General features: G+C 42.3%; 6 protein-coding genes and 1 long non-coding RNA gene across 13 annotated transcripts in view; 5 read left to right on the forward strand and 2 right to left on the reverse strand.

Annotated features, from left to right (window-relative positions):
• LOC109907056 (synaptotagmin-6-like) overlaps nt 1-12,304 on the reverse strand; it is a 123,901-nt gene extending 111,597 nt beyond the window's left edge. Inside the window, exon 1 of the mRNA XM_031794536.1 lies at nt 11,580-12,304. Coding sequence (XP_031650396.1) covers nt 11,580-11,736 — 157 coding nt within the window. The 5' untranslated portion in view covers nt 11,737-12,304. The remainder of the gene's footprint in view (nt 1-11,579) is intronic.
• A 24,723-nt stretch (nt 12,305-37,027) lies between these two features.
• On the forward strand, nt 37,028-60,606 carry LOC109908241 (kelch-like protein 21). Of its 2 annotated transcripts, none has more exons than XM_020506824.2 (5): nt 37,028-37,165; nt 53,015-54,125; nt 55,369-55,780; nt 59,337-59,409; nt 59,512-60,606. In XM_020506824.2, the coding sequence occupies exons 2-5, from the start codon at nt 53,066-53,068 to the stop codon at nt 59,830-59,832; spliced, it is 1,866 nt and encodes a 621-aa protein (XP_020362413.1). In that variant the 5' UTR covers nt 37,028-37,165; nt 53,015-53,065; the 3' UTR covers nt 59,833-60,606. The 2 variants fall into 2 exon arrangements, with proteins under 2 accessions (XP_020362413.1, XP_020362414.1); XM_020506825.2 differs by lacking the exon at nt 37,028-37,165 and adding an exon at nt 52,616-52,822.
• A 2,246-nt stretch (nt 60,607-62,852) lies between these two features.
• LOC109908242 (telomere zinc finger-associated protein-like) lies at nt 62,853-71,266 on the reverse strand. The gene is made up of 12 exons (XM_020506826.1): nt 71,230-71,266; nt 68,105-68,175; nt 67,349-67,964; nt 66,814-67,130; nt 66,499-66,616; nt 66,052-66,144; nt 65,616-65,702; nt 65,320-65,474; nt 65,052-65,188; nt 64,624-64,788; nt 64,029-64,117; nt 62,853-63,889 (listed from the first exon to the last, which is right to left on the reverse strand). The coding sequence occupies exons 3-12, from the start codon at nt 67,928-67,930 to the stop codon at nt 63,374-63,376; spliced, it is 2,259 nt and encodes a 752-aa protein (XP_020362415.1). The 5' UTR covers nt 67,931-67,964; nt 68,105-68,175; nt 71,230-71,266; the 3' UTR covers nt 62,853-63,373.
• Nucleotides 68,621-73,292, forward strand: LOC109908243 (polynucleotide 5'-hydroxyl-kinase NOL9). Its single transcript, XM_031794537.1, has 4 exons — nt 68,621-70,744; nt 72,404-72,500; nt 72,609-72,706; nt 72,915-73,292. Exons 1-4 carry the CDS (start codon nt 70,657-70,659, stop codon nt 72,959-72,961), a joined length of 330 nt encoding a protein of 109 aa, XP_031650397.1. The 5' UTR covers nt 68,621-70,656; the 3' UTR covers nt 72,962-73,292.
• Nucleotides 73,293-77,423: 4,131 nt separating this feature from the next.
• Nucleotides 77,424-82,563, forward strand: LOC109908245 (uncharacterized). The gene is made up of 5 exons (XR_004203707.1): nt 77,424-78,615; nt 78,834-78,993; nt 79,155-79,302; nt 79,482-79,605; nt 79,915-82,563. It is a non-coding gene; the product is annotated as an uncharacterized LOC109908245 (long non-coding RNA).
• Nucleotides 82,564-90,573: 8,010 nt separating this feature from the next.
• On the forward strand, nt 90,574-210,912 carry LOC109908246 (pleckstrin homology domain-containing family G member 5). 4 transcript variants are annotated; one of them, XM_031794539.1, is made up of 19 exons: nt 90,574-91,042; nt 91,132-91,445; nt 126,627-126,703; nt 176,331-176,472; nt 177,187-177,286; nt 177,832-177,892; nt 178,309-178,400; nt 178,687-178,823; nt 181,793-181,986; nt 195,906-196,097; nt 197,181-197,351; nt 199,913-200,008; nt 200,174-200,485; nt 201,187-201,474; nt 201,663-201,782; nt 202,057-202,189; nt 206,545-206,818; nt 206,991-208,082; nt 208,936-210,912. In XM_031794539.1, exons 2-19 carry the CDS (start codon nt 91,361-91,363, stop codon nt 208,943-208,945), a joined length of 3,576 nt encoding a protein of 1,191 aa, XP_031650399.1. In that variant the 5' UTR covers nt 90,574-91,042; nt 91,132-91,360; the 3' UTR covers nt 208,946-210,912. The 4 variants fall into 4 exon arrangements, with proteins under 4 accessions (XP_031650399.1, XP_031650398.1, XP_020362419.2 ...); XM_031794538.1 differs by having other exon boundaries at nt 90,574-91,445; XM_020506830.2 differs by lacking the exons at nt 90,574-91,042; nt 91,132-91,445 and adding an exon at nt 111,017-111,635.
• A 5,568-nt stretch (nt 210,913-216,480) lies between these two features.
• Nucleotides 216,481-241,073, forward strand: LOC109907057 (ankyrin repeat domain-containing protein SOWAHB-like). Of its 3 annotated transcripts, none has more exons than XM_020504849.2 (14): nt 216,482-216,746; nt 219,056-219,117; nt 219,481-219,762; nt 221,615-221,713; nt 224,221-224,280; nt 224,580-224,681; nt 224,895-224,906; nt 225,094-225,096; nt 232,473-232,559; nt 233,848-233,850; nt 234,357-234,359; nt 234,540-234,612; nt 239,930-240,031; nt 240,413-241,073. In XM_020504849.2, the coding sequence occupies exons 1-14, from the start codon at nt 216,623-216,625 to the stop codon at nt 240,598-240,600; spliced, it is 1,200 nt and encodes a 399-aa protein (XP_020360438.2). In that variant the 5' UTR covers nt 216,482-216,622; the 3' UTR covers nt 240,601-241,073. The 3 variants fall into 3 exon arrangements, with proteins under 3 accessions (XP_031650400.1, XP_020360438.2, XP_031650401.1); XM_031794541.1 differs by having other exon boundaries at nt 216,623-216,746; nt 240,384-240,595; XM_031794540.1 differs by lacking the exon at nt 221,615-221,713 and having other exon boundaries at nt 216,481-216,746.
• Nucleotides 241,074-247,699: the final 6,626 nt, after the last annotated feature.

A 247,699-nucleotide genomic window follows, 5' to 3' on the forward strand; every position in this document is an offset into this window, starting at 1 on the left:
GCCCAAACCATGATGCTGCCACCACCATGTTTGACAGTGGGGATGGTGTGTTCAGGGTGATGGGCTGTGTTGCTTTTAGGCCAAACATAACGTTTTGCATTGTTGCCAAAAAGTTCAATTTTGGTTTCATCTGACCAGAGCACCTTCTTCCACATGTTTGGTGTGTCTCCCAGGTGGCTTGTGGCAAACTTTAAACAACACTTTTTATGGATATCTTTAAGAAATGGCTTTCTTCTTGCCACTCTTCCATAAAGGCCAGATTTGTGCAATATACGACTGATTGTTGTCCTATGGACAGAGTCTCCCACCTCAGCTGTAGATCTCTGCAGTTCATCCAGAGTGATCATGGGCCTCTTGGCTGCATCTCTGATCAGTCTTCTCCTTGTATGAGCTGAAAGTTTAGAGGGATGTCCAGGTCTTGGTAGATTTGCAGTGGTCTGATACTCCTTCCATTTCAATATTATTGCTTACACAGTGCTCCTTGGGATGTTTAAAGCTTGGGAAATCTTTTTGTATCCAAATCCGGCTTTAAACTTCTTCACAACAGTATCTCGGACCTGCCTGGTGTGTTCCTTGTTCTTCATAATGCTCTCTGCGCTTTTAACGGACCTCTGAGACTATCACAGTGCAGGTGCATTTATACGGAGACTTGATTACACACAGGTGGATTGTATTTATCATCATTAGTCATTTAGGTCAACATTGGATCATTCAGAGATCCTCACTGAACTTCTGGAGAGAGTTTGCTGCACTGAAAGTAAAGGGGCTGAATAATTTTGCACGCCCAATTTTTGCTGCACTGAAAGTAAAGGGGCTGAATAATTTTGCACGCCCAATTTTTCAGTTTTTGATTTGTTAAAAAAGTTTGAAATATCCAATAAATGTCGTTCCACTTCATGATCGTGTCCCACTTGTTGTTGATTCTTCACAAAAAAATACAGTTTTACATCTTTATGTTTGAAGCCTGAAATGTGGCAAAAGGTCGCAAAGTTCAAGGGGGCCGAATACTTTCGCAAGGCACTTGAACTCACTGAAGTCTGAAATTTCCCAGTTCCGAGTTTTACAGTAGTTTAGAAACCTGCCGGCAGAAGTCATGCTGGATTGACAGCATGGCCAATGTTGAATGTTTATCCTTCTAAGCTTGGAAAAGAGACCCTTAAACCCACACTTGGACCACACACTCACTCCACTGAATAGCAGGCTTGTGATTGTTTTGCAATGGTTACAGTTAGCCACTGATTCTTCCAAACCACAAATTGTTGAATTTGTGATTTCCAACATGTTGTATAATGTTTGTGTCCAATGGCCGATGAGCACCAATACGTTTTATCTATAATTTCTCTTCATAATTTCTCTTCATATGACAACGACTGAAAAGGATTTGCTAGTAGATTGTCGACTTGATTCATGATGATGACTGCTAGCTTGCTATCTAAGATTTTGAAAGTATGATGTTGACATCAGTCCAATCAAAGTTACAGTAGATATAACGTGATTTGACGTCATTTTATCTGTGGCCAATGACCTTGAGCCTTCTTGGATGTGCACTTCTAATGTAACTCTATGGCAGCACCCAAGGGGCTTGAATTTTCAAGCTCTCCTCATAGATTTTGGGGTGACGTAGTGTTCCCACGAGTGACAGAACACTGAGCCAATCACGGCTCAACTAGAGAACATTACCAAACCCTACACTCCATATTTTCCGCTGGCTGCCCCACCACCACAGAAAGCACTGAGCTAGGCTGAAACACTTGCATTTTGGAGCTGCCTTGCTCAAGAAAGCAAAAAAAGAGACCATGTTTGTACAGTATGCAGCTTTATTAAGTCAATGAAAACATTTTTTAAATTGTTTGAAAAATTATATGTGACATGTATTAATGCCAAAATAACATGCAAAACAGGGCAGCAATGCCCTCTCTGCCCTGAATGACGAGTCGCCACTGGATACAGGCATGCGTGTAATTCTATACAGGCCAGTTAATTATTCTATGTTGTGGCTGAGATATAGGCATGCATGTAATTCTATACAGGCCAGTTAATTATTCTATGTTGTGGCTGAGATATAGGCATGCATGTAATTCTATACAGGCCAGTTAATTATTCTATGTTGTGGCTGAGATATAGGCATGCATGTAATTCCTCTATATGCTGTGATCCAGTTCTAGGGCTTCACAAAATGTCCATGTATTTCAATGTGCATTCTGTAGCTATATTTGCAATAGGCCAGGATGAATGATATGGTATGCTTATGGTTTGCTAGATCTCTTTCTGAGTTGTCATGGTGGCTGGATATCCTTTGTGTGGTGGACCATGTTTGATACACACGGGAAACTGTTGAGTGTTGAAAACCCAGCAGCGATTCAGTTCTTGACACAAACCGTTGCGCCTGGCACCTACTGTACTATCAAACCCTGTTCAAAGGCATTAAATCTTTTGTCTTGCACATTCACCCTCTGAATGGTACACATACAATCCATGTCTCATCTGTCTCAAGGCTTTAAACCCCTTCTCCTCCCCTTCATCTCCACTGATTGCAGTGGATTTAACAAGTGACATCAATAAGGGATCATAGCTTTCACCTGGATTAACCTGGTCAGTATATTGAGGGAGAAAACCAACTGTGCCTCTGGTTCATGCAGGGTGGTGGGTTATTCATGCAGGGTGGTGGGTTATTCATGCAGGGTGGTGGGTTATTCATGCAGTTGTGGTGGATTTACATTGATGATACAGCACAGAGCATCACAGTGCATGGTGGGAAATAGCCCTGTACGGTACTACTGAGAGAGAGATAACACCACAACAAGCAACACCATCAGGAATATCCCAAAAGCTAGTGATCTTCAACAAGTTAATGGTTAAAAAAAGAACAGAAGAAAATAACACAGTAGAAAAAGCTAAATAATTCCAGTTGGAGTGCTGCTCATATTCTCAGAACAGAGGCGTGATTGGTATTCTGGACTGCTCCTTTTGTCTTTAGTGCATTGTAATGAAAAATGTGTTCCACTTGGTTGGCCATTATTTCAGCCACCTCTTCATCCAACTGGGCTAACTGAGAGACGGAATCCGTTTGAATTTAACCTATGGCTTTTATCAGCCACTCGCAGGAAGGATAACCTTAGTCCTCTGCGTGTCGGTGGGTCTAAGGCAGGGAATAGAGGTAGAACTAGATGGGTTATAATGCTTGCGGTGATGTGCATACACGGTTGGGAAAAAGGTGCTATCTAGAACCTTAAAGGGTTCTTCGGCTGTAGTCATAGGATAACCCTTCTATTAACTATTTTTGGCTGCAAGTAGAACCCTTTTGGGTTCCATGTAGAACCCTTTCTACTAAGGCTTCTACATGGAACCAGAAATGGTTCGACCTTGAACCAAAAAGGTTTTTCCTATGGGGACAGCCAAAGAATCCTTTTGGAACCCTTTTTCTATGCAGTTTTCTCAAAGAACTAGAATGTATATTATTTCCTCTTTATTCCCTCTCTAATAAGCTTGAATTTACACTGAAATGCAAAATGTAAATGTTTCATGAGCTGAAATAAAAGATCCCGGATATTTTCCATACACACAAAAATCGTATTTCTCTCAAATTTTGGGCGCAAATTAGTTTACATTCCTGTTAGTGAGCATTTCTCCTTGGCAAGATAATCCCTCCACCTGACAGGTGTGGCATATCAAGAAGCTGATTAAACAGCATGATCATTAAACAGGTGCACCTTGTGCTAGGGACAATAAAAGGCCACTCTAAAATGTGAAGTTTTGTCACACAACACAATGCCATAGATGTCTCAAGTGATTGAGGAACGGTGCAATTGGCATGCTGACTGCAGGAATGTCCACCAGAGCTGTTGCCAAATAATTGAATGTTACTTTTTCTATCATAAGCCACCATGCTTGGGACTCTCTGGATCGACGTGTACGACAGCATGTTCCAGTTCCCGCCAATATCCTGCAACTTCACACAGCCATTGAAGAGGATTGGGACAACATTTCACAGGCCACAATCAATAGCCTGATCAACTCTATGTGAAGGACATGTGTCGAGCTAATTTAGGCAAATGGTGGTCATACCAGATACTGACTGGTTTTCTGGTCCACGGCCCTAACTTTTTTTAAAGGTATCTGTGACCAAGAGATGCATATCTGTATTCCCAGTTGTGATATCCATAGATTAGGATCTAATTAATTCATTTCAATTGACTGATTTCCTTATATTAACTGTATTTCAGTAAAATCTTCGAAATTGTTTCATGTTGCGTTTATATTTTTGTTCAGTATACATAAAAATATTCAGTCAGTTTTCAAACCTGTTATGTGCTGTCACATATCAGACTGTATTTGTTAATCCAAGTGTGCACAGCCGGAAGCGCTACCACAACAGCCTTCATGTCGTAATAATGAGACATAGGCATCTCGCAGTGAAATGGACAGCTTTCCAATGTTATTTTGGAAATGTTTGTACTCACTGGGAAGTGCTGTGTCTGTAGAACACAGAGTCAGTGTGACTGTGTGAATATTAATTATTAAAGGGAGGTTTGTCTGGGTTCTACAGTAATCTCTACAGCCCAGTTCATTTGATGTTTTTGTCCTGTTGTTTTGGATTTCACCTGCACTGCGTCATCCTTCCTGGCCTGCAAATAGAGGACTAAGGAGCGACCAGTTCCCTGTTCTGGATGGAACTTACCTATATTTGTAATAATTTATCATTTTCTCCTTACAGAATTTGAATATTGAGGAAAGACAATCATTACATTATAGCCTGATCTAGCAGCATAGTGCTCTCTGAGAAATTCCCCTGGAGATACTGCAGTATTGTTTCTTCCCAGAACCGTATTGCTCTAGCTTAATCACAAAGGAGAACATGACTTCATTCACCAACATGAAATGCAGCAGAAAAAAATGCCTAAACATTCCCCCCTCTTATCTCTCCAAAGGCATCAGCAAAAAGGTAAACACAACACAATAAGGTTATTGTAAAATACATTTCCCGAGATGGATGAACAATAATGAGTTGAATTAAGACTTCCCATTAGCATTTTCCTTTCACTGAAAACCTTCAAACCTTGTGTCACTGTCAAACATTTTCAAGACATTGCCACAGTGAAGAGTTCCTACACTACAATGATGGATCCAGAGGGTACATGTCACATGTCAGGTGCCAGGCCGTGGCCGTGTTCTAAGTTCTGTCCATATCTCCCATCCACATCTCTACCAAGTCCCAACAATAAGAAAGTAAAGCGCCTTGCATTTATCCTTCATGTGGCAGAAGAGACTCACAGTGATGGGTGGATAACATGCAATGGCATTTAATGCCCCCACAGCTTAGTGACGGATGCCCATGGCATGGTGAAGTACGTTTGATTCCATCGCTGAGGATAATGCGGAGTGACATAGGATTTTGTCAGAAATGGTGTGACGCGTACCCTCTGACATGGGGATCCATCCTAGCAGAAACATTGCTGAATGACATTTGTTATGTACCTGCCTTCAGTCCAAATTCTCTGGCTGGCTCTTCAATCATGTCACATACTGTAGCTATATGTTTCACTGATGTATTGGTCTATGAATAAGCAGTTACAAAATCCTCCAAATGTAAAAATCATCTTCAGTTTATATGTACACTACAGTTCAAAAGTTTAAGGTCACTTAGAAATGTCCTTGTTTTTGAAAGAAAAGCACATTTGTTGTCCTTTAAAATAACATCAAATTGATCAGAAATACAGTATAGACATGGTTAATGTTGTAAAGGACTATTGTAGCTGGAAACGGCTGATTTTTTTATAGAATATCTACATAGGCGTACAGAGGCCCATTATCAGCAACCATCACTCCTGTTTTCCAATGGCACGTTGTGTTAGCTAATCCAAGTTTATAATTTTAAAAGGCTAATTGATCATTGGCAGGAACTGGATCATGCTGTTGTACATGTCAATCCAGAGCATTCCGAACATGCTCAATGGATAACAAGTCTGGTGAATATGCAGGCCATGGGAGAACTAGGACATTTTCAGCTTCCAGGAATTGTGTACAGATCCTTGCGACATGGGGTCGTGCATTATCATGCTGAAAGACGAGGTGATGGTGGCGGATGAATGGCACAACAATGGTTCTCAGGAACTCATCACAGTATCTATGTACATTCAAATGGCCATCAATAAATTGCAATTGTGTTCATTGTCCGTAGCTTATGCCTGCCCATACCATACCCCCACCGCCACCATGGGACACTCTGTTCACAACGTTGACATCAGAAAACCGCTCGCCCACACGATGCCATACACGCAGTCTGCCATCTGCCTGGTACAGATGAAACCAGGATTCATCCGTGAAGAGCAGCACACTTCTCCAGCGTACCAGTTGTAATTGAAGGTGAGCATTTGCCCACTGAAGTTGGTTACTGCAGTCAGGTCAAGACCCTGGTGAGGAAGACGAGCATGCAGATGAGCTTCCCTGAGATGGTTTCTGACAATTCTTCGGTTGCGCAAACCCACAGTTTCTTCAGCTGTCTGGGTGGCTGGTATATGATGATCCCGCAGGTGAAGAGGTCGGATGTGGAGGTCCTGTGTTGACGTGGTTACACATGGTCTGGGGTTGTGAGGCCGGATGGACATACTGTCAAGTTCTATAAAACGACGTTGGAGGTGACTTATGTCAGAGAAATTAACGTTAAATTCTATGGCAACAGCTCCTGCAGTCAGCATGCCATTTTCCCACTCCCTCAACACTTAAGACATTTGTGCCATTGTGCTGTGTGACAAAAATGAACATTTTAGAGTGGCCTTATATTGTCCGAGGCACAAGGTGCACCTGTGTAATGATCATGCTGTTTAATCAGCTTCTTGATATGCCATAGCTGTTCAGTGGATGGATTATCTTGGCAAAGGAGAAATGCTCACTAACAGGGACGTAAACTAATTTGTGTACAAAATTTGAGAGAAATACGCTTTTTGCGCTTATAGAACATTTCTGGGATCTTTTATTTCAGCTCAGACATTGGACTAACATTTGACATGTTACATTTATATTTTTGTTAAGTATATGAGTAGAACTCTTCCCAGCCATTTCAATATCCATTACTATAGACACAGCTATACTGTAGGATGAGTTGTCTTTTTCATTATGACAGGCCCTCAATTCAGACACACAATAAATGTCAATGGGAAAAAAATACATAGTGTGTACTTAACAATTGGATATATTTAACAATTGGGATGCCTCTCATAATTAATCACAGTGGGACTGTCTGCGACATTAAAGAACTTTGAAAGTACACTACAAGGCCAAAAGTATGTCAACACCTGCTCGTCGAACATCTCATTCCAAAAGCATGAGCATTAATATGGAGCTGGTCCCTCCTTTGCTGCTATAACAGCCTCCACTATTCTGGGAAGGCTTTCCACTAGATATTGTAACATTGCTGCGGGAACTTGCTTCCATTCAGCCACAAGTGCATTAGTGAGGGCGGGTACTGATGTTGGGCGATTAGGCCTGGCTCGCAGTCGGCGTTCCAATTAATCCCAAAGGTGTTGGATGGAGTTGAAGTCAGGGCTCTGTGCAGACCAGTCAAGTTCTTCCACATCGATCTCGACAAACAATTTCTGTATGGACCTCGCTTTGTGTACGGAGGCATTGTCATGTTGAAACAGGAAAGGGACTTCAGCAAACTGTTTCCACAATGTTGGAAGCACAGAATCGTCTAGAATGTCATTGTATGCTGTAGCATTAAGATTTCCCTTCACTGGAACTAACGGGCCTAGCCCGAACAATGAAAAACAGCCGCAGACCTTTATTCCTCCTCCATCAAACTTTACAGTTGGCACTATGCATTCGGGCAGGTGGCGTTCTCCTGGCATCCTCCAAACCCAGATTCTTGGGGAAGCATGATTCATCACTCCAAAGGAAACGTTTCCACTGATCCAAAATTCAATGGCGGCTCGCTTTACACCACTCCAGCCAACAATTGGCATTGCGCATGGTGTTCTTAGGCTTGTGTGTGGTCGCTCGGCCATGGAAATCTACTTCATGAAGCTCCTGATGAAGCGTTCTTTTGCTGACATTGCTTCCAGAGGCAGTTTGGAACTACGTGGTGAGTGTTGCAACCTAGGACAGACGATTTTTACGCACTATGCGCTTCAGCAGTTGGCGGTCCTTTTCTGTGGGCTTGTGTGAGCCGTTGTAGCTTCTTGAAGTTTCCACTTCACAATAACAGCACTTACAATTGACCGGGGAAGCTCTCGTAGGGCAGAATTGTGACAAACTGACTTGTTGGAAAGGTGACATCCTATGACGGTGCCACGTTGATAGTCACTGAGCTCTTCAGTACGGGTAATTCTACTGCCAATGTTCATCTCAATGGCGATTTCATGTCTGTGTGCTTGATCTTACACACAGGTGTGGCTGAAATAGCCAAATCCACTAATTTGAAGGTGTGTCCACATACTTTTGGCAATTTAATGTCCCTCTAAGTAATGCATTAACTTGGTGCAGTAAATATACCAGGATAATAGCACTGACTGAGATTCTTCACAAAAGTAAAGTGAACCTTCTTAGACTCTCCTAAGTCCTCTCATTAATCCATGCAACAATACTATCAGTTTCAGTTGCAGGGAGCTGTGGGCTCCAATCTGCTATAATGCTAATGGTAAGGTTGAGCGATCAGGACAGCATCAGCAGAAATTAAGCTAAAGGCTGATTTATTCGTTTTATAGGAGCTCTGCTTACCCAGACTAACTAAAAAGTCACTCTGAGTTTGGTTTATAGGCTATACCTATGGTTGCTCTGCCCTGAGGTCACAAAAACTAATTAGAGATGTGTCCAAGGCCCAGCCTGACCCCTAACATAGACAGTGAGGAAAACAAAAGTAGAAGAAAATAAGTAATACAGAGTGATAGTGCATGTGCGAGCATGCGTGTGAATTCTTTCTTCCAAAAAATACATTTGTTCTGGAAAAATGCACCTACTTATACAATTGTTGTTATATTAATACCATGTGGCATCCATTCATCAATAGTCCTGTCACATGCACGGATAGGGCTCTACCTGATATACAGTACCAGTCAAAAGTCTGGACACCTACTTATTCAACTCTTTTCTTTATTTTTACTATTTTCTACATTGTAGAATAATAGTGAAGACATCACAACTTATGAAATAACACATATGGAATCATATAGTAACCAAAACATCTTAAACAAATCAAATATATATTTTATATTTGAGATTCTTCAAAGTAGCCACCCTTTGCCTTGATGACAGCTTTGCACACTCTTGACATTCTCTCAGCCAGCTGGAATGCATTTCAGATGTGCCTTGTACAAAGGTAATTTGTGAATTTCTTTCCTTCTTAATGCATTTGAGCCAATCAGTTGTGTTGTGACAAGGTAGGGGTGGTATACAGGAGATAGCCCTATTTGGTAAAAGACCAAGTTCATATTATGGCAAGAACAGCTTAAATAAGCAAAGAGAAACGACAGTCCATCATTACTTTAAGACATGAAGGTCAGTCAATACGGAACATTTCAAGAACTTAAGTTTCTTCAAGTGCAGTCACAAAAACCATCAAGCGCTATGATGAAACTTTATCTCATGAGGACCGCCACAGGAAAGGAAGACCCAGAGTTAGGATAAATTCACTAGAGTTACCAGCCTCAGATTGCAGCCCAAATAAATGCTTCACAGAGTTCAAGTAACAGACACATCTCAACATCAATTGTTCAGAGGAGACTCTGAATCAGGCCTTCATGGGCAAATTGCTGCAAAGAAACCACTGCTAAAGGACACCAATAATAAGAAGAGACTTGCTTGGGCCAAGAAACACGAACAATGGACTTTAGACCGGTGTAAATCTATCCTTTGGTCTGATGAGTCCAAATTTGAGATTTTTGGTTCCAAGCACCTTGTCTTATTGAGATGCAGAGTAGGTGAACGGATGATCTCCGCATGCGTGGTTTCCACCGTGAAGCATGGAGGGGGAGTTGTGATGGTGTGGGGGTGCTTTGCTGGTGACACTGTGATTTATTTAGAATTCAAGGCACATTTAACCAGTATGGCTACCTCAGCATTCTGCAGCAATACGCCATCCCATCTGGTTTGTGCTTAGTGGGACTCTCATTTGTTTTTCAACAGGACAATGACCCAAAACACACCTCCAGGCTGTGTAAGGGCTATTTGACCAAGAAGAAGAGTGATGGTGCTGCATCAGATGACCTGGCCTCCACAATCACCTGACCTCAACCCACATGAGATGGTTTTGGATGAGTTGGGCTTCAGAGTGAAGGAAAAGCGGCAAACAAGTGCTCAATATATGTGGGAACACCTTCAAAACATTCCTCATGAAGCTGGTTGAGAGAATGCCAAGAGTGTGCAAAGCTGTCATCAAGGCAAAGGGTGTCTACTTTGAAGAATCTAAAATCTGAAATCTATTTTGATTTGTTTAACACTTTTTTGGTTACTATGTGATTCCATATTTGTTATTTCATAGTTTTGATGTCTTCACTATTATTGTACAATGTAGAAAAGAGTAAAAATAAAGAGTAGGTGTATCCAAACTTTTGACTGATACTGTATATATATATATTTTCTTCACAAAAGTAGTGCACTGGGCCTTTAGTAGTCCTGTATTAGCTGATGATATAGCAGCTGACAAAACACTGTCAGCCCTCCCGCCCCCCATTGTTCGGAACCCACTGCCTGCAAGTCGTGGTCAAGTTCCCCACCACCCACCCTGTCCGTTGGCTGCGCCTGTAATTTGACGCAAGCTGTATTCTATCAAGACATAACCATGTTGATCTGTATGGAGCTTGCGCTTGCCCAGTTGTGCCTTTTTTCCAGTCTGCCCTGCAAGGTGATTGCGCAAGCGCCCGCTGGTATCCAATCATGCATGGCTTGAGAGATGCAGTTTAAATACATCAACAGTATTGCCACAGCAGCATAACATTGATTAACACTTAGCACTTGATTTAGCCCACATTATCATCAATATTCGGTATGGTTGGCAGATGCATTCCAGAAAGATAGAGAGACAAATCACAATCAGTCAAATAAATTGATCTAGCTAACGAGCAGATTTACATGAATCCTCAACATCAATGATTAGCTGATAGCCCATCCTCTTTTCTCGATGTCAATCATGTCTTTAGGAGGATGTGTAGCCTATCTAACTTGCTTACAATTTATGATGACGAGTGATTGTGTTGTGCAGAAATAAATAGGCCTTTGCTAAAAATATATATAATTTTCAGCTTCAGAGGGATTTAGTATGTTATTACTTTCGAGATATTCATTATTATTATTATTATTATTTCAAGCGGGGTTGCCCTTTTTTAATTTTGAGCACCTTACCCCTGAAAGGTCTGTGCATGGCCCTGGTTAAGTCCTAATATACTGTACTGTATATAAAAGTTGTTACTGCAAGAAAGGCAAATTTTGCTCAAATGTCACAAACGCTAGCTCACTGTTTGAGAAACAAAAAGCAGTGACAGCAGGGAAAACCAATTCCACAGTGCAAAAACACAGTGCCTATTCTGGAATATAGACACTGTTATATCATGCTCAAGATTCTATGTACATGTTTGAAATGTTCTTACCTGGTTCCTTGTGGTCCGAGTTTTGGTTGGACAGCAGAAACAGGAAGTCCTGGCAGGTGTCCTGGTCCAATAGCTGCTTGTTCTGGAGGCAGAGGTCAACAATCAGGGTCACGGCTTTCTGACAGAACATGTCATACTCCTCTCCGTCAGGACTCATGCTCCCAGCTGCATCCTCTGTCTCTCAGCGCTGTGTCTCAGCAACGTGCTCATCCAAGGAGACTCGTAACGCCACGTAACGCATGCACTGTACAGCACCCACACAAACAGACACACAGCCGCCCGGCATAGACAGAAGATAAATGAGACTGGTCTCTGTCCGTACGGCTGATTCTTGTTATTCTGTCTTGTACTGTCTCTCATGTGTGTGTGTGTATTTGAGTGTGTGGAGGTTAGCGTGTATGTGCATTTCTAAATGTGAGTTTGTGTCTGATCTGGGCCAAGTTTGTGTGTATGTGTGTATATGTATTAAGTTTGTGTGTATGTGTGCATGACCACGTGTAGCTTACGGTTGGGGACTGTGTGTGTACAAGTGTGTAGGCTTGATGAATCACTTATTCCCCCAGGTATTCTAGGAACAATAATTATTGCATCACATTTTTTCTGAAGCTCTGGCAAATTAAAATGAGAACACTCAACAACAACTGAATATGGATGATACTTCCCCTCCCTCTCCACTCCCCTTACTCTCCTGTTCTCCCCCCCACTCTCCCATCCCTCCCCTTACTCTCCTGTTCTCCCCCCCACTCTCCCATCCCTCCCCTTACTCTCCTGTTCTCCTCCCCACTCTCCCATCCCTCCCCCTACTCTCCTGTTCTCCCCCCCACTCTCCCATCCCTCCCCCTACTCTCCTGTTCTCCCCCCCACTCTCCCATCCCTCCCCCTACTCTCCTGTTCTCCCCCCACTCCCCACTCCCTCATCCCCCCCCTTTACTCTCAAGTTCTCCCACCACTCCCCTTACTCTCCTGTTCTCCCCCACTCCCTCATCCCTCCCCCTTATTCACCTGTTCTTCCCCCACTCTCCCACCCCTCCCCCAATCTAACCCCTCCACCAAGCAACAGATGAGTTCACCCTGCAACAACTGAATATAGATACTAGAGCCCGTGTCCTCAGCGCTTCCCCTATTCTCCCCCATTCTAACCCCCACCCAAACAAAACGCAACAGATTAATTCACTGGGCAATAACTGAATATGGATATTAAAGCCTATCTCCCGTCTTCCCCCACCTCCCTCCCTCCCTCCCTCTTTCTCCCCCCATCCTCCCAACCCCCTCCTCCCACGCCAATGCCTCTGTCTGTGTGTGTAGTAATGAAAAGCTTCTCGTTTGGAAAAGTGGGCTGGTCAGGTCAGCTGATCCCTCAGCTCCGGGTCTCCCCTCTGGTATCACTCCCCTCTGGTATCACTCCCCTCTGGTATCACTCTCCTCTGGTATCACTCCCCTCTGGTATCACTCCCCTCTGGTATCACTCCTCTCTGGTATCACTCCACTCTGGTATCACTCTCCTCTGGTATCACTCTCCTCTGGTATCACTCCCCATTGGTATCACTCCTCTCTGGTATCACTCCTTCTGGTATCACTCCCCTCTGGTATCACTCCACTCTGGTATCACTCCCCTCTGGTATCACTCCCCTCTGGTATCACTCTCCTCTGGTATCACTCCACTCTGGTATCACTCCCCTCTGGTATCACTCTCCTCTGGTATCACTCTCCTCTGGTATCACTCCCCTCTGGTATCACTCCCCTCTGGTATCACTCTCCTCTGGTATCACTCCACTCTGGTATCACTCCCCTCTGGTATCACTCTCCTCTGGTATCACTCTCCTCTGGTATCACTCCCCTCTGGTATCACTCCCCTCTGGTATCACTCCCCTCTGGTATCACTCCACTCTGGTATCACTCTCCTCTGGTATCACTCCCCTCTGGTATCACTCTCCTCTGGTATCACTCCCTCTGAAATCACTCTCCTCTGGTATCCCTTCCGGTATCACTGCCTCCCTGGGCTAAGATAAACTCCCTGTGTCTGGTACCTTTCACTTCTCCTCTACCTCCTCCTCCTTTTCTCTCCCTCTTCCTCCTCTCCCTCCTCCTCCTCTCCTCTCCTTCCTCCACAACGTGATTGCCTGTGCTTTGCGTGCTGAATGTTTACAAAAGTCTGATTAGGAGGAGGAGGGAGGAGGAGGAGGGAGGGAGGAGGAGGAGGGAGGAGGAGGAGGGCGAGGAGGGAGGGACTGACTGTGTATGGGAGACATATCCTCCGACCGGACCTAATCACAGTCTGTATCGACTTTGGAGTGATTTTTGCATGTGGCTGCATCCTAATAGCCTTTTGAGTGTTCTTGGCTGCACATGTGTGTACCTGCATCTAGATGACCTTGCGAGTGTGTTTGTGTGTGCAGGTGTATATTAAAATGCTTGATAATATTTTGTTCAGCTGTTGAGTGAACACAATACTGAATTTAGTTCCTGATCATAATTATTACAAGGGTTGGACTCTTTGATATTAATTCATTAATTTACTTTAATCTGCAGTCTCTTCAGGACTGTTGCATGCACTGGGAAAACTGCCAGGAGAAACTTGCTTAATTGACGTGACTTAGTCTCCACACAAAACTCTGCATTAACTTCCCTGACCCTGAGCCTTAATTACATTCTTACTGACTTTAACATTATTCAACTTAATTTAATCAACCTAATAAAGATAAAGATGTAGGAATAATGAATTCATGCCTCTCTAGCCTACATACAAAATTATATTCCCGATTGATTCCCTTACTTAACTGAGCCGAGACAGAGATGACCGCGTTGAAAGAGGAGCCGTGTCCATTTTGGTGGGGGAGGAGTTTCGTCAGATGGTTGCTGAGATAATTGGTGGCTAATCTTGGTCTACGTTCGCTCCCTCGTCTTCTCCGGTCCTGGTTGGATCGCCTCTCAGGTCCTCTGGTCCTCTGTTGATCCCAGGTAATGAGGTTTGGATCTGCTCAGGCGGACAACAAATTATTTCTGGCTGCACCTCTTCAAAGGAGTCAATTACTTTCTCCATCTGCTCTAGCTGATCCGGTCCTCTTTATTTACCTGTGGGGTATCTGGCTAATACTGGAGGGTCAATCAACAGTCACCTGTTGCCCCAAGCCATAAGGTTGTATGTACTGCGGGGAAAGCACTGGAAATTGCTTCATGGTGCAATACATCTAACTGTTGTTAGAAGAATGTGATGGTGCAATGCATCCAACTGTTGTTTACTCAGTGCATCAATGGGGAGACAATTGTGTCTGTCCCTACTTAATTAAAGGATTAACATTTAGTAAATAAACATTATTACACTATGACTATGGGGACAGAGCAGCATGATCTCCGCCACTTCTGCCAACACTCAGTAGGCATGGTGATAGACCGGTGTGACGGCACTGTATTTTGCTGATGCACTTGAGAGAGAAATAGATTTGTGGACGTGACAGTTCAGCCAGCCCTACAGCCTTGCACTTCATCATCAGAGCATTTGCGTGGCAGACTGGCAGTAGGGGCAATCAGCAGTTGAAACAATAACAAAGTGTTTTCTCGCCACTGTTTCGGGAAACAGCTGAGGGATGGGACTGGAGTAATGTAACCACTCTCAAATGCAAGGACTGACCATCCATGGTATCAACATTTGTTTTAACCATTATTTGAGGCTATACAGTGTTTTTAAAAAACATTTATGCTGTTAACAAATATCAGAGTAAAGCAAGCTTATATTTGGGTTCTGATGGGGTATGACAGTTGAACTAAACTGACGAGGCATTTATAAGTAGAATTTTTAAAGAATATAGTCTAAAACAAGATAATAGCTATGAGAGTTATTTAAGATACTCTTCAAAGAGGTAGGGTTTCAGACGTTTTCTGAAGATGAGGCAGGGACTCCGCTGTCCTGACTGTAGGGGGAAGCTGGTTCCACCTTTGGGGTACAAGAACAGAGAAGAGCTTTAATTGGCCTAAGCGGGAACTGTAGTGGGGGGAGGGCCAAGAGACCAGAGGTGGTTGAACAGAGTGCTCAGGTTGGGATGTAGGGTTTGAGTGTACTATGAAGGTAAGGAGGGGTAGTTCTTTAAGTATAGTATAATTAAGCAATAACGCCTGAGGGAATGTGGTATATGGCCAATATACCACGGCTAAGGGCTGTTCTTAAGCACGACGCAACACAGAGTGCTTTTCAACCACCTAGTTTATAATTTAGCCTAAGTATAACTTACCTGCATGCATTTCATACCCTTTTCTCCCCATTTCCTCTCCATCTCCTGTGAACCACCAGCCCTGGGATGGACATCCACCTGTTAAGCAGAATCCAACATTTATTAAACATCACAGGTTTAATTGTATAACACCAGCTTCTTCATTATTCATCCATCTTTAAGATCAAACACCAAAGTCATGTAGCAGCTGACTGGACTGTAGATACTTTACTCTAGTCTCTGAATAACTTAGAAATACTTAGCTTCAGAAGTGCATTATGGGAAATAGACGTAAATATGAAGTATGCTTATGTAGAATTAAGGTTTTAATCAAGTTTGCACTGCTAAGAGCCCTCACAGCTAATTCAGTTAGCCTTGGTATCAAACCATCCAATCTTAAGTGTGTCTTGGTCCATGAAAAGTGCTATTTAAAACCCATGTATTAGGCCTATCATTGTCATTATACCAGCTAATGTCACATACACCATATTTTACGGTAACGGCCAAGTTGCTATCTATACAGTGTAGATGCTATCTATAAATAATGAGAATGGGTGGGGGTGTTACTAATATTGATTGTAGCAGGTGTGCATGGGCATTATTTATTCCTAGTAAATGAGGAAAGCTGTTGCACATGAGGTGGCCAAGAGAGGGGAGGGTTTGTGTCAACATCATCTTTGGTAAATCTATGTGCTCTGACAGGCCTGTGGCTGCAGGTGTTGAACTTGATTCAGAGTGGCAAATGCATGACAAAGGGACCGCTCAGTCAAAGCTATGCTAATCAACATCAGCACTCCTATGAACCCGACCTGAGGGACAGCGAAGTGATAATTTCTATATATAGAGTGAAATGTGTGTGTGTTTGTTTGTGTGTGTGCACGTGCTTGTCACTCTATGTCAGGGTATGTTAATCATAGGTTTTGAACTTTATCTTTAGGGCGAAGCAGAAAATACTTCAATTTTGACTCACAGTTAAGCTCATTAGTGACACCCTCAGACTGTGTGTTAAAGTTCTCTGTTTATTACCTACTCTCAAAGAGGACAAATGGGAGGGAGAAAGGATCTATGAACACATGAAGTTGAATACGGACATACTGTTTCAGCGAATTGCTCAGGGCAACTAAAATACTCATAAAGTAAAATGACATGTAGGCCTCAGACTGTATACAGTGATGTACAGTATGGGGGATGCATTACCTCCTGGTGTCCAGAGAGACATGACATTAGTCACAGTCCATGAGGCGTTCCAACCTGGACTCAGAGGTAAACATAGCATAGTAAATGTAAATCCAGGACACTCCAATTAGTATGATATGTTACGTTTTGTATGGTATGTATTAATTTGTGGATGGCCATTATCCATTTTATCCATTAGCTAGTCTAGGGGTTAGGGATAGGGGTTAAGGTTAGGGTTAAGAGTTAAATTAAGGGGTTAAGGTTATCGTTATGGGAAAGGTTAGCTAACATGCTTAGTAGTTGCAAAGTAGCTAAAAAGTAGTAAGTAGTTGAAAAGTTGGTAATTACCTAAAATTGTCCGTGATGAGATTCAAACATGCAACCTTCGTGTTGCTAGATGTTTGCGTTACACCCATCCACCCCGACCAATCACTCTACTTTCATTGTTGTCTTAAGTAACCTTCCTTCTTATGAAACCAAACATATCATACTCATTTGAGTGTCCCGGATTTACACTACCGTTCAAAAGTTTGGGGTCACTTAGAAATGTCCTTGTTTTTGAAAGAAAAGCCTTTTTTTTGCCAATTAAAATAACATCAAATTGATCAGAAATACAGTTTTATTGCTTCTTTAATCAAAACAACAGTTTTCAGCTGTGCTAACATAATTGCAAAAGGGTTTTCTAATGATCAATTAGCCATTTAAAATGATCAACTTGGATTAGCTAACACGACGTGACATTGGTTGACCTATGCAGATATTCCATTTAAAAAAGTAGTTTCCAACTACAGTACAATAGTCATTTACAACATTAACAATGTCTACACTGTATTTCTGATTAATTTGATATTATTGTTATGGACAAAAAATTTGCTTTTCTTTCAAAAACCAGGACGTTTATAAGTGACCACAAACTTTTGAACTGTAGTGCATGTTTATTATGTTACGTCTAATCTATGAAACCAGGATGGGCATTCACAGCATTACTTCATATACGGAAATCATCAATTGAAATAAATTCAATAGGCTCTAATCTATGGATGTCACATGACTGGTCAGGAGCAAACCATGAGTGGGCCTCGGAGGGCATAGGACCACCCACTTGGGTGCTAGGTCCACCCACTGGGGAGCCAGGCCCACAAAAGGGCTTTATTACAGGCAGAAATACTCCTCAGATTCATCAACTGTCTGGGTGCCTGGTCTCAGATGATCCCGCAGTTGAAGAAGCCAGATGTTGAGGTCCTGGGCTGGCGTCGTTACACGTGGTCTGCAGTTTTGAGGCCGGTTGAACGTACTGCCAAATTCTCTAAAACAACGTTGGGGACAGCTTATTGTAGAGAAAATAACATTGGTCTTTTATTGCCTTTTATTGTCCCCGGCACAAGGAGCACCTGTGTAATGAACATGCTGTTTAATCAGCTTCTTGATATGCCACACCTGTCAGGTGGATGAAATATCTTGACAAATGAGAAATGCTCACTGACAGGGATGTAAATTTGTGCTAAATATTTTTGAGAAAAAAGCTTTGTGCGTATGGAACATTTCTGGGAACTTTTATTTCAGCTCATGAAACATGGGACCAACACTTTACATATAGTGTTTATATTATTGTTCAGTATGCACTAGTGCATTCATCTTAAGATAGCTAGGTGAGAAAACAACATATCACAATTCTAGCAAAACTACATGGTCTTTTTTACAAGATACTCTTTAAAGAGGTAGGGTTTCAGATGCTTTTTGAAGATTGACAGGGACTCGGCTGTCCTGACATTAGGGGGAAGCTTGTTCCACAATATGGGGGTGCCAGGACAGAACAGCATCATGGTGTAAGAACAACGGTAGTGGCAGTATTGTTTATGTTTTAAAATGAATCTTTCTTAACACTGATAATATCTCGCTGCAGGCAGTAAGTATATATCATCAGATTGCAGTAACAGCAGATTTGCAGTGATTATAATTATTATGAACCTTGTTTCCGTATTGGTCGAGGACAAAGACTCATGATCTGTCTGGTATGTAGCTATTGCCTATTCCCGCTAAATGTCAACTCATTAGGAACATTAGGAGACATATTACCATACAAAGTCCCTATTAAAGGATTTAACAATCTATTTCTCATTCTAACCCTTATCGCGGATGTATTGAAAGCAGGAAGCTGAAGGAACCTGAAGGTAATAACAAAAACACAAGGCTATATACAGACAGAATACCCTATATAATATTCATAAAACACTAAATACATGAATCAATTCAGTGGTTTGATGACTATCGTCCTTGAACAACTGTAAAGTGCAGACAGGCAAATACACAAAAGTTAGGCCTACAAAACATTGTACAGTATATGCCTATGCATTGTCAACAGCCATATGCACGTAAACATTATGTAATAACTATAATTAACAATGAAAGTACTCCAGTGAGCAACCCCAGTCAGCCAGCATCCTGACTCTAGCAGAGCACGGACAGGATCAACACAGGGGCTGAGGCTTAGCTCTCATATAAATTAATCTTTAGGAGAGAGCTTCCCTACCTAGTCTCCTCCCCTTTCTTGGCCACCTCAGGCGACCTACAGATGGCCTGATAGTCCTGTTTTTGCTCAGGTGATTTGAGATGTATGGGGCCTAATACCAATGACTACTTCCAGCAGCCCTTCCTGGAAATGAGAGGCTAAATGAGCTTCTTTTCCATTTATCAGGATGAAATGTGTTCAAGTTGTCACCACGGCAACAGATCCAACAGGGAAGGGAGAGAGGGGGATGAGAGGTCCAAGAATAAAAAAATCTATGTTTAATTCACTACGATAACAGCAAAGACTAGATAATAAAGATGATCACATGGAAAAATAAGATTCATACCCTCTTCATAAAAAATATATATATATTTTTATTCTAAATGGCCTGTTTTGTTTTAATTACTCATGATATACACTACAGTTCAAAAGTTTGGGGTCAGATAGAAATGTCCTGGTTTTTGAAAGAAAAGCAAATTATTTGTCCATTAAAATAACATAAAATTGATCAGAAACACAGTGTTGACATTGTTAATGTTGTAAATTACTATTGTAGCTGGAAATGGCAGATTCTTTATGGAATATCTACATAGGCGTACAGAGGTCCATTATCAGCAACCATCACTCCTGTGTTCCAATGGCACGTTGTGTTAGCTAATCCAAGTTGATCATTTTAAAAGGCTAATTAATCATTAGAAAACCCTTTTGCAATTATGTTAGCACATATAAAAACTGTTGTACTGATTAAAGAAGCAATAAAACTGGCCTTCATTAGACTAGTTGAGTATCTGGAGCATCAGCATTTGTGGGTTCGATTACAAGCTCAAAATGGCCAGAAACAAATACCTTTCTTCTTAAACTTGTCAGTCTATTCTTATTCTGAGAAATGAAGGCTATCCCATGCGAGAAATTGCCAAGAAACTGAAGATCTCATACAACGCTGTGTACTACTCCCTTCACAGACAGCGCAAACTGGCCCTAACCAGAATAGAAAGTGGAGTGGGAGGCCCCGGTGAACAACCGAGCAAGAGGACAAGTACATTAGAGTGTCTAATTTGAGAAACAGATGCCTCACAAGTCCTCAATTGGCAGCTTCATTAAATAGTACCCGCAAAACAATAACAGCCAATAACAGTCCTAGCAAAAAAATACTTTAAAAATTGCTTCGCTAAGAATCTATTTTTGTTTATTTTTGACAATTTTAATTTTAAACAATCACAGTAAGGTACTTAATTTTGACCCAGTAATAATTTGTTATTGAGATAAATAATGTCTGCATTGGAACTTGAAGTAAGTGAGTCAAATAGATATTGGATTCATTCAAGTTTCCAATATGAAGTGTTATGACAACATTGTAGAAAACTAAGCAGCACTGAAATCCAGACTGTGCAAATAGTTAGGCGTTAGGCTATTTTATGAGGGTTTTACAGACACTGCAAGTTCTTCCATACATGGGAGGGAGGTGAGTACACTCTTGGGGGGAAAAAAGGGTTCTTCCACAGGGACAAGGATCATACAAAAAGGTTCTAAATTCATGTCTTTGCTGGGAGAAAATATTATACTGTACCTAGAACCATAAAGGGTTCTTTAGAGATATGCTGGATACACTTTTATGGTTGGTTCTAGGAAGAACCTTTTTTCAAAAAAAGTGTAGACCCTGCTTGCCCTAGCTCTACCTGATGCACCATTTGTAATCTCCGATTTTCGGTGTGTGAAATCACTCTGGCAGAATGATTTGATGGTTGGCTCTGAAGCAGAAGTGTGAGATTTGTTTCTGTGTTGATAAAAACAACCCTCACTGTTTTCTGACACTGTTGCAAACACTTTCATTTCAATTTTGGCAGGAAATAATCACATCTTCCACAGGCAGGAACACAACTCACCTAGTCATTGTGATGTTGTTTTGCAACTTTTTCATTTGAATATTAAATGATGTGTCTTTTGTGCAAAGCCAGTTGGCCTCTTAGTCATCCCTTCTTATTGTTTTATTATGAATCTGCTCCACATGTACTAACAAAATATGCAATGTTTTGCCATGAGTAACATTTTACAATACTGCATCACTAAGAATTTGTAAGCACCTACCCAAAGGGTACAAAAGGGAGAAACTATTCAATATATGCCTACTAATTATTGACTTGCTTATAAAACAAACAGTCATACATTTTTCATGACATAATAGTCAATTGTCAGTTGTAATTTTGTGATCTAGTCACATGTTTGAGACCAGTTGTAAAATATCTACATTGTAATCTCCAACAGTATACTCTTAGCAAAAAAGCGGCTAACTAGAACCTAAAATTATTCTTTGAAGAACCCTTTTGGTTCCAGGTAGAGCACTTTTGGGTTTCACGTAGAACCCTTTCACAACCCTTTTCTACATGAAACCCAAAAGAGTTCTACCTGGATCCAAAAATGGTTATCCTATCAGGACGGCCAAAGAACCATTTTGGAACCCTTTTTTCTAAGAGTGTATAAGAGCTCTTCTGAGAGCCCTTGAAAGCTAATTGTACCCATGCAGCACCTCATCACAAAACACACCAGTACTTAGATAAGCAGTGTTCTTTTGTTCCTCGTTAATAATGACCAGTTTAGTCTGTCTCCAGCCCACCAAGACTCAACCAGCTCCATCCACCATCCTAATAACACAGCTGCCTCTGCAATGTGGCAGGAGCCACAATGGTAAGTGTGTTTAGGGTGTGTGTGTGTACGTCTCTGGTGATAAGAGGCGAAGCTGCAGTCTATAGACAGGCTGTGAAGCAGAAACATATGGCTCTTGACGCCTCCCGGGGTTTAATGTCTTGGTTTTTTCCACAGACTGAACCAAAAATGAACACTTTGGCAGCAGGGCCACTGTCAGGTTGTCGTCATTTCCTTTCACATGCAGGGAGTTAATCTGTTAGGAGGAACGTAGGGAACACATTTGCCTCGTGATTATGAGTTGCTCATATGGTTGACGTAGCATAACGAGGTCCAGCAGAGTTGTGGTTTTGCATAAAAATCTGGGATATTTGTTGTGAACTAATGACTTATGATAGTTAGCCACTGAGAACACACACTACATTCCACCAACCTAGTAGCTTTCATCCAATGCCCCTTTTCCACTGTGGAGATTTACACCAGAACTTGGCTAGTGTCAGAATGACATACAGTATAATGACACCCCTCTGTCTGGTGACCTTTACTGATGCCCTGTGTTTGGCTGGGTCATTGGCCGGGTCAGAGTACGTCAGTCAGTCAGCGTCCTTTGTAGTGGACGTTCGTTATTCTGCATCAGGTGAATCATGGCAGAGGCTGGAGCTCAGCCACATGCATCACTGCACCTTACTAAGTGGGTTTAACATGGTGAGTATTAGAAGCTCACACATCTCCCAGCGATTCCTTTCATTTTCCTTTGTTTCAGTCAACTTCCTTCTCATTATACAGTCGCTTGACTTCTTCATGGAGTTTGATGTAAAAAATTGACTTTCTTTCACCTTGACTGTTGAGTGTTCCGTGTTCTGAATTCTGTAAATTCCACATTCTGAGGCGGATCAGAGACGGAGTCTCCATTTATTAATCTTCTCAGTCATTATCTCTCATTAAAGCGTCAATCAGCCCCCGTTTCGGTAAAAATCTGAGGGATAGGGCTGGAGAAATGTAACCACTCTCATATTCATAGACAGAGCTATGGATGCAAGTACTGACCATCCGTGATATCAAAATGATAGTTTTAACCATGTTTTGAAGGCTATATAGTGTCTGTTTACATTTACTTTGTTTACACACATTGGAGTGAAACAAGCTTATATTTCGGGTTCTGATGGGATACAGCAGTTGAATTAAGCTCATGAGGCATTTAAAAGTTATATTCTTCAAGAATAAATGGTTACATTTCATTAATTCAGAAATGCTCAAATGTATCAATCAACTGCGTTTTGCCCCTTTAAGGCAAAATGTATAAATATGAATACATTGGAAGTAATTATGAAAATGATGATGACTGACTTCATAAACTGCATACAGCTATACAAGACTGTATTAGATTGTAACCCTTAAAAGGGCAATCTGCAGTTAGAACAAGAACAAACACCACCCCACCATTGATTTGGTAAACAGCTGAGGGATGGGGCTGGAGAAATGTAACCCCTCTCAAACTCACGGACAGAGCTATGGATACAAGTCCTGACCATTCATGATATCAATATTATAGATTTCACCATGTTTTGAGATTATACAAGTCTTTGATTACATTTACATTGTTTACAAACAAAGGAGTAAAACAAGCTTACATTTGGAGTTCTGATGGGGTATGACAGTTGAACTAAGCTCATGTGGCTTATAAGTTATATTCTTCCTGAATCAATAGGTACATATCATTAATTTAAATGTGTAAAAATGGATGTAGCAACTTCAGATTGCCCCTTTAAAGTCACAGTCACTACACTAAATTCCACTTAAGGGTATAGTCACTATAGTGGTTGACCTCCCTTCACTGTGTTGTATGATGTGTCACTCTGAGCTAGGTTACCCTGGGCCATCCACTACAGTTGCATTAATTATGTGACATGGATGATTAATTGTGCAGTGTTGTGGGAGAGGAGATAGGGATAATGTAAGCGATGGATATCTGTTGAGTCTCTGTAGTGGGTGGGAGGCGGGACGGGACGGGAGCAGCAGTTACTCTTTAAGCGCCATGTATAGATGATGTCTATTATGATACATGTGTCTTTAAAACAAGAGGAAAGATTTGGTGAGGTTTCAGAATAAAGGGATTGGGACTGAAGATAATGTAAAAAATATATTGGGTACCAGTCAAAAGTGTGGACACATCTACACATTCAAGTTTATTATTATTATTATTTGACTATTCTCTACATTGTAGAATAATAGTGAAGACATCAAAACTATGAAATAACACAATCATGTAGTAACCAAGTGTTAAACAAATCAAAATATATTTTATATTTGAGAGCTTTGACTGGATAACATTTCAAGGGGTGCCTTGTTAAAAGTTCATTTGTGAAATTTCTTTCCTTCTTTAATGCATTTGAGCCAATCAGTTGTGTTGTGACAAGGTAGGGTTGATATACAGAAGATAGTTCTATTTGGACATGAAGCACAGTCAATACGGAAAATGTCAAGAACTTTGAAAGTTTCTTCAAATGCAGTCGCAAAAAAAACATCAATCGCTATGATGGAACTGGCTCTCAAGAGGAGCGCCACAGGAAAGTAAGACCCAGAGTTACCTCTGCTGCAGAGGATAAGTTCATTAGAGTTACCAGCCTCAGAAATTGCAGCCCAAATAAATGCTTCACAAAGTTCAAATAACAGACACATCTCAACATCAATTGTTCGGAGACTGTGTGAATCAGGCATTCATGGTCGAATAGCTGCAAAGAAACTACTACTAAAGGACACCAATAAGAAGAAAATATTTGCTTGGGTCTGATGAGTCCAAATTTGAGATTTTTGGTTCCAACCGCCGTGTCTCTGTGAGATGCAGAGTAGGTGAATCCGCATGTGTGGCTCCCACCATGAAGCATAGAGAAAGAGGTGTGATGGTGCTCTGCTGGTGACACTGTCAGTGATTTATTTAGAATTCAAGACACACTTAACATGGCTACCACAGCATTCTGCAGCGATACGCCATCCCATCTGGTTTGTGCTTAATGGGACTATCATTTATTTTTCAACAGGACAATGACCCAAGACCCAAACTGTTACAGACCTATATCCCTCCTGCCCTGCCCTTCTAAAGTCTTTTAAAGCCAAGTGAACAAACAGATCACCAACCATTTTGAATCCCACTTTACCTTCTCTGCTATGCAATCTGGTTTCCGAGCATGTCACGGGTGCACCTCAGCCACGCTCAAGGTACTAACCGATATCATAACCGCCATCGATAAGAGACAATACTGTGCAGCTGTCATCATCGACCTGGCCAAGGCTTTCGATTCAGTCTCAGTCAATCACCATATTCTTATTGGCAGACTCAACAGCCTTGGTTTCTCTAATGAGGGCCTTGTGTCCGGACCTCTGGCAGTCTCTATGGGGGTGCCACAGGGTTCAATTCTCGGTTTGACTCTTTTTTTCTGTATATATCAGTGATGTTGCTCTTGCTGCGGGTTATTCGTTGATCCACCTCTACACAGACACCATTCTGTATACATCTGCCCCTTCTTTGGACACTGTGTTAGCAAACCTCCAAATGAGCTTCAATGCCATACAACACTCCTTCCGTGGCCTCCAACTGCTCTTAAATGCTATTAAAACTAAATGCATGCTCATCAACTGATAGCTGCCCGCACCCGCCCGCCCGACTAGCATCACTACTCTGGACGGTTCTGACTTAGAATATGTGGACAACTATAAATACCTAGGTGTCTGGCTAGACTGTAAACTCTCCTTCCAGACTCACATTAAGCATCTCCAATCCAAAGTTAAATCTGTAATCGGCTTCCTATTTCGCAACAAAGCCTCCTTCACTCATGCTGCCAAACATACCCTCGTTAAACGGACTATCCTACCGATTCTTGACTTCGGCGATGTAATTTATAATTTAGCCTCCAACACTCTACTCAGCAAATTGGATGCAGTCTATCACAGTGCCATCCGTTTTGTCACCAAAGCCCCATATACTACCCACCACTGCGACCTGTATGCTCTTGTTGGCTGTTCCTTGCTACATATTCATCGCCAAACCCACTGGCTCCAGGTCATCTATAAGTATTTTCTAGGTATAGCTCCGCCTTATCTCAGCTCACTGGTCACCATAGCAACACCCACCCATATCACGCGCTCCAGCAGGTATATTTCACTGGTCATCCCCAAAACCAACACCTGTTTTGGCTGCCTTTCTTTCCAGTTCTCTGCAGCCAATGACTGGAACGAATTGCAAAAATCACCGAAGTTGGAGACTTGTATCTCCCTCACTAACTTTAAGAGTTAGCTGTCAGAGCAGCTCACCGATTGCTGCAGCTGTACACAGCCTATCTGTAAGTAGCCATCCAACCAACTACCTACCTTATTCCCATATTTGTTTTTGTTTTTCTGCTCTTTTGCGCACCATTATTTCTACTTGCACATCCTCATCTGCACATATATCACTCCAGTGTAAATTTCTAAATTGTAATTATTTCACCACTATTGGCCTATTTATTGCCTTACCTCCTTACTTCAGTTGCACACACTGTATACAGATTTTTCTATTGTGTTATTGACTGTACGTTTGTTTATCCCATGTGTAACTCTGTGTTGTTGTTTTTGTCGCACCGCTTTGCTTTTTCTTGGCCAGGTCGCAGTTGTAAATGAGAACTTGTTCTCAACTGACCTACCTGGTTATATAAAGGTGAATTAAAATATATATACACATATATATATATATATATATATATATATATATATATATATATATATATATTTATATATATATATATATAATTAAAAAACACACCTCCAAGCAGTGTAAGGGCTATTTGACCAAGAAAGAGAGTGACGGAGTGCTGCATCAGATGACCTGGCCTCCACAATCCCACAACCTCAACCCAATTGAGATGGTTTGGGATGAGTTGGACCACAGAGTGAAGGAGAAGCAGCCCAAAAGTGCTCAGCATATGTGGGAACTCCTTCAAGACTGTTGGAAAGCATTCCAGGTGAAGGTGGTTGAGAGAATGCCAAGAGTGTGCAAATCTGTCAAAGCAAAGGGTGTCTACTCTAAAGAATCTAAAATCTATTTTGATTTGATGTGAGCACTATCAGAGTCCAAAAAAATGTGACTTAAGATATTAAGATATGATTCATCATGATAATAAAGCAGTATCAGGAATCAAGGTAAGACCCAGATGCAGACACATTGAATTGACAATGGTTTAATATTCCAACTGGGGCAGGCAATAGACAGGTCAAAGCAGGCAGGGGTCAGTAAATCAGAGGTGGGGCAAACAAATAGGTCAGCAGGCAGGCTCAGGGTCAGGGTATGCAGAGGTCAACAATCCAGAGGTGGGGCAAAGGTACAGGTCGGCAGGCAGGCTCAGGGTCAGGCAGAGTGGTCAGGCAGGCGGGCTCAGAGTCAGGACAGGCGAGGGTCAAAACCAGGAGGGTGAGAAAAAGAGAGACTGGGAAAAGCAGGAGCAGATAACAAAAACAATGGTTGACTTGACTAACAAGACGAACTGGCAATGGACAAACAGAGAACACAGGTATAAATACGCAGGGGATAGTGGGGAATATGGGCGACACCTGGAGGGGGGTGGAACAGGTGAAACAGATCAGGGTGTGACAAAGCTGTAATCAAGGCAAAGGGTGGCTACTTTGAAGAAACTCAAATATGAACTATATTTTGAGATTTGTAAAACACTTATTTGGTTAATACATTATTCCAGATGTGTTATTCCATAGATTTGATGTCTTCACTATTATTCTACAATGTAGAAAATAGTAAAAATAAAGAAAAACCCTTGAATAAGTAGGTGTGTCCAAACTTTTGACTAATACTCTATATTTTCACTAATTCCATCTATTCTTTACTTCCGTGCAGTAGGACTCAGTGGCTGCAGATGTACCAGCAGAGAATATCCAAAGTGTTGTTTGGTATGATATCACAGAGGTAATATTAGTGGTGTAAAGCAATATCACAGAGGTAATATTAGTGGTGTAATAGGATATCAAAGAGGTCATGTTAGTGGTGTAATATGACATCACAGAGGTAATATCCGAGGTGTAATATGACATCACAGAGGTGATATCACAGAGGTAATATCGAAGGTGCAATATGATATCACAGAGGTAATATTAGTGGTATAATATGATATTACAGAGGTGTAAGTTGATATTACAGAGGTAATATTAGTGGTATAATATGATATCACAGAGGTGTAACATGGTATTACAGAGGTAATATTAGTAGTGTTATGAAATGCACATCAACTTGTGTACACCATCAGAGTCCAGAGTCCAGAAAATCTGACATAAGATATGATTTATCATGATAATTATGCAGACTTGTGTCCTTTTTCACGAAAGACAACATTAGACTAGATTGTTCAGGCAAGTGTTGAATGGTTGTACTGAGATAAATCATTTCCATCCCATGTGGATGTGTCTAGTTTGAATTTAAACATGTACAGTCTATTGCCTTTAGGAATAATGAGCAATAAAGGTTTATAATGACTTTAAAACCAAGGGCTGACAGTCAGCAATAGTCCACAAGGGTACAGATCTTTAGCTTATGATTGTCATCCAATGAGGCAACGGGAAACAAAAGCAGTGGCTTTGCCCTCTAAATGAAAGACATTGTTTGTGACATGCTTGACAGAAAGCTAGCAGTATGGGCTAAGGCAGCACGGATCAACAAACAACCAATTGAGCACGCACGCAGGTTGCCCACCTGACCCTAAAGTTCAACAGCACATACAGTCATCGTCTTACTCAGGTGAGGTGGCGTCACTCCGACGCAATGCTTGTCCCTCAATCAACGGTTACAAGTGAAATCTTTGCGCTAAGACAATGCACATACACACAAGGCTAGTCAATAGCACTGGCTGAGCGCTATCCTCTTATACATACATGGCAACTATGGTAATTGAAGACATTAGGGCTATTGTAAAGTATAAAGTAGGTGCCTTATTATTATTAATAATAATCATATTTTGTGGGGTGCTTATATTTGTCCCGTTACAAACAAGTGTGTAATGGAAATGTCTTATCATTAATTTTTTTGCATATCCAAACCCCCCCTGAGACACCCGCAGGGAGTGAAGTCACGGACAGGGTCATCATTATTCAGCGCCCCTGGAGCAATTAGGGTTAAGTGCCTTTCTCAGTGGCACAGCAACAGATATATATATTTTTTTACCTTGTAGTCTCCGGTATTCGATTACTGGCCCAATGTTGCAGCCAACACCAATGCCTTCTCTTGAAGAGAATTACATATTTTTTTTAATTTGAATGTTATCCTAATAACAGGTTTGCTTAGATGACACTGTATGGACAAAAGAAGGAACCACTGGTAGGCCTAGCATTTGATGTTAAGTGTTACAATGTCAAATACAACACAATCATCTGTTTAATCTTCCCCCCTGTGTACATTCAATCTAACCTTTTGCACAGATTGTCAATGTGTTTACAGAGGCTGCCATAGCGTTGTGGTGGAAATCCACACACTGCTTATTCCTCTTCTATATTGAACTAAGACACTATGTGCATCTATGATGGCAGGTGTAGCACTTTCCTGCAGTCAATGACCAAAAGTGCCCTCTTTAACCTCATGGGTGAAATGTTATTAATATTTGTGCTAATTTCCTAATTCATGAAGATAAAAAAATAAATACAAATAAGTGTTTCTATGTCAAACAGTTTTGTTATATTTCCGTCTTCTGTGATGTACATGTATATAAAGTGTATTATTGGGATGCAAACTCAAAATTGAATAAATGTCAACTCTATATCTGACATGGTACAGTTGTCTTCTTTTTTTAAGCCCATAACCATGTGTGTTAGGTGTATACTTTTGCTTCAAAGTCAAATCTGTGCAAGACGTTGATTAATGTGCACTGTACCTGTAAAAATGGTAAAAAAATAAACCTAAACTACCAAGAATCACTCTATGTGACCCTGATTTTGCCCACTACAGTAAAAGTTTAACATGACCAATTGAACAAGGCATTGTTTGGGTGTTTGATGAATAGTGAAAATGCTCTACTTGGAATGGGAGCTCATAGAAATACGTTCTTCCTGGATGAGGCTTATGCACGCAACAATTAAGCACTTCAATTCCAGTCGGAGGACATAAAAATGCACCACAATTGGGATCAATCATAATAAGAATTTCTGTGGAAATTCACAGGAATTCACCCCTTTTTGTCTGCCTGATAAAGGAAATTCAAGGTGTGTTATTAAAGCTTCCATCCCATGGAAGAGCAATACTATAAAACAATTAGCAGGGAATATAATTAAGAAGATGATTATTATTGTCTGATATTAAAGTGTGCTCCGATGAAACATGCATGGCCACATTCTGTGTATACTACTAGCTAAGCAGGCTATGATTGTCTGTCCCCTGTCCCTACCCCATACTGTCTTCTTTAGTTCCTTCCCACCTCTCCTCTCCGCTCCCCTCCCCTCCCCACCTCTCCGCTCCCCTCCCCTCCCCACCTCTCCTCTCCTCTCCCCTCCCCACCTCTCCTCTCCGCTCCCCACCTCTCCTCTCCTCTCCCCTCCCCACCTCTCCTCTCCTCTCCCCTCCCCACCTCTCCTCTCCGCTCCTCTCCCCTCCCCTCCCCACCTCTCCTCTCCGCTCCTCTCCCCTCCCCACCTCTCCTCTCCTCTCCGCTCCTATCCCCTCCCCACCTCTCCGCTCCCCTCCTGAGGTGTTTATTGATATTCAAAGCCACACTTGAACCATCATATCAATAATTTACACATTGAGTGTGCTGAATTCTAAAACGTCTGGACTCAGTGTAAAGTTGTCATGAGGACGGACGTCTAACAAGCCTTACATTAATCAGTCCTGCTGGACCATCCCACTACTTGCAGAGTAATGTGTGGTTTACAGATGTTTATAAAGTAGGTGGTTGGAGCCCTGAATGCTGATTGGCTGACAGCCGTGGTATATCAGACAGTATACTACAGGTATGACAAAACCATTATTTTTACTATCCTAATTACGCTGTTAACCAGTTTATTATAGCATAAAGGCACCTCAGTGTTTGTGATATATGGCCAATATACCACTGCTAAGGGCTGTATCCAGGCACTCCACATTGCGTCGTGGCAAAGAACAGCCCTTAGCCGTGGTACTCCATCGTGGTACTCCATCATTTTACTGAAATGTAACTAAATAGGGCCAAATATTTTTTTCATTAAATGCTCTTTGATCCTTGTCAGGTATTCTGGTACATTTTCATCAAGTAGAGACATATTGCAGAGTGTCTGGTGATTAGTGAGGAGGACATCAGTCAAAGTTCTTAATGATGGGCTTTTTACCTCTGGTAATATCCTGCTGTCGGAATAACTTATTATAATCTACTCTATGTAGATTGTGACTAATGCAAACTAAGATAAATACATCACTTTACAGATAAAATCTCTATAATTGGCAATACATTTATGAACCATTCGTTTGAAAGAAAAATGTAAAGATGTAATGTGAGTTTTGGACACGAATCAACTGCTACAATAAATTGTGAGCGAATGGAAAAGAAAATAATATAATCTACTTGGGAATTATTTTAGTTCTCTGAACACAGCCTTATACACTGCTCAAAAAAATAAAGGGAACACTAAAAAACACATCCTAGATCTGAATGAATGAAATATTCTTATTAAATACTTTTTTCTTTAGTTGAATGTGCTGACAACAAAATCACACAAAAATGATCAATGGAAATCAAATTTATCAACCCATGGAGGTCTGGATTTGGAGTCACACTCAAAATTAAAGTGGAAAACCACACTACAGGCTGATCCAACTTTGATGTAAAGTCCTTAAAACAAGTCAAAATGAGGCTCAGTAGTGTGTGTGGCCTCCACGTGCCTGTATGACCTCCCTACAACGCCTGTGCATGCTCCTGATGAGGTGGCGGATGGTCTCCTGAGGGATCTCCTCCCAGACCTGGACTAAAGCATCCGCCAACTCCTGGACAGTCTGTGGTGCAACGTGGCGTTAGTGGATGGAGCGAGACATGATGTCCCAGATGTGCTCAATTGGATTCAGGTCTGGGGAACGGGCGGCCCAGTCCATAGCATCAATGCCTTCCTCTTGCAGGAACTGCTGACACACTCCAGCCACATGAGGTCTAGCATTGTCTTGCATTAGGAGGAACCCAAGGCCAACCACACCAACATATGGTCTCACAAGGGGTCTGAGTATCTCATCTCGGTACCTAATGGCAGTCAGGCTACCTCTGGCGAGCACAAGGCGGCCCCCCAAAGAAATGCCACCCCACACCATGACTGACCCACCGCCAAACCGGTCATGCTGGAGGATGTTGCAGGCAGCAGAACGTTCTCCACGGCGTCTCCAGACTGTCACGTCTGTCACATGTGCTCAGTGTGAACCTGCTTTCATCTGTGAAGAGCACAGGGCGCCAGTGGCGAATTTGCCAATCTTGGTGTTCTCTGGCAAAAGAAAAACGTCCTGCACGGTGTTGGGCTGTAAGCACAACCCCCACCTGTGGACGTCGGGCCCTCATACCACCCTCATGGAGTCTGTTTCTGACCGTTTCAGCAGACACATGCACATTTGTGGCCTGCTGGAGGTCATTTTGCAGGGCTCTGGAAGTGCTCCTCCTGCTCCTCCTTGCACAAAGGCGGAGGTAACGGTCCTGCTGCTGGGTTGTTGCCATCCTATGGCCTCCTCCACGTCTCCTGATGTACTGGCCTGTCTCCTGGTAGCGCCTCCATGCTCTGGACACTACGCTGACAGACACAGCAAACCTTCTTGCCACAGCTCGCATTGATGTGCCATCCTGAATGAGCTGCACTACCTGAGCCACTTGTGTGGGTTGTAGACTCCGTCTCATGCTACCACTAGAGTGAAAGCACCACTAGCATTCAAAAGTGACCAAAACATCAGCCAGGAAGCATAGGAACTGAGAAGTGGTCTGTGGTCCCCACCTGCAGAACCACTCCTTTATTGGGGCTGTCTTGCTAATTGCCTATAATTTCCACCTGTTGTCTATTCCATTTGCACAACAGCATGTGAAATGTATTGTCAATCGGTGTTGCTTCCTAAGTGGACAGTTTGATTTCACAGAAGTGTGATTGACTTGGAGTTACATTGTGAAGTTTAAGTGTTCCCTTTATTGTTTTGAGCAGTGTATATTTTCTGCTGGAAATAAATACTTCTCTTTCAACTCCTGGTTCAAACCTGACCAGTCAAGAGAGACAAAGGTGTTAAAAACCACAAAGTGAAAAATATCTCCATCTAGTGTCCGAAAGGTAACAGTTAGAAAATTCACCACATCTACTATTATTACATGTTGTTTATTAATTGACTATATCCCCTGGACAGTGTTTGTCAGTCCAAATCTCTAAAATTAGTATTTTGGATGATGCAAAGGGTTAGCACAATAGGCAGATAATGAGGTAAGTCTCACAGATAAGAATTACACACAACAAATAGGGTTAGGAAAATATTTTCCCAAAGGCAAATCTAAACCAGGATTTTAATTAGGAATCTTACAAATTGAAGAACAGCAATAAACAAAAACGGCAATATATTGTCAGTATCTAGATGTATGTGCAATCAATGTTTCTTCTATAAGTAGAGCCTGTATTGTGGTCAGCATTTCCCTGGCCTACACCACCTGAGGAACCCTCAAGTGAGGCCAGAGGAAGTTCATGGAGAGGCTAGTTATAATTGCACTGCAAGGGGTAATTTAAAGCTAGAATCCTTAATTTAAACAATAACAAAAGGTCAACTCCGGCTCTGTTTTTTTTTTAAGTGAAAGGATGGGCCTGGAGAATTGTAACCACTATCAAATTCATAGACAGAGATATGGATGCAAGGACTGACCATCCATAACACCAAAAGGTATAGTTGTAATCATGTTTTGAGGCAATACAATGTTATTTACAAACATTGGAATAAAACAAGGTTATATTTTAGGTTCTGATGGGGTACGACAGTTGAACTAAGCTCAAGAGGCTTATATTAAGTTATGTTCTTTAAGAATCAATGGGTATATATCATTAATTTATAAATCCAAAAATGGATGTAGCAACTAAGGATTCCCGCATTAAGCCTTTTTCTAGATTAAAGAATGCATTTTCTTCGCAAATTATACTATTTTTGCTCACTTATGATTGAGTGCTAGTGGTACAAAGAATGCTCAGAATTTTAAGCAGTTCTGTAAATTAAGCATAGAGGTCATGATTATCATATTGTTGTCCTTCATATGATTAAAAAAATCTAATTGAGTGACTAGTGAGGCCTATACACGCTATATTTCCTGATTCCTGAGATTTTTACAAAGACGATTAGCCTTTGATTGACTATCAATGGTGTCTATCAGTGTCAAAACATGAACCATTCATTAAATTGTGATGTGATGCTAATTGAGGATATGGTAATACAAATTGCTGTATTGATATCGTTCTGTCCACTAAAAACTATTAGGCCTTTGCATCAACCATCATACATCAAGACTAATCAAAAGACAAATCATACACCACTAAATGCCATGCCACTAGCTACAATAAAAAATAGACAGCTCATGCATCAGAATTAAGATTAAAATTGGGAAGTGGACAAGCCCGCATATATGTAAAAAAATTCAACCAAAATCAAGATAGGGTTGGATATGCCTTCAAGCAGAGCTTTTATCTGAGTAAATATTTATTTCCAAGCTTGGCCCTGGCTGGGAGAAAGCCATGATAATGAGGCCTGGTTTAGTTGCAGTCCAGGCATTCATTACACAATGTGTGCAGGGGGATTTTATAAGTAAACATTTGTCGAAATACTGTACTTTCAATATTATTAATTTCCATGTCGGCTCTATGCCTGGAAATGTCCTTGTCTGGAGGAAATGATCCCAATTTCAAACATATAATAATAATAATAATAGATAACAAATATTAACTGAAAAAGACTGATATAGTTTCTTGTAACAGCCCTCTGTGACTTCAAAGAATATTTCTCTCAAAACTGTGATTCCTAAAAGATTTGTCCAGAGATTTGTCCAACTCTCGCAGATTTGCTCACAACCCTATATTATAATCAGGAATGAGCAGGGTCAGCTATACCATCAGGACCCCTTACTCATGTCCTCACTACATGTAGTGCAACAAGACCACTCATGGTCTGTAAGGGTCTGTAGTGACACCTATAGTACTGCAATGCAGTGCCTTAGACTGCTGCGCCACTCAGGGGGCCTATACTACTTAATTATTTTTTTAAATGCTATTTTTGTCAACTCCGCAAAACATCAGCTTCGTCAGAGTACTGAAATATCTGATAGAATGGTTATGTTCTTATTGGGGATTTGGAAATGAATCACTTTCCATATTTTACAAATGTTTGTATTGAACTTTTATTTTTAGAGGCAAATGTCTGTTTTCAGTATCTGTCGTCAACTCCGTCACTGGATTGTGCATTCCATTAGCATTATAGTGAGACAGTAAGACACGTATTCTCTCTCTCCTCTCACCTGTGACAACGGTGCTAACATTACTCTTCCTGGTTCTCAGTGTACCTGTATACACTATAACCCCATAGTGGCATAACCCCATGTCAGCGTGCCCCTAGTAAAGTAAGTTGAAACATCCCTAGACAGATAAAATATACACACTTTAATCAAAGCTTGATGATGAGTTGGTTATTTGAATCAGCTGTGTAGTGCTATGGCCCCCCAAAAAACATCCACCCAGGTGGGGCCCCAGGACAGTCTGGGAAACCCTGGAATAGAGCATCACGAGATGGCAGCAGGCTGACAAATAAGGCTATCTGTTTATTGTCACGATACCATTACTTTGCCAGAGGGAGGGAGAGAGCGCCGATAAAATTAAATATCAACGTTACAAAAGCCTAAGTAAATGTTGACAATTAATGAGTGCAATAGCGTTTAATTAGCAACAGATTTTCTCAATAATAACAAATAGCCCACAATTTCATGATGCAGAATATAGCAACAGCATGAAGACACAACACTATACAAAAAATAATTGTCAAGGAAACATACGGTAATATGTTCAAGAACATACTATTTAGACAAATATTTGTTCAATTCCCAGTGGTTTCAAGTAACATGTTCTTGCTACATTGTAACTACATTGTAACAAATTGCAGACAGGTCTCATAGACTACACATAATAAATTAAATGTAAATCTGAGACACTCAAATTAGTATGGTTTCATTATATAGAAGGTTAATTAAGGCCAAAATGAAAGGGGGTTGGTTGGGGTGAGTGGGTGCATAATGGTCTAGCAACCAAAAGGTTGCGTGTTCAAATCTCATCATATCTTTAGCATTTGAGCTAATTTGCAACTACATACTACTTTTGAACTGTATTGCAACCCTTCCCCTAACCCCAGTCATAACCATTTTAGCTAACCCTTTCCTTAACATTAACCCCTAAAGCTAACATTAGCCAGCTAGCTAGCGTTAGCATTAGACACCTAACCACATAGCTAACGTTAGCCACAACAAATTGGATTTTGTAACATATCATACCTTTTGCGAATTTTGAACATATTGTACATTTAGCAAATTTGGAACATATCATACAATTAACATATTATGTTAATTGGGGTATATCGGAGTGCCGCAGCGGTCTAAGGCATTGCATCTCAGTGCAAGAGGCTTCCCTATGGAACCTGGTTCGGATCCAGGCTGTATCACATCTGGCTGTGATTGGGAGTCCCATAGGGTAGTGCACAATTGGCCCAGGTCGTCGGGTTTGGTCGGAGTAGGCCGTCATTGAAAATAAGAATTTGTTCTTAACCGACTTGCTAGTTTTAAAAAACCGATTTACTTACAGAATAATACGAAATGATCTGAGACCACGTTGAAAGTTGTGAACGTCACACTGTGTCAACTATTGTATCCAATGAGGAGCATTTAGAGGCTATACCAATTCTTCACACGACGCGGAATCATGACGCAGATGACTGGAGGAGAGAAGCAATATCAACGTCTATTTTCAGATACGAAATGTGAACAACTTTTAAGCGTTTAAACTATAACCCGTTCGTTGACTAGAATACGTTACATTTGGTAAGTATATTTACTTAATTATTGACCTGTTTTATGTCTGCGAAGATTTTTCGTCGGCGGAAAGGATATATACAGTTGTGATTGGACAGTATGCATGTCTGATATAAAATAATACCTGAGTTCTGCATGTTATTCTCTTTGTTTCTACCAGATATTTATGCTCGTGTTTCTACTTAGACACACCCGTCAATACATAATATTTTTCCTTGTTGATGATTAACAGAGTCTAAATAAGAATAGACCTACTGTACTGACAGACAACAACAAAAATATGGTATTTACGATAATGTAGCTATGTGAACTTGTTTCATTATCATAAATTCAAACGATTACAGTGCCAATGGGCACAACTATGTTTTACAGTGGATTTGGGTTGGTGGACTAGAACGTAAACAATGAAATGAAAGCAGTATGTATGTTTGTTGAAGATGCATACAGTTAGTTGTAGATATATGTCCCTAACTATGGACGTTGTTCTTATCCATCGGTGTTATGGAAAAGTACATTCAAGTTATACGTTGGTGTGAGCAAAGACAATGTGCCCTTCTGTCAGCATACCAGGCTTTGTCCTCCACCTCCAATGGTGTTACTCTTATCTAAGTAGCCCCACATGCAGGGATCAAACTGTCCCTCTTCTCTCCAGATGGAATGTGACCAGTGGTTGACTAGCCTGCCTTTTTATGGCCAAACCAGGCTGCATGGGATCAGCTATGGAGAACCCAGAGCTTTAGCTCACTCCACTCAGTTGGTTCTCATGGCCCCTGGTATGCAGGCCCTGTAGCAGCTGTGTTGTCATGGACATTTATTTGCCTACCAGGTGCAGTATTAGCCTGGTCCCAGATTTGTGATGTCTTGCCTAATATTTTTTTAATTGTATTAATCTTTTCCTTATTTAACTAGTAGGCAAGTCAGTTAAGAACAGATTCTTATTTTCAATGACAGCCTAGGAACAGTGGGTTAACTGCCTTGGGGCAAGGGATTCTTGTCAGCTCAGGGATTTGATCTTGCAACCTTTTGGTTACAAGTCCAACGCTCTAATCACCAGGCTACCTGCCGACCGTAAAGTTGGCAAAAGAGATAGTGAGGCACCGATATGACCTTTTTGGCAGATACCGATATCCAATATTTTCCTTGCAAAAAAACCTGATACTGATAACCGATATTTAACATTTTAGTGGCCTTTTAAGCATTATAGTACAGTTAAATAGTTAACACACACACATGGATGCAGCTGTCTAAGGCACTGCATCTCAGTGCAAGAGGTGTCACTAGTCCCTGGTTCGAATCCAGGCTGTATCACACCAGGCCGTGATTGGGAGTCCCATAGGGCGGCGCACAATTGGCCCAGCGTCGTTCGGGTTTGGCCGGGGTAGACCGCCATTGTAAATAAGAATTTGTTCTTAACTGACTTGCCTAGTTAAATAAAGGTTACACACACGCACCACACTGACCAGAAAGTTATTTTGTTGGCATTTACCAGAGGTGGGACCAAGTCATTGTTTTACAAGTCACAATTCTTGGCACTCAAATCTCAAGTCAAGACCGTCAAGTATCAAGTCAAGTCTCAAGTTCTAAACTTTGAGTTTCGAGTCCTAAACAAGTCATAATGAGCTCTTCACCAAATGTAATACCATTTCATATTTTTAACAAAAGTAATAGTTAGTATATTACATTTACGCAAATCATGAATGCTTTTAAAAATATCTATATATTTACTACTTTCCAAAGAAACATATTTCCATATCCCCCCCGCCCCCCCCCCCCCCCCCAATAGTGATCGATGATCGCTATGGGGCACAATCAGGCGATGTAGGCTTGTACACAATAGCCCAACCTTAACACACACACACTCTCTCTCTCTGTGTGGTTACATTAGGCTAGTGTATGTCAATGGTTTTAGGAATGGTCGTAACATCAGGCAGGATTTAGGGTACCAACTGCCTAGCCAATTGTAGCTCAATCTTGGGTGCAATGATCACGTTCCCGCACTGACTGACTCTGTGGAGGCTCATTGATTTAATGTTACGTTAGACTACATGATACACTAGTAAAGTAATACAAAATATATAGCTGTCGGCTATATTAGCCACGAGTTACCGTTCTTTGTGCAGCTTCAAATGTAGAACAAAGTTGGAAATTGTGCGCATGTTTTGCAAGTTGCAATCCATTTTTTGTTGATACTGCGTCGTCTTTATATCCGAAAATAATAATTTTGGTTATCATCTTTCCATGGGCTCCATCTGAATTCACCTGCCGACGTTCCTCCGCACTGCCACTGCCAACTTTTTCTCAGCTGGCACAATTTGATTGGCTGCTGTCTGATTCAAACTGTAATCTGTTAAATGAAGAGTTGATGTGCTGCACACTTTTTTTAATAGCATCATTTTTAATATTTGGACTTGGGGAGGGTATCAAGTCAGGTCGAGTCATAAGCCTCAAGTCCAAGTCAAGTCACGAGTCATTGGTGTTAAAGTCAAAGTCGAGTTGAAAGTCATCATATTTGTGACTCGAGTCCAAGTCATGTGACTCGAGTCCACACCTCTGGCATTTAGTATGTCCCCATTACCAGTAAAACATAATCAAAACCTATTTCTTTCACTTACTTGCTGTGCTGTGCTGTTTCGTTGTTCATTTGTTCAGTCGTTTCATTCTCAACCAGGATTTCTATGGAACGCTATTTGGGTCTTTGCGTGTCAAAAAGATAGTGTCAAATAACACTATTTGACGTTGTCAAATAAGCTTGTTGACCAATCAGGACCTGAATATGACTGCACGTCACATAATAATTTAATGCGTTCATACATTTTTTTATGTAGTTATTACACATTGATTACACAATCACTCGTATTTCATATGTCACAACGATTCATCGATACGTATGCTATGGTGCTGGTAAAGTTGTCTAGCGCATCTACAGTGCTGGTCATAAAAAAAGCTATAGTTAACTCATGGATGCAAACAATGTTCTTCCCCAAAAACATAGCAAAACGACATAATCTGTTTCAGTAGCTATAGTTAGCGAGCTAACTATATAGCTAGTTGTCATCATCTAAAATAACCCTTATTTATAAGACAGGACCCATCTATGTGAAGCTAGCCACAATAAGGAATAGCTACAATAGTGGACTTTGCGTTTAGCCTTCAAAAGAAAAGTATGTAATTGACAGTGATGCAAATTAATACAAATAATAGAATTATACCATAATTGAATAGACCATGCTAAACGAGGTTGGAATGTTGTTATATAAAATTAACAAAAGACAATCTGTTCATTGACAAAAATCTGTTGAAATCCCACTGGATATACTTCAGAATTGCATCGGGGGCATACTTATTTCACTGTACAGCCTTACCTATGGATTGTGGATCAATGACATGGGGTATCAGTCTATTCAGTGACACCCAGAGAACATTAGCGTCGTAGCTCTTATTGCAGGAATCTGAAACAACTGTGAATTGAGACACATTTATTGTCAACCTATGTGTATTGAACACTATTCCTGAGGAAAAACAATGCTGCGTGGATGTTTTGGAGTCTGATAGCTCTGAGGAGGACATTGGGAAAAACTATTTTGGGTATTGAGTAGACTGATACCACATTTCATTGATCTCCAATCCTTAGGTAAAGTTGTACAGTGCAATATGAATGTCAGTACACACAATAGGCTGACTGGGGAGGTGATTTCACAGTCACAATCCCGCGATAAGAGCTACAGCGCTAATATTTTCATAAACTCTTCACAGTTGTGTTCTGTGGGTGTCGCCGAGTAGACTGATACCCCATTTCATTGCTTCACATTCCAACCTCGTCTAACATTATCTAGTCTAAATATGGCACGATTCCACCAAATGTAACCTTCTGCATCGCTTTCAAATAGGTACTTTTATTTTGAAGGCAATCGGCAAATTCCACTATTGTGCCTAGTCCTTATTGTGGCTAGCTTCACAACGCAAAACTCGGTCACATCGAGCCTTACTAACCAGATGAAGGTAGCTGGCTGCTTATAACGTTAGCTTTGGGCAACAGGGTTAAGTAGCTGGCTAGCTATTTATTTTCATGAACTGAAGTTCAATTTCAATAGGCGAACAACACGTGGCTACCTAGCTAATGCCTATTCACAAGGATTCCTAAATCATTGCTAAGAATAATGAAAATAACTGCAGTTTATGCTGGTCATTGTTTTCAGACTGGTTGAATTGGTGCTAGCTAGGTACCCAGAAGTTGAGGATGAACAAATAATGTTTTATTACCAACGCGGTATTGTAAACACATCGTTCCTGGCCATTGTTTGTTTGTGTGCAGACTTGTTTGTACAACCTTGACAGTGCTACTGATAGTAGTGGTGGCGCTTGGCTTGCACATGCAAATTCAGAACATACAACATTCTATAACAGAACTGTGTAATTGACGTGTGAAATGAAAAACGTATTTAACGGGTTAAATAGTGTTATTTGATGCGTCAAATTGACATGCAAAGACCCAAATGGCGTTCAATAGTATGTATGTCGTGAAGCTAATAGCAGTGACGCTATTACTGTGTTACTGGGTAACTCCAGTAAGGCAACATCTGAAAAATAGTACACTTGGTAATGTATACCGTGCTCGACCAGTCGGTGAAAGCCAACATCACCCACTACAGAGAACGGTTGATTGTCAAGGTCAATGAATTCCATTATCTTGGCATTAATGTATTTCGACCTTTGAGTTGTCTCACTAAAATGTTCTTACTCTTTCAAATGACTGCTCGACTTGTTGACTGCTCGATCCACACAGCAGACATTGTGGGCTAGGTTAGGAATGCTGTGTTGCACGTGTAGCGCAACATTTTACATGGCGTCATTACATCATGTACCTACGTTATATAGGTATGCACGTCAGCTTAGACATCGGTTTTGCACATCGGCATTAAACTAGACATCAGGCTTTTTAGAATGCATCCTGGGTTTTTAATCACTGTTCTTTCTTTTTAATGGGTCTTTGTGTCTGTGGAAGCTCATTTTGAGTGGTGACTAGGCACTTTATGGAGCCATGGTTTTGGTTTTGAACCGAGAGTAATTAGATAAATGGTGTTGCTAAGTTGGTGTTTACCATGTCCTATCAGCAGGGGTCAACAGATGTTGTTGTTTTGGCTGAATAGTCTAGTAGAAGGACCTGCTCTAAGCAAAACGGTTCCGTCTGGTTTTGATTTTCTCCATCCATGTACACAGAATAGGCTTAGCTTCCAAATAAACATTCCATAGCTGGATTTGAGAACTTTCTGAAACCACACTTAATAGCATAATTCATATTTTGGCTGTAGGCTACACGTTCATGAAGAACAATCTAGCCTTCTTCTCTGGGAGCTTTTCATATCATTTGAGGACTTAAAAAACGTTTTGTTTACATTTACATCCTGTAGCTTCAGCCGTATTTTAAAAATAACCTAAAGAAGACTTTCAGGCTGAAAGTGAGGCCTTGTTCTTTTATCCTCTAGACAAACCAAGTGGTGACATTTTCCTCTACTGTCAACCCTACATAAAATTATGTCAAATAGTGTATTTAGAAGGAAATTATACCTAGCAACTCATATATTACCATTATTACCAAGCTTAGCTCATCATCAGCCATTCCTCATTTCCACCCAAGACTGCTGTAAATAGTCCAGAAACTTGTTAGATGATGACTGGCTGTTTATTAAGATCTATGACTGACCATGTTAGCCCTATCTTAAGGGGTTTCTCCAAGGAGGCCATACTCCCTAACTATAGGGCATGAGTCAAGTTCCTAGTTCCTGGGCCAGTCACACAGGCAACTACTGTACTGAAATGTGGTGAGGGTAGTGGCATGCATCAGTCTGCATTCTAATATACATAATATGCTTTCTGTTGGTGGGTAAGTTCTAGTCACATGGTGCCTGATGGTCACACTACTCTCTGTATTCCTCTCCAGTTTGTCCACCCAACTCTGCTCGCTCTCTCCCTCTGAGTGAGGCATTCGCTTTCTCTCTGCTATTTTAGGTTGGTAAACACACGACCCATAAGTTGCTCAATACCCCTCTCGGGTCTTTGGGAATCACTTACCTACTCTTTATGTTGTGACCCACTGATCTAGTTCTAACAAATATGTTAGTTTTTTGACAGTTCTTGTCATCTACAGTTACAGAGTAGGGTATCATACTGACTTGCACACAAGACGTGGGCAAGAAGGACAAGTAGTGTGGATTGATATTATCCAATTTAATTTACAACCAGAAAGGCACTATAGTAGTTAGTTTGTATAATAATACTGTACCATATGAATTAACACATAAACTTATGTAGAATTGATCAACCAGAACATTCTGCAAGGAAATGCAATAATCCCTTTTAACCTGACAATCACTCACCCAGGAGTATAGAACAGCTGTGAAGTTAAACTCCAGGTGGTTTATTTGGCCCCCCAAGTTTCAGTGCATTTGGAAAGTATTCAGACCCCTTGACTATTTCGACATTTTGTTATGTTACAGCCTTATTCTAAAATTGATGAAATTGTTTCATCAATCTACACATAATACCCCATAATGACAAAGCAAAAAAACGTTTTTTAGAAATGTTTGGAAATGTATAATTAAAAAAATAACAGCAAATATCACATTTACATAAGTATTCAGTCCTTTTACTCAGTACTTTGTTGAAGCACCTTAGGAAGCAATTACAGCCTCTAATCTTCTTGGGTATGACCCCTACCTGCCCTAAGCTCTCTCCTGGCCCCTTACACTAAGTCTGAATTTGTCCTGCTAGGTGACCTAAACCGGGACATGCTCAAACCACCTGACAGGTCCTAAAGCAATGTGACTCCCTTAAACTTTCTCAGATTATTACCAGTCCCACAAGGTATGACTCCAAACACCCAGAAAAGGCTCCTCTCCTCAATGTTATCTTCACAAATAATCCTGATAGGTATCAGTCTGGTGTTTTCTGTAATGACCTTTGTGATCACTGTTTTACAGCCTGTGTTCGTAATGACTGCTCAGTGAAACGAACTGTCCTGATTTGTCATTAACGCTTGCAAAAAAAAAATTATGAGCAAGCCTTCCTTCATGAACTGGCCTCTGCAAAATGGTATAGAATCAGCTTGATCCCCCTCTGTCGAAGACGCTTGGACCTTCTTTTTTTATATCTTCAGTGTTATTGTTAACAAACACACCCCCATAAATAAATGAGAAATAAAAACAGGTTCAGCCCCTGGTTCGACCATGATCTTGCAGAGTTACTCCAGCTCAAGAATTGCATTTGGCGAAATGCTCGGCACACGCATACTCAGTCTGACTTGCTCTTGTTCAGGGAAATGAGAAAGAAGTGCACTCAGGCTATCCGGAAGGCCAAAGTTAGTTAGTTATCTCTGTGGGTCTAATCCCAAGAAGTTCTGGAAAACGGTTGAAGAATAAACCCCCCTCTTCACAGCTGCCCATGTCCCTTAATGTTGAGGATGTGGTTGTTACTGACAAGAAGCACATGGCTGAGCTCTTTAACCTCTCTAGGGTAGGTGAGACGCGAACGTCCCACCAGGCCAACATCTGGTGAAACTGCAGAGAGCTAGTGCAGGGTTGGATGCGGGTTGGATGCGCGCTATGTTAAGAAGCAGTACGGCTTGGTAGGGTTGTGTATCGGAGGACGCATGACTTTCAACCTTCGTCTCTCCCGAGCCCATACGGGAGTTGTAGCGATGAGACAAGATAGTAGCTACTAAAAACAATTGGATACCACGAAATGGGGGAGAAAACGGGGTAAAATGTTTAAAAAAAAATATATATATATATATATATATATTTAAAAAACTTGACCCCCAAAAAACTTCTGGGTCAAATGGTTTAGACCCTTTTTTCTTTAAGGTTGCTGCCCCTATCATCGCCAAGCTCTCCAACTGTTTTATCCTGTCTCTCCTTTCTGTGGAGGTTCCCATTGCTTTGAAGGCAGCCACGGTTCGTCCTTTATTTAAAAGGGGGAGATCAAGCTGATATTAACTGTCATATCACTGCAACAAAGGTCCTCAATGATGCCACCATTGCCCTTGATACTAAGCAATATTGTGCTGTTATCTTTATTGACTTGGCCGAAGCTTTTGATACGGTAGACCATTCCATTCTTGTGGGTCGGCTAAGTTTAGGTGTCTCTGAGGGGTATTTGGCCTGGTTTGCTAAGTACCTATCTCAAAGAGTGCAGTGCATAAAGCCAGAAAATCTGCTGTCTCAGGCACTGCCTGCCACCAAGGGAGTACCCCAAGGCTCGATCCTAGGCCCCAAGCTCTTTTCAATTTACATCAACGACATAGCTCAGGCAGTAGGAAGCTCTCTCATCCATTTATATGCAGATGATAGTCTTATACTCAGCTGGCCCCTCCCCGGATTTGGTGTTAAACGCTCTACAACAAAGTTTTCTTAGTGTCCAACAAGCTTTCTCTACCCTTAACCTTGTTCTGAACATCTCCAAAACAAAGGTCATGTGGTTTGGTAAGAAGAATGCCCCTCTCCCCACAGGTGTGATTACTACTTCTGAGGGTTTAAAGCTTGAGGTAGTCACCTCATACAAGTACTTGGGAGTATGGCTAGACGGTACATTGTCCTTCTCTCAACACATATCAAAGCTGCAGGCTGAAGTTAAATCTAGACTTGGTTTCCTCTATCGTAATCACTCCTCTTTTACCCCAGCTGCCAAACTAACCCTGATTCAGATGACCATCCTACCCATGCTAGATTATGGAGACGTTATTTATAGATCGGCAGGTAAGGGTACTCTCGAGCGGCTATCAGATTTGCCACCAATGCTCCTTATAGGTCACATCACTGCACTCTATACTCCTCTGTAAACTGGTCATCTCTGTATACCCGTCGCAAAACCCACTGGTTAATGCTTATTTATAAATCCCTCTTAGGCTTCACTCCCCCCTATCTGAGATATCTACTGCAGCCCTCATCCTCCACATACAACACCCGTTCTGCCAGTCACATTCTGTTAAAGGTCCCCAAAGCACATACATCCCTGGGTCGCTCCTCTTTTCAGTGCACTGCAACTAGCGACTGGAACGAGCTGCAACAACATATTCAAACTGGATTTTTTTTTCTCAATCTCTTCATTCAAAGACTCAATCATGGACACTCTTACTGACAGTTGTGGTTGCTTTGTGTGATGTATTGTTGTCTCTACCTTCTTGCCTTTTATGCTGTTGTCTGTGCACAATAATGTTTGTACCATGTTTTGTGTTTGTACCATGTTGTGTTGCTACCATGTTGTTTATTTTATTTATTTTTGTTTCACCTTTATTTAACCAGGTAGGCCAGTTGAGAACAAGTTCTCATTTACAATTGCGACCTGGCCAAGATAAAGTAAAGCAGTGCGACAAAAACAACAACAGAGTTGCACATAAACAAACATACAGTCAATAATACATTTAAAAAAAAAATCTATGTACAGTGTGTGCAAATGTAGAAGAGTAGGGAGGTAGGCAATAAATAGGCCCTAGAAGCGAAAATAATTACAATTTAGCATTGATACTGGAGTGATAGATGTGCAGATGATGAATGTGGAAGTAGAGATACTGGCGTGCAAAAGAGCAAGAGGGTAAGTGATAATATGAGGATGAGGTAGTTGGGTGTGCTATTTACAGATTGGCTGTGTACAGGTACAATGACCGGTAAGCTGCTCTGACAGCTGATGATTAAAGTAATGTTGGGAGATATAAGACTCCAGCTTCAGTGATTTGTGCATTTCGTTCCAGTCATTGGCAGCATGGAAGAAAAGGCGGTGTTGGCTTTGGGGATGACCAGTACAATACACCTGCTGGAGTGCGTGCTACGGGTGGGTGTTGCTATGGTGACGGGGCTTTACCAAGCAAAGACTTATAGTTGACCTGGAGCCAGTGAGAGCATACAGGTCGCAGTGGTGGGTAGTATATGGGGCTTTGGTGATAAAACGGATGGCACTGTGATAGACTACATCCAGTTTGCTGAGTAGCGTGTTGGAGGCTATTTTGTAAATTACATCGCCGAAGTCAAGGATCGGTAGGATAGTCAGTTTTACGAGGGTATGTTTGGCGGCATGAGTGAAGGAGGCTTTGTTGCGAAATAGGAGGCCGATTCTAGATTTAATTTTGGATTGGAGATGCTTAATGTGAGTCTGGAAGGAGAGTTTACAGTCTAACCAGACACCTAGGTATTTGTAGTTGTCCAGAACCGTCCAGAGTAGTCATGCTAGTCAGGCGGGAGGGTGCGGGCAGCAATTGGTTGAAGAGCATGCACTTAGTTTTACTAGCATTTAAAAGCAGTTGGAGGTAAGGAGTGTTGTATGACGTTGAGGCTCGTTTGGAGGTTTGTTAGCACAGTGTCCAAAGAAGGGCTAGATGTATACAGAATGGTGTCGTCTGCGTAGAGGTGGATCAGAGAATCACCAGCAGCAAGAGCAACATCACTGATATAGACAGAAAAAAGAGTCAAACCGAGAATTGAACCCTGTGGCACCCCCATAGAGACTGCCAGAGATCCGGACAACAGGCCCTCCGATTTGACACACTGAACTCTATCTGATAAGTAGTTGGTGAACCGGGCGAGGCAGTCATTTGAGAAGCCAAGGCTATTGAGTCTGCCGATAAGAATGCGGTGGTTGACAGAGTCGAAAGAAAGTATTTTATCGATGGCGGTTATGATATCGTTTAGGACCTTGAGCGATGCTGAGGTGCACCCCTGACCAGCTGGGAAACCAGATTGCATAGTGGAGAAGGTAAGGTGGGATTCGAAATGGTCAGTGATCTGTTTATTAACTTGGCTATCAAAGATTTTAAAAAGGCAGGTCAGGATGAATATAGGTCTATAACAGTTTGGGTCTAGAGTGTCTCCCCCTTTGAAGAGCGGGATGACCGTGGCAGCTTTCCAATCTTTGGGGATCTCAGACGATACGAAAGAGAGGTTGAAGGCTAGTAATAGGGGCTGCAAAATTTTGGCAGATCATTTTAGAAAGAGAGGGCCCAGCTGATTTGTAGGGATCCAGATTTTGCAGTTCTTTCAGAACATCAGCTGTCTGGATTTGGGTAGGGGAGAAGCACGGGGGGGGGGGGGGGGGGGGGTTGCTGCAGGGGGTGCTGAGATGTTGGCCAGGTAGGGGTAGCCAGGTGGAAAGCATGACCAGCTGTGGAAAAATCATTTTTGAAATGATCGATTATTGTAGATTTATCAGTATTGACAGTGTTCCCTATCCTCAGTGCAGTGGGCAGCTGGGAGGAGGTGCTCTTATTCTCCATGTACTTTACAGTGTTCCAAAGTTTTTGGGAATTAGTGCTACAGGAAGCAAATTTCTGCTTGAAAAAGCTAGCCTTAGCTTTCCTAACTGTCTGAGTGTATTGTTCCTGACTTCCTTGAAAAGTTGCATATCGCGGGAGCTATTCAGTTGTAATGTTGTGTTGCTACCATGCTGTGTTGTCATGTGTTGCTGCCTTGCTATGTTGTTGTCTTAGGTCTTTTTTTATGTAGTGTTGTGTTGTCTCTGTTGCGTGATGTGTTTGTGCTATATTTATATTTTATACATTTTTTTTAACCCCCTGTCCCCGCAGGAGGCCTTTTGCCTTTTGGTAGGCCGTCATTGTAAATAAGAATTTGTTCTTAACTGACTTGCCTAGTTAAAGGTTACATTAAAAAAAATATATAATAATAAAAGCTTGGCCCAACTGTATTTGGGGAGTTTCTCCCATTTTTCTCTGCAGATCCTCTCAGGTTGGATGGGGAGCATTGCTGCACAGCTATTTTCAGGTCTCTCCAGGGATGTTCGATCGGGCTCAAGTCCGGGCTCTGGCTGGGCCACTCAAGGACATTCAGAGGCTTGTCCCGAAGCCACTACTGCGTTGGCTTGGCTGTGTGCTTAGGGTCGTTGTCCTGTTAGAAGGTGAACCTTCACCCTAGTTTGAAGTCCTGAGCGCTCTGGAGGTTTTCATCATAGATCTCTCTGTACTTTGCTCCGTTCATCTTTTCCTTGACCCCGACTAGTCTCCCAGGTTCTGCTGCTGAAAAACATCCCCACAGTATGATGCTGCCACCACCGTGCTTTATCATAGGGATGGTGCCAGGTTTGCTCTGTACACAATTCCTGGAAGCTGAAAATGTCCCTGGCCTGCATACTAGACATGTCACCCATTCAGCATGTTTCAAATCAAATCAAATTTGATTAGTCTCATGCGCCAAATACAACAGGTTGACAATACAGTGAAATGAGTACTTACGAGCCCCTAACCAACAATGCAGTTAAACAAATATATGAGTAAGAATAAGAAATAAAAGTAACAAGTAATTAAAGAGCAGCAGTAAAATAACAATAGCGATATGATACACAGGGGGGGATACCGGTACAGAGTCAATGTGCGGGGGCACCGGTTAGTTGAGGTAATATGTACATGCAGGTAGAGTTATTAAAGTGACTATGCGTAGATGATAACAACAGAGTAGCAGCGGTGTAAAAGGGGGGCTGGACTCCAAGGAACCTGAAGCTCTCAACCTGCTCCACTACAGCCCCGTCGATGAGAGTGGGGGAGTGCTCAGTCCTCTTTTTTCCTATAGTCCACAATCATCTCCTTTGTCTTGATCATGTTCAGGGAGAGGTTGTTGTCCTGGCACCACATGACCAGGTCTTTGACCTCCTCCCTATAGACTGTCTCGTCGTTGATCAGGCCTACCACTATTGTGTCATCGGCTAACTTAATGATGGTGTTGGAGTCGTGCCTGGCCGTGCAATCATGAGTGAACAGGAGGGGACGGAGCACACACCCCTGAGGGGCCCCTGTGTTGAGGATCAGCGAGGCAGATGTGTTGTTACCTACCCTTACCACCTAGGAGTGGCCCGTTAAGAAGTCCAGGATCCAGTTGCAGAGGGAGGTGTTTAGTCCCAGGGTCCTTAGCTTATTGATGAGCTTTGAGGGCACTATGGTGTTGAACGCTGAGCTGTAGTCAATGAATAGCATTCTCACATAGGTGTTCCTTTTGTCCAGGTGGGAAAGGGCAGTGTGGAGTGCAATAGAGATTGCATCATCTGTGGATCTGTTAGTGCGGTATGCAAATTGGAGTGGGTCTAGGGTTTCTGGGATAATGGCGTTGATGTGACCCATGACCAGCCTTTCAAACACGTCATAGCTACAGACGTGAGTGCCACGAGTCGGTAGTCATTTAGGCATGTTACCTTAGTGTTCTTGGGCACAGAGACTATGGTGGTCTGCTTAAAACATGTTGATATTACAGACTTGGACATGGAGAGGTTGAAAATGTCAGTGAAGAAACTTGCCAGTTCGTCAGCGCATCCTCGCAGTACACGTCCTGGTAATCCGTCTGGCCCTGTGGCCTTGTGAATGTTGACCTGTTTAAAGGTCTAACTCACATTGGCTGTGGAGAGGGTTGATCACACAGTCTTCCGGAACAGCTGGTGCTCTCATGCATGTTTCAGTGTTATTTGCCTCGAAGCGAGCATAGAAGTAGTTTAGCTCGTTTGGTAGGCTCGTGTCACTGGGCAGCTCTCGGCTGTGCTTCCCTTTATAGTCTGTTGTGGTTTGCAAGCCCTGCCACATCCGACGAGCGTCAGAGCCGGAGTAGTACGATTCAATCTTAGTCCTGTATTGACACTTTGCCTATTTGATGGTTTGTCGGAGGGCATAGCAGAATTTCTTATAAGCTTCTGGGTTAGAGTCCTGCCCCTTGAAAGCGGCAGCTCTAGCCTTTAGCTCAGTGCGGATGTTGCCTGTAATCCATGGCTTCTGGATTGCGTATGTACGTACGGTCACTGTGGGGACGACGTGATCAATGCACTTATTGATGAAGCCAATGACTGATGTGGTGTAATCCCGGAACATATTCCAGTCTGTGCTAGCAAAACAGTCCTGTAGTTTACCATCTGTTTAGGATGCTCTGTCTGGATCAACGTGTACGATAGCGTGTTCCAGTTCCCGCAACTTCACACAGCCATTGAAGAGGAGTGGGACAACGTTCCACAGGCCACAATCAATAGCCTGATCAAATCTATGGGAAGGAGATGTGCCGTTCTGCATGAGGCAAATGGTGGTCACAGTAAATACTGACCGGTTTTCTGATTCACGCCACCTAACTTTTTTTTTAAAGGTATCTGTGACAAACAGAAGCATATCTGTACTCCTGCTGATGTGAAATACATAGATTTGAGCCTAATCAATTGATTTCAATTGACTGATTTCCTTATATGAACTGTAACTAGGTAAAATCTTTGAAATTGTTGCATGTTGCGTTTATATTTTTGGTCAGTGTATGTTCTGGAGCCCTGATCATCCGCTCAAAAGCAAAAAATACATTTAAAAAACATCCCGCGGCTGAATCTAGCTGATCCTGATCCCTGTGCTGTCATTGGTGGGAGTTGGCTCATCGCTCACAGGGCTCTGTTGACCTACCAACGGCTGACTCCATTGTTTAATCCTGGTGTGGAATGTGAGCTATGTACTAGGCTGAGACTCAATGCTCGTCAGCTTGTTGTTTTTTCTGCCGTAGAAGGCCAGGAGATAGATGGCTGCCTTGCCCTTCATGAAACATACCTGTATATTTTAAGAAGACACGAGTATCCCGTAATCCCACCTGGAATTATGTTGGGCTGGAGCTCACCGGAACACATATGTTCTACTGCTTAAGCTCCTGTTCCTCTTATAGAATATTAGCTCAAACATATTGTGGAACTCCTTCACCTAAATATAAACAGTACCGGCACCCAACACGAGTACCAGCACCTATTTCAGTCAAAGTCAAGCCCTGCATGTAGCAATCCCAAAGTTTTTACTTGCCCTTCAGATGACTGGTTGTTGTTGAAGTGCCCCAATGTCATAACCTGTAGAATAACACTGATCAAAATCAGCTAATTCAAGTCTATGGCAGCCTTTGAAAATAAATGGCTTTTAGTGAGAAACCCAGGAGTTCTCTTTAAATTAGCCTCGCAAGAGTCATGACACACGCTGACAGTTTTTAAATCAGCTCCTAACACATTGTAACATTGAGAAACTGTGAGACTCTGCTCGTCAAGATGGGGTAATTCTCTGTGTATGGCCTTATTACAGCAGCTGGTAATAACTCTTCAGTGAGAAACCAGGGAGCTCTCATTATATTGTGACATGACGCAGTGATTTATAGTGTTAAACCAGTTGTCAAATAACTAAGACTTTCTCTTCATCAAGTAGAGGTATTTCTTGTGTGGCCTGATTAAAACAGTTGGTTGATTTAGTTTGTCAGTTGTTTTTAGGAAGCTGATTTGTGGGTATTATGAGTGCAGTGTTTGAGTCTGAGAGTGACTGTGAGCAGGCTAGAGGCAGGCAGGCAGGCTCTAGTTTGACGACTACCTCATGGGGGCAGATAGGAGGATGTACGGTAGGCAGACAGGTATATGAGAAGAGAGGAAATGGAAATGGACACTGCCTGTCAAAGTATATTTAGACCCACAGCACAGGCAAGCTCTCTTTCTTAAACATGGACAGGGAGCTGCTCAGTCACTGGAGCTGTGCAATGTACAGTCTTACTTTCTAGAAGGCAGGCTACTGTTTGTTTATTGTGTTGTTTTACCACCTATTACGCCCAGTAGGGCTCTTCAGTTAGGGGATCCTCACCATTGGCTTTACTGTAATTCAGCTGGTTGTTATTTGTATTGAAAATACCAGATGTTTCTGTAAGTAGCTGAACTTGCTAATTCTTATGCTAACTCTGTTGAATACCTACACAGTGTTGCTCATTTAGTTGTTGTTATTTTGGTTTGTAGGCTTCATATTTAGATTGTGTGGTATAGTGTTTGTGAATCAGTGAACCTGAACCCATTTAGAAGTGATTGTAACAGAAATTATAATGGTGTTTCTGTTTTCAGATGAACCCTGTCTTCTAAGTACAACCTCTTCGAGAGATCCAGACAAAAGCGATGGAGGGAGGAGTGATGGAGAGAGAAGTGATGTCTGAGAAGCCAGTCATGCAGATACAGCCATCCACACTGCCCTTCTTTGACACGGCCCACGCCTTTAACCTGCTCCGGGGGATCCACGAACTCCGCGCAGAGCGCAAGTTCTTTGACGTCACGCTCTGCGCCGAGGGCCGCGAGTTCCATTGCCACCGGACTGTGTTGGCCGCAGCCAGCACCTACTTCAGGGCCATGTTCGCCGGGACGCTGAGAGAGAGCGCCATGGACCGTGTGGTCCTTCACGAGGTGTCTGCTGAACTACTGGGCCTGCTGGTGGACTTCTGTTATACAGGCCGAGTCACAGTCACCCAGGATAATGTAGACCTCCTGCTGAAGACGGCCGACCTGTTCCAGTTCCCCTCCGTTAAAGAGGCCTGCTGTGCCTTCTTGGAGCAGAGATTAGACGTCTCCAACTGCCTGGAGATCCAGGACTTTGCAGAGGCCTACGCCTGCCATGACTTGGCCGTCAGCGCCCGCCGCTTCGTCCTCAAGAACATTGTGGACCTCGCCAAAGGCAAGGACTTTAAGCGGTTGCCCTGGAAACGGCTGCTGGAGTTCGTGTCGGACGATGCGCTGTGTGTGGACAAGGAGGAGACGGTCTATCAGATCGCGGTGCGCTGGGTTAAAGCAGACTTACAGAGGCGGCTCCACTACTGGCCCACGCTGCTGGAGCAGGTCAGACTACCCTTTGTACGTCGGTTCTATCTACTCGCCCACGTGGAAAGCGACCCCCTGGTTTACCTCTCCCCCTCCTGCCTGAGGATGGTGAGCGAGGCCCGGAGCTTCCAGTCGTGTGAATATGACCGGCATGACAGACCCTGCCAACGCATGCGGCCGCGGCCCTCCACCGGCCTGGCTGAGATCCTGGTGGTGGTGGGCGGCTGTGACCAGGACTGTGACGAGCTGGTCACTGTGGACTGTTATAACCCTCAGACTGGACAGTGGCGCTACCTGGCCGAGTTCCCCGATCACCTGGGAGGGGGCTACAGTATGGCCGCCCTGGGCAATGATATGTATGTCACAGGTAGGTGGACAATGCTCGTTATACACTCTTGTACACACTATTTATGTTGTTTGGTAACACATAACTATCAAGGCATATTTTATATTGGATTAATAAAGGGTAATTGGTAGTTTATAAATGTGAAAAGGTATAAAAATGTATTGAATTTCACTGGATATAGCAGCATAAAATCTTTCTTTATACTGCAGGTTAGGCTATATGTTTAAAACACAATCTACATCAGTGTGATGTGTTTATATACAACGGACAGCAGTTTACATAAGTGGTTACAGTTGCTGTGTGATGTCTTAGTCACTGTTACCAGAATGCTCTGCAGCTTTCAAGTCAGTGAATCTTATGAAATAGCAGGCAGTCAGTAAGAGTTTAAATAAACCACAGCCAGCCACTCTGGCTATATGAGAGGGAGGAGCGTTGAGGTAAGCTAGCTAGGTGGGAGGAACATGGTGTCCTGCCAAGACTGCAGCAGTAGTTGGTGGGCTCACTGAGACACAGACATGGGTTCAAATACTATTTGAAATATTTTATATACTTTGAGTGTGTATTTGAACCCGCCTGGAGATGGTCAGTTTTGACCGTTTTAGGACGATCCTATTGGTTCATTAATTAAGCCAGGCTAGCTCAATCAAGCAATGATCACCTCTTTTAATTAGTACTTGAAACTAGGTCTCTCAAAGAGGCCATCATCATCAGCGAATGGCTTTCCGGATCAGGAAGAGTGTTTCCATTGAGAAAACATCTCAGGCCCTCACACTCTACCTGTAATTCTGTCAGGACAGTGATGGGGGTCATAAATCATTAGCAGTGCTCTCATACCTTACAGCAGGTGGCTGCAGCACAGAGCACATGGTTGGGAAATGGGCTAGTGTTATGAAAGGTGACAGGTTGATTCAACATCCTTATATTCATTAAACATACAAGGTGAAGCTACAGCTGCTAAACAGTCATAGAATGAGTACAACACATGTCGAGGAAACTGAAAGAAGTATTGAAATGAAGATACATTATTCAGCTGCCAAGTTATTCAGCATATAAAATGTGGCAAGTATTCTTCCACATAAAGCTTATACCCAGATCTCATGTCTGACCTATTGGTGATTTCCTCTGTGCTAGAACACCCAAGGGTGATGCATGGGTTTTCAATTAGCACCCCTTAGCTGTAACCTGACCACATGTGAAGAACAGCATGTCGTTTGTGGATCTCTTCCATCTCAAACACACCTCTCTCCTGTCCTTTGCACCCTAGGAGGATCTGACGGTTCACGTCTCTATGATGGCGTGTGGCGCTACAACTCCAGCGTTAACGAGTGGACCGAGGTGTCGCCAATGCTCAAAGCCCGGGAGTACCACAGTTCCTGTGTCCTCAGAGGTCAGCTGTATGTGGTGGCGCCAGACAGCACGGAGCGCTACGACCACGCGCTGGACTGCTGGGAGGCCCTGCCCGCCATGCTGCACTCTATGGACAACTGCTCCACCACCACCTGTAAGGGGCGTCTCTACGCCATCGGCTCCATGACCACAACAGGGGAGGACAACATGGCCATACAGTGTTACGATGTGGACACCAACCGCTGGACCCTGGTCAACTGTGGCGAGCTGCCACCGTGGTCTTTCGCTCCCAAGACTGTCACCCTCAATGGGCTCATCTACTTTGTCAGGTGAGGAGAATATGGACAGGAATGTGGGACACTGAAAAAGTATTTGAAAATGATTTTAAATCTAAATGGGATCAACTTTATAAAGGTTGGATGAGATAGAAACTTGCTAAATAATGTGGAAGTACATAGAGGTCAATCTTTCTGTCCTAATGTTAAGGACAGCTGTAGCTGTTAAACAGAAGGGGAGCATGAATGGTATATGGTTTTACCTTTAGTCATTTAGCAGACACTCTTATACGGAGCGACTTACAGTATTGAGTGCAATGTTGTGTTTGAGACACGAGACCAAATCAAGACCAAGACAAATCGAGTCCGAGTCAAGACCAAGACAAAACAGAGTCAAGACCGGGACGGGGCGAGACAGTCAAGACTGGGACCAGAACAATGCCATTCCAATTTAAGACCACAGTAATAAGAGCCCAAAATGTACAGTATTTCTGTGTCAATATTTCAGAAGAACTTATGGATTCTTTAGCCATTCAGAACATTGAACATTTTATTCTAAGGGAAAATAGAGAGCTACTACAAATTTTCACTAACCATAGTCTCTAAATAAGATAAAAATTCTAAATGTTACAATTTCCCCCGGCCTACCCTAGGCGAGTGCACAACTCTCAAATAATTTCCCCGTCTCCTCTTCTAAGGGAGCAAAGAAATTCCAAAGAGCGTGACAAGGTTTTAGGATATGTTTCAACAAAAGTAAAGGACAGTAATGTTGCGAGTAAAGTAGAAAGCCCAGGTTTTAATAGTCTATAAGATATAAAAATGTGTAATGAAAGGGGTGTGGATATCTGGCCTGGCAAAGCGGAATCATGTGCTGACTGAACAGGGGCTGATAATGAGTTTTTTCCTCCACTGGTCTTGGCCGGTCTCAGGAGTAAATTACAAGTCCTCATTGTCCGAGACCGAGTAAAAATGTATCAAGACCAAGACACTTAATATGTGGTCTCGAGACTGGTCTCGAGTACGACAACACTGATTGAATGCATCAAATCAAATGTTATTTGTCACGTGTCGAATACAACCGTGAAATGCTTACTTACAAGCCCATAAACAACAAAGCAATTCAAGAAAGAGTTAAGAAAATATTTACTAAATAAAGTAACAAAGAAAAAGTAACAAAATTACATAACAATAATGAGGCTATATACAGGGGGTACCGGGAATGTGCGGGAGTACAGGTTAGTATAGGTTAGTTTGTACATGTAGGTTTGGGTAAAGTGACTATGCATAGATAATAAACAGCGAGTAGCAGCAGTGTAAAAACAAGGGAGGGTGGGGGTGTCAATGTAATTAGTCCGGGTGGTCATTTGAATACTTGTTAAGCGGTACCGAAGCCTTTTGTACCGCTTGCCGTGCAGTAGGAGAGAAGTCTGACTTGGGTGGCTGGAGTCTGACAATTTTTTGGGCCTTCCTCTGACACCGCCTAGTACAGTGAGGGAAAAAACGATTTGATCCCCAGGTGATTTTGTACGTTTGCCCACTGACAAAGAAATTATCAGTCTATAGTTTTAATGGTAGGTTTATTTGAACAGTGAGAGACAGAATAACAAAAAAATCCTGAAAAATGCATGTCAAAAATGTTATAAATTGATTTGCATTTTAATGCGGGAAATAAGTATTTGACCCCTCTGCAAAACATGACTTAGTACTTGGTGGCAAAACCCCTGTTGGAAATCACAGAGGTCAGACGTTTCTTGTAGTTGGCCACCAGGTTTGCACACATCTCAGGAGGGATTTTGTCCCACTCCTCTTTGCAGATCTTCTCCAAGTCATTTAGGTTTCGAGGCTGACGTTTGGCATCTCGAACCTTCAGCTCCGTCCACAGATTATCTATGGTATTAAGGTCTGGAGACTGGCTAGGCCACTCCAGGACCTTTATGTGCTTCTTCTTGAGCCACTCCTTTGTTGCCTTGGCCGTGTGTTTTGGGTCATTGCCATGCTGGAATACCTATCCACGACCCATTTTCAAGGAAGGAGGTTCTCACCCAGGATTTGACGGTCCAGGCCCCGTCCATCGTCCCTTTGATGCGGTGAAGTTGTCCTGTCCCCTCAGCAGAAAAACACCCCCAAGGAATAATGTTTCCACCTCCATGTTTGACGGTGGGGATGGTGTTCTTGGGGTCATAGGCAGCATTCCTCCTCCTCCTAACACGGCGAGTTGAGTTGATGCCAAAGAGCTCCATTTTGGTCTCATCTGACCACAACATTTTCACCCAGTTGTCCTCTAAATCATTCAGATGTTCATTGGCAAACTTCAGACGGGCATGTATATGTGCTTTCTTAAGCAGGGGGACCTTGCGGGCGCTGCAGGATTTCAGTCCTTCACGGCGTAGTGTGTTACCAATTGTTTTCTAGGTGACAATGGTCCCAGCTGCCTTGAGATCATTGACAAGATACTCACGTGTAGTTCTGGGCTGATTCCTCACCATTCTCATGACCATGCAACTCCACGAGGCGAGATCTTGCATGGAGCCCCAGGCCGAGGGAGATTGACAGTTATTTTGTGTTTCTTCCATTTGCGCATAATCGCACCAGCTGTTGTCACCTTCTCACCAAGCTGTTTGGCGATGGTCTTGTAGCCCATTACAGCCTTGTGTAGGTCTACAATCTTGTCCCTGACATCCTTGGAGAGCTCTTTGGTCTTGGCCATGGTGGAGAGTTTGGAATCGGACTGATTGATTGCTTCTGTGGACAGGTGTATTTTATACAGGTAACCAACAGCTCATTACCTGTATAAAAGACACCTGGGAGCCAGAAATCTTTCTGATTGAGAGGGGGTCAAATACTTATTTCCCTCATTAAAATGCAAATCAATTTATAACATTTTTGACATGCGTTTATCTGGATTTTTGTGTTGTTATTCTGTCTCTTACTGTTCAAATAAACCTACCATTAAAATTATAGACGGATCATTTCTTTGTTAGTGGGCAAATGTACAAAATCAGCAGGGGAACAAATACTTTTTTCCCTCACTGTATATAGGTCCTGGATGGCAGGAAGCTTGGCCCCAGTGATGTATTGGGCCGTACACACTACCCTCTGTAGCGCCTTATGGTCGGATTCCGAGCAGTTGCCATACCAGGCAGTGATGTAACCAGTGATGCTCTCGATGGTGCAGCAGTATAACTTTGAGGATCTGGGGACCCATGACAAATCTTTTCAGTCTGAGGGGGAAAAGGTGTTGTCGTGCTTTCTTCACAACTGTCTTGGTGTGTTTGGACCATGATAGTTTGTTGGTGATGTGGACACGAAGGAACTTGAAACTCGACAGACTCTACTACAGCCCCGTTGATGATAATGGGGTTCTGTTCGGCCCTCCTTTTCCAATAGTCCACGATCAGCTCCTTTGTCTTGCTCACATTGAGGGAGAGGTTGTTATCCTGGCACCACACTGCCAGGTCTCTGACTTCCTCCATATAGGCTGTCTCAGTTTGTTTCATAATTGTCCCCTGTGGGAATAGATTCTACGACCCTGGCATTGCAAGCCCCATGCTCTACAAACTGAGCCACAGGGCAGCAGTGACATTTCTCACTCTGGATTCTTGCTTTCTAGGGATGACTCGGCAGAGGTCGACATCTACAACCCTCAGAAGAATGAATGGGACAAGATCAGCCCCATGACACAGGTATGTGACACACAGGAGGTACTAATGTTATGGCCTGCCACATTTTTCCCTCTGCCTTTACAATAGTATTTATATCAACATTTGTACTGTTTCATTCTTCAGGTCCATGTAGGAGGCAGTGTGGCAGTCCTGGGTGGTCGTCTCTTCGTGTCTGGTGGCTATGACAACACATTTGAGCTGTCTGACATGGTGGAGGCCTACGACCCCTCCACCCATACCTGGACACCCGCAGGCCGCCTTCCCCAGCCCACCTTCTGGCATGGCAGTGTCAGCATCTTCCGCCAGCTCATGCCCGCCGTATCCAACGCTTTCGAACCCATTGACCTGCCCGAGACTAACTCCATCCACCTGCACCGACACCACCGCAACCAGGCCATGCACAACCACAACCTCAACCAGAACCACGACGTCAACCCAGTGTAACACTAATGGGTCAGGGAATATCATACTGACCACTGTTTCAGCCATTTTAGGTTTACTGTGAAAACATACACCTCTTTATGATGCTACAGAAAAGGTGGAAAGACAGAGTGATCAAATGATCCTGCATGGATGTGATCACTATAGGACTGTAATTACATTACATTGTGCTTATGTGACTGAACATGTGTGCAATTTTGTGATCCCCATGTAATTCACTTGCCTACCACACTGTCATTGATCATGGGGTGGCAGGGTAGCCTAGTGGTTAGAGCGTTGGACTAGTAACCGAAAGGTTGCAAGTTCAAATCCCCTGCTGACAAGGTACAAATATGTTGTTCTGCCCCTGAACAGGCAGTTAACCCACTGTTCCTAGGCCGTCATTGAAAATAAGAATTTGTTCTTAACTGACTTGCCTAGTAAAATAAAGGTAAAAAATAAATAAATAAAAGATCAATGGGCATATTATTGACTGGACTAATAGACTGGCTGGGTATGAAGGTCTCATGTTGGGGAAAGAGAAATCTATACATACATGGATAATCTACGGCAGGCAGTAGTGTATTATGGTTATACAGTTGAAGTCGGAAGTTTACATACACCTTAGCCAAATACATTTAAACTCAGTTTTTCACAATTCCTGACATTTAATCCTAAAAATTCATAAAAACATAACAATTCCATTTTAGGTCAGTTAGGATCACCACTTTATTTTAAGAATGTGAAATGTCAGAATAATAGGGAGGGGAGAATTATTTATTTCAGCTTTTATTTCTTTCATCACATTCCTAGTGGGTCAGAAGTTTACATACACTCAATTAGTATTTGGTAGCATTGCCTTTAAATTGTTTAACTTGGGTCAAACGTTTCGGGTAGCTTTCCACAAGCTTCCTATAAGTTGGGTGAATTTTGGCCTATTCCGTCTGACAGAGCTGGAGTAACTGAGTCAGGTTTGTAGGCCTTCTTGCTTGCGCACGCTTTTTCAGTTCTGCCCACAAATTTTCTATGGGATTGAGGTCAGGGATTTGTGATGGCCACTCCAATACCTTGACTTTGTTGTCTTTAAGCCATTTTGCCACAACTTTGGAAGTATGCTTTGGGTCCATGTCCATTTGGAAGACCCATTTGCAACCAAGCTTTAACTTCCTGACTGAAATATTGAGATGTTGCTTCAATATATCCACATAATTTTCCTTTCTCATGATGCCATCTATTTTGTGAAGTGCACCAGTCCCTCCTGCATCAAAGCACCCCCACAACATGATGCTACCACCCTCGTGTTTCACGTTTGGGATGGTGTTCTTCGGCTTGCAAGCATCCCCCTTTTTCCTCCAAACATAACGATGGTCATTATGGCCAAACAGTTCCATTTTTGTTTCATCAGACCAGAGGACATTTCTCCAAAAGTACGATCTTTGTCCCGATGTGCAGTTGAAAACAGTAGTCTGGCTTTTTTAATGGTGGGTTTGGAGCAGTGGCTTCTTCCTTGCTGACCGGCCTTTCAGGTTATGTTGATATAGGACTCGTTTTACTGTGGATATAGATACTTTTGTACCTGTTTCCTCCAGCATCTTCACAAGGTCCTTTGCTGGTGTGCTGGGATTGATTTGCACTTTTCGCACCAAAGCATGTTCATCTCTGAGACAGAACGCATCTCCTTCCTGAGTGGTATAACGGCCGCGCGGTCCCATGGTGTTTATGCTTGCGTACTATTGTTTGTACAGATGAACGTGGTACCTTCAGGCATTTGGAAATTGCTCCCAAGAATGAACCAGACTTGTGGAGGTCTACATTTTTTTTCTGAGGTCTTGGCTGATTTCTTTTGATTTTCCCATGATGTCAAGCAAAGAGGCATTGAGTTTGAAGATAGGTGAACCTGTGGATGTATTTCAAGGCCTCCGATTGACTCAGGCTAATTTACATAATTTATCAGAAGCTTCTAAAGCCATGACATTCTCTGGAATTTTCCAAGCTGTTTAAAGGCAGTCAACTTAAGTGTATGTAAACTTCTGACCCACTGGAATTGTGATACAGTGAATTATAAGTGAAATAATCTGTCTGTAAACAATTGTTGGAAAAATTACTTGTAGTAGAGGTAGAGGTCCTAACCGACTTTTCAAAACGATAGTTTGTTAACAAGAAATGTGTGGAGTGGTTGAAAAACAAGTTTTAATGACTCCAACCTAAGTGTATGTAAACTTCCGACTTCAACTGTATATCTTTTTTTATTTTTTATCTTACATAATCAACTAACTACGGAGTTGTTTTCCACTTTCCGGTTGTGAGAGCCAACACTATCGCTCATAATCAGTGGCATGACCCCATACATTCCAAAAGCTAATACAACCACCACAATGTTTTCTAGCACTAACCAGCTTTGATAACTATTGCGAAATTAACCTGGAGACTTGTCCAGTGCTGTACAACTATGGAACCTTAGGATGGAATCAGAGCATGTGATGCAACTGGGACTGGGTTGCTAAAACCCCATCAAAGTGATAGATTAAATAGATGTGTCCCTGTTTTATTGATATGATAGATTATCAGATGCTGATCACCGTTTTGCTCTCCCTCATCTAGACTGACTGTTTACACCTAATTGGCACGACTACCAATCTAGCCTGCATGAAGTACTGGTCATATTTTCTTTCAAGGTGCATTTATTTTATTATAGATGCTTTAATATTTTATTAGAATGGTTTAGTTTTATTTATGAAAATGTATTTGTAGTGTTAGTTCATATAACGTTAGTGTGTTTTCCTAGTGCAACAGGAGGCAGAGGTACATATGAAGATAGATACCGGTGACAACCGCTGTTATGGTAACTGGAGGTGGTAACACATTCTCAATTTATTTGTGCAACATGTGTTTGACTAAAGTAAATTTTAGTATTGTTTGCTTACTGTAATGCCATTCAGTTGTGTGTTTTCTTAGTTTTCATACAAGATGTTTGTGTTGTCCCAACACAGTTTTTCATATTTGCGTTGTTTGTCTACTGTAGAGAGGTCATCCTTACAGTGTGATTACAATAAAACTGCAGGCAGTACTGCCACTTTATTCTGTTTACCATTTGACTTGATGATGCAAGACAATCCCATTGATTTACATTCACTTCTCACAACCTGACCAATTGACTAATCTCATCAAATTGTGTAAAAACACAACAAACTTCATAAAACCTAAGCCAACTTATATTACATTGTCAGACCCAATGCACAGGCAAAATGAATAAGATGCCCACAGAGTAGGGGAATGTCTTGAGGGGTTCATCATCTACTGGGCTGAGTGGGAACCAGTTTTTCTGTACAGTTAGACAGAAAACATGGTTACAATAATGACTGAAATTAAATGAATGCTTCGACTGCAGAGCAGAGCGAGTAGCCACAGTGTGGGAGTTCTTGAAGTCTTGCAGTACTCAAGCTGCTCTAGGCTTCTCCAATGAGAATGTCTAGCGGTGTGAGATACTAACCAGTCTCTCCTGTCCTCAGGCCTTGCTCTTAGTCCTCAGGCCTTGCTCTTAGTCCTCAGGCCTTGCTCTTAGTCCTCAGGCCTTGCTCTTAGCAGGAGGATCCTCCTGTATGTCCTCCAGCTCCACCATGGTCTCAGGGATGGGGTAATCTGAGACCAGTAGAGTCTGCTCCATCACATCTGTCACATTGAAGCTATGCCCCGCCACACCCAAACCCTGGCTGATGGACATCACATCCACCTGGCCATGTCCCTGTGCCACCCCAACCTGGGTAAAGCCCACATCCATCTGCCCTTGGCTGGACACCACCTCCTCCGTAAGGGGCTGGATCACCACCCTGAGGATGTCACTGGCTCCTAGTACAGTTCCAGGTCCAGGTATAGGTCCAGAGACAGGAACAGAGACTGGGACACTGGGTCCAGAGACAGGCGCTGGCCCCTCGGGTGTCTCCTTCTCAGTGGGTGGTATCTGTGAGGGGCTAGTCTCATCCTGCAACCCCAAGTCCTTTACTATCAGGTTCCGTAGCTTTCTCTCCCGTGGATTGTAGTTCTCTGTACGGGTGTGGACCTGAACATGACGTCGTAAGTGAGCCTGGAGAAAAAGAGGAGACTTCAGCGTTCATATCAATTGAATACAAATTTAATGATCCCCTCAGTGGCTGGGTAAGCAGTAGGCGTGCATGAAATTTGAAGAACCAAGCTAGCACACTGGAAATGCATGGCCTACCTACCTGTCTGGTAAACTTGTAGCCACACTTTTCGCACTCAAACTTCCTCATGCCCTGATGGCGACGCACATGGACATGGAGCTGCTCGACGGCTGGCGGATAGCGGGGTAAACAAGACAATAAGAAAACATATGGCAAACTTGTCTTGTTCTACTGAAGTCGGATGGAATCACTTCTGGAAGCAATCTACTCATTAGGTGTGAGATTCCCAAACATTTTATAGCGCTAATGATAATGACTCCCGAGTGGCGCAACGGTCTAAGGTACTGCATCTTAGTGTTAGAGGCGTCATTACAGACCCTGGTTCGATTCCAGGCTGTATCACAACCGGCCTTGATTGCGAGTCCCATAGGCGATGCACAATTGGCCCAGCGTCGTCCGGGTTAGGGTTTGGCCGGGGTAGGCCATCATTGTAAATAAGAATTTGTTTTTAACTGACTTGCCTAGTTAAATAAAGGCTAAATAAAATAGAAAATAAATCATCTTAAGCCTGTTTTAGGCAAAGAACTTAGTACTACAAAGCGTTGTGTAAACTCAACATGACAGGAAAGAAATATATATTAACTGTGGTGCCACGATCTCATGTGGCCATTCTCACCCTTGAAGGTCTTGCCACATATCTTGCAACAGTGAGGGCGGTCCTCCTGGTGCTTGCTGGCAACATGGCGGAGCATTGGTCCCTTCTCTGTGAAGCGCTGGTTACAAAACTCACAGCTGTAAGGTCGCTCTCCTGTGTGGGTTCGGTGGTGCTTGTCAAGACTGGCTGAAATCACACAATGAACAGACATAAGCATTGGCACAAGCACAATGTTGAGCATTGGAATAGACCATGTGAAAGCACACTGGATGTTAACGTGAGAGTTTGTGTTAGTCTGTGAGACAGAACCGGTGTATCTAAACGATTACTATGAGACTAAATCATAACATATGATCTGAGCAGCTATGTTTGTTGTTAGAAATGGGTTTGTCCTGCTCTGCCATCTACAGAGCCTAGTGAGAGGATGGCGGGCAAGAGGAAGTTGTTACCTTGTGTCCGGAAGGTCTTCCCACAGAGGTGGCACTGATGGGGCTTCTCTCCAGTGTGAACTCGCAAGTGCATGTTAAGGTTAGCCTTCTGGGTGAACGCACGGTTGCAGTACTCACACACAAATGGACGCTCGTTTCTGAGAAATGAAGACAAACAGGGACGTCACATTATTTAACACGTCACACGACAGTAAGGCTGAGTCAAACAGTCTAGCTCCCCCATGGTAACAAACCCCTCTTCCACTACCATGGCCAGTCTCAGCCCCACCTGTGAATGGCTTTGATATGCATCTGCAGGCCGTGTCGGCTGGAGGCTCGATGGTCACACTCCTCACACACAAAGAGCTTCTCGCCACGATGCTTGGATGCCTCATGCAGACGCAGCTCTGTTTTAGACAGGTATGCTTTGCTGCACAGAGAGCACTGTGGGAAAAAGTATTATCACAGGTTAGAAGGTGATCAGCAAGAAATCAGTCATAAATCTTGACAATAATGCAGAAGGAATAAAGGATTGAATACATGAAAAAACAGACCAATTAACACAAAGGAGAGAGAGAGACTTACTGCATGTGGTTTGGGTGCACCGTGGATTTTGATTTCATGACTTCTTAAATCTTTTTTATGCATGAACTGTTCCGAGCATGACGTACACTGAAATAGATACAAGATCAAGCGGTGACTCAATATGAGTTTGATGCAAAACACACCAGAGAGATCAGTCTTACAATGTCAATTAATGACATGTTCACAGTACTGTGTATCGGGCGGCGGGTAGCCTAGTGGTTAGAATGTTGGGCCAGTAACTGAAAGGTTGCTGGATCAAATCCCCGAGCTGACAAGGTAAAAGTCTGTTATTCTGCCCCTAAACAAGGCAGTTAACCCACTGTTCCCCGGTAGGCTGTCATTGTAAATAACAATTTGTTCTTAACTGACTTGTCTAGTTAAATAAAAGTTAAATTAAAAAAATAATAATAACAATAATTTGTGGTAGGTACTGGACCTTATTGGGCATTTCCCCTGTATGGGAGACCGTGTGCAGACGTAGATCCCCCAATCTGTCAAATGACATGTGGCATTGAAGGCAGTTGTGTACCTGTAATAAAAACAAGAATACACACATACAGTACATTAGGGAAAACCTAAAGCATTGTATCATTTATGGTATTTCTTATTGGACAAGTCAGTGGCCTTGGGGTTAGAATGTCCATCCTGAGATTGGAAGGTTGGGAGTACTAGCGTCCGGTCCAGGAGGTGTACATCAAGCTGCCTCACGCTACACAAACAGGAGATCGGCTCCTGCCACATAAGGCTTTCCTGCGTGCATTAGCCAAGGCTTTTGCAAGGCTACTTACTTATTGGACATGTCAAGGTAGTCCCTCCCCTTTATGCTCAGTTTCCTTCCTATTGATGCCTAGTAAACAAGGCCTTGGTCCTGCTGGTCACTCACCACTTTTATTTTTTCACCACATTTGCAGTTTCTGGCCTGGTGGTCCATCAGATTCTCCTTCCTGTAGTACCTCCTTCCACACTTAGAGCATGGAAACGGCTTCTCACCTGTATGACACCTGAGGAACACAGGAAGAACAGAAACCACACACTATTCACACTAGTCATTCAATAATACCGGTATTATTCATTATTCAGGTCTCTCTTGCTAAATATAAGTTATCTAAATAGGACACACCTGTAAAGACAAAGGTGGTTTAATATAGACATGGTGATTGGCAAAGTCAATACAACATGATAGCAGTTATGTATATACCTGTTGTGTACTTTGAGGTAATACTTGCTGAGGAAGGTCTTATTGCAGGTGGGGCACTGAAAAGAGCCCTTTGTAGACCCCTTGGCTGCCCGTTCACCGTTCTCTTTATTGACAGCTTTGGTTGGTCCTTTACGTCTGCCTTTGGGGCTGGAGGAGGTAGGCAGCAGGGCATGGGGCACATACTCTTCATCAGTGTCCTCAGCTACCCCCTCCACCAAATCACCACCACCATCATCATCTTCTTCATCAAGAGGCTGCAGATGAGAATTAGCTTTGTAGCTCAAATCTGGTACAAGGTTGCCGATCACATCTGTTACCTGTCAAATAATCAAATACAATGAATCATCATCATCTCTACGGTCATTCATCAGATCTTCTGGCCATCCACCTGCAACTGGGAGACAATATTTGATGCATCATATTGCCAACTGTATAGTTCTAGTATAAAACCTACAAATCTGTAGGCACATTGTGTGGAGGGCCACACTCAATCTTACATTAACACTTTAGGATAAGGTAACATATTGTAGCCTACCTCTGTTGTATCTGTAGGCTGAGGTAGGCGTTGTCCCTCCTCCTCAGCCCCATCACTCCTATCCTTTCGGCTAATAACTAGTGGTGGAGTCCCCCTGCTAGTGGTCCCCACATGGGGCAGGAGAAGCACACCGGGGTCGCACACTGGAGACGCACACTGGGGTCTTCTGGAGGCCTTCACCCTACTCCCAGAGCGAGTTGTGATGGCAGTTGTGGTGGCGGTATCTTCCAGACAATCCTTCTTACTTGTGCCGCTACTAGGGGTTTGGGATTTTTGGGGCCTCCCTCTTTTTTTAGGGGGCCTCCCTCTTTTTAGGGTGGCCTTGGTTCCTACAGCTGAGATTGGCTGAAAATGATGGCTCAGAAGACATGCAGACTGCAGTCCTTCTGGAGAAACTGTCCCTTCTGTGGCAAACTGCTGACAAAGTGCGAGCGCATCTGGTACACATAGGCTGTCTGCAGCCTGTCGCACATTCTCCAGATTCAAAGAGTCAAGGTTTAACTCCCCGGTATAGAAAAAGTCTAGAAGCAGTTCCAGGCCATCAGTGGGGAACTCCTCTGGGAGGGAGACCTCCTTAACCATGGTGGTGGTTGGCTCGGACTCCTGAAACCGCCCACTGAAACAGGCCAGGATATTGCGATGGGCATTGTACACCCTCCCACCACCTCCTACAGTCAGTTTGGCATCACAGAACGAGCTGAGACTCCTCTGCTCATTCAGAAAGGACAAAACCCGTTGGGCATGGTTGCTACTCACCTTTGTATGCATTTCTCACCCTTGACAATAGATTGCTGCTTGCAAGGGACACTGGATTCAGTGTTATGCAGCTGAAAGGGTCATAAAACAGATGAAAATTCACAAAAACTGAAACTGAAAAAACTGAAAAAAGGTTTATTTTATATTAATATCATTACGCTATTAGCATTTTTGAAAATGCAATAGCATCATTAGCAATTCATAATGTATAAATTAGTCCAGACCTCAGATGAAGTGCATTATTAGCTAGATATTCACTTTATGGGACATTTGCACAAGGGGTTGAGCAGTTTCAAATATACCAACATATGAGATAATTGAATAGTAAAATAAATATAATTTGTTGAAGATTAGACACAGACAAATGTAATACTTAGACATTATTAGCTAACGTTAGGGCCTATACCCCTAGCTAGCTACGCACCTTGACGTTTCAGACATTATACAGACGCTCCCTAAACTCATCTGTCCAGCAGCAACAGAGATGCGAGTCACCCTCACCTTTGCAGGATCCTGACATTCGTATCACTGCTATCAGGTGTCGGAATGGTGCAGTGAATATAATATAATTTATAAAAAGTTATTTTGACTAACGTCTCAGGAACATGAATTGCTTTCTTTTTAGTCCAGGCCAGGCGGTTGGGACCGGATGTGACGTTTCGTCTAGCGCCGTGCTGTGAAATTTAATTGAAATAGTGTGTAATTTAGCATGTAAACATCACGTTTAAATTATACGATCGTATAGCTATAGAATTGCATTCGAGTTTATGTTCAGTTTTGTGGATGCATGGTCAGCTGTCTGTCTACTCCACAAGCAGCTAGCTACGGGTGTGTTCGTAAATTCAATATGGAGTGCACTTAGGGTGCGCTCAGGACGTTCGTAAATTCAGACCGTTGTCAGATTTTCCTTTCGTAAATTCAGAGCGTTTCGCTCTCGGAGCGTACACCGGACGCTCTGGCTGAGGAGTAGAGTTGATTCGAGCGTTCTGACCACACAACAGCAGTCAAGCACCCAAGCTAGCTACTTCCAGACACAAATTAGAGAACACTTCACTCGGACCATTTTACTTTACTCGCCCTAGCAGAGGCTAGGGCTGTTTTCATGTTATCCAGAGCGCTGGTAACTATGCTGCTGGCAACCATTTAATTGCGTTTTTTGCCGACGTTTACTGATAGCGGCCATATTCTACGGGTATTGAGTGTTCGTAAATGTATAATTTACTCTGAAATTGGATTAAATAGCCAGAGCGAATATACGAACGCACCCTACGTGAACAGCTGAGCATGCGTGAACTCCTTGAGGGTTCATTATGTTTTAGCAATATCCCTAGTTACCACAGGAACAAAGTCAAAATGGCCGTAAAAATGTATGAAAACTAAAAATAGCTTTTTGGTTTTACGGGTACGGTTAGGCATAATATTAGCAGTGTGGTTAAGGTTATGATTATATTTCAATAAGAGAAATAGGCGGGGTTTAGTCATAAATATGACTTTGTGGCTGTGGTAATGAGCGGAGACTCGACATGTTTTGTTTTGACGGTGTAGTTGCTAGTTATTGTCACAAATAATCCCTATTTTAAGTATCTTAACTAATATGAGGTAGATAGCAAGCTCGTTTTGCAGTTAAATTGGAAGCGAACGCTGTAGCCGCCGGTGTTTATGGTGGGATGTCGGTTAGCCAAATAATGTAACTTTAATCAGATGGCGACTGGCTGCGTCACATGGTGGAACAGTTACGTTAGTTAACAATAAAGCAATGTGTCAACATGATTTGCATTTGTTAGCTATAGGGGGCCGCCTAGCATCTTTCTGAGAATCAACGGAGAGGTTCCGCTTGGTATCCAACTTTTGCTGATCAGGGTGTGAACGGGTATCCTAGTACTTCTTATGTCAGGATTTTGGAGTGAGTTAGAAGATTTTATTTTAAAAGAAACGACTATGGTCATGCAACAGAGTCAGGTACGTGCGCAGGCTTTTAGGCTACACTTGACTTTCCAGTGGCAACTACAATCCCAGCTATAAGCTGCCTGCCTCTTCTTTGTAGAGTTACTGTGACAAATGCTGACGTCAAAATGGCTTTATAAATACATTTCATTGATAGAGAGACATCTGAGACAGCTCAGGCTTGCTGGACACACCGCTCTCTGGCATCATTTACAAAATGGTCTCTAACACTCTACTCAGCAAACTGTATGTAGTCTATCACAAGGCCATCCGTTTTGTCAGCAAAGCCCCATATACTACCCACCGCTGCGACGTGTATGCTCTAGTTGGCTGGCCCTCACTACATATTCGTCGCCAAACCCACTGGCTCCAGGTCATCTGTAAGTCTTTGCTAGGTACATTTTCGCCTTATCTGAGCTCACTGGTCACCATAGCAACACCCACCCGATTTCTCTTCTATTATGTTATTGACTGTAAGTTTGTTTATGTGTAACTCTGTGTTGTTTTTGTCACACTGCTTTGCTTTATCTTGGCCAGGTCGCGGTTGTAAATGAGAACTTGTTCTCAACTGGCCTACCTGGTTAAATAAAGGTGACATTTGTTTTTGCATGACCCCACTGAGGAAAACAGCCAGAGGCATGTTGATGTCACAGACCTGTAGGGAGGCTCTCAGCAGCGTTGTTAACGCTTGTGCAGGTAAACACGCACACAGCCCTGCTATCTTAGCATGACACACAGGTCCCCTTCAGTCCTTTTCTATAGACAAAGATAGCTAATTCTATAGTAAAGATAAAGATTTTTGAGAATACTGGTTGAGGGGTGGAGATGATGTAGTTAATTATTCCTTGCCCACGAACATTCGACCACCCATCAGACATGATTGCAATACAGTCTGATTTCTCTATGATTTGCTTGACCTTCACTTGAACTCTGCATCCAGCAAATGAGAAAATAAAGCATGTCTAGTTGGAGGGGTGTATGCTAGGAAAAGAACATTCAGAAATCTCTTCCAATAAACAGCCTGTGAGCATCAGAAGTGAACCAGCTGCATACACAGCTTGAGCCAGACATTCATCAGCATTTCTGACTACGTTCCTCCATTGAGTAAAAAAAAAAACTTCTGATTCCATGAGGACCATGAGCTGTTGCTATCGATAAGGTGTCTGATTCATAATTTTCACCTGGAATAGAAGTAGAGGGACTTTTGTCAGAGGTTGCTTGTTGTGAGCGCTGAGGGAACTTGATGCACTTGGCCAGATGATTCTGCATCTTTGTAGCATTCTTCACATATGATTTGGCACAGTATTTGCAAATGTACACAGCTTTTCCTTCTACATTGGCTGCAGTGAAATGTCTTCACACATCAGATAGTGCCCATGGGCATTTTCCTGTAAAGATTAGAAAATAAATGAGTAAAAAAAACAGAAATAGTTAAGCAGTTACATTAAACAACTCATTTGTAAGATTTTTTATTTTTATGAAATATGTATGGAAATAGGTGAATTAACACTCCTCAGTTAGCAGGCTCAAACAAGCTAAAACCCACATGGTAGCAAAAACATCATGTATGTCATATAAAATATATTTACCCCACCCAGTATTGTAATCAAAACTTACCAGAAAGCATGTAGTCCTTGGCTCAAACAGTGTAGTACTGTGGACTCAATAGCATCTTATTGTGTGCAAGATCTTGAGAATTAGCTGTACGTGTAATGGAAGAGTGCACTGCACATGTGACTGAAGAATGAGTTGTGCATGCAGAGGGTTGCAATTCTATTGAATTGGGGGTAGTTTAACCAAAATAATATGCCACAAGACCTAGAATTGCCTTTTGTGTATCCCACAAAAAAAGGTTCACTGTTATAAGCTAACTTTTTTGATGAATTTAAGCAAAATTCCAGGGCTAAGCTTCCCATGGAAAATTTCCAGAAAAATTCCTGAAATTTATCAGAAAGATTCCAAACCTTTTAACCCTAGTTGCTACTTATCCATGCGATCAATGACAGGAGCGGTCCCAAAACATTCCAAACACGATGAGCAGTAACACCGGCAGTAAAAACTGTCGATTGACTTCAACACTTTACAAACTAAGCACACTGTAAACAAACACGACTTTCGCAAAGAGTTGCACACACTGTCAAAACTGCCGAGCCAACCGAGAGCCCCACACAGAGCCGGAAGAGCTATTTGGAAGAGCTATCTTTAGTTCCTCCGTCCTGACTGCTGATGCACTCTTAAAGTTGCAGTGCACGGTGAAGGCTCCGTACAAGATTTCGCCACAACGTTTTATTCCACATGAGGGATACTGAGATGTTTTAACTAGATTACTTATTGATTGTTATTTTCCATCTACAGAGGAGCTAGATGGCTTTCCAGTTATTCTACTATGTGGTGCTAAGAATGTTGGGAAGTCCACCTTCAACCGTCACTTCATCAGTACCTTACTAAACCAGTAAGTAGTGTTTGTTACTTTGTTTGTTTGGTTGAAAGGTTCTGCAGTGATACAATGCCCATAGCAATAACCGTGTGTGTGTGTGTGTGTGTGTGTGCACTTGCGCAGCACTGCAAGTATAGAATACCTGGAGTGTGACCTGGGCCAGACAGAGTTCACTCCCTCAGGTTGTCTCTCCCTGTCTACTGTTAGAGAGCCACTGCTGGGTATGTACTGTACTGCCTTCCATCACAATCACATGTGCAATACATTTTAGTGCAGTAAATACAATTTCCAATGCATTCATTACTCGAATGGCAGGTACACTTGAACTACCTGCATTTCGGCAAAATATTTTAATCAATCCTATAAATGTTTGGGGTCTTAACTAACCCTAATGAATCCTTGTCTGTCTGTCTGTCTTGTGGTTTCTAGGTCCCCCCCTCACACACCAGTGGGCCCCAGACCACATGATCTTCTAAGAAGATGGCACCGAAGAACATGGCTGATGTTTTACATTCTCCCAACTAGAGGTCGACCGATTATGATTTTTCAATGCCGATACCGATTATTGGAGGACCAAAAAAGCCGATACCGATTAATCGGCCAATTTTGTTTTTGGACTATTTTTTTTCTTTGTAATAATGACAATTACAACAATACTAAATGAACACTTATTTTAACTTAATATAATACATCAATAAAGTCAATTTAGCCAAAGTAAATAATGAAACATGTTCAATTTGGTTTAAATAATGCAAAAACAAAGTGTTGGAGAAGAAAGTAAAAGTGCAATATGTGCTATGTAAGAAAGCTAACGTTTCAGTTCCTTGCTCAGAACATATGAAAGCTGGTGGTTCCTTTAAACATGAGTCTTCAATATAGGTTGTAGTTATTATAGGAATTATAGGACTATTTCCCTCTATACCATTTGTATTTCATTAACCTTTGACTATTGGATGTTCTTTTAGGCACTTTATTATTGCTAGTGTAACAGTATAGCTTCCGTCCCTCTCCTCGCCTCTCCCTGGGCTCGAACCAGCAACACAACGACAACAGCCACCATCGAAACAGCGTTACCCATGCAGAGCAAGGGGAACAACTACTAGAAGGCTCAGAGCGAGTGACGTTTGAAACGCTATTAGCGCGCACTAACTAGCTAGCCATTTCACTTCGGTTACACCAGCCTCATCTCGGGAGTTGATAGGCTTGAAGTCATAAACAGCGCAATGCTTGACGCATAACAAAGAGCTGCTGGCAAAACGCACGAAAGTGCTGTTTGAATGAATGTTTACGTGCCTGCTTCTGCCTAACCACCACTCAGTCAGATACTTAGATACTTGTATGCTCAGTCAGATTATATGCAACGCAGGACACTAGATAATATCATCAACCATGTGTAGTTAACTAGTGATTTATGATTGATTGCTTTTTATAAGATAAGTTTAATGCTAGCTAGCAACTTATCTTGGCTTACTGCATTGGACTAGTTAACTGTAAGGTTGCAAGATTGAATCCCCTGGGCTGACAAGGTGAAAATCTGTCGTTCTGCCCCTGAAGAAGGCAGTTAACCCACCGTTCCTAGGCCGTCATTGAAAATAAGAATGTGTTCTTAACTGACTTGCCTAGTTAAATAAAGGTAAAACATTTTTTTTTTTAAATCGGCGCCCAAAAATACCGATTTCCGATTTGTAATGAAAACTTGAAATCGGCCCTAATTAATCGGCCATTCCGATTAATCGGTCGACCTCTACTCCCAACCAATTGTGCTATTTTTTTGTTGCGTTTTTTGTAAATACTTTTATTTTGTACATAATGTTGCTGCTACTGTCTGTTATAACCGAAAATAACTTCTGGCCATCAGAACCACGATTACTCATGGTGGACTGGAAGAAACTTTTTCTTTTAACGAGTCCAACAAGAAGGATATACTGCTTTCACTGGAACAGGCACAGATCCCTGTAATTTGCTTGAAGAAAAGACACAGGAAAAGGGGCCGCGGATTGGGGTGCCTTCTGAGAATCCGTAGGCGAGCAGATAAACTCCCACTGCCATCCATTCTTGCTAATGTGCAATAAAATTGATGACCTACGATTAAGATTATCCTGCTATTCTAATGTTTCAGAGTAAATATCTCAGACACTAGAGATGCTTAACCAAGTTTCATTCTTCCCAAAGGGTTGACACGGCTGTAAAGAAAGACATGTTTCCACCACTACAAGTATATATACTCCACTTTAGGCACTCCTCCTTCTCTCCAATCCTTACATCTTATGGTTCGACAGAAAGACGAAGTGATAAAGTAATAAACCGTTCTGTCTCCCTTAAGGTGACCTGACCACAACCCCTTTGCGGTCTAATCCAAAGCTCTCCACCAGTATCACCTATCGCACTCCCGTGACTTCCTCCCGTCCACCCATCATATTCCACAGCCACTCTGTCTTTCTACAGAGAACCATTCACTTCTGACATAAAAACCAGTCTCTTCCACTCCTTTATATACTATGCTTATGCATATAACAATGTTCAAAGTTTACCTCGAATCCAACAGGACATTAAAAACTGTAATATCTTATGTTTTACCGAGACGTGGCTGTACGATGATAATATAGTCTTGGCGGTATTTTCCATGCACCGGCAGAACAGAGAAGCTACGTCTGTTAAGACGAGGGGTGGGGGTCTATTTTGCAATAACAGCTGGTGCTCGATGTCTAATATTAAAGAGGTCTTGCTCGCCTGAGGTAGAGTTCCTTATGATAAGCTATAGACCACACTATCTACCAAGAGAGTTCTCTATATTATTTGTAGCCGTCTATTTACCACTACAGAACGAAGCTGGCATTAACACCGCTCTCAACCAAATCTATAAGGCCATAAGCAAAGAAGAAAATGCTCACCCAGAAGCGGCGCTCCAAGTGGGTGGGGACTTTAATGCAGGCAAACTTAAATCAGTTTTACCACATTTTTAGCTGTGCAACCAGAGGGAAAGAAATCCTAGACCACCTTTACTCCACACACAGAGATGCATACAAAGCTCCCCCCGCCCCTCTATTTGGCAAATCTGACCATAATTCTATCCTCCTGATTCCTGCTTAGAAGCAAAAACTAAGGCAGGAAGTACCAGTGACTCGCCCAATATGGAAGTGGTCAGATGACATGGATGGTACATTACAGGACTGTTTTGCTAGCACAGACTGGAATATGTTCCGGTATTTATCCAATGGCATTGAGGAGTACACCACCTCAGTCATTGGCTTTATCAATAAGTGCATCGTCGACGTTGTCCCCACAGTTACCGTATGTACATATCCCAACCAAAAGTCATGGATTACAGGCAACGTCTGCATCGAGTTAAAGGCTAGAGCTGCCGCTTTCAACCAGCGGGAGACTAATCCGGATGTTTATAAGAAATCCCGCTATGCCCTCCGACGAACCATCAAACAAGCAAAGTGTCAATACAGGTTTAAGATTGAATCATACTACACTGGCTCTGACGCTCGTCGGATGTTGCAGGGCTTGAAAACTATTACGGACTACAAAGGGAAACCCAGACACGAGCTGCCCAGTGAAGCGAGTCTACCAGATGAGCTAAATGCCTTTTTATACTCGCTTCGAGGCATTCAACACTGAAGCATGCATGAGAGCACCAGCTGTACTGGATGACTGTGTGATAACACTCTCGGTAGCCGATGTGAACAAAACCTTTAAACAGGTCAAGATTCACAAAGCCGCTGGGCCAGATGGATTACCAGGACGTGTACTCAAAGCATGCACGGACCAACTGTCAAGTGTCTTCACTGACATTTTCAACCTCTCCCTGACTGTAATAGCAGCATGTTTCAAGCAGACCACCATAGTTCCTGTGCCCAAGGAAGCGAAGGTAACCTGCCTAAATGATTACCGCCCGTAGCACTCAGGTCGGTAGCCATGAAGTGCTTTGAAAGGCTGGTCATGGCTCACATCAATAGCATCCAATTCGTATACCGCCCCAACAGATCCACAGACGATGCAATCTCAATCGCACTCCACACTGCCCTTTCCCACCTGGACAAAAGGAACACCGATGTGAGATTGCTGTTCATTGACTACAGCTTAGCGTTAACACTCATAGTGCCCTCAAAGCTCATCACTAAGCTAAGGCTCTGGGACTAAACACCTCCCTCTGCAACAGGATCCTGGACTTCCTGACGGGCCGCCCCCAGGTGGTAAGGGTAGGCAACAACACGTCTGCAACGCTGATCCTTAACACTGGGGCCCTTCAGGGATGTGTACTTAGTCCCCTCCTGTACTCACTGTTCACCCACGACTGCGTGGCCAAACACGATTCCAACACCATCATTAAGTTTTCAGACGACAACGATGAGCCAGCCAATAGGGAAGAGGTCAGAGAACTGGCAGTGTGGTGCCAGGACAACATCCTCACCCTCAATGTGAGCAAGACAAGCTGATCTTGGACTTCAGGAAAAGGCATGCCGAATAGGCCCCCATTAACATGGGCTGTAGTGGAGCGGGTCGAGAGTTTCAAGTTCCTTCGTGTCCACATCACCAAAAAACTATCATGGTCCAAACACACCAAGACAGTTGTGTAGAAGGCACGACAAAACCTTTTCCACCTCAGGAGACTGAAAAGATTTGGCATTGGTCCCCAATCCTCAAAAGGTTCTACAGCTGCACCATCGAGTTGCATCACCACCTGGTATGGAATCTGCTCGGCATCTGACCGTTAGGCGCTACAGAGGGTAGTGCGTACGGTCCAGTACATCACTGGAGTCAAACTTCCTGCCAAGCAGGACCTATATTTTATTTTATTTCACCTTTATTTAACCAGGCAAGCTAGTTGAGAACAAGTTCTCATTTGCAACTGCGACCTGGCCAAGATAAAGCATAGCAGTTCCACACATACAAATATAATAGGCGGTGTCAGAGGAAAGTGCATAAAATTGTCAGAGACTCCAGTCACCCAGGTTAGACTGTTTTCTCTGCTACCGCACGGCAAACGGTGCCGGAGCGCCAAGTCTTGGACCAAAAGGCTCCTCAACAGCTTACCCCCATGATATAAGACTGCCAAACAATTAATAACCCCCCCCCCCGGTACCCCTCTGTATATAGCCTCATTATTCTTGTGTTACTATTTAATTTTTTACTTGAGTCTATTTGGTAAATATGTCCTCGCCATTTTCTTAACTCTTGAACTGCACTGTTGGTTAAGGGTTTGTAAGTAAGCATTTCACGGTAAGGTCTACACTTGTATTCGGCGCATGTGACATATACAGTTTGATTTGATTCTATGGCCAGTTGTCCTGTGAAACAGACCTGGACCGCTATCTGGAGTCTCAACTCCCTGTGGCGCTTGTATAACAGAGATGCCCATAGTAATCAAAGCAATGGGCTGGGTCAAAGGTCACGCCATATTCTTGGCAACCTGGGGAAAAAACAGCTACATTTGTTCCAAGCTGCCATGTTCATGTTTCACCCAATCCTCAAAAAGGAGGGAAAGCAAGCACACATGTCAACAAATAAATAATGCATAGTAATAATGCGTAGTAATTAATACTTTTTTGTTGTTGAATTTTTCATACTGACCTGTTGACATGTGTCTGCCTTCCGGTTTTGGCTTTCAGTTGCTGGTGGACATCATTTGCCTCTGCTCCGTCTCACGTGGTGCAGCTCAGTAGTGGGGATAAAGTCATGTGCCCCCAACTCACCCCTGAGTTCATGAGGTCATCACATGGCTGGCAGACACACCCTCCTGCCCAGTCAGCCCTGGGGGAGGACAACTCTGAATCCCATCCTATCCAGTGGAGATACTCTATTCAGTATTCACCCAGAGTTTGAAGGAGTGGGGTGGCCGGGCGAAATGTAAGGGTCCCAACAAGACAACAGCTTTCTTGGTTGCCATGGATATGGATAATAATCTTTCTGCTGAAGGAAGATACTTGCCATTTTATTTGGAGAAAAGACAAACCCACTCTGCACTTGCCAGTATCACTTGTTCATTATGCTGATGTATAAGCCTTTGTCAGAGATTTTCTTACCCTACTTCTCTGAGTTCACCCCTCTGCTGGGCTACTTCAGCCAGCTGCAGTCCCCTGAACCAGGCTCAGTCAGACCCCTGCACGGCTTCACCCCCTACCAGGTAAGAAATAATGCAAACTTTTAGAGACGAATGTAGCCTCACTCTAGTGCTGATGTCATTGATAAGTGCCGTGTTCTGCCGGCCTGCTCGTGTCAAATCAGTTTTTATTCATGTCTGTGTAAGCATAGGATTCAAGTCTGTAATATTTTTTACCTTTTAGAATATACTAATTCCACTACGTCCCTCCCTTGTCCTCTCTGTGCTGGTTCCCCATTCAGCAGTGGCGGTGGGTGTGATACACTGTGAGGTAGCACCAGCTCATGTGCTCTACGCTGCCAATGGCAGTGGTGAGGCTGTGCGTTCTGAATGAGAAGGTATCAGGCAGGGGAGGCCCAGTTCTACTCTCTCAAACCCCTGTCTGTTCCTGCGTGGGATTTGGTAAGTATATATAGGTCTATGCCCATTACCCATACACATGTTAAAAAATAAGATGGTGGGAGGAGCCATAGGACTGGCTCATTGTAATGGCTGAAATGGAATTGTTTTATTCCATTCCAGCCATTACAATGAGCCCATCCTCCTATAACTTCTCCCACCAGCCTCCTCTGACATGCTAGGCTGTCACTATTCTGTGTGGACAACTGTCATCTATCTAGCCGAGAACAGTAATAAAGTTCGGCATCTCCCCATCATGGATGAATAACTCTTCGAATGGATGGTGTGATGGAGGGATAACAAAGCTCTAAGGTGTGGGTAATCTATTAAATTGCATTTCTTTCTGGGAGAATCTTAATTGCATACTCCCTGTGTCCTCGCCTCCTTCTCAATACCCATTGGATGAGAAATCCAGAGGTCCTTCTCCTCCAATGAGTTGTGAGGAGGAGGCGAGGAGTATGCAGTTGAGGATCTCCCTCTGTTCTCAGCAGGTGTCCTTTGGGGATGTGGACATGGCACGTGGCCTGTACACCTGTAGCTCCCTCAGGCCTCCGTCAGGTCAACGGTCTTCTGCTGGGTGCTGTCACACTGCCCAACATCCTCCTCACAGGACAGGTAAGACAAAAGGATACATCCCAAACACTAAGTAATCTAAACACTGCGTGCAGTGTCGTACTCTCCGCTCCTCAATCATCTGTAAGATGTCTTTGTTTGACTTTGACACTCAAATATAAATTATTATTACACATATGCATGAAAAACTGAAAAATCACAACTGCCAAACCCAACCATTCAAATATTGCAGGCTTGTCCTGTTCCTCTCCATCGGTGTCAGCTTTTAGCTATCAGGTTATTTTGGTTCAGTCACTCATTCTTGCTACATATTCTTGCTTTATCTTAGTCCACATCCTCTTTCTGTTACAGACAGGAATTGTGGGAGAGCCTCCCTACGTCATCATAGACTACAACTTTGAGCTAACCGGGGCTGGGAAGATTCACGTCTTCAAGGGGCTTGCAAGACCTGACCAGATGAATAACGCAAAGTGATTGTTTTTGTGAGAAGAGACAATGGTTTCACAGCAAGAAATCTGAAATCGGAATATTTTGTTTACTGACTTCAAACACCAAGGCCAGAGTCAAGGCCGTTGAATGTACAGAACATAAAGTTCCGGAGAGTTGGACTGTGGAGTTGCCGTGAGTGACTTAAGGCGGCAGGGTAGCCTAGTGGTTAGAGCGTTGGACTAGTAACCGAAAGGTTGCAAGTTCGAATCCCCGAGCTGACAATGTACAAATCTGTCGTTCTGCCCCTGAACAGGCAGTTAACCCACTGTTCCTAGACCAGTTAACCCACTGTTCCTAGGCCATCATTGAAAATAAGAATTTCTTCTTAACTGACTTGCCTAGTAAAATGAAATAAAAATATGCTCCAGATCACTCTTCTCAAGAAGAGATAGCTATGATGGCCACCTTCTTGTATGGGTCAATTGGGTTGACCTTGGTCTTCAATCACCAGAATTGGATTGGCCAGTGATATTCATTAGTTCAGGATGACTGTTTCAAAGTGTTTCTATCACATGGACAATATCTAGACATGCAGTTAAAGGTCTGCATCTGAAATAGCACCATATGACCTAGTGCACCATATAGGGAATATGGTGCCATTTCGGACACAAGCTAGGTTTCCATCCAATTGGCGACAGATTCCATCAAACTGACTTATTGTGGATATAGAGGCTGGGCTGTGCGTGATGATCAGTGATGATTTTTGCAGATAAATCTTGGTGGGGCAAACTCTGAAAAATGTTTTTAGATGCATACCAGCAAATCCACTACACTAAACAATACATTAATTGCATTATAACGGTGACAAATGGTGCCCACAAAGGACCTACATAAAGCTGTCCTGACAGCAGAGCTTTCTTTTCAGCACCATGGAGCGAGCTAGGATGGACATAGTCAATATAACTATTTGTTCAGCACTTTTGAAATGTACAGCGTCAGAATTCAGAACATGGGCCTTTCTTACAGTATTCTCCCTGTATTCCAAGTGAGAACCGTAGGATAAATATAGGGGACATTTAAGCAGACAATGAAAGCTCTTACAATATTTGATGATTACATTTTTCTAAAACAGGCTATAGGCTACATGTGCACCTCCAAGTCAGAACAGTAGGCTAAGTTATGAGGGGGAAAGGGAACAAATTATTTGGGTGAAGCACATGCACTACTAACAGCTTACTACACAACATACACTTAGTATTACTTTCTTAGCTACAGTATACATATCTCCCTGGCATATTACATAATTTATGCAGCAGCATACAATACATTTTTGGACTCACCTTGTGCTGTGCTAACATGAACAGGAAGGTGGTGCGACGATCCTTGTGGGCAAGGATATATATATATATATATATATATATATAGCCTGTTTTGCATGTTATTTTGGCATTAATACGTGTCACATGTCAGTTTGCAAACGATCAAAAAAAAGTATATATATATATAAGTTAATAAAGTCGCATACAAACATGGTATCTTTTGATGCTACATAAAATCAGAGAATGCCAGACTATATAGTTCATGTCAAAAGTTTGGACACCACATTCCAGGGTTTTTCTTTCTTTATACTATTTTCTACAATGTAGAATAATAGTGAAGACATTGAAACTATGAAATAAGACCTATGAAATCATATAGTAACCAAAGTATATTTGAGATTCTTCAAAGTATTGCTTTGATGACCGCTTTCCACACTCTTTTCCAACAAATACTTTGTTTTGAAAAACTGTTGCAGGTCAATGTGTCAATAAGTTATGAATCCATATAGCACCCATCCCCCCAGTTAAAGTGATGATATACAATATGAGTACTTTCTACATGTTTGGTTTGTCCAAAAATAATATTTGGCCAAACTACAGGTTCATTATTTACAAGTGTTATTAATTAATTGTCCGGACTAGGACATGAAAGTGCTTGTAGGGGTCTTTGCTGACAATGAAAAGCATTAAAAGAAAATGGAATGTAACTTGCTCAACAATCCATCTCTAGAGCTATTGTATAGCACCTATTGATATATTCCAGAGCAAATAAATATAAGCTCTACACAGCAATGCGTCCAGTTTCTGGTATATATTTTGTTTTTGGTCAATTAAAAAAGAAATCACTGAATAGTAGTGCACTACGGATTGTTAGACAGTATTCCATCCACGTTTCTTTTTTAAAGCAAGTAATGGCTGTTGATGTTTCAATAAACATCTCTATGTTGCATTTATTTCTTAGAGTACTGGATTATTGCACATTGATTTACCTATTTAGGAATCTGACCTTGTAACAAAATGTGAACTATGTCATTGATTTATGAATGGTGCGATTAAGGAGATCAGTCCATCTTCCAGAATTCAAATGAGACTTACAACCACATTAAGAACTCCAGGGAAGGATTGTTACCAATACTCTATTCTCTCTTTTTCCATCAGTTTTTCTTTCCCTTGCTTTCTCTTATCGCTCCTGTTTCATCAGGAGTTGTTTGGCAGAAGTTGGAAATGGGCCTAAATAAAACAATTTCAGGTCTTTTGTTTCCTAGGTGTAAGATCTTTTCTTGTCTTGAAGAGGGCATTTTAAGTAACCTCATAAATTCATACCAGAGTGGTTCATACAGTAAAGGAGTATATGCGAGGTTTGTTGCCTTTTGGTGCCCTGAAGAGGGCAGTGTTGTTCAGGTTTATATTTAAAGTTTATCAAGCCTAGCTCGTACAGTTAGTTGTATAGTAAATGAGATTTTATAGGCTGCTGCACAAGACTATTATGTGTGTATGGATGGACACAGTTTCGGAGCATCATGACGAACACACACATTTTGTTGTCTGCGCGGACATGTTTCAAGTTTTATTAGTCGTATGTACAGGACACATGGTATGCACTGTCCAAACGAAATGCTTACTTGCAGGTTCCTTCTTGACAATACAACAATAAGAAATAAACTAAGAATACGAACAAAGTAAATGGCTCAGTAGAATAGAATAAACATCTTAGCATAAGTATAATACATTAAGGCACAATTTAAAGTTCAATATTTACACGTGTTTTGGGAAGGGGGATTGGGGGCAAGTGTTTAAATTGTGCAGTATTTAGCAACAGTTGTGATGTGTTTGTAGTATGAATGTCTGCGTTTACACAGGCAGCCAAATGTTGATTTTTTTCCCCCCACTAATTGGTCTTTTGACCAATCACATGAGATCTTTTCACAGATGTTTTTCAGAGCTGATCTGATATTTCGAAAGACCAATTAGTAAAAATAAAATAAAAATTGGTCTGCCTGTGTAAACGCAGTGTGTGTGTATATACAGTGGGGAGAACTAGTATTTGATACACTGCCGATTTTGCAGGTTTTCCTATAAAACAAAGCATGTAGAAGTCTGTAATTTTATATCATAGGTACACTTCAACTGTGAGAGACGGAATCTAAAATAAAAATCCAGAAAATCACATTGTATGATTTTTAAGTAATTAATTTGCATTTTATTGCATGACATAAGTATTTGATACATCAGAAAAGCAGAACTTAATATTTGGTACAGAAACCTGTTTGCAATTACAGAGATCGTATGTTTCCTGTAGTTCTTGACCAGGTTTGCACACACTGCAGCAGGGATTTTGGCCCACTCCTCCATACAGACCTTCTCCAGATCCATCAGGTTCCGGGGCTGTCGCTGGGCAATACGGACTTTCAGCTCCCTCCAAAGATTTTCTATTGGGTTCAGGTCTGGAGACTGGCTAGGCCACTCCAGGACCTTGAGATGCTTCTTATGGAGCCACTCCTGAGTTGCCCTGGCTGTGTGTTTGGGTCGTTGTCATGCTGGAAGACCCAACTACGACCCATCTTCAATGGTCTTACTGAGGGAAGGAGGTTGTTGTCCAAGATCTCGTGATACATGGCCCCATCCATCCTCCCGTTAATACGGTGCAGTCGTCCTGTCCCCTTTGCAGAAAAGCATCCCCAAGGAATGATGTTTCCACCGCCATGCTTCCCAGTTGGGATGGTGTTCTTGGGGTTGTAGTCATCCTTCTTCTTCCTTCAAACACGTCGAGTGGAGTTTACACCAAAAAGCTCTGTTTGTCTCATCAGACCACATGACCTTCTCCCATTCCTCTGGATCATCCAGATGGTCATTGGCAAACTTCAGACGGCCTGGACATGCGCTGGCTTGAGCAGGGGGACCTTGCGTGCGCTGCAGGATTTTAATCCATGACGGCGTAGTGTGTTACTAATGGTTTTCTTTGAGACTGTGGTCCCAGCTCTCTTCAGGTCATTAACCAGGTCCTGCCGTGTAGTTCTGGGCTGATCCCTCATCTTGAACGTCTTCCATTGTCTAATAATTGCGCCAACAGTTGTTGCCTTCTCACCAAGCTTCTTGCCTATTGTCCTGTAGCCCATCCCAGCCTTGTGCAGGTCTACAATTTTATCCCTGATGTCCTTAAACCCTCTCTGGTCTTGGCCATTGTGGAGAGGTTGGAGTCTGTTTGATTGAGTGTGTGGACAGGTGTCTTTTATACAGGTAACGAGTTCAAACAGGTGCAGGTAATACAGGTAATGAGTGGAGAACAGGAGGGATTCTTAAAGAAAAACTAACAGGTCTGTGAGAGCTGGAATTCTTACTGGTTGGTAGGTGATCAAATACTTATGTCATGCAATAAAATGCAAATTAATTACTTAAAAATCATACAATGTGATTTTCTGGATTTTTGTTTTAGATTCCATCTCTCACAGTTGAAGTATACCTATGATAAAAATGACAGACCTCTACATACTTTGTAAGGAAACCCATGCACAACGCGTTGTGCATGGGGTTTTATACATGGGGTGGCCAAGGCTACTTCAGGAGGTCCATAGACCATGACAGAAAATGAGTGTGTCTTCTAGGCAGAGTTCCTGTGTTATTTTGCCCATCTTAATCTGTTCGTTTTATTGGCCAGTTTGAGATATGTATTTTTCTTTGCATCTCTGCCTAGAAGGCCAGCATCCCGGAGTCGCCTCTTCACTGTTGACATGTTTTGCGGGTACTATTTAATGAAGCTGCCTGTTGAAGACTTGTGAGGTGTCTGTTTCTCAAACTAGACACTCTAATGTACTTGTCCTCTTGCTCTTTTCTGTGAAGAGAGTAGACAGAGCGTTGTACGACATCTTCAGTTACTTGGCAGTTTTTCGCATGGAATAGCCTTCATTTCTCAGAACAAGAATAGACTGACGAGTTTCAAAAGAAAAGTCTTTGTTTCTGGCTATTTTGAGCCTGTAATCGAACCCACAAATGCTGATGATCCAGATACTCAACTAGTCTAAAGAGGGCCAGTTTTATTGCTTCTTTAATCAGAACAACAGTTTTCAGCTATGCTAACATAATTGCAAAAGGTGTTTTTGATGATCAATTAGCCTTTTAAAATGATAAGCTTGGATTAGCTAACACAACATGCCATTGGAACACAGGAGTGATGGTTGCTGAGGATGGGCCTCTGTACACCTATGTAGATATTCCATAAATAATCTCCCATTTCCAGCTACAATAGTCATTTTACAACATTAAACATGTCTACACTGTATTTCTTATCAATTTGATGTTATTTTAATGGACAAAATATTAGCTTTTCTTTCAAAAACAAGGACATTTCTATCTGACCCCAAACTTTTGAACAGTAGTGTAAATTGCATTCTTTATTTACAAAAAAGTACATTTACAAAAAAACACACTGCAATTTGACATACCAGGTATCAAGCAGAAATGGTCTTGAAAAATAGAAATACATTTGGTGCGCATCAATATTAAACTTACAGTATCATATTTATGCTCATATGTTAACTAACAGCAAAGAAAAGTTTGGGAATTGACCTAATCAGGACCAAATTAAATCTGTGTGACATGATACCCTTTGGATTTATGATTATTGAATTTCAGTTTTCTAGCTAGCATACAGTGCAGTTTTTAATCATGACCAGAGGGACTGCCTAAGTGCCAAATTATCCTAGGTAGATTTAAAACAGCATAATTCTGAGGATCTGGTGAGAACTGGCAAAATGTTTCAAACTCATCCATGTTGAGGGATCATGCCCTCCTTGACTCAACACTGAGAATTCCGAGTTGACTTAACCTGTCATCAACCATTGTTGTCCTAAAGTGAGTTTTAAAGCTGAGAAGCTTCACTCGTAAGACGCACTGCTGACTGGTGTAACAACAGTAATCTTACAAACAATGCTACCTAATATAATGTTTACATACCCTATATTATTCATCTCATATGTATATGTATATACTGTACTCTATATCATCTACTGCATCTGTATGTAATACATGTAGCACTAGCCACTTTAACTATGCCACTTTGTTTACATACTCATCTCATATGTATATACTGTACTCAATACCATCTACTGTATCTTGCCTATGCCGCTCTGTACCATCACTCATTCATATATCTTTATGTACATATTCTTTATCCCCTTACACTTGTGTCTATAAGGTAGTAATTTTGGAATTGTTAGCTAGATTACTTGTTGGTTATTACTGCATTGTTGGAACTAGAAGCACAAGCATTTCGCTACACTCGCATTAACATCTGCTAACCATGTGTATGTGACAAATAACATTTGATTTGATTTGATTTGCCTTGTGGTCGGAAGCTGAGCAGTTGCCGTACCAGGCAGTGATGCAACCAGTCAGGAAGCTCTCGATGTTGCAGCTGTAGAACCTTTTGAGGTTCTGAGGACCCATGCCAAATATTTTTGGTTTCCTGAGGGGGAATAGGCTTTGTCATGCCCTCTTTATGACTGTCTTGGTGTGTTTGGACCATTCTAGTTTGTTGGTGATGTGGACACCGAGGAACTTGAAGCTCTCAACCTGCTCCACTATAACCCCGTTGATGAGAATGGTGGTGTGCTCAGTCCTCCTTTTCCTGTAATCCACAATCATCTCCTTAGTCTTGGTTACGTTGAGGGAGAGGTGGTTGTTCTGGCACCATCCAGCCAGGTTTCTGACCTCCTACCTATAGGCTGTCTCGTCATTGTCGGTGATCAGGCTCAGTGAAGACACCTGCCAATTGGTCAGCACATGCCCAACGCACACATCTGTCTGTCCCAGTGGCCTTGTGAATCTTGACCTGATTAAAGGTCTTACTCACGTAGGCTACAGAGAGCGTGATCACACAGTCGCTCTCATGCATGCCTCAGTGTTGCTTGCCTCGAAACAAGCATAGAAGTGATTTAGCTCATGTCACTGGGCAGCTCGCGGCTGTGCTTCCCTTTGTAGTCTGTAATAGTTTATAAGTCCTGCCACATAAGACGAGCGTCAGAGCCAGTGTAGTACGATTCAATCTTAGCCCTGTATTGGTGTATTGCCTGTTTGATGGTTCGTCGGGGGGCATTGCAGGATTTCTTATAAGCTTCCGGGTTAGAGTCCCACACCTTGAAAGAGGCAGCTCTACCCTTTAGCTCAGTGCAAATGTTGCCTGTAATCCATGGCTTCTGGTTGGAGTATGTACGTACAGTCACTGTGGGGACGACGTCCTCAATGCACTTAAAAAATAAAAAATAACCTTTATTTTACTAGGCAAGTCAGTTAAGAACATATTCTTATTTTCAATGACGGCCTAGGAACAGTGGGTTAACTGCCTGTTCAGGGGCAGAACGACAGATTTGTACCTTGTCAGCTCGGGGATTTGAACTTGCAACCTTCCGGTTACTTGTCCAACGCTCTAACCACTAGGCTACCCTGTGAGGGTGACTGATGTGGTGTACTCCTCAATGCAATCAGAAGAATCCCGAAACATGTTCCAGTCTGTGATAGCAAAACAGTCCTGTAGTTTAGCATCTGCTTCATCTGACCACCTTTGTATTGCCAGAGTCACTGGTGCTTTAATTTGTGCTTGTTAGGAATCAGCAGGATAGAATTGTGGTCAGATTTACCAAATGGAGGGCGAGGGAGAGCTTTGTACGTGTCTCTGTGTGTGGAGTACAGGTGATCTAGAATGTTTCTCCCTCTGGTTGCGCATTTAACATGTTGATGGAATTGAGGTAAAACTGTTTTAAGTTTACCCTAATTAAAGTTCCCGGCAACTAGGAGCACCGCCTCTGGGTGAGCGGTTTCCTGTTTGCTTATTTCCTTATACAGTGGACTGAGTGAGGTCTTAGTGCCAGCGTCCATCTGTGGTGAACAGATAAACAGCCACGAAAAGTATAGATGAAAACTCTCTTGACAAATAGTGTGGTCTACAGTTTATCAAAAGATACTCTACCTCAGGTGAGCAAAATCTAGAGACTTCCTTAGATTTCGTGCACCAGCTGTTGTTTACAAATATGCACAGACCGCCCCCACTCATCTTACTAGTGTGCTGTTCTTTCTAGCCAGTGCATTTTATAGCCTGCTAGCTGAATATCCATGTCATCATTCAGCCACGATTCCGTGAAACATAAGATGTTACAGTTTTTGATGTCCCGTTGGTAGGATATTCGTGATCGTACCTTGTCTAATTTATTGTCCAATTATTATACGTTGGCGAGTAATATACGGTAAAGGCACCTTTCCCACTCTCCTTCTCCGGATCCTCAATATGGATCCCTTAAGCGTGAATCCCGCTCGAATCCCGTTAGCGGGATTGATTTGACAACATCCAGTGAAATTGTAGCGCACCAAATTCAAACTACAGAAATATAAATTTTCAACCTTCACAAAAATATAAGTGTAATACATCAAAATAAGGCTTAACTTCTTGTTAACCCAGCCGCTGTGTCAGATTTCAAAAAGGCTTTACGGCGAAAGCAAACCATGTGATTATCTCAGGACAGTGCCCCGCATACAAACACATGAAAAACATATTTCAACCAGGCAGGTGCGACCCAAAAGTCAGAAATAGCCATACAATAAATGCCTTACCTTTGAAGATCTTCTTTTTGCAATCTCAAATGTCTCAGTAACACAATGAATGGTCGTTTTGTTTGATAAATTCCTTCTTTATATCCCCAAAATGTCCAATTATTTGGGGCGTTTGATTCAGAAATACACCGGTTCCAACATGACTAAAAAGTATCTAATAAATTACCTGTAAACTTGGTCCAAACATTTCAAACAACGTTCCTAATCCAACCTCAGGTATCTTAAAATGTAAATGAATGATCAAATTTAAGACGGAATAAACTATTTCTAATTCAGGATAAAAACAACGTGAAGCGCGCTCCAGTTCACGCTCAACAAAAGTCTAAAGCCCTTCAGAGTGACACCTACAAAGAACAGCCCTACTTCTTAATTTCTCAAAAGAAAAACATCGAACAATTTCTAAAGACTGTTGACATCTCGTGGAAGCCATAGGAACTGCAATCTGGGCCCTATTAAATCAGGTCCCATAGAAAAACATTGGAAAACCCAGTGACCTCAAAAAAAAAATTCCCTGGATGGATTGTGCTCGGGGTTATGCCTGCCAAATCAGTTCTGTTGTACTCACAGACATTATGCTAACAGTTTTCGAAACTTCAGAGTGTTTTCCATCCAAATCTACAAATTATATGCTTATCCTAGCTTCCGGGCCTGAGTAGCAGGCTGTTTACTTTGTGCACACTTTTCATCCGGACGTACAGCCCCCTATCCCAGAGAGGATTTAATAAGAGGCACCCTGCTCTGTGTCCTCTGTGCCTGTGTCTCTTTCTCTTGCCATTAACGGGAATGTCAGCCTTTGTCTGGTGTTCGCAGTATATTCTGTGCTTCCTGCTTGTTGAAGAAAAAAATCATTGTCTAATCCGAGGTGAGTGATCTCTGTCCTGATATCCAGAAGTAATGTTTTGCTGTAAGATATGGTGGCAGAAACATTATAGACAAAATAAGTTACAAATAACACGAAAAAAAACACATAAAAGCACAATTGGTTCGACGTCCGTAAAACTGCTGTCATTTCTTTTGCCGCCATTTTATAGGTGCATATTTTGGGTTTTGCCCTAGTGTAACGGATGTGAAACGGCTAGCTTAGTTAGCGGTGCGCGCTAAATAGCATTTCAATCGGTGACGTCACTTGCTCTGAGACCTTGAAGTAGTGGTTCCCCTTGCTCTGCAAGGGCCACGGCTTTTGTGGAGCGATGGGTAACGATGCTTCGTGGGTGTCAGTTGTTGATGTGTGCAGAGGGTCCCTGGTTCGTGCCCGGGTATGGGCGAGGGGACGGTCTAAAATTATACTGTTACACTAGCACTACACAGCTGATTCAAATAATCAAAGCTTGATGAGCTATAGGGCAAAAACCGAAACGTGGCCCCAGGACCGAGTTTGGGGTACCCTGTGACTAGACTAATCAAGTAAGGGCCAATCAATCAAGGCACAATTGCATACATCAAAATGTATCCCTTGCTATAGAGACCATTAAATCTAAAGGAATGTTTGATTCAATTTAACAATATCTGATTATTGAAACATGATTTATTGTTTAAAGGGAAACATTGTATGTTTTTCTCTACTGTCTTTGTTAACAATGCTACAATCAAATGACGTATGCTCTCTTTGGCGCCCCTAGCTGCAACATTCTACCAACTTCTAAAGGGAAAGACGAGAAGGTGGCCTGAATGAATGGAATACTTTTTTTTGATGGTTGAAAATCGGAGGGACAGACTGTGAGACTAGGCGGGGAATTACGTCGCCGACTTCAAGTTGCTTCACTTGCGCGAATGCAATGTAGAAGAAGTCAATGGACGAAAATTGCAACAGAGTAGTCTGTGCTTCTTTCACCTATGGTATAATAGACGATTAAAATAAATAGTAGTATTATCGTGAGCTGGTGAGAGGGAGGGGTGAACGCTACGGTGGTTGGACAGTTCAAGCCTATTTAGGACGTGGATGTCGAAAATAATGATTTTCGTGCAGCAACAGGTTACTGCTGCATAGTGGAGTAAACCATAACAGCGTGTCCTTTTGTCATATTGCAGAATTTACCTTTAGGCGGTGTTTATTACTTGTGTGAGACCTATTCTGCACCAGTCAGCCATTAGCCTATTCCATTTTGGTGGAGACTGAGTCAGCCGTGTGACAGGTTAGTTTATTCACGAAAGGTTGGATTTATTTCAATGCATTGATTTTTAACAGGTTGACTGCAGTGCTCTCAAGCTAACTTATTTACAGAGAAAGAATACACGAGCACGCACGGCGTTCCAAAAAAAGAAGACAGTGGTTTTAGGCGAAATGGAGAGTGATAAAATGGCACATTAATGTTAAATGCAAACTTCAAGACCAGACCATCGGAATCTACCATTCATTGAGAACAGACATGAAGACGACCAACCATAGGTGATCTTCTCCTCTGGGGTGTTGTTGGTGAGTTTTCAGGCGAAGAACCAAAAACAGGACTTAAATGGTTCCAAACAAGTGGACCATGAATTCAGTTCTACAGCACAAGTCACCGCCAAGGAGTTGGCTTCGTCTCCGACTACGACTCCGTAAGTGTCCTACACCAGCCACTGTTATATTTTCTCTCCTCTCTTCATCATTCATTATCATATACACAACGTGACCAAAAGTATGTGGACACATGCTTGTCGAACAATTCATTCCAAAAGCATGCACATTAATATGGAGTTGGTCCTCCCCTTTTGCTGCTATAACAGCCTCCACTGTTCTGGGAAGGCTTTCCACTAGATGTTGGAACATTGCTGCTGGGACATTCTTCCATTCAGCCACAAGAGCATTAGTGATGTCAGGGTATTAGGCCCACAGTTGACGTTCCAATCTCAAATGTGTGAGATGGGGTTGAGGTCAGGGCTCTGTGCAGGTCAGTTCTTTCACACTGATCTCGACAAACCATTTCTGTATGGACCTCGCTTCGAGCACGGGGGGCATTGTCATGCTGAAACAGGGAAGGGACTTGTCAACCTGTTGCCACAAAGTTAGAAACACAGAATGGTCTAGAATGTCATTGTGTGCTGTAGCGTTTAGATTTCCCTTCACTGGAACTAAGGGGCCTAGCCCTAACCATGAAAAACAGCCCCAGACCATTATTCCTCCTCCACCAAACTTTACATTTGGCACTATGCATTGGGGCAGGTAGCGTTTTCCTGACATCCGCCAAACCCAGATTCATCCGTCGGACTTCCAGATGGTGAAGCGTGATTCATCACACCAGACAAGGTGTTTCCACTGCTCCAGAGTCCAATGGCGTCAACCTTTCATCACTCCAGTCAACGCTTGGCATTGCGCATGGTGATCTTAGGCTTGTGTGTGAAGCTTCCGACGAACAGTTGTGCTCACCTTGCTCCCAGCGGCCGTTTGGAACTCTGTAGTGAGTATTGCAACTGAGGACAGAGGATTTTTACACACTATGCGCTTCAACACTTGGCGGTCCTGGTGCCACATTGAAAGTCACCGAGGTCTTCAGTATGAGCCATTCAGCTGCCAATGTTTGTCTCTGGAGATTACATGGCTGTATGCTCAATTTATTACACCTGTCAGCAACTTGTGTGGCTGAAATAGCAGAATCCACAAATTTGAAGGGGTGTCAACATACTTTTTGTGTATTATATAGTGTATTATCCATCCTTTGGTCTCACACAGTGTCCTTGAACTCATATGGTATTTATGACCATCTTGGCCTCTATTCCCTTGTGGAATAATTTCCTTGGACTGATCTGGAGTCTTCCATTAGCCAATTTCATGTAAAGGATGATGTATTTAAGAGACTTGCACGTGAAGATTATTTTTTTCCAGGACTAGGCCTTACCTTTGTCTTGAAAACTGGCCCATAATGTCTGACTGTGTGTAGTGCTTACAGAGATTGCAATAAGTTGCTCGGAGAAGACATTATGTGGGCCGGACTCTGATGCAGAGCTTTGGCCAAGAGTTAAGGCAGGTAAAAAAGAACATTGTCACCTTGACCTCCAGCTCCAAGTGTTTGCTTGACACAGTTCAGTCTGTGAGCTGACTAGATTGCCAAGGCTGGCAAGCCAACACCTTCCCAAGTTGAAGACTGTCGTTGGGAAATGACCAGAGAACAAAATCATCACAGTTGGAGTCCTATGGGCAAATTATTTTGGTCTTGGACTTGAAAGCACCCAGATGACAAATCTGCTGAGAAACCACACTGTTGAAAGAGGAATCTGAATCTGGTTGTAGTAACCAGATTCAACAATGTTATTGATAGCATTTTTCAAACATTTTGCCTTGGCTTGCCAGCACACCTTCTCTCCAGCACACGTCAGAGGGAAGGGTAAACATTGCACTGGACAGCATTCTTGACTTGAAATGTTTTTTTTTTAGCTTTACTTAAGTAGGCAAGTCTGTTAAGAACAAATTGTTATTTTCAATGACGGCCTAGGAACAGACAGTCTTGTCTACTAGATATTCTTTAATTAATTACAATTACAATTCTGCAACAAGCATTTTCACACAATACTGCAACGAGCAGTCCGCTAGTTATTCTGCAACAATGCCCTCTTTTACCCTTCATCTTATAGGATGTACAGCCAGTATATTATAGTCTCAGTAAGTGACTGGGTTTGAAGTTTTGTAGCCTAATTGGTTGAGTCTGGAAACCTTCAATGTTCCACGCCACCAGGTCTTAAGCCTCTGCTCTTAAACACACTGGTCTAATCTGGGAACAGATGTCTTGTCTGGGCTCTCTGTGCACAAGCACAACAAGAAACAGCCTTCCTTATGGATAGAATTATGTACACATAGGCTACAGGATATTACGGACATAATTACAGCCCTCATAATTCATGATACCTATGTGTGTAGTTTGTTTGACAAGTGAAGTCTCCACCAGTAGCTGGGTGTGGTTTTAGTGTATGAGGTAGAGCCTGGAAGGTATGTTGGGAGGTTGTCAGAGTTCCATGCCATGGGTCTTTTCTTAAGTTATTTAAACCAGCGTGTCCCAAACTCAGTCCTGCTAACTCCAAGGGGTGCACATTTTGGTTTTTGCCGTAACTCAAAACTTGAGGATGAGTTGATTATTTGAATCGGCTGTTAAGTGCTAGGGCAAAAACCTAAAAGTGCACCTGTTTGGGAAAGGCTGCTTTAAACACACAGCCTGGTTTAATCTTCTTTAGCCTGGTTTAATCTGGGTGCAGATTTCTGTCTGGTGTGTTTAGGGGCTCCTGGCTCGTTTTGGTTTCAATATCCTCCTTTGGAGACATTCTACTTTTTCTTCTGTGATTTCCTTTTACTTTTCCTCCTTTTACTTTCCTGACACTTCCTGCCGCTGTGGTCTGCATCATCTTGTGGTGTTTGTTCAGTTTTTTTTCTTTATCTCCTCTTCCATAGCAGGAAAGGATTGCCCCATGGGTAGGTGAGTGTGACTTTGAACTCATTGCTTTATCTTTGCATGATACTCATCTGTTCCAGAGCGTGAAAAGTCTGTGACTACCAGTGTGTCCATTTTTACTACTCAAGATTGGTCTGTGAAACTGCATGGAGAATGTTTTGACAGTTTAAAAAATATGTTTAGTTTGCCATCTAAGTACATGGACAGTTGCCCACTGTGGGAAAACAAATTTACAATTCGGGTGTTGACTATTTCAGAACACCGATAAGATTGATACGACTGATGTAGCTTACCTATGTTTTCCGTGCTTCTACACCTGCATTGCTTGCTGTTTGGGGTTTTAGGCTGGGTTTCTGTACAGCACTTTGAGATATCAGCTGATGTACGAAGGGCTATATAAATAAATTTGATTTGATTTGACCTACTATTGTGGCAAATGTGGCATGGTTTTACACTAGGGACCAACCAGCCCCTTACCTTGAGTCATGTGAACGTGTTCACATTCACAGCTGAATCGACAGATGAAGTCATGGCCATAAACCTGCTCTCACAGCTGGACGCTAACCCCCCCTCGATCGTTGCATATATTTTCCTATCATCCCTCATTATTTTACAAAGTACTCTTTAAAACACATGGGAGGGAATGGCAACCAAAGCTGTTGTCCTGTTGGTGTTGTCCGGTCTCACCCTCACCCTGTCTTGCAGGTCTTATTAGCCTCATTTTAGCTGGGCTGTTCTTCAGAGACCCAGACCTGTTGCTGGGGGATCTCGAGTTTGAGTTACAGGTGGCACAGAGACACTGCTTTTTACCCTCAGGGAGCTGGAGACACTGAACCTCTTTGTCAGCTGGGACATGTGTCATTTGATAGCATCGACAAGACTATTGGGTTTTAAGATGCAGTTATCAGACATTGCTCTAATCAGAGTGGACGGTATAGGCACATTTGAGGTCTATGAATTCAGTCATTGAATGATCTATCTCAATATAGAACAATATTGGAACGATTCAACTGAATGTGTGGATTGGATTCATGTAGGGCTTGTGCTGTCGTTCCAGCTGAACATTCTGTCTTCGTTTTGGTATTTTAATTTTTAATTTTATTTCACCTTTTATTTAGCCAGGTAGCCTAGTTGAGAACAAGTTATCATTTGCAACTGCGACCTGGTCAAGACGAAGCACAGCAGTTCGACACATACAACAACAGTTACACATGGAATAAACAAACACAATCAATAATACAGTAGATAATCTATATACAACATGTGCAAATGAGGTAGGATAAGAGGGGTAAGGCAATAAATAGGCCATGGTGGTGAAGTAATTACAATATAGCAATTAAACACTGGAATGGTAGAATGTGCAGAAGATGAATGTGCAAGTAGAGATTAGAGGTCGACCGATTATGATTTTTCAACTTCGATACCGACTATTGGAGGACCTAAAAAGCCGATATCGATTAATCGGCCAATTTTTTTATTTATTTATTTGTAATAATGACAATTAATGACAATACTGAATGAAGACTTATTTTTAACTTAATATAATACATCAATAAAATCAATTTAGCCTCAAATAAATAATGAAACATGTTCAATTTGGTTTAAATAATGCAAAAACAAAGTGTTGGAGAAGAAAGTAAAAGTGCAATATGTGCCATGTAAGAAAGCTAACGTTTAAGTTCCTTGCTCAGAACATGAGAACATATGAAAGTTTTAGGTTGTAGTTATTATAGGACTATTTCCCTCTCTACCATTTGTATTTCATTAACCTTTTGACTATTGGATGTTCTTATAGGCACTTTAGTATTGCCAGGAGTCCAAAATGTTTAAATTGTTTAAAATCTGCAAATCGGCCCCCAAAAATACAGATTTCCGATTGTTAAATCTGCCCTAATTAATCGGCCATTCCGATTAGTCAGTCGACCTCTAGTAGAGATACTGGGGTGCAAAGGAGCAAGATAAATCAATACAGTACGGGGATGAGGTAGATTGGATGGGCTCTTTACAGATGAGCTATTTACAGGTGCAGTGATCTATGAGCTGCTCTGACAGCTGGTGCTTTAAGCTAGTGTGGGAGGTAAGAGTCTCTTGTTTTGAGACCCTTTTTTGTTGTAAAACTTTGTAAAAACAAATTGCAGTTTGTTCCAATTCCAGGCAGCAGAGAACTCGAAGGTGAGGCGGCCAAAGGAAGAATTGGCTTTGGGGGTGACCAGTGAGATATACCTGCTGGAGTGCGTGCTACGGGTGCGTGCTGCTGTGGTGACCAGTGAGCTGAGGTGGGCTGGGGCTTTACCTAGCAGAGACTTGTAGATGACATGGAGCCAGTGGGTTTGGCGACGAGTATGAAGTGAAGGCCAGCCAATGAGAGGGTACAGGTCGCAGTGGTGGGTAGTATATGGGGCTTTGGTGACAAAACGGATGGCACTGTGATAGACTGCATCCAATTTGTTGAGTAGAGTGTTGGAGGCTATTTTGTAAATGACATCGCCAAAGTCGAGGATCAGTTGGATAGTCAGTTTTACGAGGGTATGTTTGGCAGCATGAGTGAAGGATGCTTTGTTGTGAAATAGGAATGCCGATTCTAGATTTCATTTTGGATTGGAGATGTTTAATGTCAGTCTGGAAGGAGAGTTTACAGTCTAACCAGACACCTAGGTATTTGTAGTTGTCCACATATTCTAAGTCAGAACCGTCCAGAGTAGTGTTGCTGGAAGGGCGGGCAGGTGCGGGCAGCGATTGGTTGAAGAGCATGCATTTAGTTTTACTTGCATTTCAGAGCAGTTGGAGGCCACGGAAGGGGAGTTGTATGCCATTGAAGCTCATCTGGAGGGTAGTTAACACAGTGTCCAAAGTAGGGCCAGAGGAATACAGAATGGTGTCGTATGCGTAGAGGTGGATCAACAAGTCACCAGCAGTAAGAGCGACATCATTGATGTATACAGAGAAGCGAGTCGGCCCGAGAATTAAACCCTTTGGCACCCCCATAGAGACTGCCAGAGGTCCGGACAACAGGCCCTCAGATTTGACATACTAAACTCTATCAGAGAAGTAGTTGGTGAACCAGGTGAGGCAGTCATTTGAGAAACCAAGGCAGTTGAGTCTGGTAATAAGAATGTTGTGATTGACTGTGTCGAAAGCCTTAGAAAGGCAGGATAGAATTGATATATAGGTCTGTAGCAGTTTGGGCCTAGAGTGTCTCCCCCTTTGAAGAGGGGGATGACCGCGGCAGCTTTCCAATCTATGGCAATCTCAGATGATACGAAAGAAAGGTTGAACAGGCTAGTAATAGGGATTGCAACAATTTCGGCAGATAAATTTAGAGTGAGGGGGTCCAGATTGTCTATCCTGGCTGATTTGTAGGAGTCCAGGTTTTACAGCTCTTTCAGAACATCAGCTATTTGGGTGAAGGAGAAGTGGGGTAGGTTTGGGCGAGTTGCTGTTGACCGGGGTAGGGGTAGCCAGGTGGAAAGCATGGCCAGCCATAGAGAAAAGCTTATTGAAATTCTTAATTATAGTAGATTTATCGGTGGTGACAGTGTTTCCTATCTTCAGTGCAGTAGGCAGCTGGGAGGAGGTGCTCTTGTTATCCATGGACTTTAGTGTCCCAGAACTTTTTGGAGTTTGTGCTACATGATGCAAATTTCTACTTGAAAATGCTAGCCTTAGCTTTCCTAACTGCCTGTGTGTATTTGTTCCTAACTTCCCTGAAAAGTTGCATATCACGGGGGCTGTTCGATGCTAATGCAGAACGCCACAGGATGTTTTTGTCCTGGTCAAGGGCAGTCAGGTCTGGAGAGAACCAAGGGCAATATCTTTATTTTTATTTCACCTTTATTTAACCAGGTAGGCTAGTTGAGAACAAGTTCTCATTTGCAACTGCGACCTGGCCAAGATAAAGCAAAGCAGTGTGACACAGACAACAACAGAGTTATACATGGCGTAAACAATAAAGAAGCCAGTAACACAATAAACAAATCAATGACACAGTAGAAAAAAATAAAGTCTATATACAGTGTGTGCAAAAGGCATGAGGAGGTAGGCAATAGGCCATAGGAGCGAATAGTTACTATTTAGCAGATTAACACGGGAGTGATAAATGAGCAGATGATGATGTGCAAGTAGAGATACTGGTGTGCAAAAGAGCAGAAAAGTAAATAAAATAAAATAACCTTATGGGGATGAGGTAGGTAGATAGGGTGGGCTAATTAGATGGACTATGTACAGCTGCAGCTGTTCCTGGTTCTAAATTTTTTTAATGGGGCATGCTTATTTAAGATGAGGAAGGCACTTTTCAAGAATAACTAGGCATCCTCTACTGACAGGATGAGGTCAATATCCTTCCAGGATACCCGGGCCAGGTCGATTAGAAAGGCCTCCTTGCTGAAGTGTTTTAGGGAGCGTTTGACAGTGATGAGGGGTGGTCGTTTGAGGTTGGGGTTGTACCCGGTGGGTTCATTGATAATTTGTGTGAGATTGAGGGCATCAAGCTTAGATTGAAGGGTGGCTGGGATGTTAAGCATGTCACAGTTTAGGTCACCTAGCAGCACGAGCTCTGAAGATAGATGGGGGGGGGGCGCAATCAATTCACATATGGTGTCCAGGAGAGGAACAGAGGAGGGTGGGATGAGGGTACGGCTAAAGGCTATCAGGACTGGTCGTTTAGTGCGTTCAGAGCAGAGAGTAAAAGGAGCAGGTTTCTGGGCGTGAGAGAATAGATTCAAGGTGTAATGTACAGACAGTTGTGTGGTAGGATGTGAGTACATTAGTGTAAAACTAGACATTGAGTAATGATAGAGATATTTAAACCAGGTGATCTCACCGCATATGTGTGAGGTGGAACTACATGTTAGGTTAAGGCATATTGAGCAGGGCTAGAGGCTCTATAGTGAAATAAGACGATAATCACTAACCAGGACAGTAATGGACAGGGCATATTGATATTAGGGAGAGGCATGCGTAGCCGGGTGATCTGGCTGGAGACGCAGGGATTCAGACAGCTAGCAGGTCGGGGATAGCAAACTAGCAGAAGGGCCTTTGAGGGACTTCTCGACGCGTGTGGTGACGTCGACAGACAAGTCGTGATGGATAAGTTGGGTTCCGAGTAGCAGAGAGGTCCAAGTCCAATTGGCAAAATAGGTATAGTGGCCCAAGAAATTGGCAGATGGATCTATACAGCTAACAGTCCAATATGCTCTCGACTAGAGGTCGACCGATTAATCGGAATGGCCGATTTAATTAGGGCCGATTTCAAGTTTTCATAATGATCGGAAATTGGTATTTTTGGGCGCCGATTTGCAGATAAAAAAAAATATACATACACACACACACCTTTTTATTTAACTAGGCAAGTCAGTTAAGAACACATTCTTATTTTCATTGATGGCCTAGGAACGGTGGGTTAACTGCCTTGTTCAGGGGCAGAACGACAGATTTTCACCTTGTCAGCTCGTGGGATCCAATCTTGCAACCTTACAGTTAACTAGTCCAATGCAATAACGACCTGCCTCTCTCTTGTTGCACTCCACAAGGAGTCTGTTACGCGAATGCAGTAAGCCAAGGTAAGTTTCTAGCTAGCATTAAACTTATCTTATAAAAAACAATCAATCATAATCACTAGTTAACTACACATGGTTGATGATATTACTAGATATTATCTAGCGTGTCCTGCATTGCATATAATCTGACTGAGCATACAAGTATCTAAGTATCTGACTGAGTGGTGGTTAGGCAGAAGCAGGCACATAAACATTCATTCAAACAGCACCTTTGTGCGTTTTGCCAGCAGCTCTTCATTGTGCGTCAAGCATTGCGCTGTTTATGATTTCAAGCCTATCAACTCCCGAGATGAGGCTCGTGTAACTAAAGGGAAATGGCTAGCTAGTTAGCACGCGCTAATTGTCGTTGTGTTGCTGGTTCGAGCCCAGGGAGGAGCGAGGAGAGGGACGGAAGCTATACTGTTACACTGGCATGTGCCTATAAGAATATCCAATAGTCAAAGGTTAATGAAATAAAAATGGTATAGAGGGAAATAGTCCTATAATTCCTATAATAACTATAACCTAAAACGTCTTACCTGGGAATATTGAAGACTCATGTTAAAAGGAACCACCAGCTTTCATATTGTCTCATGTTCTGATCAAGGAACTGAAACATTAGCTTTCTTACATAGCACATATTGCACTTTTACTTTCTTCTCAATTACTTTGTTTTTGCATTATTTAAACAAAATTAAACATGTTTCATTATTTATTTGAGGCTAAATTGATTTTATTGATGTATTATATTAAGTTAAAACAAGTGTTCATTCAGTATTGTTGTAATTGTCATTATTACAAATAAATAAATAAAAAATTGATTGATCGATTAATCGGTAACGGCTTTTTTGGTCCTCCAATAATCGGTATCGGCGTTGAAAAAAAACATCATAATCTGTGGACCTCTACTCTAGACAGCTAGCGAGCCTCTGCTATCGGATGGGCATTCAGGGCGGGTCGCGATGTAGAGGCCAGTTGGGTACCCCCTCGAGCAGATTCCATCTTAGTCCAGTCGTAAAGGATCGGCGGGGTTCCGTGCCCCGTACCGGCAGTAGAAGGGGTCCGGGTATTGTAGCCCAGGAGTGGCTGATGGGCCACTTTTAGCTAGCTGGGAGAAAGGGCCTAGCATGCGCTAGCTCCAGGCTAATTGTTGCTTGCTCCGGGACCGACGTTAGCCAGTACTTGGATAGCAGCTAGCTAGCTGCGAAGATCCAGGTGAAATTGTCCAGAGCTTGCAGTAGAAATCCGGGGATATGGAGAGAAAATAGGTCCGGTATGCTCTGGTTTGAGTCACGTTGTACAAACTGGCAAGAGCTTTCCGAGCTAAAGGTTAGCTGATGACCGCTAGCAGTGGTTAGCTGACTATTAGCTAGTGAGCTGGCTAGCTTCTGTTGGGGGATTCCGAATTCGTGGTGAATAATACTTTAGAAATAAACAGATCCGCATTGGGTGAGGCGGGTTGCAGGAGAGTGTTTTAAAGTTGAGTTTTAGAGGACAAAAGACGTCTGACTGCTACGCCATCTTGGATTAATGGTGTATAGATTAGATGGTTTGATTTGGATTAAAGTTGTTTTAATTAGGTAAAGTGGGTAATGGATTTCAAACTCGTCCAAGGTCATCGTGGTGACTTAATTGTAAACCACCGTTCTCCATGGTCTTGGAGAGAACCACACCCTGTTAAATTGGCCTTGTGGCTTCCCTGCTCTTCAGAACATAGTGGATAATTACAAGGGGATAACCTGAGCTCTGACACATGGTGCATCTTTAGGTTAGTAGACATTGGATGTAATGTTTACCTCAGTGTCCCTATATAAATAAAAACACACATACCACCCCATTCAAATGGCTATTTATGAACATTAGAGCCCTAAGGCTGACAATAACCATATTTTGAGTCAGCGAATAAGTGTTTTGATTTCTGTGAGGATTTCAGAGAGTAGTCCCACTGCACTTACAGCTATGCCATTTAAATGAAAGGATTCTTTATATCAACAAGCTGAAGAAGGCAATAGCAGTTGTTTGTCCCTTTTTAACTGGTGGTTTAAGTATGGACTTTTAAATTGCATGTCTGATAGCAATTTTCTCCTCTGCGGGAAAGAACACACACAGTCAACCCCTTTTTTGCACCACATGGGTGGCGGGTAGTTGATGTACTGTTGTTGGATTGGGATGAATGTGTCTTCAATAGATCTGTTTACAAATGGCTTGTCCTATAAATGTTTGAGAAGATTTAACAATTTTTGCCGATTTTGTTTAAGGGAGGGTTGCTCTCTATATAGTGTCTCTTGTGGAAAGGGCTTCCTTGCCAGCCTGTGCCAAGGCATGTTGCATTGTTTCTGAATGGCACATGCTCATTTGATGTGAAAGCACCACTAAGACCAGGGTGCAAAGTTTTCATCTGCATCACTATATCTGTGTTTGGAGTCAGTGGATGGGCTGCTGCGCTCTAAGCAGTGTCACTTGGCATGTTTGTGTTTGTATTTATTAGGGATCCCGGTTAGCTGCTGCCAAGGCAGTAGCTACTTTTCCTGGGGTCCAAACACATTAAGGCACTTACATTACATATAAAACAGTACATCATATAAGATTATTACACCACTACATATCTACAATACAAAATGTGTAATACCACCTGACAGTGTCACAAAAATGATGCACACGCTTCAATGGGGCAGAAGTCTGTGTGTTGTGATTCTGACAGGTCAGATGGCTAGCAACAATGACAAGAAGCTGCCATGTGGGGAGTCGTAGGTGGCTAGTTTCAGCTAGTTTTATCTTATTCTTGATGCCATGTCTTGTTTTGACTAAAGTCAATGCTATGCTAAAAGTCACTGAGAACTAGTGCTCATTGTAAAAATGTTGCATGAAATATAGTTTACGACATGTTGTCAACAAATATAGTTTACTACATGGTGTCAACAAATTTTAGTTTACTACATGTTGTCAACAATCTAAGCCAACCCTGTCTATTTTGCCATATACAGTAGTTGCAAAAGTGTTGGTTTTGTTGCTAAACAACCAACCTGTCTATAGAAGGCAACACAGGCCTGTCTCTGCAAGTAGCAGTCGGAATACTTCCTCCTGAACGGGCAGGATTCCTGTTTCTTACTGTGTGGTGTTTCAGCACCCTTTTTTTTTCTCTCAATCTGTCGGGAGTTCGGCACATTTTTTTGTCAGAACGTTAACTTAGGAGCGCATACAATTTTGTGTCAAATGAAAGCTGTCATATATTTTTTATTAGGGCATATACATTTTTCAACAATTGCATCTTAAAAGGTAGGAATAAGCTAAGGCTTTGCTTTCTGATCAAATGGATAGAAAGGGGGTCTTAGAAAACATCTAGCAGAACATTGAGTGGTAGAGGACCATGAGATAACATGTTAAACATGGTGTGGTAGAGGACCATGAGAACATATTAAACACAGAGTTAATTAGAAATACATCAAAACTAGGGCTCGGTGATACGTCAAATGAATTAGATGAATTCAAATGTGTTTTTGTGCTATTCCAAATGCCTTTATTGTAAGAATCAAGTTAAAAAAAATCAATAAAAAAAATCTGCATTTGGCTGCTTTTTCTCATTTTGTTTTTGGTCTTGTCTCCTTGGCTCCTTCTGTGCTTTGTTTAATGACTGTAGGCTGTGTGCACCTTACCATTTCTTTCTCTCTCTCTCGCTCACTCGCTCACTCGCTCACTCGCTCACTCGCTCACTCACTCACACACAAAGCCCCTCACCCTGCCACTCACAACAACGAAGAGATCACTTCTTCCTCTCTGACAAGCGGTTTTAACTCGCTATTTGTGGTTTGGTCCAACAGAATCGGTCATATGGACACCGATACACATTGAGGCATTATTTTACTTTTAATAGAGAAGTTATCCGTGTCGAGGCCTCGATCTGGGGAAGGGTACCAAAAAAATTCTGAAGCATTGGATGTCCCCAAGAACACAGTGGCCTTGATCATTCTTAAATGGAAGAAGTTTGGAACCACAAGGACTCTTCCTAAAGCTGGCCGCCTGGCCAAACTGAACAATTGATGGAGAGAAAGGCCTTGGTCAGGGAGGTGACCAAGAACCCAATGGTCACTCTGACAGCGTTCCTCTGTGGAGATGGGAGAACCTTCCAGAAGGACAACCATCTCTGCAGCACTCCACCAATCAGGCCTTTCTGGCAGAGTGGCCAGACGGAAGCCACTCCTCAGTAAAAGGCACATGACAGCCCGCTTGGAGTTTGCCAAAAGGCACCTAAAGACTCTCAGACCATAAGAAACAAGATTCTCTGGTCTGATGAAAACAAGATGTTTTTCAGCAGCAGGGATTGTGAGACTAGTCAGGATCGAGGGAATGATGAACGGAGCAAAGTACAGAGATCCTTGAAAACATGCTCCAGAGCATTCAGGACTTCAGACTGGGACAAAGGTTCACCTTCCAACAGGACAACGACCCTAAGCACACAGCCAAGGCAACGCAGGACTGGCTTCGAGACAAGTCTCAATGTCCTTGTAGTCCAGCCAGAGCCCAGTCGAACATCTCTGGAGAGATCTGAAAATATCTGTGCAGCAACGCTACCCATCCAACCTGAGAGCTTGAGAGGATCTGCAGAGAAGAATGGGAGAAACTCCCCAAATACATTTGTCAAGATTGTAGAGTCATACCCAAGATGACTCGTGGCTGTAATTGCTGCCAATGGTGCTTCATCAACAAAGTACTGAGTAAAGGGTCTGAATACTTATTTAAATGTGATATTTCAGTTTTTATATTTATAAATTAGCTAAAATGTGAACTTGTTTTTGCTTTGTCATTGGTTTTTTTCCTCCCTCATCGATCTACACACAATGTAATAAATTTCAGAATAAGGCTGTAATGTAACAAAATGTGAAAAATCTAATCAAATTTTCAAATCAAATTTTATTTGTCACATACACATGGTTAGCAGATGTTAATGCGAGTGTAGTGAAATGCTTGTGCTTCTAGTTCTGACAATGCAGTAATAACGAACAAGTAATCTAATATGTACATAAGGATATATGAATGAGTGATGGTACAGAGCAGCATAAGCAAGATACAGTAGATGATATCGAGTACAGTATATACATATGAGATGAGTATGTAAACCAAGTGGCATAGTTAAAGTGGCTAGTGATACATGTATTACATAAGGATGCAGTCGATGATATAGAGTACAGTATCTACGTATGCATATGAGATGAATAATGTAGGGTAAGTAACATTATATAAGGTAGCATTGTTTAAAGTGGCTAGTGATATATTTACATTTCCCATCAATTCCCATGATTAAAGTGGCTGGAGTAGAGTCAGTGGCATTGACAGTGTGTTGGCAGTAGCCACTCAATGTTAGTGGTGGCTGTTTAACAGTCTGATGGCCTTGAGATGGAAGCTGTTTTTCAGTCTCTCGGTCCCAGCTTTGATGCACCTGTACTGACCTCGCCTTCTGGATGACAGCGGGGTGAACAGGCAGTGGCTCGGGTGGTTGATGTCCTTGATGATCTTTATGGCCTTCCTGTAGCATCGGGTGGTGTAGGTGTCCTGGAGGGCAGGTAGTTTGCCCCCGGTGATGCGTTGTGCAGACCTCACTACCCTCTGGAGAGCCTTACGGTTGAGGGCGGTGCAGTTGCCATACCAGGCGGTGATACAGCCCGCCAGGATGCTCTCGATTGTGCATCTGTAGAAGTTTGTGAGTGCTTTTGGTGACAAGCCGAATTTCTTCAGCCTCCTGAGGTTGAAGAGGCGCTGCTGCGCCTTCTTCACGATGCTGTCTGTGTGAGTGGACCAATTCAGTTTGTCTGTGTATGCCGAGGAACTTAAAACTTGCTACCCTCTCCACTACTGTTCCATCGATGTGGATAGGGGGGTGTTCCCTCTGCTGTTTCCTGAAGTCCACAATCATCTCCTTAGTTTTGTTGACGTTGAGTGTGAGGTTATTTTCCTGACACCACACTCCGAGGGCCCTCACCTCCTCCCTGTAGGCCGTCTCGTCGTTGTTGGTAATCAAGCCTACCACTGTTGTGTCGTCCGCAGACAAGTGTGTGTTCATAACAATTCATCTGTTCTACCTTGTTTTCTAGCAAATGGATCCAAGTTGGCTAAACTTGAAATATAAAGATTAGCTGGCTCCTCACTAGAATGTGGGCTTGTGCTTGAGAGATTTGAGTTAATTTGTGTACATTCTCTTATAATGCCTGCTACAAAAAGTTAGTTATTATTAGTGAATGTGTATTATGCGTGGTTCAGGTTAAATACAAAAATAAAAATGCTTTTTCTTAGACTCAGTGATTGTCGTAAAAAAGCAGGTTAAACTTTTGATAAAATTATTCAATTATTGGTGGGTCTTATGGTTGTGGAAGGATATTTTTTATTTATTTAAACTTTTATTATGACTGGGAAGTCGTTCTGAGACCAGGGTCTCTTTTACAGATGAGCCCTGCAGGAATACATTTAAATGCATACAATAAACAAAATGACAAACATTAAGAAAAAACGGACCCATTTATCAACAGAGGATTCTGATCAGTACTCTGTACTGGTTCCCCTTGGTCAGTTCATATCCCCATAATCTAAAATGGCCTGGACAATTTCCTTCCTATTAACAAAAGTCAGACATCTTTTTGTTTCTGTAAAATAAACCAACATTGCACTTCGCCTTCACCAGCTGTGACATTTTTTTTAAATGACAGTTTATCATCAAGATATTTGTAGGAACTCTCTCAATTTGTGTACCGTTCAAACTAGTCATTACAATTAATTGAAATCTGATTTATGGGGCCTTGGAAAAATGCATGCGTTTTGTTTGGATTTAACACTAACTTTAGATCCAATGGTGATCTCTAAAGTGCTTGAAAACCAGACTTCAAATGTGAAAAGGCTTTTCACATTTCCTGACATTTAATCTTAAAAATGACCTGTCCTAGGTCAGTTAGGATCACCACTTTATTTTAAGAATGTGATGTCAGAATAATAGTAGTGATTGATTTCAGCTTTTATTTCATTCATCACATTCCCAGTGGATCAGAAGTTTACATATACTCAATTTAGTATTTGGTAGCATTGCCTTTAAATTGTTTAACTTGGGTTAAATGTTTCTGGGTAGCCATCCACAAGCTTCCCACAATAAGTTCGGTGAATTTTAACTGAGACAGGTTTGTAAGGCCTCCTTGCTCGCACACGCTTTTTCAGTTCTGCCCACAAATTTTCTATAGGATTGAGGTCAGGCCTTTGTGATGGCCACTCCAATACCTTGACTTTGCTGTCCTTAAGCCATTTTGCCACAACTTTGGAAGTATGCTTGGGGTCATTGTCCATTTGAAAGACCCATTTGTGACCAAGCTTTAACTTCCTGACTGGTCTTGAGATTTTGCTTCAATATATCCACATGAAGTAGGAAAAGTATGATGCCATCTATTTTGTGAAGTGCACCAGTCCCTCCTGCAGCAAAGCACCCCCACAACATGATGCTGCCTCCCCTGTGCTTCATGGTTGGGATGGTGTTCTTCGATTTGCAAGCCTCCCCTTTTTCCTCCAAACATAACAATGATCATTATGGCCAAACCATTCTATTTTTTTGTTTCATCAGACCAGGGAACATTTTTGCAAACCCTAGTCTGTCTTTTATGTCGGTTTTGGAGCAGTGGCTTCTTCCTTGCTGAGCGGCCTTTCAAATTATGTTAGGACTCGTTTTACTCCTCCAAAAAAGCCAGACTACAGTTTTTGCAACTGCCCATGAGGACAAAGAGTACTTTTTTGGAGAAATGTCTTCTGGTCTGATGAAACAAAATTGAACGGTTTGGCCATAATGACCATTGTTTTGTTTGGAGTAAAAAGGGGGAGGCTTGCAAGCTATAGAACAACATCCCAACCGTGAAGCACGGGGGTGGCAGCATCATTGTGGGGGTGCTTTGCTGCAGGAGGGACTGGTGCACTTCACAAAATAATGGCATTATGCGGTAGGAAAATGATGGGAAGCAATATCTCAAGACATCAGTCAGGAAGTTAAAGCTTGGTCGCAAATGGGTCTTCCAAATGGACAATGACACCAGGCATACTTCCAAAGTTGTGACCGAAAGGCTTACGGACAATAAAGTAAAGGTATTTGTGGCCATCAATCCTGAACTGAACTGAAAAAGCGTGTGAGAGCAAGGAGGCATCATAACCTGACTCAGTTACACCAGCTCTGTCAGGAGGAATGGGCCAAAATTCACCCAACTTATTGTGGGAAGCTAGTGGAAGGCTACCCAAAACATTTTGACCCAAGTTAAACCATTTTGAAGGCAATGCTAACAAATACTAATTGAGTGTATGTAAACTTCTGACCCACTGGGAATGTGATGAATGAAATAAAAGCTGAAATAATTAATTCTCTCTATTCTGACATTTCACATTCTTAGTGGTGCTCCTAACTGACCTAAGACAGGGATTTTTTTTACTAGGATTAAATGTCAGGAATTGTGAAAAACTGAGTATTTGGCTAAGGTGTATGTAAACTTCTGACTTCAACTGTATATTTAAACGTTTTTGGAAAATGTGGTCACAAACAGATTTTACTATCATTCTGTTACCAAACTTTAAATCTGCACTGTTAAAAAAAAAACTATGTACAGTGGAAATTAAGTAGTCCTTGTGCTTAGATTTCTATGTTTTACCTTTGGAATCAATGATTTTTGTTTAAAAGTATGCCAAAGTAAAACACATTTGCGTCTCAACTTCATTCTGTTACCATGGAATTGTCCGGATGCTTTCCTGGCACTGCTCTTTGCAGCTGGGTAGTGTCGGGTTATTCCCTGTTTGATGGGCCACCTTTCTAAATATAACCCCAAACCACCTCCACGTGGGCACGCATAAGCCCTTCGGCTCGACTGCACTCCCTCTGTCAACACTCTTACTCACACACTACGTCTCCGGTACACACACAGACACTCTCCCAGTTACCGTTTTGTACCCTCAATCAAACACTCACTCCTCCTCAAATGCTCCATTTAATACTTCAAAGTATACTGAGGAAATAATTCATATAGACTATATAGCCTTCTGGTAGTTGGTAGGAGTGATTCCCCTGGACAAGCTACTTTACTCTAATGAATGACATCCGGTGCAGTTGGCAGACCATCTTAGGTCATTCAATATTGTTTGTCAGCTACAAGACAACTGGACGGGCAGCATGATGACATGTCCTCTTTAAAAGACTGAAACATACTTTTGGGTCAAGTAGTGTATGTGGACACTTGTCGAATGTCTCATTCCAAAATCATGGGCATGAATATGGAGTTGGTCCCCCCCTTTGCTGCTATAACAGCCTCCACTCTTTTTGGGAAGGCTTTCCACTAGATGATGGAACATTGCTGAGAGAACTTGCTTCTATTTAGCCACGAGCAGTAGAGAGGACGGGCACAGATGTCGGGAGATTAGGCCTGGCTCGCAGTCGGCGTTACAATTCATCCCAAAGGTTTTCGATGGGGTTGAGGTCAGGGCTATGTGCAGGCCAGTAAATTTCTTCCACACCGATTTCGACAAACCATTTCTGTATGGACCTCGCTTTGTGCACGGAGGTATTGTCATGCTGAAACAGTTGTCATGCTGTCATGCTTGTCATGCTGAAACAGTTGAAACTGTTGCCACGAAGTTGGAAGCACAGAATCGTCTAGAATGTCATTGTCTGCTGAAGCGTTAAGAATTCCCTTCACCGGAACTAAGGGGCAGCCCCACCCGATTATTCCTTCTCCACCAAACTTTACAGTTGGCACTATGCATTGGGCAGGTAGCGTTCTCCTGGCATATATATATATATATATATATATATATATATATATATATATATATATATATATATATATATATATATATATATATATATATATATATATATATATATATATATATATATGGTTAATGACTTGATTTGGGACATGATGATAGGGATGGGAGACTAATGCCTCTTGAGTTTTGTTCCCTTTTTCTGCATGAAGTGGATGGAAAGAGACCTTTGTGCCGCAGCAGCCCCTAGTCCTCATGCTGTAGCCAATGACTGGTCTCTTCATTAAAAATCAAGCAGCAGTGCGCTCAAAGCTTTTCAATATTATTACCATATGTCTGCAAAGCCCAAAGCAGAGCGACAGAGCAGATGGGCTCCCATCTTACCCTCTAATTTCTCATCCCAAATTTGGATATTTTGGTTTTTGTGTGACATTGTCCCTCCCTTCCATGGCTAGCAGAGCGCGTTCTTGCAGTATTTCTTTCTATTATAGATGTATAATAACAGTGAATCAACTGTTCAGCAATGGTATGCCAATAGACTGATAACTTACTGGTCTGGTTTTAACCCATCCTCTGTTTGCAGAGCAGAGGATGTGTCTGTGGCCTCTTCACAAAAGAGCTTGGTTCTGCATCTGTCTTCTCTCTGGGAAACTGTTTCTCAATGTTTGTAATTTAATACTGTACCTCTGCAGAAATAGATGAACCCAGACATTAGACGTGTTGCATTCCTAAAAACAATTAATCTTTCTGGAGACAAAGAGCAAGGCTCTAGCAAGCCCAATTAATGCAGAAAAATGTCAGGCTTTTACAGTTTGCGCAAAACAAAGTTCTACTCTCCATGTAGGAGTGAGTTTTTAAAAGAGATCTTTGTGTCAGTTAGAAAGCCATTGGCCCAGACTGCCAGTCCCAGCATGCATTGCAACTCACCTCTGTATGAATACATCACTTGTTTGATTGAGTGGGTTGAATGCCCCTCTATCGTCCACACATCCTACATGGGCTATGACACTCAACAGCTTGTCGCACAGAAGATGTTAGAAAGTTGAGAACTTTATCATTGCTACATTTTAAATCTATGAAGGGATGCTGACAACAGTTACTACTAGGTAGCAGTAACAAAGTACCTTGGGAAGACAACTGTGTGAGCGGTAATCAGGGTGTGTTTTGAACTCCTCAGGAGTAACTCAAATGAATGGCTTGGAAGAGGATGTTGGAAGGGGACTTGACTTTGTTTGGATGCTTATAACACTTTAACCCCGGGACGACAGAAGGAGCAACAGGAAGAGACGTTATCAAGACCATGGAAATGGTCTTTAGTTGATGGTTGTGGATTATGAACATCTGATGTCAGATTCTTCAAGGATTTTGACCTGGAGCACAGTTTGCATTGAGAGTTTAGACCAGTCTTCTCCTGCTGGGTTGGATCTTCAATACAGATCCTGGAGGGCTCTGATAAATCAGGTGTCAGCCGTCTGTTTATTATTAGTGATATGAGTAACGCTGTTCCAAACCAAGACGGTGGTTCGGTTTCCTTAGAGAGCTAATTGAAACCCAGTTAGAAGGACATCTTGACTAATGTATGCCCAGTTGGACCTGAAGTGAGTAGCTCTGGCACATGGCTTGGAGAGAAGGTTCAAAGCAAGTGTTTAGTGGTTGAGCTGGATGAGGTAATATTGCCTAGTTTTGCAGGTGCAGTTTTTGAATGAAGTTGAATAAGCTATTGGCAGAGTGCAAGATTTGGACTGCGTTGAGTTGGACTCTGTTAAGATGGGTTTGATGTAGGTAAGATATAGGTAGTTGTTGGTAGACTAGTGCTTAATGTTGGTGTGTGGCATGAGGGTCAGTCTACTGCAGTGATCGGGGACAGAATTTAGGTTATTTACATAAGGTTGAGGTTGTTAAGATCCATGGTTAGGGTTGAGAGTGAGGGAGACACGGGTTGGTCACCATGTTCCTGTATTGGAAGAAGAGGGGGGCATATGAGCTCGAGACCCTCCCATCCTACATCATTGAGCAGGGGGCAGAACGCTACTCCTGGTCCTCCTCATTTGACGTCATCCGTGATCTTTGCGGTAAGCTTTAGGAGCTATGAAACAGGTTAAGTAGTACACCTGATCTATTCAGGTGGCATGCTTAATTCCATTCAGACTGATATCCTAATATGTCACTGGCAGAGGGAATTGGATTCCATTGGAAGATGATCATAGTAACCGACTCGACGACGCCTAGCTTTTGACAGATTTTCATGCAAATATTTTTAAATATGCATAAAACAATATGCACATTTTCCCAACAGAATTGTTGCAGATAAAAGGCTGTGTGTGATGATGTAATGCACGTAAAAATTACTTTTTCAGTTCAATTAAATCGTTTTGAATTGCATTTAACATAAGGTTTTGTTACAAAAACTGTTGCCGTTATATACAGTTGAAGTCGGAAGTTTACACACACCTTAGCCAGATACATTTAAACTCAGTTTTGAACAATTCCTGACATTTAATTCTAGTAAAAATTCAGTTAGGATCACCACTTTATTTTAATAATGTGAAATGTCAGAATAATAGAGAGATTGCTTTATTTCCGCTTATATTTCATTCATCACATTTCCAGTGGGTCAGAAGTTTACACGCACTCAATTAGTATTTGGTAGCATTGCCTTGTTGTTTAACTTGGGTTAAATGTTTCAGTAGCCGAAACGTCCGACAATAAGTTGGGTGAATTTTGGCCCAGTCATCCTGACAGAGCTGGTGTAACTGAGTCAGGTTTGTAGGCCTCCTTGCTCGCACACGCTTTTTCAGTTCTGTCCATACATTTTCAATAGGATTGAGGTCAGGGCTTTGTGATGGCCACTCCAATACCTTGACTTTGTCCTTAAGCCATTTTGCCACAACTTAGGATGTATGCTTGGTGTCATTGTCCATTTGGAAGACCCATTTGTGACCAAGCTTTAACGTCTTGAGATGTTGCTTTAGTATATCCACACAACTTTCCTGCCTCATGATGCCATCTATTTTGTGAAGTGCACCAGTCCCTCCTGCAGCAAATCACCCCCACAACATGATACTGCCAACCCCGTGCTTCACGGGTGGGATGGTGTTCTTCGGCTTGTAAGCTGCCCCCTTTTTCCTCCAAACACAATGATGGTCATTATGGCCACAATTCTATTTTTGTTTCATCAGAGCAGAGGACATTTCTCCAAAAAGATCTTTGTCCCCATATGCAGTTGCAAACTGTAGTCTGGCTTTTTTTTATGATGGTTTTCGAGCAGTGGCTTCTTCCTTGCTGAGCGGCCTTTCAGGTTATGTCGATATAGGACAAATTTTACTGTGGATATAGATTTTTTTTTTTTACCCTTTTCCTCCAGCATCTTCGCAAGGTCCTTTGCCGTTGTTCTGGGATTGATTTACACTTTTCGCACCAAATTACGTTCATCTCTTGGAGACAGCGCGTCTCCTTCCTGAGCGGTATGACGGCTGCGTGGTCCCATGGTGTTTATACTTGTGTACTATCGTTTGTACAGATGAACGTGCCGTTCAGGCGTTTGGAAATTGCTCCCAAGGATGAACCAGACTTGTGGAGGTCTACTATTTTTTTTTCTGAGGTCTTTGCTGATTTCTTTTGATTTCCCCATGATGTCTAGTGTAGAGGCACTGAGTTTGAAGGTAGGCCTTGAAATACAACCACAGGTACACAAATGTCAATTAGCCTATCAGAAGCTTCTAAAGCCATGAAAAATTACTTGTGTCATGCACAAAGTAGATTCCTGAGTGACTTGCCAAAACTATAGTTTGTTAACAAAATATTTGTGGAGTGGTTGAAAAATGAGTTTTAATGACTCCAACCAAAGTGTATGTAAACTTCAGACTTCAACTGTAGCAACGGTACCCACTCTGTTCTTGGCACGCGCACTCTAGCAAACATCTCACAGATACAGTGAGAGGAGCAGCCTACATGGAGATTATTATGGATAAAGCAAGATTATTTTGACTTGTCCAACGGCAGCTCAGGATCGTTCATTTTGTCACCAGAATAATTTATTGGAAAGCATCAAGCTCGTCACTGTGCACTTTCACCACCCTGTGAAGTTCATCATAAATGATTTATTCTGTAGCCTAATGAACTGAATTATTTCCTGAGTCGTAGTGGGAGGACCACACAACATATCGCGTGACTCCAAGTTTACTAAGATACAGTATAATGGTGGTTATATCAACTGTTGAGCATAAAGGCGTTTACAGCATAATTCATTTTAGACAAAGATCCCACAAATTCAAATTTTCTATTGACAATTAAGAAATTGTACTGACATTTCCTCTTTCCATCAGACCTGTCTTGACTTTTTTTTTCTCATGTGGGCTAATTCATCTGCATGAAATGGTTGGATGGGAACCTGGTTACAGATAGACTTGAATAATGAAATGTAGCCAGTTTCTCTGCGAGCAGATGGCAATGCGCTGCCGCATGGTTCACATACATCTGTGATCTTGGTCTCAGCATTTCAGCACCATCATGCAATCTTTTTTTCCCATTCACACTTCTTCTGTTCAGTCCGTGAAAAGCACTCGACATGACATAGAGAGCACCTCAAATGAGAGGAGCCGAGACCGGGATGGGAACAGCTGCTGCTGTGAAGAGAAAATATTTACCACTGAAGGAGGGAGTGCATAATATAGGCCTAGAAGTGCTTCTACTTTTTGAAGCTTGAAGCAGCACAGGCTTTCTGCTTTCCACCATCCGGTGCCCTCTATGCCATTAGTGAACGGGAAGTAATAACATTGGGCTGGAATGCTCTTATACAATCCTGCCAGGCCAGCAGTGTCTTGGAGGTCTGCCTGAGTCGCTAGGCAGCTTCAGGTGTCTGCAGGTCAGAGTAGACCTCCGTGTTCTAGAATGAGAAATGGAATGTCTGACTGCTACAGAGGGAACAGAACGACAAGTCTTTCATCCCCACCCAGTCCCTGTAATTCAGCCTCAACTGAACTGCTCCCGAAAAAAATTCTCCACTCTGCTGGGGGATAGGGTTGCTTGGGGCTAGTGGACTATTCTACCTGGATCCAAAAAGGGTTCTACACACCATTTATGGTTTAGGTAGCTCTCTTTTTCTAAGAGTGGGGCAGGAAGTATAGGGCTGGGGGACTTGGAACAAACCTTTCCACCCTCTCTCTCTCTCTGTGCCATTTTATCATATAGCTGCTAAAGAAAATGTCCTGACACGTGATCACATTATATAATCAACTGAAATTACCTATTGCTTTATGATGTTGCTCAGTCAGACATGAAGGCCCTCAATCCTTCTGCTTACATAATGAATGATCCCCACATATCATCTTCAATATGGTTAAGTGTAATACGTGGGTGCACTTATACTCCTATGTAATGAATCCTCTTCAATATGGTTATAAGCGGGTGCACAAATACTCCCACCGTGGACACAATTATGCTTTCAGTTTTGTTACGTTTGGCACTTTGATGACATGTTTTAGACTTCTTGACTATGGCTTTTGCAACATTCGATTGAACTGTGAAACAATTGTCCTTTTTAGCTATGTAACTATGTTGTACTCTGTTGTCCAGGCACAGCCTGAAACTCGCATAAGATTACTCATTGAAATAAAATCCGCTTTATTGTATTTCTCCATCCGAATGGAGTGATCCACCATCCAGCCCTCTACTGTTCTGAATACATTCCACTTGTTGTGTGCTGCTGGCCATGTTTTGATTGGTGTAATGGTGTGTGTGCGCGCGCCAAACAACATCAACAGGATGGCTTTGTTCAATACCCACTGACTGCCACTTTATATGCTGTTATGTTAATAACTGCTGGTCTGTCTTTTTGTACTGGAACAACAAGGCCAAGACAGGCAGCCCAGCCCACTCGGTTCATGCCACCATTTCTGCTGTGTGCTGAAGTGTCCTAGCCCGGTCCCAGATCTGTTTGTGCGGTCTTGCCAACTCCTATTGTTTGGCATAACAATGAGCTCAGGAATTGGAAAGCACAAACTGATCTGGGACCAGGCTATGAGAGTACCAGGGTTTCATTTACAGTGGTGGTCTAATTAACTCATTCACTGTAGTCACATTTCCCTCCCTCATCTTAGAAGCCTTGTTTTAACAAGACTATCTGTAACAATGGAGGTGGCTAGACTGCACAAACAGATCTGGAACCAGGCTAGGGCTGCAGTGCTGCAGGTCCTGCCAGCGCTGAATGTCAGCTTCTGAAACATGCAGCAGAACTCCACCAACCCCAGGCCTTGGAAACACCTTGTTAGCTGGCCAACTCCTCCATCTGCTATCCATCTTTTGTCTTCCAGGAGACAAAAATATAGTACCTAACATTGGTACAAATACAAACTTTTTTCTCTAACAGTGAGTAAGACTTGAGGCATCCAACATCATGGTCAAAAGCAACCCACGGATACCCCAACAGCGAGTATCAGTTCTCTGTCTGGCAGGTACTATGGAGCTGTGGCTCTGAGTATTGTTTCTTCATGCTATGTTATGTATTCTCAGTGAATGTGGTGATTTCCCCCTGTTCAGAAACATTTGTCATTGAAGTTTGTATCCCATCCTGATATTACCATGTTTCGACCACTAGATGGTGCTCCCCCCCACTGTCTCAATATTAAAGGGAAAGTTCACCCAAATGACATTGGTTTTTCGAAAAGGTATAATGGCAACCCATGTTTTTGTTTTTCTGGCCACTGATTCACGTGCTAGCTTTTTAGCATTTATGGCACAAATCTAATGCAAGTACCTATATTAGCATTTTCACACTTCATATCCAAATAATCTGTATAAATCAATGTATGTTACTTAATCAAGTTTTTAGATACTTAAGGATGATTTGGACATGACCACTTACAGGGTAAGGAAACCAATGTCATTTTTTTATTTGGGTTAACTATCCCTTTAACATTGGGGGGGGGAGAGAGAGCTCATAGCAGGAACACCACCATCTAGTTGTCAGAACCTGGTAAGATGGGACATAAACCTAACAACTTCAATGACAAATTCCTCTGAACAAGGGAGGCCGTGGGTGGCTTTAGACAGTTGTTGGGATTCCTCATGTCAAACTCATGGTCCGAATTGGATGTTAGGTTATATATAAATGCAACATGTAAAGTGTTGGTCCCATGTTTCATGAGCTGAAATAAAAGATACCAGACATGATCCATATTAGAGGTCGACCGAATATGATTTTTCAATGCCAATACCGATTTATTGGAGGAACAAAAAAAGCCGAAACCAATTAAACGGCCGATTGTTAAAAATATATATATATATATAAAAATATAAAAAAATCATTTGTAATAATGACAATTACAACAATACTAAATGAACACTTATTTTAACTTAATATAATACATCAATAAAGTCAATTTAGCCTCAAATAAATAATGAAACCTGTTTTAATTTGGTTTAAATAATGCAAAAACAAAGTGTTGGAGAAAGTAAAAGTGCAATATGTGCCATGTAAGAAAGCTAATGTTTAAGTTCCTTGCTCAGAACATGAGAACATATGAAAGCTGGTGATTTCTAGTTTTCAATATTCCCAGGTAAGAAGTTTTAGGTTGTTATTATAGGAATTATAGCACTTTCTCTCTATACCATTTGTATTTCGTATACCTTTTGACTATTGGATGTTCTTATAGGCACTTTAGCATTAACAGTATAGTTTCCGTCCTTCTCCTCGCCCCTACCTGGGCTTGAACCAGGAACACATCGACAACAGCCACCCTTGAAGCATCGTCACCCATCGCTCCACAAAAGCCACGGCCCTTGCAGAGCAAGGGGAACAATTACTCCAAGTCTCAGAGCGAGTGACGTCACCGATTGAAACGCTATTTGCGCGCACCCCGCTAACTGGCTAGCCATTTCACATCGGTTACACCAGCTTAATCTCGGGAGTTGATAGGCTTGAAGTCATAAACCGCTCAATGCTTGAAGCATTGCGAAGAGCTGCTGGCAAAACGTACGAAAGTGCTGTTTGAATGAATGCGTACGAGCCTGCTGCTGCCTACCATCGCTCAGTCAGACTGCTCTATCAAATATCAAATCATAGACTTAATTATAACATCATAACACACAGAAATACGAGCCTTTGGTCATTAATATGGTCAAATCCGGAAACTATCATTTCGAAAACAAAACGTTTATTCTTTCAGTGAAATATGGAACCGTTCTGTATTTTATCTAATGGGTTGCATCCCTAAGTCTAAATATTGCTGTTACAATGTACAACCTTCAATGTTATGTCATAATTACGTAAAATTCTGGCAAATTAGTTTGCAACGAGCCAGGCGGCCCAAACTGTTGCATTTACCCAGACTCTGCGTGCAATGAACGCAAGAGAAGTGACACAATTTCACCTGGTTAATATTCCCTGCTAACCTGGATTTCTTTTAGCTAAATATGCAGGTTTAAAAATATATACTTGTGTATTAAGGCATTGATGTTTATGGTTCGGTACAGTCGTGCAACAATTGTGCTTTTTTCACAAATGCGCTTTTGTTAAATCATACCTCGTTTGGTGAAGTTGGCTCTCTTTTGTTAGGAAGAAATAGTCTTCACACAGTTCGCAACGAGCCAGGCGGCCCAAACTGCTGCATATACCCTGACTCTTGCAAGAGCAGTGACACAATTTCCATAGTTAATTTCCCTAGGAATTAATGTTAGCAGGCAATATTAACTAAATATGCAGGTTTAAAATATATACTTGTGTATTGATTTTAAGAAAGGCATTGATGCTTATGGTTAGGTACACGTTGGAGCAGCGACAGTCCTTTTTCGCGAATGCACACCGATTATATGCAACGCAGGACACGCTAGTTAAACTAGTAATATTATCAACCATGTGTAGTTAACTAGTGATTATGATTCTTTTTTAGAAGATAAGTTTATTGCTAGCTTGCAACTTATCTTGGCTTCTTACTGCATTCGCATAACAGGCAGGCTCCTCGTGGAGTGCAATGAGAGACAGGTGGTTAGAGCGTTGGACTTGTAACTGGAAGGTTGCAAAAACGAATCCCCGAGCTGACAAGGTAAACATCTGTCGTTCTGCCCCTGAACAAGGCAGTTAACCCACCGTTCCTAGGCCATCATTGAAAATAAGAATGTGATCGTAACTGACTTGCCTAGTTAAATAAAGGTGTACATTTTTTTTTTTAAAGCTGCCAAATTAGTGTCCTAAAATACAGATTTCCGATTGTTATGAAAACTTGAAATCGGCCCTAATTAATCGGCCGACCTCTAATTAGAAGGCATAATATTAATGTTATTACTTAGTTTCGACTGGTGGAGGTCCTGATGAACCTCGTCCAGATAAAACATTGGGGGTGAAAACGTTGAATGAAAGAAAAGTTGAGCAAGAGGAAAAAATATAAAACGGTAATTCAAAAGTAAAAACCAAGTTTTGATGGAGTGTGCAATTGGCATGCTGACTGCGGGAATGTCCACCATAGCTGTTGCCAGAGAATGTGATGTTCATTTCTCTACCATAAGCCGTTCTTTTACAGAATTTGGCATCGTGTGGGCGAGTGGTTTGCTGATGTCAACGTTGTGAACAGAGTGCCCCATGGTGGCGGTGGGGTTATGATATTGGCAGGCATAAGCTATGGACAACGAACACAACTGCATTTTGTTGATGGCAATTTGAATGCACAAAAATACCTTGACGAGATCCTGAGGCCCTTTCGTTCGACTGGTTCGGTTGTGTGACGACCCTACCACTCTGTCTGCCGAATTCTTTCAGTTTGCTCTTGTTTTTCTTAGTAGGATGTCTGTGGGCGGGGCTGGGAGGGTCGTCAGCGAAATGGGACACACCTGGGCTCAGGTTTTTGCCTGCCATACAAGTTCTGTTATACACAGACATCATTCAAACAGTTTTAGAAACTTCAGTGTTTTCTACCCAAATCAACTAATAATATGCATATCTTAGCTTCTGGGCCTGAGTAGCAGGCAGTTAACTCTGGGCACCTTATTCATACAAGCTACTCAATACTGCCCCCCAGCCATAAGAAGTTAAGCTGTTTTCTAGTGGCTATTTGGATACAACCATAACAGTGAGCTAATGTGGCGCGATTTAGCCTGAAATAGAACATTTGCTCAATCGTCAGGACACTGTTGTTCAGAGGTGCTAGACAACAACACAGCTAACACAATCACTTCAAACTGAAGCTGGAAAGACTGCAAACTCTATTGGCATGGGTGCCTTATACCCATGCCAATATATCCTCCAAACACCGGCATCTCTGGCATTATCACTTAAATGTCTAATTATACTGTAGGCCCTGTCTGCACCTCCCTGTAGAGAGAGCAAAGAAAAAGGCTGTGCAAACTGAACCTGTTGTTTCTCTTAGCAGACAATGAGTTGATGCACACTATCACATGAGTATGCATGCATGCATGCATGTGTGTGTGTGCATGTTTGTAAATGTTTTGGCTTAATCAGCAGTGCTGAGTTCTGGAATTCCTGTTCATCGCAGAGAGAGAAAGGGAAAAGGAGAAATATAGTGAGGGGGTCAGAGCAGACAGTGTGAGCTTGAGAGATTAAGGGGAAGACAGAGGATATAAGACTCTCCCATGAGTTTCACAAAAATGTACCAAATGGACCAGTTCATAGCTGGATTCTTCACGGATCTTTTCTACTTTCTCCAGAACATAAATGTTGTTCGGACCTCAAGTTCTGTGAGGTGGAAGAAATTCCTTTGTCCACTCTGAAAATTCACTCTGTCTCTATACTTTGGCCATGAGCAGATTAGCTCCTCCAGGAATTTACCTCTCTGACCACAGCAGCCTGGGGGTAGGAGACAGGGAGAGGGGGATGGGGCTTGCTGTACCCAAAGAGGGCAACATGACAATCCAAAAAGCTGAATATTTAAATTCATGCACTTCAAAATGAATTTTGTGACTTTGTCCCAGAAGCATTTAACTGCAGGGCACTCCCACATCATATGAAGGAATGTGATATAGAAACCAGTCCTTCTGGGATAATTGATCAATTCCATCATTGGAGAAGTTGCCTGATAATGTGTCTTTTCAAATCTTGGAATGTTCTCACCATTACTGTCCATGATATTGGCAAGGGTACAGATTCCACATTTGGGGGGACGGGGGAAAAGAGATGCAAAAGGATGCCTTCCAGATTGCAAGGAATTGTGAAATAGTGGAGAATGGGTATGCCATTTTGATTCCCAGTTGTATAGTTTTAAAATATTGCGCCAAATTAGAAATTGTGAGAAATAATAGGACCGACGCGTAGTTTACGTTGTTTAAGTGATATCATTGAAGACCACCTCTTCCAGGGCAATAGGAGGCACCATATTTCTCTCTATACTCAGCCAGAGGTCAGAAGAATCATGTCTAAACCAATTTAGGATGGGGCGAAATGCTAGTGCCTGGAAATACAATTTAAAGTTTGGTATGGGTAGTGCTCCTACGTCTTTCCCGCTTTGCAAGTTTAATTTTATCTGGGCTCATTTTCCTTGCCAAATACATTTTGAGACCGCACTATGGATTTTATCCCAATAGCCAGAAGGTGGATACAAGGGAAGCATTGAACTACCGAAATTCAGCAAATCTCTTCTTAACAATGATTTAAGGAATCCAAATAAATTGTCAAAAGCCACCCACGGACCCCCCACACTCCACCTCAAGCCCACCCCAATGGCCAGTATACAGTATCAGTTCTCTATGGTTGAAAAGTAGTATGAAGCTGCTGCTTGGAGTTTTGTTCATTCATTTCATGAAATGAATTCTCAGTGAATTTGGTGATGTTTTTTCCCCCGTTTAGAGAAATTAGCCACTTGTCGTCACTTGCATTTCCCCCCATAATTTAATGTAAAAAGCACCAGGTTTTGCCAACTAAATGCAGCTGTTCCTGCTACTGCCACACTATTTTAACTATTTTGCTTGTCTCTTGTGTTTATCAAATCGATTCCAACATGTTTTGGGTAGAAAACCAATAGCTTTTGCTCATGATGAAAAATCAATTGTGTTAATCCTCAAGTCAAACCAGTCATCCATGAAAGCAATTGTTTGTCTCTCTCTTAGCAACCTAATGCTTCAACCCAACTCTCCTTGAACAAATGGCAAGGCTCTGAGATGGCTATCCCTATGGTGAAATTATCATTTGTCATATGTGACAACCCTAATAAAATATTACAAGTGTAAACATTTGTATGGTAGGTATGTTTTTCAATAAAAGTATTCAAATATATCTCTGTTTTTAGATTGGTGACATTTACCATCAAACCAACCCAATACCTTTGTAAAAAAACTATACAGTGTGTGTGTTTGGGACTTGTACCATTGAAGACCATTAGACCATAACATTGAAACGATTAGAACTTCTGTAGCCTAATGGTTTGCTTGTTCACTAGGAATGGTCTAACTAATCCAAACATTTTATTGAAGGGAATAAACCACACACACAGGCCGTTTCCTGGACACAGATGAAGTTTATGAGAAGGACAAAGTGAATTGCTTTCATGGAGGACTGGCTTGACATGTGAGGATGACCACCCAATTTATTTTCATCATTAGCAAAAGCTATTGGTGTTCTACCCAAAGTTGCAAAGAAAATGTGACTCATTGTTAACAAACATTTTGAGACCATCAAAATGGATAAAAGGGTGTTGTGGGATCTAGTGGGCAACTTCAATAGCAAAAAAACAACCTTCCCCCATATTCACAGTGAATACATTACATAATATGAAACAAGTATTTCCCTACACCCGCTTAACACGTATGTGACCAATGAAATTTGATATGATACACCAAGCCGCAGCTTCATATTACTTGTCAAAAATAGGACACTGATGCTGTATTTTGGGTGGGCTTGGTGTAGGGGATCCGTGGGCAGCTATTGGGTGGGCTTGGTGTAGGGGGTCCGTGGGCAGCTATTGGGTGGGCCTGGTGTAGGGGGTCCGTGGGCAGCTATTGGTTGGGCTTGGTGTAGGGGGTCTGTGGGCAGCTATTGACAACTTTTCTTTTGAATTCCTCGTGTCTTACTCATTGTTGAAGAAGTTTTGTCCAAATTGGATGATGGGTATTATTATATTAATCATAATCAAATTCAAATGGCCAGTTTGGGTGCAATCAATTAGCTTATTTTCTCAGAGATCAAATGAAATTGAACAAAATAACATTACAGGAATGCTTATCTTATGTTTCTAACTACAGAAATTATTTCAGAAAAATCTGAGATGGTTGTTGCCGAAATCCTTTCTTTTGCTTTTTGAGGCTGAACATATAATGTATGCTGGAATGACCCGTATGCTAGATAGGCTATGTGTAATTGCTAATGATTTTATCCATGAAATGGAGATTATAAGAGAGCAGGAGAAACGGGCATCATTGTGGACAGGTCTGCTAATCTATGGTTCCTGGAAAGTTATTACAGTACAGCCTCTCTGTTAAACTCTTACACTCTTGTCAATCTGTCTCCCTCTTATGCCTGATGGGTTTACGATATGTTTTGACACATTTACTTAGTTTGCGTGTTTGACCTACAGTGTTTGACCTACAGTTGTAGTCAGAAGTTTACATACACCATAGCCAAATACATTTAAACTCAGTTTTTCACAATTCCTGACATTTAATCCTGGTAAAAAAATTGTCTTAGGTCCGTTAGGATCACCACTTTATTTTAAGAATGTAAAATGTCAGAATAATAGTGATTTATTTCCGCTTTTATTTCTTTCATCACATTCCCAGTGGGTCAGAAGTTTACATGCACTCAATTATTTGGTAGAATTTATTTTAAATTTAACTTGGGTCAAATGTTTTGGGTAGCCTTCCACAAGCTTCCCACAATAAGTTGGGTGAATTTTGGCCCATTCCTCCTGACAGAGCTGGTGTAACTGAGTCAGGTTTGTAGGCCTCCTTGCTCGCACGTGCTTTTTCAGTTCTGCCCGTTCCGCCTGTCAGGGCTTTGTGATGGCCACTTCAATGCCACAACATTGGAAGTATGCTTGGGGTCATTGTCCATTTTGGAAGACCCATTTGCGACCAAGCTTTAACTTTCTGACTGATGTCTTGAGATGTTGCTTCAATATATCCACATAATTTGTCCTCCCTCATGATGCCATCTATTTTGTGATGTGCACCAGTCCCTCCTGCAGCAAATCACCCACACAACATGATGCTGCCACCCCCATGCTTCATGGTTGGTATGGTGTTCTTTGGCTTGCAAGCCTCCCCCTTTTTCCTCCAAACATAAAGATGGTCATTATGGCCAAACTGTTCTATTTTTGTTTCATCAGACCAGAGGACATTTTGTCCAAAGAGTACCATCTTTGTCCCCATGTGCAGTTGCAAATGTTGTCTGGCTTTTTTTTATGGTGGTTTTGGAGCAGTGGCTTCTTCCTTACTGAGTGGCCTTTCAGGTTATGTCAATATAGGACTCGTTTTACTGTGGATATAGATACTTTTTACCTGTTTCCTCCATCTTCACAAGGTCCTTTGCTGTTTTTCTGGGATTGATTTCGAGGCAAGCACACTGAGGCATGCATGCATGAGCATCAGCTGTTCCGGACGACTGTGATCACGCTCTCTGTAGCCAACGTGAGTAAGACCTTTAAACAGGTCAACATACACAAGGCTGCGGGGCCAGACGGATTACCAGGACGTGTGCTCTGGGCATGTGCTGACCAACTGGCAGGTGTCTCACTGACATTTTCAACATGTCCCTGATTGGAGTCACCATAGTCCCTGTGCCCAAGAACACGAAGGAAACCTGCCTAAATGACTACAGACCCATAAACACTCACGTCCGTAGCCATGAAGTGCTTTGAAAGGCTGGTAATGGCTCACATCAACACCATTATCCCAGAAACCATAGACCCACTCCAATTTGCATACTGCCCAAACAGATCCACAGATGATGCAATCTCTATTGCACTCCACACTGCCCTTTCCCACCTGGACAAAAGGAACACCTATGTGAGAATGCTGTTCATTGACTACAGCTCAGCATTCAACACCATAGTACCCTCAAAGCTCATCACCAAGCTAAGGATCCTGGGACTAAACACCTCCCTCTGCAACTGGATCCTGGACTTCCTGACAGGCTGCCCCCAGGTGGTGAGGGTAGGTAGCACCACATCTGCCACGCTGATCCTCAACACTGGAGCTCTACAGGGGTGCGTGCTCAGTCCCCTCCTGTACTCCCTGTTCACCCACGACTGCATGGCCAGGCACAACTCCAACACCATCATTACGTTTGCTGACGACACAACAGTGGTATGCATGGTCGCCGATAACAACGAGACAGCCTATAGGGAGGAGGTCAGAGACCTGGCCGGGTGGTGCCAGAATAACAACCTATCACTCAATGTAACGAAGACTAAGGAGATGATTGTGGACTACAGGAAAAGGAGCGCCTAGCACGTTCCCATTCTCATCGACGGGGCTGTAGTGGAGCAGGTTGAGAGCTTCAAATTCCTCGGTGTCCACATCAACAACAAACTAGATTGGTCCAAACACACCAAGACAGTTGTGAAGAGGGCACGACAAAGCCTATTCCCTCTCGGGAAACTAAAAAGATTTGGCATGGGTCCTGAGATCCTCAAAAGGTTCTACAGCTGCAACATCGAGAGCATCCTGACCGGTTGCATCACTGCCTGGAACTGCAATTGCTCGGCCTGAGAACGCAAGACACTACAGAGGGTAGTGCGTACAGCCCAGTACATCACTGGGGCAAAGCTGCCTGCCATCCAGGACCTCTACACCAGGCGGTGTCAGAGGAAGGCCCTAAAAATTATCAAAGACCCCAGCCACCCCAGTCATAGACGGTTCTCTCTACTACCGCATGGCAAGCGGTACCGGAGTGCCAAGTCTAGGATTAAAAAGGCTTCTCAACAGTTTTTACCCCCAAGCCATAAGACTCCTGAACATCTAACCAAATGGTTACCTGGACTATTTGCATTGTGCCCCCCCCGCCCCCAACCCGCCCCCAACCCCTCTTTTACGCTGCTGCTACTCTCTGTTTATCTTATGCATATTCACTTTAACTATACATTCATGTACATACTACCTAAATGGCCTGACCAACCAGTTCTCCCGCACATTGGCTAACCAGGCTATCTGCATTGTGTCCCACCACCCGCCAATCCCTCATTTTACGCTTCTGCTACTCTGTTCATCATGTATGCATAGTCACTTTAACGATACCTACATGTACATACTACCTCAATAAGCCTGACTAACAGGTTTCTGTATATAGCCTTGCTATCCTTTTTTTTTCAAATGTCTTTTTACTGTTTTATTTCTTTACTTACCTACACAAACATACACCTTCATTTTCGCACTATTGGTTAGAGCCTGTAAGTAAGCATTTCACTGTAAGGTCTACTACACCTGTTGTTTTCGGCGCACGTGACATATAAACTTTGATTTGGTTTGCACTTTTCGCACTAAAGTGCGTTCATCTCTAGGAGACGGAACACGTCTTCTTCCTGAGCGGTATGACAGCTGCGTGGTCTCATAGTGTTTATAGTTTCATACTATTGCTTGTACAGATGAACGTGGTACCTTCAGGTGTTTGGAAATTGCTCCCAAGGATGAATCAGACTTGTGGAGATCTACAATTTTTTTCTGAGGTTTTGGCTGATTTCTTTAGATTTTCCCATGATGTCAAGCATAGAGGGACTTGAGTTTGAAGATAGACCTTGAAATACATCCACAGGTACACCTCCAATAGGCTAATTGACATCATTTGAGGCAATCAGAAGCTTCTAAAGCCATGACATAATTTTCTGGAATTTTCCAAGTTGTTTAAATGCACAGTCAACTTAAGTGTATGTAAACTTCTGACCCACTGGAATTGTGATACAGTGAATTACAAGTGAAATATTCTGTCTATAAACAATTGTTGGAAAAATTACTTTTGTCATGCATAGTGTAGATGTCCTAACCGACTTGCCAAAACTATAGTTTGTTAACAAGATATTTGTGGCTTGGTTGAAAAATGAGTTTTAATGACTCCAACCTATGTAAACTTCCGACTTCAACTGTGTGTGGAGGTGTGTTTTTCTTATGGTATTTCCTCTGCTGTGTTCCAGATGAGAAGCCCGTTCAGGAGGAGGACTGGGTGGTGTGCCAGCACGCTGAATGCCCCGACCGTCGACGAGCCTCGAAGGTAATACACATCCTGGGATGGGCTGGTCTGTTTGAAGGTACTATAGCCCAAACCATGGTCAAATAAATCCATGGCAAGGAGAGCTCTGTGTGTAACTTTATTTAATTTGGCTTGTCCCTTTGGACAGAACTCTTAAGGCTACATGAGGTGCAGCTTGAGTCCATAAGAACCCCCCCAAGTCCTTTACCCCACTTTGACGTAGCCAGACACTATTGAAGCTCTCTATGGTTGGGCCCCTGTTACATACAACATGATCAGAGAGGAGCAGGGAGACCCCTTTTCTTCTGTTAGGTGTTAAAAGGGTGCGAGACGTGAGGCTGTGTCTCGCCACTAGACTGTGAAATGAATTAGAATTTTTCCTTTGAAGCCTTTCTGAAAAGTGGACCATAGCCAGGCGGCCAGATGAACCAAAGCAGTGTTTGTCTCCAAGCCTGGTTGCTCGCCCCCCCCCCCCCCCCCCCAAAAAAAAAGTCCACGTCACTGTAGCCCTTTCTGTCTGTATTAGCTGTATTTTTCCCTCGGTATCTGTGACTGAGAGCAAGCAGCCCCTCCCTTTCACAAAAAAATTTAAATGATGGACTGGAGTGAAAGATGAGAAAATAAGAGAGAAGGGATGGAAAAGAGCACAAAGATAGAGGATGACGACGTCACAGCACACACAAATAATAGTTATAGATAAGGCCAGATATAGAAGCATATTATACAAAAAGTAGAATAAAGTGAAGTCACAAGTAGAGCTTAACCTGCAGTAGCCTCCCGGTCGCTCAGCCTCTTCAGCTTCAGGTTATTGAGCAGATCCTCCTCCCCCTCCTTTCCCTGATAGATCAAAGCACCACTCTTCGCTTCCCACACATGTTATAACAGGCGACAAGGCTCTTCTTCTGCAGGCCTTTTAGGATTTGTTTTGTAAAAGTTGAGCAAGAGAAAAGCCATGTACACAGTGGTTAAAGTGTCTACATTTATGTGTGTGTTGACCTGTGCACCTGGGGAGGCTGGGTGAAGTGTCTACATCGTGTGTGTGTGTGTTGACCTGTGCACCGGGGGAGGCTGGGTGAAGTGTCTACATCGTGTGTGTGTGTGTGTGTGTTGACCTGTGCACCGGGGGAGGCTGGGTGAAGTGTCTACATCATGTGTGTGTTGACCTGTGGGGAGGGGAGGCCGGTCGGACTGACACTACCTGTCTCCTTGGCTGAGGTCACGGGCTGACGTTATGTGAAGAGATTAGGATAAGGCCTGTTAGTTATGGGGAGGGGACTGGACTGGAATAGGAGGGGGAGGATTGAGAAGATTACTTTTTCTGGCAGATTTCCATTGAATACCCTTAATTTGTCCAGTCAGCTGACAAAACTGTACCTGTCAGAGGATGGCACGGCAAAGCCTTGTTCCTTCACTTGTAAGCATTTCACTTTTTCCCCCCACACAAGTATTTATTAGGTATATAACAATTAGTTTAAAAATATTTTTTGGGTAAATAAATATATCCATACACATACATACTTTTTAAAGAATATACCTTTATTATTATTCCTGGCAAACCCTACCACCGATCCCCCAATTGAAGTAAACTAATGAACACTTCGGCTTTTACCTTCAATTTATACACATTTTACAATAGATAGTTTTGTTTGTTTTTAGTCCTTCCTCTATTTCTGATGTCCATCCAGTTTGATTTCTATGTGTAACTGTGCTATTTCACAAAGGTTCTGAACATATATACATTTGACAGATCCTGTATGTTTTACATGGTTTATCTTGCTTTTAGTCCCACCCTTCAGCTCCATTCAACCTCTCCCATCTATCTATTTGCCATATATTTTTCGACTGTGCTATAATGCTTCACAAACAAATTGAACCTTTCTATTCTCATAGCTTCTACAGATTGTAAGTTAAAAATAAACATTTTTGCTAAAATAATTATTATATTATTGATTGATTGACTATGGCTTTTCAAATCACCCAGTATTGCTATCTGCAGCGTTAGTTTTAGGCAAATGTTGCAATTCTTCAGCCATTCCTGGACCTGTGACCAAAAACAAGCTACATATGGACAATACCAAAATAAATTATCTAATGACTCTGCCTCCTCACAGCAGAATCTGCAGAACTCTGAAGATTGTAAATCCCTCATATATACACTGCTCAAAAAAATAAAGGGAACACTTAAACTTCACAATGTAACTCCAAGTCAATCACACTTCTGTGAAATCAAACTGTCCACTTAGGAAGCAACACTGACAATAAATGTCACATGCTGTTGTGCAAATGGAAGAGACAACAGGTGGAAATTGTAGGCATTTAGCAAGACACCCCCAATAAAGGAGTGGTTCTGCAGGTGGGGACTACAGACCACTTCTCAGTTCCTATGCTTCCTGGCTGATGTTTTGGTCAATTTTGAATGCTGGTGGTGCTTTCACTCTAGTGGTAGCATGAGACTGAGTCTACAACCCACACAAGTGGCTCAGGTAGTGCAGCTTATCCAGGATGGCACATCAATGCGAGCTGTGGCAAGAAGGTTTGCTGTGTCTGTCAGCATAGTGTCCAGAGCATGGAGGCGCTACCAGGAGACAGGCCAGTACATCAGGAGACGTGGAGGAGGCCGTAGGAGGGCAACAACCCAGCAGCAGGACCGCTACCTCTGCCTTTGTGCAACGGAGGAGCACTGCCAGAGCCCTGCAAAATGACCTGCAGCAGGCCACAAATGTGCATGTGTCTGCTCAAACGGTCAGAAACAGACTCCATGAGGGTGTTATGCTTACAGCCCAACACCGTACAGGACGTTGGCATTTGCCAGAGAACCCCAAGATTGGCAAATTCACCACTGGCGCCCTGTGCTCTTCACAGATGAAAGCAGGTTCACACTGAGTACATGTGACAGACGTAACAGTCTGGAGATGCCGTGGAGAACGTTTTGCTGCCTGCAACATCCTCCAGCATGACCGGTTTGGCGGTGGGTCAGTCATGGTGTGGGGTGGCATTTCTTTGGGGGGCCGCAGAGTCCTCCATGTGCTCGCCAGAGGTGGCCTGACTGCCATTAGGTACCGAGATGAGATCCTCAGACCCCTTGTGAGACCATATGCTGGTGCGGTTGGCCCTGGGTTCCTCCTAATGCAAGACAATGCTAGACCTCATGTGGCTGGAGTGTGTCAGCAGTTCCTGCAAGAGGAAGGCATCGATGCTATGTACTGGCCCGCCCGTTCCCCAGACCTGAATCCAATTGAGCATATCTGGGACATCATGTCTCCCTCCATCCACCAACACCACGTTGCACCACAAGACTGTCCAGGAGTTGGCGGATGCTTTAGTCCAGGTCTGGGAGGAGATCCCTCAGGAGACCATCCGCCACCTGATCAGGAGCATGCCCAGGCGTTGTAGGGAGGTCATGCAGGCATGTGGAGGGCCACACGCATTACTGAGCCTCATTTTGACTTGTTTTAAGGACATCAAAGTTGGATCAGCCTGTAGTGTGGTTTTCCGCTTTTAATTTTGAGTATGACTCCAAATCCAGACCTCCATGGGTTAATAAATTTGATTTCCATTGATAATTTTTGTGTGATTTATTTCTTATTAAAATTATTTAATAAGAATATTTCATTCATTCAGATCTAGGATGTGTTATTTTAGTGTTCCCTTAATTTTTTTGAGCAGTGTATAACATTCTATTAGTTGCAAGAATTCTGTATAGTAAATTTGAAGTTTTGCATCCGGCATTGTTTTGCGTATCAATTCATAAACCATGTGCCATGGAATGGGTACATCGCAAATCTCTTCCCAACTATTTAGCAATTTATGTGGCACAGATGTCAATTTTTGGTCCATAAATGAAATTGGTATATGTTTTTATCACACTTTTCTTTAACCATTTATGTTTTTTAATACAGGACCGACATAATAGTTAGTTACTATTATAGTTACAGTTATAGTTACTTTTTCCCCTTTTACTTGCCTCTTCCATCTTTGTGGTAATTCTGCAATGAATTGGTTGTAATTTTGGGTAGAGCAGACATTTCCATATGTCTGTGTTAGCTGCATGTGTGACACAACTCACCAGTCCTATTTATGATATCATTCACAAAAATTATACTTAAAAAAAAACATTTCTTTGAAAAATGTTTTTTTTTAATCATTTAGTATCTTTGAATTTCACCACTATTATTATTTGTATTATTTGTTCTGTCTTTTCAGGTGGATTAAACTGAAATTGCAACCAACTTTCTAAGGCTTGTTTAAAAAAGAAAGATATTTTGGAGATTATTTCCTTTTCAAACAATGGAAAGTGGGCCGGTGTAATCTGAATAAAGGGAAAAAGGCCCTTCTTGAACATAGGATGAGACATTCGTACCAATTTACTAGAGAACCAGTTTGGATTTAAGTATAACTTTTGTATGACTGATGCCTTTAGTGAGAGGTCTAATGCTTTAGTATTTAATCATTTCTGCCCTCAGAATTCATATTCGTTACATAAATAGGCCCTTTTAATTTTATCTGGCTTGCCGTTCCAAATAAAATTTAATATTTTATGTTCATATGATTTAAAAAGCAGGTCACTAGGTGTAGGCAAAACCATAAGCAAATAGGTCAACTGTGATATGACTTTGATTTTCCCACAAATAGACAGGTATTTTCCTTTCCATGGTAGCAAGATCGTATCTATTTTTGCTAACTTTCTATAAAAATTGATTGAAGTGAGAATTTCTTTCTTTTCGGATTTGTATACTGAGTATGTCCACATCTCTGTCAGACCATTTTATTGGTAAACTACATGGTAATGTAAAATTGCCTTTTTTTTTTGTGGTCCAAAATGTAAAATATTTACTTATCATAATTTGGTTTTAAGCAAAAGTATCTAGATCCTCTATGAGGATTTCACTGTTAGTTTACACCTGTTGTTCACCAAGCATGTGACATACAATTGGATTTGATTGTGCTTATGTTGTCTTCAGTTGGCAGACGGAGCAGCTGAGAAAGGACCATGAATCCAGTCTGTCTCCAGGCTGTCTGGTTTTAGACACCAGGGGTCACTAGTGAAGCAGCCTCATCTCTTGCTATTCTCTCTGGTTTCATCTTTAATGGCCTGTATTGCACAAGCATTCGAGACATGATTTAGAGCATTTTAAATATACACTTTGTATTATATCCAATGTGGTTTTAAATAAACTCGTCAAAGAAGCCATTTGACTTACAACAGAAACATTAAACTTTATGAGTATTTTATGGAGTTTGAACTGAGCTGCTTCTAGCAACAGTTCTATACACTGAAGTCTGTTTCCTCCTGTTATGTCTCCATTCTGTTTGAGCATTCTTGGTCTTTATAGCTCTGGCTTTTGGTCTCACTGCATACTGTAGTATTTGATTAGTTCCCTTCTGCAGTAACTCCGATCCTCAGGCATTGTGTCTGTTCTAGTTTCAGCATGAGCCCTGGCTGGCGTGGCGGGAGTTGAGTTCACCTGTCCTGTTCACTGAATCAATCCAGGCTGCTCTGAGGTACTGGCAGTGCCTACTATAGCTGTGCACAAGTCGAGTCATCACATTATTCAACACTACCTGTACTGAGGTGTGCCTTAGATAACGCGTTAATGTGTTTCCATAGGGTTTGAACATTAATTTGAACCTTGTTGTAGGTCTGTGACACCTCCCCTCATTATTGTTATTTATTGTTACTACTTTTACTTTAGTTTAAAAACTCTTAAACTCTTATTAAACTCTTATTTTATTAACAGCATTTTTGGTTAAGGGCTTGTAAGCATTTCACGGTAAGGTCTACACCTGTTGTATTCGGCACATGTGACAAAATCAAATTTTATTTTATCTGAATGTTTTTCAGGCTGATAGCTAGGCCTTGGCCCTAAATTAATACTGAACCGACTGACTGCTGTTAAGCAGCCCCAGTAGCAGTCTTGTTACATACAGTAAGGAGATGAGGAGACCAGTCTGAGCTCGCTCTGGGACACAGGTCTCTCACATATACACCCCTCCCCCTCTCAGTCACTACCTGACAGGATCAGACAGGGCCCCTAAAGGTGTGGGTTTCCATGGCAACGTGCCCCACCTAGGACAAACAGCTGGAGGGAGAATGGATGGATGGAAGGGGAAGAGGTGGGGCAGAGAGGAGAAGTTTCAATCAGCTGATTGACTTTTTTATTTTCTTGCTCTTATTTCTTTTCCTCATTTCTAATTTGTTTTGTTTCATTGGTATTGGTTTCACTTGGTGGGTTTCCATATTTCTTCCTGTCCCTTGTGTATCTATTTGATGACTACTTCTCTGAGGTTGTTTTCTATGGATGTAATATTATCCACGCGTTAAAGCTACTTACTAATGAAACAACCCCTGCAGCTTCCAGCAGAATTTATGATTGAAATAATTATTGTCAAAAGCCACTGTCAGCAATTCAACACTTCGATCTACACTGAGTATACCAAACTGGCACCTATGATCATATCCTGTTCAAAGGCACTTATATCTTTTGTCTTGCCCATTCACACTCTGAATGGCACACATACTGTACGCAATCCATGGCTTTAAAGGTCTCCTCACCTTCATCTACACTGATTGAAGTGGATTTAACAGGTGACATCAATTAGGAGCAGAGCTTTTACCTGGATTCAACTGGTCAGTCTGTCATGGAAAGGGCAGGTGTTCTTAATGTTTTGTACACTCAGTGTATATAGCGAGACTGAAACCCAGGAATTGAACCTCTATTTCCAGGTACAGCATTCACTCTAAGTTTGGTGTAGTTCTCTAGGTTTGGTAAGTTAGTCACGTACAGAGGTGTTAAGCTGTCCGTACTGGGGTACATAATGATGCTTCCCTGGCCTGCTTGGCTCTCTTCAGGCAGGAGTCTGGCTGTAGCCTCATGGACAGATTAGAGGACTATTTAAAGCAGCTGTGCTCATCCCTTTAATGTTCATCCTGACCTTTCTCCTTCTTTCTTTGTCTTTTTTTGTTCTGGGATAATGAGGAATACAGTCTGTTTGAAAAGGTCTTGGACCCGAGGGGATCAGCCAACACTGGAGAATGATTTATAGATGTACTCTGAATAATGGGAAGTGGAATTATCTAGCACTGTGTTTGAGGGCATAAGTGTGTGTGTGTGTGTGTGTGTGTGTGTGTGTGTGTGTGTGCGTTTGCATGCATGTTGGCACTGTGTGTGTGTATAGGCATACCCATGTGCAAACCCTTTCATATCCATTTGAAAGTAGCCCAATATTCTACGTGCTTAGAGTACTGTGTCCTGGCTGTCTCGGGCTGTTGATTTGTGAATACACACATACTTCTACCATCCCGTTGGTCACTCCGCTATGGTGATTCATATCACTTGGAGCATTCAAATGTCTGAGTACGTCACACTTGATTGTCATCCGTATATTCCTCACAGCTTGTATTGCCGTTATGTAACAAGCACCAAAATCGATATAGCTTAAGTAGACAAGTTAATGAGTCGAAATGAGAGAGCACAGAGTCTCCTAGGGGTTCCTGAGAAGGAAAGATGACCTCAGTTTCTGTGTAAGAGCCCAGAGGAAAGTTTTCCCTGTATGAGAAGTCAGATACTTTGTCCCTTATGGTACCCTATTCCCTATTTAGTGCACTACTTTTGACTACGGCCCATATGGGTCTTTTCAAAAGTAGTGCACTACATAGGGAATAGGGTGCCAATTGGGACTGTGCCAGAATAACTGCTGCTGGCATGGGTGGGTTCTGCTGTGGTGGGACTGTGATGTTAGACTCCCAAGCAGGATTTGGCCATTGGGATTGCAAGGCTAATGGTTTTTCAATGTGAAGTACATAGAGAAAGTTAAGTGCGGGGTCTTTGATATGCCTGTTAGACTGGCACTTCAATCATCTTTACAGGGAAATCAATAACGCTAATGATAGTTTTTACATTCATTTCATCCCATTTTCTTTTTTTACCGGATGTGATTTATGGAAATGTTTGGGGTAACAGAATTTTAAGTATTTAAACGTCATAGGCTACAACTCACTTATGTGACACTGTAGTATGGTTGAATTGGCTGAGGACAGGAAAGCATTTGCTATCTATGAAGTGATTTCATCTCATAAAGTGCAGGCTATAAGCTCCTCAATGACAAGAATAATAGTTAAGGTATTTAAAATGTGCTGTATCGTATTTTGCACGCCAGTGGATATACTACTTCAGGTAGCATTACTGTATGATAATCCACTTATCTTAATCGTTGTTGTGTACATTATGAACACAGGCATGTACACACAGGGCGATTTGGGTAAAAACTGGTGGAGTCTATAGCCAATCATGAAGCAGTGGCTGAAGTGCGACCTTGTACATCCGTACAGGATCATCCAGGATGAGTATAATAATAATTTATAGGCATACCTGTGTAGACTGAGGTTGTAAAGCGAGGCATTTGCGGTCTGTTTTGGTAAAGGACAGTGTAGAGAAGGGTTGGGCAATCTCATTTTACCCTGCAAGGCAAAGCAGTTACACAGCTGATTCAACTAATAAAGTATTCATTGAAGACTGAGTAGTTGTATAGGTGTGTGTGATAAAGTTGAGCCCTATAGATAAGCCCTAATGGGATAAATGGTGGGTCCTCCTGCTTGAGGTAAAGTCCCAGTGTTAGTCTGCAGCAGACCTAGAATCATAGTCAGCCTCAGAAACAAGCTACAACAAGCTTTTCACTCCACAGAACTCCATTGCACAGTCATCACCTATGAGCCAATCACAGAGCTTGTTATACTGTACTTTTCCATGACTCTTTTGAAGTGGTCATAGTGAATGAAGGGGGTGTTTTCAAAGTAGTCCCAGGGACCATCAGAATACTGCTGAAAATATTTGTATCTCGTTCTCAGTGACAGTGTCAGGTTTCTATTGAAGTGTGTTTTTCTTAAAATTCTTTAGAAAGTGACTAGAACTCTGACATCAGAAGTCAGGGATGGGCAACTTTGATTTTAAATTTTTACAAAAAATATTAATTAACCTTTTAACTATGCAAGTCAGTTAATAACACATTCTTATTTACAATGATTGCCTAGCCGGGAACAGTGGGTTAACTGACTTGTTCAGGGGCAGAATGACAGATTTTTACCTTGTCTGCTCGGGGATTCGATCCAGCAACCTTACTGGCCCAATGCGCTAACCACTAGGCTACCTGCCGCCTCTTTGATGGGGGTGGGGGCCACAAAAAATCTGAACCCACATCCATCCTATGTGATGTAGAGAAAATGTGGCATTTTTAAAGCAAGTTTGCTGGCAATTCTACACATTTTGCCATGGGGCGAAAAAGATGTAGCCATTTTAGAACTCATTTCATGCAATTCTACTCTGTTCAACATGGGGCAGAGAGGAAAATTAGCTGTTATTTTAATGTAATATGAGTGAGACTGACGAACAAAATCAATTGAGGCTCCATGGCCTTTAATTCGACCATGATAACAAGTTTATATAGCTGGCCACTAAACCAATTTAGTAATGTAAATGTTAGTCACTCAATTATCCATGTCAGCTATCTGTGACTGACATAACGAGGGAAAACTGCTGATGCACAACCAAATTTTGAAAATGCACCTTGTGAATTCTACTATTCTAACCCCTTTTAAGAATTCAAATAACAGCCAATCAAGCTATGAAGACAGTTATCAGATTGAAATTAGTCTGCTGCTCTTCCTGGAGAGATTTACCTTGATTAGTAGTAGACTTGTGTACCAACGTCACATAAAATTTCATTGCAATGCAGAAAAGAAAAGAGATGGCCCTGTATGTTGGTGTATAGAAACTAGGCCTAAGGCATTTGTTTTGCATCCAACAATAACAAACATGTAGTGTGATGCGTGCCGATTGGTAAATGTCTTGTCAGGAAGGTATTCAGAGCCAGAAGGAGGTCCCCGTGACGATGGTGACGTCAACTCTAGGCCCCATGGGTCTCTTTGACAGGAAGCAGACGGCACAATAACAGGAAGAGGGCACCTGACCGACCGACACTCCAATGGAAATGGCCTTGGGCTGAAAGGGAGTCCGGGACAACCAATATAACTGCCTACTTCAAAGACTTTTAAAACGAGGCCCCCAGTGGCGAGATGATGGGTTGAAACAACATAAATCCAAATCCCTCCTCGCATGCAAGGCTCTGCTCTTCTTCATGGCAAACCAAACTAAAAGCCTGTATAATTGTTGGTTTGGACTGATTTCTGAGGGAGGGAGTCTACAGGGTGGCTGAAGCTAATGAACTCTTTAAGAATGACTGTCTGTCTGTGTGACGGCCTGTCTGCTTTCAAATAGGAGGAACAGTGCGCTAGATTGTCTCCCAAATCCAAAACATGTTATTATCGTGGATAAGATTAGTAATCGTAGGCAAATCTTTAAGTTGAATTAACTCAAAAACGAAACTAACAACCCCTGGAACTTTCAACATAATTCATGATGAAATATTTAGGCAATATTTCTCCTTTTGTCACCCTTCTCGCTCTCTCTGTACTTTCTACATACATACCTTTTTTTGCTCTGTTTTATCTCTTTTTGTTTTGATATGTGTCCATCTCTTGAACTCTCCTTGTGAGAATTTCTGGGCTTCTAGGTCAGGGAGGCTTTAATGCCAAGGTCAGGCATCAAGGGAAGGTCTCCTCTATACACAGTACACACTCCCCCTCTCCTCCCCAACAATGGCATTGCCACTAGAGACTAATCCTTCAGGGTAATTGCCTGACTGCCACTCCCTCTTTTTAAATATAGACTGCTGTAATTGAGGTTGGCAGCAGGGGGTGGTGGGGTGGGCAGAGGGGTGGGCGGGGCACCAGTACTTCGACTTGTTTTGAACAGGTGAGATTAGAGGGAACAGAGGAGAGATGAGTTTGGCTTTCCAACCGAACAGAACAGACCCCTCCCCAAACTGTGCCTCCAGCCATGGAGTCCTGAATAGTTTTTCTGAGCTGGTTAATTGAGGACTTAAATGAGGCTCATATAGTAGGCTTAGGTTTAATCACAAAACAGAGAGCAGTGTACTGGCCCATGTTTGTGGACAGGACAGCGCTGTAGACCCAGCGAAGACATGGGGATGAAGAAGGCAGTAGTGTCTGATATTACAGCCACCAGCAGTTTTAACAGTATTGAGGTTAATGTCCTTGTATGGGAGGCTCCTAGGTTAAGATTATTCCAAAATCATGTCTTCAAGATTTGAAATCATGTAAGAAACTGTTTATTTCATTTTTTATCTGAAAAGTAAACAAGTTCAGTTCTCCAACACTTCTCACACATTTCCTCCCATTGATAAGAACTAATTTTACTACATAGGCGCAAACCACTAAACACCTCCCCCACTTATTTTCCTGTCAGCGCTTTTTAGAGCACATCTATTCCGTCCTCTGACCTTGTGACACAGAGGTCAGGAGTCAAACACAGGGACAAATTGGAGCTGAATACGGAGCAAGATAGACAAGGGTAATGTGTCATGTGCGTCGGGGGGGGTTGATGGGTCAGCCCAGCGTGTGTGTGCTTGTAGGTCTGTGACTGGCTAGGCTGAGGCTCAGAGGCTGACGGTGGTGTAATGTGCGTCGGGGGGGGTTGATGGGTCAGCCCAGCGTGTGTGTGTGCTTGTAGGTCTGTGACTGGCTAGGCTGAGGCTCAGAGGCTGACGGTGGTGTAATGTGCGTCGGGGGGGGTTGATGGGTCAGCCCAGCGTGTGTGTGTGCTTGTAGGTCTGTGACTGGCTAGGCTGAGGCTCAGAGGCTGACGGTGGTGTAATGTGCGTCGGGGGGGGTTGATGGGTCAGCCCAGCGTGTGTGCTTGTAGGTCTGTGACTGGCTAGGCTGAGGCTCACAGGCTGACGGTGGTGTAATGTGCGTCGGGGGGGGTTGATGGGTCAGCCCAGCGTGTGTGTGTGCTTGTAGGTCTGTGACTGGCTAGGCTGAGGCTCAGAGGCTGACGGTGGTGTAATGTGCGTCGGGGGGGGTTGATGGGTCAGCCCAGCGTGTGTGCTTGTAGGTCTGTGACTGGCTAGGCTGAGGCTCACAGGCTGACGGTGGTGTAATGTGCGTCGGGGGGGGTTGATGGGTCAGCCCAGCGTGTGTGCTTGTAGGTCTGTGACTGGCTAGGCTGAGGCTCACAGGCTGACGGTGGTGTAATGTGCGTTGGGGGGGGGGGTATCGTAAATACAGCAGAGGCAGCAGCAGCTCACATGCTCATTCTGGGTGATTCTTCACGAAACTAGAACAAAACAGGACCATTTTGCGGATTTTCATGAAATTGAATCCATAGAAGGGACCTTTGGAAGGATTGTTGACATATATTTGACATGTTGACATTTTGTATCTTAAAGTATCATTGAGAAACACTTTGGGAGGGGTCTGGTGGTCCTCCCGCAGAATATTTTGGGGCATGTAATGCATTTTTACACAATCCAATATATTGTCTCTATTTAGAAGAAAAGTAAGCAAAAATGCCCACAGTCATCAAGCTAGATAAGAGATGATTATTAAATAAGTAATTAACAAGACTGAACTAGATCAAAAGTAATTAAATAATACATATTGTGTTGTACCTTTTAACCAATAGCCTAACAAATGAACAACTCTGTATTTTCTCAAAATACTTTTCATTGTTTTTATTAAGAAATCCTCTCAAATTGGACAGCCCGAGCCGCCAACACGCCGGACCCCGACCAGCCTAGTCAATAACTAAACTCTCTCCCAACACATTTTCCTTAACAGTTCACACCTTATTTTTTTCATTCCCTCAGGGAAAGGTAAAAAACACAGGCACATACGGTGCCTTCGGAAAGTATTCAGACCCCTTGACTTTTTCCAGATTTTGTTATGTTACAGCCTTATTCTAACATGGACTAAATACAAAGACATCCTCAGCAATATACACACAATATCCCATAATGACAAAGGCAAAACAGGTTTTTAGAAATAGTTTAAAATGTATCAAAAATAAACAAACACCTTATTTACATATGTTTTCAGACCCTTTGCTATGAGACTAGAAATTGAGCACCGGTGCATCCTGTTTACATTGATCATGCTTGATGTTTATACAAGCTGATTGGAGTCCACCTGTGGTCAATTGAATTGATTGGACATTATTTGGAAAGGCACACACCTGTCTATATAAGGCCCTACAGTTGACAGTGTATGTCAGAGCAAAAACCAAGCCATGAGGTCGAAGGAATTGTCAGTAGAACTCTGAGACAGGATTGTCTCGAGGCACAGATCTGGGGAAGGGTAACAAAACATTTCTTCACCGTTGAAGTTCCCCAAGAACACAGTGGCCTCATTTAAGAAGACTCTCAGACCATGAGTAACTAGGTTCTCTGGTCTGATGAAACCAAGATTGAACTCTTTGGCCTGAATGGAAACCTGGCACCATCCCTACGGTGAAGCATGGTGGTTGCAGCAGCATGCTGTGGAGACTGGAAGACTAGTTATGATCGAGGCAAATATGAACGAAGCAAAGTACAGAGAGAACCTTGATGAAAACCTGCTCTAGAGCACTCATGACCTCAGACTGGAACGAATGTTCACCTTCCAACAACTCTAAGCACACACCCAAAACAACGCAGGTGTGGCTTCGGGACAAGTCTTTGAATACCCTTCAGTGGCCCAGCCAGAGCCCGGACTTGAACCTGAATATCAAATCAAATCATTCTGGTGTCTCAAATCATTCTGGAGACACCGAAAATAGCTGTGCAGTAACGCTCTCCAGCCAACCTGACAGAGCTTGAGAGGATATGCAGAGAAGAATGGGAGAAACTCCCCAAATACAGGTGTGCCAAGCTTGTAGCATCATACCCAAGAAAACTTGTGGCTGTAATCGCTGCCAAATGTGCGTTAACAAAGTACTGAGTAAATGGTCTGAATACGTACAGTACCAGTCAAAAGTTTGGACACACCTACTCATTTATTTTTCTATCAAAACTATGAAATAACACATGGAATCATGTAGTAACCAAAAAAGTGTGTCTTTATATTTGAGATTCTTCAAAGTAGCCACCCTTTGCCTTGATGACAGTTTTGTACACTCTCTTATTCGACAATGTAGAAAATAGTAAAAATAAAGAAAAACCCTTGAATGAGTAGGTGTCCAAACCTTTGACTGGTACTGTACATTGACACAGAAACAGCAAATCCTCCATATAAATTTAATCTTATAGGACTAATTGTAGAGCTCTTTTTACTTGCAGACAATATACAGTAGCTGGGTCCCCCCATCTTGTCCTTAATGGTCTACCACCCTGCAGCGCCCCAACCCAACACACCCCACTCAACTTTAGGATCTTAGTGAAGCATTACTTATTGGTTTCGGGTGTGTTAGGCCAAGGCCAGAGTGACCTACAGGACGGCAGACCTAAATAGGCATCTCCCCTGACGTGGGCATGTTTTCAATAGACTATAGTCGTACTGTATTCCATATAAGTCATCCAGACCTAATGAAAGTTGCCCAGTATACCCAGTCTTGTAATAAATCAAATCTTGTAATACATAACTGGGAGGATAACCAACCTTCCAATTAATGACAATGCACTTCTTAGCCGCTATAAATGCTTAGTTACACAGTTTCTTCAGATAAGTCTCCAGTATCAACATTTCCAAGCAAACAAAAACAGAGAAGGGAGAATCTGTAGACATGCAGAGATAAAATAACAACTTTTTGCCAGAATTCAGCCAGCCTTCACAAGAAGCAAAACATATGCAAATATGACCCCTTTTGTGTGTTACACCTCCAAATCAAATTCAAATAAAATGTTATTGGTCACATACACATGATTAGCAGATGTTATTGCGAGTGTAGAGAAATGCTTGTGCTTCTAAATCCGACAGTGCAGCATTATCTAACAAGTAATCTAACAATTCCACAAAAACTACCTAATACACACAAATCTAAGTAAAGGGATGAAATAAGAATGTATCAATCTATGGATGAGCAATGACAGAGCTTGCATAGGCAAGATGCAGTAGATGGTATAATGTATGAGTAATGCAAGATATGGAAACATTAGTGAAGTGGCATTGTTTAAAGTGACTAGTGATCCATTTATTGAAGTGGCCAGTCTTTTAAAGTCTATGTATATAGGGCACAGCCTCTGTGCTAGGGGTGGCTATTTAACAGTCTGATGACCTTGAGATTGAAAAAAACGCTTCAGTCTCCCGGTCCCAGGTTGATGCACCTGTACTGACCTCGCCTTCTGGATGATAGTGGGTTGAACAGGCACTGGCTTGGGTGGTTGTTGTCCTTGATGGTCTTTTTGGCCTTCCTGTGACATCAGGTGCTGTAGGTGTCCTAGAGGGCAAGTAGTTTGCCCCTGATGATGCGTTGTGCAGACCGCACCACCGTCTGGAGAGCCTTGCAGTTGTGGCCGGTAAAGTTGACGTACCAGGCGGTGATACAGCCCGACAGGATGCTCTCAATTGTGCATCCAAAAGTTTGTGAGGGGTTTTAGGTGACAAGCCAAATTTCTTCAGCCTCCTCGGGTTGAAGAGGTGCTATTGCGCCTTCACCACACAGTCTGTGTGAGTGGACCATTTTTAAGTTTGTCCATGATGTGTACACCAAGGAACTTCAAGCTTTCCACCTTCTCCACTGCTGTCCTGTATATGTGGATAAGGGGGTGCTCTGCTGTTTCCTGAAGTCCACAATCATCTTCTTTGTTTTGTTGACGAGTGAGGGGTTGTTTTCCTGACACCACATTCCGAGAGCCCTCACCACCTCCCTGTAGGTTCTCGTCGTTGGTAATCAAGCCTACTACTGTTGTGGTCTGCAAATTTGAATGAGTTGGCGGCGTGCATGGCCAGGCAGTCATGGGTGAAGAGGGAGTACAGGAGGGGGCTGAGCGCGCACCCTTGTGGGGACCCAGTTTTGAGGATCAGTGAAGCGGAGATGTTGTTTCCTACCTTCACCACCTGGGGGCGGCCCGTCAAAGTCCAGGACCCAATTGCACAAGGCGGGGTTGAGACCCAGGTCCTCAAGTTTAATGATGAGCTTGGAGGGTACTATGGTGTTGAATGTTGAGCTGTAGTCAATGAACCACATTCTTACATAGGTATTCCTCTTGTCCAGATGGGATAGGGCAGTGTACAATGTGATGGCGATTGCATCGTCTGTGGACCTATTGGGGCGTTATGCAAATTGAAGTGGATCTAGGGTGACAGGTAAGGTGGAGGTGATATGATCCTTGACATTTTTGTTTTACTTGTTTTGTGTCATTGGGAAAAGCCTCTATCAACCCTTGATACAGTTTGGAAATGAACTTTGGAGGTTTGTCAGACAGCCTTAAAATAGCACCTGGCTTGTCTTGCGTTTGCTGCACAGAGAGCGTAGTGTTGTATGTGCAAAAATTCACCTCACCTCCGTAAGACTGGTCTTCCCTGGCTGCCTGACCCTGCTGAGACCCCTGTCACCATCTGATCCTCCTAATATAAGGCATGACAAATAATTACCTTGGTGTACATTTATACATTATATTATCCAAGTCAGTTTACTAAGTCAGTTAAGAACAAATTCTTATTTTCAATGACGGCCTAGAAACAGTGGGTTAACTGCCTGTTTAGGGGCAGAACGACAGATTTGTACTTTGTCAGCTCTGGGATTTGAACTTTCAACCTTTCGGTTTCTAGTCCAACACTCTAACCACTAGGCTACCCTGCCGGCCCAATGTATAGTAGCTTTACTTCTTGCTTTGTAATACGAGTAGTGTTTTCATTTCAATAACAATGTTCTGACATTAAAATGGTATCTTAATAAAAAGTGAGTCACCCAGTAAAATACTACTTGAGTAAAAGTCTAAAAATTTCTGATTTTTAAATATACTAAAGTATCAAAAGTAAAATATAAATCATTTTAAATTCCTTATAAATTAAACAAACCAGATAGCGCACCTTCTTATTTACGGATAGCCAGAGGCACACTGCAACACCAGACCTAATTTACAAATGTGTGTGTTTAGTGAGTTCGTCAGATAAGAGATGACCAGGTATGTTCTCTTGATAAGTCAGTGAATTGGACCATTTTCCTATCCTGCCTAAGCATTCAAAATGTAACGAGTACTTTTGGGTGTCAGGAAAAATGTATGGAGTAAAAAGTACATTTATTTTCTTTAGGCATGTGTAAAACCAACCAAAAAAACCTATTTAAGTAGTACTTTCAAGTATTTTTACTGAAGTACATTAAACCACTGCATAGTAGGGACAACTAAATCAAGCATTCAAAGAAAAGAACACCCTCCCTACAATCAAACATGGGGGAGGTTTGATAATGCTGTGGGGTTGCTTTGCTGCCTCTAGTACTAAGGGCATTGAACATGCTCAAGGTATCATGACATCAGCAGATTTTCAGCTCTTCTGGAGTCCAATGTTCAACCCAGCGTCCAAAAACAGGGTCTCAATTGAAGGTTGTGGGTCTTCCAGCAGGACAACAACCCCAAACACACATAAAAAAAGGAGTGGTTCAAGAGGAAACGTTGGCCTATTCTGGAGTGGCCAGCGAACAGTCCAGATCTGAATCACATGGCGAGATCTGAAAACAGCAGCTGCTGGAGAGCACCCTCAAACTTTGAAGAATTAGAGAAGTTTGCTCCAGGGAAGTGGGCCACTAAATAGGTGCAGCAAGCTCATTGAATGCTACAATAAGCATTTGTCTGCAGTTGGGGTATACAACAAAGTACTAGCGCTTGGGTGCCAATCATTTTGTCCAGGTCCCTTTGTCTTTATTTTCTACTTTAAAATTGTAAACTTAAGTTTACAAAAATGAAACAGGTTCTGCAATGTTGAAATCCAATAAGGTGTGGAGACAATTTAATTTAGAATAAATAGGGAATTATTTAAGAAAAGTTAAAGGGTGCCAATATATTTGGCCGCAGCTGTATTTTAACAATCCTTCCTCCAAAGCACCCTCCTATGGATTACATTTTGTGAAATTCCCAAAAACAATGGTCCTGTTTTTGTTCTACTTTTACGAGGAATTCCCCTCCTAGTCTCTTGTCTGTCAGATTATCAAACACTTTCTCACTCACTCACTGATGGACAAACTTTACTGAACATAAATATAAATGCAACATGTTTACATTTCTATGATTATACTGAGTTGCCGTTCATATAAGGAAATCAGTAAATTGAAATGAATTCATTAGGCCCTAATCTATGGGTTTCACATGACTGGACAGGGGCCCACCCACAGAAGCCAGGCCCAGCCAATCAGAATGAATTTTTTTCCCCACTAAAGGGCTTTGTTACAGACAGAATTACTCCTAAATTGTATCAGCTGTCTGGGTGGCTGGTTTCATAAGAAGCCGGATGTGGAGCACCTGGGCTGGGTTACACATGGTCTGCAGTTATGAGGCCGGTTGGACATACTGCCAAATTCTCTAAAATTACATTCCTGCAGTCAGCATGCCAATTGCACGCTCCCTCAATTTGAGACAACTCTGGCATTGTGACAAAACTGCACATTTTAGAGTGGCCTTTTATTGTCCCCAGCACAAGGTGCAGCTTTGCAATGATAGGCTAATGCGATTAGCATGAGGTTGTAAGTAACAAGAACATTTCCCAGGACATGGACACATCTGAGATTGGCAGAAAGATTAACAAGAATCTAAGTTAACTGCACTGTCCAATTTACAGTAGCTATTACAGTGAAATAATACCATGCTATTGTTTGAGAGTGCACAATTTTGAACATGAAAAGTTATAAATAAACAAATGAGACACATTTGGACAGTTTTGAAACAAAATTTTGAACAGAGATGCAATGGTTCATTGGATCAGTCTAAAACTTTAGACATACACTGATGCCATCTAGTGGCCAAAATCTAAATTCCACCTGAGCTGGAATAATACATTATGGCCTTTCTCTTGCATTTCAAAGATGATGGTACAAAACATATACAAAATACCGTTTTTTTTCTATGTATTATTTTTTAACAGATTTAACAGTATTGTGTGTTCTACTACATTCCATTCACATTTCCACAAACCTAAGTGTTTCCTTTCAAATATTTTGGCCAGGACCCTCTTGAAAAAGAGATTATTAAATCTCAATGGCCCTTCCTGGTTAAATAAAAAAGAATTAAAAAAAAATGATACCAAGAATATGCATATCCTTACTTCAGGACCTGGGCTACAGGCAGTTGGATTTGGGTATATCATTTTAGGTGAAAATGGAAAAAAAGGGGCTAATTCTTAAAAGGATTAAGATTTTCAGCTTCTTGGTATGCTAAACCTGTAAGGTTGGATGGGCTATCTTGGCAAAGGAGAAATTTCGCTAACAAGGATGTCAACAAATGTGTGCACAATTTGAGAGAAATAAGCTTTTTTTGCATATGGAAAATTTCTCGGATCATTTATTTCAGTTCATGAAATGTGGGACCAACACACATGTTTTGTTTTATATTTTTTCACTACAGATTAGAGAGGAGCTTCTATCCAGGGTGGGACTTTTAATTCTGGTCTGCCTGCCACCAACCTTTTAAAAAGCTGGAACTATTTGCCACTTTCCCATTAAAACTTGAATAAACATTTCCCATCACACTTTTTCTCATTGCATTTTTTTTCATACTGGGGGTGTGTGATTGAGAAAACATCCTCCCTCTCTCTCAACTTCTTCCACTGTCTGCATTAGTACGGAGGTTCAGTGAAAGCAGGGCTGTTCAATTCTGGTCCTGGAGGGCTGAGAAGCTTCTGTTTTTTTTTTGTTTCTACCTGGTAAATTGCATTCACCTGGTGTCCCAGATCTGAACTTGTTCCTTATTAGACAGAGAGGATGAAAACCAGAATTATTACGGCTCTCCAGGACCAACATTGAACAGCCCTGAGTATAAGGATCCCAGCATGTGTCGTTATCATCTACCTAGGATTGTGTAGTTTAGGGTTGATCTTACATTTGGTTCACATCTAGGTGTAATGTATAGGGACAGATGGGATATCATACCTGGCTGAGTATAGCCAGAGTGAAGGTGATAAGGGTATTTTGTTCCTCAATGAGAGTGCTAGTGCAATACACCCGCTAGTTCTGTCTTGACTTGTAAACTCTTGCTCCTCAGGTAGCATAGGTTGACAAACTTCCTCCAGCTGTTCTATAGTTTTTCTCAGTGTTTTGCCGGGTTTGTTTACGTGTTGTGTGCCTCTGACAATGTTAGCTGCCTGCTAGAGATGATGGCACACATACGCACACACGCACACAAATCCAAATCCAAAGTTTAGTGGCCTTTAAGTCTGGTTTTCCTTAGACGTCGGCATATTCCACATCTGGTTCTTACATCAACAAGCCAAGGTCTTCAGCAGCACCAGCCAGTGTCTCCCCTCTCCGTTTTCATTATATCAAATCCAAAGTGGCTTCCAAACGATCAATTTCCAAGTTGAAAGTGGAACAGCCTGTGTCCAGATCAGCAGTTATCCTAGAGAAAGACCTAATTTGTCTCTAGGAGTTTCCAGCAGCTCCCAAAATCGTTTAGTTTTTTCTTTCTCACTTCCTCCTTTTTTGGTCATGCACACCTCCTTCCTGCCTGTCTCCTTTCCTTCCCTAAAACTATGGATAGGAAGCCTGGTTGCATCATAGTCCAGCGGTGCAGCCTGAGACAACACGAACTCCCGTCTCAGTGCCCTTGACTGCATTAGAGTGGAGACCGATCAGCTGTTGGTGAGTGGTTATTTTGTTTTCTCATGTTGTCACTTCGATAACACTTTGTTTACGTGTAAAATGTCAAATAAACACATTTTGATAGTTCAGTCTGAGGTGAAGCCAACAAAATCTGCAGTTTTAGGATTGGGTATTTAAAAATGCCTCAGAGTAGATACAGTACATCATGGTTATAGGGCAAAAGGCTTGACATGACCTTTTAGGGAGAAAAGACTTGACTTCAGGGTGATCTGCGTCTTTTGATATTAAGTACTAGCCTATTTCTCAAGGTGTGGGTGTGCAATCTGTGCATGCATGTGCAGTGTACAGGCAAGGCTCTTCATGTTGAAACACTTTTAGTGGAATGTTTACTTTGTAAAAATAGCTATTTCCTGTGAGGTTCTGTTTGGTGGATGGCCTTGAGGTTATCTCTGTCATAGAACAGACAACTCACAAACTCTACTGTACAATAACGGACCAAACACAGCTAATCCAATGGACCGTTGCCCATTGGCAAAATAACATGTTTTTTTGGGGAGATGGTCAGTTCAGAGTTTTTGACACTGCTTTACTTGTGTGATTTGGGATATATGTTGGACAAGCAAGTTTCTGGACCGCTTTTTATTAAACATATATTTTTGTTACTTTTTTCCAAATTACACACAGCATCAAAATTGAGATGCAGGGAAAAAAAACTGTTGCCATAAGGTAGGTACAGTACATTATATTAAAGCAATTATATTGCATTTTTACCAAAGTAAACTTCTTTCAGGCCAGTCAGTCTTAAAGGCCCAGTGCAGTCAATTCATTTTTACCCTTTGTTTTAATTATATTTCCACATTGAGGTTGAAATAATACTGTGAAATTGTGAACATGATGATGATGCCCTTTTAGTGTAAGAGCGGTTTGAAAAGACCACCAGAAATGTCAGCTTGTTTTGGTGGGATGGAATTGTGGCCTTCCATGGTGACATCACTATGCGGTAAATTGGTAAATAGACCAATAAGAAAGAGTTCTAAACCCTTCTGCCAATAAAAGCACATTTCAGTTTCCCCTTCCAAATTAGACCACTCCCAGACAGTCCTAGCTTGAGAAATTGCTCTTTGCTACGAATCCATTTTTGTTTCTTTTTGACCATTTTAATTGTAAACAGTCACAGCAAGGTACTTCATTGTTACCCAGAAATGATTTGATATTGAGATCAAAAAGGCTGCTTTGGACCTCTTTTTTTTAAGGCATAAGTCAATCTTTCCACAACAATTATTTATTGAATTATACTTTCCAATTCTTCAGACTTTGGAGCTTCCACTTTATACCAATTCCTGTTAATAGCTTTAATCAACGATATGTCACTGTCAATTACAACCTCCAGAACATTACCAAGGTACATAACAGGGCAGGATCTAGGGACTCCCTATCCTAGAATATATTTTATTACAGAACATACAGAACACTGTTCTGGGACAATGTAATCTTCAGACATTCCCCGAAAACATGAATGCTTGAGATCTAACCTACATGGCCACACAGCTGCAAGCATGCTTGTGTACCTAGCTATTGGCTTTTGATTCTAGGTGTGATTCAAAAGTCATATTTTTCCAACAAAACTCCCGCCATGTTTTCAGTTTGGAACAATATATTCAAAATACTTCAAAATACTTGGAGGTTTGTCATCATTATGAAACTCCATGTGGTTTTCCCCCAGTCTGCCTGACAACTCCTCAAATATACATATACACAGATGACAAGTCACAGAGTTTAGTTTGACCAAGGACTTACCCACTGGTTTGGTATGTGATGTACTGAGCTTTTAGGCCTGTGGCCGTTTTGGTTAAGAGTGTTCAACCCAGCCTGGGAGAAATGCGTCCGGTTGTACGTCAACATTATTTGACTGGATTGGAACTAAAAAGCATAAAGAAGCAGGCATCTTAGTACAACACTAGACACATTTTAATACCTGTGGTATAGGTCTTAGTGACATAAACCAGACACTGAGCAGTCGCTCAGCCTCAGGTGTGGGCTTGGACAGTCAATCTCCTCATTACAAATGAGAAAATAAGCCTGTTAAAGTTTTATGGCTGTATCATCCCATGTGTCATAGAAAAACATGCACACACTGCCTCAGCCTTAATCTCTGACACGTGTTGTGTCAGAGGAGGGACATGTGTTGTGTCAGAGGTTACAAGGCTAAGGCAGAGTGAGTGCATGTTTTTCTGTAGACATCCATATGTGTTTGAAGGGGACCAAACCAATCCCAAGTAAAGGGAGGGTGGTTAATAGGAGACAAACATGATAGGGTGGCGTTGGCCTCCTGCATTGGTAAAGCTCTGGCCGGCTTCTGGCACTCTGAGCCCAGCTAGAGGAATGGTTGGATGGCGGGAGAAGAAAGAGAGCAGCGGTACGGTTTTATCCTGCCTCTTCTCAGACGCGTCAAAGTTTATACATAGAATAATACTTTATTCGACCAGGTCCAGTCATGATCTGGGGCGCTGATTTGTCCCTTTGATCTCATCTGCCCCCCCCACCCATGTTTCGACCTACAATATCTACCAACAATAACCAAATGGTGAGACCTACGCTATGTAATCTGTAGGAAACCTAGGCTATCCCCTAGGCGCATGCTCAACTCCCAAGAGGGACATCAAAATGAATTACCAGAAAACTGTACAAAAAAATAGATATAGAGAGATCCTAGATGGCAGACCCAAGAAGTAGTACTTGAAGTCATGTCTTTTTGATGTGAAGCATACTGCTTAGTATTTGCGTGCCAATCATCATTCTTAATTCAGAGAAATCATGATTGATACGATAGAGTATTTTTTTAGCTCTCCATTATTCCACCATGTCTCAGTAGTAATTAGCAGTACGGTAAGTGCTGGTCACTCAGGCTAAAGCTATATTATTTGTTTAGTGGTGTGGAGAGAAGTCACCCAGGCAGCTTGCCGATGGAGGCAGAGGCTGTTTGAGTGAAGTCTGAACACCAGACCATAACAGACCAGATTAGGAGGGCCTGGGAAGGATTAGAGAGCAGAGAAGACTTCCATGTCTAGGACATCAGCTGTGGAAACAATACATTTCTTCATTCATAATGAATACGTTATGAGTGCTGGGCCTAGTAATGTGTGTGTGTGTGTGTGTGTGTGTGTGTGTGTGTGTGTGTGTGTCATTTGTTTGACTGTCTGGATATCTCAGTTTGTGTATATTTGTATCGGTCTGTGTATATTTGTATCGGTCTGTGTATATTTGTATCGGTCTGTGTATATTTGTATCGGTCTGTGTATACTTGTATCGGTCTGTGTATACTTGTATCGGTCTGTGTATACTTGTATCGGTCTGTGTATACTTGTATCGGTCTGTGTATACTTGTATCGGTCTGTGTATATTTGTATCGGTCTGTGTATATTTGTATCGGTCTGTGTATATTTGTATCGGTCTGTGTATATTTGTATCGGTCTGTGTATATTTGTATCGGTCTGTGTATATTTGTATCGGTCTGTGTATATTTGTATCGGTCTGTGTATACTTGTATCGGTCTGTGTATACTTGTATCGGTCTGTGTATACTTGTATCGGTCTGTGTATACTTGTATCGGTCTGTGTATACTTGTATCGGTCTGTGTATACTTGTATCGGTCTGTGTATACTTGTATCGGTCTGTGTATACTTGTATCGGCCTGTGTATACTTGTATCGGCCTGTGTATACTTGTATCGGCCTGTGTATACTTGTATCGGCCTGTGTATACGTGTATCGGCCTGTGTATACTTGTATCGGTCTGTGTATACTTGTATCGGTCTGTGTATACTTGTATCGGTCTGTGTATACTTGCTCCAAAGGAAGAGCAAAAAAGTGAGGCGGAGAGAGGAGTTGCCCAAAGAGGCCCGCTTTGCGTGTTTGAGAGAAAGAGTGTAGCACATGAATGAGTTGAAATTGGTGCTTTTCAGTGAAAGAGTATGAGCCATTAATGTTGTGTACTTTTGTCTGTGTTTGGGATCTGTTTGATTAGTTAGATGGGAGTGAGTCTGAACTTGTGTGTGTCTGAAGTCTGGACCAATGACTGTCAGTTGAGGGTGTGTGAGTACACAATTATCTTATTATTTGCACAAGACTACACAAATGAGTCAAACCAATCGTGTTTGTGATTGTGACACCAGACAAACCTCATATATGGTTCAAGCCAGGGGTGTGATTCAGTACGTCTACTTTTAGCCACACAGTTAGCCCCTTACATGTTCAAAGGGCTGATGATAAGAAAGCCTAGCTGCTAAGATGGTCTTTAGTCTGGCTCACACAACTCAGTCTTCCTGACTTTAGAGTCTGGATAGGCTCCTTGATGGTGTAGGCACGATGCTTCAATAATAAAGGGGGCTGTACTTTTTTAATATATTTTTTTTACTGATTTTGGTTCTCCTTTTGTCTTTCTTACTCAAACACCCACATGGACAGCCACACACAGCCCCTGAGCGCAGCCCCCCTCCAATACAGCTGTTGGATTTTCAAATCCAAACAATGAGAGATCTCAACCCCCCAAGAGAGAGAAATAAATAAACAGTTTGAGAGAAATAATCAAAGCTCAAGACTATGTTTGTGCGAACATTGCACCAACAAACCGACTCCTGTCCAGACCAGTGTGTCACAGCTCTCCCTCACTGTGTACCATGTTAATCGTGTCAACCAGGCTCTGGAATCTCCTCTTCAAGTTTCCAAATCAAAGATGACTAACATGTTAGGGCCTGGTCCTGAAGGAACCCGTATGTGGGGTGATGTTAGGGTTTGGAATATTTCACTGAAACACTGTGCACCACACTGTCATCTGACTGCAGCGTTAACAAAGCACACAGTAAATAACTGAAATGAAGGCTTTATTAGAGCACAAGTAGCCATATCCAAATGTCATCATGACTGTTTGGTCTGTGCTTCATGTAGCTAAAACATAATCGTCTATTGTCTTGACTCTGAATGTCATAGCTGTTCACTGATGTGTTGATTCATGCTGCCTGTGATCGTGTGTGTTGTGAGAGCGTGGGAGCTGGCTGCTGGAGACAGACTGTATGTGGATGACAATGGGAAGCAAGGAATTGAATTAGCTCTGGGTGTGGGCACCAACAACGTGTGTGTGTGTGTGTGTGTGTGTGTGTGTGTGTGTGTGTGTTGTGGTGTGTGTGTGTAGAGCACTAGACCAAACACAACGGGTCCTATTAAAAACCTGGGGCGGGGCCTTTTCTCTTTCACGATGTCTCTCCCAATAACAAGTCTCCTACTAATATCACTGTCTGCCAACTCTTTTCCAATGAGCACCACTCCATCTTTCACTCACACACTATGGCATTGCACAGGGGCTCATTGCAACATGTGTGCTGCAAACATGTCCGTTCACTGAAACGATGAACAACAGTGTTGTGTGCACACACACACACACACACACACACACACACACGTGACTTTGCTCATGTGTGATCAGACATGCACTACCTTTCAAAAGTTTGGGGTCACTTAGAAATGTTCTTGTTTTTTGAAAAAGCTTTTTGTTTTTGCTCATTGAAATAACATCAAATTGATCAGAAATACAGTGTAGACATTGTTAATGTTGTAAATTACTATTGTAGCTGGAAACGGTGTATATATATATTTTTTTTTTATCTACAAAGGCGTACAAAGTTCCCATTATCAGCAACCATCAATCCTGTCTTCCAATGGCACATTGTGTTAGCTATTCCAGGTTTATCATTTTAAAAGGCTAATTGATCATTAGAAAACCCTTTTGCAATTACGTTAGCACAGCTGAAAACGGCTGTTCTGATTAAAGAAGCAATAAAACTGGCCTCTTTTGGACTAGTTGAGTATCTGGAGCATAAGAATTTGTGGGTTCGATTTACAGGCTCAGAATGGCCAGAAACAAAGAGCTTTCTTTTGAAACTCGGTGTATTCTTGTTCTGAGAAATAAAGGCTATTCCATGTGAGAAATAACTAAAGACCTCGTACAACGCTGTGTACTACTCCCTTCACAGAACAGCACAAACTGGCTCTAATCAGAATAGAAAGAGTGGGAGGCCCCGGTGCACAACTGAGCAAGAGGACAAGTACATTAGTGTTTAGTTTGAGAAACAGACGCCTCAAGTTCTCAACTGGCAGCTTCATTAAATAGTACAGTGAAGAGGTGACTCCGGGATGCTGGCCTTCTAGGCAGAGTTGAAAAGAAAAAGTTATATCTCAGACTGGCCAACAAAAAGAAAAGATTAAGATGAGCAAAACAACAGACACTGGACAGAAAAACTCTGCCTGGAAGGCCAGCATCCCGGAGTCGCCTCTTCACTGTTGACGTTGAGACTGGTGTTTTCAAAGTGACCCCACATTTTTTGAACGTGTGTGTGTGTGTGTTCCATTAGTCATTAAAACTCATTTTTTTAAACCACTCCACAAATTTCTTGTTAACAAACTATAGTTTTGGGAAGTCTGTTAGGACATGTACTTTGTAATTTTTCCAACAATTGCTTACAGAAAGATTATTTCACTTAAAATTGACTGGATCACAATTTCAGTTGGTCAGAGGTTTCAAAAGAAATCAGCCAAGACCTCGGAACAAAAATTGTAGATCTCCACAAGTCTGGTTCATCCTTGGGAGCCATTTCCAAATGCCTGAAGGTACCACGTTCATCTGTACAAACAATAGTATGCAAGTATAAACATCATAGAACCACGCAGTCGTCATACCACTCAGGGAGGAGACGCGTTCTGTATCATAGAGATGAACGTACTTTGGTGCGAGAAATGCATAATCAATTCTAGAACAACAGCAAAGAACCTTGTGAAGATGCTGGAGGAAACGGGTACAGAAGTATCTATATTCACAGTAAAACGAGTCCTATATCTACATAACCTAAAAGGCCGCTCAGAAAGGAAGAAGCTACTGCTCCAAAACCGCCATAAATAAGCCAGACAACGGTTTGCAACTGCACATGGGGACAAAGATCGTACTTTTTTGGAGAAATGTCCTCTGGTCTGATGAAACAAAAATAGAACTGTTTGTCCATAATGACCATCGTTATGTTAGGAGGAAAAAGGGGGAGGCTTGCAAGCCGAAGAATACATCCAAACCGTGAAGCACGGGGGTGGCAGCATTCATGTTGTGGGGGTGCTTTGCTGCAGGAGGGACTGGTACACTTCACAAAATAGATGGCATTATGAGCTAGGAAAATTATGTTGATATATTGAAGCTACATTTCAAGACATCAGTCAGGAAGTCGACGCTTGGTCGCAAATTGGTCTTCCAAATGGACATTGACCCCAAGCATACTTCCAAAGTTGTGCCAAAATGGCTTAAGGACAACAAAGTCAAGGTATTGGAGTGGTCATCACAAAGCCCTGACCTCAATCCCATAGAAAATGGACAGAACTGAAAAAGCGTGTGCGAGCAAGGAGACCTACAACCTGACTCAGTTACACCAGCTCTGTCAGTAGGATTCACCCAACTTATTGTGGGAAGCTTGTGGAAAGCTAAACAATTTAAAGGCAATGCTACCGAATACTAATTTCACAAATAATTTTTTGGATTAAATGTCAGTAATTTTGAAACTGAGTTTAAGTGTATTTGGCTAAGGTGTATGTAAACTTCCGACTTCAACTGAACGTGTGTGTGTGGTGTGTGTGTGTGTGTGTGTGTGTGTGTGTGTGTGTGTGTGTGTGTGTACAATTGTTGCGAGTTTTGAGAATGACACAAATATTAATTTTCAGAAAGTCTGCTGCCTCAGTTTGTATGATGGTAATTTGCATATACTCCAGAATGTTATGAAGAGTGATCAGATGAATTGCAATTAATTGCAATGTCCCCTTTCGCCATGCAAAAGGGGAATCCCCAAAAAACATTTCCACTGCTATTCAGCCCTGCCACAAAAGGACCAGCTGACATGTCAGTGATTCTCTCGTTAACACAGGTGTGAGTGTTGATGAGGACAAGGCTGGAAATCACTCTGTCATGCTGATTGACTTCGGATGTCAGACATGGTTACCTGCAAGGAAACACATGCCGTCATCATTGATTTACACAAAAAGGGCTTCACAGGCAAGGAGATTGCTGCCAGTAAGATTGCACCTGAATCTTCCATTTATCGGATCATCTAAACCTTCAAGGAGAGCGGTTCAATTGTTGTGAAAAAGGCTTCAGGGCACCCAAGAAAGTCCAGCAAGCGACAGGACCGTCTCCTCTAGTTGATTCAACTACCAGTACAGAGCTTGTTCAGGAATGGCAGCAGGCAGGTGTGAGTGCATTTGCACGCACAGTGAGGGGAAGACCTTTGGAGGATGGCCTGGTGTCAAGAAGGGCAGCAAAGAAGCCACTTCTCTCCAGGAAAAACATCAGGGACAGACTGATATTCTGCAAAATGGTACAGGGATTGGACTGTTGAGGACTGGCGTAAAGTAATTTTCTCTGAATCCCCTTTCCGATTGTTTGGGGCATCTGGAAAAGAAGAAGACAAGGTGAGCACTACAAGGTGAGCGCTACCATCAGTCCTGTGTCATGCCAACAGTAAAGCATCCTGAGACCATTCATGTGTGGGGTTGCTTCTCAGCCAAGGGAGTGGGCTCACTCACAACTTTGCTTTTTAAATCTGGCAGCTTTTAAAATCTGGCAGCTGATTTCATAGCTGAACCACTTACATCTCTGTTCAATCTAACCCTGGAATGTAATGAAATTCCAAAGATCTGGAAATCAGCATTTGTCCTACCACTTTTAAAAGGGGGAGATCCAACTCTTTTAAATAATTATAGGCCAATCTCAAAGCTGTCACCCCTGGTGAAAATACTTGAAACTCTTGTAGGTGAACAGCTAAGAGTTTTTTTTATTTACTAACTCTATTTTATCAATGTACCAATCGGGCTTCAGGAAGAAGCATAGCACAATTACAGCAGCCATGAAGGTTTTAAATGATATCACTGAAGCCATTGACAAAAAACAGCACTGTGTCTCACTTTTTATTGATCTCTCTAAGGCTTTTGATACAGTTGATTATGCTATACTAAGGCAGAGATTGTCGAGTGTAGGTCTTTCGGAGCATGCAGTTGCATGGTTTGCTAACTATCTGTCTGATAGAACTCAGTGCACTCAATTTGATGGGCTTATGTCTGTTAAATTGTCTGTCTTGAATGCTGTGCCCAAAGGCTCTGTACTTGGTCCTCTCTTATTCACTATTTATATAAATTATTTAGACAAAAATGTCAAATGCACAACTTCATTTTTATGCTGATGATACTGTTATTTACTGTTGTGCCTTATCTCTTACAAAAGCTTTCCAAAACATGCAAACTGCTTTTTATACTGTTCAACATACCTTGTCAATTGAAGCTTATCCTCAATACTGACTAAACTAATGGTGTTTTCTAATGCAAGAAATAGACCTCGGAACCTTTCACCTGTCAGGGCAAGGAGTTTGAGGTTGTAACCTCATATAAATATCTTGGAATTTTAATTGATGACGGCCTCTTTTAAATTGCATATTCAACAACTTACAAAACAATTGAAGCTGAAATTGGGATATTATTTTGGGAATAAGGCCTGTTTTTCTATTGAAGCCAGAAGGAGGCTAGTATCAGCTACATTTATGCCTTTACTAGACTATGGGGATATTTTAAATATGAATGCTTCCACTCAGTGATTGAGATCAGTTGACACTCTTTACCATGGCACTTTGAGATTTATTTTAAACTGCAAAACCCTTACGCACCACTGCATTTTGTATACCAGGGATGGCTGGCCTTCTCTAGTCACTCATAGGGTCAGTCACTGGTATACAAAGCCATTTTGGGTTTACTACCTTTTTATTTGTGCATTTTTATTGTTCAGAAATGTGGTGGGTACTCTCTTCGTTCGCTGGACTTTATCCTGCTAACTGTTCCAAATGTCCGAACTGAATTTGGTAAAAGGGCTTTTATGTACTCTGCGCCATCGTCTTGGAACACCTTACAAGGTACTTTTAAACTGGAAGAACTTGTCCCGATTGGTGTTTTTAAATCACTGATGAAGGATTTTGAGGCTGATTCACTGACCTGCCAATGTTTTTAATTTGCTGTTTTATACTCTTGTGAATTCAATGGTTTTTACAAGATTACTTTTAGTTTTTCATGTTGTCTGTCTAAATTTTTTGTAATGACTTAGTGCTGCCTATCTTGGCCAGGGCGCTCTTGAAAAAGAGATTTTAATCTCAATGAGCCCATCCTGGTTAAATAAAGGTTGAATAAATAAATGAATAATGTTGGAGCACCTTCCCATAAGGCAAAAGTGATAACTAAGTGTCTCGGGGAACAAAATATTGATATTTTGGGTCCATGGCCAGGAAACTCCCCAGACCTTAATCCCATTGAGATCTTGTGGTCAATCCTCAAGAGGGCGGGTGGACAAACAACAACCCACATTCTGACAAACTCCAAGCATTGATTTTGCAAGAATGGGCTGCCATCAGTCAGGATATGGCCCATAAGTTAATTGACATCATGCAAGATTGCAGAGGTCTTGATAAAGAAGGGTCAACACTGCAAATATTGACTCTTTGCATCAAATTCATGTAATTGTCAATAAAAGCCTTTGACACTTATGAAATGCTTGTAATTATACTTCAGTATTCCATAGTAACATCTGACAAAAATATCTAAAGACACTGAAGCAGCAAACTTTGTGGAAATTAATATTTGTCATTCTCAAACCAGAGTCGTGGCCAAAAGGTGTATATGTGTATATATATATATATATATATATATATATGTATATGTATATATGTATATGTATATATATATATATATATATATATGTATATATATATATATATATTAGTGCCTTGCGAAAGTATTCGGCCCCCTTGAACTTTGACCTTTTACCACATTTCAGGCTTCAAACATAAAGATATAAAACTGTATTTTTTTGTGAAGAATCAACAACAAGTGGGACACAATCATGAAGTGGAACGACATTTATTGGATATTTCAAACTTTTTTAACAAAAACAAAAACTGAAAAATTGGGCGTGCAAAATTATTCAGCCCCCTTAAGTTAATACTTTGTAGCGCCACCTTTTGCTGCAGTATTTACAAATACAGTTTTATATCTTTATGTTTGAAGCCTGAAATGTGGCAAAAGGTCGCAAAGTTCAAGGGGGCCAAATACTTTCATGTATGTGTGTGTATACATACATACATACATACATACACTCACACTCACACACACACACACACACACACACACACACACACTAAAGGCTTCCGCATACATAGATTTGGTTTGCTCCTAGCAGAACTTGGCTATGCGACGTGAACATCTGTGCTCGCATACTCCCTTAAAATACATTTGCTTGTCCCTCTTGAGACGCCATAGCCTGTACACACATCTGTAATAAATGTTGACGTTTTTGCAGAGGTCCTAGTCACCTAATTGTACATCTAATAAAGATGTTTGGTGCAGTATTTCTTGCAATGTGCATGAAAACAACCAGTTGTCTGTCGTTGTATGACAAACACTTAATTGAAGGATCCCTACTGTTGACCAACCACTGACGAAGGGGGCGTAGACTTCGGCTTGCCTCGAGGGAATGTTGTGTGCTCGAACTGCTCGGGAAAACAATGGCCAAACACCAAAATGAACAAAACGTAAACATTTTGTTATACTATACAATGCATTCGGAAAGTATTCAGACCCCTTGACTTTTTCCACATTTTGTTACGTTACAGCCTCATTATAAAATGTTACATCTTCAATCTACACACAATACCCCATAAAAAAGCAATAACAGGTTTTTAGACAATTTTGCAAATGTAATACAAATAAAAAAACACCTTTTATTTTCTATGAGACTCGAAATATTGATCTCGGGTGCATCCTGTTTCCATTGATCATCCTTGATGTTTCTACAACTTGATTGGAGTCCACCTGTGGTAAATTCAATTTATTTGGGATATTTCAGGATTTGGAAAGGCACACACACCTGTCAATATATACGGTCCCACAGTTGACAGTGCATGTCAGAGCAAAAACCTAGCCATGAGATCGATGGAATTGTCCATAGAGCTCTGAGACAGGGTTGTGTCGGTACACAGATCTAGAGTACCAAAAATGTATGCAGCATTGAAGGGCCTCAAGAACACACAGAAGTTTGGAACCACCAAGACTCTTCCTAGAGCTGGCTGCCTGGCCAAACTGAGCAATCGGTGACCAAGAACCCAATGGTCACTCTGACAGAGCTCCCGAGTTCCTATGTGGAGATGGGAAAACTTTCCAGATGGACAACAATCTCTGCTGCATTCTACCAATCATGCCTTTCTGGTAGAGTGTCCAGACGGAAGCCACTCCTTAGCAAAAAGCACATGACAGCCTCCTTGAAGTTTGCCAAAAGACACCTAAAAGACCCTTTAGTCAAAGATTTATCTAGTCTAATGAAACAGATTGAACTCTTTGGCCTGAATTCCAAGCTTCATGTCTGGAGGAAGAATGGTAGTGGCAACAACTTTTACTTCATTCCTAAAGAAAATAATGTACTTTTTACTCCATACGTTTTCCCTGACACCCAAAAATACTTGTTCATTTGACAGGAAAATGGTCCAATTCACGCACTTATCAAGTGAACATCCCTACTGCCTCTGATCTGGCGTACTCACTAAATACACGTTTCGTTTGGTAAATGACGTCTAAGTGTTGGAGTGTGCCCCTGTCTATCTGTAAAAAAAGATTTGTACTTTTACTGTTGATGCTTAAGTATATTTTAGCAATTGTAATTTTGATACAGAAGTATATTTAAAACCAAATACTTTTAGACTTTTCCTCAATTAGTATTTTACTAGGTGATTTTCACTTGAGTCATTTTCTATTAAGATATCTTTACTTTTACTCTGACAATTGGGTTCCTTTTCCACCACTGAAGAGTGGCTTCGGCACAAGTCTCTGAATGTCCTTGAGTGGCCCAGTCAGAGCTTGGACTTGAACCTAAGCGAACATCTCTGGAGAGACCTGAAAATAGTGCATTGACACTCCCCATCATACATGACAGATCTTGAGAGGCTCTGCAGAGAAACTCCACAAATACAGGTGTTCCAAGCTTAGTGTCATAGGGGCTTCAACAAAGTAATGAGTAAAGGGTCTGAATACTTATGTAAAAAAAATGCTGTTTTTTATTTTTTATTAATTTGCTGAAATGTATAACCTTTTTTTGCTTTGCCATTATGGGGTATTGTGTGTTGACTGAGGAAAAACAATAATTGAATCAATTTTAGAGTAAGGCTGTAACGTAACAAAATGTGGAGAAAGTCAAGTGGACTGAATACTGGGAACCATACAGTAATCTTAACACACACACAGAGAGGTTGAGATGGAGGTTATATAAGAGTTAGGTGTGCTCTAGCAGGACAGGCTGTTCAGATTAAAGCCAGCCAGTCAGTCAGGGGAGGGGTTTGTGTCTGATCCAGTGCTTTTGGCAGCATGGTCTTGCATTTTATCAGTATTTTCTTAATGGGAATGGAGGGGCATCAAACCTTATTATGCTGATCGTGGGAGTGCGTTTGTGTAGGGTTAACCCTGACTGAGGTAACCGGGCTGAATCACCTCAAGAGGCTCCAGTCCAGTCATCTCGAAGTGAGACAGCTGTAGTCAGTGAGAGGAAATCTAACCCCTTTCATTCAATATAGGTCTAGCTCTCCCGCTGAAGGGTCACAAGTTGGAACGTGGGACGTTTGTGTTCACGTGATTGTGTGTCTAGGCTACTGCGGGTGTGGTAGTGTGTGATGGCGCCTTGGTCGTGTGTGTGATGGTGCCTTGGTCATGTGTGGTATGCGTTGAAACAAGTGTGCGTAAGCAGGTGCCACGTGGTAGTGAATGTATTAAGCTTGAGTGAGGGGTGCAGAGGGGCCGTGTGTGTTCACAGCTGCCCGGGGGGCTCCGGATGTGAGTGGTGTGTGTCGCTCAGGCCACGGTAGCTGTTCTTTCTCTAAACCCACCACTAATTCTCTTGACTTGAGTGTCTGGACACACGCACAGAACACACATACTCAAACACGACATACACAAACCAGTGGAGGCTTCTCGGAGGAGGAAGGGGAAAACAATCCTCAGTGAATTTCAGATTTTTTAAAATAAAAACATTTCAGGGCCTCCCGGGTGGCGCAGTGGTTAAGAGCGCTGTACTGCAGTGCCAGCTGTGCCATCAGAGACTCTGGGTTTGCGCCCAGGCTCTGTCGTAACCGGCCGTGACCGGGAGGTCCGTGGGGCGACGCACAATTGGCCTAGCGTCATCTGCGTTTGGCAGGTAGGGATGTCCTTGTCTCATCGCGCACCAGCGACTCCTGTGGCAGGCCGGGCGCAGTGCGCGCTAACCAAGGTTGCCAGGTGCACGGTGTTTCCTCCGACACATTGGTGCGGCTGGCTTCCGAGTTGGATGCACGCTGTGTAAAGAAGCAGTGCGGCTTGGTTGGATTATGTATCGGAGGATGCATGACTTTCAACCTTCGTCTCTCCCGAGCCCGTACGGGAGTTGTAGCGATGAGACAAGATAGTAGCTACTAAAACAATTGGATACCACAGAAAAGGGGTAAAAAAAAATATTTATTTATATATATATATTTTCTTCTATTTACTATCCTTACTGGCTGGCCATTCGGGACACTCCGATCCGGTGCCGGAGGACGGGGTAGATCGGGGGTTTCCACCAGTGGCTATCAACCCACTGGCAGCACCTTTTTTCGGGTCGCAGGGGGTGCCACCTGCCTCGCATAGCTCACTCTGTGACCTCTTCTCTCACTGGTGTCCGCTCGAGGTTACGCTTGGTTCGGCCATATATATATATATATATACATTTCAAACATGATCCTTTTACATAAAACTGTACTAAATATACTCACGTCACCAAATAATTGATTAAAGCACACTGTTTTGCAATGAAGGTCTACAGTAGCCTCAACAGCACTCAGTAGGGTAGCACCATGGTGTAGCCGGAGGACCGCTAGCTTCCGTCCTCTGGGTACATTTTATTTATTTACAAAACCTAGGAGACACATGGTTCTCTCCCCTTTCCATAGGCTTACTCAGTAATTATGACAACTTTTGGAAGACATCCTACAACCTCAGAGCTCTTGCATCATTCAACCAAGATGGCATAGCAGTTCAGACGTCTTTTTGTCCTCGTCTTGTTGTGTCCTGTGTAAATATATATATATATATATATATATATACACACACAACTTTTTTCACATACATTTTATTTTTATTTTCCATCAACTCATCTTCAAAACACTCTCCTGCAACCCGCCTCACCAATTTATATTTATAAAAAAGTATTATTTACCTCAAATCTGTAATCCTCCAAGAAGCTAGCCAGAAACTAGCCAGAAGCTAGCCCAGAAGCTAGCCCAGAAGCTAATCCAGAAGCTAATCAGAAGCTAGTTCAGAAGCTAGTTAGCTTCTTTACTGGCAAATCGTTAGTATTCAGCTAACCACGGTTTGTGGTCATCAGCTATCCTTTAGCTCAAATCTATCGCCAGTTTTGTACGGCGCAGCGCGGCTCGGAACGGAACATACCGGACCAATTTTTCTCTCCATGTCCCTGGATTTCAACTGCTCTCTGGACATTCATACCCGGATCTCACAGCTAGCTAGCTGCTATCCGTGTGACTATCGGCTTTCGTCGATTCCGGAGCAAACATCAATTATTCCGGAGCTAGCCAGCTCCGTCAATCACTCCTGAGTTCCATCAATCACTCCTGGGCTGCAGTCACCTATCCGGACCCGTTTTACTGCCTACGCGGAGCCCCACCGGGCCTTCACAACTGGACTGCCGACGTTATCTACCCGAAGGAGATCCGGCTGGCTCCTCCGTCGCGACGTTACCTGAACGCCCATCTGCGGCCTGCTAACCGTTAGCTGTCGTACCGGCTGCTATCTGAATAGACAATCGGACAATTTATTTATTTTTATTATTATTATGTTTTCTTCCTTGGGCCTCTAACTATATCTATTGTTTTTATTTTTGTTGTTGTGTGATTTGGATTAATTCCCTCTACCACACGGAACCACACTAATCTACTGACGGAACGCAAGAGGTGGCTAACAACAGACCTCCATCCTATGCTAGCTTGCTACCGATGGCCTGGCTAGCTGTCTAAATCGCTGTGACCCCCAACCAACCTCTCCACTCACTGGACCCTTTTGATCACTCGACTAAGCATGCCTCTCCTTAATGTCAATATGTCTTGTCCATTGCTGTTCTGGTTAGTGTTTATTGGCTTATTTCACTGTAGAGCCTCTAGTCCTGCTCACTATACCTTATCCAACCTATTAGTTCCACCACCCACACATGCAATGACATCTCCTGGTTTCAATGATGTTTCTAGAGACAATATCTCTCTCTTCATCACCCAATACCTAGGTTTACCTCCACTGTATTCACATCCTACCATACCTTTGTCTGTACATTATACCTTGATGCTATTTTATCGCCCCCAGAAACCTCCTTTTACTCTATGTTCCAGACGTTCTAGACGACCAATTCTTATTGCTTTTAGCCGCACACTTATTCGACTCCTCCTATGTTCCTCTGGCGATGTAGAGGTGAATCCAGGCCCTGCAGTGCCTAGCTCCACTCCTATTCCCCAGGCGTACTCTTTTGATGACTTCTGTAACCGTAATAGCCTTGGTTTCATGCATGTTAACATTAGAAGCCTCCTCCCTAAGTTTGTTCTATTCACTGCTTTAGCACACTCTGCCAACCCGGATGTTCTAGCTGTGTCTGAATCCTGGCTTAGGAAGACCACCAAAAATTCTGAAATTTTAATTCCAAACTACAACATTTTCAGACAAGATAGAACTGCCAAAGGGGGCGGTGTTGCAATCTACTGCAAAGATAGCCTGCAGAGTTCTGTCCTACTATCCAGGTCTGTACCCAAACAATTTGAACTTCTACTTTTAAAAATCCACCTCTCTAAAAACAAGTCTCTCACCATTGCCGCCTGCTATAGACCACCCTCTGGACACCATATGTGAACTGATTGACCCCCATCTATCTTCAGAGCTCGTGCTGCTAGGCGACCTAAACTGGAACATGCTTAACACCCCAGCCATCCTACAATCTAAACTTGATGCCCTCAATCTCACACAAATGATCAATGAACCTACCAGGTACCTCCCCAAAGCCTTAAACACGGGCACCCTCATAGATATCATCCTAACCAACTTCCCCTCTAAATACACCTCTGCTGTCTTCAACCAAGATCTCAGCGATCACTGCCTCATTGCCTGCATCCGTAATGGGTCAGCGGTCAAACGACCTCCACTCATCACTGTAAAACCCTCCCTGAAACACTTCAGCGAGCAGGCCTTTTTAATCGACCTGGCCGGGGTATCCTGGAAGGATATTGATCTCATCCCGTCAGTAGAGGATGCCTGGATATTTTTCCTAACCATCTTAAATAAACATGCCCCATTCAAGAAATTTAGAACCAGGAACAGATATAGCCCTTGGTTCTCCCCAGACCTGACTGCCCTTAACCAACACAAAAACATCCTATGGCGTTCTGCATTAGCATCGAACAGCCCCCGTGATATGCAGCTGTTCAGGGAAGCCAGAAACCATTATACACAGGCAGTTAGAAAAGCCAAGGCTAGCTTTTTCAAGCAGAAATTTGCTTCCTGCAACACTAACTCAAAAAGGTTCTGGGACACTAAAGTCCATGGAGAATAAGAACACCTCCTCCCAGCTGCCCACTGCACTGAAGATAGGAAACACTGTCACCACTGATAAATCCACCATAATTGAGAATTTCAATAAGCATTTTTCTACGGCTGGCCATGCTTTCCACCTGGCTACTCCTACCCCGGTCAACAGCACTGCACCCCCGACAGCAACTCGCCCAAGCCTTCCCCATTTCTCCTTCTCCCAAATCCATTCAGCTGATGTTCTGAAAGAGCTGCAAAATCTGGACCCCTACAAATCAGCCGGGCTAGACAATCTGGACCCTTTCTTTCTAAAATGATCTGCCGAAATTGTTGCCACCCCTATTACTAGCCTGTTCAACCTCTCGTGTCGTCTGAGATTCCCAAAGATTGGAAAGCAGCTGCGGTCATCCCCCTCTTCAAAGGGGGGGACACTCTTGACCCAAACTGCTACAGACCTATATCTATCCTACCATGCCTTTCTAAGGTCTTCGAAAGCCAAGTCAACAAACAGATTACCGACCATTTCGAATCTCACCATACCTTCTCTGCTATGCAATCTGGTTTCAGAGCTGGTCATGGGTGCACCTCATCCACGCTCAAGGTTCTAAACGATATCTTAACCGCCATCGATAAGAAGCATTACTGTGCAGCCGTATTCATTGATCTGGCCAAGGCTTTCGACTCTGTCAATCACCACATCCTCATCGGCAGACTCGACAGCCTTGGTTTCTCAAATAATTGCCTCGCCTGGTTCACCAACTACTTATCTGATAGAGTTCAGTGTGTCAAATCGGAGGGTCTGCTGTCCGGACCTCTGGCAGTCTCTATGGGGGTGCCACAGGGTTCAATTCTTGGACCGACTCTCTTCTCTGTATACATCAATGAGGTCGCTCTTGCTGCTGGTGAGTCTCTGATCCACCTCTACGCAGACGACACCATTCTGTATACTTCCGGACCTTCTTTGGACACTGTGTTAACAACCCTCCAGGCAAGCTTCAATGCCATACAACTCTCCTTCCGTGGCCTCCAATTGCTCTTAAATACAAGTAAAACTAAATGCATGCTCTTCAACCGATCGCTACCTGCACCTACCCGCCTGTCCAACATCACTACTCTGGACGGCTCTGACTTAGAATACGTGGACAACTACAAATACTTAGGTGTCTGGTTAGACTGTAAACTCTCCTTCCAGACCCATATCAAACATCTCCAATCCAAAGTTAAATCTAGAATTGGCTTCCTATTTCGCAACAAAGCATCCTTCACTCATGCTGCCAAACATACCCTTGTAAAACTGACCATCCTACCAATCCTCGACTTTGGCGATGTCATTTACAAAATAGCCTCCAATACCCTACTCAACAAATTGGATGCAGTCTATCACAGTGCAATCTGTTTTGTCACCAAAGCCCCATATACTACCCACCATTGCGACCTGTACGCTCTCGTTGGCTGGCCCTCGCTTCATACTCGTCGCCAAACCCACTGGCTCCATGTCATCTACAAGACCCTGCTAGGTAAAGTCCCCCCTTATCTCAGCTCGCTGGTCACCATAGCATCTCCCACCTGTAGCACACGCTCCAGCAGGTATATCTCTCTAGTCACCCCCAAAACCAATTCTTTCTTTGGCCGCCTCTCCTTCCAGTTCTCTGCTGCCAATGACTGGAACGAACTACAAAAATCACTTATCTCCCTCACTAGCTTTAAGCACCAACTGTCAGAGCAGCTCACAGATTACTGCACCTGTACATAGCCCACCTATAATTTAGCCCAAACAACTACCTCTTTCCCAACTGTATTTAATTTATTTATTTATTTTGCTCCTTTGCACCCCATTATTTTTATTTCTACTTTGCACATTCTTCCATTGCAAAACTACCATTCCAGTGTTTTACTTGCTATATTGTATTTACTTTGCCACCATGGCCTTTTTTGCCTTTACCTCCCTTCTCACCTCATTTGCTCACATTGTATATAGACTTGTTTATACTGTATTATTGACTGTGTTTGTTTTACTCCATGTGTAACTCTGTGTCGTATCTGTCGAACTGCTTTGCTTTATCTTGGCCAAGTCGCAATTGTAAACGAGAACTTGTTCTCAACTTGCCTACCTGGTTAAATAAAGGTTAAATAAATAAATAAAAATGAACTGACATTTTTTTTACACCCAGTCAAAGGATCAGATAATGAATATAGTACTGAAAACATAAGCTACAGCTAACTAGCACTGTAGTACATTAAATGTGGTGAGTAGTTGTCTCAAAGAGAGAGAAAGGCAATAGTTGAACAGTTTTGAACAAATTAATTTCTTCAAAAGTTAAGGAGAAGCAAAAGATTTCTCAACAAAAAAAAGTTTCACATACTTAGTTAGCAGATGCAGCTAGCTAGTTTAGCTTACTCAGAGGGATGCTATGACTATCCAACACAACACTGGAACTCTTCCAAGTCAAAGTAATCTACCAGAAGATGGTTAGGCCTATCATTAGCATCAATATTTTTTTTTCCTATTCCTTAATTGTTTGAAACCTGGACTTCATATTGTGAGGCATGTCTTAGGCCTTACTTAAAAGTAGCATAAAGCCAAAATCCCACCATAGAAACGTGGAGGCAATTATTTGTATAAAGTCTTACTCATATGCTTTCTCCTGTTCTATTGATTAACTTTCAATTGTCTAGCAGTCAAAGCCATTATCGTAGTCATAATAGTCACCCATGATAGTTGTTGCGTATTTAAATCCTCCCCTATTTCTAACGGATATTTCTGTCCACTGTTGCCAACTAATTTTCAGGGGAAGTTGCTAGAGGCAGGTCGATTTGTTTGATAAATGACGTGACGCCATTACGTGACGTCATTGCGTGATGACGTCATTGCGTAATGTAAAACTGCGTCATTACGTAGAATACACAATAACGTTACTTAAATTGACTGGTCAACTCAGCGTGAAAAATATGATTTTACATTTGTTAGTTTAGATTTGTTTGTTTATCACATTTGTATTTGTAAAAGTAATTTCAACATTTTTTTATGATCAGATATTTTTTTTAACAACACATTGAATTATTGAACAATTACACATTATTGAAGAATTACATTTGATTGATTTTCTTTTTAACTAGTAAACCTACACATTCTGATCAATTATAGTTTTAAGCATTGGTAGTTAACATGCTACCTAACTGATCAACAATTATAAGTACAAGCTAATAACAAGGTATATATGCTATCTTATTGAACAAGCAACTTAACTCAAATAATGTTTGCATTAAATCAAATCAAATCAAATCAAATGTATTTGTCACATACACATGGTTAGCAGATGTTAATGCGAGTGTAGCGAAATGCTTGTGCTTCTAGTTCCGACAATGCAGTAATAACGAACAAGTAATCTAACTAACAATTCCAAAAGAAAATACTGTCTTATACACAGTGTAAGGGGATAAAGAATATGTACATAAGGATATATGAATGAGTGATGGTACAGAGCAGCATAGGCAAGATACAGTAGATGATATCGAGTACAGTATATACATATGAGATGAGTATGTAAACCAAGTGGCATAGTTAAAGTGGCTAGTGATACATGTATTACATAAGGATGCAGTCGATGATATAGAGTACAGTATCTACGTATGCATATGAGATGAATAATGTAGGGTAAGTAACATTATATAAGGTAGCATTGTTTAAAGTGGCTAGTGATATATTTACATCATTTCCCATCAATTCCCATGATTAAAGTGGCTGGAGTAGAGTCAGTGGCATTGACAGTGTGTTGGCAGTAGCCACTCAATGTTAGTGGTGGCTGTTTAACAGTCTGATGGCCTTGAGATGGAAGCTGTTTTTCAGTCTCTCAGTCCCAGCTTTGATGCACCTGTACTGACCTCGCCTTCTGGATGACAGCGGGGTGAACAGGCAGTGGCTCGGGTGGTTGATGTCCTTGATGATCTTTATGGCTTTCCTGTAGCATCGGGTGGTGTAGGTGTCCTGGAGGGCAGGTAGTTTGCCCCCGGTGATGCGTTGTGCAGACCTCACTACCCTCTGGAGAGCCTTACGGTTGAGGGCGGTGCAGTTGCCATACCAGGCGGTGATACAGCCCGCCAGGATGCTCTCGATTGTGCATCTGTAGAAGTTTGTGAGTGCTTTTGGTGACAAGCCGAATTTCTTCAGCCTCCTGAGGTTGAAGAGGCGCTGCTGCGCCTTCTTCACGATGCTGTCTGTGTGAGTGGACCAATTCAGTTTGTCTGTGATGTGTATGCCGAGGAACTTGAAACTTGCTACCCTCTCCACTACTGTTCCATCGATGTGGATGGGGGGGTGTTCCCTCTGCTGTTTCCTGAAGTCCACAATCATCTCCTTAGTTTTGTTGACGTTGAGTGTGAGGTTATTTTCCTGACACCACACTCCGAGGGCCCTCACCTCCTCCCTTTTGGCCGTCTCGTCGTTGTTGGTAATCAAGCCTACAACTGTTGTGTCGTCCGCAAACTTGATGATTGAGTTGGAGGCGTGCGTGGCCACGCAGTCGTGGGTGAACAGGGAGTACAGGAGAGGGCTCAGAACGCACCCTTGTGGGGCCCCAGTGTTGAGGATCAGCGGGGAGGAGATGTTGTTGCCTACCCTCACCACCTGGGGGCGGCCCGTCAGGAAGTCCAGTACCCAGTTGCACAGGGCGGGGTTGAGACCCAGGGTCTCGAGCTTGATGACGAGCTTGGAGGGTACTATGGTGTTGAATGCCGAGCTGTAGTCGATGAACAGCATTCTCACATAGGTATTCCTCTTGTCCAGATGGGTTAGGGCAGTGTGCAGTGTGGTTGAGATTGCATCGTCTGTGGACCTATTTGGGCGGTAAGCAAATTGGAGTGGGTCAAGGGTGTCAGGTAGGGTGGAGGTGATATGGTCCTTGACTAGTCTCTCAAAGCACTTCATGATGACGGATGTGAGTGCTACGGGGCGGTAGTCGTTTAGCTCAGTTACCTTAGCTTTCTTGGGAACAGGAACAATGGTGGCCCTCTTGAAGCATGTGGGAACAGCAGACTGGTATAGGGATTGGTTGAATATGTCCGTAAACACACCGGCCAGCTGGTCTGCGCATGCTCTGAGGGCGCGGCTGGGGATGCCGTCTGGGCCTGCAGCCTTGCGAGGGTTAACACGTTTAAATGTCTTACTCACTTCGGCTGCAGTGAAGCTGCACTGCAGCTTTCTCCAGGTTGTTGTGCTGCTTGGCTGGCTAGCTGATCAAATGGTTTCCTCCAGATATTGCCACTGTTCTTGCTCACACTGCGGTGTACACTTGCCACCATCAGCTGTGTCTGCGCCAGTTCCAGAAAGTCCACTCCTTGCATACGTACTGTAAATATGACGAATCATAGATTGGCAAGGAAATCCTCTTCATCTTTACTGTCCAACTGCATTGTCACGGAGCTGGAACCAGCAGAAGAGGATGGAGGGCCTTTAAGCTGTATGCTGCTGTGGTGCCAAACTGCTGTCGAACTTCACTTGGTAGTTTATGCTGGTAACAGGTATCACCAGCCAGCTTTAATCCATACTGCACCAGGAGTATGGAGTTAAGTGTGCAGTGACTTTGTATTTCTTAACTTTGACTTACCACACTTATTTGGCTGAACAGCAGTTCAACCTCCACATTTGAGTGTGGCAAGGAGAGGGCATTGAGTGCAGCTTTGCACAGTTCTTCAAGTGGATTTAACCCGGAAGAGTGTTTGTAGTTAGTCAATTCACTCCAAAACTCAACTGTATTTTCAGTTGAGTCCCACCTAAACAGATGGATGTTTCTCTATTGGGAAACAATTTGATCATTTGTTTGGGCCTGGTACCCCAGTAGCTCAGCTACTTTAATAATTTTAGTGGTGCCTTTATTATGCTTTAGCATTTCCTTAACACTGAACAAGGCCATGTTTCACAAGTCTTCTAGGTTGTCTGGGTGCCTTGCTTGCAGCTCCTTGCTTAAAGCAACAATGTAGTTGATGATGCACTGTCTCCGAATGACCTTTTCGTCCTCTGGCGCAAGACTGAGTTGGTACACCATGCTCTCGAAAAAGCACTCAAGGTAAGGTGATGGACTGAGATGTCCATCAATGGTATCCTTCAGGACATTCATTTTTGCCGTAGGATTGACTACTCTGCTGCAAATTGATGTTGGGGTGTACCAGATTGTCCAAAAGCTTGACAGGATCTGTCTGTTCTCCCTCAAATGACTGCAAGTTGTATGTCGGACAGGGTTGATTTCCAGAATGTCAGGTAGACATAGTTGGTCTTGTACATGGCGTGGAGCACATCCACCATGTAGCAATGCTCACTAGCCTTGGTCAACTCAAAGTGGAGTTTCAGTTCTTCCCACTGGCTCAAGTTACAGCGGCCTCATCGATAGTCAAGCTGTGGCACACACTTTGGTGATCTGCAGGGTTTTCTGGCCACAATTAATGATGGCATAAACTGCTTTGTATGCCTTGTGCCGTTTTGGGGAAATGGAAAACCAGTTGTAGGTTTCTCTGATTAAGTACTCAACACTCCTAGGGATGGTTTATTTGAATGCTGCACTGACAGCCAATTGTAAAGACTGGCACACATAGTGGATGAGTACCAAATTGGGCAATGCACATTCTTCCTTTAAAATCCTGTGCACCCCAGTCATCACGGACACATTATCAGTGCCAATACCCCGAAGATTATCTTTAAGGTTACACTTCTCAAGAAACTCAACCACCGCCTTAGCTATTGATCTGGCATCACCCCCCTTCAATTCAACCAGCCCGAGAAATGTGGACACCGCTTTTTATTTTACCACTGAAATACCGAATCACCACACCCAGGTATTTCGAGACACTGACATCAGTGAACTCATCCAAAAGGAGACTGAACTTCTCATCCTACCACATCTGATGTTACCCTTTTGTGAAAATAAGGAGCCAGTACTCCCCTAATCATTTCTGTGCACTTGGTGCGGTGCATTTGGAAGTTTGTTGCTGCCACATAATCTGAAAAGGCAGCTTTGCAAGCCATACCTAAATGGTCGCATGCTAGCAGCAAACAATGCCTCATAATGACCATTGCCATAGTAGCTTCTGCGCTTTTGCAGTTATCCACTTTCTTAACCAACTGCGGTAATGTAGACTGCTTTGTGGGGTTGTACGGTTTTGATTTATTTATATGCTTTGCTGTAGCACAATGTTTTTTGATGTCATACATTGTTGCAAGCATATCTGATTTGCAGTATGCACAGTATGCCCAACAATCATCCCCAATTACTGGCTTCAGCCAACCTTTAAATTCAGGTACAGACTCCCACTTTTCTGTACTTCTGGCTGTACAGTTTTGATTGAGACATATTGATTGATGTTGTAAGTTCTGTTCAAGATCAACCATTCGTGACCAACTATATTCATTGGGTTTGTCTCGTCGAAAGCATACTACTGCTGCTGCAGTCAGCCAACAATGATTTGCAATTTGCTGATATTGTTGCTGGCCTGTTGCTGCCTGTGCACGAACTGAGCGCCTGCTGTTGACGTCACTCACAATGCAATTTTGCAGCCAGGCACATGTGTTGTGACTGAGTGTGACATAGAACATCGTTTTTGTGTAATTTAGAGCGGAAATGCGTGCATTTTAGCATTTGAGTCACTTTTCAAAAGTTGCTAAAAGTTCCAAATACATTTTAAAAGTAGCTACATTTGTTGCTAGGAGCTGTTTGAAAAAAAAGTTGCCAGGGTAGTCTGAAAAGTTGCAAAATCTAGCAACTAAATTGCTAAATTGCCATCACTGTTTCCGTCTCTGTCCATTTTAAACCGCTCACATGTGAGGTGCACATGTGAGGAACTTTCACGCGAAGGCCGACCGCCGTCGGTACATTGCTGCGCCTGTGAAGAATAATAGTTTATAAAAATGATAAGTTAACATTCTGATCTGTTTCATCAGCCGTATTAATTGAAACGCCATATACCTCCACTACGCTACTTTATTGCGCATCGTTCAGTAGTTATTAAGAATTGAGTATACGCAATGCCCATGGAAAAATACGTGGGTATATGGTGCATATACCACCCTCCAAACCACGGTGCACATCAGTCATCGATAATTGAGCGTTGGCGATTGAGTTTGTACACTGCCATGGGACACAACGCAACGCGAGCAGTATTGCAGCTTTCATTTATTTCAAAGAATGGCTGTTGGATGGCTGTTGTGTAGTAAATAAAATTGTAATAGAACATTCATGATTTCTTTGACAAAGCCTCTGAGTATGTTCATATTTAGTCAGTTTTGTCTTTAAAAGGAAACTCTCAGACAGGTTTTGGGAATAGTATCACAGTTCTCCTCATCCCAGATCCAACAGGCTCATTTTTGTTGGCTCGGCCAAGCAACAGATATTTTCAGCAGCTTTATTCCTGAATGGAATGCGGCCAGCTGCCTGGACACCCAGCCCATGGTTGTCTTTTTGGCTACCGTTCTGAGCCTGTAGTTGTCTAAATATGCCATCTTATTTTACCTGTCTAAACACATACAAACATAGACATACAGTATCTTCTGAGCGGAGGTTCATTGTTATTTCGAGGAGACAAATTTGAAAGCAGTACTCTTTTGATTTCTGACATGCTTGTGTTGTTACTTAGCACAATGCTATCTATGTACACTGAACAAAAATATAAACCCATCATGTAAAGTGTTGGTCCCATGTTTCATGAGCTGAAATAAAAAATCCCTGAAATGTTCCATATGCACAAAAAGCTTATTTATCTCTGTTGTGCAATAATGTATTTACATCCCCGCTCGTGAGCATTTCTCCTTTGCCAAGATAATCCACCCACCTGTCAGGTGTGGCATAGCTGATTAAACAGCATGGTCATTACACAGCTGCACCTTGTGCTGGGGAAAATAAAAGGCCACTTTAAAATGTGCACATTTGTCCCACAACACAATGCCACAGATGTTTCAAGTTTTGTCATGCTGACTGCCTGAATGTTGTTGCCAGAGAATGGAATGTTCAATTCTCTACCATAAGCTGCATCCAACGTCGTTTTAGAGAATTTGGCAGTACGTCCAACCGGCCTCAAAACCGCAGGCCACGTATAATCAGCCAGCCCAGGACCTCCACATCCGGCTTCTTCACATGTGGGATCATCGGGGAGGGGGGGGGGGGGGGGTCATCTGGGGAGTGGGGGCCATAGATTAGGGCCTGATGATTTTATTTAAATTGACTGATTTCCTTATATGAACATCTATGAACTGTAACTCAATTGTTGTATTTATATTTTTGTTCAGTATGATTTATTTACAGAGAGAAAGAAAGAGCAGAAGAAATATTCTGACCAAACTTGATTAATATAATTATCAATATACCACCATAACAATGTTTATGATGAATGGAACAAGGCCTTTTAAGTTGCATTTGAAACTCCCATCCAACATCCAGAGACATGCTCCGTCTAAAAATATGAAAGCACACTTAACTTAATTGTGCCTATTACAGTTAACAAGGGCCATTCTCTGGGTGTTGACTAGAGGTCCTAAAGAAAGGAAGGGAAGGGAGGAGCATCGGCGAGGCGAGGACTGTCTGACTGGCAGACTGAGAGCTGAAAGAGGCCCCTGGTTTAATCTCCACCCTGCCTGTCTGCCTCCCGAGGGAGCGTCAGATGGCTTTGACAGAGAATCCAGCCCAGCTCACTGAGCCCAGGCAACAATTAGAGCTCCAGATTAAGGGGGCTTTGGACTACTGAAAGCTGTTCATATTCTCTTCCTTCTTATGGGTCCTCTCTCTACTGGGATTCCTTCCTCCCCCCCAGCTTAATGGCACTGGCAAGAACATATCTACGTTTTGTGGATAGCTTGAGTAGACATCCTGCATGTTTGTGTTATGTATTTGATATCTGTGTATGGAACACAGCCTACAGGTGTATTTATTGACTTGTTAACATAGTAAGAACATGGTTCAACCTGAGTGACTGGAAACTTGTGGGAAAACACTTGTGCTGTTTTTCTTGTGTACTGTATTTGTGCCTGCTTACTTGCAGCCCCCACTACACGCGCGTGCGCACACCTCCAGTCCCAAGCAGAGCACACGGAGACAATGACAGGAAATACATTAGCAGGACTTCCATTGTATCTCCCCATACGTCCTCATTTCCTGTATAGGAGTCATAGCGGGTAGTGGTGGTGCTGGAGAGGGGTAACTCCTGTGGCTCTCCTTCTCCCTGAGCCAAGGAGGCCACCCCTTGGAGGTGCTAGAGGAGGGGGAGATCTGTCTGTCTGGCTCCAGGCAGAGGAGGCCTAATCCAGCTCATTTCTGGTGCATGTCTGGCTGCTTGTATGGCTGGCTGTGTGGTTGACTGGCTGGCTGGCTGGCTGGCTGGCTTACTGACTGGCTGTCTCTCAAGCTTTAGTCACAAGACCTCTGTGTACTTCGACATTGAACTTTGTCTGCTGCTTCTATCCCCTGTAATGGTGTAAACAATGGCTTGGGGACTACGTGGCTGTCTGTCCTGCCATCAGGTAGATGTGTGTAGCGTTATACTGTGACCTTATACTGTGACCTGTCTCTTATCTCAGCCAGACCACTGCCCTGGCTGTGTGTTGATGGATGTGTGGAGCTTTATACTGTGACCTGTCTCTCTGTAGGCCTACCTAACCTCCCCAGGGCTCCAGGCTAACCCTTACCCTACCTAACCTCTTCCCCATTTCAGATTGTCAATGATGTGGACGCAGAGGTACTTGAAGCTTTTCACCTTCTCCACTGCATCCCTGTGGATGGGGGCATGCTCCCTCTGCTGTCTCCTAATGTTCACAATCAGCTCCTTTGTTTTGTTGATACGGGAGAGGTTGTTTTCCTGGCACAACTCCACCAGTGTCCTTACCTGCTTCCTGTAGTCTCGTCATTGTTGGTAATCAGGCTTACCACTTTTGTTGTCTGCAAACTTGATTATTGAGTTGGAGGCGTGCGTGGCCATGCAGTCATGGGTGAACAGGGCTGTAGAGAGGGCTGAGCACATACCCTTGTGGGGCCCCTGTGTTGAGGATCAGCGTAGTGGTGTTGCCTACCTTCACCACCTTGGGGCGACATGTCAAGAAGTCCAGGACCCAATTGCACAGGGTGGTGTTCAGACCCAGGGCCCAAGCTTAATGATGAGCTTAGAGGGAACTATGGTGTTGAAGGCTGAGCTGTTGTCAATGAACAGCATTCTTACATAGGGATTCCTCTTGTCCAGATGGGACAGGGCAGTGTGATGGCGATTGCGTCATCTGTGGATCTGTTGGGGCGGATTGCAACTTACAATGGGTTGTGTCTGGTTCACGAGACTACTCTGTACCTGAGCCCGACTACTGACCAGGTAGATTGGTACATCCGCTGTACTGACCCTCACACCCATCTCTCCCCAGGTGTGCCACCACTTGGACTGCCAGGACCTGAACAACAAGAGCCCACTTAATTTGTGTGAGTCATGTGACTCCCGCTGCCACCTGGAAGACACAGACAACATGCACTTTGACCGACACCCCCGCTTTGACCTGCAACCCCAAGGTACACAACACTACCCAGTACCAACCACACCAACAGCTTCAAACCCAGACTTCCTCCCCACTAGTTTATATACATTTAGTGCCCAATCCTACACTCAGTAGTAATCCTACACGCAGGTAGCCTATCGAGCTTTGGGCCAGTAACAGATAGGTTTCTTGTCTGAATCTCCGTGCCGACAAGGTGAAAAATCTGTCTCTGCCCTTGAGCAAGCCACTTCACCCTAATTGCTCCATTGTCGCTGTTGATAATAGCAGGGTGTCTCGGTGAGTTGAGATATGCAAAAAAACACATTTCCATTCACACATGCATATTAATACACACTTATACATGTGTGAAATGGAACAAATAATATGTAAGCACCCACCAAATTATTATTATTATTATTATATGCATGAAAAGTAACACTGGCACATCTTCCTGTTCCACCACTGACTTCCCTCCACCTGAGATTTTTATCTTAAACTGGGGTTCATAACCTTAAGATATGAGACTGTCTGTCATGCAATTACGGCTTCTAGGCTCATTGAACTCTTAGTCGTGACAGCTAGACTGACTCATTCTTTCTGCGTCATCCATCGTGACTCTCTTCCACATTTAGAAGAGTTGATAAACTTTTGTCATGCTACATTAAACTGGAAGTACCTGTGTTATTAAGGAAAGTGTTATTAAAGAATATTATTAATGATCTAATATTCTGTGTAACCCCCGTGTAAGGTTCCATCCTGGCCCGGAATGTGTCGACGCGCTCCTGCCCCCCCCCCACCAGCCCCCCCTCTGATCTGGAGGAGGAGGATGAAGGGGCCAACAACCAAGGGTATGTCAATCCTCGTTATGCGAAAATGTATTACATCTGTCTGTCTGCATGGCGCTTGTCACTTCGATTTAAAATACAAAATGTAAACTAGATCAGCGAGGAGTGTCCTCTTTGACTGCACTGCTCTATTTATATACAATAGTTGTAGTTATGCTTCAGTTAGTGTTGACCTGTTGTTCCATAGATCAGGGATCATCAGCTATATTCAGCCACGGGATGATATTTTCTTGAGCGGATGGTCAGGGGGCCGGAACATGTTTACAAAACATTTGTACACTATAAATTACTTCAGGAAGCCCAAACAGATATAAAGTTTGACTAAAGCATAATCATTTCAAACCTTTCTTACATTTGTATTCGTTCACATATATCTATATTTTATACCTGGGAATACTTTAGAACTTGATTTCCAAAATGAAAATCCCTTGGAGCTGATTTGCTGAGAGGAACTAGTGGGACAAATTTAGCCCAAGGGCCACCAGTTGGTGAGCCCTGCCATAGATGTTCAATTACACTATGTGCATAGGATATTATTTTTCTTTCAGGGAGCGTAAAACTGGTGGTCTGAAGTTGGTGAAGAAGAAACCACGGCGACGGCACACAGATGTGAGTATTGATACAGCCAGGTAGGGGTGTGACACACACGCCCCTTAAGAAACCACATCTCTTCACCTTAGACTTGTCCCAATACTATTAGGAACTATGTTGGTTAGAACATACTTGTCTTATTGTATGTGGTGGAAAGTTAGATTGTATGATGATCACAGTGCCATCATGGCTACAGGCTTCAAGCTGTTAAGTTATACCAATGAAAATGGCAGCCATTATCAGCAGAGGCCAGGGACCCAGGTTAGGGAGTGATATATAATGGTGTCCAATGGTCCATCCCTGAGTGTTCCTGGCCAGTCAGTCTGCCTGGTAAAGTGCCTCCCTGTGGATCTAATGAGAGAGAAATCACTATAGGAGCTCTGGCCTTCTCAGTTTTACTGCCATTATCTTCTATTGTCTGTCGCCCCCTGCAGGACCCCAGAAAGGAGTGCTTCAGCCTCAAGTTTGATCTGAACGTGGACATTGACACAGAGATCGTCCCCGCTGTGAAAAAGAAGACCCTGAGGTGAGTTAGGAGAATTGGTAGTGGGCTGAATAAATAGGGATGATTGTGACCGATTTCTGTCTTTTCTATTTAAGGTCTGGTCTGAGTTTGTCCAAGGCATGGGACAAAGTCATAGTATATAATAATGTTCCATTTTATTATTTGGATAGGACCCACTGCATTAGTGTTGCATAAACATATGGTGTGAATGGTCTCTGTTGACTCTGTCCTGTGCTTACATAACTGTATTGGGTGAATGTTCTGTGTTAATTCTGTTCTCTCTGTCCTGTGTGTTCCTCTATTCCAGGGAGGTGCTGGGCCCTGTGTTTGAACGAAAAGGTATTGAGTTATCCCGGGTAGATCTGTTCCTAGACCAGTCCAACACTCCGCTGTCCCTCAACTTTGAGGCCTACCGCTTCGGGGGCCACTATCTCAAGGTCAAAGGTAAGAGTCAACTGCATCAGAGGACCAGTCAGAACATTTTCCTCAAGCTTCGCAATTAATAGAATAAAATAACTCTGTGGAAGTATGGGTGTTTTTGATTCTAAGCAAACCAAGGTACAATGTGTTTCAACTTTTGATTACTGCCCTGCACTGAAAACTACATTTTAAGGGTTGGCAAAATATGAAACAAACACCAATCTAATGAATTTGCATTTATTATAGAGTATTTGGCTCCTCTTTGTACCCCCTAGCATAAACAATGCCTGGGTGAGACCGATGGCAGAGCCTCCGTTTCCTATCTCTCCCTTGATTCAGAGGAAACTGGACAGAGTCGTTCATCTTGGATCCCTGGAGGAGACTATGACCTTTTCTCATTTAGGAAAAAGTCTGACCTCCAGCCTCTCTCCTCTGTCCTCTCCTCCCTGACCCTCAAACCCACGAGAGGTTTAGTGGTCGAGGAGAAGTCAATTTGTTAACAGGCGAACGGAAGAGTGTTCTCCCCTTCTCGACAGCCTACTTTCATTGAGGATAGTCATGTGTATCTTATCTGAGTCCCTCGCGGAATAGTATTGAAATCTGCCACACCCCCTTTGAATCAGCTTTTGCTTTGTCAGAGTAGAAAAGCATGCACACTTTACACATTTGTTTTGGGATCTACCCCTGTAAACATAATTTGCCTGGTAAGGCACGAGTAGAAAAGGAGTCTGATTTCATACAATTACCTTTTCGTTCACTTTCCCTCTCCACGACGCCTCTCCTTGATTTACCTATGCCCTTTTTCAAAAGGAGGTGAGAGAGGACACATGAGTTGAGCAAATCCGATTGAGAAAAGGCCTATATCTGTAGCAGCAGCCTTTGGATCAAAGACCCATACACGGATTAGCTGAGAACGTTGCGAAAAACAACACACACCCTTCAATGGGCCAGATGGCCGTGTGTTGTGATTCTGGATGGCCAGATAGCTAGCAACAATGACATGATGCTGCTATGTGGAGAATCGTAAGTGGCTTGTTTCAGTTAGTTTTATCTTGTTCTTAATGTCTTGTTTTGGTGTGTTTAAACTTCTTATGGCTGGGGTCAGTATTGAGTAGCTTGGATGAATAAGTTGCCCAAAGTAAACAGCCTGCTCCTCAGTTGCTAATATATGCATATTGTTATTTGTATTGGATAGAAAACACTCTAAAGTTTCTAAAACTGTTTGAATGATGTCTGTGAGTATAACAGAACTCATATGGCAGGCAAAATCCTGAGGAGAAATCAAAACAGGAAGTGAGAAATCTGAGCTTTGTATGTATTCAACAGAGTCCCCAATGAAATCCCCTTGAGATATTAATGATGTTGCACTGCCTAGGGCTTCCACTAGATGTCAACCATTGATAGAAATTTGAATGAGACTTCTACAGTGTTGTGGGAGTGAATGAGAGCAGAATCTATCAGGTGTCTGGCAGTCAGCCATTTTCTGATCACGCTTATTCCCCATGGTATCCACTTGCGTTCCATTGCTCAGGAAGACACAAAAGATTACTCCGGTTGGAACTTTATTGAAGCTATATGTTAAAAACATCCTAATGATTGATTCTGTACTTAGTGTGAAATGTTTCTTCGACCTGTAATATAACTTTTTGAAGTTTTTGTCCAATGTAACGCTGACCAGAATGAGCGTTTGGATATGTATACCAAACGCGCTAACAAAAGAAGGTATTTGGACATGAATAACGGTCATTATCGAACAAAACAAACATTTATTGTGGACCTGGGATTCCTGGAGTGCTTTCTGATGTAGATCATCAAAGGTAAGGGAAAATGTATCATGTAATTTCTTGTTTATGTTGACACAATCATTGCGGCTATTGTGACTTTTACTTCTGAGCGCCGTCTCAGATTATTGCATGGGTTTCTTTTTCTGTAAAGTTTTTTTGAAATCTGACACAGCGGTTGCATTAAGGACAGATATATCTCTAATTCCATGTGTATAACTTGTATTATCATCTACATTTATGACGAGTATTTCTGTTGAATGATGTGGCTATGCAAAATCACCAGATATTTTTCGAACTAGTGAATGTAATGCGCCAATGTAAACTCATATTTTGATAAATATTAACTTTATCAAACAAACATACATGTATTGTGTAACGTGAAGTCCTATGAGTGTCATCTGATGAAGATTATCAAAGTTTAGTGATTACTTTTATCTCTATTTGTGGTTTTTGTGACTCTGGCTGTAAAAATGGTTGTGTTTTTCTGTGGCTATGTGGTGACCTAACATAATAATTTGTGGTGCTTTTGCTGTAATGCATATTTGAAATTGGACACTGGTGGGATTAACAACAAGATTAGCTTTAAAATGGTATGAGATACATGTATGAGGAATTTTAATTACGAGATTTGTGATGTTTTGAAATTGGCGCCCTGCACTTTCACTGGCTGTTGTCATATCGCTCCCGTTAACGGGATTGCAGCCATGATGTCACATCTAACCAACTGTTACAATGTATTTGAAAGACAACAAGTGCTCATTGTGCAACTTTATTTGTGTTTTCAATCAACTTTGGAGACAAAATATCTTTATCAACCTCATTGGCACCTGGGGAACAGTGGGATAACTGCCTTGCTCGGGCAGAACAACAGATTTTTACCTTGTTAGCTAGTGGATGTTATCCAGCAACCTTTTGGGTACTGGCCCAATGTTCCTACCCGCCAGGCTCTCAACTTATCCAATGCAATCTGCAGCTATTAAGCAAATTTTAAAAGCTAGCCTTGTTGTATAATATTTTCACAATCTAATGTTTAAAAGGGATTTAAGACTGTCCACTAGAGATCCTGTTTTGGTGCCTGAGGAAAGAACTTAAACAGGAAGCTAGTCGTGAAATAAATAAATGTTGATGCACTTCTCTATTACGCCTACCTATCTTCACTAAGAGAATTATAACACACTAAGCTAACCCTCCATGTTGGTTCCTCCTCAGCACGGCCAGGTGATGAGCTGAAGGTGGAGCAGGGAGTGAAGGACCTGCGCTCGCTCAGTCTGCCCAACATGAAACCCTCCTCTGGGGTTCAGAGCCCCTACATCCTCACTGCAGGCAGCGAGAGGGTGGAGCACGGCTCTCTGGGACGCATGAAGAGCAACGTTGACCTACTGGTCAGCGCAGCCTCTACTACAGTATGTATTCACTCACACACTGCAACCGATGTACATCAAATCTCTCTCTCGCGCACACCATGGGTCCATATACAGTATCACACATACAGTATACACACAGAGTTCAGGTGGGCCTTTGCAGATGGGCCTTGAACAAATGAAGGAAAGGAGGGGTTTTCAACAACAATGACAAAAATCATGAGAAGGGCTTACCAAGAAAAACTTCCAAAATGACTAATTCAAGGAGTTGGAGCACTCAACAAAAAAAGCTGAGTGATTTATTTTAGGTCACTTTAGTTTGTTGTCCAGGATGTGAACAGGTGACAGATGTTACCACTACATGAGCTCAGTATAAGCACACTTAAACTATACATCCTATCTGACTTATACACACCTACTACTGGTTGTGACTAGAAGGAGTACAGCTACTACTGGTTGTGACTTTTTGTTGCAGGTTAGGAGAGCATTTTTGCTAACCCTTTTCAGAATGTTAACCTAATTATCCTAACCTGTTACATTAATTCTCATAACTACCCCCTCATCTCTTAAACATCTTGAAACTTTAGATGCCACTTTCTACCTCTTTCCATAATCTAACCCTTTATCCCATGATGCCTTTATGAAGTGGATCGTTTTATGAAGTGGATGATAATCCAGTCATTATCATAACCCTATTTTTCATTACCTTGCTATCTTTCATCCCATCGGAACACTTCAACTCTGCTTTCCTCATATGCCTTGTGCTGTGCCAGCCACCTCTATGGCCTTCAAGCCTTGCTGGGTAGGCTGGTGACCTAGAAGAAGAGGCATTGCCATTAGCTGCTTATTCTGGCTGACAGGAAGAACCCGGTAGTGTTCACTTTGGCCTGGAGGAGAGGTGCTGAGAGAAGGAGTCTGCTGGACTAGGGGGAACTGGCACCCTGCTTCACCCTGTGTTAATAGACCGTGGGAGAGGCTGGAATCATAAGGTTTAGTGTCCTGTCTGTCTCATTCTGTACTGCAGTTATTCTCCGACTGACAAAAACCTACATTCTGAGATGTCATTTAGTCAACTTTGCTGGAAGAAAATAAGATTGTGAGATTGTCCATTGCCTTCTCAGTATAATCTCGGAACCCAGAAAAAGGTTTGGCGTGCCAGCAAGTCAATTTGTGTTATGTCTGTCATGAGCGACTACTTTCAGTATGAAAACAGCATGCTCTTTTTGTGCCATACTCTTTCGCTGCCTCTGCACATTGCTTTGAAAGATTGGTAACTGTCTTGTGTGGACTAGCCCTCTCCGCTTACAGATTGAAAAACAAGTCAATGGGTGTGAACTGTGGAGATCCCTGCAGGCAAGTCTAGACCCACTCAGTCAGTACTCACACACTCAGGTGAGACAGTGTAGCATTGCATGCACTGAAAACGTGTGATGTCATTGCGGCCGTGCTGCTGTGCTAGGCAACGGGGTAGAGCCTGGGAGGATACCTGAGGTTTCTGTAATTTAGGGATTTTAGTGTCTGTCTGCGGGTCGGTAAGTCATCACCCTTGGACATTAAGTTCTTACGGCTGAATTCGGGTTAACGGGATCGATTTGACAGTGAAAGTGTATCTCATAATTACAATTCCTCAAACATACAAGTATTATACACATTTTAAAGATAAACTTGTTGTTAATCCCACCACAGTGTCCGATTTCAAAAAGGCTTTACGATGTAAGCATACCATGCGATTATGTTAGGTCAGCACCTAGTCACAGAAAAACACAGCCATTTTCCAGCCAAGGAGAGTCACAAAAAGCAGAAATATAGATCAAATGAATCACTAACCTTTCATATGATACTCATAGGACTTCATGTTACACAATACATGTATGTTTTGTTCGATAAAGTTCATATTTATATCCAAAAATCTCAGTTTACATTGGCGCTATATGTTCAGTAATATTTTGCTTCCAAAACATCCAGTGATTTTGCAGAGAGCCACATCAATTTACAGAAATACTCATCATAAATGTTGATGAAAATACACGTGTTATACGTGGAATTAAAGATATACTTCTTGCCATATTAAAAAAAAATCTTTACAGAAAAAGCACACCATGCAATAATCTGAGTACAGCGCTCATGCCCAGAACAAGCCATACAGGTACCCGCTAGGTAAAGCTCCGCCTTATCTCAGCTCACTGGTCACGATGGCAACACCCATCCGTAGCACGCGCTCCAGCAGGTGTATCTCACTGATCATCCCTAAAGCCAACACCTCATTTGGCCGCCTTTCGTTCCAGTACTCTGCTGCCTGTGACTGGAACGAATTGCAAAAATCGCTGAAGTTGGAGACTTTTATCTCCCTCACCAACTTCAAACATCAGCTATCTGAGCAGCTAACCGATCGCTGCAGCTGTACATAGTCTATTGGTAAATAGCCCACCCTTTTCACCTACCTCATCCCCATACTGTTTTTATTTATTTACTTTTCTGCTCTTCTGCACACCAATATCTCTACCTGTACATGACCATCTGATCTTTTATCACTCCAGTGTTAATCTGCAAAATTGTAATTATTTGCCTACCTCCTCATGCCTTTTGCACACATTGTATATAGACCCCCCCTTTGTTTTCTACTGTGTTATTGACTTGTTAATTGTTTACTCCATGTGTAACTCTTTGTTGTATGCTCACACTGCTATGCTTTATCTTGGCCAGGTCGCAGTTGCAAATGAGAACTTGTTCTCAACTAGCCTACCTGGTTAAATAAAGGTGAAATAAAAAATAAAAAATAAAAAAATAAAAATGTTGTGGAGTCAACAGAAGTCAGAAATAGCATTATAAATATTCACTTTTGAATGTCTTCATCGGAATGCACTCCCAGGAATCCCAGTTCCACAACAAATGTTTGTTTTGTTTGATAAAGTCCATAATTTATGTCCAAATATACCTCCTTTTTGTTTGCGCGTTTAGTTCACAAATTCACAAGGCGCAGGCACTTAGTTCAGACGACAGTTCCATTAAAGTTCGTAGAAACATGTCAAACGATGTATAGAATCAATCTTTAGGATGTTGTTATCATAAATGTTCAATAATATTCCAACCGGACAATTCCTTTGTCTTTAGAATTGAAAAGGAACGCAGCTAACTCTCACGGTCACGCGCCTGACTGAGCTCATGACATTCTGCCAGACACCTGACTCAAACCGCTCTTATTCTCTCCCCCTTCACAGTACAAGCCTGAAACAAGGTTCTAAAGACTGTTGACATCTAGTGGAAGCCTTAGGAAGTGCAATCGGACCAAATTTACACTATCTTGGATAGGCAAAGACTTGAAAACCAACAAATCTCAGATTTCCCACTTCCTGGTTGGATTTTTTTCTCAGGTTCTGTTATACTCACAGACATCATTCAAACAGTTTTAGAAACGTCAGAGTTTTCTATCCAAATCTACTAATAATATGCATTTCTTAGCTTCTGGGCCTGAGTAGCAGGCAGTTTACTCTGGGCACCTTATTCATCCAAGGTACTCAATACTGCCCCCCAGCCATAAGAAGTTAAACATGTCTGTCTGATTTAGTCAGGAGTTTGGTCATACTGTTCCTCTCCAATCCTGTCTTTGTTTAGTTTGAGGAGTCTCATTCAGTCAAAGACAAGCAGTAAATGCATGATATACAAAACCCCTTCAGAAAAAAAGAAAGTAAAAAAAGCCTGTATCAGCTCACTCAAACTTGGACAATGTTTATATTCATACACAGAGAGCAGCCATTCTCATTATGCCCTCAAGGAGGTGATAAAGAGCAAAGTAAAGGTACACACTTTAAAGAACTGCCCCTATAAATTACACAATGTACATGGGACAATGTTAAAATTCCAATAGCTCTACATTTCAATGACTTCAACTATACATTTTAGAAATTCCTTTAAAAATATTGAAAGCATTTAATGAGAACTAAAAGGTGTGCAACATTGAAAATATTGTCTCATTTACATTGTATAATTTATTGACGTCCCTAACTAGCCCTGGAGATAGGTTATCCAAAGTCAAACCAATTTTCCCACAGTTGCACACCAGACAGCTGAAGCTAATTGGCTAAGTAATTTGGCTAACTCTTCACACCTGAAAACACACACACTTAGTAATGTAGTCTGATTTCTTGTTCTGGAGGCAGCTCTGCTGAGTGGTCACTAACTGGCACAGCCACAGTCAACCTTAATGCCTAAACCTAACCTTAAATTAATGCAAATGTAAATTTTTACAATGTTGCCAGTTTTTACTTTGCATCTGGCCCATCTAGCAGAAATTCTCAGTTCTGCCTCAAAGACAAGACTCATCCAAATAAATGTCAACCTGCTCAAGAGGCATTAGAAGACAACAATTAATTTGACCAATTGAAGACATCTATAGCAGGATAAATCAATGTTAGTTTACATCGCTGGCCATGAATGTTGCATTTTTCTTCATGGGTTGTTTATGGAAGCGTATACTACATATAATATAATTATGATATCTTTACATAAAACCAAAACAGAGTCTGTCTAGTCATTCCAATTATTTGAATACCCCTTGGTCTTCAATAATAGAACTTTGAAATATAGTATTGTGGAGTAGCTTCAATGTTATTTCTCCTATCACAGCCATTAAACTCTAACTGTTTTAAAGTCATCATTGGCCTCATGGTGAAATCCCTGAGCGGTTTCCTTCCTCTCCGGCAACTGAGTTCGGAAGGACACCTGTATCTTTGTGGCGACTGGGTGTATTGATACACTATCCAAAGTGTAATTAATAACTTCAGGGATGTTTCTGCTACATTCCAGGAGGTTAAGTTAAGTTGTTAGGCTCAGATACAAATGCTGGGAAGAGTTTGACCAAAGGCTAAATTACTACATGAGTAATTAAGCGTGTCCAATAGTTGGGCTTTCATGTACTGGTTTTGTGGATTGGCTAGTCACTGTGTAGGCCTAGAGTGTGTAACTTTTGAATAATCCCATTTGTCGAGAATCTAAACAGTTGGCCTCGAGTCACATGGTTTACAATGGGTACTTCAAGCAGAATGCTCTAGACAGATGGGATCATGTGATTTACAATAGCTAGATCACATCTATAAAAGTGATCTTTGAACCTTTTAGAAGGCCTTTGTGTAATATGCGCCATTTGGTTGCCATGGAAAACAACACACTACAAAGATAGCCAAAGATTCACCTGGTCAGAATGAAACAGCATTTGATAGCTAGACAGAATCATTTCAACGCCTTGTCACTGTGAACTGATTGGACCTCAGTTTATAAGGATTATTATAAAAAAATTCTCCCCAAAATAATATCTGTATCCCATAAGTATTTTATTGGGTGAATAAAAATGTGATATAACAAAGACCCTCTACCAATGACTGTTGTGAAATGCAATGGTGCACAGATTTCTTTAAAGAGAAGAGCAGTACAGTAGAGCACAGATGGAAATGTAATTTAGGGAAGAAGAAGACTCAAGGAAACCCTCCACATCCTCCCACATGTTCGTTCTTGTCTGTCTTATTCCGTGAGAGGACTCACTTATCTAACAGTCTCAGATTACCCCCATTCCCGTCAGTCGGTCACTCGGTAGACTACGTGCTGACATGGGCTCACCATGATCTAACCAGTAGAAACTCTATCCACGCACCAAGTCAACCAGGGCTTGTGTTTCACCCAGGTTTATAGTAGATGGTCTTATGATGGTCTAGCCTAGAGTTATCTGCTGGCATCTGTGGAACTTGAGTGTTGGGAGGGAGGGGGAAGACTGTTGTGTAAGGACAGGTAGGTCAACAAGAAGACTGATGGAGAGATTATTGGAGCTGTTGAATAGCCTGGATGGTTGAAGGAACCATACCCTCTTCTTTTAGAGGATTTGACATAGATGTGACACATGAGCACTCCATTTACATTTTTACATTTGAGTCATTTAGCAGACTCATTTTACATTTGAGTTGTTTAGCAGACGCTCGTTTAGCAGACTAGGTGAAAAATATGTTGATGTGCCCATGAGCAAGGCACATTCCTAATTGCTTTTAAGTAGCTCTGGATAAGAGAGTCTGCTAATGACTCAAATGCATGCATTAAGCCTATGTAGTTTGGTTATATAAACTGGTAGCTTAAGTTAGTGTCTGGTTTATTAATTCTTTGGTAATGGTAGCAGGAAGTAGGTTATGTAAAAAACTGTTTTTCGTCATTTATGTTTCCTTGTTTATATGCTGTATTTTCCCCCGCTAAGCACAGTGTTCACATTCATGTCTTTCCCCTAGACTACAGTTGTAATTGTTTTGCTTAGCCAGGCTAACAAAACTAACAGCTCATTCATTTAAGGACATCAAATCTCTGAGTGAAATACACAATCAGGGCAATCAGCAATTTGCGCAATAGTAATTTGAATGACGATGTAGAATGGGGAGTAGTCACATGCATTTTACTTGTATTTTTATGTTTGATGATCTGCACTTATGTGCCTATTTATTGAAACGACTAGCCATTCACACATGTCAGGTTAGTTGAGATGAAATACAGACTGCCTCGCAACAATAGAAGTACAAGTTAAAATTGTTATACTTTGATAGACAACTCCACTATGAAAATGCTACATTTTGTTAGATTTATATTGCATTGGTCTTGGATCCCAAGTGGCACAGTGGTCTAAGACACTGCATCTCAGTGCTAGAGGCGTCACTACAGACAACCTGGTTAGAATCCAGACTGTATCACAACCGGCCGTGATTGGGAGTCCCATAGGACGGTGCACAATTGTCCCAGCGTCGTTCGAGTTTGGCCGGTGTAGGCCGTCAATTGTAAATAAGAATTTGTACTTAACTGACTTGGCTAGTTAAATAATAAATATGAGAGGCTGAAATATACAGGCTGTAGTGTAGATTTGGTGTACATTGGTGATTCAACCAATTACTATTTATTTTTTATTTTATCTTTATTTAACTAGGCAGTTAAGTCAGTTAAGCACAAATTCTTATTTTCAATGACTGAAGTGTCATTTAAATATTGCAATGCTGAACCATATTCTGTTGAACCGCATGCTGTTTATCCATCTATCCCTAACTGACATTTATTTATTATTTAACCTTTTATTTTAATCAAGTTTGTTTCTCGAAAACGGTTTGTTTATCCAGCATGAAAGGGGATTTTTGTGTGTACTTGGTGGTGTTTATGTTTAAAATAGGCCTACTGTTGTGTGGTTGAGTATGCAGGCCCTGGTGGGCACGGATGTCTGCTGTTTACGGCCTATCAGGGTTGGGAGCTCAGGTGTGACTAGGCGTGGCTGGGAGCCAGTTGAACTGCTGCAGGAGAGGTAGTTGTGTGTTTCAATGTGTTAGACTGAGACAGTAAAGTGTGGAGGCTTGAGGAGAGAAGGGAGGATACAGCATTTTTATGATCCCAGTGTGATTGTCAGGCATTACTGCTCTGGTGACATACAGAAGAAGCAGCTACAACTGTCCTCCACCTCAGTACTTCACTGTGCGTTGCACTCCCCGTCTCTGTGGACTTTGGTTGGGTGCTTCCTCTTTTTTTCTAGCTGTAATGTTTTTCGGATCTCATAGACTTTTGGATTTAGGATCTTCCTAATTTAAATGAGTCATATTTACTTTTGGATGACTGGTTTTGCATCTATTCTTATGTGAGGCTTGAGAATGGTGCGGTTTAATCGCCTCTCGTCTTGGCGTAGCTGGGACCTGCTGCATGTGGAGTGTATTCCTGAATCAGCCCCCCTCCAGAGCCCAACAACAACACAATGTCAGGTGAGACAGACAGAACCACTGGGTCTCTGTTCCTCTGTGGCTGCAGTATTTAAGTTGATATTAGATAAGGAAATGCCATTGTAATGTAAGCTATCTTGAATGTAATGCTTAGGCAATGATTGCAGGATTCTCAATCTGTAACCTTAGCCATGGTTTAGATTGTATCTGATTTATTTATCTCTTGGTCCCGTGAATGGTGGAAAACACCAGCCAGGTAGTGTGTGTGTAGTGGAAACAGTGGAGACACCAGTCATGCTGGTGGGCCTCTTCTGATGGCACGTTTGGGATCCAGTGCCAGGTAGGCGGCAGGTAGCCTAGCAGTTAAGAGCGTTGGGCCAGTAACCGAAAGGTCTCTGGCTCGAATCCCTGAGCCGACTAGGTGAAAACTCTGTCTGTGCCCTTGAACAAGGCACTTAACCCTAATTGCACCTGTAAGTTGCTCTGGATAAGAGCGTCTGCTAAATTACTAAAATGTAAATGGTTCCCATGCTGACCATTAACCAGTGATATCTGGGTTAGCAGGTGATAAGGACTATCCTATTGTTGTAATGGACGATTCATCTTCTTCCCTCTAACTCAGTGGTTCTTTGTTTCACCATGGCGCTAACTGGCTGTAGAATTAGGAGCAGATTTTTGGAGCAAGGCCACTGGCCCTGTGATATGTTGACCATGATGGGGGTTTGCTCTGCATTCCCATCCAATGGAACTTGACATGGTCTTGTGTGTCGTTGCACATATGTGTGTTTGCGTGTGTGTGATTGCCTTTCTTCCTGTCTTTCCGTGTGTGTGTCACAGTGGGTGTCCATGTGGGCAGGAAGGTTAACGTCACACTTTTTGCATCGTTAATCAGACAAGCCCGATCAAGGGTCCTCTTATCGGTGAATAACAACATAACTGATAGGCCAGTAGCGCGGTGGGGGCGGGTTGCTACTGCATTACCGCTTAGCTACTTTCAATTAGAGGTCGACCGATTATCGGAATGGCCGATTTCAAGTTTTCATAACAATTGGAAATCGGTATTTTTGGGCGCCCATTTGCCGAGTAAAAAAAAAAAAAAAAAACTAGGCAAGTCAGTTAAGAACACATTCTTATTTTCAATGATGACCTAGGAATGGTGGGTTAACTGCCTCGTTCAGGGGCAGAACGACAGATTTTCACCTTGTTAGCTCAGGGGATCCAATCTTGCAACCTTACAGTTAACTCGTCCAACGCAATAACGACCTGCCTCTCTCTCGTTGCACTCCACAAGGAGACTGCCTGTTACCTGAATGCAGTATGCCAAGGTAAGTTGCTAGCTAGCATTAAACTTCTCTTATAAAAAACAATCAATCATAATCACTAGTTAACTACACATGGTTGATGATATTACTAGATGTTATCTTGTTTGTCCTGCGTTGCATACAATCTGACTGAGCATACAAGTATCTAAGTATCTGACTGAGCAGTGGTAGGCAGAGACAGGCACGTAACATTCAGTCAAACAGCACTTTCTTTGCGTTTTGCCAGCAGCTCTTCGTCAAGCATTGCGCTGTTTATGACTTCAAGCCTATCATCTCCTGAGATGAGGCTGGTGTAACCGAAGTGAGATCGCTAGCTAGTTAGCGCACGCTAATAGCGTTTCAAACGTCACTCGCTATGAGCCTTCTAGTAGTTGTTCCCCTTGCTCTGCATGGGTAACCCTGCTTTGATGGTGGCTGTTGTCGTTGTGTTGCTGGTTCGAGCCCAGGGAGGAGCGAGGAGAGGGACGGAAGCTATACTGTTACACTGGCAATACTAAAGTGCCTATAAGAACATCCAATAGTCAAAGGTTAATGAAATACAAATGGTATAGAGGGAAATAGTCCTATAATTCCTATAATAACTACAACCTAAAACTTCTTATCTAGGAATATTGAAGACTCATGTTAAAAGGAACCACCAGCTTTCATATGTTCTCATGTTCTGAGCAAGGAACTGAAACGTTAGCTTTCTTACATAGCACAGATTGCACTTTTACTTTCTTCTCCAACACTTTGTTTTTGCATTATTTAAACCAAATTGAACATGTTTCATTATTTACTTGAGGCTAAATTGATTTTATTGATGTATTATATTAAGTTAAAATAAGCTTTCATTCAGTATTGTTGTAATTGTCATTATTACAAATAAATAAATAAAAAATTGGCCGAATAATCTGTATCGGCGTTAAAGTCATAATCGATCGACCTCTACTTTCAATACTTTCCTCCATTCAGGTCTCTGTTTTTTTTTCAAACCAAGGTTAAAACCACAAAGGGCTGTGATAAGATGAGGAAGGAACCAACTGGACACGAGACTTTGTCATTAACCTGGAGCTGAACGTGACTGCCAACTACTCAGGGCCACCAATTTCCCTAGTTCCCAGACCTGTCAATGGTGTTGTAGGTCAGGGTCCTCTCTGTTATTAATGGACGATGACAGATAGGTCTGCACAGAGGCCAGGTGAAACTCAATAAAGTTTAGAGGGCTGGTCAGATATACAGGGCTGCACAGAAAAGTAGGTAAATGGTTTTTAGTTAGGTGTTGAATGCTGCTCTTTTGAACAGACTTCTGCAATATCTGCTGTTTTTGTAAGTAGAGAATCAGTACAAATAGGTCATTAAAATAGCCCATTGAGAAATATATAGGATCAATGCTAAAATAAGTACATTAACCCCAGTTGATTAGATATGACCTGAATTTGATGGTGTGTAGTTGTGCTGCCACGTATTGTGGAAAGGGGTGTTTGCTTAGTCATATCTGTGAGGAATATCTAGGCATACTAAAGAAATGTGTTAAAACAGGTCATTACTGGTAATTTCTTACCTTGTTACAGTCAACCAGGAAAGCTTTGTGGAAAGTTGTGTCCGCGGGCAAACAAAAACATAATTGATTGAGAAAACATAGGCCTAATGGGTTGGGTAACTTTGGTTCAAACCACAATAGAGCAAGACTTTGTGGTTGTCACTGCGGTAAAGTACTAACTGACGTTCTCACCAGTTCAGTAATACTTGCTTTTGTTAGCTCACTCATTGCCTATTTTTCTCCTCCTGGAGACATTCCAAAATCAATTTGTCTATACGTGACAATTAGCTTTGCTCCCAAGAGGCACAACTGTCCTTGTAAGTATGTTTCTATATGCCTGGTATAGGTGTCACATTAGTGACTGAATACAGAGTATCAGTTTCATTTACAATCAGGGAGCGGAATTGGAGGCATGCCAGATTTTAAATGACGTAAAGCTGTCAGTCAGTTTGGAAAGAGAATCAGTGGTTTAAAAGAAAAGGGAAAAGAAGTGAAGGGAGAGGGGGTGTGTGTCTGTGGGGGATTCAGAACAGTCAGAACAAGGAAAGTGCACGTCAGAGGCAGCGACTAAACAAAGGGTGAGTTACTATGAACAGTTGGCATGTCCTCTGCAGCACCAGGATGCCTGCTCTTTTCTGTTGGAGCCCTGCAAGCTGTTGCTCTGGCCACACCCCTTTCTATGCAGATCACACACAGACACTCACTCACTTTTCCTGTAGCCCCGCCTCCTCTTCCTTTCCTCCTCAACACAATGGGGCAGACAGGATCCTCCTGGTTGCTATGACTCCAGGACTGTGGCTGTGTGAAATTCTAGGCAGGCAGCAGACTCAATCAGCACAGCAGGCTTCACCTCTGAGTTAGAACAGCGGGACAGGCAGGACTACCACGGAGTACACAGAGACACAGAGTTCAAAGACGAGACCTGGGGTGGTGTTCATGGTGTATTCATGGAGATAAGAAGGATACAAGAACTTCTCTATCAGACATACCAACCTGGACTCTTTCAACTTGAGCAAGACCTCTTATCTCAGTTCATAACTGGACTTCAGAAGCACTTTTCTTTGAGGAACAACCTTTCATTGTTCCAGCTGTCGCTCTTCGGGGCTTTCCTCTCTTAGTCTGAGGGCTCTGGCACGAGTGTATCGTGAATGTATGCGTAAGAGAAGGAGAGGTTGAACTTGAGAGAACACAGCAGCTGGGTCCAGTATGGGCTGCAAAATCTAACTAACAGAAGGATTAGGATGGTTTTTCAGATCTTTGACATGCCGCTGGCTTTAATGGTGAGTACTCTACTGCTTCCATTGTGTGTGAAGCTTTGGGGAGCCTTTCCCCTACTATATCTGGGTGATCAATCTGCAGTGTAAGAGAGAGTTATACATCCCAGTTTAGACAGTAAGTCTTGAAGTCAGTAGAGGCTTTAGGCTCCTTGTTTCTGGGTTGTTTGGTATAGTGCCAGGACTTTGATTTGTACTGTAATGTTCTGCAAATTACTGATTTGCTTAGGTTTTAGTTTTTCTGATTAGGTTTTAGTTTTGGTTAAATGTTCATTGTCATACTACTCTAAAACCCATGTCACTAAATCAAAGAGTCACATTTTTCGCCCCTACCATGCTCTGTGTATCTGTTGCCAGAGCATTCCTGAGCCAAGTTAATCGGAATTCAGCCCCTCTAGTCCAGCCCAATGAGCTGCTGTCACTGGCAGAGAGTCCAGTGTGTGTCTGTCGCTGTCTCCCTCTCGCTCTCTCTCGGTCCACTTCCTGCACCTGTGTCCTTGTCCTCTTGGCCGAGATCCCCCAGAAATCCCCCTGGTCAGAGCTGGATGAGGGGCCTCGCTGTTTGCCCCACTGAAGCGATTATATCTAAATATAGTGGATGGGAAATTTAGCTTGAAATATTTGGTCCTTCGATTTTCGTCCCACTTGAATACTAAAACAGAGGAGGAAAACTATCCACCATATGGAGTTGAAGTAATATTTCTTTGGACAGAAGGAAAAGATTGTGAGATTGGTCTAAATGTTTGCTTCTGCATGAACGCGTTTAAAGAATCCCGAAAGGTAATACATTTGGAACAGTATTGTTTATAGATAGGCATGTTTGTGTCTGCGGAGAGAGAGAGTGGTTTATTATTGCTCCTCTGTCTGACAGTTTGTTTAGAGACCATTGCTCAATCCTTACCGACCTCTTGTGTGGACATTCTCACTGTTGGTCTTATCCTGTAGGCCCGTGAGGGAACTCAGCCGGGGTCTCAACTTACTAATGAGAGTTAGAATAGTAGTTGGGTTGTGCATCAGCAGTCACTTAATTAGCCGATGTCAGCTAAATTATTTTAGATGGTTAAGTTAGTCTAGCAGCCAGCTATTTAAACTTGTAGTAAGCATGGTTGAATTACCGACTATGCTTACTACATGCTTAATGATGATCAATGGGGTGGGGCCCATTGATCATCGGTTGTAAAACTGATAATTTTTCTCTCCGCCCCATGGCAAAATGTGTAGAATTGCAGGAAATTAACTCTAAAACATTTTTTTCTTCTCTTTGCTGTCACAAGGGGGGCCGCTAAAATGGTTTGCACGCAAGGTCGAGGGAGGGGGGGTCCAAAGGCTGCACATTTTGGGTTTTGCCATAGCACTACACAGCTGATTCAAATTGAATCAGCTGTGTAGTGCTAGGGGAAAAATACAAAATTGCACCCCCTTGGGGTCCCGGGGACAGAGTTTGGGAAACGCTGCTCTTCTGTGTAATGACCTAAACAGGGGTCAATGGCCCAGCGACTCCCTAGTCCCCACTAGCACATTACTCTGCACTGACATACTGTCTCTCTCTGATGGCAAAAACAACTGCTTCCTCAGATACTGAGGCCTGAGAAGGCCCATGTTTGTTTGGTTTGCACGGCGGCCGGTGCTCGTAAAGTGGATTGAGATTGCTTGTCTTTAAGACTCACAGGCCGGCAGCAGGGCTTGCTTGATGACAGGGTAACGATAGGAATGAAACGATGGAGTGGAGTGACTCTAGCTGACCTGTCTGTCCGTTCTGCCATGTTCCCTTTGATTTAAGGAGTGTTCCGTCTCAGGAAGTGGCATTCATTTCCTCTCAATCCTGTATGTGTCTGAACGGCAGTTAGGATGCCTTTAACAGCTCTCCTGATGACGATGTCATTCCTCACATCAAAAATCCCCTTTGATTGCCTGTTTATTCTCCTTGTGTATTTCTCATCTTTTTTAACTTCTGTCGCGTCTCTTTCCATATCTCTGCCTGACGACTCACTATTATCTCCAAGTGATGCACTCACCTAAACGCTTTCAATCTTATTTACCTTTTATTAACTCGGTCTGTTTCTCTCTCCCTCTCTGCCTTTGGTGGGGATTCCATGTGAACACTGGTCTCTCCTGGTTCTTGCAGGGTCAGGCGCGTCGCAGGAAAAACATGACAGAGTTCCTTGGGGACGCCAGCATCCCGTCTCCGGACTCCTTGGCCGGGCTGAGCGGCTCTCTGCCAGGCGTAGGACCTGGACCGGACAGCTGGAAGAACCGTGCAGCCAGCCGCTTCTCTGGCTTCTTCAGCTCCAACGCTGTAGCAGGGGCTTTCGGAAAGGTGATGGGAAAGGCCTGGTCTGGGCCATCAGTGGGGGGACCCAGCCACTAGTAGAGGGAGGGGCTTGGTGGTGGGGGGGTTAGTGTGTGCGCAATCGTGTGTGTGTGGTGCAGGGGTCGAAGGCCATTTCCACTCAGCTCCCAGTGAGATCACTTCCCTTCTCTCCAAAGCCTCCGAGTTGGCTCACACAGCAGCTTTCCACTAAACAAATATGCTTAGTAGCTGTGGTGGAAGTGGCCTGGAAGAATGAAGGTTTAACAAAGGTGTTCCGTGTTAGACAAAATTCTATTCAGGTCCCTACCATGATGATGATGATGATGATGATAATACAATAAGACACAAGGATCTGAAATGGCAATAATCATTAGCCTTTATCGCCTAACAAAGCACAGTCATACACACGCTGACGCACACAGACACCCTCCTCTCCCCCCCCACACACATACATTGTCTCCACTCCCCTGAGGTCATATCCTGCACTGTAGCAGATGTCAGAGGGAGATGGCGTCTGTCACTCACCTGTCAGCTACCAGATCATCTCTATTCATCTTGTCAGGGCAGTGTAGGGTAGGGGCGGATCAGAGACCTGGCCCCTCTCCTCCACAAAGCAGGGGTGAATCAGGGCATCCTGTACCCCCTTCAGGGAACAGGTCCCTTAAGCACAGTTGGCACACCCCCTCCTTCCCACTCCACTAGCCTCCTTCCCCCTCCACCCACCTCCTCTATTGTCCAACTGATCTCAATGCACAGAGCTCATTTTCATAAGTCCACGAGGCTGGTCTGTGTCCTGGCAGGACAATAGGCTGGATAGCTGTTGACAGATTTAAGAATTCAGTGGACTCGAGGGAGGGTTATGCTAATGCAGGATTTCAAGCCTGTTTACATTTTGCTTTAGGAGTGTAATAAGCTCTATTTTAATATTGTAATGGACAGGAAAATGCACTGTTCCTGCCTCTCCCCTTCCTATAGTAATACTGATTTAATCTAAATGTGCTCTACATGTGAATGACTTTGTAGTGAAGCAGGAAGAAGAATATTGCCCAGGGTCTGTTTGTTTACATGTGTTGGCGTCCATTCTAACAGGAGATGGACCGCATGGAGCAGCTCCAGAATAAGCTGCAGTCGTACACTCTTTTTGGCCTTCCCAAGGTTCCTCCTCAGCTGTCCTTCCACCAGGACTCCTGGGAAGAGGAAGAAGAGGAGACAAGCTTTGCACTGGAGGACAGCTGGACGCAGCTACTGGACCATCCTGAGGTATGGTAACAAGAACACGCACACACATGAATACAGGCACTCACCAAAACACACTCCACTGACACAACCACATGCTTGTACCAGTCAGAAGTTTGGACACACCTACTCATTCAAGGGGTTTTCTTTATTTTATTTTTGATGTCTTCACTCTTATTCTACAATGTCGAAAATAGTAAAATATTTTCGACATTGTAGAATAAGAGTGAAGACATTAAAAATCAAATTGGGGGATTATTTGTCAGTCACACCAATTTAATCAGTGTCTAAGCGCTAGAATGGTATCATTTTGACATATTCTTGTAACAGTAAAGCTGTTATGTCATGAGCTGGATGATATAGAAAAAAATACATATCGTGCTAAATTGACTGAATTATTGCCTTAACGATGAATTGAATGATAAGTTTAACATTGATGTGCACTACAGTTCTTTTTTTTTATCTACCTTTTAAATTACTACTACTACTTTGATTGTTGTAGCCATCAATTTTCCCATTAACAAACTTCACACTTTTTATTGTTTTTCAATAATAATAAACAGTGACCGTTTACATACAGACATACCAATAGACAGCCACAACACATGGCAACAGTGAGCGTATACATACATACATACCAATAGACAGCCACAACACATGGCAACAGTGACCGTATACATACAGACATACCAATAGACAGCCACAACACAGGGCAACAGTGACCGTTTACATACAGGCATACCAATAGACAGCCACAACACAGGGCAACAGTGGCCGTTTACATACAGACATACCAATAGACAGCCACAACACAGGGCAACAGTGACCGTTTACATACAGGCATACCAATAGACAGCCACAACACAGGGTAACAGTGACTGTTTACATACAGACATACCAATAGACAGCCACAACACATGGCAACAGTGACCGTATACATACAGACATACCAATAGACAGCCACAACACAGGGTAACAGTGACAGTTTACATACAGACATACCAATAGACAGCCACAACACAGGGCAACAGTGACCGTTTACATACAGGCATACCAATAGACAGCCACAACACAGGGCAACAGTGACCGTTTACATACAGACATACCAATAGACAGCCACAACACAGGGCAACAGTGACCGTTTACATACAGACATACCAATAGACAGCCACAACACAGGGTAACAGTGACTGTTTACATACAGACATACCAATAGACAGCCACAACACAGGGCAACAGTGACCGTTTACATACAGGCATACCAATAGACAGCCAAAACACAGGGCAACAGTGACCGTTTACATACAGGCATACCAATAGACAGCCACAACACAGGGCAACAGTGACCGTTTACATACAGGCATACCAATAGACAGCCACAACACAGGGCAACAGTGACCGTTTACATACAGGCATACCAATAGACAGCCACAACACAGGGCAACAGTGACCGTTTACATACAGGCATACCAATAGACAGCCACAACACAGGGTAACAGTGACTGTTTACATACAGACATACCAATAGACAGCCACAACACAGGGCAACAGTGACCGTTTACATACAGGCATACCAATAGACAGCCACAACACAGGGCAACAGTGACCGTTTACATACAGGCATACCAATAGACAGCCACAACACAGGGCAACAGTGACCGTTTACATACAGACATACCAATAGACAGCCACAACACAGGGCAACAGTGACCGTTTAGATACAGGCATACCAATAGACAGCCACAACACAGGGCAACAGTGACCGTTTACATACAGACATACCAATAGACAGCCACAACACAGGGCAACAGTGACCGTTTAGATACAGGCATACCAATAGACAGCCACAACACAGGGCAACAGTGACCGTTTACATACAGACATACCAATAGACAGCCACAACACAGGGCAACAGTGACCGTTTACATACAGGCATACCAATAGACAGCCACAACACAGGGCAACAGTGACCGTTTACATACAGACATACCAATAGACAGCCACAACACAGGGCAACAGTGACCGTTTAGATACAGGCATACCAATAGACAGCCACAACACAGGGCAACAGTGACCGTTTAGATACAGGCATACCAATAGACAGCCACAACACAGGGCAACAGTGACCGTTTACATACAGACATACCAATAGACAGCCAGAACACATGGCAACAGTGCTGAGCGATTCATCAGAATTGAGCTTTTTTCCTGGTGGTTAAACAACTAATTGACAGATGTCTTGTACTAGAATTCCATTTTGTTCGGTTTTTTGTGAGCCCAACGTGCCGTTTCTTTAGAGAAATCAAATAATTCACGAGAGAAATCAAGTCAAGAACTTTGTGTGAAGCTGGGCTGAAGGGAGTTGTAGTTTACATTAAGCAAAGTGAAAGTGTTGTGTTCACAACAGGGTTGGTGTCACTTCCATTTCAATTCCAGTCAATTCGAGAAGTACACAAATTCCAATGCTTTTCAATTTGGAAAATGTTGAATTGGGTTTATTTTCTGAATTAAATGGAATTTAAATTTAATTGACCCCACCCCTGGTTCACAAACATGAGGCCATTATCTAATGTGTGTGTTTCTAGACTTTGACCAGACGCCAGTTCCATCAGCAGGAGGCTATCTGGGAGCTTCTGCACACTGAGGCCACCTACATCAAGAAACTACGAGTCATCACTGATGTAAGTACACTTTAGATAAGAATGTCCATATTCCCACACTGTAACCCTGTATCAGCTTCTAAGTAATCACTTGAATTCATCTCAATTAGATGTCCTATTTGTTAGGCATATGAGTGTTTTACCTAGATGTCCCATTCTGACAACTTTTCTCCTCTCTTCCTGTAGTTGTTCCTGTGTGGGCTTTTGAACCTACAGGAGAGTGGTCTGCTGACAGAGGTGGAGCCAATGCGTCTCTTCAGTAACATCCAGGACATCGTGCGTCTACACACTGCCCTTTGGAGCCAGGTGATGCTGCCCGCCCTGGAAATTGCTCGGCAGGCCAGGACCCTTCTCAACCCTGTTGACCTCCACCATGGCTTCAGGACCTTTGGCTCCCGTTTCAAGCCCTACATCCGTTACTGCATGGAGGAAGAGGCCAGCCTGGAGTACATGAGATCACTACACAGGGACAACGAGCTCTTCAGGATCTACGTCACGGTGAGTTGCAGTCTGTCTTCCCTATCTCTCTGTTTATAGTGACAGTGTAAAGTTAAACAACTGCCTACCAAAGACTGTTTGCTCCTCTCAACATGTATCTCACTAACACAGCACAGTCAACCAATTTGAAACATCAGTAGTACATTCTACCTGACACTTTTCAGTACTGGTCATTATGTGCCACAATTTCTTTAAGCTTCAACTCTTGATTTTTTATTTTATTTCACCTTTATTTAACGAAGTAGGCAAATTGAGAACAAGTTCTCATTTACAACTGCGACCTGACTAAGATAAAGCAAAGCAGTTCCACACATACAACAACACAGAGTTACACATGGAGTAAAACAAACATACAGTCAATAATACAGTAGAAAAATAAGTCTATATACGATGTGAGCAAATGAGGTGAGATAAGGGAGGTAAAGGCAAAAAAAAGGCCATGGTGGCAAAGTAAATACAATATAGCAATTAAAACACTGGATTGGTAGATTTGCAGTGGAAGAAATGTGCGAAGTAGAAATAGAAATAATGTGGCGCAAAGGAGCAAAATAAATAAATACAGTAGGGGGAGAGGTAGTTGTTTGGGCTAAATTATCGATGGGCTATGTACAGGTGCAGTAATTGATCTAACGCCTGGTGTGTCTCTCGCTCTCTCTCGCTCTCTCTCTCTATTTCTCACACACACACACACACACACACAGTGGGCTGAGACTCATAAGCAGTGTAATCGTCTTAAGCTGGCTGACATGCTGGCCAAGCCCCACCAGAGACTCACCAAGTACCCCCTACTGCTGAAGGCTGTCCTCAAGAAGACTGACGACTCATCATCCCGCGACGCCGTCAGCAGCATGGTGGCGTGTGTGGAGGGCTTTATCAACAGTGTGGACTCTCAGATGCGTCAGCGGGAGGAGCGGCAAAAGCTAGCCACCATCTCTGGACGCATTGACTCCTACGAAGCAGTGGAGGGGAGCAGCGAAGAGGTGGAGAAGGTGAGCACACACCGTACTCAGGGCTGGTTTCCTGAGGATAATGCTGCAAGTCTACTGCTAGACTAAAAGCACGTTCAATTGAGAATCTCTATTGACTGTGAATTTTAGTCCAGGTTGAAGTTGTGCTGCATTTTGCTACAAGAGGCTTGTATTTCTGCTTGGTGTTTAACCCTTCTCTCGCTCCTCAGATACTGCGTGAGTTTAACTGCTTTGACCTGATGGCTCCTATGAGAGGCACATCACCAGAGGAGACCAGACAACTCCATCTAGAGGGGGCACTGCGCATGAAGGAGGGAAAAGACAGCAGGGTAAGAGACTGGCTGGGCTGCTTCTAATTGATTTTAACACATTAGAATTGCTTTTAACTCATCCTAACTGGTTATAACTGCTTTTAACTCATAACTGTTGCAGGCTGAGAACTACCCAACACTGTATTTTAAGTTGTGGTAGAATATTTCAATGACCAGGGTGATTGGGGAGCAAATGATTTGATTTAGCCTAGTTATTGTATGATTGGTGAATGAATGAGGATGATTGACCTGAAATTAAGCTGGAAGTATTTCTCCATCCGTCCCTCCTTAGATGGACGTCTACTGCTTCCTCTTCACGGACCTGCTGATCATCACCAAGCCAGTGAAGAAGGTTGAGAAGGTCAAGGTGATCAGACAGCCACTCCTCATCCACAATGTTGTCTGCAAGGAACTCAAGGACCCTGGTGAGTGCTGGCAATCAACTACATTTGAACCAGACCTGTATTCAAAGTATTTGTTTTCTTTCAAATTCTTTAGCTGTGCTTGATTAAGCATGTCTGGGGCAATGGAACCAATGGAAAAGTCATAAAAGTTCAAGCACAGATCCCTACCAATTTACATTTTTGGGGCTGTTCAAGTAAGCTCATGATTGTTTTTAGAGAACTCTACAATGACTGCACTGGAAAAACATATGTGCGCATTTATCTATAGGCCTATGCCATTAGTGTGCAACAATGTCTAATTTATCATAACCGTTACAGATAACAAATCCTAATTGCTAAGTTGCCCAATATACTGTATATTCATTCAATAAAAATAAGCAAGTGCCATTTAAGATAAATGTATTGAAACCATAATATCAACTGGTTATATTATGGAGCACAATCATCAAAAAGCCAGTAACCTCAGCAGTGGTGCTTGTAGAAGCCTATGACTGCAATGGCATAGCCTTGTTATGTTCATTTAGCAGATAAGACATTCTTATTTCCCCAGCCTATTTTATAGTAAAAGAAAGATGTAATATAACAGAATGAAATGAAGAAAGTTTCCAGTCTGATGATCATCTCGAGTCTGGAACAGTTATTCTCAGTGATCATTTGAAACGGGCTCTAATTGGCGAGTTGAAAGGAAAACATTTAAGGGTTACAAACCAAAATCTGTTGTCTTTTAGATATAAAGACGTTTGATTTAGTTGGAATTTGGAATTTTCCAAATGTATTAACAATTCCACATTGAACATAGATGAATTACGGCCATGACATCTGTTGGTGAGTAGGCATATGCTTAATGATTATGCTGCAAATATGTTCTTTGTCATTATCAAACTAATGTTTTTGCATATTTTCTGTGTTTTATTTATTTTATTTGATTTCACCTTTATTTAACCAGGTAGGCCAGTTGAGAACACCTTTATTTAACCAGGTAGGCCAGTTGAGAACACCTTTATTTAACCAGGTAGGCCAGTTGAGAACACCTTTATTTAACCAGGTAGGCCAGTTGAGAACACCTTTATTTAACCAGGTAGGCCAGTTGAGAACACCTTTATTTAACCAGGTAGGCCAGTTGAGAACACCTTTATTTAACCAGGTAGGCTAGTTGAGAACACCTTTATTTAACCAGGTAGGCTAGTTGAGAACACCTTTATTTAACCAGGTAGGCTAGTTGAGAACACCTTTATTTAACCAGGTAGGCCAGTTGAGAACACCTTTATTTAACCAGGTAGGCTAGTTGAGAACACCTTTATTTAACCAGGTAGGCCAGTTGAGAACACCTTTATTTAACCAGGTAGGCTAGTTGAGAACACCTTTATTTAACCAGGTAGGCCAGTTGAGAACACCTTTATTTAACCAGGTAGGCTAGTTGAGAACACCTTTATTTAACCAGGTAGGCCAGTTGAGAACACCTTTATTTAACCAGGTAGGCTAGTTGAGAACACCTTTATTTAACCAGGTAGGCTAGTTGAGAACACCTTTATTTAACCAGGTAGGCCAGTTGAGAACACCTTTATTTAACCAGGTAGGCTAGTTGAGAACACCTTTATTTAACCAGGTAGGCTAGTTGAGAACACCTTTATTTAACCAGGTAGGCTAGTTGAGAACACCTTTATTTAACCAGGTAGGCTAGTTGAGAACACCTTTATTTAACCAGGTAGGCTAGTTGAGAACACCTTTATTTAACCAGGTAGGCTAGTTGAGAACACCTTTATTTAACCAGGTAGGCTAGTTGAGAACACCTTTATTTAACCAGGTAGGCTAGTTGAGAACAAGTTCTCATTTGCAACTGCGACCTGGCCAAGATAAAGCACAGCAATACGACACATACAGCAACAGAGTTACACATGGAAAAAACTAAACATAGTCAATAATACAGTAGAACAAAAGAAAGCAAAAAAGTCTATATACAGTGAGTGCAAATGAGGTAAGATAAGGGAGTTGAGGCAATGGCCATGGTGGTGAAGTAATTACAATATAGCAATTAAACACTGGAATGGTAGATGTGCAGAAGATGAATGTGCAAGTAGAGATACTAGAGTGCAAAGGAGCAAGATAAATAAATTAATAAACACAGTATGGGGATGAGGTAGGTAGATAGATGGGCTGTTTACAGATGGGCTATGTACAGCTGCAGTGATCTGTGAGCTGCTCTGACAGCTGGTGCTTAAAGCTAGTGAGGGAGATATGAGTCTCCAGCTTCAGAGATTTTTGCAGTTCGTTTCAGTCATTGGCAGCAGAGAACTGGAAGGAAAGATGACCAAAGGAGGAATTGGCTTTGGGGGTGACCAGTGAGATATACCTGCTGGAGCGAGTGCTATGCGTGGGTGCTGCTATGGTGACCAGTGAGCTGAGATAAGGCAGGGGTTTACCTAGCAGAGACTTGTAGATAACCTGTAGCCAGTGGGTTTGGCGACGAGTATGAAGCGAGGGCCAACCAACGAGAACGTACAGGTCGCAATGGTGGGTAGTGTATGGTGTTTGGTGACAAAACGGATGGCACTGTGATAGACTGCATTCAGTTTGTTGAGTAGAGGGTTGGAGGCTATTTTATTAATGACATCACCAAAGTCGAGGATCGGTAGGATGGTCAGTTTTACGAGGGTATGTTTGGCGGCATGAGTGAAGGATGCTTTGTTGCGATATAGGAAGCCGATTCTAGATTTAATTTTGGATTGGAGATGCTTAATGTGAGTCTGGAAGGAGAGTTTACAGTCTAACCAGACACCTAGATATTTGTAGTTGTCCACGTAAGTCAGAGCCGTCCAGAGTAGTGATGCTGGATGGGCGAGCAGGGGCTGGCAGTGATCGGTTGAATAGCATGCATTTAGTTTTACTTGCATTTAAGAGCAGTTGGAGGCCACGGAAGGAGAGTTGTATGGCATTGAAGCTCGTCTGGAGGTTAGTTAACACAGTGTCCAAAGAGGGGCCAGAAGTATACAGAATGGTGTTGTCTGCGTAGAGGTGTATCAGAGAATCACCAGCAGCAAGAGCAACATCTTTGATGTATACTGACAAAAGAGTCGCCCCGAGGATTGAACCCTGTGGCACCCCCATAGAGACTGCCAGAGGTCCGAACAACAGGCCCTCCGATTTGACACACTGAACTCTGTCAGAGAAGTAGTTGGTAATCCAGGCGAGGCAATCATTTGAGAAACCAAGGCTGTCGAGTCTGCCAATAAGAATGTGGTGATTGACAGAGTCGAATGCCTTGGCCAGGTCGATGAATACGGCTGCACAGTGTGGAACCTGTCTGTTTCAGGGTGGTTTTTGCCTAGGCTAACCAAATCTAAATTGCTCTAGCAATTTGCAAATTAGGCTAAGCGGAAAACAGACTGGACGCAATTATTCCAGAACGGCAGCTCGTTGTTGGACACATTGTCCTACTTAAATCAACCAGTCCATTTACAATTTGTGATAAAACTGTCGTCATTTGGCAAGGAATGTACAGTGCCAATTTTAGCATGTACATCTAGGTTGGGCAAACTCCATTTTTTGGGGGGGGCATGCCAGCAAAGCCACAACAAGACATATTTTGCACTATAAACGTGACGTAGATTTTGTAGTGACGTAGTGGCCCCATGAGTGGCAGAATACTGAGCCAATCACGGCACAACTAGAGAACATTACTAACCCCTACTCTGTATTTTCCATTGGCTGCCCCACCACCACAGAAAGCACTGAGCTAGGCTGAACACCTGCATTTTGGAGCTGCCTTACTCAAGAAATCAAAAAAGAAAGCATGCTTGTATGCGGCTTTGTTTTTGATTACATTCGTTGAAAACGGTTATATGACACGTATCAATGCCAAACTAACATGCAAAACAGGCCACAAATTGTAGCTTGTGTGTCCCATTAGTTAGATATATTTTTATAGGAATTGATTTCTGTAGGCCTAACGGAAGCACTCAGCACGTGTGTGTGAAGGGAGCGGTTGAAAGGCAATTGAGTGAATGAGACAAGGAGGGGAAAGGGAAGGACTGTGTGATGCTTGTACATTTGCGGGACACAAAAAATAATTATAAACCCATGTACAAATGGAACACTACAGTCAAAGCAAATTAACGTGGTCTTCAAGACAGCATTTCACTTGCCTGTTCGGGCAGCCACATCACTTTCCACCAAGTAGTTTTCTCTTGTTAAAAATTGAGCTTTGACGTCTGTTCAAGTACTGGATCACTCAGGTCCATCCCTACCTTCTGGCACTCATGGCACGCTCAAGCAAACGCTCAAACTATCTGAAAGATTTGAACACCTGCAATTCAACCCAAACTAGCTCTATTTACTTAATAAACATCATGATGATTCTCTGTTCTCTCTTCCTGTAGGGTCCTTAATTATCATCTACCTCAATGAGTTCAAGAGTGCCGTGGCAGCCTACACATTCCAGGCCAACAGCGCCACCCAGGGGCGAAGCTGGGTAGATGCCATCTGCAATGTCCAGAACCAGCTCGAGAGACTGCGGACTGAAGAGGTTCTCAGGCAGCAGACCACCTTACAGCACCGGCTACATGGAGAGGAAGAAGAGGAGGAGGTAGACGAGAGTAGCAACTCCACCGCCAGCTCTCCCGGCACAAGGCACAAAGACGAGCAGGGACCAAGGTACAAACCCAAACCACTACTTAGCTACAGAAGAGTGAAGCACTACTAGAAGGACACTGTGTAGATGGTCATCAGTTCTGTGCAGAGATTATTTAATGTCAACATTATACATTATTGTTAATGTTATAATTATTCTCATCATTCTAACCTTTTAGTTCTCTTTCTCTTCCAGTCATTCGGACGGCTCCACAGAGACCCTGTCAGTCATGGACATAGGAGAAGACTTAGGAGGGCACCCAGACCCCTCCGCCCCACACACAGACCCAGGCGGACCCTTAGAGAAAAGCCCAGACTCAAGCATAGTTACCCCACCTACTGGCCCTGAGCCCCTGCACTGCCACCCTGCTAGCCCCCTGGACCCAGACCGGGACCCTGAGCAAGAGCAGGAGGGGGGTCTGGAGGGAGGGGAGGGTCAGCTGGAACCTCAGTGTCGCTCTCTGTCCATGGATAGTGCCTACGGTACCCTCTCCCCAGAGTCCCTCTTGAGAGAGCTGGACCTGCAGACACGGCCAGGCCAGAGTGATGGCGAGGAGACCGAAGAGGAGGGAGAGGTGGAGAGCCACGATGTGGGTGTGAAGTTGGACAAGAAGGTGGAAATGGAACTGGTAGAGGAAGGAGGAGAGGAAGAGGATTCAACCTCTGTTTGTTCCCAGCTGTTAGTGGTTCAGTCTCTGAAGCCTCGGCGACGCCCCCCGGTGACTCCCCGCCTCCACTGCTTCCAGAGCCGAAACATCAAGTCCCGTTCAGAGGACAACCTCCTACAGCTTTTCCACGACAGCGTCTCTGTCTCCTGGATACACACCCGCAGCCCTACAGTCCAGGAACAATCAGAACACAGGAGAGAACAGGCGGATTGCCTGGCCCATAGTAAGAGCCTATCAGAACTTGGCCGAGCCCGTGACCTCACTGGGCTGTTTCAGATTGACCTCGACTCAGAACTGACTGATGATGACTTCCTCACCCTGAGCATGCCCTCTAGTAAGCTATGTGACACCCTGAGGAGGGCAGAAGCCCGCAAGAGGGCTCTGGGTGCAGCTGAGGCCTGCGAAGGCAGCAGGAGCCTGGCCAACAGTAGCGGCTCAGCGGTGGCGCTATCTGGAGGACAGGAAGGGAAGTGCAGTAAGTCGTTGACAGCCGGTGGCCCAGAGGAGCAGTCATTTGCCAAAAGCAGAAAGTCCCCGGCCCAGCAGCACAAGAAGCTGACCCTTGCCCAGCTCTATAGGATACGCACCACCCTAGTGCTCAACTCTACGCTCACCGCATCGTAAGTCACAGCTCACTTTATACTGGGTATTATCTCTATGTACGTGGATGTGCTCTTTTCTATTGAACCTTTTCACTAACAGGGAGTCATGCTGAGACCAAAGTCTCTTTCACAGATGAGCCCTGTATTGCAAAATAATATACAGATCAATACAATATGAAACTCAAGAGAGGTCCAAAACACAACGATAAACAACAAACACATTCGTCATTAAAAAGGTCCTCAATCAGCCATCTGAAGTGACTTAGTGGCACCAAATCATCACATTTTAAAGCTGATTTACCTGACTCTGTAGAGACCGAAGGAATTTTCAGAGTTAGTAGCTCGTACGTCTAAACGTTAGTTTTGTTAGGTAGAGAGGGAGTTATGTAAAATAGCTTTATAAACAATGAGAGCAACGCATCAATCTACAAGACTTCAAAGAGGGCCATCCTACTTTCTGATACAGAATGCAGTGATGTGTACTGAACCTCTCGCCTGTTGTAAAGTGTAGTGCTCTGTGATAAACTCCAGTCTTTGGGCTTCCATGTGTCATTCTAAATGTAGGCCTATAGTATTTGATTATATGAAGTCTCTGCCAAGTTAACACAATTCAAGCTATGATTATTTGCGCTAAAATCACTACCGAATTACAAGCATCAGAGGAACTCTTAGCCAAAGTTAAAAGAAAAAGTTGTGTTTTAGGATACTATCTGTATTGTTAGGAGCTAGTAACATAAGCATTTCGCTGCACCCGCTATAACACTTGCTAAACTATTTACGCGGCTAATAAACTTTATTTTGACCTGTTTTACTGTGTTCAATATCGAAGTCCTTGTGGTAATCAACCTCTGTGTGTTTTTGTTTTTTCTAGGGAGGTGTAACCACTGGCAGACAACCAACCAACTAGTGACACCTGAGAATGAAGAGGAACCACACTTGGTGGTGTCTGCATGGAGGGGACTGAATTCCTTGACACAAATGCACTCTCTCAGATGCCTTTTCCCTTTACATTGCCTGTTGGACAGTGTCTGCTGCACAGTTTTGCTATCTGACAATAAGAATATTATTTGCTGTTGCATTTGGTTTCAGTTTATTGCGAGGGGAAAGGCAGAGAGACATTTAAATGCTTGCACTTTGAAATGGACGGACATAGCGTTGAGGGGAGCCGAGGCTGGGACCTTTGGGTGGACTGGACAGTTACTGGTGTGGGGTAACACTCTACCGGCCACCCAATTTAAAGGAGACTGTAAGAGGGGTCGTCCAGGCATAGATCTACCTGCTTCACTCTGCTATGGACCGGACTGGATCAGAGAAGATGTAAGAAAGGCTTGGATGGCCCAAAAACTCTTAACTCTTAAGTTATGAATAAAAAGTGAACAGTTCCCGAAATATACCTGCTCTGTAGAATGTGGTTGAAAATACCAGCTCTGTAGAATGTGGTTGAAAAGTCCGGCTCTCTAGAATGTGGTTGAAAATTCCGGCTCTCTAGAATGTGGTTAAAAATAACTTTTCTCGTGAATGTGGTTGAAAATAACGTCTCTCTAGAATGTGGTTAAAAATACCGGCTCTCTAAAATGTGGTGGTTGAATTGCAGCATTTAGGATGTCATGGTATTTGTACTCCTCCTGGTTCACTTTTGACAAAACAATACATGTTGCACAATGGTATCTTTGTGTTAAATAGAAGAATCACAAAGGGAATTACTTTACATTCACAGTGCACACTTTGAATTTGCTATGTGTGTGTGTGTGTGTGGGGGGGGGGGGGGGTGTTATGTCTGTGTTTGAATTAAACATTGTCCTAAACTGAACCAAAAATACTTCCTTCATGATTTCCATCCTCTGTGAGTAATGCCAACATACCCAAAGATGTAAAGACCTGACAAGCCAGTAGATTTCAAACTAAAGGTTAACTTACAAGTGTTCAAACAACCATAACAAACAGAACATAATATATTACTGTATGTTATCAACTGCTGTGTGTTTTCAAATGTACACAGGCAACTATTACATTTTCAAAGTGGCTGCGTTTAAGACATGGAGTATTCTCTGGGCTTTGTATTTTCTACTGGGCTGCTGCAGCCATTTTTTTTCAATGAATAGTGGTTGTATGATTTAACTATGAGATGATGATGATCTGGTTTTCCATTCTCAGATGAACCCTTGGTTATTGGGTGGAATGGAGTTGTTTTGAGGAAACATTACTGCACCAATGTAGAACGATGTGAGCATGCACTCACAACCTGCAGCCTACATTAGAACAAACAGCAGCAGGTAGAATGTGGTGATTGTAAAAAAGCAGTCTACACTAAAAAGTATTCCATGTCATGATGAGCTTGGAGCACTTTTTGAGACATTGTATATTTTGTGTTTATTTAATGTACAGTAACTTAGAAACTGAAAACAATGGTTTGGGGTTGCATATTATTCATGAATGAGTTTTCTTTGAATGGTTTTCTGTCCACACTAATAGGAGAAGTGATTTGGCGGGAGCATTGACCACCATAGTAGACTAACATGGTCTAACTGACATGCAGCTTGTTCTTATTGATGATTTAATGAGTTGTCGAAAAACCCTCCTTGTCAAGTGTTTCCCAAACTAAATAGTTTAACATTTGTTTACTTCTTGTTTTTGTTTATTTGTAATAATTTATTACGCTTGCTATGTTTTTATATATATATATATATATAAATTCTTTGATTTTATGACTTGTACATTTTGTCTTAATATTTTGTTTCTTGTTTTTCATATCATGATGAATGATGAATCTACTATGAACCAAAACCATTTGTTTTCCCTTTCAGGAATGTCTCTAAAGTGTCTTACCAAATAAAAAATGATCATCAAATTTTATTGGTCAAGTACACATATTTTGCAGAAGTTGTTGCAGGTGCAGGTAAATTACTTATCTTTCTGGCTCCAACAGTGCAGTAATTCAAAACAATACACACACATCCCAACAATACAGGAATTAAGAAATATCAGAATGAGCAATGTCAGAGTCTAGAATGAATATATACACTGTGCATTCTGAAAGTTTTCAGACCCCTTGACTTTATCCACATTTTGTTATGTGACAGCCTTATTCCCAAAATTTTTGTTTTTTATTCCCTCATCAATCTACACACAGTAGTACCCCATGATGACAAGCAAAAACAGTTTTCTAGAAATGATTGCTAATTTATTAAAAAATTTAAAGTATTCAGACCCTTTACTCAGTACTTTGTTGAAGCACTTTGACAGCGATTGCAGCCACACGTCTTCTTGGGTATTACGCTACAAGCTTGGCACAACTGTATTTGGGGAGTTTCTCAAATTCTTCTCAGCAGAACCTCTCAAGCTCTGTCAGGTTGGATGGGAAGCGTTGCTGCACAGCTATTTTCAGGTCTCTCCAGAAATGTTTGATCGAGTTCAAGTCCGGGCTCTGGCTGGGCAACTCAAGGACATTGAGACTTTTCCCGAAGCCACTCATGCGATGTCTTGGCTGTGTGCTTAGGGTCGGTGTCCTGTTGAAAGGTGAACCTTCACCTAGTCTAAGGACCCGAGGTCTCTGGAGCAGGTTTTCATCAAGGTTCTCTCTGTACTTTGCTGCGTTCATCTTTCCCATGTTCCTGCCGCTGAAAAACATCCCCACAGCATGATGCTTCCACGACCCTGCTTCACCGTAGGGATGGGGCCAGGTTTCCTCCAGATATGACGCTTGGCATTCAGGTCAGAGTTCAATGTTGGTTTTATCAGACCAAAGAATCTTGTTTCTTTGGTGTGTAGTGGAGTACACAATGTATATCACATTCTACATTTACATTTTTAAAGAGTAGTGACCTGACTATTGGGTACCCAATTTACAAAATTATATTGATTTCCTCACACAGTAAGCATGTTCTTATTTAACAGCACTGAGTGGTCTGTGTCTTAAAAGTCTGAAATGGAGTCTAATTATAGCCTAGTAACATTACTGGACGAGCGATTAACATCACATTAGTGTTCTTATGAACTGCCAGCAGATGGCGTTACAAATCTTTGGTGTTTCATCATTGTATTTCACCAATATTAGTACCAGGGAGAAGCGAGATATTTATGCTCTTTAGCAACGACTAAAATGGGTGGATCCTTATGTTTACATCTCTACATACATGTTTCAATTGAGTTCATTGTGTATAGCACAATACCTCTTCGTTTGAGGTAGGTGTACCATTTACTACAAAGTCTGGATCCTCTTATTAGGCGGCGCACAATTGGCCCAGCGTCGTCGGGGTTTGGCCGGGGGAGGCCGTCATTGTAAATAAGAATTTGTTCTTAACTGATTTGCCTAGTTAAATGTTAAAGAAAAAATAAGAATTATTATGTGTAAGATGACAATCAGAAAGCTTCCGAATGTATTTTCAGAGTTTGGCTGATGTTGCTGTTTTTTACATTTGGACAGTGTGACGGGTTGAAGAAAGTGTTGGATTTGTGGTTTTAGCCTGGGTGCCGGTCTGTTTCTGCTGTCTTGCCAACCACTTACTGTATGTGGAATTGTCATGTTTGACAATGACTGGTGTAGGCAAAAGCACAAACAGATCGGGGACAAAGCTAGTGTTGGATTATTTATGAATCAAGATCATCTTTTATATTCCTTTACAGAGACAGTTCCTGCTGAATTAGTACAGATGTAGGATTTTAATTTGAGCCAGTTTGCTACAGCAGGAAAATGAACCTGCAGCAACAGTCGATGTGAATTATTATGTGGATTTTTCGTAAGGGAAAATCAAGTCTCTGAAATGTGTGGAAATTACAAACATCTAATACATTGCAGGGAAGTTCACCTGCAACAGGATGATCCAATTAAGATCCTACATCTGTATGAACTCATGATGCATGATGAGATCATACCATATATTTCTGGCTGACTAACCTCTCCTTCCTTTTCCTCAGCATATGAAACTGCATCCACATATTCCCATAACAAGACGCATTGTTTTCATGCGGAGGCTTTGAATAGTGGGATGTTCACGGTCCACAAGTGTGTGGCAGATCTTCCAGAGGCATGGCAGGAACATGCATGCACTCACTCAAGCACACACACACACAAACATATCCACTTACAGGGATTGCTGGTCCTGTGCTATCCTGCCTTGCCCTGGCTGTAGTGTGCGCTGGACAAGGTGTATTTACAGGTGATTATATCAGCTAATCGGTGCATTACAGCATGTTGATTCCACACAAGCCCCTAATCCACATGGAAAAGGCAGCACGGCCCCTCTGGGATAGTCTCTAGTCTTAATCTGATCCAGAATCCGGTCGGTCGGTGGGCGGTGTCTCCTCCCTTGCTCACATCTGGCCCTGTGGGATTTAATGTTGTAATCCTTGATTTTAAAACAATTTTATTGTGCTTTAGCGCTGATACCCTGGACTTTAATTATTGAAATGCAGCTTTAGTTTTGAACCACAAAGTAATTACACAACCTCCGCTATATTAGCTTCTCCTAATATGGAACGTGTGTGGTACACAGAATGTACTCTCACTGGACACTGCAGTGCGGTGTGCACGTCCTCACAATTATAGTCGGAAAGGTGAAAGACATTGCTTAGAAAGTGTTTAAAGAAACCAGGTTATGTGATGTTACTGTTGGAGCAAAATTGGTTTGTCCAGAAATTAGTGTATGTAAAAGAAGTATGACATATGAGGCATTGTTATGCTCTCCCACTTTTGCTTTGTTTTTTCAACATTGGGATACTCCCTTGAACTCTTATGGTGGCAGTAATTACGTGCTGTATATGGGATTGTGGATGTATTGTCTATGATGAGATCCATTTTAAATATATAGTATTATCATCCTGGTTGTTCTGTTTAGTTCCAAGCAGCTGGGGAATGTGAGGGTTAACTCTCCTCCCTGTGACAGATGTCAAAAAGCATGCTGTAAAAAATGTCAGATTAACACAAAGGGGCACTTTGTGCAAATCCCGATTATGGAGAGCACTTTCATTTATTAAAGTCTGCCAATCCCTGTGCTCTTTTGGAGCCGAGATTAAAATCAGGTAGACACCATTGTTTGTCTAAACAATCCCCTCTCTAATCTAAGCTCTCCCTCCTTCCCGCTCTCCCTCAACTTGTTTCCTCTGTAGCTTGGAGCCTAAATGGGCCCAGGGCTGGCCGGCTGGATGTACTGACAGCAGGGGCTTATGTTATGGGTCGTCCGCTTGCTACTGCCACCACTGATTCCCATTAAATCAACATCATCCCCTTTAGAAAGGCTAGGTGATTGGATTTAGGACGTGTTTTTACAGAGGGGTAAAAAAGAGAACTGATAACTAAAGCGTGTTCAAAAGGTCTGTGCTGTGAAAAGGCCCACGGACAAGTGGCAACCATATGGAGTGGATCAACGTGCTATTCATAGTGAACATAGTGAACACATCTGCCCTATATCAGAGCCAGGACACCACCAGTCCATGTCACGCGCTGCCATTAGTTAAAGACTAATTGACCCTCATATTGTTGGAGACTGAGAGGACCACAGCTCTCAGAACATCTGGCCCCTCAAGGCCCCAAGGCAGACTCTGGGCCCCTAAAGGTTTAAGCAGACAGGTGCCCAATAATCCGGTCATGGGTCACCCTGTGTTGTTCATGGTGGAATCTTTGTTACAATCACATTGAGGAGGATAGACCAAGGAGGATAGACCAAGGAGGTTAGTGTAACGGCTTTCTTCTGTCGAAGGAAAGTCGGACCAAAATGCAGCGTGGTGGTTACTCATGTTCTTTAATGTAAAATGAACGATACATGAAATAACTAAATCTACAAAACAACAAACGGACCATGAAAACCTATACAGCCTATCTTGTGACAACAAACACAGAGACAGGAACAATCACCCACAAACACACAGTGAAACCCGGGCTACCTAAATATGGTTCCCAATCAGAGACCACGATAATCACCTGACTCTGATTGAGAACCGCCTCAGGTAGCCATAGACTATGCTAGACACCCCTACTCAGCCACAATCCCAATACCTACTAAAACCCCAATACAAAAACACACCACCAAATAAACCCATGTCACACCCTGGCCTGACCAAATAAATATATAAACACAAAATACTAAGACCAGTGACTGACCAGTGCGACAGTTAGACCAAGGAGGTTAGACCAAGAGCAGTTGTTTTCAAAAGTAACATCTTGGAAATGTTATTATTTGCCGTGTTTTCTATAAAATAGTTGTATTCAAATTGTTTCCCCATGGACATATGTCAACTTCACGCCTGTACAGACACATCCTACCTGCTTTATATATTAGGATTTGTGTCTTCATTACTGTGATAGATGTACTTTCTAAATCATTTTCCAAATTGCTCCATACTGTATTGTGAGCGAAGTTATTACATGATTGATACATATTATTTACCCTCCACTTTGTGTCTTCAGTAATGGCAAAGTGATTATTGAATATGTTCTCAGCTTCTGTCTGGAATTTTACAACACACAGACATGGCATATGTCAGCGGATCATCATTCTTTATCCTCATAGTAAAAGTTAGGGTGTTTTTAAAAAATGGCAACGCATAAGGTCTCATTTTGTTGTGTGAACTGCAAGATTACTAGGGCCTACTCCACACTGTAATTGTATCAGCTCATAAGAAGCTTATTGTCATCTCAACATTGTATTTTTTAGGATGATAAAACATATGAAATTTAAATCACAAGCATATTTCTTAATTAAATGGAAACTCATCTAAAGAGTATCTAGCTACAAGTGGAAAAAGAGAGAGAGCATGTGAGATTACCGAGGTAAATCGAACACATTTAATATTCAGAACGCATTGACACAATTAATCTGACATTGTGGTGTAGGATAATACCTTAACTGACACTAGGCATCAACTATAATGGGGCTCTGTCTGAGCACCATGGTCCCTCTTGCTGTGGCATATGGTTACACACCGGATAGATGCTTTCACCTATGTGAACCCAACTAGTCCTACTGCATGAGTTGTATGATTCTAATGGTGACTTTTGTCATGAAATTCTAAGGAAAATGTTTTAATCTAAACCTAATAAAAAAGTTTTAAAAAATCATAAATATTTGAAGGGAAATGTTTTATTCTAAACCTTAAAGTCATATCATAGATGAAGCATATCTCTAAAAGGCAGTAGAATTACATAGGCCCCTAGGTCCTAAACTTTGTGGATGCTGACTCAAAGGCTATAAAATAACTATACGATAGACTAGGCTAATAATGCATTGAGAAAGGATGGGTTGCTCAGTGCTATGCCAAAGACTTTGACATTGTAAGAGAAGCCTAGGCCTTGTTTGAACAAATCTATATGCCACTGTAATAAAGTTGCAACATGCTGTCAAAAACCCTTGTTGTCTCCCTCTCAGCTTTGTTTCAGTCCTGAAAGAGTTAACCGGAGGAGGCGCAGTGAGTGGTTGGGTTTGGGTGGAGTAAAGTTGGATGTACTATACCATTTTTTTCTCTCAAATTAGCCAGGATACGCTACAATGTCATAGCAGCAAGATCATAAGAATTCTAAAAGAAACCTGATTTTATCATAGAACACGAGCATTGATATATCGATAATGGGCGATGTAAGTGAAGAATCGTTGTTGGATTATTTCTACTCGGCCGGATGGAAAGTAAAAAATTCAGATTTAATGAAAACATACAAGCCTTTTATTGGTCACAAGGACATGGAGCTGCGTGGTAAGTAGCGGTACATTGTATCTGAAATGTAGAATTGAGAAAGGATTTAACCTCAACAGCAACAGTTTCATGTGTTCAGTGATGGATGGCTTTTAGCGATGTCACTGACCGTACCATGTCTCGCCTCATGCGACATCTGTCATGTAGCTTTCATGATATGATCATATTCAACGGTTTCCAATTTCATATATAGTTTTCCCGTAAACCCATTTGTTTCTCATTGTTCCCAATCCCCAGTCGGTTAGCTTAAACGTAACATCTGCTTTACATTAAAGGTCCTTTAAAAATATACAATTACACCAGGAATTCTGTCATTTCCTTTGAGACCAGTTATAGCTGCATGAATTCTCCAGTGCCCGCTACCCAAGCCTCAGATCCAGACCACTCCAACGAATCATTTTCACCATTGGACTGTGGTATTCTGTGACATTACAACAAAGCTTCACCCTGATAAACAGTGTGATTACGGTGCTGCCTTTCTGTAAGTGATACCAGCCCCTGAATCATGAACCCAAGTCAGCATTATCCTTAAACCTGCTACTGTGACATAAAAATATGTTCTTCTGCTTTACCAATAATTTCCCATGCACTACACCACAGCATCATCCCTGCTTGGTACTGGATAACATAACTAGGCCTTAACATGTTTGACCGGCTCTAGATAAATGATTATCCAATGTGACCTTGTATTACAGTTGTACCGCTTGTACTGTCCAGATGCTATCTCAGTGGTACAGTTGTTGACAGAGGTTTCCAACGAAAGCTGCTTTACTGTGCCATCTGACATGGCTGGAGGGTCCAATTATGGAAATGATTTTCAGTACATACAGTACTTAAAGTCTGTTATAACAACATGTGTTCCCTTCTTTAATGGGCACTATTGCACCATAATAGTGTTTGAATCATAATGCAATAAATTAGGCCACATGTACCAGCACAGCTAGATCTCTAATGGAGTGCTCTTTTATTACGATGGAACAAAATGGGGACATTGTGGGAAAGTGATAGCTAACATGGCTGTGTCTGTCCAGTTGCTATGGTTATCTGTCTACCTCAAGATAATGAATAACTGCAGGTGTAAACTGTGTCACCCCTATATTACTAAGTCAGGAATTATTTTGTTGATGTGATGTAAGTGGCCACTTCCTCTGGATTTCCTGTTTTTGTGGATGTGAAGTTGTGAACTACTGTCTTATTCTGAAATGTTATTTCCTTACCCTGTTGTCAGGAAAAAGGAAAGAGGTCAATTGTCCAGCTCTATATATTCTTTCATAACTAAGCATTCTTTCAAACACAGGGCTTCTGCCATTAGTATTTTGTATGTTGAACTAGGATGGTCTATGTTAATTAGGTGGTCTGGCCGCTGGAGTAATGGATCAATTCTCAGAAACAGTACCCTATATAAACCAACGTCTGTCAGCATCAAGTCTGAATATAATTTCACAAACTCAGTTATATTTGTGAGAGGAGTTAAATAGTTAACTATTGTAATAGCCATCCATCTGCAGTTGGTTTGGGTTCCCATAGGAAAGATTTAATACTGCGGAAATAGACAGATAGGTTGGGGTTGGGAGTTTTGGAGATGATGTGTGAGTAGAGTTTTTTATTTTATCTGCCCGCCTCTCATGTTGGCAGTGAGAGGTCTGGTTTCCTCTCTGTCCCTTTTCCCAGTCAGTGACTTTGTTCTGAGATGATTGTTTTGCAACTGGAGGAGTGCTTGGCCTGCAGAGGAATGAAAGCCCCTCACTCCTGGAGCCCCTGGGGTTAACCCCAAATTGCACCCTATTCCTTATATAGTGCACTACTTTTGCCCAGAGCTCTATGGGCTCTGGTCATAAGTAGTGCACTAAATTGGCAATATGGTGTCATTTGGGACAGAAGCCTGGTCTCTGCAGGCAGGGGGAATATGGTGAAATAACAGGGAGGGGAGATCAACCACCAGCCTTCACAGGCCACACAATAATCTCAAATAGCCATCACGCATTCTTCTGGTTCAAAAGGTCTACATCTTGGAATGCCAGAGTGATCCAACAGCCTTATTTAGAGTAAATAGAACATTCCGTTTCAGATAAATCTAATCAATCATAAGATAACACTTGATTTGATTAGTGGTTATTATTCCATAAGAAATCTATTACTACACTTGTTATAAAGTATTGTTAGACCAAATTATATTTGTTTTCCTCGTCATCCTTTGACATGTTTTCTCCAAATCCCTCAGAGAATGAAAGTCTGAGGTTTTGGGAGAGAACTAAAAGCGATATCATGTTTTTGAAAGTGGATATGCCAACATTGTTTCTTTTCCCCAGCCAAATACAGAGAGGAGTTCAAACAGATCATCGACAGGATTGCTGTTGTGAAATCAGAGAATGTAAGTGAAGTAGAGCTTTTGACCATTTGTGGATTGTGTGCCGTGAAAAGCTGTGATAAAATCAGTGTGCATAATTATTTAATGCTCCACACTCAAATCAAGTTCCCTTTCCACAATATTGACTCAGCCATGGTAGTTAAATTGTATGAAACTAAAAAAGGATATGGTATTTCTTTGCTGGGTCTGTTTACTATGTAGTTTGTTGTGTTATTGGTTATATACAGTGTTGTTATTACCATTCAGTTACATATTAATTAGAAAGGGCAACTTACAATAATTACTTTTAGGTCAAAGTTGACCTCTCATATACAGTAGGCCTTTACCCTCCTCATCTCCTGCCGGCCTGCTGTCTGTCCCTATCAGGGTGAGAAGTACCTAGTTCTGAAGAAGAGATACCGGCAGCAGAAGCAGGACAGTGAGACAGAGCCTGGGACAGACAGACAGGCCAGCCCTGCCAGGCCATCGGCCTCAGCCCAGTGGGATGGGTCAGGGGTCTCGTCTCTCTCCAGTGCCCAGATGGAACCAGACCTCCAGCCTGAACTGGCCAAGTGGGCAGAGGAGAGGAAGCCTTCCCGGGTGACGTGGTGTGGAAGAGGCCCCAGCATTACTGTCACAGAGGCACCCGAGCAGGAGCACATGCAAGAGGTCAGTCTCTATGTTGGCTCACTAGACTCTGTCCTTGATACTTGTGTGTGCCCTTTAGCCTGCTCAAGTCTGCACATTTGTTAAAATATAAATGCATTGACAGCATTAGAGAGGAATAAATCTGTATGAAAACAAGACTTGCCACTACTATCATTCTCATCCATTTCCTATGGATTTGAGTTAAGTATGACTGCTCTCTATTCTGGCATCAGACCTCATTCTGGGCATAAGAGTTGAAGCACAGACGAGTTTAATGATGAGAAAGTCAAACAACTTGTTCCAGTGGCTGTATCTTTTACTCAAAGGCTATAGCTGTTCAGAACCAAATGTGGGTTGTCATTCCCATTATGTTTGAGCTGCAAAATTGTAATTGTATTTCCTGATAAATCAGGGGTGGACTGGGACCAGAAATGGCAACTGGCATTTCTAACACACCAGCCCATTCTTTCCCTTGAGGCACCCACACATTTTCTTCCCTCATGCCCCCCCCCTTGAGGCCCCTCTTATTAGTCAGATAATGATCATTTGATGCTAAAAACCCAAGTTAGATAGGCCCACTGGGCTAAAAATGGACCCGTCCAGTCCTCCCCTGTGATAAATGTAAGGGTAATTTGTACATTGATATTTGACCTCAATAAAACCCATATTCAGCTCTTCAATTTTCATGGTAATGTGGCTGAAGTGATTTTACATATTGTTCATGGAAAACAATCTTAGTAGTAGTGTGTCTACAATCCTAGCATTTAAAGAGATTATTCAGTAACAGTAAAAAGGTTTGGACACACAGGGTTTTTCTTTATTTTGACTGTTTTCTACGTTGTATAATAATAGTGAAGACATCAAAATGATGAAATAACACATGTGGAATCATGTAGTAACCAAAAAAGTGTTAAACATATCTAAATATATTTCATATTTTAAATTCTTCAAAGTAGCCACCATTTGCCTTGATGACAGGTTTGCACACTCATGGCATTCTCTCAACCAGCTTCATGAGGTAGTCACCTGGAATACATTTCAATTAACAGGTGTGCCTTGTTAAAAGTACATTTGTGGAATTTCTTTCCTCTTTACTGTGTTTGAGCCAATCAGTTGTGTTGTGACATGGTAGGGTTGGTATACAGAAGATAGCCATATTTGGTAAAAGACCAAGTCCATATTTTGGCAAGAACAGCTCAAATAAGCAAAGAGAAACGACAGTCCATCATTACTTTAAGACATGAAAGTGCAGTCGCAAAAACCATAAATCGCTATGATGAAATTGGCGCTCATGAGGACAGCCACAAGAAAGGAAGACCCAGAGTTAGCTCTGCTGCAGAGGATAAGTTCAGTGGAGTTACAGTGGCTTGCGGAAGTATTCACCCCACTTGGCATTTTTCCTATTTTGTTGCCTTACAACCTGGAATTAAAATGTAAAATGATTCCATGTGTTATTTCATAGTTTTGATGTATTCACTATTATTCTACAATATAGAAAATAGTCTAAATAAGAAAAACCCTTGAATGAGTAGGTGTGTCCAAACTTGGCTGGTACTGTATGTTAAGCCGATAGTGTCAATGTCCACAGAAGTATGTATAAAGCGTTCAAGCTCAAACGGTATCTACTCACACTGTTGTTGAAGACAGGAAAAGGTCAACAGCACAACACCAGTAGTTTCTGCATAGCGTGTGAATTGTAGCTGCTCACCTCAACAAGCCGTTAACAGAACACATTTTACACCCTGTGCACTGGGTCTAATGTGGCTATAATTTTGGCAGAGCTACAGTAACCAGGGGTAAATTGAGAATGTTCGTATTAAATGGAGAATGGAGAAATGGCATCATTCTGTATGTTATTTCGCTGTGCCTCCAGGATCAGCACACTGAGAGAAAACCCTCACCGTCTGTTTCGGAGGAACCCCTTGTGCACAGCAAAGGGGAGAATGAGCTAGACAGAGACTCAGGGTCAAAGGTGAGAGGCTAGTGACACCAGGAGTAAATCTCAAAAGTATTTTCCTCAATTCCTTGCATCCCATCTTGCCTCGTCTCCTCATAAGGTTGGAGAGAAGCGGAGAGAGCGTTAGAGAAGTTCTGAGGAGAAGATGTCTTCCAATGCTCTCCTCACATCCCTCTCAAAATGTCAGTGGGAGGTGAGGAGAGCAGCTCCAGGAATTAGGAAAATACTTTTGAGATTTAATTTTCCCCTGATGTTACTTCATCATATTTCACTGTGTTGGATTTTAACAGGTCTGTGGAAAGAACCAGTTGTCAGCAAATATTCCCCTGTGTAAAAATACTGTTAAACTGTGGCAGGTTGAACTTCCTCTTTGCACTCTGTTTATACTACTCTCCTTTGCTCTTGAAGAGCTTGGTGTTCTAATCTCTGGCTCTGAACGTTGTTCTAATCCTTGGTTCTAAACGGTGTTCCAATCCCTGGTTCTAAACTGTGTTCTAATCCCTTGTTCTTAACTTTATTCTTATCCCTGGTTCTGAACAGTGTTCTAATCCCTCGTTCTGAACCTAGACAAAGAGAACGGAATTACATGACAGAGAGAAGAAAAGTGCTCAGAGCTCTTATTATTGTAATTATTCAGAACTCAACGATAAAAAAAATCTGTCCAACAAATAGACTACATGACCAAATGTATGTGGGCACCTGCCCGTCGAACATCTTATTCCAGAATCGTGGGCATTAATATGGAGTTGGTCCCCCCCCTTTTGCTGTTATAACAGTCTCCACTCTTCCTAGAAGGCTTTCCAATAGATGTTGAAACATTGTTGCGGGGACTTGCTCCATTCAGCCACAAGCGCTTTAGTGAGGTTGGGCACTGATGTTGGGCTATTAGGCCTGGCTCGCAGTAGGAATTCCAATTCACCCCAAAGGTGATTGATGGGGTTGAGGTCAGGGCTCTCTGCAGGCCAGTCAAGTTCTTCCACACCGATCTCGTCTAACAATTTCTGTATGCACCTCGCTTTGTACAAGTGGGTATTGTCATGCTGAAACAGGAAAGGGCCTTCCCCAAACTGTTGCCACAAAGTTGGAAGCACAGAATGGTCCAGAATGTATAGAACTAAGGGGCCTATCCGAACCACAAAAAACATCCCCAGACCATTATTTCTCCTCCACCAAACTTTACAGTTGGAACTATGCATCGGGGCAGGTAGCGTCGGAATGACAAATGGTGAAGCGTGATTCATCACTCCAGAAAACGTGTTTCCAATGAGTCCAATGGCGGTGAGCTTTTTATTTTTTAATTTTAATTTTAATTTAACCTTTATTTAACTAGGCAAATCAGTTAAGAACAAATTCTTATTTTCAATGACGGCCGAGGAACAGTGGTTTAACTGCCTTGTTCAGGGGCGGAACGACCGATTTTTACCTTGTCAGCTCGGGGATTTGATGTTGCAACCTTTCAGTTGCACCTTGGAAAGGTGGCATCTTATGACTGTGCCACATTGAAAGTCACTGAGCTCTTCAGTAAGGCCATTCTACTGCCAATGTATGTCTATGGAGATTGCATGACTGTGTGCTCGATTTTATATACCTGCCACCAACGGGAGTTGCTGAAATAGCCGAATCCACTAATTTGAAGAGGTGTCCACATACTTTGGTATATATAGTGTATTTTTTTCCCTCGTAATTTTTCTTTCCAGCAGAGAAAAAAGTGGACATGTGCCATTGTGGAATTGGTTGAATAAATAGGCCTCCACTTTTCTTGTTACACAAGGCATGTATGACAGTGACATGAAAGAGTTGTGTGTTTTACACCATCTCTCTGTATGATCTGAGAACAATTAGCAATCAAGAGCTTGACCAAACAAAACATAAAGAACATTTTCTCCCCACATTAATCAGCCAGAATGACTCTTTTGTGCATTCTGAGAATTCTGTGCTTTATTTTCTGAGCATTTTTGACCCTCTGTAAAACGGTGGGTGTTCACAGTTATTATTACATTGTACCCTTGGTGTGAAAAACTGTGTTTGCTCTGTGGCTCCATTTGCCATCCTGTCTGTTTGTATGTCTGTCTCACTCTTTTTGCATCACTTCATCCCTTTTGATCTCTGAAGTTTAAGGTGATAAATACAAACAGTGTGATTGTAATAATTATGTGTGTGTGTGCGCGCACGTGAGTGTGAGTTAGGCTCTGAACACATACTCATCATATTCCATGATAATTTACTTGAAGTAAGCGCTACCAAAATAGTTCAGTACCCTTCATAATAAGTCTGCTCAACCATTGATCTATGGACTGCCACCTTTGTCTAAATGTGACCTAAATGTATGAACCTTAACCAGGCACTGATGTTTTTCCAGAAAATATGTATTTTAAAGTCATGGATTTTATTGTATTGATTGTTTTATTGTGTATTTATGACTATTGTGAATTGTGTCCCAAAAAAAATCTGCATTAGCTGCCATTGATACTTTCTTTATTAAATTGAAATAAACCATTCTCTGATTCGTGTATGTCTCTCAGTCAGAGTCCGAAGAGCAGGAAGAGGAGTGTACGGGCAGTATGGGCTCCACCCCAGTGGCTGTGAGTTTCCTCATTAATTTACAGGTAGCATTAATATACAGAGGCGGCAGGTAGCCCAGCGGTTAAGAGCATCACTGCTTCGAAATTCCCAAGCCGACTAGTTGAAAAATCTGACGATGTGTCCTTAAGCAAGGCATTTAACCCTAATTGCTCCTGTAAATCGTTTTGGATATGTGCGTCTGCTAAATTACTAAAATGTAAATGTATACAATCATATATTCATACTACACGTTAATGTATACCGTACTGTGATGTCTGTGCTGGCCATTTACTTAGCTCATCCACTCCCTGTCCTACAGCTGGACCCTGTGGAGAAGGAATGGATCTACTCTGCTGCATGTGGCTGTCTCTCTGACCTCGCCCAGCTGCTACAACAGGAGCCCTCCCTGGCCAACAAGAAGGTAACCCCACCACATGGCCCACCCCAACATTGCCCTTAAAAATATGTTATAAGTCACCCTCATCATTCTGTATGCCATTGCAATATAAATGTTGTGGATGAATAAGTAGCCATGTTTTAATGGGAGTCAGGTAAAAGTATTCTAAGATGTTTAACTCAGAGCACCACACTGATATTGAGTTTTTTCCTTCTTTCCTTCATTTGGCTTTTAAAGGACTTCACCTCGGTGAGTATACTTTCTCCAAGCATTTGAATATAATAAATATGTATACTTCTTGTGCATGAGTGGTCTACATAGAAGCGTGTATGTTATGACCTGCATGAACTATGTAGTTAGTTTGACTAATATTGTTTCTTTTCTGGTTGGAATCTGCTATGTTTTGCCTGCCTGTGACCATGACTGTCTCTCTCAGGGGGTAAGTAGTCTGACTATTGATATCCCACTGTATGGGCAGTCTTTATATGTTCTGTCTCTAAATTCTTGACCACTTAAACTTCTTATGGCTGCAGGGGCAGTATTGAGTAGCTTGGATGAAAGGTGCTCAGAGTAAATGGACTAAATACTAAAAAGTATTTAGTCAGCCACCAATTGTGCAAGTTCTCCCACTTAAAAAGATGAGAGAGGCCTGTAATTTTCATCATAGGTACACTTCAACTATGACAGACAAAATGAAAAAAAAATCCAGAAAATCACATTGTAGGATTTTTTATGAATTTATTTGCAAATTATGGTGGAAAATAAGTATTTGGTCAATAACAAAAGTTTATCTCAATACTTTGTTATATACCCTTTATTGGCAATGACAGAGGTCAAACGTTTTCTGTAAGTCTTCACAAGGTTTTCACACACTTTTGTTGGTATTTTGGCCCATTCCTCCATGCAGATCTCCTCTAGAGCAGTGATGTTTTGGGGCTGTTGCTGGGCAAGACGGACTTTCAACTCCCTCCAAAGATTTTCTATGGGGTTGAGATCTGGAGACTGGCTAGGCCACTCCAGGACCTTGAAATGCTTCTTACGAAGCCACTCCTTCGTTGCCCAGGCGGTGTGTTTGGGATCATTGTCATGCTGAAAGACCCAGCCACGTTTCATCTTCAATGCCCTTGCTGATGGAAGGAGATTTTCACTCAAAATCTCACGATACATGACCCCATTCATTCTTTCCTTTACACGGATCAGTCGTCCTGGTCCCTTTGGAGAAAAACAGCCCCAAAGCATGATGTTTCCACCCCCATGCTTCACAGTAGGTATGGTGTTATATTTGGATGCAACTCAGCATTCTTTGTCCTCCAAACACGACGAGTTGAGTTTTTACCAAAAGGTTATATTTTGGTTTCATCTGACATTCTCCCAATCTTCTTCTGGATCATCCAAATGCTCTCTAGCAAACTTCAGACGGGCCTGGACATGTACTGGCTTAAGCAAGGGGACACGTCTGGCACTGCAGGATTTGAGTCCCTGGCGGCGTAGTGCGTTACTGATGGTAGGCTTTGTTACTTTGGTCCCAGCTCTCTGCGGGTCATTCACTAGGTCCCCCCGTGTGGTTCTGGGATTTTTGCTCACCGTTCTTGTGATCATTTTGACCCCACGGGGTGAGATCTTGCGTGGAGCCCCAGATCGAGGGAGATTATCAGTAGTCTTGTATGTCTTCCATTTCCTAATAACTGCTCCCATAGTTGATTTCTTCAAACCAAGCTGCTTACCAATTGCAGATTCAGTCTTCCCAGCCTGGTGCAGGTCTACAATTTTGTTTCTGGTGTCCTTTGACAGCTATTTGGTCTTGGCCATAGTGGAGTTTGGAGTGTGACTGTTTGAGGTTGTGGACAGGTGTCTTTTATACTGATAACAATTTCAAACAGGTGCCATTAATACAAGTAACGAGTGGAGGACAGAGGAGCCTCTTAAAGAAGTTTACAGGTCTGTGAGAGCCAGAAATCTTGCTTGTTTGTAGGTGACCAAATACTTATTTTCCATCATAGTTTGCAAATAAATTCATTAAAAATCCTACAATGTGATTTTCTGGATTTTTTTCTTCTCATTTTGTCTGTCATAGTTGAAGTGTACCTATGATGAAAATTACAGGCCTCTCTCATCTTTTTAAGTGGGAGAACTTGCACAATTGGTGGCTGACTAAATACTTTTTTGCCCCACTGTATATGCATATTATTAGTATTGGATAGAAAACACTTTGAAGTTTCTAAAACTGTTTGAATGATGTCTGTGAGTATAACAGAACTAATTTGGCAGGCAAAAACCTGAGAAGAAATCCAAACAGGAAGTGAGAAATCTGAGGTTGGTCGATATTCAACCCAGCCCCTATTGAATACACAGTTGGATATGGATGAAGTTGCACTTCCTAGGGCTTCCACTAGATGTCAACCATCTTTAGAAACTTGAATGAGGCTTCTACTGTGTTGTGGAGCCGGATGGGAGCTCTTTGAGTCAGTGGTCTGGCAGAGAGCCAGGTCCTGGTCACGCGCATTTCACATGATAGCGACCTGCGTTCCATGGCTTCTCTGCAGACATAGGAATTTTCCAGTTGGAACTTTATTGAAGATTTATGATAACAACATCCTAAAGATTGATTCTATACTTAGTTTGACAAGTTTCTTCGACCTGTAATATAACTTTTTGAAGTTTTCGTCCGACTTTCGAATGGACCTGGATGAGCGTATGGATTTGTGTACTAAACGCGCTAACAAAAGTAGCTACTTGGACATAAATCAAGCATTTATTGTGGAACTAGGATTCCTGGGAGTGCATTCTGATGAAGATCGTCAAAGGTAAGGGAATATTTATAATGTGATTTCTGTTGACTCCAACATGGCGGATCATTTTATTTATTTTCTGAGTGCCGTCTCAGATTATTGCATGGTTTGCTTTTTCCGTAAAGTTTTTTTAAATATCTGACACAGCAGTTGCATTAAGGAGAGGTATATCTATATTTCCATGTCTAGCAATTGTATTTATCAACATTTATAATGAGTATTTCTGTCAAATGATGTGGCTCTCTGGGGCGGCAGGGTAGCCTAGTGGTTAGTTCAAATCTGTCGTTCTGCCCCTGAACAGGCAGTTAACCCACTGTTCCTAGGCCGTCATTGAAAATAAGAATTTGTTCTTAACTGACTTGCCTAGTTAAATAAAGGTAAAAAAATATATCAAAAATATCACCGGATGTTTTTGGAACTAGTGAACATAACGCGCCAATGTATACTGAGATTTTTTGATATAAATATGAACTTTATCAAACAAAACATACATGTATTATGTAACATGAAGTGCTATGAGTGTAATCTGATGAAGATCATCAAAGGTTAGTGATTTATTTTCTCTATTTGTGCTTTTTGTGACTCCTCTCTTTGGCTGGAAAAATGGCTGTATTTCTCTGTGATTTGGTGGTCACCTAACATAATCGTTTGTGGCGCTTTTGTTGTAAAGCATTTTGGAAATCAGACACTATGGTGGGATTAACAACAAGATTACCTTTAAAACGGTATAAAATACATGTATGTTTGAGGAATTTTAATTATGAGATTTCTGTTGTTTTGAATTTGGCGCCCTGCATTTTCACTGGCTGTTGTCATATCGATCCCGTTAAAACCTCTTGTGACTAGGGGGCAGTATTTTAATTTTTGGAAAAATAACGTTCCCAAAGTAAACGGATAGGATAGAAAACACTCTAAAGTTTCCAAAACTGTAAAATTATTGCCTGTGAGTATAACAGATCTGATATTGCAGGCGAAAGCCTGAGAAAAATCCTATCCGGAAGTGCCTCATGTTTTGAAAGGTCTGTGTTCCAATGCGTCCCTATTGAGCAGTGAATGGGCTATCAACCAGATTACTTTTTCTACGTATTCCCCAAGGTGTCGACAGCATTGTGACGTAGTTTTACGCCTTTATGTTGAAGAATACCCGTAAGCGGCTACATTGTGTAAGTGGTCACCTGATGTCTCTGTATTTTACGCGAGAATCACTCAGAGGTAGCCATTTTTCCAATCGGTCCTACTGAAAAACCAATTGTCCCGGTGGATATATTATCGAATAGATATTTGAAAAACACCTTGAGGATTGATTATAAACAACGTGTTTCTGTCGATATTATGGAGCTAATTTGGAATATTTTTCAGCGTTGTTGTGACCGAAATTTCCGGTCGATTTCTCAGAAAAATAATATTTTGGGAAAAAAGTAACATTGGCTATCTAACTGGGAGTCTCGTGAGTGAAAACATCCGAAGCTCATCAAAGGTAAACAATTTAATTTGATTGCTTTTCTGATTTTTGTGACCAAGTTACCTGCTGCTAGCTGGACATAATGCTATGCTAGGCTATCGATAAACTTACACAAATGTCTTGCTTTGGCTGTAAAGCATATTTTGAAAATCTGAGATGACAGGGTGATTAACAAAAGGCTAAGCTGTGTCTCAATATATTTCACTTGTGATTTTCATGAATAGGAATATTTTCTAGTCGTATTTATGTCCGTTATGCTAATTAGTGTCAGTCAATGATTACGCTCCCGGATCCGGGATGGGGTGTCACTAGAGGTTAACAGGATTGCAGCCCTAAGAAGTTTTAAAAGTGCCTAACAACAATAGCCTATATTACGTGTATTAACATTTGGTCATGATTGCTCATATTTTCGTTGCTCATCATTATCAACAGGTAAAAAGCAGTGTCAAACCTGCTCCTAACTCCCAATTCCATATGTACTAATTGCAAATAGTCAACATTCCATAGTTTTTGTTTTACTTAATTGTATTTTAAAAACCCTGTGATGTAAAAACATCAGATCATGCATTTCCTGCGGTGCCACTATCAAAAGGATTATGAAAGATAGCTTTTTAACTCCTGAACCCCCCACCCGACAACCCAAATCCCTTTATTGGTCTCCCTGTGCGCTCAAGAGATTTGAGTTTATGTTTGTTGTCCCTCCCCTCTGTTGGGGTTCTCACACTGTCCTGTTTCAGACCACCTTCTAAGACCTAACCTTAAGCCCCTGCCATCACCACACCCACCCGGAAAATATTCAAGGGTCGCCATTGAAGTGCAGGGAGATGGGAGGGGGGGATTAGAGAGAGACTCTTAATGCTCCACAAAGACTTCAACCACTTAAAGATAAGCTAAAAGTTATAGAGCAGGCTGGGATTAATTGAAGAACAATTTTGGTTGTGTCCTCGGGAAGATGCTAAATCTCCCTCGGACGGCTTTGATGCCCACCCTTCGGCGGTGAAGTCACCTGTACCTAGGGCCTGAGTTTGAGGAGGTCTGGGTGCCATTTGTTCCTTGGTCTGAGGTTGTAACTGACTCTGTGACCTACAAAGATTAGACCATTCATAAACTCTGACTTTCACAATAGCAGATGCATTGTGTAGCCTTACTCTCCCCCTCAACCGTCATTAACTAAGACTTGCTTATTCAAAGACCAACCAATTTTAACCACATCTAACATATAGATGTAGGATCTTCATTTGATCACTCTTCTGTTGGTGAGAATTTTCTAGCACCACAGGAAATGCAGATGAGCTTTGTGATTTACATAAATTCACTGAAAACCCACACTAACACATGGTAATATTAACAGAAACATAAGCGTTTTGCTGCAGCTGCAATAACATCAGAAGAATATGTGTACAAATATGGAGCAATAAAATTAGATTTTGATTTGACCGTATTGCACTTTTCATGTTACCTACTTTTAGCTAGCTAATAGCCTCCGAAGTATTGGGACACTGGCAATGACAAAATACATTATTTACCATTCATTTCTATTGGGCACAAAATAATCTGAAACACAACCAAGACAAACAGCAAATGCATCCAACATTCAACTTGATGTAATCATTGTGTGTTCTGAATATAGGACCAAATATTTAACTTTTTAAGTGCATTTTCCTTTGGTACCCTAAAATGGGGGGACTATGTACAAAAGTAATTTCTAAACGGTTAACCCACAAATGATGAAAATACCATCAAATTAAATCTGACAGTCTGCACTTTAACCTAATAATCATTGTATCATTTCAAACCAATGTGCTGGAGTACAGAGCCAAAACAAAAATTGTCACTGTCCCAATTATTTTGGGGCTCACTGTATGTCAAATTAAGATCCTACACCTGTATCATATTCCTTCATCATCTCCATCTCTCTCTTTTTCTTCATCAACATGTGACATGGGCTCCCCCTCCTGCCATGTTGGACTGGGATGTACTTCCTTTTACCCTGTCCTGTAGTTTGTAAGTATATCATTCTCCAATCCCTCCTCAGTGGTCTTACTATGAACAGCAAGGTGTCACACAGGCCATAGGTCATTTTGTCAGATGTGTCTCCAGTTGACCAACCCTTGGCCCTTTGGCCACTACTTACTTACCTCCACAATGGGTGTATGACACACACACACACACACACACACACACACACACACACACACACACACACACACACACACAAAAAGTTGGTCATCAGTCAAGCAGACAGGCATGCGGGGGGTGGCCCCACCGAGCTAGGACAGGAACGAGAGGCACGTGGAGGGGTTGAGGCCACATCCTGTCCGACCTCATCCGTCACTCCTGCCCACTAGGGGACCCGCCGAGCAGCCACTCAAACGACCCATCCGACCAATCCGTCTTCAGCGTGTGACAGGACAGACAACAGAGATCGAGATACTCAGAGCCAGACTTCATCTATCACAATCTGTCTCCCAGACTGGTTTTTTACATCTAGAGGTATATCTTCCCCCATGCTTCTATGATATCTGATATTGAGGTTTTGTATAGTTCACTGAGGTTGTGGTATATAGTGCACAATGCAGGAGACAAAGAATAACCATTATAGCCATAAACAAGCATGAATAATCATCACATATTGTAAGCTCATACTTTCTAACAAACTAAAGGAGATGATTGATTGACATATTTTGATTGACATAGGAAACCTTCTTTTGTTTTCCCTGTTCCATGTCTGGAGTCAGACTCAGACACACAGGTTGTAGTTAACAGGCTGACATCTGTAGCAGCCCATGTTTTCACCTGCCGAATAGCTTGCTATTACACAGCCTGAAGTGCTCAGTGCTCAGAGACCCATTGACAAGAGTAACACAGTTGATCACAACAGCAGCACTGTCAGACAGGTGGATGTGGTGTGCATGGGAGTTTTCATGTGTGTGCATGTGTTGTTTTGTGTGTGTGTGCATGTCTGTCTGTGTATGTGAGAGTTTGTGTGTGTGTCTGAGTATGTATGTGTGTGCGTGTTGTCTCTGAGCGTGTGTGGTAGGCCCACAGCACGGAGGGGCCCCAGTGCTGTTCTTCTGACGGCTGCGTGCTGACAGTGGTGCGTTGCTTGGTGGGTCTCCCCTCTCTCCCCTCTGTGGGTCACACCAACACCATCAATCTTCCCCCCCGTGACAGGCGGCTGGGCACCCCTGTTGTGCGCACAGTGCAGTGTTGTTTTGTAATTAGGCTCAGTCAGATGGCAGGAAACCATCCCACCACCTTTCCCTCCATCTCTCTACTCCTCCTGTGCACAGCTGGGCCACTGCCTCAGCCAGCCTATCAGAGCTCTCAACCTGATATGATTCACTCTGTTTAAACTCCTTGTTAGAGTTTAACCACCACTGGGAATGTACATGTATCTACAAGTATTTGTGTATATGCCAATACAAGTATTTGTGTATACTTAAAAATAAAATGGCAACTCCTGTGTCCGTGTTGTAGTAAAGTGCTTTTGTTATGTACAGTATAGGGAATTCGTCTGTATTTTGTAAATGGCTTACATTTCCCTCCTTGTTTTGGCCACAGACAGCTCTACACTGGGCAGCCAAACATGGCAAAGAGGACATGGCTACCATGATGGCCAATGCAGGGGCTGACGTCAACACTAAATCTGTGAGTATTAGCCTAGTGTTTAGAGCGTTGGACTAGTAACCGAAAGGTTACAAGATCGAATCCTGAGCTGACAAGGTAAAAATCTGTCGTTCTGCCCCTGAACAAGGCAGTTAACCCGTTGTTCCTCGGCTGTCATTGAAAATAAGAATTTGTTCTTAACTGACTTGCCTAGTTAAATAAAGATTTAAAAAAGGTACACCGTGGGTCGTTCCACGAAGAGAGTTCCTTTTGCGTCCCTTTGATATTTTAAGTAGACATTGTGCACAAATATTTATTTTTAAAAGCCTGTTATATTAAATGAAGTGCCCATTAATACAGACCACATGGAGAATTCAATAAATCTGATTTTCTATATGAATAAAGGCTTGCTAAAGTGCCAAAATTTGCATTTTGAAATGTCCTTCTGTGCCCCTCTGTGACTTCTAGGAAGATTTTAACCCACTTGATCCCAACATTTCTGAAAGTTTTCAATAAAATTGTAAAGCCCTAGTTATTTTGTTGCTGTGACAAAGTCATTTCTGAAGATTGTTATTTAGTTCATGTTAATATTAATTAATAAATAATAATGATGACCCTCATTTTAAGGTCAACCCTGTTATGTGAACCGAACTCTATTTTTAAGAGATTTTATTTTCAAAAGAAACATTGAACAGCTAATAGTCAAATAACAGTGTAAAATCAGGTGAGCTGATTCTATTCTTTTTGGCAATTTGCTAGTGTTTTGTGGTGGAAAACTGAGTGGGTCGAGCATAACATGTCAACCATGTTACCCATATATAGACAGGCTAGAAATCAACCATTTCAATATTTTTTGTGAAGCATGCATTTAATTCCTGTTGTGTTGCACACAACAAGCTTCCATTCCGCCTGTCACAAGACATGGCTGATTTAAGATGAACTTGTCAACCCTGTTATTTTATTCAGTAATTAATAGGCATGGGAAAATATGTTTTTTATTAAGTTGAACATGTGTTCTTCATGACAAAATCTTAAAACTAAGTTAAATAAAAAAGTTGTTGCACTACTCAAAAGGGACTTTGAGTTTGAGTTCATTTTTATTTTTACGACAGTGCCCATTTATCAACATTTCAGTAAAATAGCAAGCCGGCTCATTTTCAATGGCCGCCCCGGAACAGGTTATTATTTTGTGGATTGACTCCTGTTTGGCACACCTGCATTTGGGGAGTTTCTCCCATTCTTCTGTATCAGAAATTGGAATGGTCTGTTTTACAAAATATTGTCTTACTGTACAGGTAATAACATTACTCCTGCTTTTATTTTCTTTCAGCATGTGAGTATCTCCTCTTTCATCTAAGTGTATCATGCACAGGAAGTGATCTGGTAAAATAGGTACTGTATGCTGTTGTCTGTATACAGTATTTGGAGGCTGGCAGCCAGGTTAGATGTAATGTTGCATCATAATGGTTCCTGTGAAGATACCGCTTTGCGAATGCATTACAGTAGTCACACACACACACACACACACACACACACACACACACACACACACACACACACACACACACACACACACACACACACACACACACACACACACACACACACACACACACACACACACAGTGTCTACTAATAAATCAAGCCACATAATGTTCTTTCCCCTAAACACTGTCGGAATGTATTACCGTGCCAAACTCACAACTATGGCTATTTTTGGGGAATTACTAGCTAATTATGTATTTGGTCATTAGGTTTTGTTGCCATAACCTCTGGTAATTTGTATATTCTCTCCTTTCCTGTATTCATTGGCTGTGTTGGGGCCATGGGAAACTGTAGGGGGTAGGTATTAAAACGCCTTGTACATTTTTCCATGGTTGAACCTTGAACCCTGCACACAGTAGACATCAGAGGTTATGTTCAAATAGCTATGTTATCCCATTTGCATTTTCCCCCAATGGTTTTGGTGGGGAACATACAGTATAGACACATTTGCATGATTTTGCCCTTTTTGTTTTGCAGGGCTATACACCCCTGCATATTGCAGCATTGCATGGCCATCGAAACATTTTGGAGCTGCTCATTGGAACATATGGTAAATGACAGGGAAAGTTAACTCACTTGCTTTTTGTTTTTGGGGTGTGGAATGAAGGGTATCACTCATTGTCTCACGTCAGATACCGCGATAGCTGTCTGCACTGTTCTGTCTGATAACTCGCAAACACTCATGGAATAGCTAAAAATAAATTTGGCTACAATATGCTGTCCTCACATTCAAAAAATTTACCAAGGTGACTTCGTCCACTGAGCCCCCTTTCATCCTCAAAAGAGTCAGTTAATCTGACCCAAAATTATAAACCTGTAGCTAATATTGATGGGGCCGACAGAGATGGCCGCCTCGCTTCACGTTCCTAGGAAACTATGCAGTTTTTTGTTTTTTTACATGTTATTTCTTACATTGGTACCCAGGCAATCTTAAGTTTCATTACATACAGTCAGGAAGAACTACTGAATATAAGAGCAACGTCAACTCACCATCAGTACGACCAGGAATATGACTTTCCCGAAGCGGATCCTGTGTTCTGCCTTTCACCCAGGACAACGGAATGGGTCCCAGCCTGCGACCCAAAACAAAGACGTCGTAAAAGAGGGAAACGAAGCGGTCTTCTGGTCAGGCTCCGGAGACGGGCACATCGCGCACCACTCCCTAGCATACTACTCGCCAATGTCCAGTCTCTTGACAACAAGGTTGATGAAATCCGAGTAAGGGTAGCATTCCAGAGGGACATCAGAGACTGTAACGTTCTTTGCTTCACGTAAACATGGCTCACTCGAGAGACGCTAACGGAATCGGTGCAGCCAGCTGGTTTCTTCACGCATCGCGCCGACAGAAACAAACATCTTTCTGGTAAGAAGAGGGGCGGGGGCGTATGCCTTATGGTTAACGAGACGTGGTGTGGTCACAACAACATACAGGAACTCACCTGATTTAGAATTCCTCACAATCAAATGTCGACCGCATTATCTACCAAGGGAATTCTCTTCGATTATAATCAGAGCCGTATATATTCCCCCCCAAGCAAACACATCGATGGCTCTGAACGAACTTTATTTGACTCTTTGCAAACTGGAAACCACATATCCTAAGGCTGCATTCATTGTAGCTGGGAATTTTAACAAGGCTAATCTGAAAACAAGACTCCCTAAATTGTATCAGCATATCGATTGCGCAACCAGGGCTGGTAAAACCTTGGATCATTGCTATTCTAACTTCCGCGACGCATATAAGGCCTTCCCCCGCCCTCCTTTCGGAAAAGCTGACCACGACTCCATTTTGTTGCTCCCTGCCTACAGACAGAAGCTAAAACAAGAAGCTCCCGCACTCAGGTCTGTTCAACGCTGGTCCGACCAATCTGATTCCACGCTCCAAGACTGCTTACATCACGTGGACTGGGATATGTTCCGCACTGCGTCCAACAACAACATTGACGAATACGCTGATTCGGTGAGCGAGTTCATTAGAACGTGCATTGAAGATGTCGTTCCCATAGCAACGATTAAAACATTACCAAACCAGAAACCGTGGATTGATGGCAGCATTCGCATGAAACTGAAAGCGCGAACCACTGCTTTTAACCAGAGCAAGGTGACCGCAAACATGACCGAATACAAACAGTGTAGCTATTCCCTCCGCAAGGCAATCAAACAAGCTAAGCATCAGTATAGAGACAAAGTAGAATCGCAATTCAACGGCTCAGACACAAGAGGTATGTGGCAGGGTCTACAGTCAATCACGGATTACAAAAAGAAAACCAGCCCCGTCATTGACCAGGATGTCTTGCTCCCAGGCAGACTAAATAACTTTTTTGCCAGCTTTGAGGACAACACAGTGCCACCAAAACATGCGGACTCTCCTTCACTGCAGCCGATGTCACAGGAAGGCCATAAAGAGCATCAAGGACAACAACCACCCGAGCCACTGCCTGTTCACCCCGCTATCATCCAGAAGGCGAGGTCAGTACAGGTGCATCAAAGCAGGGACCGAGAGACTTAAAAACAGCTTCTATCTCAAGGCCATCAGACTGTTAAACAGCCTCCACTAACATTGAGTGGCTGCTGCCAACACACTGACTCAACTCCAGCCACTTTAATAATGGGAATTGATGGAAATTGATGTAAAATATATCACTAGCCACTTTAAACAATGCTACTTAATATAATGTTTACATACCCTACATTATTAATCTCATATGTATATGTATATACTGTACTCTATATCATCTACTGCATCTTTATGTAATACATGTATCACTAGCCACTTTAAACTATGCCACTTTGTTTACATACCCTACATTACTCATCTTATATGTATATACTGTACTCAATACCATCTACTGCATCTTGCCTATGCCGTTCTGTACCATCACTCATTCATATATTTATGTACATATTCTTTATCCCTTTACACTTGTCTGTATAAGGTAGTCGTTTTGGAATTGTTAGGTTAGATTACTACTGCATTGTCAGAATTAGAAGCACAAGCATTTCGCTACACTCACATTAACATCTGCTAACCATGTGTATGTGACAAATAGATTTGATTTGATTAGATTTTTTCATGAGCAAGTCTTCACTACCTACTTCTACATCTAGTTAAGATGTTTTGTGGTTGTAGTCAGTTTTTATGAATTTGAAATGTGCACGAAAATGTTATTAGTTAGCTCGCAAGTATCAATTCAAATTGTGTTTGTCACATGCGCCGAATAAAACAGCTGTAGACTTTACAGTGAAATGCTTACTTACAAGCCCCTAAACAACAATGCTGTTTATAAAAATATGAATAAGAAATAAAAGGAACAAGTCATTAAGGAGCAGCAGTAAAATAACAATAGCGAGACTATATACAGGGGGTACCAGTACAGAGTCAATGTGCGGGGGCACCAGTTAGTCGAGGTAATTGAGGTAATATATACATGTAGGTAGAGTTATTAAAGTGACTATGCATAGATAATAACAGAGTAGCAGTGGCATAAGATGGGGGGCGGGGGTGGGCAATGCAAATTGTCTGGGTAGCCATTTGATTAGATGTTCAGGAGACTTATGGCTTGGGGGTAGAAACTGTTTAGAAGCCTTAAAAGCTTCGGTACCGCTTGCTGTGCAGTAGCAGAGAGAACGGTCTATGACTAGGGTGGCTGGAGTCTTTGACAATATTTAGGGCCTTACCCTGACACCGCCTGGTGTAGAGGTCCTGGATGGCAGGAAGCTTGGCCCCAGTCATGTATTGTGCCTTACGCACTACCCTCTGTAGTGCCCTGCGGTAAGAGGCCGAACAATTGCCATACAAGGCAGTGATGCAACCAGTCAGGTTGGTTGTGCAGCTGTAGAACCTTTTGAGGATCTGACGACCCATGCCAAGTTTTTTTCGTCTCATGAGGGGGGATAGGCTTTGTCGTGCCCTCTTCACGACTGTCTTGGTGTGCTTGGACCATGTTAGTTTGTTGGTGATGTGGACACCAAGGAAGCTCGCAACCTTTTTATTTATTTTATTTAACTAGGCAAGTCAGTTAAGAACAAATTCTTATTTTCAATGACGGACTAGGAACAGTGGGTTAACTTGTTCAAGGGCAGAGCGACAGATTTGTACCTTGTCAGCTCGGGGATTTGATCTTGCAACCTTTCGGTTACTAGTCCAACGCTCTAACCACTAGTCTACGCTGCTGCCCCACTACAGCCCCGTCGATGAGAATGGGGCGTGCTCGGTCCTACTTTTCCTGTAGTCCACAATCATCTCCTTTGTCAAGGTATTGGAGTGGCCATCACAAAGCCCTGACCTTACTACTATATAAGATTTGTGGGCAGAACTGAAAAGAGTGTGCGAGCAAGGAGGACTACAAACCTGACTCAGTTACACCAGCCCTGCAGGGGGAATGGGCCAAAATTCACCCAACTTATTGTGGGAAGCTTGTAGAAGGCTACCCGAAACATTTGACCCAAGTTAAACAATTTAAAGGCAATGCTACCATTTAACATTCTTAAAATAAAGTGGTGATCCTATCTGACCAGAGACAGGGAATTTTTACTTGTATTAAATGTCAGGAATTGTGAAAAACTGAGTTTAAATGTATTTGGCTAAGGTGTATGTAAACTTCCGACTTCAACTGTACATAGCCTGTCCCACCTTGTCTTATGAGACGCCGCTGTTCTATCCTGCCGATACAGCGTATAACCAGTATGTTGATAATGTCGTCTCTGTGAGGCATAAGATATTACAGTTTTTAATGTCCCGTTGGAAGTTTAATATTCCTCGTAGGTCATCGATTTATTTTACAATGATTGCATGTTAGCTAGTAGAACGGAAGGCAGTGGGGGTTTATGCAATCGCCAACAAATTCTCAGAAGTCAGCCCGACCTCCGTCCTCTTTTTCTTCGTCTTCTCTTCGAGCAAATGACGGGTATTTGGGCCTGTTCCCGGGAAAGCAGTATATCCTTCATGTCGGGCTCATCGGACTCGTTAAAGGAAGGAAAAAGCTTCTGGTGAGTAATCGCTGTTCTGATGACCAGAAGTTATTTTTGGTCATAAGAGATGGTTGCAGCAACATTATGTACAAAATACGTTTTTAAAAAACAATTTACAAACAACGCAAAAAAAACGAGCAAAAGAACAAAGTTGGTTAGGAGCACGTAAAACATCAGCCATCTTCTCCTGCGCCATGATACAAATCAATCCGTATAAAATGGATGGCAGGGATGCTAACAACGCCCGTTAACACACTAAACGTGGAGTACTTCCGCTAGCTAACTAGTTTAGTGAAGTTCTAGCTAATGGATAAATTTGTTTTCATGATAACCCAGTTTTCCCTTGATTAGTGCGCCGAGTTCTACAGGACAGCTGACTGCTCTCTGCGATTTATTGCGTTGGACAAATGTTATAAAGTTTGCGAGACACAGTGCTAGCTGTCAGAGTGAGATACATGGTGATTGCTGAGAACAGTTCCATAACTTTGGTGCCGTACAACTTCATCAACAAGCTGACAAACTAGCTACCATATGGCCATCCAAACAAGCTTGCACGAGGCTGCTAGCTGGAGCAAGTTTGCTCAGCTGATCGAGCATGGTTTGTCATAGTAGACAGTGCATCATAGCTACTAAGAGCGGAGTGATTTTCAGAATTAGTAACTAGTGTTAGGCGGATGAGCACAATCGTGATTTTTAGAGATGAGTTCCACGTCCTACAATATAGATTGGTTGAGGGACGAGCGTTGTATAGGAGTGACGCCATCTGACGTGAGACAATGGGGTGTCAATGCAACATTTCAGCTATTATCGATCTGCCATCGATTGCCTCCCCCCCCCCCCCCCCCCCCCAAGAAATGTCTGAGTCAATGTTTGACATGTCTTTCCTCTTCTCTCAGATGCGAAGGAGAACCTCCGGGACTACAGTGGCCATCTTGCATGCCAGTACCTGAACATCAGGGAGCCTACAGAGGATGACAGAGCAGCTCCAGAGGAGATACGTGAGTGTCTCTTACTCTCTTCTTTTTGACTCCAATGTCTCTGAAATGTTGTCTAAATGTGTATGTGGCTTTGTTAAGATCTGAACAGAGCACGAAAAGGTCACTCTTAGTTAAGTTTCAGCCTTTACATTCACTCTTAGAAAAAAAGTTGCTTTCTAGGACCTAAAAGGGTTATTCGTCTGTCCCCATAGGAGAACCCTTTTGGGTTCCATGTAAAACCCTTTTCACTAAGGGTTCTACATGGAACTGAAAAGAGTTCTACCTGGAAGCAAAATTATTCTCCAAAGGTTCTCCTATGGGGACAGCTGAAAAACCCATTTAGGTTATAGATAGCACTTTTTGTATTATACAGCTATGGTGGTCCGTATTTTGTTACATCAGAATTCCCTGAGTTCCATATGGCCCAGGCCAGAGACCGCAGCAGGAACAGGAAGTTGACCTCATTGTTCCAGTCCAAGAAGAAGTGGGGCTCAGCGGAGGAGCTAGCCCCTGTAGAGGAGGAAAAGGTGGCACTTGCACCGCATCAACTCATCGTCCCCGCATTCAGACCCAGGAAATTCTCACGCTGAGAAAGTAGGTAACCAAATGCCCCAACATGCATTGATGACATAAGTACATGTTCAGTCAGTGTATGTTTATTTGAATTTGAATATTTGCTTTTATGGTATGTATGCTTGTGTGTCTCGTGCCTTCAGAAAGTATTCAGACCCCTTGACTTTTTCCACATTTTGTTACATTACAGCCTTATTCTAAAAATTATTAAATTGATTTTCCACCTAATCATCTACACACAATACACCATAATGACAAAGCAAAAACATGTTTTTAGAAATGTTGCTAATTTATTTTTTTATTTTTTACGGAAACATCACATTTACATAAGTATTGAGACTCTTTACTCAGTACTTTGTTGAAGCACCTCTAGCATCGATTATTCTTGGGGATGACGCTACAAGTTTGGCACACCTGTATTTGGGGTGTTTCTCCCATTCTTCTCTGCAGATCCTCTCAAGCTCTGTCAGGTTGGACGGGGAGCGTTGCTGCACAGCAATTTTCAGGTCTCTCCAGAGATGTGTGATCGGGTTCAAGTCTGAGCTCTGGCTGGGCCACTCAAGGACATTCAGAGACTTGTCCTGAAGCCACTCCTGCATTGACTTAGCTGTGTGCTTGGGGTCATTGTCCTGTTGGAAGGTGAACCTTCGCCCCAGTCTGAGGTCCTGAGCGCTTTGTAGCAGGTTTTCATCAAGGATCTCTCTGTACTTTGCTCCGTTCATCTTTACCTTGATCCTGACTTGTCTCCTAGTCCCTACTGCTGAAAAATATCCCCACAGCAGGATGCTGCCACCACCATGCTTCACCGTAGGGATGGTGCCAGGTTTCCTCCAGATGTGACACTTGGCATTCAGGTTAAAGAGTTCAATCTTGGTTTCATCAGACCAGAGAATCTTGTTTCTCATGGTCTGAGAGTATTGCCTTTTGGCAAACTCAGAATGGGCTGTCATGTGTTTTTTACTGAGGAGTGGCTTCCATCCGGCAACTCTACCATGAAGGCCTGATTGGTGGAGTGCTGCAGAGATGGTTGTCCTTCTGGACGATTCTTCACAGAGGAACTCTGGAGCTCTGTCAGATTGACCATCAGGTTCTTGGTCACCTCCCTGACCAAGGCTCTTCTTCCCCGATCGCTCAGTTTGGCTGGGCGGCCAGCTCTAGGAAGAGTCTTGTGGTTCTAAACATCTTCCATTTAAGAATGGTGGAAGCCACTGTTCTTGGGGACCTTCAATGCTGCAGACCTTTTTTGGTACTCTTCCCCTTTTTTGGTACTCTGTGCCTCGACACAATCCTGTCTCTGAGCTCTACAGACAATTCCTTTGACCTCATGGCTTGGTTCTTGCGCCGACATGCACTGTCAACTGTGGGACCTTATATAGACAAGTGTGTGCCTTTCCAAATCATGTCCAATCAATTGAATTTACCACAGGTGGACTACAATCAAGTTGTAGAAACATCTCAAGGATGATCAATGGAACAGGATGCACCTGAACTAAATTTCAAGTCTCATAGCAAAGGGGCTGAATACTTATGTACAGATGAAGTCGGAAGTTTACATACACCTTAGCCAAATACATTTAATCTCAGTTTTTCACAATTCCTGACATTTCATCCTAGTAAAAATGCACTGTTTTAGGTCAGTTAGGATCACCACTTTATTTTAAGAATGTGAAATGTCAGAATAATATTAGAGAGAAGGATTTATTTCAGCTTTTATTTCTTTCATTGAATTCCCAGTGGGTCAGAAGTTTACATACACTCAATTAGTATTTCGTAGCATTACCTTTAAATTGTTTAACTTGGGTCAAATGTTTCAGGTAGCCTTCCACAAGCTTCCCACAATATGTTGGGTGAATTTTGTCCCATTCCTCCTGACAGAGCTGGTGTAACGGAGTCAGGTTTGTAGGCCTCCTTGCTCGCACACGCTTTTTCAGTTCTGCCCACAAATGTTCTATATTATTGAGGTCAGGGCTTTGTGATGGCCACTCCAATACCTTGACTTTGTTGTCCTTAAGCCATTTTGCCACCACAACTTTGGAAGTATGCTTGGGTTTATTGTCCATAATAATGGGAAGACCCATTTGCGATCAAGCTCTAACTTCATGACTGATGTCTTGAGATTTTGCTTCAATATATCCACATAATTTTCCTGCCTCATGATGCCATCTATTTTGTGAAGTGCACCAGTCCCTCTTGCAGCAAAACACCCCCACAACATTATGCTGCCACCCTTGTGTTTCACGGTTGGGATGGTGTTCTTCGGCTTGCAAGCCTCCCCCTTTTTCCACCAAACATTACAATGGTCATTATGGTCAAACAGTTCTATTTTTGTTTCATCAGACCAGAGAACATTTCTCCCAAAAGTATCATCTTTGTCCCAATGTGCAGTTGCAAACCGTAGTCTGGCTTTTTTATGGCGGTTTTGGAGCAGTGCCTTCTTCCTTACTGAGCGGCCTCTCAGATTATGTAGATATAGGACTCGGTTTACTGTGGATAAATGTACTTTTATACCCGTTTCCTCCAGCATCTTCACAAGGTCCTTTGCTGCTGTTCTGGGATTGATTTGCACTTTTCGCACCAAAGTACATTAATCTCTAGGAGACAGAACATGTCTCATTCCTGAGCGGTATGATGTCTGCGTGGTCCCATGGTGTTTATACTTGCGTACTATTGTTTGTACAGATGAACATGGTACCTTCAGGTGTTTAGAAATTGCTCCCAAGGATGAGCCAGACTTGTGGAGGTCTACAATTTTTTTCTGAGGTCTTGGCTGATTTCTTTTGATTTCCCCATGATGTCAAGCAAAGAGGCACTGAGTTTGAAGGTAGGCCTTGACATACATCCACATGTACACCTTCAATTGTCTCAAATTATGTCAGTTAGCCTATCAGAAGCTTCTAACGCTATGACATAATTTTCTGGAATTTTCCAAGCTGTTTGAAGGCCCAGTCAACATAGTGTATGTAAACTTCTGACCCACTGGAATTGTGATACAGTGAATTACAAGTGAAATAATCAGTCTGTAAACAAATTGTTGGAAAAATTACTTGTCATGCACAAAGTAGATGTCCTAACCGACTTGCCAAAACCATTGTTTGTTAACATGAAATTTGTGGAGTGGTTGAACATTTGTTTTAATGACTCCAACCTAAGTGTATGTAAACTTCCGACTTCAACTGTAAATACCTATTTACGTAATTCTTTTTTTTTTTCATTTTTCAAACATTCTAAAAACCTGTTTCCGCTTTGTCATTTTTGGATATTGTGTGTAGATTGCTGAACATTTTTATTTATTTAATCCATTTTAGAATAAAGCTGTAATGTAACAAAATGTGAAAAAGTAAAGTGGTCTGAATACTTTCTGAAGGCACTGTATGTATGCTTTTATGGCATAGAGAGCTCTAACTATTGACCTGTTTTTTTGTTTGTTTACCGCTTTGATTGTATTGTAGCAATCTTCAAACATTATTTGATTGTCATTTTATTCAATTTAAAAAGTCTCATTTTATTGTAGAGAGAAAAATGTTACAAAAACTTTACATATGGAGCTATTTTGCAATTCTGCATTGATTTTTGTCTTGTTCTTTCAATTTAGTCTGTATTTGAATTTTACTTGCCTTTTTCTCACACCGTGTTTAATTATGAAAGCAAACAAGCAGGTGGAATGCAAACATTATTTCTTGTTGCGAGGGCTGATGTGACATTCCAGATTTGAAGTGCCATGTTTATATGTTGATTGCATTCTGTTGTCAGTTGGTTAATAAGGGATGTTGTTTTGTATAAGTTCATCCTCAGTATTTACATTGTATTTCTATTGAAGGTCAAAACAATAACAGATTATTGGCATAGAATAGTCAGTTCACAATGAAGTGGCTGTCTTCTAAGATTTTGAAACAAGAGTTAATTGATGTGCCATGACTTTCCATCGTGTGTTTTTTCTCAAGTTGTCAGTATTGCCTCAGTCTGAACTTGTTTTGTTTTGCACATTATTTATATTTTAGTAAATATTTTGATATTAAACTGCCATTTTGTGCTACAAATGTTGTATCTTCACTTTTTAATCTTTTTGACAGCAACAGTAGGGTGAATTTTACCAAGTAAACTTAGTTCTTAAATGGGTACTTATATCAACTGTGGGGATGGTCTTAAGATTACTCAATGCATAATAAAATATTTTCCTTATACATAGGGGTAATATAACAAGATTACACTTAATTAAATCTTCAGCTTTAAGCCCATAGTTCCTCTCACATTATGACTCCTCCTTCCCAACAACAAGAAATGAAACTTGTGAGAACGCATTTAAAATACAATAAATGGTAATACACTCACTTGTTTTCTAAGCCTCCTTTGATCTACATCAACCTCCTCACTCCTCACTTTGCACTTTAAATATCGGTCCTGGTTACTCTCCATAAGGCTTTAGTCCTTAATTCCAGATTAGTCGAAAAGGGCAGCACCACTTGCTTTTGGGGTTTGGGGTATCAGAAGACATGGAGGCACAGAGCAAGTGTTTTGTGCTTCAATTCTGAGGGGGAGGTTGTTGGGGGATGGGATAAGAGGGGAGTTTCTGTAATAGATACTTATCTTACTGCCCTCAAGCCCTCAAACAAAGTCCCCCTATGAAGAGATTATAACCCAGGGAGGGCACATTAACTCTAATTCCATGCTTTGAGGCCTAGGCACCCCATACCAACCCCCTGCTCACATACCCCACCCCCTCGATACCACCCCCTGCCCCACTGCCTAGCCCCCCATACCATCACCTGGCCTGGCTATAACTACCCCTTACCCCACTTACATCTACCCTTCTGTTGTAGGGGCTACCTTGTATCTGGGCCATGTATGAGGAGACCTTGTGGCTACACACTAGGGGTATGTGTGTGTGTGTGTGTGCGTGCATGCGTGTGTGTGTGTGTGTGCTCGTAAGCGTGGGGGGGGGGGGTAGCGGGGAGGGGCTTAGGGTTAGTGTTTCAATAGCACGCTGTTTCTAATGAAAAGCTTTCAGGGGTGCATACTGCTGTGTAACCGATTCCCCTCTCTGAAGAGATTAGGAGCTACATTGTTGGTTTGGTTGCTCATTTCCATGAGAGCACTGCCTCCCACCAGCGCCTGCTTGCTATTGTTATCAAGGGGTTGAAACACAGAGAACCAGTGCCCCTGGCTTCCTTGTAGCCTTTGTTTTACAAATTGGCCAAAATGTAGATGTCACGTCACAGATGCTTTACAAGCTCATTATGCTGGCTGTGAAGGTATAGTAAAAAAGATTCTAGCTGCATGAACTTCAGTTTGTTACATTTTGAAGAGTTACTTTCTTCTGCTTCCTCCATTTCCTAGCGCTTTAACAAAACAATCTTACATTACTTTGAGCAACATTATAGATATTACAATGAATGAAACATATTCTATATTCTTAAATGTAGCGTTTCATGCCCATGCACATCGAGTAGCAGTGAAATGATTTGCCACAAATATTAGTGTACGTTAGCAATGAATTATTTCTCATATTGTGGATGGTTATCTGCTAATGATGATAATAAGTGGAATCTTGTAGCATGTAGAAGAAGTACTCCCATGTCACGTTATATGTTCTACTGTAGCTACTGTCATATACAGTGCCTTGCGAAAGTATTCGGCCCCCTTGAACTTTGCGACCTTTTGCCACATTTCAGGCTTCAAACATAAAGATATAAAACTGTATTTTTTTGTGAAGAATCAACAACAAGTGGGACACAATCATGAAGTGGAACGACGTTTATTGGATATTTCAAACTTTTTTAACAAATCAAAAACTGAAAAATTGGGCGTGCAAAATTATTCAGCCCCCTTAAGTTAATACTTTGTAGCGCCACCTTTTGCTGCGATTACAGCTGTAAGTCGCTTGGGTTATGTCTCTATCAGTTTTGCACATCGAGAGACTGAAATCTTTTCCCATTCCTCCTTGCAAAACAGCTCGAGCTCAGTGAGGTTGGATGGAGAGCATTTGTGAACAGCAGTTTTCAGTTCTTTCCACAGATTCTCGATTGGATTCAGGTCTGGACTTTGACTTGGCCATTCTAACACCTGGATATGTTTATTTTTGAACCATTCCATTGTAGATTTTGCTTTATGTTTTGGATCATTGTCCTGTTGGAAGACAAATCTCCGTCCCAGTCTCAGGTCTTTTGCAGACTCCATCAGGTTTTCTTCCAGAATGGTTCTGTATTTGGCTCCATCCATCTTCCCATCAATTTTAACCATCTTCCCTGTCCCTGCTGAAGAAAAGCAGGCCCAAACCATGATGCTGCCACCACCATGTTTGACAGTGGGGATGCTGTGTTCAGGGTGATGAGCTGTGTTGCTTTTATGCCAAACATAATGTTTTGCATTGTTGCCAAAAAGTTCAATTTTGGTTTCATCTGACCAGAGCACCTTCCACATGTTTGGTGTGTATCCCAGGTGGCTTGTGGCAAACTTTAAACGACACTTTTTATGGATATCTTTAAGAAATGGCTTTCTTCTTGCCACTCTTCCATAAAGGCCAGATTTGTGCAATATACGACTGATTGTTGTCCTATGGACAGTGTCTCCCACCTCAGCTGTAGATCTCTGCAGTTCATCCAGAGCGATCATGGGCCTCTTGGCTGCATCTCTGATCAGTCTTCTCCTTGTATGAGCGGAAAGTTTAGAGGGACGGCCAGGTCTTGGTAGATTTGCAGTGGTCTGATACTCCTTCCATTTCAATATTATCGCTTGCACAGTGCTCCTTGGGATGTTTAAAGCTTGGGAAATCTTTTTGTATCCAAATCCGGCTTTAAACTTCTTCACAACAGTATCTCGGACCTGCCTGGTGTGTTCCTTGTTCTTCATGATGCTCTCTGCGCTTTTAACGGACCTCTGAGACTATCACAGTGCAGGTGCATTTATACGGAGACTTGATTACACACAGGTGGATTGTATTTATCATCATTAGTCATTTAGGTCAACATTGGATCATTCAGAGATCCTCACTGAACTTCTGGAGAGAGTTTGCTGCACTGAAAGTAAAGGGGCTGAATAATTTTGCACGCCCAATTTTTCAGTTTTTGATTCGTTAAAAAAGTTTGAAATATCCAATAAATGTCGTTCCACTTCATGATT

The sequence above is a fragment of the Oncorhynchus kisutch genome, linkage group LG17, assembly GCF_002021735.2.
Source record: "Oncorhynchus kisutch isolate 150728-3 linkage group LG17, Okis_V2, whole genome shotgun sequence".
NCBI classification, from domain to species: Eukaryota; Metazoa; Chordata; class Actinopteri; order Salmoniformes; family Salmonidae; genus Oncorhynchus; species Oncorhynchus kisutch.

What these genes read in the sequence shown, in the direction of transcription:
- LOC109907057 (XM_020504849.2), top strand. Translation starts at nt 216,623, where the DNA reads ATGGGCGATGTAAGTGAAGAATCGTTGTTGGATTATTTCTACTCGGCC. An exon ending in AGCAGGAGCACATGCAAGAG is followed by an intron (nt 219,763 to 221,614) that starts GTCAGTCTCTAT and finishes CTGTGCCTCCAG; the next exon opens with GATCAGCACACTGAGAGAAA. An exon ending in AGCAGCTCCAGAGGAGATAC is followed by an intron (nt 240,032 to 240,412) that starts GTGAGTGTCTCT and finishes TTGTTACATCAG; the next exon opens with AATTCCCTGAGTTCCATATG.
- LOC109908242 (XM_020506826.1), bottom strand. Translation starts at nt 67,930, where the DNA reads ATGGTTAAGGAGGTCTCCCTCCCAGAGGAGTTCCCCACTGATGGCCTG. An exon ending in AGCCTACAGATACAACAGAG is followed by an intron (nt 67,131 to 67,348) that starts GTAGGCTACAAT and finishes ATTATTTGACAG; the next exon opens with GTAACAGATGTGATCGGCAA. An exon ending in CATATCAAAGCCATTCACAG is followed by an intron (nt 65,189 to 65,319) that starts GTGGGGCTGAGA and finishes TTCATTTCTCAG; the next exon opens with AAACGAGCGTCCATTTGTGT.
- LOC109908243 (XM_031794537.1), top strand. Translation starts at nt 70,657, where the DNA reads ATGACCCCACTGAGGAAAACAGCCAGAGGCATGTTGATGTCACAGACC. An exon ending in CGTTGTTAACGCTTGTGCAG is followed by an intron (nt 70,745 to 72,403) that starts GTAAACACGCAC and finishes TTCCATCTACAG; the next exon opens with AGGAGCTAGATGGCTTTCCA. An exon ending in TGTTAGAGAGCCACTGCTGG is followed by an intron (nt 72,707 to 72,914) that starts GTATGTACTGTA and finishes TGTGGTTTCTAG; the next exon opens with GTCCCCCCCTCACACACCAG.
- LOC109908241 (XM_020506824.2), top strand. Translation starts at nt 53,066, where the DNA reads ATGGAGGGAGGAGTGATGGAGAGAGAAGTGATGTCTGAGAAGCCAGTC. An exon ending in CAATGATATGTATGTCACAG is followed by an intron (nt 54,126 to 55,368) that starts GTAGGTGGACAA and finishes TTTGCACCCTAG; the next exon opens with GAGGATCTGACGGTTCACGT. An exon ending in AGATCAGCCCCATGACACAG is followed by an intron (nt 59,410 to 59,511) that starts GTATGTGACACA and finishes TTCATTCTTCAG; the next exon opens with GTCCATGTAGGAGGCAGTGT.
- LOC109908246 (XM_020506830.2), top strand. Translation starts at nt 111,512, where the DNA reads ATGTTCCTGTATTGGAAGAAGAGGGGGGCATATGAGCTCGAGACCCTC. An exon ending in CTTTGACCTGCAACCCCAAG is followed by an intron (nt 176,473 to 177,186) that starts GTACACAACACT and finishes CCCCCGTGTAAG; the next exon opens with GTTCCATCCTGGCCCGGAAT. An exon ending in AGCTACTGGACCATCCTGAG is followed by an intron (nt 197,352 to 199,912) that starts GTATGGTAACAA and finishes GTGTGTTTCTAG; the next exon opens with ACTTTGACCAGACGCCAGTT.